General features: G+C 42.0%; 2 protein-coding genes across 9 annotated transcripts; both read right to left on the bottom strand.

Annotated features, from left to right (window-relative positions):
• Positions 1-1174: 1174 nt before the first annotated feature.
• On the bottom strand, positions 1175-36683 carry RAP2A (RAP2A, member of RAS oncogene family). Its single transcript, XM_004746119.2, has 2 exons — positions 36238-36683; positions 1175-5047 (listed from the first exon to the last, which is right to left on the bottom strand). Exons 1-2 carry the CDS (start codon positions 36549-36551, stop codon positions 4810-4812), a joined length of 552 nt encoding a protein of 183 aa, XP_004746176.2. The 5' UTR covers positions 36552-36683; the 3' UTR covers positions 1175-4809.
• A 47858-nt stretch (positions 36684-84541) lies between these two features.
• On the bottom strand, positions 84542-239509 carry MBNL2 (muscleblind like splicing regulator 2). 8 transcript variants are annotated; one of them, XM_004746121.3, is made up of 10 exons: positions 239273-239509; positions 191317-192093; positions 138346-138510; positions 127304-127504; positions 124308-124571; positions 117766-117819; positions 116946-117099; positions 109798-109833; positions 108398-108492; positions 87158-87319 (listed from the first exon to the last, which is right to left on the bottom strand). In XM_004746121.3, exons 2-10 carry the CDS (start codon positions 191488-191490, stop codon positions 87305-87307), a joined length of 1158 nt encoding a protein of 385 aa, XP_004746178.1. In that variant the 5' UTR covers positions 191491-192093; positions 239273-239509; the 3' UTR covers positions 87158-87304. The 8 variants fall into 8 exon arrangements, with proteins under 8 accessions (XP_004746177.1, XP_004746179.1, XP_004746180.1 ...); XM_004746120.3 differs by lacking the exon at positions 108398-108492 and having other exon boundaries at positions 84542-87319; positions 239273-239508; XM_004746124.3 differs by lacking the exon at positions 109798-109833 and having other exon boundaries at positions 239273-239508.
• Between the last annotated feature and the right edge of the window lie 48849 nt (positions 239510-288358).

Genomic DNA, 288358 nt, shown 5'->3' on the forward strand with positions numbered 1-288358 from the left:
TCTGACATGGGGCTTAACTCACAACCCTGAGATCATAATCTGAGCTGAAATCAAGAGTCAGATGCTTAACCAACTGAGCCACCCAGGTATTCCTGTTTTATTAGCATTTACATGTAAAATTAGGGGAAAAGCTAGCAGTTTTTTTACGGAGTCTGTGATCATTTCTCTGCTTTCCAAGTCCTGGGGCGTCAGACGGGTTCCAAACTGGGTGGCCCTTTAATTCTCCAGCTACCTATAGTTCCATTCACGGACCTCTAACAATCAATAAAGTGCCACTTGCTCCCAAGTACTTGCTTAAAATACTACTTTGCAGCCATAAAGAAATTCTCCCAGTTGAAATTAGAATGCAATAGGTTTAAACACTTTACAAATGCTTCAAATGAGATTATGAAGCGAACCGGCATGGCATATATTTATCATACCAAAGCATAGGCACATTTTCCTTTAAATATTTGAGATTCTGTCTACAGTGCCCCTGTTATATTCATTCAAATTATTCTGATAGTCTAAAACAATGAAGCCTCTAAACTGGTGGAATGTTGCCAGAGGATTTCAACAGAGTTTGAAGGCGACCTAACCAAAAGGCATAGTTTAAATTGGCTTAGGGAATGAATGGGCTCCTTATCAGAGCAGCTGAAGGCTGTCCATAATTAACAGCATCTGCCAACATTCACAGGGCCCCATATAGAACAGACAGGCCCTCCAGCCCCGCAGGCAGCAACCTCCAGCTTCTGGCACCTTAAGATCCACCCGACCTCAACAAAAAGACAGTCCAGACCCATCACTGGACTGATACATTCTAGTGATACTAGCAGGACCACAGGGCCACGGCTAATTAATGTTAATTATCTAGAACAATTCTGTTCACATTAGCACGGAGGCTTCAAATTAGCCAACTATCATAAAAAATATAAAACACTGGTTATGGAGAGAAGGTTATATTAGTAATTTCTGATTTTAAAGTTTCTCTTGTGTTATTTTTAAGGGGCATGAACACGATCGGTTAACCTCCCTTTTATCTGTTGCATTCTTGATTTAATTCAGCGTGAATACTTCTGTATCAAGAGTATTAAATTTGTTCTATGGCCATTTTGGGTTGTTTCCTTACATTTTGAACACATTTCCCTCACGAACATGTACAAAACCAAGCCAAATCACACAAGTCCAAAGGAAGTTTCATTAAATAAATTTATTTGTTAAAATAATTTAACTCCAAATACAACTGTTGAATTTGCATTGAGTTATAACTACAATTCATGTTTTAATCGAAATGTCAAGGTTTAACAACTGACATTGTTACAAAACAATAAACTGTTGTTCAATTTTAAATGGTCAGTTGTATTAGAGCTCAGCAATTAACTGTGAACTATATCTCTGGGAAACCCCAAATCAATAATGATAAGTCTGTCTCCAAAACCCACTGCAGTCATTCTTGAAACCCTGATCAAGATTTAATAGATGCACAATGACATGTTAATTTAAAAAGAAAGAAAAAGAAAGAAAGAAAAAGACCCCCACAGTCTTTTTAACATTTGATTGGCAAAGGAGACAAGTAAAGCTTAACAGCGCGAACAACAACTAAAAAACAGAACAAACCAACAAGAAAACCAACAGCAACAAACAATACGCACTTTTCACATTCAGACATACGCTGACAACATTCCCACTGGAAAACTCCTGAAAACAAATGGCAGACATCCTTAGGCAACATTTCCTTATAAAGAAAAGCAAGTATCAGTAGTTTTACCACAGAAAAGTGATGGCAACTCCTAAGTGCTTAGTCAAAAGTTCAGTTCTAACTCTACAAACCAAAGGAGAAAATCATCGAAGCACCTTTCAATAGTTAAAATTTTATGTAATGCTTTTGATCAATGCTGGCTTGTTTGGTGTAAATGGAACGAAAGGAAAAGGCATCAGTTACCATCACTATCACAGCTTAAAAACACCCCCCCACCCCCCCAAAAAAAGATGCATCATAAAAGGAAGGAAAAAAAAACCTTCTAAAAAACGCTGCCTTTGTCGGAAGTGAAACAAGACAAAATGAAAACAGAAGAAAAGCTTATCACAAACAGCTAAAGAAAAAGTGGGTCTTTGGATCAAACCGTAACATTTTTTAAGGCATGTTAGAAAACGTTCACGTAACTAGTTGCTCGTCTGATCAGGGCATAAAACCAACAGCGACGCAAGGTCACCGACTTTTCTCTGTAGCCACTGTGACATCATGTCACTTGACCCTCCTGTTCTTCAGCTTGTTAGTAACATCTCCACAAACACATTCCCTCAAACCCAGTTATATTCCTACCCGATGAAACACCAACAGGAAGAGCACAAGAGGGTTCCCATGTTTCTGGGGATCTTTGAGGCTCTGTCACTAAGCACGGAGGGCTGTGTAGAAACACTGATCAGGCAGCCAGACTGGTTCTTTGCAACGTCTATACAGTAAAAGCCCGCCTTCTTGTCTGACACAAACACTTCCGAACGAAAATCCGAAGGGTTAGATAATCTTTTCCACTTTAAGTTTTTGACATTCCTTTCATATCAACTTCTTTTTCTTGTCTGCATAGCAATCCGTAATGTAAAACTGTAGTCCTTTAGATGTTTTTAATACTTAATCTTAGTTGTCATAAATTGCTGTTAAATATGGAATTCTAAAAAAAAAAATCATTCTGAGAAGTTAGAGGCTTCAAATCTCAGCTGATTCACTAGCAAATATTTCTATTTCTGTGGACAAATCATACTTCTTGAATCTCGGATTTCTCTAAATGTTTTGAGTTGAATCAACTGTGACATACAGAGCTTGGTTCCAAGAAAACAGGTTGGAACTTTCTGTCCTGTAAACGAGGTGCTTCCCCGTTGGGGGTTGTAAGAAAACACTACACTGAAGAATGCAAATATTCACAATTCAAAGCATCTTTCACGATCACGGCCTGGTTGTATCCACGAATCTGTTTTCTCATCTGTGAAAAGCACTATCTACCTTTCTGTTATCCTCTAAACTCAATGCCAGTTTACCAAACACCTGGGAGCCAGCAATGATTTCCATAATGTGTAAAAAACAAAAACAAAACAAAACAAAAAAACCCTACACAAATAATTTAAAAGGAAAAAAAATGCTTGTGATACACTATATCCTGCAGTACGGAGTCTGAGTATAGGCAATTATCTCTGACTTGTGCCAAATTCTTAGGAACAATAAACACACATGCACACACAAACACACACTCTTCGCTCAGGTACACACATAAGACCAGAGGTTACTTGCACAAGTGTGTGAAGCCAACAGAACGTGAGGCAAGTACGGGGATCGCAGGCTCAGTGACAGTGCAGTTCCGAAGGCCAAATTTCTCTCCAGAGGATTAAGCTCAAGGTACGCTCTTCAGCATTTACAACTCTGAAATTGGTTGAAAACCCTTCTATGCTTGATTGTAAAAACTTAGGAATAGGTTTTTCCTATGCCATTAGTCATGCAAATGATAACTACTTCAGGGCTATGAAAACCAAAAGTGCCAGAGCTCGGAGCACCTTTTCAAAACAAAATACTTACTCTAGCTTTATTGGCCACTTCAGTAATCAGGGCAAAATTGTTATAAGAAAATCTTTATATAATTCCCCAAGAAAATTAAAGATAAAAGGTTTTTTTATGGGATTTTTTTTTGGTCCCTTGCCTTCCACCCTATAATTTACGTTCTACTTTTAAACCCAAATTATTTCCCATGGTTATTCAATTTTTCGGTGCCTGCAGTAAAGCTCTGCTACAGGAAACTTGATTTTGAAAGCAGGTTAGCCAAGAATCACACCACAACCATAGCCCTTAAAGGCAAGAAGGACTTTGCTGCTTTGATGAATGTAAAAATGCAAGATATTTGTACTGTCCTGTGAGGTTTCCGCAAATGGGAACGTGTGGATGCAACATGGCTTCATTTTCCTTACGCGATGGTACTAGTTCATTGACCAGAACACATCTTGCGAGTAAGGCTAGGCAATCTTCCCGTGACAGTTGCTTCCTTCTTGTTCAGTAAAGTGATTAAGACCACCCCTGCTTCGGGAACAGAGGGTGGGCTCGGGGTTTTAATGGGGATCAAACCCTCTTGAGAGCCTCCATCTTCTGCAGCCAAGCAGGTGGTTTTTACACATTCTAAAGCCAGATTCTGTTCTTCTACACGACCTGTTCTGACTTCTGCGCGGGTTAGTTCTGCGTCACAAATTAGGATAACATCTACAATTAAGCATCAATTTTGAGAAACGGGAATATGTCAGCTGAGGGAAGATTCACTCCCTGTAATGCTGTCGGCAGGCCAGCTGTTGTTAACTTACTTGACGGGATACATTGGTTAGAAGCACTATCTCCAGTCCTGAAATTCAGTACTCTCCTAGGAAAATATTTCTCCTTTACTTAATTTTTCTTTTTTTAAGAAGACAAAATATTTTAACTGTAAGCGGTCATAGGGATTCTTCCGGTTTCTCTCTCATGGTTACTTTTAATTTATACAATAGTTGCTTCTGTCAACCCAGCGACAATGCCATCACGGCTTCTGGAGGCGATCACCCTGTAGATCGATCGGCTATGCCTTAAAGTTGCAGGTGCACACAGGAGACGGAGGACCGTGGTGAAGACCGGAGTTCCTGAACCCAAATGTTACTCAGAGATATCAACTGACAACCACTGCTCGATGCTGAATGGGGGGGGCTGTTTCACTGTGGATTCACACCACACATCCTGCGCGCTCCGCAGTCAGGCAGACGAGGTGTGTGTCACCTGTGGTGGCAATGTCACCTGTGTGTCCTGTCCAGGACAGCCGTGTTCGAATGCTATTGTATGTTACATGCAGAACAGCACGGGTCGTCTTTGTCGGGCTGTGCCGCATAGTTCATCTGCCTCACGATTTCTGCGAAGAGTTCATCGACCATTGTTTTGCTCTTGGCGGACGTCTCCATAAAGGGGCAGCCCCACTCTTCCGCGAGGGCTCTGCCTTCATTAGATGACACTTCTCTCTCACTTTCCAGGTCCACCTTGTTCCCCACTAAGATGACTGGCACTTTCTCATACCTGCAAGACAGTAAACGACACACATGAAGTGCGGAAATCAGCAGGAAGTTCAGCGGCCAAACCACATTTTCTCTTTTTTCGTTCTATTCTACTACACATTATTCCCTTTCATTGAGTGAAAAATTTTTTGCTTCACTTGGCTTGACATCTACCTGAGGGCATTCAGCAGCAGAAGTGGATCATAAATGGGTTTTCTGAAAATGAGGTTAATTCATCAATTATACATCTTTTAAAATCAATTTACCTTTCCAGATATATTTGGAAAATCATTCTCAGAATCGCAGAGTAAGTCCTGTTAGGTGGATTAATTTTAATTTTTTTCATTCTAAGAGAAGCTTACTCAAAATTCAGTTGATGAGGTAATAGCTCTACTGAGTAAACAAACAATTTATAATTGTCAGCAGTTTACTCTGTTCCATAGACATCCTGGTCATGTGAAAATAGTTCTGGGATGTGAAAAAAGATAGGAGAAATCATTAGGAGAGAAACTATCAAATAAAACTACACTCTGTGCCTTTATTAAACTGTTGTAGATTGGCCAGTTGAAGGACCATCATGAAAATCCTTTTTAGCCTGATAAGGATTAAACTTTTCAATCATTAGCTTTATTTGATGTTGTCTCTTTTTTTCCTTCTTGAACAGAATGGGTGGGTCATAGGCAGGAGGCTTGTGTCGCCTTCCTCCCTGACAGAGGTAGAAACCTAAGCCCCACTGAACTGTATTTAAGAGTTCGGGCCTGATGTGGATGGAACTAGAGGGTATTATGCTGAGTGAAATAAGTCAACCAGAGAAAGACAATTATCATATGATCTCCCTGATATGAGGAAGTTGAGAGGCAACGTGGGGGCTTTGAGGGGTAGGAAAAGAATAAATGAAAGAAGATGAGATCAGGAGGGAGACAAACCCTAAGAGACTCTTAATGTCACAAAACAAACTGAGGGTTGCTGGGGGGAGGGGGGTCAGGAGAGGGTGGTTGGGTTATGGACACTGGGGAAGGTATGTGCTATGGTGAGTGCTATGAAGTGTGTAAATCTGGCGATTCACAGACCTGTACCCCGGGGCTAATGATATATGTTAATAAAAAAATAGAAAATTATTAAAAAAAAAAAAGTTCGGGCCTTTGGGAGGTGATGAGGTCATGAATGGTGCCCTTTTGTACCTAGAAGAGATAGGAGAGCTCTCCTTTGTCCCTACTGCTGTGTGAGGACACAGCACACAGATGAGTCTATGAACTAGGGACGCGGACCCTCATTGGACCTGGAATCTGCCAGCGGCTTGGTCTTGGACTTCCGGCCTCCAGAACCACAAGAAATGAATTCCTGTTCTTTAAGCCACACAGTCTATGGTATTTTTGTTATAGAGCCAGACAGACTAACATAAGGGGACTGTGAGTTACAACATGAACAGGATCGATTAATAAAGATAAGAAATGATATGAAAGGTTAAGCAAGAAGAAAGGCCCTACATCATATTGGCACCTAAAGATGATTCTCTTTTCGATGCTCACTCCCCATTTAAAAATACATGGTGCTATGCTGCATGTTTATTGACTATTTTTGTTTACATTTGTTGTAAGAAATGTTGCTAATATATTTTCATAAAGCTATCGTTTTTACTCTAAACACCACTTCACAAGCTTCTTGTGATTTCACAGTAAAAATCAATGCGTGCCAGTGTGTGTGTGTACTGTCCCCTAAGCAGGGTGCATCTCTAATAAAGGAAGCAAACTGCAAAATCGCACACCAGTGATAACAACCGTGACTGGACACAGCAAATCGGCTGGAAAACCGTCAGGTGGTGGAGACTCAGAGTTTTATTTTTTATTTTTTTATCATTCAGGAAACTGATTGAGGGTCGGTGGTTCCGATTAGTGAGAATACTTGCACAGCTCTACCATCCTGCTCAAACGGGTTTCTCCCCTCACTCTAACTTGTAAAGTAAACTACATTCCCGGCAAAGGCTCACTTTCTTCTGGGCACTAGATGGCATGGAGAGCGGTTTCAGCAAAAGGGCACGCTCCAGGCAGCGTGCCACGTGGCAATCTGGAACATAAAAACAACTGAAACATGTGTGGGGATAACAGTATTGACAGTTAATCTAGAGCTTGGGTAGCATTTCTGCAGGAAATGGATTTGGACAATTCCCACTTCTAGCAGGGACTTTGTATGAATTTATGGGGCATCGACTGTGATGTCGTCCTATAGAGTGGTTCTGAAAACAGGACACAAGGGTCTTTTGCACCTTCCAGGACTCTTACCTACAAACATCTCTGCATAGCCTGTGGACTTAGGAAGGACAAGTGGCAGCAAGAGGAAGCAGTGTTACAGACCCCATGGCCGCTCTGCACACAAGCCCTCCCGACCCGCTGTGCGGAGAAGCCTGGCAGGAGCTCCCACCGCCAGTCCCCAGCAGGACAGTGTCACTCCCCTATGTGACTTGCAAAGATGTAACTGCGTTTCTTTTTTTTTTTTTCATTTTTCTCAGGAGTATAGATGCCACAGTATGTTTGACAACACTTGGTTTGGCAGTGAGTTTAACATAAATATTAGTACAATTTGGTTAATGTATTAGTTGAATTTAATTAGGTTAAAAGTAAATTTCAACCTCTGTTTACAAGACTTAACAAAATAGACAGTGATAAGACATCCCTTTCTGTTATGAGGTAAGCAATACCTATTTAAGAGAATATTTTTTAGTTTAAATACAGTAATACATCGTGTTTTATTTGTAAAGAGGCATTTCTTACACTCATTAAAAAAACCACAAATAGGGGAACCTGGATGGCTCAGTGGATTAAAGCCTCTGCCTTTGGGGTGCCTGGGTGGCTCAGTGGGTTAGGGCCTCTGCCTTCAGCTCAGGTCATGATCTCAGGGTCCTGGGATCGAGCCCCACATCGGGCTCTCTGCTCGGAGGGGAGCCTGCTTCCTCTCTCTCTCTGCCTGCCTCTCTGCCTACTTGTGATCTCTCTGTCAAATAAATAAATAAAATATTAAACACACACACACAAAACCCCCACAAATACATGGGTTTTCAAAATTCATAAAAATACCAAATCATTAACAGTTGTATGATACACAGTTTGAATCAAGAATCTTAATGTTCCCAACAGATTCTTCAAAGGTAAATCAGAACACTGTGAACACAGGTCCCTATGTAACGACATTTGATGACTGTCAAATGAAGATGACAACTTAGTATCAGGGAGCCTGTCCATCGTATCGCCATTTGAACAGTCAGTGGTCTTTTCTAAGAGCCAACACACTAAAAATGCTAGAGAGATCCAGACTGATATCCTCAGAAGACTTTCAAAGACTAAATAAGGTCTTCGGGGAAAGGTATTATGTACATTCCAGAAGAGCAGACGGTGAGAAATTTTTGTCTCTTTCTGTTAACATGAAAATATGACACCGGAGAAAAGATTCTAAAGCAGGATTTGGAGGCTCAGCTTCCAGCCCTGCTTGCGGAGACTGCGAGACTGGGGAAACCATTCACTCTCCTCACCTGCGTTTCCCTTGTCAGTAAAGATGGAGAAAGAGTATCTGTTCCCACTCACCACGCGGGCTGCTGTGAAGCTCAAGAGACACCCTCGAAACGCGTGAGTACCCCACCCCTGCAGGGCGGCGCTTCTCTCCCCTCCTCCCCCTGCTTCTCCTGGGGTCAGAACAAGAGAAGCTGATGGGGGTGAGGAGCTCCTGGGGACCCACGGGCAGAATAGACTGACCCGGGGTCACAGATGGAAGCAGCCACCTGCCACCAGCCTTCCCTGTCTCTGGACCCCATGCCCAGCATGAGGGTAACCGGGGACAAGCAAAGCAGGAAAGCCTTCTCCAAATACAGGTATCCATAGGGGAAGGGAACGTGAGCCTTCGGGTTGGGATGGGAGAATGGGTCCCACGTGTGGGGTGAGATGTAGAGAAACTGGATCCGCGTGAAGGCAGGCAGGTGAGGAGGCAGAGGGAAAGCAGCAGAGCCTTGCGCTGATGGAGTCGAGGAGGGCGTGGGGAAACCGTCCGCACTGGCTGGTCCAAACGGTGTCCTATAACACCAGCAAACGATGCCAGGCCAGGACTCAGTCCCAGAACTGCTTCCAACTAGCTCTGTGAGTTTAGAAAATTAATTCATCCCGTGGCTCTCCAGTTTCTTGAACCATAACGTGAGCTGGATTAGGTCATTTCTAAGGGGCTCTTGAGCTAAAAATCAGAAGCTAGTGGGCTACTCCCATAATCACCCCATGTCATTTACCCAGCAATTGCTGAGAGCTCAGCACTCTTCTCACCATGACCCCGACAGGCTGATCTCTACAAGGGATATGAAATGCACAACAGGACTAAGGCCGAAATGTAGGGGAAACCTCAGATCTCGTTGGGGACAAGACCACGCAGTAGAGGCTTCCAACTCTACCAGTGGAGCGACTCTGGCCAGTGAGCTGGGACTCGGAACCTCAGCTGTGGGACAGTCTCAGCCGTGAGACTGCGGAAGGCCCTACTGAAAGCCGGCCGCAGCAGCGTCAAGAACTAGCGAGAAACAATCAAGGCATCATATACTGATGCATCCGCTTAACACACAATTATTTGATAAGAGCCTACTACGTGCCAGACACTGTTCAAGACACTTAAGATACAAAGATCTTTGCCCTCACAGTGATGACAATCTAGCCAAGGAGACAGACATCTGACAACAAACACAGTAAATAATTCCTGAAAGGGGTCAAGTGCACTGGAGGAAGGAAAATGTAGGTCTGGGCGGGGACTGGGGCACAGGTGCGATTTGAAATTAGATGACCAGGGTAAGCCTCGCGAAGCTGGGAGCGAAGATGTGACGGAAGTCGGGAGTTTGCCTAGTGGCTGCTGGGAAAGAGCACTGCAGAAGGACCTGGAGCAGACAGTATGGAAGCAACCCTCTACTGCAGGGAACTAGCTCACTGGAGGCTAAAGAGAACTTGGGAACCTGGGTGGCAGAAGTGGCCTTGGAAGACAAATGGGACATTTACGACAGGGTCAACTCTATTATTTAGGAAGCCGAGGTGGTGGGGTAGCAGGTGACGGCAGTTCCCTGTTCGAGATTTGTTAACAGTCCTACAGGTCACCTTCGATTCCCCCACCACCCCCTGCCAACATCATTTGGGAGTGAAACCGAAGATGCACAATTCCAACAAATATTCAGTGGCCGAATTGCTGTTAACCTGATCATGAGGATAAGCACCTTGTCCACGTCTTACACACCAGCTGCTTTCTCTTCAACTCGAGCAGATCTTCCTTGACATTTTTCTTTATGAACACAAGCAGGGGTACGGTTACGCGGCTCAAGTAATCTTATTTATGTCTGGAGGCTGCAGACCAACTCGTTTTACCAACATGTCTTTTCATACTGTTTCTCGTATTCATGAGCAGGATTACATAACGTACTGATAAATAAAACTGGTTCTTTTAAGCAGGTCTGCTTGATGCACTGAAGGGAACACCAAGAAACACAGACCCTGGCAGCACCTAGCCGTGGACAGGCTTCTCAGGGAGGCAACTCTGTAGACAGTTTGAAACATCTGATACCTTCCAATGGTCCTTATTGTTTTCTCCTTTTTTGGGATTTGGTAACTGCCCTGATACGTGTGAATGTGTGTATGTACCTCTAATTTGTGGTTGTGTCGAAACTTGGCCAATCACCGAAAGTACTTGAGAATGAACAAATACCGATCCCCAGGCTGTACTCCAGAGCTACTGAATCTGAATCCGTGGGGTCAGGACCCGCAAAGAGCCTATTAAAAATATGTATCTATATGTGTAAGCTCTGAAGACTAATGGTGAGGTTCAGCAGGGTTGCAAAATCACTGGCCTGATCTGCTGCTTCGTGACCCCAAATAATATTGTACTTGTACAGTTGACGGTCTCCCACTGTGGCAAGTCCAGAACCCATTCCTCCTTCCCTTCACTGATCCACCAGTGAGAAGCTGCAGACAGAAAGCACTCATGTCAGCCCCTTTAACTGTCTTCGCAGGGTGCCGTACTGTAGCATAGTCAAAGAAGGTCATGTTTCATGTGAAATTTTATCATGCTTTCTTCTTAAGTCACTTTTTCACAAGCAGGTTAAAGCATAATTCTCTCTGTATTCAGGAATGAACATCAGAAAGATTTTTACAGGTTCCCTTATTCAACCTTCTACCCGTGTTAAAAATCCCATCTATTGAGCAAGTCTCAAGGCAAAATGTCAAACCACTCGATGCTCCGATCACTTCCATGACAACCCCACCAAATGGTTATATTTGAACATCATTAGTGATGCGGAACTCCCATCTCAAACAACCCGTTCTGTCCTTTCTGTCAGCTCTGTGAAACGTTAGTGTTAAAAAGTCAATGTTAAAAACTTGATCCCGATCTCATGAGCCGTCATTTGTACCATCTTAGCCCTTCTGAGAGGTTCTAGTTCTTTTACCCTTTTGAATATAGAAATCTTTTTTCTTTTCTCCAAATGAAAATAGCTTTTCTTTCCCCTCTCCCTGGTCAGATTCAGTAAGCACCGTTGACTCTGAACAATGTGGGAAGTGGGCCGCTGACCGCATAGAACATCTAGCTCTTCTAAAGCTACGAGTTAGCCTACTGTTGACTGGAAGACGTACCAAGGACATAAACAGTTGTTTAACATGTATCTTGTATATGTATTATATGCCGTATCCTTACAATAGAGTAAGCCAGAGAAAAGAAAATGTTAAGGAAACCATAAAAAAGAAAATGTATTTATAGAACTACACTGTATTGAAAAAAATCTGCATATAAGTGGACCCATACGGTTCAAACCTGTGTTGTTCAAGGGTTAACTGTAATACATAATGACAAAAATCTCTAGCAATATTTAAATAGGTGAAGAGGAAAATGAAAAATGTTTTTAGTCTCATCTCCATGAGAACAATCTATTTTGGTCGACAGCCTTCCAGACTATCTTCCTATATGAATCTATATAAACATAGATATAAATTCTTGTAAAAGGCAATTATACAAAGTATATTTGGTAGCTTCAATGTTCGCTGATATCATGAAAATTTCTACTTCAATAAACGATATACATTTTATTAAGGACTAAGAAGTATTATATTTTATAGGTTCTATACTATAGCTGTATTATAATGTAATTATTCCTTCCCTATTATTAGTACATACAAAGGGCTCCCATGCCCCATTTTTATTTTTAACTAACACAAACAGCCATCTGATGAACTACACCGAGAAGTGTGATTTCCGTCTCAACGGTATATACGTGTGTTTATGTGTGTGTGTGGTATAATCTTTGAACCACAAAAATCCCATTTCTAAGTTAGCACATCAGACTGTTGTGTACACACACAGAGTCTTAACTGACATCCCCAAATTTGGGGGTTGTCAGTGCTTAATAGGGCTTAAATTAAGAGTGCCTATTTCCCCGCCCTTGGGGTTGATATTTTTAATCTTTCTATAAAGTACTATGGCAGTCCTGAAGAAAAAGGTTTGTTTTTGGCTAGGAGGTGATGGCTCTTACCACATCTTGCGAGCATGAAACATCAGCACTTCTCGTAAGGATGGAAAACATGAGCTAAGTAAGGCTGCTCTCTTCCTCCAGACTGACTTGTTCTGAAGTGACTAAATATTTCATCGTAAAAGGGCATGTCTGGTAATTTAGATTGAATAATGAAAGGAAACCACAATCCTCCTCTCTGACTTTCTCTTAGTTTCAGAATGCACGCTGAAGAAGAACCGAGAAAAATGTGTAAATGTGATACAAAAAAAATGAAGCAAGGAGAGTAAAAAGATATCCAAAGCTATTGGGGATAGTCCATACCAAGGTGAATGAAGACAATCTGCTTTCCAGGAAATCAAGAGCTGACACTGTATCAGAAGAATGGATTCCTAATAGTTTGTGAGGGACCAACCAATCATGAAAGGCAACTCAGGCATTTTAAATGTATTAAAAAGCTATTTGAGGGAGAAAATATTTTTACATCTGATAAAGGCTCACCTTATAAGGGATTATAACCCAAAATATATACAAAGAAGTCTTGAAACTCAACAAAAGGAAAACAAACAACCCAATAAAAAAAGGAGACTAAGACCTTAACAGATACCTCATCAAAGAAGATACTCAGATGGCAGATGAGTGTATAAAAAGATGTTCCACCATCATCGGTCATCAGGGAGATGCAAATCAGAACAATAATGAATACCACCACACAGCTATGAGAGTGGCCCAAATCCAGAACATTGCCGCTACCAAACATGCGGGTGAGGACGCGAAGCAACAGGAAGTCTCATTCACTCCTGGTGAGAATGTGAGCTGTTAAAACCACTCTGGTGGTTTCCTACAAAACGACACATACTCTTATCATACAATCCAGCAATGCTTAGTGTTTACCAAAGGAATTGAAAACTTACGTCACACAAAAACCTGCACGGGGATGTCTGCAGCAACTTTACTCCTAACTGCTGAAACCCGGAAGCAAACAAGGTGTCCTTCGGTAGGTGAACGGATAAACTGTAGTCTATCCAGAAAATGCAATTGCATTCAGCATTAGAAAGAAATGAGCTATCAAGCCGTGAAAAGACAGGGAGGAATCCTAAATGCACATTACTAAGTGCAAAAAACCAACCTGAAAGGGCTACATAGTATGATTTCACCTATATGACATTCTGGAAAATGCGAAACTATGGAGACAGTTAAAAGATCAGTGGTTGCCAGGAATTGGGATGGGGGGAGGGAAGGGACAAATAGGTGGGACACAGTATTTTTAGGGCAGTGAAAATACTCTGTAGGATACCACAATGATGGACTCAAGTTACTAAGCATCTGACTCCACAGAATGTACAACACCAAGAGTAGACTTGAAGGTAAGAGTAAACTCTGATTATGATGTATCAACGCAGGTTTATCAATTGTAAGAAATGTACAATTGTAACAAATGTTTGTTCAACAAACCCCACTCTGGTGGGGGTTGTTGAAAAAGGGGGAGGCTATGCATGTGTGGGGCCCGGAGTTATATGGGAAATCTCCTATTTTTCCTTCTCTTTTCTCTCTGCCCACTTTGCCAGGAAGATGGCCACAGCTTTGAGTACCGTGTGGCAGAGCAAAAGGTTACTAGCCAACTTTAACTAATTAATGTTTATAGAATACTCCACTCAACAAAATCGAAATACATTCTTCCCAAAGTGTGGGGAACATTCACTTGGATAGACCATATTCGGGCTATAAAAACCATAACAAATATCAAAGAATGGAAAGGATGCAAAATATGTTCTCAGACTGTAAGAGAATGAAATTAAAAATCAGTAATGGGAGGATATTAGAAAATATTTGGAAACTGAACCATCTACTTCTAAATAACCCATGGGTCAAAGAAGACATCACAAGGAAAACTAGGAAGAAAATGAAAATATAACACACCCCAATTTGTGGGATACAGTTAAAGCAGGTCAGAGAAAAATCGCAGCCCCTCCTCAAGGGCTGACATTAGCTTTCCACTGTTAACCATATTGTACCTAAACCCTCTGTTTAGCTCTTCAGCTAGCAAACTCCTGCCTTTATATCTAATTCTTACTTTACACAACTTTCCAGACAGAATCTTCTGCTCCAAATTGTTTCCTTGGTTATGGCGGTCATTTGACTCTAGTGGCCCCCACCAAATTGTTATTATTTTTATTATCTTATAATTTTTTCAAGTTTTTATTTAAATTCCAGTTAGTTAATATACAGTATAATTCTAGTTTCAGGTGCAGAATTTAGGAGTTCATCAGTTCCCACCCATCAGATTCTAACTACCATTCAAAGCTCAGGTATAATTTCATCTCTTTTAATAAAAATCTTCCCTTACTTTTGTAACAAATTAACTCATTTGTCTGAATTCTTATTTACACTTCAATATCATTAGGAATTTGGGATGCACAGATTTTCATTAATATCTCTCTTGAGTATCCACGAGGCATTGTGTGAGGGACTGGGGCATAGGAGACAAATGAGGTCCCCGACATTTATATTCAAGTTGGAGGAAACACTATGAACAGACAGACAATGTAACTAAAGATGGTGATGGCGGTTACAAAGAAAACCAACCCTGATTATTATGTAGTAACTGGGGCAGGCCAAAATTAAATTCCATGGGGTGATCAAAGAAGGCATTTCCGGGAAGATGGAAATCTAAGCACAAGCTTGAAGATTTGGAATGAACCATGGGGAAAACCAGGAATTAAACATTTTAGAAGAGAATGTAAAAATACAGGCAGTAGGAAAGAATCAGGCTTATTTAGGAACAAACAGGAGGCAGGGATGGTTACATCATAAAGAGCAAGAGGGCAGGGCACGAGGGATAAAAAAGACTGACGGCCACTCTTCGAAGAACAGGAGAAAACCGCTGAAGGCTTTTCCGCAGGGAAGTTACACAGCCTGTGTGTGCGGACATACAGAGAATGGGTTTGGGGGGCCCAAGAGTAGCAGGAGGACAGGGCACAGCTGCAGTGTTCTAGGCATGAGACAAACGAGGACTTGAGCTGGGTGATGGCAGCGACAGTGAAAAGGACTTAAGATATAAAATCTAGTTGGAGTTTGTACCAACAACACATACTAACAAACCAGTTGAAAGACAGTAGTTTTGACCAAATAAATAAATAAATAAATAAATAAAGAGAGAGAGAGAGAGAGAGAGAATTCAGAAATGATTCATAGGTATTTTTATAAGTATAGTTTTATACTTATACCATGAACTAAGAATGGTTAAGACCCCAGATGGAACTACCCAATGGCTTCTATTACCCTGTTTCTAATACACTTTCCCTGTGACCATGTTTAAAATGATCTTGGTTATCAAATCACTACTTCTTACTAAGATTTTGGTTTATCGTAGAGTTCTTAATAAACATGAAAGACCATCTCCTCTTAGCTTCAAGTTTACAAAATGATAATTTTCGGCCTATAAGTTTAATTTTTAAAAAATTCTACCCAGGTTATTCACTTCATGTTTACCTTAATGTTATTCTGGATTTCCACCTTATCATTTACTGACTATAAATGTGAGTCTCTTTAAAGACTTATGTTGTTTCTTTTACTGTGTAAGATAAAAATCATCTGCCACTCAAATTTTACCTTCTCACAGATCTTCCAATATACTCTCAAATTACTATTATTAAAAAGAAAATGATATTTTAGCTTTCAACTCTTATGAAACACTTGGACACTTTATCTTGGAAAGTTTGTGAATGAAAATCATGCAACAATATAAATGTACATTGTTTAGCTCTTTCTAAATTATTACTTTAATAAAGTCTTCAAGAGTCTTAGAAAACGATATTAAATGGGACACAAAAAAGAACCATAAAAGGAAAGGTTAATGAACTGGACTTCATTAAAATTAAGAATTGATGGGATGCCTGGGTGGCTCAGTGGGCTAAAGACTCTGCCTTTGGCTCAGGTCATGATCCTGTGATCCTGGGGGGGATCAAGCCCCGCATCGGGCTCTCTGTTCCAAGGGGAGCCTGCTTCCTCCTCTGTCTCTCTCTCTCTCTCTGCCTGCCTCTCCACCTGCTTGTGGTCTCTGTCAGTCAAGTAAATAAATAAAATCTTTTTTTTTTTTTAAAGATTTTTATTTATTTGTCAGACGGAGAGAGAGCGAGTGAACACAGGCAGACAGAGTGGCAGGCAGAGGCAGAGGGAGAAGCAGGCTCCCTGCCGAGCAAGGAGCCCGATGTGGGACTCCGTCCCAGGCCACTGGGATCATGACCCGAGCCGAAAGCAGCCACTTAACGAACTGAGCCAGCCAGGCGGCCCAATCAATAAAATCTTAAAAAAAAAAAAAAAAAAAGAATTGATGGTCATCAAAAGAAACTACTAAGCAAGTGAAAAGGTAAGCCAAAAATTGGGAAAAGGTATTTGCAATACATGTATCTAACAAAGGACTTCTATCAAGAATGTATAAAGAATTTCTACAAAAGAAAACAACAATTTGCACAAAGTAGGTTTAAGTGCTTATACCTTGAAGTTTGAATATTGTGCTTTAAAAAAAAAAGAATCAATTGGTTTAGTCAGGTAATTCTTTTTTTTAAAGATTTTATTTATTTATTAGAGAGAGAGCAAGCACAAGCAGGGGGAGAGGCAGAGGGAGAAAAAAGAAAAAATAAGAGCACAGCCAAATGGTCAGTAAGCACGTGAAAAGGCGTTCATCACCATTACACAGCAGGGAAACAAAACTAAAACCACAATGAGGTACCACCAGAATCTTACCAGATTAGCTAAAATTAAACACTGCCAGGATCCGTGGAAGAGGAAATTGATACAGCTACTTTGGAAAACCTCTGGGCAGTGTTTACTACTGCGGAACGTATGCATTTACAACCCAAGAATTCCACTCCTAGGTATACACCAAAAGTGTCCATGTATGCGGCCAAAGAGACGGGCTAGAATGTTCACAGTGTCATTGACCATAACAGCCCCCATCTAGGGACTACCCAAATCATGCCTGGGAAAAAGAATGAAAGCAGGGTGTATACCTACAAGGGGAAGACCACAGCTCAGGGAGGGATTAACTACTGTTCTAATCGCCATGAGTGGATCTCACAGGACGCTGAAGGACAGAAGCCGGCAGCTCGGGACTAGACACAGCTAAACTGTTGGTCTGAGCACAGAAGTGACAGAGACAGAGCACGAGGGAAACTGCTGTGTTGCTGCAAATGTCTGGCCCGCACCTTCCTCCAGGAATTCGTCCCATTGGACGCCTGAGATGGATACACATTACTGCCTAGAGATGTTACCTCCATAAAAAAAGTAAATTGAGACTGCAAAAAAAAAAAAACCCAAAATCAATAAATCAGATAATTATCCAAATGATTTCTGCATTAAAAGAGGAACAGAAGATAACCTTCAAGGCAGACTGAGCAAGCGTGTGTGTTAGCTACGGGGTTTAAGGCACATCAAGCACCTGAGTCAGCCAATCAGTTAAGTTCATTACTCAGCTGAACGCGTTAATCAATTTCAAATTTCTGTCCAAGTTCTATGCTGTTTAATTTATATTCAGAAATGGCTAAAGACTGAAAGTGAAAGGAATACTAATACTAAAGTACATGTCATTGGAAATAAAAAATGATAATTTTGAACATTTTCTTCACTCTCAGATCTATAAATTGGATCCATCTGACCACAGTTCTTTTCAGGCTTATCAAGATAACCACAGCACTTCAAATAACTCTATTAAAAAGAAAAAATACAGGAATGACTACACATTTTTTTTAATTTCTTAGAAATGGAGATTTTCTACCCCAGTAATGTGTTATTTGTAAAGGAATGTTTATGACAGAAGCCTAAAATCTTGTTAAAAACCTAATGCAAAAAATTATCTGACTAGGGACACCTGGGTGGCTCAGTTGGTTGGGTGTCTGCCTTCAGCTTGGGTCAGGATCCCAGGGTACCCGATTCGAGTCCCGCATTCGGCTCTCTGCTCAGCGGAGTGTCTGCTTCTCCCTCTGCCTCTCCCCCTGTTTGTGCTTGCTCTCTCTCTAATAAATAAATAAAATCTTAAAAAAAAAAAACTGATTCTTTTTTTTTTTTTGAAGCGCAATATTCAAGATACCCCAAGTAAGGTAGATGAAAGCAGTGATGGGTTTATATTTGATATTTTAATGTGTAACTAAATTTCAATATGTATTTTAATATATGTTCAGTCACCGAATCAAAATATATCATTTTTAAAATCTGTCAGCAAAATATGGGATTTCCTACATAATTTAAATAGCGGGGAAAATTCAAGCTTGGATGCATATATGAAGAACACACAGCTTTCATCTATCAAAGGAACATGTTCAGACATAAAACGTGCGTTTTACCTTTAGTGAGAGTTGCAACCTGAAATCTGTGCATTTAAAAACAGGTCTGACTATTGTACTTGAAGAGACTACACTGAGTCAACTGCTACAGAGTATCAAGTTTTCTGAACTGTTACATTGATAACCAAGTTAAATTATAGAACACGTCTTCTTGGCACCTCTTCCTTTCAGAACTTCCGGCAAAAATGTTTATGAATGAAAACTCAGGTCTCTGGTACACGGCTGAAGTTCAATTACCCGTACTGTTTCAAAGCTACTTTTGAATGAAGAAGATCTAAAGAGGCACCAAAGCTCTGAGGAGCTAAAACTTTCAAGGAAAGTTTTAAATGATGATTGCAAGTTTTTGGTTTTTTTTTTTAAGATTGTATTTATTTGTTTGACAGACAGAGATCACAAGTATACAGAGAGGCAGGCAGAGAGAGAGGGGGAAGCAGGCTCCCCACTGAGCAGAGAGCCCGATGCAGGGCTCCATACCAGGACCCTGAGATCATGACCTGAGCCAAAGGCAGAGGCTTAACCCACTGAGCCACCCAGGTGCCCCATGATGATTAAAGTTTTAAATGATGAACAGAGAAGTATTAGTCCTGGGAGATTGTTCTACTGTTGTAGTAGGATAGCAAAACAGTTCTTCGTTTCCAAATCACAATACAAACAGCACCCAATAAAACTGAAAGAAAAAGCTAACCCCCAAGTCTAACACATCAGATGTCTAGAAAGCTTGGGCTATCAGACCAATAGAGTTAGGATTTCTTCTCTCCAACCACAAAGACCTCGGGGGAAGAACACATCAGACATTGATTCCAACTTGCAGTTAAAGAAATTACTAACTGTTATAAGAAGCCTCTGTGGGAGCCAGCAAGGCAGAATGGCTGGTAAGCAAAAAGCTTCCAAGTGTTCAACAGTCATCAGGTTTGGGATGAGGGGCTGGAACGGGTTGAGTACAGGGAGTACAGAGCAAGGATTACTGGAGGTGAGAAAATCGGTCCCTTCATTTTCATTCTTGCTACAGAAACCCTCCCATTTCCAAAATAACTCACGCCTGGACTGCACCAGTCTCCTACCTCCAGTTTCTCACCTCTGTATTCTAACCTTTAGGCCACTTCCATAATAATTATCTTCAAACACTGCACACAGTTTTCTCCCCATCTCCCTGGACCACTCCTTCAGAAAAAGATGTGTTGGCTGTGCAATGACTAGACAGAGCTTATCCCTAGGTTAAGAGTCAAGGTCAACCACAGTTTGCCCCCTGGCAAAGGGAGACAGAATTGCATTGGGGTTTAGCGGACCTAGAAAAAGCCCAGGTCTGCTCCCTTGGATGTCAGGTGACCTTTCTGAGCTGGAGGTTCCTTATTTGTGACACAGAACTATTAAGGATACTCAGATATTATGTTGGGGGAACACAATGGTGGTGATTTTACTAACGATAGCTGGCATCTGTACAAGGCTTAGGGGGTGCCAGACACTGCTAGGCAGTTTCCATGAATTAGCCATTAAAGTATTATGGATACTGTAAAACACTATGGAAATGCTAATTATTCTTTTCTAAGCTCGCTCAAACCATCTGTTAGTTAAGTCAGTTCTGGAATCTTAATTGTGGTGAGAGATCTGTGAAAATGTACAAAGAATGTTCCACAGAATCTCCTCTCCGCTACGTCGCACTCCTGTTCGCCTGTCCAGGACGACTCCATCTAACCATCTATGGAAGACTGTTCGATTCTAGAGAAAAACAGGAGAGATATAGTTCCTTCTAGTATCAGAGGCTTCTAGTATCAGAAAAACAGGAGAGATATAGTTCCTTCTAGTATCAGAGGCTGGCAACTGCCCATCTTCTCCAAGCAGAAGTATCTTCTCCTATTCCAGTCATCACCTCACTCCGAACACTGCTAAGTCATTAGATAGGAGCCATGGCTCGGAAGCCCTAGTGAGAGAATGAAAGAAAACAGAAAACAATACAAGACAAAACTTCTGATAGAGCTAGGAGCTCTGAGCTCTGGGATAAAGTCTGGTTTCTGTTTTACACCAGCTGTGCGACCTCTGAAGTTACATCTGGGCCCTCAGGAAACAAGGGATAGGAATGTTTTATACCCGTGAAGTTTTATCACCAGGGCTGGAATCGATCTTTACAGACATACAAAACAGACAAGTACATGAACTGAAGATCTTCGGATATGACAGTCTGCATGAGGACCACAGTGGAAACGTCACAGAAACGACATCCCTGGTCACCAGTGTGAGAAAAGCATTTTTGGATGAACACAGAATATTTTATTTTTTATTCTTTATCATACCTTATATTATTAGATACTGAAATGCTTAATCTGATTTGTGGTATGGGAGGAGGGGGTATCTCTAGATATTTGGGGGGGGTAAAATGGCCAAAATGCAAAACAGAATGACCTGAACAGACCTGTATTCATTAATTCAACAAACTTTCTGTGCGCCACGTGCCTGATACCAAGATGGAAGCAGTCTACCACCAAATGCATGCAGAGAAGGAAACTTTTTTGTTAAATTAGATGGCAGTCTATGTCAAATATACTTAGCTTTTCTGCTGAAACTAAACTTTAATATGTTATATTCTTTTCATTTTGGGGGGGGGGTTGGTTGGTTGGTTGGTTGGGGGGGCAGGGGCAGAGGGAGAGGGAGAGAGGGCATCTCAAGCAGGCTCCACTCCCACTGGGAGCCTGGCTCAAGGCTCGATCTCACAACACTGAGATCAGGACCTGAGCCGACACCAAGAGTCAGACACTTAACCGACGGTGCCACCCGGGAGCCCCCACTAGGTCATATTCTCAATAAAATCAAATGTGATCCTCAAAGTTAATTATGTGTGGGTGGGAACACTAAAATGACATAGGGCAGATAAATTATGAGGGCAGATAAATGTGAGGACAGGTGGCAGGTGCTCACATCAATTTGCCACCTTTTAAGAGTTAAGATACATCAATTCATTCACTTATCATGTATCTTTGATAAATATTTTTTAAAGATCTTCACAGAGAAATCCAAAGGATCAACAGTACTCTTTTATCAAAATAACGTCTAAAGTAACCGGTGTACCTAAAAATGTTATGCTGTTTCAGGTAACTTCTGCTGCATAAAAAACTACCCCCAAAACTCAATGGCTTAACATAACCATTTTACTATTTTTCTTTTCTTTTTTAAAGCTTTTATTTATTCGACAGGGAGAGAGAGAGATCACGCGAGCATAAGCAGGGGGAGCAGGAGAGGGAGAAGCAGACTGTGCTGAGCAGGGAGCCCCACACAGGGCTCGATCTCAGGACCCTGGGATCATGACCTGAGCCGAAGGCAGATGCTCAACCGACAGATCCACCGGCCCCTCCATTTAATTGTATTTCATGATGGTATGGGTCAGGAATTTAGGCAGAGGTCAGCTGGGCGACTCTGTTCCATGTGGCACTGACTGGGCTCAGTGGTGTTCAGTGAGGGCTGGGCTGAGCAGACGGTCAAAGCCTTTCCAACGCACGTACCTCTGGGGGGTATCCTACCACAGGCCTGGAAGGCTGGTGGGCTGGCTACTCTCCCTCGCGGTCTCAGCCCTCTTCATGGGTGCTCCAGCACGGTAGGCTGGACTTTTCTCATGGCAGCTCAAGGCTCCAAAAGACCCTGGTGGAAGGTGCTGAGTCCTCTCCGTGATTAGGCCCCAAACTTGCTTCGTATCACCCTGCCATCCTCGGTTGGTCAAAGTGGTCACGGGCCAGTCCAGACTCGGGGAGCGGCCAGGCAGAGCCTCCTCCTGATGGAAGCTGAGCTAAGACTCTGCAGCCATCTTTAACCGAGCGTGCTCAGAGAAAATGATGTCATCTTTAAAAACTGAATAAAAGTTCCAGTTTACCAGGATTTGCTGATCCCCATCAACAAATGGAATACAAAAGGACGCTGGTCAAAGAAACTCTATGTAGACTAGATATCACAAATACGTATGTAAAAATGGGATTTAAATGGTGATGGGTTCTAAAAACAGGGAATTTGAGGTAAGAGTCTAGAAGGACCACAGAATCTACTGCCCAGAGAGACTTCTGAGATGGAAATGGGCATTGATGAAAAATGTGCCATGGCAACGGGCATGAGCTGTCCCCCTAAAGAGAGACACGAGGTCACCACTGGAGAAAAGGGATTAGATCAAAGCAGTGATATTTAATCAAAGGAACAGATAGAGGAGATTGTTCGGAGCCAATCAGTATGGCCCAAAAGAAAAGCTTCCAGATTTGTTATTTTACTAGGATGTGCTGATGAGAGTCCTGGACCAAATATCCTTCCCCCAAACCATCTTTTCTTCCATCCACCTCCAAGTGCTTCTTTCAATCAAACCCGACGATCTGGTCGGGATGGCCTTAGGAATAAACACTGTCACCAAGAGCAGCCTTTCCAGTGCCTGGACCTCTGGGAGGCAGCCGACCCAAATCAGGGTGCTGACTTGTTAGGTGCCGATGGAAACAGGCCACACCGGCTGTTTCCCCCAGGGTAACTGCTGCTGCTGGCCACAGCACTGTCCCTGCTGAGCCCACACCCCGCCGGAGGGTCCCTCCCACCCAGCCACTGAGATGGACGCTCTGTGTAGATCCTTCCTCACTAAGGAATCAGCTTGCTGAAACTGGCTCACGGCCATTGGAGAGCAAGAACAGACAGTTTATGCAAACTTTACTGACCCTCCATGCAAAACCACTGAACAAAAAGTTCTGTGTCATAGCATATTCGTCAGTATGCATGGACTGAATTAACCACGGAGAGACTCTTTTCTCATCTCTTGCTCTTCAAAATAAACTAAGGAAAGTTATCTGAATTTCCAGACAGCTTTTATGTATGTGTACATCGATGTATTTAACTCCTTGTCCTACTGTGGGCATCCAGCCCCCCACTGTACCAACGTCACTGGGGGCCAAAGTTCACTTGAAATGTTGGTTCAAAAGCAGATAAAGGATGGTCTTGAGGGTCTATGGATCATTTGGGTGGGGGATGGTATTTTGGACAGTATAATTTTATATATACTATATCTGGATATTTATTTTGCTAAATACTAAAACAATCACAAAACTTATTTTTTATTTCTTAATCTGTATTAGACTATCCTTGATAATCAACTTCTATCTTTAGTTAAGCTCCCAGCTATCTTCCCTGAGGACTAGCTATTCTACGGTTTTTTCCCTCAATTTTCCACAAATCAGCTTACTTTTCTAAAGCTTTCTAAAATAATAATTCTGCTCAAACCATTCTATAATCAAATACAAACAGAAAGTAAGATTTCATTTCCAGGGAGGATCGAAATATACTAAACATAACAAAGTGAATACAAAATTGTTGGCATTACTCTTATAAATTTTTAATTCTACGAGTTACAGTTCATGAAAAAGTCCTTCAAAAAGGTAGCCTAGTAAAAGCAATGTTTTCTGGTGGAAAAATATTTTGAAACTTAATGCCCTTTGCCCCCCTCTCTATATACAACTCACTCAACACTGTCGAATATATATATTCAATTACAGAACATTTTGGCATTCCAGAAGGATAAATACTATCTTGTACTGATTTTGCATAACACCCAGAGCAATGTAATGCAAAAAAAAGTGGGTTAAACCATAGCATTTAATGTCAACAGTGATGACTTTTATATAAAGAGAGATAAAACTTCTGAAATCAATTTATTAAAAAGCTGTCAACATATTTCTCTCTCTACACTAGCCTATCTATCTACCTGTCTTCCTTCCTTCTTTCTTTCTATCTATTTATCTAACTAAACTGGCCAGAGAGTGTTAAAATTATCTTCACCCCATATATAGTTTTTGGTATTTATAAAAAGGTCTATTATCATTATGAACTTAAAGACGTGGTATTTAACAAATACTATATGTCTCATCACTTTTTATAAAGTATTCCTCACACTTAAAATACATGTACTAAAAATTATCACAATTCTTTATGAGTCACAAAAACATACTGTCACCATTTATAGCTAACACAGTCTCTAGTGGAAGGCAAAAACAAAACATTCAGGGTCTATGCTATAATTTCTGTAACATACTGTACTAGAAGCTTCAGACACAGATGAGAAAGCAGTGGAAAAAAATGGAAAAACACTACCAGATTGGTTAGTTTATCTAGATATGGTAAGGCAATTGAATCTAATTCTTAAGAAATCATGTGGCACTATACTGTTTTATAAAGTCAGATAAATGCTGGAGTTGCATGATTTTGGGGGAAACTTTACTATGGATATTTTAGAGTTACTACATAAAGAAATAGTACATCATTACCTCCTTAGCATTACACCCATATTACAGATGAGGAAGTTGAGGTAACAGATAACATTAACTTGCCCCAAATCATGTGACTACTAAGTACTGTGACTCAGCTTTAACCAGATTAACACTTACCGTCTTCCTAATAAGATCAGTATGCACATAAAATACTAAATTAGAGCAATTATCATATATGCAGTATTTGTTACACTCACTGGAAACCTAACAGTGGCTGTATTTAGAACTTAGACTAAAACAACAAAATTCTCCATCCCAGAACACAGAAAAACACTCCAAGAGTTCACTGACAGAAAGCTGTAAAGATAATCGATAAAGAAGAAAATACTAATATGTACTGAATTATTGTAGTATTTCCACATCTGAATTATTAATTTTTAAGAGTTCCTCCTAGAAAAGAATGAGAAATACTCCTTAATGTTTTAAGTAAATGTTTATGATCTTTCTCTTGGGTACTTCTACTAAGTGATATTAAGATATATATAATTAAGACCATCTTCATCTATTTCTACTGTCAAAGGCAGAGCTGAGTCAATGTCAGATGCAGCAAAGCTCTAATAATTTAGTGATGGCTAATCCTGTAATAAGCCCACATCCCAGGCTAACTCCTACAACCTCTCTTCCTGTTTTAGGTTATCACAAGGAAGGAGCTCTCCTGTCTTATCAGAATGAATAAAATTCATTTTGAGAAATAGGTTCCCATATTTCTAATATACACAACCAGCAGAAATAAATGCTTCTTCAAAAGATTGACTTTACATGTCTTTTTGTTTAGTGACTAAATGTTATCTTTCTCTATAATGGAGAGAGGATTTACTAACTCACGATAGGAAGCATTTCATTTTTGCAGCATTTATATAGGGTTGTTGGAAACTGGAAAGGCAGGAAGAAAAGATAAATGTTATTTCCGACAATTACAGAGATAGTTCTATTTGTTTTTCTTCAAGTACAAATGTTCTAGTATAGCAGTTTTCAAATTGTGTGTGATGAGATCAATTGAGTGGCTCAAGAGGAATGTATAAAAACCATGAAATAAAATAAAAAGAATAAAATGGAAAATATAGTAGCAACATAACAAGTTTATTATTTCATGAAACTTGTATTTAGTCTGTGTGTACTGTGTCGCAACATAAAATGTAATTCTTACTGAGGGCCACGATTAAGAAAACATGAAAGCCACTGCTAAGGGAATACACAGAAGTAGAGAGATGGGCTAGTTTTTTCAATTCTTTTGGTTTTTTGACAGAATTAACAATTTAAAAAACTGCAAGATATGGATGAAAGAAATTAAAGAAGACACAAATAAGTGGGAAGACATTCTGTGCTTCTGGATTGGAAGAATACTCTTAAAATAGCCGTACCACTCAAAGCAATCTACAGATTCAGTGTAATCCCTATCAAAATTCCAATGGCATTTTTCACAGAAATAGAATGAATCTGGAATTTGTGTGGAACCACAAAAGATGCTGAATAGCCAAGGCGACACTGAGAAAGGAGAATCAAGGTGGAGGCATCACACTTCCTGATTTCAAACTACATTACGAAGCTATAGCAACCAAAATGGTAGGCACGGACATAAAAACAGACACACAGATCAATGGAACAGACGAGAACATCCAGAAATACATTTATGCATACACGGTCAACTAATTCACAACAACAAAGCCAAGACTATACAATGGGGAATGGACAGTCTCTTCGGTGGAAGTATGGAAAAACTGGATAGCCACGTGCCTAAGAATGACCCTGGACCCGTATCTCCACCATATGCAAAAATCAACTCAAATGGGTTAGAGACTTGGACATAAGATCTGAAACCGTAAAACTCTGAAGAAAATAGAAGGGATAAACTCCCTGACACTGGTCTTGGCAATGATTTTCTGGATGTGATACCAAAACAAAGGTAACAAAAGCAAAAAACTAATAAGCAGGATTATATCAAACTAAAAAGCTTCTACAAAGCAAAGGAAGCCATCAACAAAAATGAAAAGACAATGTATGAAATGGGAGAAAATATTTTCAAACATAGATCTGGTTAATATCCAAAGTATATAAAGAACTCCTACAACTCCATAGAAATAAAACAACAAACAATCCAATTAAAAAATGGGCAGAGGATCAGAAAAGACATTTTTACGAAGAAGACATATGGATAGGCAACAAATATATGGGGATGCTGCTTTAATCATTAAGGAAATGCATCTCAAAACCACAATGAAATAACACCTCACACCTATCAGAATCGTAATTAACAAAATTGCAAGAAACAAGGTTGACAAGAATGTGGATAAGAGGAATCCTTGTGCATTGTTGGTACGAACGTAAACTGGTACAGCCACCATGCAAAACAGTATGGAGGTTCCTCAAAAAGTGAAAAGTAGAACTACATATGATCTAGCAACTCTACCTCTGCGTATTTATTTGAACAAAATCATTATCTCGAAGAGCTATCTGCAGCCCATGTTCACTGAGGCATTACTTACAGTAGCCAAGACACGGAAACTACCGAAGTGTCCACGGAGGGATGAATGGATAAAGAAAACACGGTGTGTCGGTCTGTATACACCCATATCCACACAGACACAAACAGAATTATTATTCAGCCATAAAGAAGAAGGAAATCCTGCCATTTGAGACAACATGGATAGACCCTGAGGACATTATGCTAAGTGACATAAGTCAGAGAAAGACAAATACCGTATGAGCTCACTTACATGTGGAATCTTAAAACCGAAGAAAACAAAAACCTGAACTCACAGAGAACAGATTAGTGGTTCGCAGGATGTGCGTGCGTGCGTGCGTGTGTGTGCGTGTGTGTGTTCTAAGAGAGTGAGCGAGCGAGAGAAATGGGTAAAGGCAGGAATAAAGTACAGATTTCCAGTTAAGATAAGTAAGTCCTGGAGGTTTATTATACAGCACGGTGACTATAGTTACAGTACTGTGGTATATATCTGAAACCTGGTAAGAGAAAATTGTAAAAATCGTCATCACACACAAACACACACACAAAATTGCAATGATGAATGGTGATGGATGTTAACTAAATATATTGTAGTCATCATTCTCCAATGTATATACATATCAAATTACATTTTATGAGTAACACTTCTAAACATTTTAAATAAAAGTTCACAATGTTTCACATAATTCTAAGTGAAAAAACTTAAAACAAAATATGTTATATGTCAACTATCTCTCAATAAAAATGAATTTTTAAAAAACACAAAAATTATAAATCATTTTATTGTCCCTTCAAGTATCAATTTTGGTATGTATTCAAACCTGAAACATATTAAGAAAAGATATCAGAGAAAGTAAAAAACAGAACAAATTGAAAATAACAATCTACCCAATTCTGACCATAAATGTTTTTGAGCATTTTGAGTAAAAAGAATGTATACTTTAAAGTGTACTTAATTTACACACTGTCATCTATTTTAAATAGCTTATTCAGACAGAGTTTTGAGCAATGTGCAATATCTTCAACATTAAGTAATGAAATGAACCAGATTGCAAGACTCCCAATGTTGCTTTGTTACTGGACTTACCAAACTCTGATTTCAATTCAATATGCTGTTGCTATTGGATTCAGATACACAATAATTTTATTCTGACTCACAGGCCTAAAATATTCTTATTTCACAGTCGTGACCTTCAATTTAAACTGAAATGTATTAAAAATCCGGCTAACACAGGTGTTTTATTCGGGTTTTCCTACAAGAATAAAAGGTGAAGTAGTTGGAATATTGGGCCCAATAGTTCCAAAGAGGTTTCAATCTTTTGAAAGTATAAAGTTAAATCTATTGTTAAAATCGTCGCAACTAGGGATCTGCTATTTTTAGATATTTTGATAACCTTAAACTTTACTAACATATTTACATTTTACTTATACACTATGGAAATGTAGATGTCTAAAATCATAGCATTACCATTATTGGTATTATTCTACGGAAAGGCACAGTTGGATCTGATAAGCGTAAAGGTATGTTTAAGAAACTTTTCTCTGTCAGACTGAGAATAACTTTTAATATAATGCCCCACAATTGTGAAAGTAACAAAAAGGCAAATACATAGGATGTATTTCTGCATGCTCTTAAAATTTCATGGTCCATTTCCTACCCAAATAGTATCTCTACATTTATACTTGTTTTTCCATTAAAAAAAAATTTTTTTTATTTCATTTTTTAAAATTGAAATTCAATTAGCCAACATATAGTACATTTTTAGTGTTTGGTGTAGTGTTCAATGATTCATTAGTTGCAAGACATTTTATTCTGTCTCTCTCAGTTTTATCTCATACTAGAATCTACTCATATCCAAACCCAAATATTTTTCCAAAAAAGGGTAGAGTACTCACAATTCTTTATATTCCATAGGCCAAAAAAAATGTAATTACCTAAGAAAATAGATGTAAGTACCTAAGAAAATAGTACTTAATAACACACACACACAGAGAGAAACAGGTAACAAGGAAAAGTGAAAAGAGAAGCCAAAAAAAAATATAAAAAAAACAAAACCCCAACCAACCAACCAACCAAAAAAAAAAAAACCCCACCCACACACACAAAAAAACCTAGAGTAGAATCACACGTCCTTCCCCAGAGGTTTAGGTTTGAAGACAATGGCTAAGAAAAACAACGTGTGACCAAAATTACCCTCAATTAAAAAACAAAAAACAAAAAAACCCTCACAAATTAAGTATGGTGTACATGCTTTTATGTAAAGTTCATTGCTGAGAAATACATATATAAATGTATAATCTATGCATTTTAGTGTGCCATATATAACTTCCTGGAAGAGGACACACAGAAAACACTCAAATGTATTACTAACTGGAAAACTTGAACAAACGAGAAAGGATACCAGCTTTGCTGGATCTTCCTGTCGGCTGAGTCATCTAGAGACACTGTCAGTTCCTCCATCTCCTCCTGGTATCTACCTGTTCATGACTTGACCTTTTCCTAGAAAGGCAACGTCATCCACTTGCCTGGCGGCCTGAGTAGTTCCCACTGCATGGTCAGCGAGGTCACCTTCAAATCCCCCATTTGTTCCTGCCGGGAGGAGTTTATCCATATGCAGAAACAGGTGATATCTTGTCTGTGTACAGTGGAACAGTGGCCTATTTAAATTACTTTTGCCCCCTCTCCCTTTAAAAAAATATATATACATACAGTAATGATCCCTCTGATTACAGATTTCACAGACCCAATTATCAGCAAATCTTAACTAGGCAAGATTTGCAGGTCACAGGCTGCTCACTCGTTAAGGCTCGTATTAAAGCCCGCTGCTTCCCTCGGGGCTCCCACCAGGGAGAAGGACCGTGCGCTGGAGCCGAAGGGAGAGCATCTGCTCTGTCTGCAGAGTGAACTTCATTCCAGTCTCGGGATGGCAAAGAGAAAAGCCCAGTATTGTAATGTTCTAATTTTATAATGCAGCAAATCTGCGTTTCCCCTCAGGAAGACACCGTTTGGGGATATAAAAAGTGACTCATGGCTTCTAGGTTCTCTGTATCTGGGAGGCCCAGCTTCCAACAACAATTCTGGCTCCTGGAGGTATCCACCTGGGGAAGGGGGCATCTGTGGAGGAAGGATTGGTGGGAGACCACAGAAATGTCACTTACTTGGGACAAACATTGGATACACTCCTGGGTTTCGGATCCACCGCACCAATCTGTTTGAGGGTCAAGATCTATGTGTGGCAACTGGCCACCTGCCTCTATTTTAGAGAAGGTTTTTATGGCGACTTATCATGAGGAGTAAAAGTGCAAATGATCAGTTTGGTCACTTAAAAGTGATCACTTAAATGATACAGAAAAATTAGTAATAAAAGTGGAAAAAAAAAAGTTACTAATTTCGCTTTGGGTAGTCAAATCAGCTGCCTCTTCCCATTCTCTTTTTCCCAATCTTGAAATGCCCCAGGCCTTCTAGCCCATACAGTAATGTGTGAAGCCTCCTCTATGTATCTGACAACTCTCAAGTTTCTCCTTGGCCATCCATATTCATCTACAATTTCTGGCCATATCCATTCATTTCTCGCTATATAACGTACCCATGAGGTCTCATCTACTCTCCACATCTGAACTCTGGGGATGATCCTGAGTCCTTACATTCATATGAAAGTGACTGTTCAGGCTTTATTCAAATATTCTAATGACTTATTACATGCATCTATGTGCATGATGACCACTGCCAAGGCAGAAATAATGCCCCTACCCCTGCTACTTCTTCATAATCCTGCTCACTCAGGTTCAAAGTGTCCAAGGTTACTTTTGACCCTTCCCCCTCCCTCTTCAACTAAGTTTAGTTCATTCTTTACAATATTATTTTGATAGTAATTTACAATATTATCGCATCCCTCCTTTCCTTTCTGTTCCTACAGACACCATGCTAATTCTGAAGCGTTCTACTTCACCTGGAAACTAGATAGATGATCACAGTATTGCATGATTATTCCCCCTGACTCTTGTCTGTGCCACTAACCCTTCTATCACATCACCTCCGTGTTACCATTTCTATACCCATTTTGATCATGGTCCTTTACTACAAGATCAAAATGTAACCTTCTTAGCTTTACAATTTCTTAGCCTGACCTCCCTTCTCTCAAACTTCTAAATGAATTCCTAGTTTAGCCAATCTGGTCTAAACAAACACACTCTACGAGCTTCCCATGCCACTTCCTCCATCTGGAAGACCTTGTAAACTCTTACTAAACGTCACCCTTTCCCTTGTTACCTTAACTGGGTACAAGTACTATGACACACCACCTACTCCATGTGCAAAAGGGACTTGGAAGAATCATCTCTCCATCTATAAAATCGAATGTCTGGGGAAACTGAGGCCAAAGGACAATAAAAATAGTTAGCTTTCCAAACACTAGCTTTCTTTCAACACATTTTTCTTGAGCATTTCCTCTGTGCCAGGAGCTGTGCTAGTGACATATGACTAGAGTTTAATGACAAAGACGGACTGCACGTCTATCATCACACAAGTAATTCAAATTCGGTGTGCGCTACAAGACAAGGGAGTACAGGGTGGCAAGGATGTCTGGGGTATGCACGCTTCGGGGAAGGGCTGAGGGCTGACGTTAATCTAGTGTGGGAAGACAGGAAGAAGTTAACTAACTCAGTTGGGGAAGAGAAGAAGGCTTCCCTGAGGAGGAAGTATTTTAAGTAGGGGAGACAGAGTAGGGATTGAGTGCAAAAGGTAAATGACTGCTCCATGTACAAGTAAAGCCCAGACAGGTACTTTCAAGGAACTAAAAGCACGAGTGGGTGCTGGAACCTAAGGGAGGAGGAAGATTGCAAAAGGTAAGGCCGGAAAGGCAGAGAGGAGCAGGAGCCTGTTGGGCCTGGGAAGGTCATGCAGATTTCTGGGCTTTATTATGAGAACAATAGGCCTTGGACATTCTGTTCCAAGATAACTTTAAGTCAGGACGACAGCTTATCCTGGGAGGAATGGGAGAAGCAATTACGAAATCAGAAAAAGTTCTAGTTTTATTTCAGTTGAAACATATTCTGTATCCTTATGACCCTTGAGTGTGTGCTTTCCTCTGAAGTCAGGTTGAACAAGGAAAGCATATGAATTCATAAATACAGCCTTTTTAGTTGGTCCGCTTGGCTTGGACAGGAGGTAGTGTATGCGTATGGACGCCTCTGCACCTGTAAACACTTGAGGGGGTACGGGCTTGTTCTGCATTTTCTAAAAGCACAACATTCCATACAAGAAAAATCCAGTAAAAAGCTCTGTTTTACTGTCTGGCCATGAATTGGTGCTATACTTGAAGTTAAATCTTCAGTCTCCTCCATTTTCCCATAAGGCCCTTAATAAGGGAAAATATTTTGAGAATATACGAGCGAAATGTTCCTAAGGGTTGTTTTAATCCCAGTTGCTTTTTATTCTCATCTTGTCTACACCAGGTAATGAATTCCAAAAAGGCAGTCACAAATTTATCTCCTCTAAAATTATATTTATCTCAAGGATAAAACTTAAAAAAGGCAGGGTGACAAGGTTATTAATAAAAGGACAGCTGGAATGTTTGAGTAATTTCTGCGTTCAAGGTATTGTGTTGGACACCTTAAAACAAAATATCTCATTTAATACTTAAAGACTTTGAAAGGTGCATCTCTTTCACAGATAAGGAAACTGAGGCCTACTGTTTCCCTGCAATACACCCATTTCAGACCTGTAGTGCCCAATATGGTAGCCTGCAGCCACATGTGCCTTCTGAGCACCTGAAAATATGTTTGAATTAAGATGTGCTGAGTGTAAATGACACATCAGATTTTGAAAATTTAGAATAAAAAGGAAAGTAAGGTATCTCAATTTTTGAATACTGCTTGCATGTTAAAATGGCAGTATCTTATATAGTGCATTAAAAAGTGCATTATAAACTTTATCTGCTGTAATTAAAAAAATAAGCTACTAGGAATTTTTAAATTACATGTGTGGCTCACATTATACTTGTATTGAACATACCATCCTAAACCAAAAACTGGGTACTGAATTTGCCAGTAATAACAAGTTCAAAGGCAGCCTGGTATAGAAGATTACATGGAGTGTAACAGATCTTGGTTTAAATCCTTCCATCAGTGGCCAGTCTTGGGTAAAATACCAAACCTCTCTGCACTTCACTTTTGTCATTGACATTCTGGTGATATTAAATATCCCCAAACAACTGTTGTCATATGTAAAGCAGCTAGTGTGCAGAGGGAGGGAATAATTACTGGATACTTCCTAGAGCAACTGGTTCATTTAAAAACTGAGTCCCAAAAAGAGTAGAAAACTTACTTATTTGAAAATCATGTTTTATTCTCCTTAAGTGGGAGGAGTTAAATTACTAGCCCATTCAATGGCCACTTTAGTATCATATATGCATTATCTACTATCTTGTAATATACATAATAAACACAGATCCTTTCTTTCTATACAAGTTATTTATAATATGTTATAGGCTGGGAGGCCAGCTGATAAAATTTGGGTGAGAAATCAAATGTCAGGACACAGAAGGGCTCAAGGGGTCCTTTATCCATACAATGGATGAACTCCAACGAAAAGAGTTTATGAACTTGACTTCAGTAGATCCAGGTTTTTTTTTTTTTTTTACATCAACAATTGAGACTAGTGAATAAAATGACACCTGGGAAAGTAGATAGAATTTTTTTTTTTTCTCTCTCTGGGTCATGGTGCAAACAAATACATTTTTCCAGCATTCCAAGTTCAGACTAGCCCACTATTAGTAATCTCCACTAAATCATAAAAGACTACAAAATCATGTGGACTCAGCTATCTGAGGCTATATTGCTATATTCTATCCCCCTAGGCTTTTGTCAAGAAGTGTGCCTTTTATCAATGTTTGAATTATATGTATACATATAAATGTAAAGTATGGAGTAGTTGGAGCATTCACTTTATTATTTGATGTATGTATATGGCCTAAGATTGACATGTGACAATGTATTAGATTGCCCTGTTCTGTATATATATATATATATATATATATATATATATTTTTTTTTTAGTGGTATGGACATACTAATTAAAGATTTGAGTTACTTTGATGTAGCCCCTTAAGTACACATTTTTTAAATTTAGCACAAAAACTGCTCTTTTTTTTTTTTTTTTATCCACAGCAATTAACTTTAAGAAAATGAGACTGGAGAAGTAAAAAGCTATCAATCAAATTTACAGATCTTGGAACAGCAACAGAGACCATGAAAATATTCACTTCATTCTCGTTTGAAATTTAACAAGAAATAATATACAAAACCTTAGTTTAGCTATTAAAATACATGTGCAATGAGTTAAAAGGGGATGGGGACAGGGCCTTTGATCTCCATATATTGCTTTAAAAATCCACCTCTTGTAATGAATTTTTGAGTACCTACTGAGTACACGTGACTTTGGTCTTTGCTCTTTAACATGAGTGACTCTGACTTACAATGTGCTTGTGTCTACAGTTCACTAACAACTATCTTTCAGTAAATGTCTTCAAATTTAGGGCTAAAGCTAATATGAGGTAAGAAAAAAATTATATTAAATCAAAATTACTAGCAATTATTAGCTAAAAATAAGAATCATACAGAACAATGTGTAGTAATTAGACAAATTTGCTAAAACTTTGAACTAAGATATTACATTTCTGATGCCTGAAATTATAGGAAAATATAAACTCATTTAATTTAAGAGAAAACAAGTATTTTAAGCCATTTAAGTTACTAGCTGTATTTGCAAAATACACATTAAAAAAAAGAGTTCATATTAGGAAACACCTTGTTTGCATTAACTTTAAATTAGCTAGTACTTTGGTTACACATTTGAAGAAACTTCTGTTTTGTTTCCAGGAACGCTTTTTTCCCTTTCCATCTTTTTTTTTTTTTTTTTTTTTTTTAAGGAGTAAGGCAGTTGGATTAAAAAAAAGTTAAGCCACATTCTTTAATGCAGATGGAATATCAGTGCTCCTATATGCTTATAACTCTCTCAATCTCAGGGAACTATTAGGATGATTAGGATGTCTTCAAATAATAATGTCTTTAAACTTTCGTCTTAATGGCACAGTTCATTTTTGTAAAACGCCTGGCACCACTCAATCTTTTAAGAGAGAAGAAAGGTCTCTTTCCTCTGGACTTGACGTTTTTACCATATACATGTGAGCAAGTTTTGCTGTCAAATATTGCCAAGGTAGATTTTTTGCTGTTGTTCAATCTAAAAATGTCTCCACTATGCCTGCACAGCTCCCCTCTCCCCAACACAAACCTACCCAACCCTCTCCCCCACTGCAAGTTTTAAACTTTGTTTCCTTTGGGGTTCTGCACAAGTGCTACTAATAATATCCAAGAGACAAAGAGCTGTTCTGTAGGTTCACGGGATGCCAAATTTGAGTTGTGAAACAAAGCACTCAAATTTGAGATTCAAGAGGATGATGGTGGTGATGCCGGCAAAAAAAAAAAAAAAAAGATTACAGCGCACGAGACCCCAGAGCCCTGTCCCCAGACAGCTCCCCCTGCCCACGGCCACCCAGAGCACGGGGAGTTCTGGCCCCGGGACGTCGGCCGCCGGCAGCACCGCGAAGCGCCCTGCCCGCTCCCCCCCGGCCCGCTCACCGCTTCACTCGGATGATCTGGTCCCGCATGGGCTTGATGTCCTGGAAGCTCTGCTGGTTGACGAGGCTATAGACCAGGATGAAGCCCTGGCCGTTCTTGATGTACAGGTCCCGCATGGACGCGAACTGCTCGGTGCCCGCCGTGTCCAGGATCTCCAGCACCGACGGCGACGAGTCCACCTCGATCTCTTTGCGGTAGAAGTCCTCGATGGTGGGGTCGTATTTCTCGATGAAGGTGCCGGTCACGAACTGCACGGTCAGGGCGGATTTGCCGACCCCGCCCGAGCCCAGCACCACCACTTTGTACTCGCGCATCGTCCCTCCGCGGCCGCCGCCGCCGCCGCCGCCCGCGACATAGACCTACGCCCGCCGCGCTGCGCCCCCGGACCCTGCGTCGGCCGCCGGCCCCGCCGCCTCCCGCGGCCGCCCCCACCTCCCGGCCGCCGCGGCCCCCCGGGCGCCGGCGGAGGGAGCAGCAGCCCTGGGCATGGGCCGAGCCGGGCGGCAATGCGGCCCGCGGGCGCCGGCAGGCACGGAGCACGAGCAGCGAGCGGGAGCCGCCGGAGCCACCGGAGCCGCCCGAGCCGCGGGCCCGCAGTGCCGCCCGCCCACCCCGCCCCTCGCGCCTCCACGCCCAGCTCCCCGCCCGCTGCCGCCGCCGCCACCGCCACCGCCGCTTCCTCGGGTGCCGGAGCGCGCGCCCGAGCGAGAGCCGCAGCGCTGCCGGGGGCGGGGCCCGGCGGCAGGAGGCGGGGCTCCGCGGCGCAGCCCCGCCCCTGCTCCCTGTCGCCTAGGCGACTGGCCGCGCGCGCTCCCGGGAGACTGCGCCGCGCGGAAGCCTCCGCTCGCACTTAGATAAACAACCTCCTCTGCCACCCAGCAACAGCCTGCCCCGCACGCCCCGTCGAACCCCACGGCCTGCGTACTGAGCATGCGCAGTTCGTTTGCCTGAGCCCGGAACCTGGTCAACTTGAGAGTACCACGTTCGGCATCTGGGGGAGACAAGATGCTAGCAGGGCCAGAGCAATCTTAACGGGCGAGGCCCAGAAGGAGGTCTCGGTGAGGGATTTTGCTTGACACACTACGCAGTCTCTCAGTACTCCTGAGCTTTGGTTTTATCTTGCATAAACATAATGAGAAGCTTTTTTGAGGAAGCGAACATAAACACAGCGAAGCGAATTTTTGTTTCCAGCGTCAGAATATTGAGGGAGGCGTTGCACGGTCCCTTCGGCCCACTTCCCGAGGCGGCGAAGGCGAGTCCGCGGAAGCCAGGCCCACGCCCGGTGACGTCGCTGGGGGTCCCGCCCACCGCCCCCGGCCCCGCCCTGCTCCAGCCCGGGACTGGTGTCGAGCTCTTCCCACGCCCTCTCGGCTATGGGAGCTTGGAAAACCGGGAGAACGGAGCTCCAAGCCGCAACAGAAGGCCCAGGGACACATCATAGCAACAGCTAGCTGGGGCACCTAGTAGGAAGTTGGGATTCATTCCAACCAACCAGATCACGTTTCTGTACCCCGTGGTACTGTTCTCGGCCAATAGAGAGGCATTTCGTACCACGTGACACCCACCCGTCAGCCAATGGGAAAACCTCTAGTCGCAGGATCCACCTACTCACCTCCCTTCGCCCGGCCAGACTGGGCGTTTGCTCCTGCGCACGCTCTGCCAACCAATCGTAGGGGAGCTGACGAATGACGGAGGTTCGATGTGAGCCAATCAGGACGCGCGATTCCCATGCCACCTAGGGCCGGCGGTATGGAGACAGGGCTGCTGGTGGGGTCCGGGAAGGGCCGGAGCCTGAGGGGCCGGTCGCTGTGCCCTATGCTGGCAGGGAGCAAGGTGTTTTGCAGGCGAGAGTGATGAATTCTGCGTTTAACGTCGTCTCCTTGGCATGCTGCCTAAAGGATGGGCATGGAAATGGTGCTGAGGGATGTGGGCTGAATCGTGGGCTGAATCGGGAAAACAGGGACTTTTGTCTTTAGGGTGAGAAATGTTCCGGTACTTAGGAGACCTACTGCAGCAGTTGGCGCGGGTCTTCCATGCGTGCCTCCCGAAACGTTTTTTTTTTTTTTTTTTTTTTTTTAACTACTTAGTTTTTAAACTTGCCAGTTCGGTCTCTGTAGCGTTCTATGTGAGTTGCACTCTCGTACCCACAACGTCAAATCGGGAGAAGCTCTATTTCCAAGTATTCCTGGATTCTATTTTGTAATGCTTGGTTATTGGACTTACCTTCCTTAAACTATGTCCTTCTCAGACCAGTCTACGCCAGTCTGTTACTAAATCACATTTCTCGTGAATAATAAATTTCTGCAGTTCTGTTTGGTCACGACATACCTCTTCGCCCTTTCTCTTCCCCACAAGGTCATCATGTTGAGAGGATGTTGGTCTGAGATCCTGGAAAGACCAGGTGTTCCTTTCCCAGCTTCTCTGTCCGTTATCGAACTACGACAGGGGTGTACTTAGATTCGCCGGGGTTCTGTTGCTGTTCGGCCCCTGTATTAGAACGGAGAACTTATTTTTGCAATATCTTGCTATAGTATAGCACATACCAAGTTTTTGCTTAAAATAATTGAGGGCAAGCATCATGTCAACATGTGTAAAAAATTGACTCAGGCTTCATTTCTTGATGACATATTGTGAAAGTATGAGAGGTAATATCTGAGCCTCCGGAATCGACAGTGAGGACAGATTGCCCCCCCTCCCAAATATATATATATATGAATCAGAAGAATGTTTTAAGATCATGGAAACCATAGATAACTGATTCTAAACTAGTATCGTGAAAAAGTGAATTAAAGTGAAAGGGGCTCACATAGATTCATTGTATCTGAGCTTTCTTGGCAGGGATATTTCAAGAAGATGTTGTAGATGAGTGCAGCGTTCACCTAGCTATTCATAGGTCTCATATTTTGTGTGAAATCTTTATGCGAATTTGAGGTTCCTTTAGCTTTGTAACAGTCACACTTCTTTTCAGAAGACAGACTGTCTCTTTTAAGATCCATATTGTGCATCATGGTGTTAAAATTCCTAGGCTTTTTGAGAAGCATCAAACTTTCTTTGTATAGATCCTTACAATCTGTGTAGTATGCTGCATTACAATGGAGCTGAAAAATCATTTATTTTGCAAGTAAACATTTAGTGACTTTTTTCTTTTGAAATTTGCATTGGGATTATGAATCCAGAATGTAACCTTAAGCAACTTTTCATTTCCTAGGTCCCCAGAAGCTGAGAAACTCTGAATTGCAGTGCATCTGATAGAAGTCACACAAAAAATACTGAGTGGGCTCCCTAGTTACTCCATTTAGCATAATAAAGAGTAGGAGAGCTTTTTGACATTTTTCAGGGTGTTTTCTCTGACCTTGCATTACTGTTGGCTTTTCTTGATAAGGAGAAATATACAGACTGCAGCCCTTAGGGTGGTTGGCTCATTTTATTTCTCATCTTGATATTTGATACTCATTTTTGATGAATTCACATTCATTTGACATTCATTCTCAATGTTCATTCTCAGCGTTGCCATAAGGGTAGATTTTTAACCACTAACAAGCAAAAGAAACATAGTAAGTAGGGCATATTTTCTTTCCTATTCTGTCTTATATGATGATACTTACCTAATTTGAGACTGTATTTGAAGTATTGGTGGAAGGATTCGCTGCCATAAGAAAAGATGTCAGAACGTGTAGAGAATTTTGAAGATTTGGTTGGGAGATGGATGTCTGTCTCCTGATTCCTTAATCATGTTCATTTTTATGCCAGCATGAACTATCTTTCTGAGAGTGATTTTAGAAATAAAAACTTATGTCTCCATTCATTTGTTCGTGGGCAAGACAAAATCACATGAAATTGAATTTTCTCTGAGAGCTGTAAATCTGTATGATAGTGAAAACTTAACACCGTGCACTGACACTGTAGGGTCTGTTTAGCTTCTGAAGGGCATTATTGGAAGAGAAAAGAAAAGAAAAAAAAATCTTCATTTCTCCTCTCCCCACTAAATCCGAGAGCTATATCACCTATGCCCAGATACCCTCAACTGTCACACGTGTGTTACTATGGAAACCCAGCTCCTTTCTTTGCTTTTGTGAAAGATGTTGGGTAAGGTGGGATGAAGTGGGAAATCCACTGTGTTCGGGGACTTTCTGACTAGAGCAGGAGGCAAATATGCAAAGAATTTAATATAAACAGGTTAGGAGAGGATGTTTGCAATGTTAGCAGTGCTTCTTGTCTATGAAGCCCTGATTTCTGTTGCTTACTATTAAAGCCTACATATGTGTGATTAACCATAAAGGGGAAGGGCAAGTCAAGTACATTGAGAGCAGAAGACATTTTCTTGGCCTCTGAGGCTCCTGATACAGTCCAGAAATGAAAGTATATATAAGCAGTGGAAAGGAAGGGGCTAAGTAAGCTTGTATCTCTTTTGAAAATGCAATTGTCTCAGCACTTTGGAAAAGAAAAAGAATGCAGAAATGAAGTGATTATGTAAACCAGTCAATGAAAGAAACTTTTGGTTGAAAAAGTAAATGTCGCTAAAGGAAAAGGCTTAATGATTAAGATATAGGAAATAGAAAAACACCTGAAGAATCTTGAAAGCTTGAATGTTCAGAGGGAGCTAGAGCTCCAGTGTGGTTTGTTTAAGGTGGCTGAAGAGTAAACACAATGTTGCTGCATCCCCAGCAGTATCCCTTTCTTCTAGCCCCCAAGTATGGGATGAATCAGAATTAATCATTAATGGCAGTCCTTTCCTCTCTCCCAAGTTAGTCCTGCAGTAGGTACATGACCCAGTTCTCATCAGTGGAACTGGAAGAAGTCACTGGGACAGGGGGAGTCCTAGGATTCTGACAAGAATGAGTAAATACGCCATTGTTTTGGTGCCACTCCTCTTGCTTCCTGCTTTGCACATTGAAATAAGAGAATGTGGCCACCATCTTTGGGCTGGTATGCCTTATGGCTGAGGTTGCAAACCAACGACCTTAATTCAGATGGCTAAGAAGGATGAGAAGAATCCAGGTCCTGGAAAACAGCATTGAAGTGTCATGCCAGTACTGGAAAGGCCCACCTTTGGACTACTAAGTAAATGACTAGCTTCCTTTGGTTTAAGGCTGTGTTAGTTTAAGTCCATGAAGTTTTCTGCGTCTTTGCGTCCAATACACCCTAACTGCTATAGAAAGTGTGAGAGATTCGAGACAAAGTGGTATTTTTTTAAAAAATAGCGAGCATTTGTGATATTCTGTTGGGTATCCTACTGATATCCTGAATGGCATTCCAAAGACATTATAGTATTAATTGAGCACTTATATTATTCTAGGCTCTCGGGATACAAAAATAGACAGCCAGAAGAGCTTGTAGTTATAGACATTATAAACAGAAGAGACTGACCTTAAACAACTGATTATACTTTACATTATATAATAACAGCTTATAATTCATGCTAACAAGAAAAAATGAAAGATTATAAGGATGTAATAATAATAAAGTAAAATATTATAAAATATATAACAAAAATATATAACTGAATAAAATGATAAAAACAAATACTTTCAAAGATGTGATATTATGTGTACTTCATACATGAGTTCTTAGAGGTTAAGAGAAACAGAATAAACTGAAGTGCGTTTACTAAAGGAAAGCTGTCTGAAGGAAATTAATATGGAACTAGGTTTTGAATGGAAAACATGGAATCACTTGATTATTTAATTCTCTAGAGCAGTGCCATTCTAGGGACAACTATCGGGGGGAAAAAAAATCAGAGGCTTGAAGTCTCAAAGGCAAGATTACAATAGTATAGAAATAATCCGGGAAAAAATAATACAGAAGAAAAAGTAGAAAGAGTAGAAGGGTTTGTTTGAAGAAGTTAAGGTATTATTCAAAATGATGAATAATTTATAATGTGGGCATCACGAAAGAATTGTCCTAAGAAGTAATTATGGACTTGAGGGCATCAAGAAGGTAGAATTCAAACTTCCACAAACAGAAGTAGAAAGAAAAATGAGGGGTAGCAAAAAATGAAGACAGGCAGCAAAACAGTTTTCACTTATGGTTATTTTTTTTCATGGTAGCTGTTACTGACATGCATTCTGTAGAAATGAATGGAATTTGATTGAAAAGAAAATTTTCAACTAACCAGTAATACATAAAGATAGTCTTTTAGGTAAATAATGTAATTTAGAATGTTTTTCCTACAGTGCCTTTTTGTACCTTGTCATAGAAAAGTCTTTTTAATAAAGAAGCTGTAAGGAATAGTAAGTTACAGATTAGTGACACATTTTGGAAATTTTAAAAAACCACTTAGATATGTCAAATGTAATAGCATAACAACAATAATAAATACTTCTAACAAAAATCAGAAGTTTGTCAGATTTTATGTGGTTTCTGGTCAAATATGGTTGTAATATTTTTCTAGTGCTATTTTATATAAGAATATTTCTTAAAAATTAGGCCACCGTAGGCATATGAACATATCTTGGTATCGTTTATGATAATGTAATTAATATTTATTGTGCTTTGCCCTTTTGCTCCAAGAAGCTTGTTGTTTTTAGATAAAACATGTAAAACCAATTAAGAACCACCATGCAAATATGTGATATGAAGATGCTGAACTTGCATTATTACTGCTCCTTCCTCCAAGATCATGGAAGCAATGTAGATGGTACACCACCATCAAATGAAGAAAATTATGAGAAAACACTGGTAATGAGGGGATTTGAAGTAACTGTTCAGTAAGGGGACTGAGAAAAGAGGGTGGTAGTGGTTTAGGCCTTGGACAATACTGCAGCCACACTGCAGAAGAATAATAAAATAGGAAAAGAACTATTACACATGTGCTCGTGCTTCTCACTCCCCATTCCTTGGGAAAATCAGTGCCTGCCCCTGCATGTGTGGTGACACAAAGCTTTGGTCCAAGTGGACTAAGGGGGAAGATCAAGGCCATACAGGGGCTTATAAGGACCTTGTAAGGTGGTTGTAAGGAGCCAAGAAACTCCTTAGGTCCTAACCAACTTGGGACACTTGACCACTCTCACCTCCTTCTCTTACTTACTTCCCTGGGCTCATGACTTTCAACCTAAGAACTATTCCTTCTGATATGCTTCTCTCCTCTTGGGGGAAACAAAAAACAAACTCTAGATCTAGAGAGTGTTTGGCATGATTATCCTAGATTTGGGGTTCTCTGCTCTAGAGTTCATTTATTCTCATCCCTGAGCAACTTGGTGTGACTCAAAATGGGGTCCAGAAAGGTGATCAACCATTTGGTTTACCTGGGACTGTCATGGTTTTAGTCCAGCATCCCCAAAACTCCCCTCAGCCCTAGTGGGTCACCCTACATCCATTCTCATATGCATTTCCAGCGGGGGTGGGGGGGATGAATGCACATGACAAGATTATTTTGAGAAGTAAAACTATTTCAGAAGAGATAGAAAAGATTATAGATTTCATCAGAAGTGTAACCATTAGAATGGGCCAAGCATTTAAATGTAGCCCCCAATAAACAGGCAAAAAAAGATAAGGGATGATGTTAGACATATGAAAACAAAGAAATACAAGAGCAACCAAGTGGACATACTACAAATGGAATGTCTAGTCGTTGAAACAAAGAACAAAGGAGAGTAAGATGGCAGAAGGAATACAGTTAAGGAACACATAAGAGAACTGGAAGACCAGATTGAGGTCATCTCACAGAAAAAGGAAGGAAACCCAAAGAAATAGAAAAAGAAATAATCAAGAGATATGGAGAAGAGAAGGGGCAGCATACAGATAATGAGAATCCCCCAAAGAAAATGACTTCTTAGAGAAATGGTAATAAGAAGTTTCCATGGAAGAATGGATGAATAAACAAGTAAAAGACCTCAGGGGGGAGGGCCCATGGAGCCTGAAAGTGACCTGGAAAACCTATACCCACAGACATAGTGAAATGTGGGATATCTAAGACCAAAGCTTTTAAAAGTTTACAGTATGAAAGATTAACATCAGGTTAAATATTAGACTTCTTAATAGAAGCATTAGATTCCAGAAGAACAATAGAATGGAGAGTTTTAAAATATTGAAGGGAGAAGAACTAGAAACAGAAGTTTAATATGGAGCCAGAGTGACATTCAGGTTTGGGGATGAGATACAAATGCTCGTAAGTGTAGAAGGCCTCAGAATCCCAGAATACTGCTACACAGAGACCTACGCTGACAACGATGGATAACTCCACTCTCGTAGTGCATCTTTTCCTCTCAATTACTGATAACTCAAGCAGACAAAAACTTCAAGGATACTGAAATTCGAATAGCCCATTAACAAAATCGGACGGGCGGACGTATAGAGAATTCTACATACAACCTATGACTAGAGCATCCACACTTTTTTCCGAGCACATACAGAACACTGGCAAAAACTGATCATACGCTGGATAATAGAGAAAATCTCAATACACTTCAAAGAATAGATATCATTCAGATTCTGAATTCCTAATCATATCAGAACTTTAAAAATGGTGAAAAGACAAATGAAGAACCACATATATGGAAATTTAAAAAATTCATAATGCTACATAACTTGTGGGTTAAAGAAGAAATTTAAAAACACTTGGAACCCGGTGATCATGAAAATACTATCAAAACTTGTGAGAGACAGCTGAGTGGTTCTTTGACGGAAATTTAGAGACTTAATGTGTGTACTAGAAAAGAAGATATAGGGAAATCCTGATCTAACCTTCTCCCATGGTCACACTGAGTCTGTAGCTACATATGGGACAGTTGTCTCTTAAAAAAAAAATTTAAAGGTGATGGGTGGGTGATGGCTACACATTGGGCAAATGAGAAGAGAACTACACTGAAGTAGATTGGAGAGGCTGGAACATAATTCCTCCATAAGCCCCACACCTGGTACAGTGTCTCATCACAAGGGAGAAAACCCAAATCCAGAGCTTCTTTCTGAGTAGTGAAGGGTTCAAACCCCACATTGGAAAAGGAAACATTAACTTGAAAAGATATATGCACCCCCATGTTCATTGCAGCATTGTCTATATTACTATAGCCAATAGCCGAGATACACAAACAACTAAATGTCCATCAAGGGACGAATGGATAAAATAATTGGTGTGTGTGTGTGTGTGTGTGTGTGTGTGTGTGTAGTGGAATATTAGCATAAAATGAATGAAATCTTGTCATTTGTGAATTTGTGATGACATGAATGGACTTTGAGGGTATTATGCTAAGTAGAGTAAGTCCGGACAGAAAAAGACAAATACCATACAATCCCCCCTATTTGTGGAATTAAAACAAAATTTTTTAAAAACAGTCTCACGGATTCAAAGAACAGATTGGTCAGTCCCAGAAGTGGGGAGTTGGGAAGTAGGAAATACGGGTAAACTGCTTTTGTTTTAGACTAAATAAATTGAATTTTTTTTTTTTTTTTAAAGAGAGGCGTCTTACAATTTATCGGACTGATGTGTCTCAAAAATAAGAAAAGCCTAAAAAATTCTCATAGCCAAGATGAACCTAAAGACACATGAAAATGAAATGTAATGTAATATCCTGGATGGGGTTCTGGAACGAAATAAAGACATTAGGTAAAAGCTAAGGTAATCTAAATAAACTATGGACTTTAGTTAATAACAACATGTAACAAAAAAGAAAACTCTTGGATTTTTAAAAAATCACATTCCAAAATAAAATATATAGCAGAAAAAAGTAAAAAGAAACAGGTAACATTAATATTTAAAAAGTATTTTACTTAATTCAATATATTAAGATATTATCATTCCATTATATAATCCAGACAGAAATTGTTAAGATATTTTACCTTTTTCCATACAAAGCCTTTGAAATCTGTTGTATATTTTGCACTGAGAGCATCGGGACTGGACACATTTCAGAGGAGCGATAGCCGTATGTGGCTAGTTGCTACTACAGTAGTGATAGACGGTGAATTGTTCAGGGAGATGCGATTTGAGATGCTGTTTTATAGGTCATGTTGACGAGACTAGAGGGTGGTTTGGATGAAGGGCTGATGGGAAAGAAGAGGAATCGAGGAAAACTTCCAGATTTTTGGCCTGAACACACTAGTCTGCGTGCAGTCTGCGTGGTTGTGTCAGATTTTCAGAGTGGCTCTTCTGTGAGTTCTCCAGACTTCTGCTTCACTGGTTCCTTCTCATTTCCAAGTTTTTCTTTTTCTTTTTTTCTTTCTTTCTTTTTTTTTTTTTTTAAGATTTTTAAATTTATTTACTTAACAGAGATCACAAGTAGGCAGAGAGGCAGGTGGAGAGGGGAGGTGGGGGCGGGAAGCAGGTTCCATGCCAAGCAGAGAGCCCCATGCGGGGCTTGATCTCAGGATTAGGGGATCACAACCCTAGCCAAAGGCAGAGGCTTCAACCTACTGAGCCACCCAGGGGCCCCTCCAGATTTTTCTCTGAATGCCATCTCTTTCGAAAGACCTTCCCCGTATATTTCCCCAATCACACAATCTAATCCCTACTTCTAGAACATGGTGTTAACTTACTGTTTTACTTTTTTCTACACTCATCATCATTACCTGAAATTATCATCTTGATTATTTGCTTATTGTCTGTCTACCCCACTAGAATGTAAGGTCCTGGTCTATCTTGCTCCTTGTAATCCTCAGTATCTAGATCTGTGCCTAGTACAAAACAAACGCTTAATACATATCTCTTGAAAAGCTAAAAGGAATGTAGATAAAAAATTGTAATTCTCATCTAAAACTTAAAAGATCAAATATCAAATATTTGAATATCAAACATTTCAAAAGTCAAAAGAGAATTAAGAAGACACCTGTGTTAGAGAAAAAGCAAACTCTTACACAACTCACATCATGCTACTTAGTTTCTGACATTAGCATTCAAGGAATAATTCTAGACCACCAACTATGCGCAAGGCACTCTGCTAGGAGTAAAAGGTGATGTCTTCCTCATCAGACAGGTAGATAGGTAAACAGAGAGATGCAACCAGACAAGATTTTAAAGACTAGATTTTGCTTTGAAAAAGTGGCTTACAGAAGCGTAGGTGAAACATTATTTAGGGTACATCTCCATGTATGGTCAATTCTCTAATCGCTTTTTCTTCCAGTGTATGTTTAGGTTGTAAGTTTCACAATTCTTATCATGCTTCTGTGGTTAACCTAATGCCTTCAAATGAGAACATAATTTTCCAAAATATCTTTTCCCATTTGAAGTAAGGGCAAGTGCTAGTTTCTTGCTGGGTTGATACTATTCTATCTTTTTGACACAGTGGGAGAAATGTCCTTTTTTTCGGTTCGTATAGCAGCATGTACTGGAGATAAAATTTACTACTTACTACTTGTGACCCCTGGTGTAACCTTAAGCAGACTTCTGTCTTAACACCAACAGCGCGCTGTTGTACTGTACTAACTGAAGATAGCAACAGTGTTAGGTTCATTGAGTTTTTTTTTAGCACACGGGGTACATTGCATAAAACATTGTGGGAACTCATAAAACATTTGCAAATGAATGAACAATTGAATGGACTATAACTTTGCTTCTAAAAATCCTGTCACACAGAGAAGATGACAACAGCGGAAAAGAATGGAGAGTTTTTCAACATCAAGGAAAGGAGATACAGATGTTTCTCTAAAACTAGCCTTATCCCCGAAGAAACTCTCACCTCCAAAATAGTAGGCAAGGTAAGCGACAGTCTACAGGCTTGGACTTAGAAGTGCCGGGCATGATTTTGGAAAATCAACTTTTCTATCTACTGATTGCTACCTGAAATTTTACACCTACGGTTTTAGTCTTTCGATGTGAAAGCTTTTTTTTTCCTCCCCACAGTTAAAATACAAATGGGAGAAAGGCAGTTAAATTGTACTGTCTTTCTATAAACATTGCAGCATTCAGCTATGCTCACTTGGTGGGAAAAGAAAATAAGGAAAATAAAATAGAAGAAAAGAAGTGAAATGGCCCAAGTATGTGCCCGGGGTTAGCGTGAACAGGCCATGGGCACCCTTCGTATTTTGTGTCGTAAGGTAACTTTTTTTAATGCTAGAGTTGATCTCTTCACGTGGTATAACATGACTAATAACAGCCTTTACAGTTACTAGATTCTTAAATTAGGTTCAAATAATATCTTATTTTCAGGTGACTTCAGGAATTTTTCAGACTTTGAAGCTGTATCGCCCATCTCTTTGCATCAATTTCTTCTGCTTCTCACACCATTACGCTCCATGGCGGTTTGGGACACCCTGGGGAAGACAAAACATTCACAGCGGAAGGCCAGCCCGCCCGTCCTTCTCAGCTGCCAGCCAGGTATTTTGTCAAAGAAAGTGATCCATCCTCCTTTTCAGGGTTCTCTCCTCAAAACCCATCTTCTTGCTCGCTCACAGAACAGTCCCTCCTCTTTTATTATTGTCCTACTTAATGCTTCTGACACAGCTTCACAAACTATGAGCACTTGATGAGTAATTAACCAGCCTGAAATGGCTGCACTAGTTGAGAAAGAGAAATCGTGTTTGTTTCAAACTACTACTGTTTACCTCCCTGCAAAAGCGCTGGTGGCAGAATGGATTGCAGTTTACATCTGAATGAGAGAAGCTGAGGGACCCATTTCAGGGGTCTTTAGCCCTTTTTATTTTCCTTGGCATGCCAGGTAGTGGAGGAGAGTAAACAATTCCATCATGCAAGTTGCCTTGAATTCATTCTGTTGGGGGTCCGGCTCTGGAATGTATTAGTTGTGTTTTGTTTTTTAAATGAAAATTTTTGGCTATTTCCCATGCAAATGTTCCAACGAAGAGATGCTACAACACATGTAAATTATCTAAAAAATATTAATCTGTCGAAGTAATTATGTTGTATGAGCAAGAATGAGCTCCAAGAGTAAAGTGAATATGTCAGTTCTGCACTATATGCTGACAAAGGGAAAGGAGCTGAAATGGGCAGCTTAGGGTGTTCTAAGGTTATGATTATGGTGCTCAAAAGAAAGCAATCCAAGTAAAATTATTGAGAAAGGAGACCAATCTATAACATATGTTGCTAAGGTTTTTATACTGAGAATACAAAGCTCCAGGGGCTTAATGCTGTCTGTATTAGGGTCGTAGACTGAAGCCTGGGGTTTTTCTATCTGGATTTGTGACTAATGGAGTGGGCTTGGGCTGAGGCTCAGTAAGACGTTTCACCCTGGCTTGGTGAATTACATTTGCATGGGATTGGGCCTGTTTATAGGACTCCTCAAACTCTGGCTCTCCACGAGCAGAAAGAAAGACTACTGAGTCATTCAGATCACTAGCTTCCATCCAGATATCTATCATCAACCTATTTTGTGTTTTGTTTTTTGTCTTTCTGGGTTTTGGGGGGTTGGGTTTGGTTTTACTCTATGGGTTCCGGGAAGGACTGATGTACATTTCATAAATATATATAAGATAAACTTAAATAAAAATGAACTATAATGATAAATTTTGTAACTTTAAGAGTTAAATGTGATCTTCCCAAGAAATGTGAACATTACCTGTCCAAAAAAAGTATTTATAGAAACTGCATTTCACATTGAAGTACACATTAAAGCTTCACCGGGGCGTTCACACTTGGTCTTGCTTTATGTGTATGTGTCTGTGTGAGGGGAGGGGTGTGCCCAAGAGCCACCCAAGTCTCACCAGTTAAGAAACTGGGGGACAGGGGACGCCTGGGTGGCTCAGTTGGTTGGGCAGCTGCCTTCGGCTCAGGTCATGATCCCAGCGTCCTGGGATCGAGTCCCGCATCTGGCTCCTTGCTCCGCAGGGAGCCTGCTTCTCCCTCTGACTCTGCCTGCCACTCTGTCTGCCTGTGCTCGCTCTAGCTCTCTCTGACAAATAAATAAATAAAATCTTTAAAAAAAAAAAAAAAGAAAGAAAGAAACTGGGGGACACAGGGGTGGGTGGCCTTATGTTTATTGAGAATGTGTATATTTAATAAATATCTCCTAGGTGACTCTGACATGCCCCTGTGTTGAATATCAATGTAACATACTAATTCTGTATACATATTTTCTGAAGAAAGAAATCATACTTAAAGTGATGATCCTGAAGCTATGGAATAACCAGATTGCTTACCTCAAATCCAGAACCTAGTTTCAATTCCATTTCCTCATGTGTACCTCAAACTGGAATTAATCTCTCTTTCCCTATTCCCCAAACACTCCATACTTTTCCTATTTACTGCAGTTTCTCTTGTGTTATATTTATTTTATCTCCATCTGTCATGTGGACTCGTGGATGTTTGGGCAGCAGGGGAGAAGGATGGAGAAGATATATTTTTGCCCCATCTTTCTAATCTCCATAGTGCTTTGGCTAATCAATAGTATGTGTTCAATACATGATGATTGAATTAAATTAAATAGGAAATGGTATTAAAATTATGATCAAGTTCCAAATTATTGAATTATTGTGTTGTCCTCTCTGTTAAAAGATGTTATTTCTACTTCCATAGTACTTAAAATCAATGGGGTTTTAAAACTGAGCAAAGCCAACTAAAATTGTAACAATATAATTCCTCAAAAAGCAGTAACATAGGCTTAATTCACAAGAACCACAACGTGGTCACATCCTTTAGCAAGTTATTAGAGAGAGAGAGAAAGGGAGAGAGACTGTGCAAGTGAGGGGAAAGGGCAGAAGGAGAGGGAGAGAAGTAGACTCCCTGTTGAGCAGGGAGCTTGACGACTTGACCCCAAGACTCTGAGATCATGACCTAAGCTTAAATCAAGAGTTGGATGCTTAACCGATTGAGCCACCAAGGTGCCCCAAAACACAAACAATTATAAAATAAATCACAAAAGCAGATGAGTTGTAAATGATATGAGCCATCAAGTTAAAAAAAATAAGATAGTTTGTAAAAACTGAAGCCTTTGGTATAGTTTTGTCTGTTTCCCCTTAAAATTTCAAGAGCTTTTCATGTTGCTTAGAAGTCAAGGATGTCTGAACGACAAGATTGGTCAAGCTGCCTGAGGGTATATTTATTATGTCTTTGATCTTTTATCAAAAAGACCCTCTCTTTCCAGCCTGAGGTCTGGTATAGACAGGATAGGAAAACTTAGAGATGGTGAGAGTCACAGGGCTTAGGGAAGAATACCCAGAGGACAGCAGACTGGGTAAAGAGTGATGAACACCATCAGTCTCCGCACTGGGAGTCCACACTGGGTGCCTTGGTTGGTACTTCTCACCATGACTCTCAGGAATTACATGATCTGATCTTCTGTACAGAAGTTTCAGAGGCACAACTAAGTGTGCTAAAATGGCAATACTTACTACTCAGAACATGATGCTTCCCTGTGCCCACTAATGCCCAACTTATTTCCAAATGTATTTGGGAAAAGACAAAAAATAAGCTTCCTTGGTACTATAGGAATATGGTAAAAAAGCATACAACCATTGTATACCCATATGTAGGTTCCTCTGGGAATGTTTGCTCAAATCAGGTTCCTGAGGACCCATGTTTATATTTATTTTTTTAAGTTCTCTTTTGTCATAGCTCACTGACACACATGCCTACCTCATGGGCCAGTCAGATTTGCTTCTTCCTGGGAATTTAGAATTAGAATCCCGAAGGCTGGGTACTTGAAGTAGGACCTGAACTAGATACTTGGACTAGGAAGCTACAATGGAGATGCCTTTTGTGGGGGCTCTGTATAGAAACAAGTCAGCAGAGAATTCTAATAGACAGAGGAAAGTCATAGAATGAAGCAGATTAATGTAGAGATAAGAAGAAAAGCAGTAATGGCCACTTTGTCCCAGAGGTGGTAGCTTAATGCCTGTAGAGCTTTCCAACTTATGAGAAGATCCAAATGCATTTGCCCCCGCTGATGTTCAACATGATTCTCCCACTTCAACCTTATGCTAAATTTCTCTTTACTTGAAGCTAATGCCAGTGGGTTTCTATTGCTTACAAATGGAATATTCCTGACAGGGACAAGGTTATTCCATTAGGATATGTCTTTAAACCTCTGTTAGGTTTCCATTGGAAGTGGACAGCATCCTGCTGTCAGTTTGTCACGTTATTATATGTTATAGCCGAGCATTGTTCAGAACCTAACTATGATTATGACGATAACTTTTGGAGCTGTTGCCTGATGGCTAGTTAGAGGGTCCTGCTATATTCCTCGGAGGACATAACACCCTTTCTGTAATGATGGAAATATTGTCTCTCATGCATGTTTTTGTTTGTGTTAATAATAAAATGCAATACAGGAGTTCCAGGGAATAGACAAGTCATGCATTGTGAGGCCTAGGATGCATCTTATCTCACAGACTCAGGCATATACTCCTCCAAGAGTGGATCATCTAGGAGGGTTTGCGAGTTTCCTGCAGCCATTCACGTAGAAGGAGGTGTTTGATTCAACTTACCATTTTTGTTGTTATGTAGGTAATGTTCTTGTTCTCTGGAGAAACTAAAAATTCATATGAATCATCTAGTTTCTCTGAAAGACAGCACCTAGCTTATCCAGAAAACAGTTGGATTTTCTCTGTGAACACAAGGAATTCTTCATTGTTCTATCTGCCAATAAGAGCACTTTGGGTTTCTGGATTGGAGCCTACATCACATTTGTAAATTTGCATCATCTCTAAAATAGCTTTATATTTACATTTTTAACCAACTTGGAAATGAGGTGCTTAAACCAGATAATTCATCATTCAAGGTTGGCCACTTTCGAGAGTAAAATGAGATGTTATTGATAGTAAAGCTACGTCACCAAGCACAGGCTGGGTTCGCCACAGGCAAACTGGATGCTCTTATCACCCTACTCCAGGTTTTATAGTCACTTTCTGAATAACGTCTGTATTATGAAGTCCAAAGTTTCTTGGTGTATTTTTTTTAATTTATGAGACATTTTAATTATGTTCATACGAACATGGTTCATACGAAACCAGAGAAGAACTTACATAATAGGTGTAATCACAGTCTCAGATTGTGATCTGAGAAATCAATTCAGCAAGTAGAGAATATCATTGTTGTCCAATGAGCACAAAGACCACATGTGTGTGGGTATAAGGTTGGCCAATTTAGTGGGCCATTAGGGTCATTTTAAAGTAGTCATGTTGGTACCCGTGATGGTAATAATCTAGCTAACAGTACATACACAGAGTGCTATTTGTTTTATTTATTTTGTCTTCCCAATTGGCGCGGTTTTTGCACAAATTGAATTCTAGCTGCCATTTTAGAGACTTGATCATAGTCTCACCACTAATCAGAGGTTGCATAAACCAGGACTTCTCTGGAGACCTGTTTCCTTACCATGAAGATTAAGCGGGTTAGGCTCCATAAACCCTAATGTTCCAGCTATTAACAGTCTATAATCTGTTGATGGATCCTTCAAAGATTTTACTTTTTTGGAGACGGTTTGATTATTTTTATTCCAGTCCTTAATACAAAATAGCGACTATGCCTGTTGATGAAAGAATATGTTACAAATATGTTTTGTACACAAATATTTGGTATGAACGCAATCTTAATGATGCATTTATAAAGTCACACTAACATCATGGTGTAGCATCCAGCACCTGCACTAGAAGTCAGCTACTTTCTCTGTGAATTTGTGAGAGACTTAGCCATCCTAAGTCTGAATCCCTTTAACTGTAAAATGAGAATAAGAATTGGTATTTTTTAGTGACTGTATGAGGATTAAATGGTATATAGTATGTGAAGTATCCAACTATATACCAGATAAGTAGATGTATGCAATCAAGAAATAGTTTTTTTCTATCATTTGCAGAATGATAACATCTCTACTGAATATTTGTATCATAAATGTAGGCTACATCTTCTTATAATTAAATATTGCCAATGGACTTCTCTCTTCCCAATATTGACGTTTGCTGTTAGAGGCAGTTGTTACACTAGATAAAAGAGTATCCCTGATAATATCCATTATCAGAGTCAAACATACCTGAGCCCAATGCTTCTCTCACCTTCTCCAAATGACCTTGGGAAGGTTACTCAGTCTCCGTTTCCTCATTTGCAGTCAATGATTGAGTAATGTATATAAATCGCATGGCCCAAGTCCTAGGTTACAGTCAATAATATACCTGATCACTACTATTATTACAGTTAAGATTGGAGAATAAAACTCAAACTGTCCATTTAAAGTGGGGAACAGAGAGAGCAGTTTCCATAAGAAAAGCTTTATGTAGTTCACGTACATTACAAAAGTGTCTGTAGGGGCGCCTGGGTGGTTCAGTGCTTTAAAGCCTCTGCCTTCAGCTCTGGTCATGATCCCAGGGTCCTGGGATCAAACACCAAATCGGGCTCTCTGCTCAGCGGGGAGCCTGCTTCCTCCTCTCTCTCTGCCTGCTTCTCTGCCTGCTTGTGATCTCTGTCTGTCAAATAAATAAATAAAATCTTTAAAAACAAAACAAAACAAAAAACCACAAAAGTGTCTGTAGGTGAAGAATGGTAGTTGAGAGAGCAAACCTGTTTCCTTAGCTCTGTGTTGTTCCCACTGAGCAGAATCTGAGTCATGGTCATTGCTGAATCATCTGTCATGGATGGGCCATGATTCTGTGACTCCAAAGAATCCTAACAGCTTGAGATTTACAGAAGGGTTGCCGTTATGTTACCCCACACCATGTCCCCGACCATAAAATCAAAGGCTTTGATCAATGAATTCTGTAAACAGTGCTAACTTGCTCTTAATCATTTTATTGATGAAGCAGAGCAGTTTGATTAATAATAGACCAATTCAGCAGAAGCCCTACTTGCTTCTCTTCTAAATGTTCTTTTGGGGGAATTCACTTCTTCATTTTGTTAAGAAATCTATGTGCAGTTTTGATGATCACATTTAGAGAATTACAACTGGGATATTCATTAGGACAGACAATGTGGATGATGCTTCTGATTCATTTAATGTACATAAAAAACAGAATTAGCAACTTGACTTTATCTGCATTGTCTCAGTTAATACCAGTATTAAAAGAAAACATGACTTAGGCAATGGTCAAGTGTATCATTGTTTTAAAGAATCTGAATTTTCTGGCCTTTTCCCCAGGACTTTTCAACTGAGACTTAAGTTTACTGCCCAATTCTTCTTAAGGGGAAGGATTTATATTTAGTATATTTTTGGTTATCTTGTGGTCCCTAATTCATGAATTCAGCAGTTCCTTTAGGTCCTTGGCTGAGGTGGAAACTATGGGAGCCATGTGAATGCTAACATCCCAATCTTCCTCTGTTCCCCAGGACCTGAACTTGTATCAGTTTGCCTGGTGGACAGCCTAAGCCTCTATTCCTCCTTTCCTCTCTAGGCTTGAATCTCTTCTCTGTTTCTGTATCCAGTGATTTCCTATTCCATCTTCCAATTTTGACATCGATGTAATTATATTGATGTATTTTATCCAACATACATATGTTTGGAATGGGACCAAGGGCCCAACAATTCAGTCTTCCGATGTCGGTATAAATGAGGATTTGACATCTCCTGATCTTCAAGTCTCCCAGAATGCTATTTATGATGTTTCCCATGAACCTAATTGGCAGGATGAAACCAGAGCCAAAGTGTAAAATCACAGAGTCCATCACAATAGGATAGGTTGTTTGGGAAAGAAAACAAAGCAGTTTCCTTTCTACCCTCAAATATTTAATATCTTGAATAAGAACCATAAAATTTAACCTTTGATGGCAGTGAGACTGCAAATTTTAAACTTTGGGGTGTAACTGGGATGATGTGCTTAAGTAGGGATAAGTGCAAAAACTCAGGTAGCATCTGTTCGATGTTCACTTTTGAGTAGGCGGTCACCCCAGGAAGATACACCAACATCAACACAACCTCTTGGAACATGGAGTATAGTTAGGATAGACATGTATGCTTACCCTTGTATGTCAAGGTTCCTACCAGTATGTCACACTTCTCTCAATTTCTCAGGTTCTACAGTCTTTAAAAAAAAACTTTTTTTAAAGATTTATTTTATTTATTTGAGAGAGCGAGAGAAAGCGAGACCATGTGTGAGTGAGGGGAGGGGCAGATGGAGAGAATCTTCAAGTAGATCCCCTCTGAGCGTTGAGCCTGATGCAGGGCTCTGTCTCACAACCCATGATGCCTGCCATAACCTGATGCGAAACCAAGAGCGTGACCTTTAACTGACTGAGCCACCCAGGCGCCTCTCAAGATCTACAGTCTTTCAACATTTTTTATTTGGTACTCTTAATTATACCATTTAGTACCTTAACTGTCTTCTGACAAAATGTGAATTTCTGTAGAAGCATCTTGTTTCCTTAAACACGAACATTCACATTCACACTGGGCTGTCCTGTTTCTGTTTTCCCTGGGGGCTGAGTTGGCTGGCTCTCCGGGGCTCCGTGACAGCAGAGGGCAGTCTGAGTAGGGCTGAGCTCTGACAGGGACTGATGAGACCTGGAGCAGCAGGGATGTGCCCAGACTAACAATATTCCTTTCTTTTTTTCTCTTTTCCTTCCTGGTGTTTAAAAAGTGTCAGATTACATGGTGAATAAATCCATATTGGAAGGTTATTAAACTGAGTGAACACCGCTCTGCCAACCCCATAAATTCACAGGCTTCCCAGAGGAAAAGCTAGCTGCGGAGTGTTGCAGGATGCTGGGACCAAGAGTCGGCCCTCCCTGTGTTCCGCTGTCTCTAAGAGAACTGAGAGACGGGAGTAAGATACTTAAACCAAAGTGAGATTTTCACATACTTCCACTCTGACCTTGCCCTCCACCCTCAGGCCTCCCTTGAGAAAAAGGCAAGTGAGGAGACAACCCAAGTGTCCTTCAACAAACAACAGAGTTGATCTAACCATACAGTGGACTATTACTCCGCCATGAAGAGGAATGGAATTCTGATGTATACTACAATCTGGATGAACCTTCAAAACACTGTGTTCAGTGAAAGAAGCCAGGTACAGAAGGACAGAAATATGTTGTCATTCTATTTATTTGAAGTATGTAGGATTGGCGAATTCATAGACATAGAAAGTAGACCAGAGGTTACCAGGGGCTGGTAGGAGGAGCTGGGGAGTCATTGTTTAATAGGTACAGGGATTCTGTTTGGGTATGAAAACATTTGGGAGATGGATATTGACAATGACTGTATGACGTTATGAATATCATTAATGCCCTTGAATTGTCATGTAGAAGTGATTAATTTGGCAAGTGTTAGACTATATATATTTTAACACATACACACACAAACACACACACACACACACTCACAGACAAAGCACACACACACACACACACACACACTCACAGACACACTCACACACAAACAGGCAAGTTAAGGGGACTCTGACCCCTGGAAAGATAGAATGGAATACTTTTTCTGTTTCTCCCACAAGTACACCAAAAACGCTGGATAGGACATATCAAACTTAAGAAGACTCTGGAAGGTGGAGAGAAGGCAAACCTGCCAGCAGCCTCGAGACCCAAGGAATGAACCAGTGGTGAGTTCTTTGGGTTTTCTTTCTGCCTCATGTGCCCCAGACTGGCTTCCGGAAAAGTCAGCAGGCTGAAAACACCAACAGTCATAGGCAAAAAAAGATTTTAAAAGCCTTAAGAAAAGTTGGCTTGGCACTGGTGGTGCTGGTGCCAAATTTGATGGCCGGGCTGGCGCTGACAACAGGGTGACTCAGTCTCTAGGCCTCGAGAGCAGTCCCTGGGATATTTGGGGCTGCAGAACCTGCTGGAGAAGCCTCAGAGACATCCATCCCTCCCACACACGCCTCTCTTAGACAGACAGTGCAAAACCTTTGCTTTCATCTAAATCTTCACTTTTCTCTAATCTTTCTAGAACATTTTCAAAGTCTGCAAATGTTCTGGTCTGATATCGTATGTAGTGAGGGACTTCTTGGTTATTGTAACTCAGTACAATGCCCATAGAGACCTAGTAATCTCAGGTTGCTCAATCCAAAGTACATGCAGGTACTGGGGAGAATTTATACCCAGCACCATCAATATCATGGCACTTTTAAACCAGAACCCGGGAATTCCTAAAATTCATTCCATCATCTCTGATAAAGATTAATTAACTCTTAACCCCTATGAGAAGAATAAAGTTTACAACTTTAGCAACTAGGAGAAAACTTTCTGCTTTTCCGTAAAGAAATAGGATATAGAGGGCACCTGGATGGTTCAGTCAATTAAGCATCTGCCTTAGGCTCAGGTCATGATCCCGGGGTCTTGAGATCAAGCCCCACTTTCGGGCTCCCTGCTTACCAGGAAGCCTGCTTCTCCCTCTCTCTCTCTCCCTGCCACTCTCCCTGCTTGTGTGTTCGCTCGCTCTCTCTCTCTCTGTCAAATAAATAAATAAAATCTTTGAAAAAAAAAAAGAGAACTAGGATAGCGAGTGGAATAAAAGCTAGAGGTTGAGTTTAATTGTCCCTCTCTATCTTTGTTGCATTGGGCAAATCACTCAACTCTCTTCTCTTGGCTTTGGTTTTCTAATCTATAAAATGAGAATAATAATAATAAAGATTCTTCTAAAGATTAAAAAACTCAAGTTCATTGCTTACAAGTCTGTTACAAACAACTTTTGTAAACTCTTGAAAGGTAGAGACTCTCTTCATTTTTAGAGTATTCCAGAAAAACCTAGTCTCTTGCCTTGTAGACAGACACTCAAGAAGGACTTCACCAACCATAAAAGAGTCCCATTCCCAGCACTCAGCCACGACCCTCAAGCACTCTGAGCAGCTGCAGTCCTGGCCGGACTCATCTTTTCATCCCTGGGGCCCAGAGATCCACACTGTCTGGTCACAGAGACTGTTCTTGCTGGGTTAGTGGCCTAACCACTCTCTGATTCCCAGCTGGAATGTCCCTGTGACAGGGCCAATGGGCACAGTTCTTTTCCAGAGGCCCTGAAAAACCATCTCATCATCCCTTACATATTTATATCTCCCTGGGAGGCTCTCAGGATTGTTCTGGTTTCCTGAAATCTAACTGAACCATGAAACCACCCTATGGAGTGGACTTTTCATCCCTATCTTGCAAGCTATGCAAGCTGGAGCGTTAAGTGACTATGCTTACTAATTTAAGCCTAGGAAGGTATAAACAAAATTCAATGCTTACTCCATAATTTGTTCACTGGGTTCTGCTCTCCTGGTACCAAAGAAGAAGAATTTTTAGCTTTTGTCCTCTGTGTTTGTTATTATTTCCCCTTGTCTGGTTATCTGAGGGACTTTAATTCCTGAAATCACAAGGTAACAGATAACCGTCAGTGTAAAAAAACTAAACTCACTGCAATTACTTTCTGAGGGGCTTTAGCGATGAAGGAAACCTCTAGATAAGGATAGGTAACAGAGTTTCCTTGGTCTGTACACCAGTTTCAGTTAAGCGGCGGCTTGTTAAAATGTATTTATAGGACATCTTAAGGCAGGAGTTAATGAAATTTGTCATTTATTTCATCTGCTGTAAAAGGATAACCCCACAACTTCATTCTTGGGTGTCTTCTCTTGGTTATTTGCATGAATTATTTATCTTACGTATGGAAATTTAATACATGTCATAGAGCTGCAAATTACACAATCCATCTTTGGTTTTATAGTTTGTTGTCTAAATGGGTAATCAATCTCAGCTATTAGTTTTATTTATTAAACCCAGCTCAAGAAGTAGAGGTTTGACCCCATTTTACATTATGCTAAAAACAGAAATATGGTTAGCCCAAGATGTTGGATGCAGGGAAACGAAGAAGAAAACCATTTTAAGTGAAAGGTGAACTAATACGTGTTATGCCAATCCTGCATGTCAGGATCATGGCGGGGAGATTAATGGATTGCCCGTGCCAGGGCAGAAATCAGAACATGCTGGCCGGCAGGTAAAAACATTGAATTAATTAGTGGTTTCAAAAGTCATTCTGAATCAGCAAAACACACTGGAAACATTAAGAAATGTGCAAAACCCACCAACTACTTGTTATCTGATATATATATATATTTTTATAGTGTTGTTTTCCATCTTTGGATCCTCAAGCAAAATGTATCAGAATAGCTCATTAGCTGAGTTAGTAAGTCCAGTGACAGACTGCCCAGAAAAATGAGCCATGAAACCATTCCTGAGTTAGTTTTCGTGTGGCTGCCCTTCATTTGAAGGGAAGAGTATAAAATAAAGGAAGGGAAGATTTTGACCCTATGACGAGGCATCGGAGTTCGGGGAAGAAGAGAGGAAGGAGGAGTTACAAGAACAGAAACTGAATTTTAAAAATTCAGGACACACTCAGGTGTTCACATCTTTCTCTCTCTCTCTCTCTCTCTCTCATATTATGACTTGCATTTTCACTCACCTTCTTCTTATTATTATTTTTTTAAGATTTTGTTTATTTACTTGAGAGAGTGAGAAAGAGCACAGAGGGAGAGAGAGAAGCAGATTCCGTCACTGAGCAGGGAGCCCTAAGCAGGCCTTGATGCCAGGACCATAGGATCACGACCTGAGCCGAAGGCTAGTGCTTAACCAACTGAGCCATCCACGTGCCCCTATCACCCCACTTTTTTAAAAAGTTTTATTTATTTATTTTAATTTCTTTTCAGTGTTCCAGAATTCATTGTTTATGCACCACACCCAGTGCTCCATGCAATACGTGCCTCCATAATACCTACCACCTGGCTCGCCCAACCTCCTACTCCCTTTCCCTCCATAATGGTCAGTTTGTTTCTCAGAGTCCACAGTCTCTCATGGTTTGTCTCTCCGTCCAGTTTCCCCCAACTGACTTCTCCTCTCCATCTCCCCATGTCTTCCGTGTAATCCCTTATGCTCCACAAGTAAGTGAAACCATATGATAATTGACTTTCTCTGCTTGACTCAGCATAATCTCCTCCAGTCCCGTTTATGTTGATAGAAAAGTTGGGTATTCATCCTTTTTGATGGAGGCATAATACTCCATAGTGTATATGGACCATATCTTCTTTATCCATTCGTCCGTTGAAGGGCATCTTGGTTCTTTCCACTGTTTGGTGACTGTGGCCATTGCTGCTATGAAAATTGGGGTACAGATGGCCCTTCTTTTGACTACATCTGTATCTTTGGGGTAAATACCCAGTAGTGCAATGGCAGGGTCATAGGGTAGCTCTATATTTAATTTTTAAGGAATCTCTACACTGTTTTCCGAAGTGGCTGCACCAAGTTGCATTCCCACCAACATCCCACTTCTAAAAACTGTCTGTAATTTTAAGGTTTCCAAATTGCTAAATAATTAACTTTTATTAAATAGAGTAGTATGAAGAAGCCCAGGAACTTGGCCACCAAATATATTGCAGATAGAGAGAGGAGAGGGTGCTGTGGTCAAAGGATTGGCTTGTAAAGGTGTTTTTTCCTTGGTGTTGATAAACATCTTTTTCAGGCAGCAAAGCCTTCCTATGCACTACTTCCCTCTGCCTGAAACATCCCTTTTCTCATCTTCCCTGCAACCTGCTCATTTAACTCTGACTCAACTTTCAAATGTCAGGGGATGTGTCTTTTCTGGGAAAGCTTTCTATTTCTCCAGACTAACTCAAATTCCTTTGTCGTATAGAGTCTCATGTACTTTCCACAAGACCTTCTTTCATAGCAGTTACATTTCTGTTTATCCAGGAAATTATTTTCTTGGTATCTGTCTCTCCTAAGGGAAAGTCAACTCCAAGAGGTCAGGGGCCATGCCTGCTTTTTCTCATTATTTTGCTGCTAGCTCTTCACACAGTGTTTGGAGCATAACAAAAACTCAACTAATATTTGTTAAATAAATGGCTGAAAAGCAAGAACAATTTTGCTCTTGAATTTGGGGGGAAGAGGAATGCAAAACACAACTTTTATGCCTTTCAGAGCCATGATGGAAGCAGTATTCTTGTGACCAGTGCAAGGGGAGGAGTTCTCTGTGGAATCTTAGCTCTGGGATGACCGTGTAAATGAACAGTAGCTTCACAAGAAGAGTGTCTGCCTAGCTTGGAAATGACTGTGAAAGGTGTTCTCGTGGTTGATTCATTACTGTGCAATAGATACATTACTGACTTTAAAATTGATATCAATTTTCTATCATTTGGTTGAATCTTTCAACCAAAGAAGAGAGGAGAGAATTGAGATGGATTCATTGAGCACCTTGGTTATTTATAATTGTATCATTCCTGCTTTTTCTACCATTGTTGCATCTACTGACCTTCCATGACATATTTCACTGCTTTTATGCAACAGGAGGGGCCAGCAACTGGACCATCTTGTGGAGAGTAGGGTATGACACTTCCTTTTGTCCCATGATCTCCCCTCCCTGACCCTCTTGTGGCCTTTAGTTCCTTTTTCCTTTGTCAGGGAAGGTGTCGCCTATGGGTTTCCTCTTCAAACTGCAAAGGAAATTCATAATTGAGTTCTTTTTCAGCCTGCCACTTGGCTTAGTGACAAAATCCAGCTATTGTTTTCAAGATAAATATAAAATCGAGCGGTAAAAATCAAGATGAGTAAGAAGCTCTCTGTGGTTCCTTTTCATCTTGTCTTTGATGAATTCAACACATGTTTGTTGCATGTCTTTGATACAGAAGGCACTGTGGTATGTATTGACTAATAAAAAAAATACTCATGGTCTAATGGAGAAGGAAAGCTGTAGCTAGAACTATAAAGCAGACGGTGAAAAGTATTAAGGTCAAAGAAAATGTTATGGGAACACAGGGGAAGAGAAGAGTAATTGAAGAATTTTTAAGACTGTGTGAACTATTTGGACCTTGAAAATGGGTTTTTAATAATGGGGAAAATTTCAGTGGGCTTATAAAAGAAGAGGGTCTGGGCACCTGGTTGCCTCAGTTGGTTGAACGGCTGGCTCTTGATTTCAACATAGGTCATGATCTCAGTATCCTGGAAGGGAGCCCTGTGTGGAGTCAAGCTCCATGCTCAGTAGAGAGTCTGCCTGAGGATTCTTTCTCTCTCTTCCTCTGCCCCTCCCCCTGCTCTCTCTCTCAAATAAATAAATAAACCCTAAAAAAAAAAAAAAAAAAAAAAAAAGAAGGAAGGAAGAGTTTCTTCTAGGCAGAAAGAATAAGGGACACCGAGACAAGAAGATAAGAGAACAGAAAATGCTTTAGAAATATATAATAATGCTCTATGGCTGGAGTTCCCAATGTTTGGACATAAAACGAGAGACAAGTTTATAAATGTAAATTGAATCTACAGAATAGATCTTGGATGCTATAGTAGATAGTTGAGACTTGATTCTGTAGACAGTAACTGTTCAGGAAATGTTGCCATTATCAGAATCTTAGAAAATTTGAGTATGTAAAATAGTATGGTTTAATAAGAGAGGTGAAATTCTATTCTGATGAGGTAGTGAGAGATTAGCAGGGGGCTAGCCCAGTTTTTAGTGGCCATCATATGTCTGTATACTTACTCTCTAGGGTTTTTGGTGTTACTCTACTTGGGGCAGGTACATGGCTCTGTTGGGAAGCGGTAAATGATACTCAGGTCATCAACATGTATTATCTGCAAAAGCAGCTGCCTGCCCAGTGTCCTGGCTGGTAATGACTGGATCCTTGAGTGCCAAGGAAGGCAATAGAAGAGGAACAATGCCTCTTTCTGTTGCCCTGCAGGTCTGCCTGTGCTTTTTCAAGACTCATAATATGACTCAACGTTGTCCATGGAGTTTGATGTTCATTTCAGTTTTGTAGATTTTTGTAAGTGGAATTTCCTCCCATAGTCTGGCAATGGGATGCCTGACAGTCTTTGTTTTCATTCTTTGTTTCTTTCTGAGTGTCATTTATCTTTTAGTATACAGTCGAGGAAGCCTGAATCTTGGGCTGCTATCCAGAAGTCATATTAGACTAGAAATGAATGCATTATTTTCAAGTTCTTTTGGTGATTTCATTGTTCCACAATAATAGAAATAAGAAAATATCATGATGTATTTTTTTCTCTGTAATTACTTACAAAAATCAGAGAAGATGAGAGAGGGTTGGAAGATCATCTGGGCCACTGTTAGAACAGTCCAGAGGGGAAAGACTCAGGGCCAGAACTCAGGCCAACATCATGGAAATGAAGTGAGTGGAGAGGTTGGACGGAAGGATTGTCAGATGGGTAGAATATGTGGACGTTTATTGTTGATTGGATGTGGCTGCTGAGAGAAAGGGCAAATTTACAATATTACCCAGGTTTGGGGCTTCAGTGCCTAAGAAGACAGATGAATGTGTCACATCAAGAGGATGAAGAAGTGTGAGAGTAAATGAAGCTTTCCATGAGGCCAACCATGAGTTTTTTTTAACGAGTTGGGATTGAAGCACCTGTGAAGTTTTCAGGTGCATATACAAGAAGAGGGTGGAAAATATATGCGGTAGATCTTGGGAGACACACCTGGTTCAGATTTGCTGGCCATTATTATGTTACTCTTTTTTGTGTTTGAAGATTTATTCATTTATTTTAGGGGGAGTGGCAGAGGGAGGGAGAGAGAATCTTAGACTCCTGGCTGAGCGTGGAGCATGATGCAAGGCTTGACCTCACAACTCCAAGATTACCATCTGAGCCAAAACCAAGAGTCAGATGCTTAAACAACCGCACCCAGGTGCCTCTAGTGTATTACTCTTTATGCCAAGGAATTGAATGTATTTCCCAAGGGTGAACATGTAGATTATGCAGATAAGATGACCAAGATCAAAAGCTTTAAGACCATGATGTGCGGTATGGACAGAAAAGTAGGAGAACACCAGGACATGAGAAGGAAAGGAGCATGAGCATCAGACAGAAGGACAACCTGGAGACTGGGTGAGCTGAGGAAGGCAGAAAAGAGAGTTCGCTTTCAGGAGCTGGACTGGGAAATACCCACCCTCCATTTACACACATGGAAATGGTGGCTAAAATATACATTTTGCCAAATACCTGGCCAAACTCTAAGGGATATTCTCTGCTTACTGGGGGAGATGGGGGAGAGACTCAGCTAAAGTAGTGAACAGCAGTTGACACATTAGCATTGCTATTTATCCCAGGGAAGTGAGAGAATTTCCCAAGGGGGAGCAGGTAGACTATGAACATACAAGGTCTTGACCTCGTGAATATGCTGCCATCAATCCATTTAGCTTCCAGGGCAGAAAACATCCCTTGGTAAGTGGGTCTACAAAGCCCCCTGGGAGTGAGAGTCATGTCTGTAATTTCCCTGTCTAGTGGGCAGCCACGCCCCAGAGAAGGGACTGTGTTGCCGTGGTCCTGAACAACTCCACCCATTGGCCTCATAAGGATGCTGGAATTGCTCCATCCGCCATGGATGCTAGGCAGGAAAAGAAGCTCCTGTTCTCTGCAGAACAGCACAGAGACTCCCCCGGAAGGCAGTGGCCCTGAGGACTGGCTCAGAAGAAAAGGTTCATAGCACTGAGGAGACTGAACAGCATGGAAACAACACTTTACCACCACATGATTCTCTCTCTCAGACTTTGAAATAAATGTTCAGAATGTTCAAAGGGATAAAAGAAAGAATGGTATCCCTACTTCAAGAACTGGACATTTCTGGGGGAAAGAGCATGGAGATTTGAAAAAAGAAGCATGCAAACATTCTATTTTATTTTTATTTTTTTAAAGATTCATTTATTTACTTTGGGGGTGAGGGGCAAAGGGAGAAGGTTAGAGAGTCTCAAGCAGATTCTGTGCTGAGCCCAGAGCCTAACAAGGGGCTCTATTTCATGCCTGTAAAATCATGACCTGAGCAGAAAACAGGAGTCAGGTGCTTAGCTGACTGTGCCATCCAGGTGCCCCACCATGCAAACATTTTAAATAATGAAAGATGTTGTCATTAAAATAAAGATTGACAGATAAACATTAGAGTGAATGCAGATGAAGAGAACATTAGTGAATTGTAAAATACACCTGATGAAACCACACAAAATGCAGACCAGAGAAATAAAAGAGCTAGAAAATATGAAGAAAGATGGAGGATAAGATAAGCTTCAATACACAGCTAATAGAAGTTCCAGAAGCAGGAAGTAAAGAGTATGGGGAGAAATAATAATTAAAAAGAATTATCAAAAGTATTTTAGAGCTAAGTTTGAAAAGACACATAGAACCCCAAGCAAGATAGCACAACATCTAGAAACATTATATCAAAATTATAAAACTTCAAAGATAAAGTGGAAACATTTCAAAACTATAAGAAGTAAGATAGATTAAATATAAAGGAATGAATCAAATGGGCAGTTGACTTCTCACATGTGATCTCTCAGTGCATAGAAACAGAAGACAATGAGATAGTTTCAGAATGCTAAGGGACAATTAAGCTGTGCATCCACTTATATGTCATGCAAGAAAAAGCAAATAGTGTCATATATTTCTAAGGAAGATTATTCCTCACTGGTTCTTCTAGAGGGAATTGCTAAGGGATACCCATCAAATAAAAAGAAACTGAATCCAGAAGGAAGAATTAGAAAACCAGTACACATAGAAAATTGATGTCTGAATGGACACTGCAGACCAGTGGGGAAAAGACACATGAGTCAGTAAACAGTGTGCAGCAATCCGTTACTCTCCAGGGAAAAACAAAATGAAATTGGATCCCTGCTTTACTCTGTATACAAAAATCAATGTTCAGTGGAATAATTTGCAAGGCAAAATTATTACAGATGAAAATTTAGGAAGATATCTTTACTACCTCAGAGTAAGAAAAAATTTATTAAACTATAAAGAAAATGCTTGATAAATTTGACTGTGTTAAAAATTAAAAGAAAAAAGCACTCCCCTCCAAAAAAAAAAAAAAAAAGAATTGGTATGCAGAATAATTTTCAGAAAACTCAGATGGCCAGGAACTTAAAAGAAAGAGGTTTAATACTAGTACTAGTAATTGGAGAAATGCAAATTAAGTCACAGTGGGATAGCAGAATGGCAAAACAGATAAATAGACAATAGCAAAGGTTGGAGAGGATTTGGCATAGAAAACTGGAAAAAAATAATGTCCATTCAACATAGTAAATGGATATTTACAGTATTTACTAATCAGGACATAACTTACAGTATATTTGCACAGTGGAATGTTATACAGCAGTGAAAAAGGATGGCCATAAGCTATGTACCTGTATATGGATAATTCTTACTCGTAATGCTGAGTGAGTAAATTAAGTTGCAAGAGAATAGATATCGTATGACATCATTTATATAAAGTTAAAATTCAGAACAGTATTTCCTGTGGTCTGAAGATTCATACATGATAAAATTGTGAAGAGAAGCATGGGGAGGGATGGTGTGGTTCAAATTCAGGAGGGCAAGTTACATGACCTAGAAGTGTTCACAGGGGTCTCCCCTGTGCAGTATGTGTTATTTATTAGGTTGGGAGGTAGGTACATGGACATCTGTTGTTTCATTCTGTATACATTTTCAAGCTCAGGTCATGCATATTGCTTTTCTAAAATGAAAAGAGTAAATCATAGAAGAGGGAATGGGGAGGGCTCGTGAGCACTATTCTTTCTCCCTGTGCCCCCAGCCCCTTTTTTCTTTTTTACTGGGAAGGGAAGAAGAGAAGAGAACGTGTTCTCTTTCTTGACATAAGATGATCTGGAAGAATTTGAAAGTTTGCACAATTGTGTAGATAAACTGACGCATGAAACAGCAAAATGATGAGTTCAAAGCCAACCTATTCAACTTTGTTAGTACTTTTTTATTTGGCGGTGTCAGGTACAAGGTGTGAATCATGATGTACACAGGAATGATATTGAATTTATTAGGAAACAAAGCTCCACATGATTTTTTCCTTTACAGTCTTTTTATTCTCTAACTAACCTAGCTTTTTGAGAACCAAAAGGATACTTATAGAAAGAAGATCAAAATTAAACATATTGGAAAAAATTAAACATATGGGATCCTTGATGATATTTATAAAACATATTCTTCCAAAGAAGCTGAAATTTGATGATATGAAGGTCTGAAAACTTGTCATCTGAAGGTAGATTGTTTGTGGTTGAATTTTTTTGTTTCTTGTTTTCAATTCCATGCACTAAACTGGGTATATTTACATAGCTTATGTCATGTATTCACCATAAAACTTGCAAAAATGAAAGAACTCACCAACAGCATCCATATCTCTTCAGTAGATATGGCATAGATATTTATAAGTGTGTGTTAAAAATTATATGCTTTAATTGTCTCCTCTTTGAAACTAAATCAGTCACCCTCTGAGTAGGGTACAATGTGTTCTGTACTGAACGAGAACCCCTGCTTGGAACAAAGGTGTTGCTGAATAGCTCTGCCAGAGACCTTTATTTCAAAGGCAGAATTTGATTTCACAGGAAATGTGAATCTGAAAGTATTTTACTAGTAATTAGCTTTTAAAATAGCAGAGGTTTCATAGTCTTCATTTATGCTTGGAAGCTGCACATGGATTCTGTGGGGGCTTTTTCTGACTTGCATTGAATTCTTAGGAACATGCTATATTCTAGGTAGGAAATAAAGAGATACCAAACTTGGCCTTCACTGGAGACAGCAACTTCAGAGTAGTCTTGGGGAGGCAGTGAGCCCAGAAGATATGGAAACTCTAAATGTTCTTAATGGGTTCTGTCCCAATCCAGGCCACCCCAACCAACCCCCTTATATTTTTATCCTCATTTCCGGTGAAATTTTAAAAGAATCCATAATCATAATAACATTTACTAAATGTTCAATCTTATGGTCCCCATTCAGAGATGATAAAACTGAAAACAGAGAGGCTAAGGTCTTGCAAAGGCCCACAGCTAATAAGCAGCCAGAGTCAAGTTTAAACCTGGGCAGTAATGATTTCCAAGTCACTCACTTAGCCACCACGCTACAACTCTTGCCATATTGGAAGACATTAAATCAAGGCACTGGTGTGAGTTACTGATATAAGTAGATTCTATCACACTTCCTGTTGTCATGGCTGGTTGACGTTATCTCAGGTAAGTTGGGGCTTAGATCTTTACCCCAGCTCTTTACGTATGCAACATGCACCTGGGTAATAATGCTAAATAGTTTTCTAAAGTGATGATACTAGTTTAAACTCTCAACAACACTGTAACACTGCATGAAAGTATAACTTATTCCACATTTAAAGTGTTTGCTGATCTAATATGTATGAAATGGTATCACATTGTGGTTTTATTTTTTTATTTTTATTTTTTAATTTTTTATTTTTGATAAACATATATTTTTATCCCCAGGGGTACAGGTCTGTGAATCACCAGGTTTACACACTTCACAGCACTCACCAAATCACATACCCTCCCCAATGTCCATAATCCCACCCCCTTCTCCCAAACCCCCTGCCCCCGGCAACCCTCAGTTTGTTTTGTGAGATTAAGAGTCACTTATGGTTTGTCTCCCTCCCAATCCCATCTTGTTTCATTTATTTACATTGTGGTTTTAAATCGCATTTCCTTGATTATTGATGCAATGGAACTTTTCTCACATGTTTTTGGGCTGTATATGTTTCCTCTTCTATGAAATGTCTAATCATGTCTTTTACCCATTTTTAATATTGGGTTGTTTTTTTTTTTTTCTTATTGATTTGTAAGAGCCTTTTACATATGCCAGATACTAATCTTTCATCTCTTATATATTTATCAAATACATTCTCATAGTTTGGATCTTCTTGTCTTCCTTTAGATCATCTTGATAAGTAAAAGTTCTTAATCTTAAAGGAGTTAAATTAATCGATCTTTTTCCTTTATGATTTTGAGCTTTTTTTAAAAAAAAAAAAAAAGACATGTAATATATCTTACCCTACCCCCAAGATAGTAAAGATATTCTTACGTATTATCTTTTCAAAAATGTATGGTTTTGCCCTTCACATTTAATCCTCTCATCTAATTGGCCCTGATGATTTTCATGTATGGTGCTGGGTAGGGATCCAATTAAAAAACCTTTTTTTTAATCATCAGGTAACCGAAGGTCCAAGTACCATTTATCATGTGGTTTCCCTGTTCCTACTGATCTTCCATGTCTCTCTGTCTCTCTGTCCTTCTGTCCTTCTGTCATGAGTGAATCTTTCTGATAAGGATGGATTGTTTTTGGCCTTTCTATTTTGTTCCTTTAGTCTGCCTGTCTAATACTCCATCAGTCGCACATTGTCTTAATTACTATAGCTTGATAATGAGTTCTGATGTGGGCTGGGGAAATCCTTTACCATATTCTCCTGTGCTGGTTTTGGCATTCTTCGCTTATTTATTTGTTTGCTTGTTGTTGTTTTGCATTTCCAAATCCATTTTAGAATTAGTTTGTCAGGTGCCATAAATAACTTTGTTAGTATTTTGATTTGATTGCATTAAAGCTATAGATTAATATGAGAAGAGGTGATAACTTAAAGATATTGTTTTGTTTCTCATTTATGGTTCTGTCCTTTCCTGATTTTATCCTTACTTTGTTATTAACATGAGTAGGGGGCATGCTTCTTTTTTCCTATCATTTTAAAAATCTTGTATAAAATTAGATTTTCTTATTATTGAATGTTTGGTAAAAATGACCCATAAATTTGACCACACCTGATAATGTATGTGCGTGCATGTGTGTGTGTGTGTGTGTGTGTGTGTGTGTGTGTGTAAGAGTGACTAACTTTTAACCACAGATTAAATTTGATTGATTGGTAGAGCGTAGAATCTACTTTTATTTTCTATTTCTTTTTGGAGGCGTTTAGGTAACTTGTGTTTTCCAGGGATGGTATTGGCATAAATTATGCATATGATCTTTTCCCAATCCTGTTAATCTGAGTTGTGTCTTCAGTTATGTCACTGTAAAAAAATGTCAATCAGTATATTCTTTATTGATGGCCTCTCCCTCTCTTTGCGTGACTTCCCTTTTCAAAGGTTTGTCTGTTGAATTATGCTTTTCTGGTAACCACATACTTGATTCCTTGATTCTCTACCTTACACCTTTATCTTCTGTTTTAGGGAAAATTTCTCTTACATAGATTATTCTCTTCTTTATACTTTGTTGAGACTTATGCTGCTTTTTTGGTTTTGTTTTTTTAATTTGGATGTTGATTTATTAATTTGGGGCCTTTCCTTCCTAATGTAACTATCTGAGGCCATACATTTTCCTTCATCATTTTATTTGCATCTTTAAAGGGTACATACATCTCATTATTGTTCCATTCAGTGTTTTCTAATTTCCATTACGCTTTTATTCAGCAGACTGTTTTTAAATTACTAAAAAACTGGAATTTCTAGTTATTTTATCATTAATTTCTAATAGTTGTATTTTTTATCAGGAAAAAATGTGATTGGATAAGTGATAGTTATGATTTATTAATAGCCTGGCACAGAGTCAGTTTCTGTAAATGCCCCTTAGGTGCAAGAAAATCACACATACTACTTTATGTTTGAGTTTCATGTTCATTAGAACAAGCATGTTGATGGTGTTCTTTAAATATGTAAAATATTTCCTCAGGTACTTGATCCTACTTGATCAGTTCATTACTAAGCAAATACATTAAATTTCCTACTATGAGGATCACTCATCGTTCTATCAATTATTGCTTATATATTTTGCATTTATGTTATTATGTGCATAACAGTATAGAACTGATTTCCCTGGTGAAGTGGCCATTTGATCATCAGAAAGTGGCCTTTTAAAATGGCTAACTTTGCTATTGCCTTTAAAACTTATTTATCTGATATATATGTAGTTATACCTGCTTACTTTTGATTAGTTTTTCCTAACTTCTCTTTCATTTTTTGATTTTCCAGCTTTCTGTGTGTGTTTATGTTTTTGATGTGCTTATTGTAAACATCACATACCTAGACTTAAACATAATCCAGTCTGGGGGCCCCTGGGTGGCTCAGTTGCTTAAGCGACTGCCTTTAGCTCAGGTCATGATCCTGGAGTCCCAGGATCAAGACTCACATCGGGCTCTCTGCTCAGCGGGGAGTCCTCTTCTCCCTCTGACCCTCCTCCTTCTCATGCTCTCTCTCTCATTCTCTTTCTTTCAAATAAATAAATTTTAAATAAAATCATCAAAAAAATAAAAAATAAACAAGACTAATCCAGTCAGGCAGTAATGTATTAGAGAAATCAGTCTTCTTATATGTCTTGTCATTAATGACATTTATAATTATTCCTATTATCTTCTTTTGTGATTTCTATGTATTTTCTTTATTCAGTTTCTCCCTTTTTATTTCTCCTTTCTCACCTTCTTTTGAATTGGTTGATTTTATCTTTCTGAACTTTTTTTTTCCCTTTGGAAATTGGACTCTCCATGGTTACTCTTAGCAGTTACCCTAGAACAGTGTCTTTCAAACTATGGGTGGTGAAATCAAGTCCATGGGGGAATTGATCAAGACTTAAAAAACTTTCTATAGAAGAGAAGAGTACAAAGAATAGCAAATATGTAATTAGAGAAAATCTTGTTTTCATGACAGTATTGTTTCTCTATCTTAGAACAGGGATAACCTTCTAAATCGATGGATTTTATTTTCAATCATTCATACAGCCAGATTGCAGGGCCCTATAGAACTATATTGCAGCCTGAAGCAGAAGGAAAAATGTGTGCACTTTCTAAGATATCCTCACCTATGCAAAATATATATACTTTTCAGAATATCCTCTCATAGTGTGGACCAAGGGGAAAAAGTGAACGAAACTTCAACAGTTAAAAAACCTGATTATAATAGAGCCCCATGTGGCCCCATCTGACGTCAGGCCAGTGTCTACCTTCACAAACCCAACCTGGGGTGGGGGTGGGGGGTGGGGGTGGGGGTGGGGGTGGATTATGCCATATTAGAAGGGACAGTTTCTGTTGCACAGTAACACAGGGTGGCAAGTCCAACAAACAGCAACAGCCAGGCTTTGTTCACAAGTTTGATATTTTGTTCATTATGGCTCTTCTGGTTGTTTTGATTTTTAAAGATATTCCATTAACAAAAAAAAATTTTTTTAATAGGCCTTTAAGCATTTCTTACTTTCTAGAAAGCTCCTTGTTGCCTTCAAAGAGATGTATTTTTTTGTTTTGTTTTTAAGATTTTTATTTATTTATTTGGCAGAGAGAGAGAGCAGGGGAGAGAGAGGGAGAGAGTAAGCACAAGCAGGGGGGAGCCGCAGGCAGGGAGAAGCAGGCTCCCTGCTGAGCAAGGAGCCCAAGGTGGAGCTCGATCCCAGGAGGCAGCCACCTAAGGTGTCCCTCAAAGAGATGTTTTTAATATTTGATTCAGCTGTCTTCTTTGTTTTCCACCAGAGACTCATTCCTTGCATTGACCCTGTTGTGCCCCCTGGAAATGGCAGTCTGGAAGGTTCCTTACTGTAAGATGTGAAAAGGAGCTCAGCCAGCATCTGACGACTGGCACACGGGTCTACCTAACTCTGCCTTGAGGCCCCCCCAGGCTTTCCCAGTTCCCTTTGCCCCCCAGGAGCAGGGCAGAGGCTGTCTAGTCAGAAAAGATACACAAAGAGAGAAACTCCTTTCAAAGGACAAACTTGTTGAAGTTTGGTTTGTTTTTCAAAGACGACTCATGCTTTCCCATTCCAGGCCCAGTTCTAAGGGTTTTGTGGCTGTTAACTCCCTTCATTCTCATGGTCCCCTTTGGAGGAGGCCGGCACTCTTATCATCGGCCCCCTCTCCACAGGGGAGGAAAACAGGATGAAGAGTTGTGCCCCTGGTCACACAGAAAGTGGGGAGCTTGGCTACACACAGGAGCTTGGTTACCAGGGCCATGCTCCAGGTCACAATGCAGCCCTGCCTTTTAATGCCACAGAACGACGTGTGGTGTCTGTCAGCCCAGAACAAGGCTCAGCAAAGGGCTTCCAGATTGATCCAGTTCCCATGTGCCCCAGCAGCTCCTGTGGGTCCAATATAGCAATTACCGTCTCCATGTTTTTAGCTAGTTGGGCCCTAAATATGTTAATTGATCTCTGTGAGGATACCTGCCAGAGCAAAACCACCAAATATGTGGTTTTTATCTGAAACATGTTGATGACTCTTGGAGGAGTTGGGATAATCTCAGTATTGATTATGTGTATAAGTTTCCTTAATTACTCCTTGCTGTCTTAATGGAGAATTTCATCATCAATGGTGCACATATCGACTGAATTGATTCCCAGGGGTGACCTGCTTCAGCTTGCAAACACTGAGAATGACACAGGTCACTTCAGGTAGCTTTGAAAGGGCTGTGATGGGTTGAGCAGGCAGCATTCTGGAGTTTCATATTTCTTGTGTTCTGTCACTGAATCCCACTCCAGGATTATGCTTACCAAACGCATCCTTTGCTTTAACCTTATACGAAGATATTTGGCTTTCGTGAGAACCAATTTCATCATTTTTCCGGTTTCTTTTCAAATAAGAATTGACATAAGGCTCAGGAATATAAAAGACTAAGAGTAAAAATTTGGACCAAGTTAAATGTGACTTTCACTAATGTTTCTTTCTTTCTTTTCTTTTTTAAATAAAAGCTGTATTTCCCCTTACAGTAGGTGATATATTGCTGGTTTTTGGAATATATAATAAAAAAATACTTCAGTTTTGACTTCTTGTCATTCTCCTTTTTCTTCTATGATTAATTTAATATTCTCTCAGGCAAGGCGTTTTTTTTTTTATAAGCAAACAATCTTCTTTGTCAAAAAGAATCAAATCGTGACTTTAAATATATTTCTTGCATCAGTTTAAAAGAAAATCAAATGCTTGAATAATGGGATTAATCTATGGTAGGTTTGCCTCCCTGTTAAAGTTTGGATTCCCTCAAAAGCAGACTCTGAGGTAGAGATTCCAACCTGTGTGGAGGGGAAGGAAGCAGGATTTGGAGGGGTGGGGAGAGGGGTTGTGACAGTCTCAACAAAGGCCTCAGCCCACCCCGTGGGGAGTGAGAGATGACCCTTCAGTGTTGCCTCCAGCTGGGCAAAGTTGGGCCTGTATACCCCTCTCTCAATGAACTGGACAAAGGCCATGCCAGCTGAAGAAAGAGACATTGGACAAGGAGGCTCTCAGTAGCCAGTGAAATTCCAGTTGGTCAATGATGTTGCCATGCCCAAGGGAAGAGACTGAACATTTCAGGCAAAGGAACAGGAATTCAGGAAGCAGAAAGGACTCTGTGTTTTTGAGAAACAGAAGAGAGGTCTGAGAGATTGGACAATGATTAGCACAGTGGAATATGACATTGGATGAGGTTGGAGATATTGTTGGCCATGGTAAAGGGTTTGGTTTTTATCATAAGGGCAGTTCTCCAATGGGAAAACCATTGAGTATTGCATCTTTTTCTGTTTTGGTTTCTATTTTTCTTCCCCACCTTTTAAAACTGAAGCATAATTAACATAGAATGTTACATTACATACATATAATATTACATTAGTTTCAGGTATATGATCTAAAGATTCAATAATTCTGTGCATGCCCAGTACTCATCAAAGTAAGTGTGGTCTTAATCCCCTTTATTTCACAACCCCCACCGCTTTTCCTCTGGCAACCTCTAGTTTGTTCTCTGTATTTAAGAGTCTGTTTTGGGGGGATGCCTGGGTGGCTCAGTCCATTAAGCGGCTGCCTAGGCTCAGGTCATGATCCCAGGGTCGTGGGATCAAGCCCTGTATTGGGATCCCCACTCAGCCGAGAGCCTACTTCTCCCTCTCCTTCTGCCTGCTGCTCTGCCTGCTTATACTCTCTATCTCTGTGTCAAATAAATAAAACATTTTTTAAGTCTATTTTTTTGTTTGTCTTTCTTCTTTGTTTGGTTTCTTAAGTTCCACATATGAGTGAAATCATATGATATTTGTCTTTCTCAGGCTGATTTATTTCACTTGGCATTATACTCTAGCTCTGTTCATGTTGTAAATGGCAAGATGTCATTCTTTTTTATGGTCGAGTAATATTCCATTATAGATGCCACATCTTTAGCCATCTATGTCTAGATATTAAGGCTGTTTCCATATCTTAACTGTTGTAAATAATGTTGTAATAAATACATGGGGGCGTGTATCTTCTCAAATTTGTGTTTTTGTTTTTTATGGATAAACACTTGGTAGTGGAATTACTGGATCATATGGTATCTCCATTTTTAATTTTTTGAGGAACCTCCATACTGTTTTTCACAGTGGTGACACCAATTTGCATTCCTACCAATAGTGCACAAGCGTTCTTTTTTCTCCACATCATCACTACCACTTATTTCTTGTGTTTTTGATTTTAGCCATTCCTACAGTTTTAAGGTGATATCTCCCTGTGGTTTCTGTTTGATTATTAGAGAAGCTGAGCATCTTTTCATACATCTGTTGGCCATCTGTATGTCATCTTTGGAAAAATATCTATTTGGGTCCTCTTCCCATTTTTAGTTGGATTATTTATTTCTTTGGTGTTGTGTTATATAAATTCTTTATCTATTTTGGATATTAACCCCTTACTGGAGATATCATTTGCAAATATCTTCTCCAATTCAGTAGGTTGCCTTTTTGTTTTGTTGATGGTTTCCTTTGCTGTGCAGAAGCTTTTTATTTTGGTGTAGTCCCAATAGTTTTTGTTTTTGTTTGTTTTACTTAAGGAGACATACCTAGAAAAATATTTCTGTGGCTAATGTCAAAGAAATTACTGCCTATTTTTTTTTCTAGGAGTTTTATGGTTTCAGTTTCACATTTAGGTTGTTAATACATTTTGAGCTTATTTTCGTTTATGGTGTAAGGAAGTGGTCCAGTTTCATTCTTTCGCATGTAGCTGTTCAGTTTTCCTAGGACCATTTGTTGACTAAATTGTCTTTTTTCCATTGTATATTCTTGCCTCCACTGTTGTAGATTAATTGACCATATAAGTATGACCGTTCATGTGACCATATTTCTGGGCTCTCTGTTCTGTTTAATTGGTCTATGCATCTAGTTTTGTGCCAATACCATACTGTTTTATTACATCTTTGTAGTATATTTCAAAATCTGGGATTGTGACACTTCTAGCTTTGCTTTTCTTTCTCAAGATTATTTTGGATCTCTGGGGTCTTTTCTGGTTCCATACAAATTTTAGGATTATTCTTTATAGTTCTGTGAAAAATGTCATTGGTACTTTTATAAGGATTGCATTAAATCTATAGATTGCTTTGGGTAGTATGGACATTTTAATAATATTGGCCCTTCCAATCCATGAGCATGGAATATTTTTCCATTAGTTGTGTCATCTTTGATTTTTTTCTTTCATCATAACAGCAGTGGAAGACCATTGAATATTGGAGCTTTGAATATTGTTTTTAAATATTTTATTTATTTGAGAAAAGGAGAGAGAGAGAGAAAAAACAAGCATGGGGATGGGAAGAGAGAGAGAGAGAGAAGCAGACTCCCCACTGAGCAGGGAGCCCTACACCAGGCTTGATCTTAGAACCCTGATATCATGACCTGAGCTGAAGACACATGCTTAACCTGCTGAGCTAAACAGGCGCCCTTTGTTTGGGTTTTTAAGTAGAGCATAGAGGCAGATAAACAATGAAACTAATGAAGCTTAAGCTTTAGGACAACTTATTTGCATGAGTCCTTTCAAGGACCTGGGAGAAACCCTAGCAGTACGTTTATCTGGTCATGGTTCTAGACAACTTTCAATTGTTGAGGACCGCTATCTTTTTCCACATTAACTTCCCTTCTGTCATACTCCCTTTTGAGGGGTGGCTTTGGAGTGGCTGTAGTCAGTTTTAGGATCTGGCTCTGAGGACTTTGAGCAGGGATTCTTTTACCTTGGGTTTCATGAAATATAAATATATGGGTCCATAGCCATTTCTGTACATGATTCTGTTGCTCCTTGCCATCTCGGTGTAAGTACCACCTGATCTGGTATAAAGACATGAAGGTTCAGAGCCAGAGGTTTGCATTGCAGTGAAAGTGTACCTTATAGCACCCAGGTCTTGAAGTAAGTGGGTAGTGGAAGAGAAAACACGATCTGTAATCTTGTATAAATGATTATATGAAATCCTGTATATGTATATAGTTCATGGACAAATCTTCTAGACATCAGATGCATAAAATTCTAAGCAGAGGATTTGGTCTTTATTGATGCTTATCTCTCAGGATAACAAAATATAAACAGTTATAAATGCCCAATAATTTTTCTTCTTTTTATTTATTTTTTTAAAGATTTTATTTATTTATTTGACAGAGAGAGATCACAAGTAGGCAGAGAGGCAGGCAGAGAGAAAGGGGGGAATCAGGCTCCCTGCTGAGCAGAGATCCTGATGTGGGACTTGATCCCAGGACCCTAAGATCGTGACCTGAGCTGAAGACAAGGCTTAACCCACTGTGCCACCCAGGAGCCCAATTTTTCTTCTTTTTTTTAGATCAGATATATGAAAATTAGAACTTAACTAAAATTTTTGTGTTTGTAGGGCATGAATCTGTAGGTGTCCAAAAAGCTTTGTGTGTGTATGAACTTGAATGTTAAATTATCAATTCAAAAACATTAATACTAAGAATAATGTAGCCGACAGTGCTTGAAGATTGAATTACATTTCTGTTCTCTATATGGAAAATGGTATTACAAAAGTGTTGTCATAGGAAGATATAATCAAAAAGGGATACAGTAAAGAACTTAAGTAATTATAGAGGTGTGTCAAATGGTTAATTTATAAAAATGGTATGTTGTTTATGTGTTTCTGTATATTTATTTTCATATTTAATTCCATATTCATTTTTTTTTAAATTTTTAAAGATGCCGCTCTCTGCAATTTTATAGCCTTCAGACCCCACAAAAGCTGGCGTGGACCCACTTCTGACTGGGATGATGTTGAGATATCATGACCTGAGCTGAGCTGAAGGCACAGTTAGGCCTTTTTTTTTTTTTTAATGAAAGTAGTGGTTATTATATGGAGAAAAGACAGGAGTCAAATCAGGGAGGCCACCATTTGCATCCAATTAATCACAATTCTTTTGAGTGTAGTTATTGGAGAGGGGTATCAAAACGGTTAGATGTTGGTATTGGTTTTCTATTGGTCTGCTTTCTAGAATCAACAGAGCCTCTAGCAGGGGGGTTGGCCCTGATTAGCATGGTGCCACTTCTCAGATTTTTTTTTTTTTTTTTTTTTTTGACACAGAGAGAGATTAAGATCACAAGTAGGCAGAGCGGCAGGCAGAGAGAGAGAGAGGGAAGCAGGCTCCTGCTGAGCAGAGAGCCCGATGCAGGACTTGAGATCATGACTAGAGCTGAAGGCAGAGGCTTAACCTACTGAGCCACCCAGGCACCCCCACTTCTCAGATTTTAATGTACTTGTGAATCACCGAGGATGTGGCTAAAATGCAGCTGCAGCCTCAGTAGGTCTGGGTGGGGCCTGGGATTCTGCATTTCTAACAAGAGCCCAGGTTCTCCCAAAAGAGGTTCAAGGACCACATTTGGGGGTAGTGGGGTAGTAAAACACTGTGGGTCTAGAGCCAGACTTCCTGGTTTCAATGCCCATTTTACTACAGACTTCGGACTTTGGTTGAGTTGTCTAATCTTTCCAGTGCTCAGTTTTCTCATCTGTAAATTGGGGACACTAATAATAGATCAACCATACAGGGTTGCAAAGATTAAATGAGACGAGTCATGGTAAGAGGTTATCATGATATGAGGGCTCAGAAAATGTTTGATATCACTGTTTTTGTTGCAGATAGAACACTTGGCTTGGCTAGGAATAGCCAAGCGTGGCTACAGCTTCTTGTGCTTGACTGCCGAAATTCCTCATGCATGTGGAAAGAAAGAGCCCGTCCCCACATCATGGATGAAGAAAAACCAATCCAATCACCAAAAACTTACAATGACACGGATTTGCAAATCAACATTACCAACTAAAATAAACATCAAGGCTAGTCAAGAATGTGCTAGGTTGCTGACCAAATCACAGAATATTGCATCTAGAAGTTAGAGACCTTGTAGTCCAACCACATCAGTCTGCAAACAAAAACAAAACAAAGCAAACAAATGAAAGAGGCCTGGCAGTCATTATTGGTCACGTTACATCGTGTAGGTAGAAACTCTTTATTGGAAAGGCAACACATACCCTTTTGTTGATGTGTTGAGATCTATATAAACCAACCTTCATTTAGGCTCCTATTAGTTGTAGATGAAATTGTGTTCCTCAGGATGATATATTGACATCCCAGCCCCTGGTACCTGTGAATGTGACCTTTTTGGAAAAAGGAACTTTGTAAGATATAATCAATATTTGATAATATAATCAAGGTCATGGGGTGGGTCCTAATCCCACATGACTGGTAACCTTTTAAGAAGATAGCTTTAGGAGCACCTGGGTAGGTCAGTGGGTTAAGCCTGTCTTTGGCTCAGGTCATGATCTCAGGGTCCTGGGATCGAGCCCCGCATCGAGCTCTCTGCTCAGCGGGGAGCCTGCTTCCTCTTCTCTCTCTCTCTCTCTTTCTATCTGCCTCCCTGCTTACTTGTGATCTGTGTCAAATAAATAAATTAAAAAAAAAATAAAATAACCCCACCAAAAACAAAGAAGATAGCTTTAAGACAGAGTCACAGGGAGAGGGTCACGTGATGATAGAGGTCGAGATTGGAGCGATCAGTTGTGGACCAAGGAATGTCAAGGACTAATGGCCACCAGCAGAGGATAGGAAGACACACAGAAGGATTCTATCCAGAGTCAGAGGGAGCAGGTGCTGCGAACACCTCAGTTCAGAACTGCTAGCTTCCAGGGGAAGCTGTTGTCAGCTGCCCTCTGTGGGGCTTTGTCATGGTATCTCTAAGAAACTCACACAGAGGGCTTTATCCTTTCCCTGTTGTTCCCAGCTTCCTTCTTCCTCTTCTGCTACATGGAAAGCTTCTTGAGGGTAGGAATTGGACTTTGCTCATGTTCACGGCCCTTGAGCATCTAGCCATGCTTAGTCAGGGCTCAAGGAACATTTGTTGAATTGAAATAATTGTAGGCTTCCACAGAAATAATGCGACTCATCATTTGAGATTATAAATTCCCTATAATTTGCCTGTCAGCTTTTGACATTAATTGTCATCAAGGAAATAGAAGAGGTGCCTCTTTGTTGCCAAGAGATGTTTGGTTAGAAAGCGGACGTAAATATTTACAAACACAAGAGCTTATTTTAATATCATTTTAAGAACAGTAACTCCCGCTCACCGAGAGTTTGCTATGTGTCAAACTCTGTTTTGTGGTCAGTGTATCTTCTTTAATTTAATCCTTATAACGTCCTGGTGAGGTAGATCCTATGGTCAGCCCCAGCTTCCTGATGAAAAATCCTGAAGCTTAGTAGCTATAGAATGCCGAGTGGAGAGTCCGACTTGGGCAGTCTGACTGGAAACCACTAGACCATTCGACCATTGTGAAGTGCGGACCCTGATCTTCCCTTTCCGAAAAAGCCTCAACTTTGTGTTTATGGATAGTAACGTGTGAAGGTTGCTCTCCCTGTAACTGTGTGCATGTGTGTCTGCGGGTGCTGACCAGGAATTTAATCTGTAGTGTGCTTGTTATTTCTGTGTACCTCCTGTCTGTTCGCTCGGGCCTAGCCAGAGCGAAGGAAGCAGGTCTTTCTTCAGCTGTTGTGCTACTTGGAACGCACTCTTCTCCCTGTCAGAAACCCCAGGTTTTTATATGAGTGGCTTTGCAGCTCTGCACTGCAGAACCTACTGGAAGCTGCAGCTCAGGAGCCAAGAGCCCCTCGCCATTAGGGCTCTTGGCTCCTGTTACGCTTCGGTGCTTCTGTGGGGTCACCCCTTGTGTGAAGGAGGGCTTCTCAAGCAAAGGAAGAGTTAGACTTCCCTAACTTGGACCGTTTGAGTTTACGCATGAAGACTGATAAATAATTTCTTCCTGTGCTTCTACAAGCCAGAGTCCTGGGAAAACCCTGGTGAAGTTAGCAGAGAAAGGAACACTACCAAAATCTAACATGGCGGGCTCTCTGGACACAGTTGGATTTTAGGGCTTCTGGGACCCGTGTGGGATCCTTATCCAGAAATCCATTTTTCCCAGGGGCTGCTTCATCACGACTTGATGGCATGTCCTTATTGAGAAAATCACAATGGCTTTCATTATTTTTGATTTCAAGAGAACCATAGAGAAAGCTGGTGAAACAACAACAACAAAACAAAAACCGGTAACACTGGAGAGATGATTAACATAGGATCCCTTCCAGTCCCCTCTGGTCCTCAGACAAAGAATTAGGCTGCATCCCAAATCTAGAAGAGGACTTTGCAGCCATAGCTTCAAAATATTTCATACATCATATTCTTTTTTTTAAATTTTTTATTTATTTTTTTTACTTATTTTCAGCATAACAGTGTTATTTTTGCACCACACCCAGTCATACATCATATTCCTGTGATAAGGAAGAAAACCTGCTTTCATAACCCAGTAAAGGACTCTTATTATAGCTTCAACTTAAACCTGGATGGATGCTTTACTCTGAATTCTTTTCTGAAATTCTGACCTGGAGGAAGCCAGAAAGAAAGCTCACGTCAACCTGACCGTAGAAGTAAGACAAGCCAGGGTTATGTAATTCTTAGGAGCCTTGACTTCTTGTCTACTTGATGGGTATAATAGCTCCCTGGTGATGCTAAGGATTATGTCAAGTGTATATGAACCAAACAAAGTTAGTGTCTGGCCGTATCTTATCATGAAAACGGCTTGATGGGTTTTCACCAAATTTGGAGGGGCAATCTGAAGGGTTGGATTAAAATACAAGCCAAGGAGCACGTACGGCATTTACTTTGGGTGGTGGCTAAAGGGACACCTAGAACGGGCAGGCTGTTGTTTTTCCTAACGGCCACATGAGAGGGAGACAGTGAGGTCACATGCAGTTGGAATGAGCCAGGCCAAGGTTTTTGGCTGAGCTGTAGCTTGAGTCACCCCACAGGCAGACCCTGAAAGGTAGTGCTGATCCAGAACGAGGCCAGTGCTCGCAGCAGAATCTCTGTACGCCTTGAGTCGGAATCTTTGTAGTAGTTAGAATTTACTTCTCAGTGATTAGTAATTCTCTTCAATGACACAGGATGGGCTTATTATAAACCTATAGAGACTGTTTAGCTTAGGACTTGGCACAGAAGTTAGGTCAATTCCACTGCACCCACCCCTATCCTGCTCTCCACCTCCCCAAACAAGAGTAAGGAATTCATTATTATGTTTCATTTTGTATTAATCGTACTTAGTCATAGTGACTCTGTCGTTTCTGTGGAGATAGAGCAGTCCAATGGCAGTAACAGTCTAGTATTTCAGATGTACTAGGATGTTTTGGGGAAGAAGCCATCATTCTCTAGCACGCCAGTATTTAATCCCTGCAAACACTAGAATACTGAACTGTATTTTGGTTTGCCTGGCTGTCCCTAAAATCTTTTGAAGGGTTGTGAAAGAACTTGATTAATAATAAAAGAGTATATTTCTGGGTTTAAATAACCTTTCTCTTTTGGCAGGTAATTGTAGAATAATGATATTTTATATGTAACTATTTTCTATGCTGAAGGGGTGAACTAGTTTTACTCTCTCGGGTTTAAGTTTCACTTTTGATTTTGATGTGGTACCATGAAAAGTCAGTCTACTGATCGAAATGACACTTCCTAAAACCAGGTGTGAAAATTTTAAGGACAGTTTGTCTTAGATCTTTCCCTCAAGATAACAACTTGTTTCCCCAAGTTGATACCTTGAACTCAACTATTAACAGAGAATGTTTTCTTGTCACGAGTATTTGATATGACAGCAGCTTTTCTTCTGCGTTACAATAAAAACATTGCTGGTCCACACAGGTGGCCAGTTTTTCAAACACCTACAAAGGTGTGAATCCTGATGGCATAGTTAAAAAATATAAGCGCCTTTATTTTGCATCTCCCTGATCTGTTGAATGTTCGTTTCTTACTCTTCCTTTTAAGGGGTATCATAACCACTCAGAAGGCTGAAGCTTTAGATCTTCCCTGGAAAAAAACTTCTTGCCCTCCACCCCCGTGCCCCCCATTCCTGTCTGGGCCTGTAGAGGAGGTGATTTCTACTGATCTCTGCGTGACAAGGACCGTTCCAACCCAACAGCTAATGCCACCCTCCTTGAGAAATACCATGGGACCCAAAGGGCTGAGGAAGGAGAAAGGCAAGAAGGTGTGCAACACCTCGTGGGGTGGGGGGTGTCTCCTTGCCGGACAGCTGCCCTCAGGTGTCACACTCAACTCTTGTCGTCTTAGCCCACCTGGCCCTGATGTCTGCAGGGAACAGGCCTCCCCATTCTGCCTCTCTCAGCAGCCACAGCTATAAGCCGTGTCCTCCTGTCAGGCTCTTGCCGGAAGCCTGTCCTGTGGGTTAGTGGAAGATGCAGACACATTGTTCCCATTTGGTTACTGAAGTTCTCTTCATTACCTGGCCGAATCCCGAAGAGGAGGGCCAAGTGGCGGAGTTTATCTTTACTTCTAATTTCAGAAGAACTTCCAAAATAATCCCTTTAAGTTGCTTTTCTTATTGTTAGAAAGCGAAAGCCAAAAAAGCAAAACTCCTCAATCTCCCACTTGAAGACCAGAGCTTGCCTTCGTTTGAAGTCACCAAAGGTTTTCTCCGCGACCGTGAAGACGGTTTCATTCGGCTAAGGATCCACCTGTCTCAACACAGAAAGGAGAAAGACTAGCAATCCTTTTAAATGCTTCTTTTATTTCATTGGTTGTACATTGGGTGAGTGAACTGAATATTACAACCAAAACATAGAGTTGATACAAATTAGACTCCTGTTTACACTGTAAGGTAATGAATGAGGGAATTCTTTAAGTGTTACAGAAAGATTTAGTAGAAATGTTACCAGTGGTATGGCTGAACGAATATTTCTGTGAAGTGCTGTTATATTCCTGAAAACCAAGAGTGAAATGTAGTTCCCATACAAGTGGCGAGTTCATCTCTTAACTACAGTATTTGTTGAACTGCTATCTTCATGTCTTGGATATTGGTGATTTTATTTTTGTAATTAAACAAAGCATTTAAGATTTATTCATCATAGTCAGACTTCTGAATATAAACAAACTTTTGGCAAATAATATTTATACAGAAAAATAGTTTTAGATCCTCTCAAATCCCAGAATTATTCTATAAAATTACATTATAAATAAATAAAAAGCAAAATCTGTTGTACATATATTTGTACATCTATGCATTTGCCTTGCCTCCTCCGTATTGTAAATGGCATATTTATGACTCTTTGCATATTATAATCACAATTCTGGAAAATGGATATCATAGTAAAAATACAGTCTTCTATATCTGTTTGGGGATACGGGTGATGTTTTTGATGCTCCATTATTAAAGGGCTGAAAATAGCTGTGTGCTAATAATTTTAAAAATCAAAATCATGAAACAAAAGAAAGACAACGTGACAACAATTAGTCTACAAAAATATTTCAGTGATTCCTGTAATTCACCTTTTCGTAATGTACTAGGTTCTCAATGAGTTTAAGTGAAATAACAAAGAAAGAAAAGACGAAAACAAGTTTGAATGTTTTAGGCAAGTTGTAGCATAACTACATTGTTATAGTTGAGAAAATTACAAATATCAATAATACATAAAGATGAAGCTACCAAAGAAATACAAGTTAGATACAATACTTTCCCACAAATTAAAACAAATGCCACAATACAAGCACTAGGTAAGATCACACTTAGAATGGGATTTTCTTTCGATGGGGTTATCAAATCTACAAGATAAGATGCTCATTAGACGTTGACCGACATGAATTAAAATGGCGGATCTCTTTTTTTTTTCTCCAACAAAAAATGATATGGTTGGTGCATCTAGTTTTCAGAACAGGCGGTGATGCCAAAATTTAAAATATTTTACATTCAATCTCAAAAGTCAAAATACTTCAATCGCTAATATGTTCACAAAGAAAATGGATGTTTTAAACAATTACACATAATATTCATTTATAACAGCTGTTTTGTTTTTTAAACAATAATTTAAAAACTATGTAGGTACTGTATACGCTATGTGCAACATATAAAATGTGAAATATGAAATATTTGGTACGATAGTGCTTAAAATAAACTTTAAAACAAACTTTCTGAACAAAATGTCATTGTATCGCTATTACCTTGAAGATCAACCAAGTATTTAAAAAAGTAAACAACATTAAAATATGTTTCATTCATATATAGTATATATATGTATGTGTATATATAATATGTATGTACTTGTATTAAAGTTTTTTATACTTTTGAGACATAAAATATGCTTTAAGGTGAAAGAATTAAAAGAACTATTTTTTTTCCATGCTGTAGTCAGTTACAACCCTTTAATCCAACTTTTGAAATGCAAAACAGTAATGGATTTTTTAAAAAGTGAAACTATCTACTTTTTGTTTACATAGTAATTTAGATTAAAGTCACAGTCAAATTTTCAGTGACTAAACTCAAACTTACTTAAATTAGAATATTATACAGATCTCCTCACCTACAGCTTTGTTGTTTGACTAGATTTTTAGTTTAGAAGTTATTCTGTAATAGGCAACCGGATGGTGAGTTGGAAAAACTAACCCCTTAGATTAATTAGACTGTTGGCATGGGCCTCTCGTTCTTGTCAAGCTGGATGAAGTCTGGCAAAATCTAGGCACTTCTACAAAGTCTCTCTTATAAAACAACTTTAAAAATATACTTGTAAAATAATACCTTCAAGACTTTGTTTGGTGGGGTATGAAGCTCATACCGTGCAAAGTTTCTTTTTCAATCTAGTTAATGTTATTCTAGAATCACACGATTCAATGCGGCATCTCCAGGCAAACCAAATACCACACTCTGATGTGTCCCCCGTACTTGTGCTTGAATTTCCACTCAAATTTTAGACCTGTGGGACAGGTGTGAGTTTTACTTCACTTCTCACCTTTGCTGCAGCATTCGTGGTGTGAAGAAGCGAACCACACTCTTTGATCCAGTGGGCAAATGAAATGACAGTAATTGGCGTTTGAATCGAACCTGCCCTCGGAACAGATTTCTTAACTAATGCTAACTGTTTATTGCTAACTTGGAAAGCGTCTCAATTGAAATGAGTACATTGGTTGGACTTTTCTGCATCAGCTATGGTTATGGAGATAAGACAATATTCCTAGGACAGAAACTATGTTTAGAAACCCTTGAAAAGTAAACTTTATCCTTTATGTCTTTAAACGTCACAGCTGGTCTCAGGTAGTTAACTATCTTAGGTTGGAATATACTAAGCATACCATATTTAATACTCATATATGATGTAGCAGCACTAGCTTCTTACAGTTGTGGTCTGTCCGGAAGAACTAATTCTTTATTTAGCATGCAGTTTGTGGCAATTCTATTGAGGAGGAAACAGGATAGTATGTACAGTAACAATGTTTAGTTATTCTCAATGCAGATTCTTGGCATTCCATTCCGTTTCTGCTGATTATTTCAGAATTATCTGTTAAAGAGAAAGACAAGCGTGCTTTAGACATCCTTCTCAGAGGGAAAAATAACGAGCATACGTTTTACTCTTTGAAAACAGGGATTTTCTTCCCTTTCTCATTTGGATATATTTTCATCTTTTGAGGCAATCGTAATTTTGAGCAATCCCCACCCTTCGTGCCGGAAAATTTTACACGTAAGCACTCCTGCCATGCGGCCGTTGTGACGAATGGTGATTTGAATGCACGCTATCGTCTTTTCTGTGAAACTCAGACAGCGTATATGTGGGCACCGAGGGTGCCTGGGCCCTGATCTCCTTTTTCAGTTCCTGCTTCATGTCTCTTTCTGATATGTTCCCATTATCAACCAATTAGTATTTGCTAAATATTATGATCAGGGAGTCTAATCAGAGAATTAGTGTGTACATGGCAAGTTGTGGGAAAAGGTTAAATGTAAATACTTTTAAATGTGTCATAAATTAAGTGTTATTTGTTAACTTGCATATAAAATTCAGAGATGTGTTCCCATCAAAAGTAATTTTGTTCCCAAGGTATAATAATAACCACCAGTTTCAAATTCAGGGAACGTATGAATGTCCCAGATCAAAGGGGAAAAGGGGCAACATTCTAATAAAGCAGTTAAAACATTCTAAATAAATCCAAAAGCACAGATAAAGCTGAACTATCAAATGCAAATCGTGGTCCCAGGAGCCTGATTTCCAAGTTCATTTCCAACTTCATACCTTTGCAAAAAGACAGGGAGTTTGCCCTGTCTGACCCAGTCCTCTAAATGTCAAGCTTTTAAAAAAGCCAACCTTTTAACACATTCTAACAAAGGTATTTACTCTTTGAGCAATGCTTCAAAACCAATCTTTGTGAAATTACTGAAATATTTACTTATTAAACTGCCGAGAACCTATGTTTAGGGAAAGAAACCAGTGAAAATTCTTTACGATCAAGCTAATATTCCCATATACTGGGATCCAATTCTTAGTAAGAGCCTCATTTCTATGTATAAATTCTTAGCCCACTATGTTGGAATTCCATATATAAATATTTTCTCTTTCAAGTGGGTGTTCCTGCTGTTTGCATAATATACTCAGATAATACCAACTCAGGTAATTCCTCCCATGAAATAGACAGGAGTATCCATTGATTTATTGGAACCTACAGATTTGCGTGGAATTGATAAAAGTAGAGCAAGAACTCATTTATGTTAAAATTTATACTAAATGGAAACTCAAAACATCAAAGTTCCTGGGAATTTAATTAATTGGGAAAAATCACATTCCTTGTCTTGTATCCTGACAGATAAATAAAAATGAGATATAATGATCTGATATGTAAGTATTATCATGGTATCTTTGACTAGCCACTGCCAATTGCCAATACCAAATTCTTTGGAGGGTCATATTATAACTTCACTTTTGAGTTTACATGTTTGGTTATTATATAGGAATTATCCTATTTTGTCCCTTAGCTTCAATGCCATCTGTAAGGTTCCAAATTAAGAACGTGTTGCGGGACACCAAATCATGTCCTTTTCTCTTTCTTCTTTCCTTTTACTTTAGCAAGACTCCTTCTAAAATATTTACAGCACAAAATCTTGCAATTTCTTAAAATCAATACATAAATAATATATATTTTATAATATATTCACATCCTTGCTTATTAAGTGACACCAAATTGCCATACAGAATGATATTCTTAGCCACCTGGAAAGAAAAGTATTCTACAGCATGCCTAGCAATGGGCTATTATAGAAATGAGTTAGAGCAATGCTTTGGACTCATACCTGACAGAGAGATATGTACAACCACCTGGGTTTAAGTGAACTGTAAATTAACCTTCAAGTTCACTCAGAACATTACCTAGACTCACCCAGCCTGCTCTTACCCCTGTCCCAGCCTATATCAGATCCATTACCTGGATAAAGACAATATGAATGGCTGTTACATTAGGAAGCCGTCCGCTATTACAGCTGCCTGGTGTTTAGGCCAGGAAATTGGCTCTACCCTGGTCTCTATCCTCAGCTAACTTGTGGAGTATCCTCTGGGGTATTAAAAAAAAAAAAAAAGAAAAAGAAAAGAAAAAAAGAATTACTCTCCTGGCAGCTGCAAGCTTCAAGAGGTCCAAGCGATTTGATTTTAGAAGGTAAGAAAGCTGTGCGTGTTTCATTTTTTGGGTGGTGACATTTTTCTGAAAAATATAACTTGATTATTAATTTTTCTCCCCTGAGAAACAGAGCTCGCTGGCACAATCTTTAGTGTTCTCTGGGGGGAGACACAGTCTGGAAATACAGACAGGAGTCCGGTGAGGAGCAGCTACAGAGTAGTTCTGAAGTAACCTGCTGCCCATCTGATTGCTATTTCTGACGTCAGGAGACTGCAGTGTGATGTCAGACACTAAGGGCCCGAGGGCCCATGGAGGGGACAGGGCAGTTTCCCGCTGGGAGATAGCTCTGGAGGGAAGAGAAGAGCCAAGTGTGTGTGTGGGCGGGGAGGGGCTGGATGTGGGGAGAAGGGTGTAGAGAAGCCATTTCGAGGGAAAGAGGATTCTTCTGTCTAGTTTTAAATATGGGTTCCCTTTACTCAGATGTTTTTAATTCGCATCAAGAAACATAACTTAAAATCAGATGAAAAGGTAACATCTGTGTGATTCCCTGTTGCGTCTCCAATTCTACACGGATATATAAAATGTGTCCTATATAAAAACGTCTTTAATCTTCATTGTAATTTTAATGGCTGGCAGGGTCAAGACCTTCAGAGGGTGTCTGAGCATTTCAATATAGGCACAAAACGTTCATTCTTAGAACAGCAGGCTGGGGGCACTTGGGTGGCTCAGCTGGCTGAGTCTGACCCTTGATTTCTGCTCAGGTCATGATCTTAGGGCTGTGAGATCGAGCCCTACATTGGGCTCCACGCTGGGCGTGGAGCCTACTTAAGATTCTCTCTCGGGCGCCTGGGTGGCTCAGAGGGTTAAGCCTCTGCCTTCGGCTCAGGTCATGATCTCAGGGTCCTGGGATCGAGTCCTGCATCGGGCTCTCTGCTCAGCGGGGAGTCTGCTTCCTCCTCTCTCTCTCTCTCTCTGCCTGCCTCTCTGCCTACTTGTGATCTCTCTCTGTCAAATAAATAAATAAAATCTTTAAAAAAAAAAAAAAAAGATTCTCTCTCTCCCTCTGTCCCACCCAACCTGAGCTCTTTTTATATGTGGCCCTGAAACATGGGCTGTGAATCCGATCTGACAAGTCCTAATCCTGAGCCTGTCCATTTTAAAGAACAGTTAATTAAATCGCAATTCACCAAAGTGACCTCGACAGACCGGCTGTCACTGGCATCCTTCCTTCCCTGCGCTCCCCAAAACTGAGACCAAAGTTCCTTCCTCAACCCCCAGGCCCTGCAGCCTGTGTTTTCTTGGAAGGGGCAATGGAAACTTCTCCTGGGGTCTGCCAGAGCTATAAGTCAGAGAAATGGCTACCACATTGGGTCCCCCAGAAATCCCCTCTCTGCTGTTTTGTTTTTATTTGAATAGATGCCCCTTTGATTTCCAGGGGGTTTTGAGTGGTTTTGGCCAGAACCCTGAGAGCTAGGTCAGTATCACCAGTCATATTTTCGTAGACATAGAAAAAGCAGCACAAATGGCTTTCACTGGTCTGCACGATGTACAAAGTTGCTTGTGCAAGCCAATATGAGTTCGAGATATTAACTCCCTCCACCTACGGGCATGGGAGTCTGCTCCAGGGTATAGTGATAGTCTGCATTGACCAGGGGAAATAGGGGTTCCAAAGGCCAGGTCTATACCTCTCATGGTGCCAGTGGTGATCAGAGCTCAGAAGAACCTTTGTGGGAGCCTGGGAACCAGGGAAAGGGGAAGCCATGGGGTACAGTTTAGAGCACTGTGGGGGAGAAAGCAGGGACTGTCTGGAGGAGCCAGATGGGCAGAGGGACCATGGGGCTGCTGGGCCCCTCCCCAGGAAGTCCTTGCCTGGACGGGCAAGCACATTCTACCCCAGGCTTCCTCCAGACCGAGGCCACACGCACAACTGCTCACGGCAGCAAAAACCCTGCCTCAGTCCCAGGTCTGCTGTTTGAGCTTCTAAGGACCACGACACCATATTGGACAGGACAGAAATAAAATATACTGAACAGGGTGTACTTCTGTCCATCTTTCTGATAGGCTCACCTCTTAAATTTAAGAATCTTCCCCCATAAGGAGAACCATGATGAAGTAGGGGGATAAATCACTAAAATAAGATTTTATTCAATCTTGTATGGTAAATCAAATTTCTGAACGTTTGAAAGGATTACTTTTAATTCCCCTTTCCACTAAGAGGAGAACACACAAAAAACGGGACTAGCTGATGCCCACGGAATCGGTAATTCTATTTTCAGAACAAAGATTCACTCGATCTCAAAGCATGACCACATGTGTGAATCTTTGGTGGACCCTCTGGTTGGAACAGGTGTGTCTGTGAAGCAAAAATATCAGTTGGCTGCAGTGGGGTCTACTTCTTAATTAGCATTTCCTTCAGGCCGTTGGATTTTTCAGAATCTGACAATTCTCCTTCATCCACATTCTTAATTTGTTCCCACATGGGCCTCGTACACAAGTAGACTAATATTTATTTACTGAAGAGAGAATGTGAATGGCCCCGAAGAACATCCAGGGGGTTGTTTTCCCATGAAATGTGTGATGGGCAGTCATTGACTAATCTCTGTGTCCTTGGCGAAGCATCTACCACTGTCTCGTGGTGCCATGGCAGTCAAGTTCATTAAAAAGAAGTCTGGGTCCTCGTATGGTAAACCAGCTGATGGGGGCAGGGCCCCAGCAGGCAGAGCACATGAATGAGTGGGTCAGGTAGGGAGTGTGGCAGATGGAAGGTCCTGTGCCTACAAGGAATGGAGGAGAAGCTAACCAGCTCCAGCCAAATGCTATGTGCAGAAACCCGGGCTCTACATTGCTTGACCCAATCTTCAATTTCCAAAAGAACCTGAAAATTCAGCAACTAATTCACATTACAGAAAATAACTGTGTGGCTCACGTATCTCTTGAGGCTGTGTCCTATTTGGGCATTACTGATTGGAAGGAGCTATCCACTAGGTCTGGATCACTGGCTTCCCGAGCCGGGCAGACGCCAGGGCTGGAGGCAATACCGAGGGAGCCAGCAGTCATCGCTGTGGGGTGTGGTTGGAGGAGGAGGTCTAACGGAGAGTTAATCCTGCAACTTGCAGACATTTGACTTTCACCCAAAGAACAGGGTACTTGACCAATAGGCACCATCTAAGAAAAAACTACTGTCCCTCCCTTTACTGATTCACCAGATATGAAATATCCACATTCCTTGTCTCTTCCAAGATGATGCTAAATTTTGGCTGAGCCATCCGTATGCTCTGACCCTTGGTGGACACTTGAGAAAGAGCTGACTAGCATGAGAAATGCACTTGGTTGAAACACCAAACTTGAGTGTGTCAGCACCATCAACTCAACTGCCGAACTGACTAGCCCTTGTGTCAGAGCGGGCCAAAGAGGACAAGTCAACATAGCATTTCTCCCGGGCTTCAGAGGCTCCAAGTATTACCGCTTTCTGAGTTTTCTACCTTGTGATGGATATCCAGGAACTGAACATATGAATAATTATGGAAATTGTGAGCTTCCAGACGACTTCTAGAAATATTCACGCTTTTTATATAAATGTGTTCATTACCACCAAGTTTCAGGGACGTCAGACGAGCTGTCTTTTAAAATGTTAGCTCAACATTAAAGGCAGTAGGAAGGCTTACTGCTTGGCTTAATTGAGAGGAAAATCATTTCAGTGGGAAGACCCAGCCGTTCCTATGGATCCAAACCACAGAACAATTCGAAGGCAGGAATAAGGTTTTACTCAAACCCCCCTGCGGAGAGCCATCCAGTAGTGTGTTTGAGTGCAGCTGAAGACTTGGATAAAGCATGCCTTATAAAATATTTGTGTGGTTTTGCTGAAATCTGAAGGCATCTCAGTGGATCTCGATGGCACTCACAAGGGATCTCAAGTGGACATTTCCAAGCAAGGAGGCTTCATTAATGGGGTCCATGGCATAATTGGTTTTGTAAGAACAAGGCAGTGTGTCTTTTGTCTGTATATCCCTAATGTTAGGGATAGGGCAGGGCATGCAGGAGGCACTTATTAACTGCTAGCTGCATGGAGGGCTGAATCAATATTTACTGTGGACACAGTACCATGATGCTGGCATTGGCGGAAGGCCAACAAACAGTCACAAGGAAGACATAGCAATGGCAGCAGAAGAACCCTCTGGACAATATCGATCTGTGCAGTCTTTCAGGGCGTTTATGGATTTGGGAATATCAAAGAGATATGCGGTGTGCAGTCAGGAATGTTGGGCAGGAATAGGAAGAGAAAATCTGGGACTTGTCCCTGCCCGACCTCCAGGTGCTTTCTTCATCCCCCCACCGGCCCATTTCCCATGGATGCCACGGCTTGATCTGCCTCCTTTTTTCCTGGTTGTCGTAGGGCTCTCCCAGACTAGGATTCGGTTTCGTTTTCCTGTTGTTTTGCCTTCCTCTGGCCCTTGCAGAGCTAACACGGTCCCATAGCTGCTCTCTCCCTGAACAAGCACGCCACGCTCCTGAATGTGTTTTTGTTTTAAACACTTCTACAGCACTTCTACAGCCCAGGGAACAAAAAGTCTCTCCTATGCCTTTCCTTCTTCCTCCTTTAGATCCTAAAGGAGAAAGTCACCCTTGGATAGCAGAGGGATTTTTAGACTAGATTCCTGTCTCACTGTAAAAGCAGCAGTAATGTTCCTCAGAATTCCCTCCCGGGAATCAGACTGGTCGAGGCTGGGTGTGGGGTAGAAAAAGGGATCGTGATCAGAGCCTTCCTGCCCAACATTCCTGACTGCACACCGCATAGCTCATCCCTACTCCACCAGCCTACACCGGCCAACATCGCAGCCACAGAATTCTCTATGGGAGAATTGTTTGAGTTTTAAACCAAATGACAGAGGGAACTCTAAACAAACATTTTTGAAACTGGGGACTGTCTGTATATTAAAGGAGGCCAAATTTCTCTACTATATCAAGAAATAATAGATAATATTTGGGCCACACTATTTAAGAAAATACTCTTAAACATTACAATAAAAATTAGAAAACATTTCTCTTAAAATATTGTATTTAGAATATGTTCCCTGAGATGTGGGGCATGGGAGGCTCGCTGGGATTAAACAGACTGCCCACATCAGAAGCTATTTCCCTGAAGGTGACCTCTGGGCATGAAGGCGGATTCTAAGAAAACATTTTTTATACCTTTACAAAAGAGTTCATGCAGCAATGGAAAAGAAACTTCAAGAACATTTATACCTGCTCTTTTCAAAATGGGATTTTTACTCCAAGTAATAAATGGAAGATTTGGGCCCAGAAAAATCCCCGAAACAAGATCCTGTTGGATTCAACCTCAAGTCCTCAATCCTACTCAATGCTCTGCTTTTGTATCTACCACCATTACGTTAGGTTTAGAATCCCGAGCACATTTTGGCTGTAGTACTCATCTTAACAGTGGAGCAGAATGTATAATTTATCCTGTTGACAACTGGCTTTTAGGACACCAAAGGCAGGGAAGTAAGCAAATGTGAAGATTCAGTAAAAGGAACGGTAAGGTTAGTGTGAGGTGCACACATGAAGCGTGTCTCGGTGTCATCATCATCTCGTACATTTCAAGAACTGGTGGGATGACACTGCCATCCAATAAAATTTTCAGCAAAATTATGGCTTTTTTCCTACTTTAGTCCTTCTCCTGTTTGAGTATGTGTGTCATAAAGACAGAGAGAGAGAACAAGGTTGGTTAACAGGACTACGTAGTTGTGTGTAAAATCACAGTTGCAAAGGTAAAATCAGAGTCCCGGAGTGGAATTTCAGGAGGCTTGTCTATGCCACCAACCAGCTTCGTGACCCTCTGAGCCTAGTTTCTCACTTTGCCTGTACAGCACGGGCATCTGGGGAGCTACACAAGGATACCGTCTGTCTTCCCTACCAACTCCGAGGAAGAGCCCAACTATGGTATAATAGATGGCAAAATGGACACCAAAAAAGAAAAAATATAAAGAAATCTCCTACATTCTCTTTTATTTCTTTATTGCTGTCCTCTGTCAAAACTCAGTGGGTAAGACCTTCCCTTGGGTATTTCTATTTTTCGAAATGATCCTTATTGGGTGATAATCACTTTCACTGGAATTACTTGCATGTTGGTTTGGGGCCTGTCCCCCTTATTAGGTTAAGCTCAGGAGAACAGGGACTATTTTGTTTGATTCTCTATTCCCAGAATCCTGAATTTTAATGACACACCGTAGGTGCTTAATAAATGTCTGTTGAGAAAAAATATGAAGGTGCGTTGCTGCTGAGCCAACAGTGGGCTTTTGTTACGGCCTGGCATCTCAGGAGAGACCCAGCTTCCAACAAGGATGGCTCACTGAGGAAGGACTTGTATCTGCCTTCAGTTACCTGCTTTATGAAAACTCTTAAAGGAAAACACAGCAACGAGAGCATTTTTAAAGTAATAAAAAAATAACTCTGAGCTATGGATTTCACAGAAGCACCATCAGACATCTTCTTTCCAACCCCACTCAAACCCCACTCACTGCTTCTTTGGGGAAATGTCTGTTCAGACCCTTTGTCCAATTTGAAAAATTGTGGCAAAACAGGAATAACTTACTATTTGCCCTTTTAATCATTTCTAAATGGTGAATTTCAGTGGCCCAGGGACACTCGCCAGGGAGCAACCACCCCTGTCCATCTCCGGAACTCTTCAGCATTCCAAAACAGCACTCGGTCCCCAGTGAACAGTAGCTCCCTGTTCCCGCTTCATCCCAATGCTTATTCCTTCTTCCCTCTCTCCTTCCCATGTTTGTCGCTGCCTCTCTGTGTCACACCGGAGTCATGAGCAACTTCCTAGGCTCGCTTTCTAAGTCAGTTCCCTGCCTCCCTTACCATGGAACCCCCTCCCGGCGCTCCTTTCAGTTGCCTCCTCCAGGCTGCCCCAAACAACCACTCCCAAGGAGTGATGTTCAATGACCCTGAGACTGGTAAGAAGGTACAGTTCTGTGGAGACCTTGGAGACAAACAAGGTCTCTCCTTCTAAACTACCGTTGTTTGAAAAAGTCCTGGTTGAGAGGACTCCTGCTGGCAGACTCTGTCCAGACAGAAGTTATTTGCCAGTTTGCCGTCCTGGGAAGGGGGAAATATCCCCCCTGTCCACCTGCTGTCTAGCTCCTGTTTACTGGACTCAAATCTGAATTCCCTAGTGGTTTCATCAAGCAGCAGTATTTTCAGACTACGATATTGAACTTGACTTCAAAAAGGCTTGCTTCTATGAGAACTTCCTTCTCAAACGGTTACAACTTTAAAAACTAAGAGTGAAACTCAAAAGACAGAAGTTTTTAAGGGAACCACATAAAGAGGTTCGTCCTGACCCTACGCTGACCACAAGCTCCAACCTCATTTAAATACGGTGGAGACGCAGAAGAAGAGGATTTGGAGGCGGGCAAACCTGAATTCTAAATCTGTCCAGTCACTTCCCACCTGCTTGAATCTTCAATTGTCCTTTAAGATTTGCTCTCCTCTGGAAAATGGATAAAACCCTTCACAGAGTTCTGTTGAGAAGTAAATGAAATAATGTAGAGCAGGTGTCTGATGCTTAAAAATGGTTACTGGTAAGTGTTGGTTCCCTTCCCTTAAAAGAGAAGGGGATAAGTAAGATTTGGCTTCAGCTTCTGTTTAAATGGGCTTTCAAATAATAATACTGTGCATTTAAATATTCTATGATCTGTATGGCACTCCATCTATGTTGGTAATAAACCCGATTTTGATGCAATTCAGATATTAAAAATGTCAAATACACTTACTTTTGTTTCCATATTTGCATATCCTGACCTGTCACTGACAACTAACTATAGGCCGAATTTCTCATTTATTCATGAAAAAGTCTTGACTGTCTCTCATGCTAATAGTTTTTCAAACCCAAATCTTTTATTACGAAAGCATCAACTGCCATCAGCGTCTGATGATCAGTGCCGTAGAAAGCGAACATCATATGAGAGGCCGGATTTCCCATGCTTTAAACTTGAACATCTAGCCCCATTGGGTGTGCTGCCATTGGTAAAGGATTTGGCACCTCTTATTCTTGGCGCTCCTCATCTCTCCAGTGGGAACCAAACACGGTCCCTAACTCATGAGTTGAGAGGGTTAGATCATGTGTTTAGTGAATACCTGGCAGCAGGAAGCACACAAGATGGCTGTTTTATTTGGTAGTATTTCATCTATTTTTAATTCCCAGGCTAAGCAACAGAACATGAATATTTTGACAAGGTATACGCAGCATTCGCTAAATATTGGTAGATCACTGTGCTTAGAGCAAACCATGATTTATGGACACTTGTGCATACTGGTCTCGGCTAGCACATGTCTACACTTCCATCTTCAAGACCTTCACCTCTCCTTTCCTGGATCCCACATACACCACAGACAGAAGCAAGAGGCTTATGTTATGAGCTTATGTTAAAAAACAAAAAACAACCCCCCCCAAAACAAAACTCTTAAAAACTCTTTTCTGTGGAGTGCCTGGGTGGTTCAATGGGTTAAGCCTCTGCCTTTGGCTCAGGTCAGGATCTCAGGTTCCTGGGATCGAGTCCCGCATCGGGCTCTCTGCTCGGCAGGGAGCCTTCTTCCTCCTCTCTCTCTCTGCCTGCCTCTCTGCCTACTTGTGATCTCTCTCTGTCGAGTAAATAAAAAAAAAAACTTTAAAAAAAAAAAACACCCTTTTCTGTGGCAAAGAAATACAATGGGCTTTTCTTTTCAATCTTGACATACTCCTTAGATTTTGCTTTTTTAACGTCTTATGCAAGACCATCCTTCATGTTGCGGGGGTCAGAGAAGAGCAAAGAAAATACAGAACAATAGCAATCGATCCACACAATCCCTTTCCTCCTGAATTCTCATCACTAGAGTGTTTCTCTGGCCCTTTCAAATATTTTGGTGTCCCAATGACAAATATTGAAAGAATGGTGGAGGAACTACAAAATTATTACTGGAAAAAATATTTGGAGAAAAGAAGGAATCAATTTTAACATCCCTGGCTTTCTTTTAGATTCCTCAAAAACCTTTCTAAAGTCTACAGGAGGAAAGCAAAGCTATTGACTATTCAAAAACAAATGTGTAGTCAACACACCCAAGCCACACTGTGGTTTGGCAGAGGACAGGATGTGGTGGTAGAAGAGTTTTTAACCCTTACGTAACGTTGAGGAGTCACTTAACCTTTCTAGGTCCTTCTCATTGTGCAACGGAAGGTTAGGGACCTTGGGATGTTCTGCCACTGGATCCATGATCTTGGCCAAGCTCCTTGGCTTCTCGAAACTGCCATTTCCTCATCGGCATACTGGGGATAAGAACAGTCCCTTTTAGGGCCATTTTGGGTTTTAATTTTAATTCTGTGAAAGACTTATTAGCACCATGTCATATCTCCATAAAGGAGAGCTGCTGACAAGTCTGGGTGTTGTCTATGGGCTCTCTACTTTGTGGACCGTTGAATGACCATTTAAAGCACATTCTCAGGAAGGCAGTGTGGTGAAAGGAAAAGCAGTCCTCTAGGAAGGACACAGAGAATTGGGTTCTAGTCCTGGTTCTCTTAATAGTTGTGTGACTTAGATAAGCTGCCCTGATGACGTGGGTCCCTCTTCCAATTTGTAGCTTGCACCATAGCTCTCTTTTGTGTGTTACCAGGGAGGTATGGCAGGATTGTGGTGAATTTGCCCCTATGACTTACTCCTTCCAGGACTAGGAGTCGTCGATGCTGGTCTTGGGTCAGACCTGCCGTGCTTGATGCAGCCGTGACTCTGGGAAAATGGGGGACATTTACAATGTCCAGCTTAATGATGTTGCTCCCAGAAGTGCATTGTGGTATATGGTGACGAGTGTCTGTATTTGATTATGGGAAGCTCATCGATATGCGCTCTGAGAATCCCTAGAAACTCCCAAGTGAAGGGCATGATGATAAGAAGAATATAATTACTGAAAGTCAAAGAGACCAAAAGCACCTGCATATTATATCTGATGTGGAGGCATGCCAGATTCTAAATGCTAGAACAACTATGGTTCTTCCAACATCAGAAAATACAAGTCAACAGATTGGTCCTTCGTGGTACAAATAAAAGGGAAGATGTGTCAACAAGAACCATTCTTTCCATGTGAGTCACTGGAGAGAGGTATGGTATGGCAGGGTCAAGGAAGTTGGTAAAGGTATTAGAGAAGCTGGAGAAGACCCTTAGAGAGCCCTGAATTTCCCTGATTCTTAATTATTCATCCTTGCCCATACTGTCTGTTTTCACGCTATCCCAATCTTCAGTGAGGAAGTAGCTTCCTCCCCAGGGAACCTGACCTTGGCCTGTCCCGGCTCATTTCTACCTGCTCACTTGCAGTGGATCAGTGTTTCCTAGTCTCTCATTTAACATCCCACCGGCCTTGCTCTCATCCTGCCCTCCCAGAGCCTCAGCAACCAATCCCTCCATGCCTGCGCGACTTGAGTTTTCCAGTCCTGACCAAACTCACCCTCTGCTCACTCCCGCTCTCTGCAGCGTGGCCTACCGCAGGTCGTTTTGCCCACGTGAGCAAGTGTCCACCCCCTTCCCAGAGATCTAACAAAATCATAGCTGTTTTCTTTGCCTCTGCTGCAGGATAAAGCTCAGAACTGATTCTGAAACTCCCGTCAGAACCACAGAGGCTATTGGGGAAGAGGCTGGAATCAGGGGGGAGGCACAGAGTCCAGGGGCAGGTAGACCTGAGGTCACATGCTGCTCTAGTACTGATTCGAGCTCTGGCCAATCTAAGCCTTGATTTTGTCACATGTAAAGGAGGCAGAATAGGACCCACCTGGTAGGGTGGCACATAATACGGGAAGGCACATAAGCAGGATGGTGGTGCCTCGTGCCTGTGGGTTCCTTTCCCCTGACCCCACGCCCATCTCCAGCCCTTACACTTCACACTGGTTCTTCTCTGTCAAATTCCCACACATTCCTCAAGACCCACCTCCTAATCCCTTTAGGGGTAAGGGCCCGCCATGGAGCGTACTTCCCATGGAGTACTGTTTGAGTTTCTGTTTCACTTTGTGACAGTCCCTGATCGCTCCGTTTCTCTGACTAGACAGTAACCCCGGGTAGCGAGCCCTCCTCCACACTGGCGGCCTCCAGAATGATCAGCAGGCTCCGCCACGACTGACCTTGGAGCCATCGCCTCAAGCCCTGTGGCCCAGAGGGAATGCTCGCAGAGGCTGAGAGGCCAGACCGAACGCCAACTGTCTGCGACATGGGGTGGCATCACAGCCAGTCCGTGAAGGAACAGTCGGGGTGGCTGCCGTCCCTCCTCCTCATCAGGCAGCAGTGAGGCTCTCTCCTCCCCATCTGCCCACACAGAAAGCCTGGCAGCTCCCCAAACACACAGGTAGCCGTGCGAGAGGGCGGGCAGCCGTGGCTGGACTTGGGGAGGTAAAAGCCTGTAAATCAAAACTGTACGCTGTTCCTAACAATTTTTTATTAAGACTGAGACCCCGGGGCACCTGGGTGGCTCAGAAGGTTAAGCGTCTGCCTTCGGCTCAGGTCATGATCTCCAGGTCCTGGAATCGAGCCCCAGGTCAGGCTCCAAACCCAACAGGGACTCTTGCTTCTCCCTCTGCCTCTCCCCCTGCTTGTGCTCTCGCTCGCTCTCTCTGTCTCCCAAATGAATAAATATCATCTTAAAAAATAAAATTAAAAAAAGACTGAGACCCCCATTTATCTTTCAATCCTCGAAAATGGATCTCAATTCCTGCCCGGTAGCTCGGCTCTCTTTCCTTAGAGATCTAGAGCCGAAATAAACATGTATACCGGATGAATCGTCCATCATTCATGCTGCTCAGAAGAGAAAAACCCCCAATTCGGAAAGTTGGACATGATTTTATTAACATCCACAAAAGCCCATATACTCCTGGGCAAAGAACTTCTCCATCTAAAAAGATCCCCCCCAGCTTCCATCAAAATGCAAAAGAGGGTGGGATTCGAGGTATAATAAGCAGGACGGTCCACCAGGCAGTCAGGTTCCACAGAAGGACCCTTGACATTTTCTCTTCAGCTGCACCAAACTAGAGCTGATTGCATGTCTTTAGGTGCAATCTACAAAAGAATTCTACCCAAGTGTCTTACCACGAGGTGTAAATTATTCATGAAAAATGGAAATGTACTAGATGACAACACTTACATAACTAACTTAGTCTTCCCTCAGAGTCCGCAGATACATTTATTAATTAAGCCTCATGGTCGTTTGTCCCGCAAAGCAGCGGCTTTCGAGGCAGAAAACGGAAAGTTCTACTGCCCTCTTCTTTTCTGATTTCTTGAAGATAATTTCTTGAACATAATCTGCGCCTGTTGGGCTCTCTGAGATCCAAGACCCACCTCTCCTCCAAAGATGTTCTGACCACACCTGATGCCAAGTCTGGTTCCCGATGCCCTCGCCACACTGCACAGGGCATTCACACACATCATGCCGAGTAGCTGTGACCAACAGCGCTCGCCGAATGCAAATAACACAATTTCAGAAATTCATTTATTTTTTTTACTTGAAGAGGTAGGGCAGGCTCCCATCTCCACACACCCATGTGCACATGCACATGCACGCGTGCGTACACACACACACACATACACACTCTCTCTCTCTTACTCACTACTGCTGTTCTCTACAAAATACTTGATGGGACAATTCTGCCTCATTTGAAGCTACCCAATCCATTCCATCGGCAACAAGTCAATGGTGGCTAAGCAGCTTCTGCAGTCTGGAGTCTATTGCCGGGATGGATAGACGTCTCTACCCGAGTACTAGCCAGTGGGGCTGGATTCTGACATTTGCTGTCTGGGTCTTTCTGGAGCGCAGTCTAGTTGGGCCCCAGCTGCTCTGCATAATTATCTGTTCCTGGGAACCAGCAAACAGGGAGGAAGGAGGAGTCTGAGCTTCTGTATGTGAAGGCCAGTTACTACTCTGTGTTCAGCAGAGGAATTTCACAGAAGCCTCCTCCCCAACCCCTCCCCTGCAAAGGCTTTGCAGAACCAAGATTTTTCTTATGAAAAAAATAAAAAAATTGAAAAAACAGGCTCCAAATGGGTCAAGTGGTGAATAGTGGGGGATGTTTAATGCCTCCTACATTTATCCAAATATAGTCCTGACAGATGGCTTTGCATAAGAGATTTTTTACAAAACTCTTTGAGATGAGAGTTTAAGTAAAACACGACCTTACCTTTCTAGATTTCTTGGTTAGTACAGGCTAACTTACATATCGGCTAATCCTTATACAAATAGTTTTATGTACAATTATTTGTGAGATAGAAGTAAAATCTGATGGTTGGAAGCTTTTTTTCTTCCCTCTCAAGTTATCTGTAGCAGGCCTGATAAAACATAACGTGAATCCTGCTGCATGTAATTATTTTATTTTTTTGATACAATATTGTTGCCATTGATGATCATATATAGTAAATTTATGCCGGGCAGGTGTGAAAAATGAGATTTTCTGGCTTATCAAATATTCTAATAAATAGAGGGTTATGTGAGTATATTATTAACTAATTTTCAATAAACTCTTCTCAGGTCAACTTTCTGTTGTTTGGATTTAATCTCTGGGGGAGTGTTCAAACATGTGACAAGACCTAGAGGTCAAAATTTTAAAACCTCAATCATCACTTTCTGTAGATGTGATTTTTTTTTTCACATCTTGCCAGAAATAGAATTTGTTTTCACAAGCTTTGAAAGTACTGGTGGGTTGGTTGGTCCATAAAGAGTTTCCTAATAGTCAAGGGTAGGAATTTTTCTTCCCAGCACAGGCTCAGCTCCCAAAATGAATTAGATGGATAACTGCCCTCACTGTCCCCATAAGCCCTCACTGTCGAACATGGGCGATGACTATTCTCACCACGTCTAGAGGGACTCTTTCTTCTGAGCAAAGGCTTGGGGGGTCTTTGAGCTTTCTGGCTCTTAAGTGTCACTGCGGTAAGAAGGGGGAAGCCACACATCAGGGGTAAGCACACTGGAGACATCTGACCAATGAGTGCGTTCAACTGCGATCCCTGAAGGGACTGAGTCCTTCAGGGGTGATTTCCTGTGGCTAACCCTTCATGTCAGCCCCAATTTCTTTTTCTGCCACAGGACATTTACAGGGATGGGTTTTGCCATAGTATGAAAGAGTTTGTCCATTTGTGTTGGGTTCAAAATAACTCTCTCCACGTCAGGGGCAGAGGCAAGGGAGAGGCGGCCTTTACCAGGGGCCACCGCTCAGTTCAGCTCTTGTTAAAACCCCTCACTGGTCTCCACAGACTCTTGCGCCTCAGATCTGTCTGCTCATTTCCCCCAGAGCTCTGTGCTATCACTATCCTTCCGGAAGACTTTCATCGGCCCAATCAGGCAAAAGCCTCTGCCTTGGCACTGAAGCATCAGACCCGGCTGCAGCCAGCCCTACACACTGAAGCCCTGACTGATCAGACTGTTGGATCTCGGCCTCAACTGTACACTTCCCTGCCCGCCTGCGAGTGGGAGCCTGCCCTTCTGTCTTTTGGGCAAAGATGCTTAGAGGAGTGCATGGGTGGAGTCCTTGAAGGACTCAGAGGCCGGAGAAAGCATGTCTACCTGCCGGGGTGCAGGGAGAGCCTTGCCACACAGATTGTATTTTAACTGGACCTTCAAGGATGTTATCAGGTAAAATGAAGAAACTCTGTATATAGATGACCAGGCTGATACTTAAAATGCAGTTATTTGGAATTTATTTTCTCCCCTCTTGAGACAGATGTAGTTTTGAAATAAAAACCAATAAAGCAATGACAGCACGGACTATTATAAGAATTCAAGTTACAGGAATTTCCATCTGTACTCGTTTTGTTAAATAAAATATCTTACAATATGAAAAAACTGGGTAACCCCGTATACTGAGCGATCTTTATGGCTTTTAATGTATCCTGAAATGAAATCTGTCCCACTATAGGCATCTAGAGCCTTACACATTCTGACCATCTGTGAGGCTGAAACTGACTGATTTAAACGGTATTCTCATTTTCCTTTCTGATTTTCCTTGTTACCAAGCCATTTGTTGGCTGATGGGCAGAACTCAAAGTAAAGTCTAGGGCAGTGAGTCACACCGAACAAGCCCATGAGCCCGCTGCACTAGGACTAATGATGAATTCTTTTTGACTTCTTATCTTCCTCCTTCTCATCTTCCGTGTATAGATACTGCTCGTCATTTTCAGTCTCCTCACTGGTTATGATCTCACACAGAATATTCACATATGGTTACATATTACAATTAATAAATATCTGCTAGAAGGTTCTAGGTGGGAGCCGGTTAGTACATCTCCGGCTTGAAGCCAGCCTCTGGCTCGGTTCATCTCCCTGGCTTCGGAGTGACCTTGGTTTGAGCTGAGACCCCTTTACACTGTGTTGCTCTTGGGTCTCACGTGCAAGATAGTTGTAATTGGAGAAAGAAGTGACTTTTGTGTATTTAGAATGAGGAGAAAGATGGTATAGCATGGTGATTAAGATTAAGGCTTCTGGAACCAAACTGCCTAGGATTCAGTTCCAGCAAGAACCTAGATGCTTGACTTTGGCCAACTTAGTTAAACTCTGTTTGGGTTTCACGACCTATAAAATAGAGACGACCAAAGTTGCCCTCATGAGACTGCCATAAGGAATAAGAAAGTCTATTTGTACATAAATACCCTCTCTCATATCATATAAAACAGATGGTATGATATATAATGTAGTATGTAATATGTCATATGAGAGAGAAACCAATAGAATAGTAACAAGTCATTTGTAAATAATAAAACTAGGTAATAGTAAAATTATTAAATACAATTTGTATATTAAGGTCCAAAGAAGTCGTTGCTAGTAAATGTGTTTATTGTATTTTTGTTTCCATATCTATGCCCAGAGCCAAACAATCAGAATAATTGTTTTATAGTTCCCCAAAGTATTTGGATTTTGTCTTTGTTGAATTTCAAGCTTCAAGTCTAAGTTCAGCTGAAACTTTCATTGCCGGCACCTCCAGGAAGCCCTGAGGATAGAATTTACAGCTCTGTGGCTTGTTCATCTTGGCTCACCATGGGCTGACATGTAAAGGAAACTGGACTGAGGATCTGTCTTGGGATGTTCTGGTCTAACTTCTGTTGTCTATGAATGACTTGGATCTAATTACACATACCTATGAGGTTTGTACTATTTGAACCGACAGTCTAAATTGATCCAATGAACTGAAAGACTGTCAAAACTCCAGCATGTTTTGTGTTAAAGACAGATCACTCCACGAAGGAAAAAGGAGACGGGATGCTTAGCACACCCTGAGCTCTGAAATTCCTACCTCTGCTTGCCAAGTGTGCTGGTGTCTGCCTTTCTATCATCCCAGAATCTGGGTCCAGCAGAACAACGAACAGTGTGACCACAAATCTGCAGGATCTCGGGGCTAGAAGGGACTTCGGAGGTAACCTAATGCCAGGCTTCTTTCACAAAGGAGGAAACTGAGACCTACTGCATTTAAATGACACTTCGTTCATGCAGATATGATTCCATTTGAGTTTAAAGGGCGAAATTAACAAAAGTATAGTTTGTCATGTCACAGTCATTAGCAATCTCTGACTTCAGGAGCTCTGGAAAGATTTCTAAGTCCTTTTGCAGCTGCTTTGGTCTTTGAAACTTGTTGAAATTACGTAAAACATATTACGCCTGAAAAATTTATATTTATGACTATTTCTTTTTCTGTGGTTTTCATCAAGAGCTGCTAAAGGGTTTCTCCTCTTCATCACTTAAGTGCAATCCAGCAATTCTTACATCCGATAAACTGCAAAATGCAGGGTCTAGGATTCTCGAAGCTACTGTCTGGTACCTCTTTAATAATATTTCTTTAAGTGTAATTGAAGTTAAATCTGTTAGTTCCTTTACCAACCACAACCTCTAAAGTGATGTATTTTAGCTTCTGCATGTCCCAGATCCCTCCTCTTGCTTCCCTACACACAAACCTACACATATATGCTCACAAACTCTCCAATTTTTTTTCCACCAAAGGGAGCCCCCAAAATCATTAGGCTGGAAGAAATATTTATGATATGTGATTAAATATTTATCATAACAACGGAATTTATCCTCAAACTCCAAAGTATTCCTTCATTTTGACTTCCTTTCCATTCTTAGGAAAGGTTTCTCAGTATTAGAAGGGCTTGACTTGCTGGGCGCCCAAGTGGCGCAGCCAGTCACGTGTCTGACTCTTGGTTTCAGCTCAGGTCCTCATTTCAGGATCCTGAGATCAAGCCCCACGTCGGGCTCCGCACTCAGCACGGAGTCTGCTAAAGTTGGTCTCTCGCTCTGCCCCTCCCTGCTGTGCGCTTGCTCCCACAGATAATCTCCCTCTCTCGCTCTCTCCCTCTCTAAAATAAATAAAGGTGTCCCTAACTTGCCATCATAATGAATACTACTATGTTATAGATGTCCTCTTATGAAAGGACTTTGTCACAAAAATTCTGTCAAAAAACCACAAAAATGTGGTTCAAGAAGACAGGACTTACACATAAATATCCAAATTTCTAGCTTCCTCATAACGAACGAGCAAATGAAGGGGGTGCTCTGAGCCCCGTAACGGAATGATGCAAGCGTCCTCTCTCTCTTCCATCCCATCATATCCTGTGACTCTTCCCCAGCTAAGAAACGTATTTGCTATTCTTCGTTATATCTGTTTGGAGGCTGAGTTGGCTTTCCTTAGAGGCAACCTGGCCTTTCTGAGGTGGCAGGTGAAGAGCTAAAGAATTAGCAGCAGTTTGTCTCTGCCTCTGAGGGCACACGTGGGATTGCCTCCCCCCCCCTTTCCTCCTTCATCTCAATTCAGAGGACACAGTCAGACCGATCAGGGCGTTTCCCTAGTGTTCCTTCATTCAAGTGCACTCACACTAGTCTTCCCAGGGATGAAACCTACGGCCCTGGAATCACTCATTCACTTGAATGTAGAAAGTATGAAACAGCCTTTCCCCCCGCCGTAGAAGGCAGCATGGAACCTACCACTGATGCCCCGACATGATCTCTCCCAATTTCTCCCATTAGCTCGGATCTTCCCTCCCGCTCACTCCTATGTCTCTATCTTTTACCAATAAAGTTGATAAAAAAAAAAATTTAAGCTAAAAACAAAGCCAAAACCATTGCTCTTGTATGAAGGGCAAGCATGCGTAATAATGCGTTTCTCTAGGCGAGCTCGGGCGGGTCGACGCTCGCCCATCTTCATGCGCAGCTCCTGGGCCAGGAGCACAAGTCTGTGAGCTGGCTGGCTGGGGTTAGGGGTACAGTCAGCCTGTGATTACAGAGTGGAAAATGGCCAATTGGTTCTCACTGAGAAACAGGACATCCACGGTCTTCCTGGCACATGCGTTAAGTCAACAGAGTGAAACGGCCCTACTCAGTTATATCCAGCCTTTGTGAACTCAGCGCCCCGCGCCCCTCTTCCAGCACGCCTTGGCTCTTACGCCAGAATCTGGACCAGTTGTGAAGTGGGAACCAGTGACTCTGGGGACACAAGCGACCAAGGTGAGATGTTGGCAAGCATCATTCAGACCTTAAATTTGACACGAAGGCAAAAGGGGAGACTTCTAAGAGGAGAATTTTCTTTTTCCTCCCCAACAGAGATCACGGGGTCTGAATGAACTGAATCTAAATAGAGCCAGTTTTCAAGCACCCACGGGCGAGCTTTTACGATTTTTCTCTGGCAATTCACAAACCACTGGATACGTAAATGCTGTACTAAAAGGAATTGAAGCCTGTCAGGTTAATTACACAATATTAGGTACGAAAACAAACAGTGCAACACAAAACATAGCTACATCATTATTTGCAGTAAATGTTAACTCTAAATAAGTGCAACCTGTCCATAAATGCTTGCTATAAACTAATTAAAAAAATAAAATTTGATGGATAAACATGAAAAAAAAATTCTCACTGAGAATTTTTTTTTTAAATATCAGCACTCATTTAGAGTTTGGGATTTGTGAAAGAAAGCTTTAAAAGGAGCAAACCTGATTGGCTGTGGCTGTTGCTGCGAAGGGGACACTTGTTGCAGGAGTTGTTGCTGCAGAGACAGTGGCTGACGTAGCGCTGTGCATCATGGGTACTTTCAGGAGGGGAACCATGGGAGCAATGAACAGGAGGGTGTAGCATTATGGTAATAGAAGTGGTATTTTGGCATGGTGAATATCAGAGCAGCAAGCCATCATGGGTTAAACCAGCAGATGGCATGCAATCACAATGCAAAGCAAGGAAGCATGGGAGAGAAATAAAAAAGGGAAAATAGCTTATTACAAGTACAATTAAAGGAAGTTTTAAAACATAATCAGTGATTCCCAGAAAGGCCAAAGCAGACTACTTTGGTTGATGTATTTATTGACATTTTTACTTATGATAATTTATCATTCCCAATTTGGAGCCTACGGTAGTAGGTACTAATAGGTTTCTTCCAAAAATGTGAACTGTAACGTCCAAAGAAGTAAGACTATGGGATACTCTGCTTTTGTCATTCTAAAACATCCAAGGCTCAACACGTAGGCCTAATTTGGGGTAGGATGGTCTCTGGAATTAACTGCCGTTCAATTGAACATTTTGTCAATCAGGGACCGCTTTTTTTGAACTGAAATTGCTGGAGGTTGGGGTTTATCCTGGATTAATAAACAGTACAGCAAAAATCATGGCCTTGATATAAATTCTAACGTAGTTACTGCAAAATAGCCAGGCAAATTTGGCCGATGTTTATTTCTCTTTATTCTAAATGGAACACATCCATATGTCCTAAAGACAGACTTTTGTACCAAGGCACTGGATGTGTAGAGATACTGATATGGTATTAAAATTTAACATCTAAGGCGGGGGTGGGCTACGGTCAAAATAATCACCACAAATAAATTGACACATAATTAAAAAGGACGCTGAAACAAGGCAATTCAGACAGTTGTTTTCAAAATACATCCATTTATAATTTTTAAAAATAAATACTTCTGGGAAACTCTGATAACTCTAACACACAGCAAAGAGGAGATAAAGGCACACCACTATGAAACTTTAAAACATTGATGAAATTAGCCTGCCTTTCTGATAAAGTCAGCTTTTTTTTTCCCTCTTACACTAAACCGTATAAACTCTAAAGAGAAACAAAATACAGATCATTAAAAAGCAGTACTTGTGGTTTTATGTCTGGCAGTGGCTGTTCTAGCACAGTGGTTATTCTGGTCACATTAAAACGATTATTTTCTTAAATAATACAAAAGTACATCTTAAAAAAACCTATACATTAACTCTAAAGCCAAATAAAGCCTTCAGAGCTACCATCGCCTAAAGCATTTCTACCATCTCTGAAATAAATTTCAAGCAAGTGAAGGTACTGTACATAATAGAAAAATACAAATAAAAAAAGGTTGAAACCTACCAATACTGGTAGCGGGAGTCATGCACAAAACTGACCCTGCGTGTCATGCAATGGCAGGTGGAAAAAGTGAATAAAGGGAAAGAAACAGGTTAGCGGTTTAGAGTTAACATTCAAAGTGAGATTGAAGCACAACCAGAAATCAGTAGGGTTAGTTAACACAGTCCTTAGAGTTATTCACGTTTTTAGTATAGAGACAAATATCTCTGACTTGTTGGAAGCCAATATTACTCAAAGCTCACTCCTTTGATACTTTTCACTCTTTTTACTTGGCTCCATCGACATGATTCTTCTAAAGAATGGCATGTGACAATGTCGAGAGTGTCCTTCCTCTAAGACCTCCAAGTATCGTACAGACCTCATCGAGGTAAACCTCCAAGGTAGGAAGTGGGTATTTTACAGATGAAAAATCTGAGGCACAGTAACTACTCCAAGGTCATGCATAGTGGGGACCTAGGGTAAGGCTGGAAATAGAATTCTACTCCTAAATCCAGGTCAGGGTTTGTATTCGTTGGATTACACTGACTTTATTGCATTAAACATGTGTTTGCTTGTTTGGTTGTTTCGTGTTAAAAACAATGTGAAAGTCAAAACAGTAGCGAAGACTCTGTATCCTCTAAATCAAAGCCTCACGGGTCAGGTGACTTTTAGATGATTGCCTGGAAGCCCTATAGCACAGGGAGGGAGACTGATGTTCTTGTGACAGAATGACCCGGCTGTGTACATGATCTGTTTTCATCACAATAAAGGAGCCTAAAGAGCGTAGAGGCAAAACTGTACAGAGCTGGGGCAGACTTAGGACTGGGCTAGCGACTGTGTCATGGCGGCTGTTAGGTGAACCCTGAGGGAGATCTTTGGCAAAACTCCTAGGAAATCTCAGGTTGGTGTCGAAGTGGCAGGGGGAGGGAGGAAGATTTCAATCCCTCCGGGGAAGAGCTGCCTTCCCTGTGGTGGCCATATTAATGTACTTGAATCTGTAAACTCTGACCCTGAAGAAAAATGTATGTGGTAAAGCACTGAAAAACGGAATTATCTACTTCTGGTTCAGTTCCTTAGGCTAAAAATCAAGGTACTCTGAGGATTACATACCTGAAGATGGGGTATCATGGAGGTGACAGAGGATTCGTTTTTAATGAATGAATGAAAAGTCTCTGTAACAAATGGGTGAACCCATTTAGGGTTTTAGAACTGCCCTCTGAGATACCAGGTGAAGAATGTGAGAGGCGTAGACCTGTGTTCTCTCTGCCGCACTGTCCACACCTGAGAGGTACTTTCTGCCTGATCTGTATTTGGGTCAGGCTAAGTTAACCAGTCAGGGACAGAGGCTATTTAATAATGGACTCTTCAGCAAACATGTGCTAATGAATCCTTTACACGCACACACACACACACACACACACACACTCCTCAAAATCCTTCTCTTTCTCCAGCCCTATCTTTCTAATCTTCATAAACAAACTTCTGGACAGTTGCCTGCTCATAAATTTTCACTTCCTTGATCCACATGCTCTTCAACCTTCTCCAAGTTGACTTCCATATTCAGATCTCTCCTCCAACTGCTAATGTCCTCAAGAACTCCCTCTTTCTGCAGTCAGTAGGATCTCTTCCATCTTCATCTAATGCGAATTTGCTAACATTTAGCACTTGGCCACTCCCTCCATAATAAACCACACTTTCCCCTTGGATTTCTAATAGCACCCCACCCCGTTCTCCCCTCCCACATGCACAGACACACACACACACTCTACATCTTACATGCTAGAGCTTTTCAGGACTCAGTTCTGGTTCCTTTTCATCTACTCTGTGCTTTTTCTGGGCCTATCATTCAATCCAGCATTTAAATACTATCTATAAGCTCAAAGCTTCCAAATTTATGCATCTACCTTCCCTCTTGAAGTTCTCTGCTCCGGCTCACCAATAAGCCAAAGCAATCCTCTTTCTAAAATGAATCTTATATTGGTCTGTCTGTACATCTCCACTGCCACTCTTCAGGTCCTGATTGCCATTATCTCTAGGCTGGGCCATGTCATGATGTCCGAACTGGTCTTCCTGCTCGCTTTTCTGTCCCCTGCCTACTCTGCTCCACTCTTCACCTTTCTAAATACAGGTCTCTGCTGGAAATGATTCACTGCTTTTTCATTGCGTTTAGGATAAAGACCCCCTATGGTTCACTCTCTGACTATCTCCCCAGCTCCATTCCAAACGCTTCTCTGAGGGCGGGCACCGTGACCCAGGCAGATTAGCCTTTCATTTCTTTGAACTGAACACATCACACTTTTGTCCTACTTTTGGGCTTCCCACAAGCTGTCCCCTGTGCCTGGAATAATCTTCGTCTCACTCTTTTCATCTTCCTGGTCTCAAGGTACGTATCAATTCTTTAGAAAAACCATTCCACTGTTCTTTTACCTATCTCCATCTGCCATTTATATCAGTTTATTATTTTCAAGCTTACTGAACTCTACTCTTCCAGTCGTTGGCCTTATAAAGCATTTAAGTTATATATTTATACTGACATTTATTGGACATCTCTCTTCCTCTCCTGTCAACTCTGGGAGGGCAGGACTCATGTCGGTCTAGGTTTCCGGGGCCCAGATTGACAGGGGATCAATTGGTTGAGTGAGGGTCCTTAGTCATCAGTGAGTGTAATGGGAGCACTTGGTTCCTAAAATGTATGAAAGCGCCTACCTCGTCAGTGACTTCATTTTAAAGAAAACCGTGGCTGGGTTCAAAGTCATCCCTATACAAATTCTGCTATTCTCTTGCATTCCAGTGTGGGGGGGGGGGCGCGGTTCTTTCCTGTGTCATGGCTGTGAATGTCCCAGGGTTGCAAACCACCACCACCAGCCTCTGTAGCCACGCTGACCTGGGACTGAACAAGTGACTTTAGCTTCAGTTCAGGATGTGGTTGAAATGCTTGACCAAATTCATGTGATGAGCCCCTCACCCACCGTGGTCTGAAAGTGATAAAAATATTAGAAATGCATAGCTTTGGCTGTGCATGGCTTTCTGACTCAGTGTCAGATTCTGCTCCCTGTCTTTTCTGCTCTGCACCCTCTTCCTACTCCTTCAGGACTTCGCTCTGCAGCTAACATGAACAGCTTGCAATCCCTCAAATACGTTCTGCCCGACCTAGGCTCTCCCCCGCCGGCCTGGGATGCTTTTCTGCCACTGCTAAAAATCTTCCTTTCCAAGTCCTAAGCAAATTTCTTCTCCTTCGAACAGTCGCTTCTTTCTCAATTTCCCTTGTCCCCATCACCCACTGCACCTGCTGACGGCCTGAACACTCTGCTTTTCTCTGCACTCTCAAATAGCTTTGCAAGTGGCCCAAGGGGCCCTTGACGCTCAGCACTGTATTGGTTTTTCCTAGTTCTGAACTCCTTTGTATTCTCATTACTGGGTCTGGAAGTCAGAACTTTCTCTGTGTTCAGGAACTGATTGCCCAATTAAGGGGGGGCATAAATTTTGCTATCATTGTACACGTTCAGTTTCCACCAAACACGGACAAATCTTTCACCAAGGTGTGTGATAGAAAACCTTATGTAACCTTATGATTTCGGATCATTAGGCAATAATAATACTAGCGCTTTTCCTTGTTTTACTTATGCTGTGCATGCAAGCTAATGAAATAAATCAAAGAGGGACTCAGTGGGTCTTTCTGTTCTGAGCAGCTGAAGCATTCCATTAAGGCACTAATTCTATCCACAGAAACTTCTCAACTGTTCTCTGCTGCGGTTGCACAAATATTTCAACTCTTGAGTCTGTGAGTCAGGATTCTTTGCATATTTCCACGCATTATGTATTCACCCTGCAGCACAGACACACGGCCTCAGTTTTCCCGTCTGCAAAATGCAAATAGTCATGCCCGCCACTGGCAGAACTATCTTGAAGAATAACGAGACAATGCCTATAAGAACACTTACAGTAACATGATAAACCTGTCAGAGAAATGCCGAGAATTATTACCCTGCTGTTTTTGTGAGTGTGTGTGGTTTCTGCCACTGGCCTAATGCAGCGAAGAGAAAGTATTAACTCCTGGATTAAAATAATCCCTATCAAAAAAGGAGACAAGGAAAAGTCTCACCCACTACCAACGTGCTAGGGCATCAGCCAAGGTGATAATTATATAAGCATGGTTTTGGAGAAGAATCCCATATTTTGAAGAGTGTTTTATATTCCTATCTCCACATCCCGGAGGCTGAATTCCTAAAATCCAAATTCACATGGTGTCAATGTATGATATCGTATATGACATACGATATACGTATGTCATATACGATATCATATACCGTATGATGGCAAAACTCCACTGTGTGGAAGAGACGGCAGGTGGACTGACTGTGAGGCTCACGTCCCACGGTCTGCAAATACTGACCCCTTATGTCATACACCTGCAACGAATTCAATGTGATATACTAATTATACCTCAGTGCAAAAAAAAAAAAAGAAGAAGGAAAAATTAGGGATCTTAAAAAAAACAACCCCCAGATTTTCACTATGAATGGCCTTTCAGAAAAGGGTAACCTCCAGGAGTATGTAAGATGTTCCGTGTTTCATATATATGATCATTGTTGACAGAAAGTACTTACAGAAAAATCAAAACCTGTCCGTTTAAAAATAATGGGCCCATCTTCTACCAAATTGCAAAAATGATTTTTGAACATCGTTACTTAATTTGCAGAGATTTAAGACAACGGTGATTAACAATGAATGATTATAGTCATTACTGTTTTAAAATTGAGTTGAAAATGTGGTTTATGAGTAAGAAAGCCCAAAATAAAACTATAGCCAAAACAAACACTGAGATTTCTGTTGGGGATTTAAATGGGGGAACGATTATGCTAACTTCTTTTTGATTAAATTGTTTTCTCTTTCATCATTTAAGAAAAACATGGGAAAACTTCTTAGAAGCTGAAATACCGTTTCAAAGCACGATAGCCATGTAGCTGTTCACTATGATACTGATATCATGTTACAGATGGAAACACTTATAATTCATGGAATGAAATAGGCTAGAACCCACTTTTGGGCTCCCAAAGTCCACACAACCCTGGGCTGCCGGACAAACTGGGACAGTTTTTTAAAGGATCCAGCAGGGGGCAGAAGTGCACAACCACAGCAGCCCATACAGCCTCCCGGTCCTAGATGCAATCATTTCATCAATAATAATCAGGTCATTGCATAAGGGATGTTTATCCATTCTTGCTTTGGAAGTCTTTAAATGGTTTCCAGGTGAAAGATTTTTTAAATGAGGATTCCTACAGTGATTTAACAGAGCTGTCATTATTGGACTGAAGTGTTAAAAATGAGTTAGAGGCCTTCAGACTTTCACACAACTTAGGTCCGAGGTTTCAAAGGCATTGCCAGGAAATGGTAGTGAAACTGCTACCCAATCTCCAGAAACACATTTGTCCATTGATGCTTAACCCCTCGGTACATTCCTCCCACATTCTTTTCTCCTAAGATATCTAGTGATGAGATTTATGAAGTAAGACACTCAAGGAAATCATAGAAGACCTCGAGGTAAGTTAACCCACTATAAATTATTTTACAAACATGTTACATCCAGTGGATTACAAGTACAAGTCCTGCGGTGCTATAAACCTGCTCTGAAATGTCACTGGCTAAGGCTGTAATCCACCAGGAGGGAAGCCCAGTTAAGCACTGACATAGAGACTCACCCTACAGGTCTGTAAGTCTCCTTAAGAGAAGAGCAGAAGTGAAATATGAGAACTAAACACTAAGAACAATTTGCTTACATGACTTATATGTTTACTATAATAAATATCATTAATAGGTTGATCACTGTTTTCAAAGTATAGTTTTTATACAAAAAACACCACAGAAAAATTTCTTCTACTCCCTCCTATATTAATTCCTAATAGGCTACAGGATTTAAAGAGAAGGATAATAGACCTGAAAATTCCAACCACGTGGATTAGGACCAACAAGCTCTTTGTGATAAAATTGTTGTTCATCTGTATTTACCTTCGAGTCACTCTCAAGGGGTGACAATTTGGACTTCAAAACTAAGAACTGAATGGACAGTCTCCTCACAAAAGCCCAAATCATTCTCTGGTTCTTTATTTTTTGAATACTAGGAAATTTTATTTATTTTGAGACTATTGTCCTACTTCTCACGCAGACCAAGGAAGTCAAAACCATGATCCATTTAAGGTGACTCTGTGTTAGATGGTGTACGTAGGTCTGTGGTCGGGGAAGTGGGTGAAAAATGGGGGAGGGTTACCATGCATTATGCCTTTGTTTCTTCACTTCTATCTGCTGGTTTATAAGTCTGCCAAGCTCTACGGAGGACTCTGTGATGCCACGTGTGGAAGCTGGGTAGTGCCATGTCATGGGACGTTGGCTGGACTGGTCACAGGGACACTAGGTGCCGGCTCTTTGTGCCACCTTGGGAAGTCACCTCCCACTTAGGGGGCCTCAGTTTTGTCATCTGTAAAACAATCGCCTGCCTGAGGAGATCATGAAGAATCCTCTAAGCTTCAAGATTCTGTGATTAACAGAATTCATCTCTTAGTGGAATGATGCAGTTAATGGACCTTAGCAGTTACTGTTATCAGGCATTGGCTTAGAAACCGAGGATACGAGCTCTATCTACTTGTGCGCTTGGTGAAGTTGAGAAGGATGGCGAAAGAGAGAGGATGAATGTCAAATATGAATAGAGGATTGCTTTAATTTGAATAGCCTTGTCTTTTTTTTTCTTTTAGTGCTCGGAACAGGAATAGAAAAAAAAAAAACAGGTTAGTACTTACTGCAATTACTATTTTTAGGTCATTCAGGGTTAAAGACAAATCTCAATGGTCACACAGAAAAAGTCTCGTTGACATAAACGATTTTACACAGCATGTGTAAGTGCGAGAAACCAAAAGGCCTCCCTGTTCCCTGCCTCTCACGGGTTCGGCCTGTCACTGGACTCTACAAAATACTTGGCTGTAGGAGCCGAGCAGCCTTTCGCTCGCATTCCGAGCACAGTACAACTAGCTCGATAGCTTAGGACAATGACGAGTCTCAGGCTGTACTGACTGTACCTTTCCAAGCAAACTAGATGCCACCGAACAGCTTAAAGGAATGAGAAGGAAGCACATGACCAGAAGGGCACACGGACACGGACTTGGAACTGTCGGGGCACGCACCTGTCGGGATAAACGCCGCGTGCTGCTGCAGCTGCGCACTGGTGAGAGCCTGCTGGTAGTGCAAGACGCTGGGGTTGAAGACCGTGCTGGCACCGTTGCTTTTTTCAAGTGCTTGTCTCTTTGGTAAGGGATGAAGAGCACCAGGAGGAAAGGCCTAGAGGCAGAGAATGGGATAAGACATGTATAACTCAAAGTAACCACACCTCCAGGGTCCGCAGAGATCATCAACTACGACATTCTTTTTCAAAATGACAGCTAAGGAGATGCCTGTGCCATGCACCTTAATTTAAACAGCGGCAATGTCGGGTGAGTGAGGATTCGTTATTGGAGAGCGAAAGCATGATTTCTGTAACCCAAAACGGTGGCATCTCAACTAAGGAAAAGAAAAACTATCAAGCAACACCAACAAAATAAATAAATAAATAAAGGGAAAAAAAATTTAAAAATGTTTTCAGCTTTTAAAATGAGTTAAACTACTCTAAGGGATGGGGGGAGAAGCATTTGTGTTATCATTAATACCTATTCTCTTCGGTAACTAAACAGCAATTGCTTGGATTTAGAGGTTAATAAGAACTATAAGGAACATTTTCCGAGGCAAGTAATATAAATTTGCTTCACTCTTTTGGAAAAGGTATTAAAATTTGTTAGGATTAATTTATTTCACATATTACATATGGAAATGAGATGGCTAAACACCTGATTGAATTTTCTCCATTAATCAATAATAATGATTGTCTGCAACCAATTTTACAAGTAATACAAATCTCAGATGGTTCTCTGAAAAGCTACATGCAAAGCGAAAGGTGAAAGGTCAAAGTACCAGGTCTACAGATGCTTCGAGAGGTCGCTTCATTGCTTTGGCAGTCGACTGAGTCTTTTAATAACAGGCAGCGAGCACATGATGGCAGTGGGCCAATGGGATTCAAGCGAATTAACATACAGGTAAACAGCAAGCAGAGGTGCATCATGGGAACGGCATTGCATTGTGGATAGGTGAGAAGGAAAAAAATATTCTGAATGCAATATACAACGTACAAAACACTAGGCATGCACAACAACAAAAATGTTCTCTAAAGAAATGAATATTACACCTTAAATTAGTATCGAAGCAAAAATGCATCTACTATACCTTAGTTAAAAGCATATAAGAGAGTAAAATATAGATGTTTGAAATTCAGGAAAGTTAATTAAAACAGCAGCTTGCATACACACCATAAGCATTTTTTATATTGCTTCAGAAAAAAATGCAAAACTTTCGAGGGCCATAGGACTGAAGAACTTCTGATAAGTTAGTTTTCGAATGTAAAGTAATGAATGCACTAAGTATAAGATCCAAGTCAAAAATAAAAGATATTTTTTTCAAATTCTGTAAAAATAATTTTTAAGGAAGACCTAGCCTAACAAAATGAAGTGGCAAACTGAGACAAGAAATTCAGGCAAAAAAATATTCAAACACAAGATTATTGAGGCAAAACTGTTTGGGTTTGGATCTTAATTTTTTGTCTGAATCGTGTGGATAATTGTCTCAATTCTTCTCTTCAGTCTGCTAGCATGAATCTGGCAATGAGGGAGCAGGTTCCAAACTTGGGTTTTGAATTTGAATAGTAAGTTTCTCAAATTTCCCATTCTCGATCCATTGTACTATTTCTACCGACTAACTTATCATCCATTCTGTTTTCTACTACATTTGAAATTGTAATTCAATTTATCTCAATCAACTTACCGGATTACATTAAGAAAATACCATTGAAAAAGGTATTTTGTGTTCTCGGTTATCAGAATCATTTATACTTAATAATTCTGTGTGTTCTTTGAGTTATAATCAGTGACCAACCCAGTTAATGAGAAGTGGAACGCTCAGCTAGAACAACAGCTAAAAATAGCAAATAGCTAAAAAAAAAAAAAAAATAATAATAATAAAATAAAAATGTAGAAAAGAACTGCTTGAAATACTAGATGGAAAATAATATTTTTATAACATACTTTGGGGCAGATAGTCTCATTTAAACAGCTGAAATAATAACAAAGATTGATTGAATCTTCACCACAATGAAACAATTTTCCTAATCCTTGATAATTGCTGTAAAAGATGGAAAAACTCTATGATGGAATTCTGTGAAAAAAAAAAAAATCAAAGGAATAGCTCCAATGCAAATAAAAAATGAAATACCCCTTTTCTATGTGTAGCACAATAGGTAAATCCCTAAGGTTTGTGTAATCAATACAAATTGTGATATTCTAAGGTTCTGAGTTGGAACTACAGCATCTGACATAAAGTGGGACAGTACTAAACTCTCAGAATGGGAAACAATGACATTTTCCTTTGCAAATCAAGGGCTTTTCATCATCATTCGATGATTCAGGATCAAAAGTACAGAGCTGACAGGAGGTAAGTTAAAGATGGGGGGGCAGGGTGGGTAGAAATAAAGTGGGTAGGGCAAGGATTGAAGGCAGAGAAGAGATTTAGAACAGCCAACAGAGACAAGTTTTGGAAGCATCTTGAGAGAGGCCATATGAAATCAGTGTTCTGAAAGTAGGGTCACAACATTTCTAAAACCCAGAGAGCTCCACAATAAGAAAGCTTATTTGTACTGGACAGTCGTTCTTCAGATAGAAGTTCCCCATTACATGACTCCCATGACCCCATGTTCATTTAAAATCTTTGGTTGCTCTAGAGTTTTTAGATTGCTAAAGAATGCAATTCTTTAAGCTTAAATTAATCTGTGCTAACTATATAAGACTGGGCAGCCTGTTCTCCCAGAGTGCTCTGAGCACACCAGCCCGGAATCATTTTGGCCTCAACCTTCTAGAACTGAGTTCTCTTCTCTTTTCCAGTTCTGGGGAGTTTGAAAGTCAAAGCTGCTGTTGGGTTGATTTTGTCTGCTGGGCTAACTGGAAGACCGAGTATGTCTCCAAAGGCTGGTATTTATGAACAAAATTTCAACTTAACAACGCATCACTTAATGAAGTCTCTGAGTAGGAAAAGAAATATTAAATATTTCTCCCTAGGATAATCACCTGGAAGGTTAATATTCTTTTTTTTTTCCTGATCTTAGGTTGATGAAACTTAATGTCCACAGAAATTAGAATAATCTAGAAATGTGAAAAAACTGAGAGCTTTCAGCTGAGCTGGACGGCAACAGCTTCTCCTTTTCTCCCACTGCATAGCGTGGGTTATCTTTACTAGATGCATATGTCGGGTCTTTTCAAGGAAACGCTAAGGTTCTGGAGGGTTGAATATACCTGTCAGTATCTTGCACACCTCATGCTTTAAAGCACATGTGTAGAGTGTATTTTTAAAAAAATCTGGGTGGATTAATAATCGCATTATAATATGGTTTGGGGGCGCCTGGGTGGCTCAGTGGGTTAAGTCTCTGCCTTCGGCTCAGGTCATGATCTCAGGGTCCCGGAATCACATCCCACACCGGGCTCTCTGCTCAGCAGGGAGCCTGCTTCCTTCTCTCTCCTCTCTTGCCTACTTGCGATCTGTCAAGTAAACAAATAAAATCTTTTAAAAAATGATTAAAAAAATATGGTTTTGTAGTACACAGACATTCTGATCTAGCGGATATCTTTGGCATAGCTATTTGGCTACACTGAAAGGTCCTCAGGCTCAGACTAGACTCGAAAGATCACCGAGCCTGGTGGGTCTTGGGAGCTTCCATAAGTACCTAAGCAGAGAAAGCGGTTCTCTTTAGTTGAGCCTCTACTCTGTGTCAGTCACAGGACATCCATTCTTGCTGGCCTCACCAACATTTTGGATGCCCTGCCCTCTCTGCACCCTCTGAAGTTTTATGTACAAGCAGCCAGGTTTTCCTTTCTCTGAGTCAAAGGACAATCCAATTGCCAGTCAAGGCGTGCCAATCAAGGGCCCATGCTGGGCATTAGGGGCAAAGACCAAATCTGAAGAAGTCAGAAAACCCTAACGACAGTGATCAGAGCTGCCATTTTGATGCGGAAGAAAGGGATGTGGACACATAGGATGGAATTCAAAATTCCTTTATATGTTTTCTTGGACAGTTGAAATTTCTCTAGCTGATGGCAGCTGGTCCTGTTTCCTTTTACAAAATAGGAATCTGTGTAGCCCCATTTGGAGTGTGTGAAGAAAGACTGCTTGCTTGAAGATCAGATACCCTTTGTGTGAAAATTACCAAAGAGAAGCTCTGTCTGGCTTATTTTCACATTAAAAAAAAAAATCTGGTGAGGATGATGCTCAGGTTTTAAGATGTATTGTGAAAGAATCGGGCTCCAAAGGAAATAAATGTCTCCTTTTCTGGAATCAAAGCTTTAAGTGCGTTTTCAGGGTCCAATTAATCAAAAGAAGGGGAAATCCCTGGACAATAATACAAACTGCATTACAGAAATTCTTTGTGTTGGGAGATGGAGCCCAGGTGAATGGAATACTAATATCTTCTGACGGCAATCATCACTCCCATTTGTTCTTTTAAATAAGGAAATAAGAGGGTTTTTTCAGTGTATTGAGTAATCTTGCCGCTGGAGCAGGAATACTTCGACTTTATCCAGCTGCATTGAGGCTGGTTCAAATGAGCCTCTTGCTTCAACTAAAAAGACATGACAGATTCAGTAATTTTCATGTCACTGTCAGAAAGAAGCTGGCTTTTGTCCTGAAACTATATTCCTTTGGGTTGTCTCTGAGGATGTTGGAAGATCCCCTGAAATATCAGAACTCCAAATTTGGGCACAGTATGACAGTCCCGGGAACTATGGTAACTAAATATCCTGACATCCATGGCAGTAACCTCCGCGCCCCTTGACGAGTATGATGTGCCAGTGTGTGGAAGAGCGCCGGGCAGGGCGCGCAGAGGGGTACAGGCTGGGTCTTTCAATATATCAGGTCGAGGAATGACATGTTGGGGTCAATGGTCATTTCTTCTCTTCTCCCCGTCACCCACCACTGACCTTTATGGGCTGCTCTGTTCCTTTGGTGACTGAAGTGTATACTGATCGTGGATGTTCCTCTGGGTGCTTCTCATAAACCAGCAGATACAATCAAGGTGCAGAGAAAATCAGGGCTCAGTTCTCCGGTCACGATTAGTACCAGCGGTTTGTTGTGGCAACAGGTATTTGAGGTATAGGAACTAATTTTTTTTTATACCCTCAGAATCTCATCTCCTACCCCAGTGACCAGCGCTGGCTATTGTGAACCAGACTGAGCCAATCATGGCATGATATTTTTCTAACCATGAAGACAGCCACCAGAATAATCTTTTCTTTTTTTTTTTTTTTTTCAGAATAATCTTTAACTGCTCTTTAGTTGTTCGTTTGTTTGTTTTTTCTCATTAGAACTGCTGTAGAAGATGCTATTTTCCTCTCCTGTCAGAAAACAGAAGAATGTGTCCCCACAGGAGTCTAGACCCATGGTCACTGTTGCATTGAAGACAGAGCTGATATGCCAAGGGAAGCAGAAAAGAGTAAAAAAAAAAAGCGAGTGAGAGATCTACTGATTTTCCAGTTTCTGGATCAGGTGCCGCTAATCTCTATTCGACTTCCCTTTGGAGAGCACCACATGAAATCTAACTTTTTAATTTAAGCTACTTCAGTTGGGTTTTTGTCTCTTGCAGCTGGAGTCCTGACTAGCCCTGGGGACATACCCTTGGTACCTAGTTATGATTTATAATGTCAGCGCAGTGGAAAAAAATGTGCCTAACAATCCTAAAATAATGATTACAGCGGAAAGTTTTATTTCTTATACGATGAGGTCTTCACTAACAGGATGGTAAGACAGAGTCCATATTAGAGAAATAAACAAAAGACCTTCCTTGCTTGCTTGAAGTGTTCCTTTCTCATCAGCATTAAGTAAAAGATTTACTCCTTTGTATTCTCAATACCGGATCTGCAACCCAGAACTTACTATGTGTTCCAGTTCCACCTCCACAGCCCCCACCCCCAGCTCTATTCTCAATTATAATCAGTTTTGCCAACTGCTCTTTTAACTACAACAAAAGAGGGAGGATTCCTCTGTATTGCAGTTAGAAGATCGCGTTTTAAAGTATATCTTTCATCTCTGAAGTCCTATCTGTTTCATCTAAGGAAGGACTGCCCACTGGGTCCCCGCTGGACCCCATCGTGCATTTCCATCATCACCGAGGAGCACTGTTACTCTCACTTACTCAACTCCAAGCTCCTCAAGGGCAAGAAAATCTGCTTAATTTCTGGATGCTCCCCAGCAAGGGTCCAATGCATGTTAGCTCTCATCACATGTTTTGAATGAATGAATGAATGAATGAATGAATGCACAGTGTCTATCCAATAGTATAATAGGCTTCTGATAAGCCAGCGATCTCAACTAAAGCTAATGAGTAATTCCTACCACCTAGAGGGATGGCTCGCAAACTGTGCCGCACACTGGAATCCCAGGAGCGTTTTCAGAAAAGGCCACTGCCCAGGCCACACCCAGACCAGTAAAATAAGAAACTCTGGGCGAAGGGGCCCATATTGGAACCTCTCAAGACCCTTCAGGAAATTCCAGAATACAGCCAAGTTTGAGAACCAGGGTTCTAGGCAGGTGCTTGTCCACTGTTAACGTGTATACAAAACACCTGAGGATATTTTAAAATTGGAATTCAAATCCCAAAGGGCTTGGGTAGGGCTGAGGCTCTGGGGCTGTAACAGATTCCCCAGGGATGAGGAGGAAGACGAGGAGGAGGCAATGGAGGAGGAGCAGCAGGAGGAAAACACGGAGGCGGCAGAGGAGGAACGGGAGGGAAGCGGAGGGCAGGAGGCGGTGGCAGCTGGTTTCCAAGGGACAGTACAGTGACTCAGGAGGCGGGGCTGGGTTACAGCCCCCCCCCCCCGCCGCCCCCGCCCCCTTTTTAAAGCACCAGTCTGTAGAGCTCCGTTTTCCTCTGTTTGCAGACTTGATGTTCTGCACACAATTTCGTTTAGGGGGAGAAAGTTTGAAGGAAAGCGGGGGAAACAGGAGCGGGCTGAGCCAGTCACTGCGGGTCACCTGTTGCTGGCCGCTGCGCTCCCCGGCAGGGCTCAGCCACCCTTCCCTCGCCGGGGCGGCCCGGGCCCCGCTTCCCGGGGGCTCCAGGCGGCGGCCCACCCGGAGGAGGAGGAGGGGGAGGAGCAGCAGGAGGGGGAGCTCGGACGGGGAGGGGTGAGTGAGGAGTGCCCTGCGCCTGAGGGATTTACTTATTGTGCTGAAGAAGGGAAGGAAGGGGGGAAACAAAAACAAAACAAACCGGGGAAAACACCAACAGAACTTAGGCAGCGGAGCAGCGGGGATGGCAGCCTTCCCTAGTTCCCGGCGTTGGGGAGAGCGTGGGCCTCCCGCGGGGCGCCCCGCGGCTCCCCGGCCCGGCGCAGGAAGGTGCGCGGCGGGCGCGCCCCACTTACCATGACTGTGGCCGCGGCCGCGGCTGCCTGGGCGGCCACCGCCGCTTGGTTGGCTTGGTGCTGCGCAGCTTTGATTTTGGCCTGCAAGTGTGCAGGAGGGTGAAAATATTTGCATTTCTCCCTCATGCAACGCCCCTTTATGTAATCCATACAAACGGTTACGGTGTTGTCGTTTGTGTCGATCATGGTGCTGTCTGCGGGGTGTGCAAAGCGGCAGTCGGTCTCCCCCCGGGCACAGTTTCCTCGCTGGAACTCCCTGCATACCTAGGACACGGGGGCGAGAAGAGCGCAAGATGCAGAAGGAAGCCTGAGCGCCGCCGGCGCAGCCATTTATGTTTAAAAAAAAAATTTTTTTTTTTTTTTTAAAAAGGAATAAATGCTTTTCCTTTCTTTTCATGGTGGCTTTTGTGCCATTTCCATACAAAATCTGATTGTCAGGGACTCAACCAGGATCAAACTGATGAGTTTGGCTGCGCCCTCTTTTCTGAAGTGAGACTCTGGATTGAGAAAATAAGTCAAAAGTCTGCAGTTGGGCTAAAATCATGAAAATCAACAAGGCCTCCCTTTATCTCTGGGTAGTGTGCTTATCTCTGTATCTACTTTACAATAATTAGGACACAATGTATGCGTATATGTATCTATACATAGTATGGAATTTGGACATGTATGTCCATATCCAAATCTCCTCCTGTCCTGAGGACTCTGGGACACCACAGGCTTGCTGGATCACAGACCGAGCCCCTAGGGCGGGGCTGTACAACTCCAGACAGAACTGGGGGAAACAGACTTGTTCCTCCCCTGAGGATGGGCACTGGGTGGGGTGAAACTAAATACCCCTGTTTCCCTCTAGGTCTCCCCTGCTCTACAAAGATAACTTACACTTACAGTCCTTAAGTCAGAACTATTGTACCTAAGATGCTGAAACTTGCATTTTAAGCCACTCTGTTACTGTTTTTGACAGCACAGACAGAAAGGAAAGATAAAAAGGAGAGAAGTAAGTGGAGGAGAGTAGGAACAGTTTGAAGTGATGTGTTGCTGTTGCTTTTACAGTCCGTAATCCTTAGTTATCCTGAAGTCTCGGGTACTAGAATGTTCCATCCTCTAAGGATACTGGTGGATCAAAAGTTTACCATGTAAAGAAAGTTTTGTTGAGAATTTAAGGAGTATTCTTAATTCTGCCCTGAATGTCAACAACATAAGATGACATGGAAAATAAATAGACAAGATAATTATATTTATAAAATATCAGTAGCAGGGCAGAACTAATAGTAAAATTGTAAGTTATTTCCCTTTTAGGCTCTCATTCCAAAGTCAATATGTTGAAGTGGTGGTTGGCATCCTGACCATCAGTGACGTCATACGAAGTGTCACTAACGTGACAGACGTGCTCCACGCAAGTCAAAGGGGCTTGCAAAATACAGTTTCACTGACCAGTGGCCAAGAGAGTTTGAAGGGTAAGCAGATAGGTCACAAAACTGCTCCTTCTTTCCTCCTGCTTTGGCTACAAGCCAATATTCCATCTTTAGTTCATAAAATGTACAAAATAAAAATTACTCAGCTGTTCCCATCAATTCTGAGTCAGCCTTCCTCTCAAAATGCAATCCTCCAGTCTGAGACTGCATTGGAGGTGCAGACCGGCCATCAAACGTTTTCCAAGGGTCTCTGTGCGTGGCCAACTTCATGCCTAGTTTGAAATAAACTCTAAGCTGCCCCGCTAAAGTCACTGTCAATTATTTTTCAATGTCTTTGTCTACTAGTCCTGATGGGGAGGAGGATTTGTCCCCAACTCGGCTGATTTGATTTATTTTCTAAACCACACATTCGGAAACTGAACACTAAAGCTCCAAGGGTCCAGCAGGTGGAGCCCCAAACACTTTTGCAGACCATGAAAGGTCTGTTCTATACTCACAGGGGCTGGCTGGATCAAAACAGTACTGTTAGGGAACTATACTTTTCGTTTGGGGATCCATAAACTCCAGATTGAAGCTGATATTAGGGAGCCACATTTTACTGCCCTCAAGAATTAAGTGGTAAATATTTATAATTAAAAAAAATTTTATTGGGTCAATATTTAAACAAATGCACCTTGAAATAATATTCTCCAGTGATCCAACATAAGCACAGTGAACATCCTAACTGTATATACATCACCTAACAACTCTAATGGGTAATGGCATTAAAGGAGCTTGCTGAAAAATCTACGAGAATCTTTACGTACCTGTATAAAATGCTCTGTTAACTATCACAGCATATAGTATGTAAGATAAATCCTCTAACTCTGATGAAAGAGAAATGTTACCCCATAAAGGCTGGCTTGACTCATGACTTAACAGTTATGTTCTATAAATACATGACCTTGTTTTCTTGACTTTTATAGAACACTTGAACTTAAAGAAAATATCTCAATTGATAATTAAATTGGCCCAGCTTCCAGTTCCCCTGCTTACCAACAATACAGCCAGAGCTGAGATTCTGGAACATACCAATAGAACCATATTAGTTCTTAAAATATTGACATATGATCACACCAAGTGGTCAACAGTCATGATTCTACTTACTCCCACCCCTGTGCCCAAGTGTCCCCCTTGGCCTGACTGCTGGACCCCTGATTTGCCCATTCTCAGAGCTTTCCAGGATCCATCAGAGGTTAATGCCTGGCACCTGGAGGCCTTCAGGAGCCATCTCTGTGGTCTACACAGTGATTGACTGATAGTTCCCTTGGTTGTTCAATATTTTGCCCCTGAACACACATTCTTGGTCGGTAAATTTTGTTTGTGCTAAGCTAATTCTTTTCCTACAGACTCATTTCCTTTATAGTCTGCCTTAAATGGAAACCATAGAATTATGAATGCAAGGCTTTTAGACAAATGTGTGTGCGCGCGCGTCCGTGCACATGGCTGTTTGCAAGACTGAATGAGTATCTTACAAGGGTTCACTTAAATAGAAGTACACTTCTACCCCAAATGCATCTCAAACCACAAATATAATTGAAGTACCTCCAGCTTGTCAGTCCTGAGAAGTTTCTGAGTTGCAGTTGAGCCCGGGACCGTGACGGGTGGACTTCCGGGAACAATAACGGGTGTGGTGGGTAGAATTTCCGTTGGGACTAACCCAACTCCAGGGGTTACAGGTGCTAAGTAAGGAGCAAAGCTAATCGCCGTGTTTGTCCCTATGGCGGGACCTACAGGAAAAGTGGGCTGTTAAAGGAAGACAACATAGGACAAAGATTTCTTTAGAATAAAACTTTACAAAATCACCAGCAATTCATCATAGACAAGACTCTTTGTGTACATAAACCGGTATCTGCGAAAGCTCATTAAGCTTCCTTGTTTTGTCTTGCTTAATAAAAATGAAAGCCATATAGATCCTCTATTCCTAAAACCATACCAAAAAATCATGGGAGAACATTGTAGAAACCTAATTACAGTGAACAGGTTAAACTTTTATTTCTATGAAGGTGTTCTCAAGAAAAGAAAATACAAATTCTCGCTTTAGTTGCTCATCATTCCAAACACTGGATGTTAGGGAGTAAAACCTATGGAAGGCTGACTCCAATTCTCTCCTTTCTCCTCCAGGGCTCTCAAAAAGGGTATGAATAAAGGAAAAACCTTGAATGGTGCCTGATTTTCCAGTTGATCAAGTTTGTACATTCTCAAAAAGTGGGGATTATTTGGGGCTGTATTTTCTCAAACTCACCAGCATGTTCCCGTAGCCCATCACTAGTACACACGTATCCCAGTATCCATAGGCAATGTTCATGGAAACCTGCTATTTCATGGTCCAGCACATCCATGTCTAGATCCAACCCTCCCTCCCTAAAAGTTTCAATGGAAGAGCATCATTTGGCCAATTTCTCAACTGGCCAATTTTTCAAATGGCCATTCAAAGTTAGTTTGGTTTCCTAGGTCAAAATCAGCACAGCCATGATAAATGCATTCCGTACCTTATTCAACTTCTCTATCCCTACACTCCTTGTCCACAGCTAAGAAGAAATACACTAAGGCGTCCATAAGATGATTATTTTTAAAAGTTCCCCCTAAAAAATACACCTCTCAGAAAGGAAATAATATAAGAGAACAAGAAGCTTTGTCTGACTCTTCTAGAACCAGTGTTAAAAACTGAAGATGTTGGGATGCCTGGGTGGCTCAGTTGGTTAAGCAACTGCCTTCAGCTCAGGTCATGATCCCAGAGTCCTGGGACTGAGTCCCGCACTGGGCTCCCAGCTCAACGGGGAGTCAGCTTCTCCCTCTGACCTTCTCCCCTCTCATGCTGTCTCCCACTTTCTCCCTCTCTCTCAAATAGAAGAAATCTTTTAAAAATATATTAAAGAGAAAACTGAGGGTGCTGAAAATTTTTCTTAGAATAAATTTTACACATTGGGGCGCCTGGGTGGCTCAGTCAATTAAGCCTCTGCCTTCGGCTCAGGTCATGATCCCAGGGTCCTGGGATCGAGCCCCACATTGGGCTCTCTGCTCAGTGGGGAGCCTGCTTCCTCCTCTCTCTCTGCCTGCCTCTCTGCCTACTTGTGATCTCTGTCAAATAAATAAATAAAATCTTTTAAAAAAATAAATAAATTTTACACCAAATTGTACCTGAATGGTTTTTGTTGGTTGCTTGCTTTTTTAATTAATGACTTTGAACTTATTTTTAGAACCAGTGTGCAGATATTTGCAATTATGTGTTAATGCAATTTTCTAATACCGAACCATGCCATTGGCCCTGTCACTCTACTTTGCTATTTATACATTGTGAGTAACATTCTTGTTTTCTATTTATGGCTCTGAATGAGCTGTTGAACATATGGGGAAAATAACAATCTATGTTTATTAAACATATTTTTTGTTGACAGCAATAATGGAAAAATATCTCTTACGAATGCTCATGTTAGAAAACAGTGAAATATTGATAGTCTGTGCAGGGAGTTCTCAGAGAGTCTGGAAGTCTTTACCATAGTGGCTGGGGGCCACAAAAGGTGATTCTAATGGTCTGCGAGCGCTGTCGAAGCCCTCCCACGAGGGGCTCTTAGATCTTTATGGCTCAGATGTAAAATTCACTTTGGGACAGAGTTGCAACATGAGGTCTCACCATGGGAAATAGATGGCAGTTAGGAAATTTTTTCTCCAAAATTTTATATGTGTATGTTTTCCATTTTCAACCCATTTGAGCCATAATTACAAGAATGTTGTGGTTTTCAGGAACTATAGCTTTTATAAGTTAGTGTTCTTGAAAGAAAGCCAAGTGATTTAAATGGTATGACTACATAATGTTAGAATTTTAAAAAGATCAACCCTGAAAGGTCATAAATCACAACAGATCAGTGATTCAAAACACTAGCTCTATCACAAATGCCTGTGGGGAATTTCTTAAAAAGAGATATGCCAGACTCAATAGGTCTAGGCAGGGGCCCCGAAATTTGCATTAAAAAAAATTTACTACATGATTTGATGTGTGGCCCAGTTTGGGCACCGCTGTCCTAGATGAACTGTGAAAGTAAGTATTAAAACACTTGTACTAAATGTGTCATTTAACCCAGAGACCGATTATCAAAGTAAACACTGAAAGAAGAGAGTCCTCCCCCCACACCCCCAGTTTTGACTTTCTGTAGCAGCAAATTCTCAACCCCTCCCACTGTGGAGCATTTGAAGTCAGGGTCAGAGTGGTGACATAAACACAGCTTGTACCTTGACTGTCAAAAGGATGTCAGAACCTCAAAACTCATTTCCTGAAACCTTTTCATGTATCAACAAATCTATTACAATTAGGAAGATCATAATTTCCAAAATGTATGTTACTTGTTCATCTAATGTAATGATCTAAAATGAATGTTGCAGTTTGTTTTACTCATGATAGCTCCGACACGGCTCGGAGAGAATATTATTTAAAAATAAAACCACAGATTTTAGACTGAGATTGATCTGAACTCAAATCCAGAGCTTTGCCGATTAATGTTTATCCTGGGCAGTGAGTTAACTTCCCTGGGGTTTAGTGTTCTCAACAGTAGACGGGACATAAAACTTTAAGCTCGCTCAACTTAAAACCTTAAGCTCAAGAGTTGGGGCAAACTGGGTATTATTTCTCCAGCCCCTTCCCATGGTCAGAACTCCATAAACAACAGCTCTCATCAGTAGTGTAAAATCTAGCATTAATAAGGTTTTTCCCCCAAAAGGCCCACTGCTTCTAGAACAGGAATATAACCAGCATAGTAATGTGATAACAGAGGAATAAACTCTATTAATGATTAATAAATGATAGCTAATGTCTTCTCTTTTTTGAAATACAGGCTAGGAAAATATATACTTTCTTTCACGTGTAGCTGAAAGTTAAAAGTTTATAGGTCTTAGGAAGATAGAGTCAATGAGATATTTTCTCTCTCTTTAATAAGGTGTTTTTCACTGAAGGTAATGAGTAAGAATTAAAGTTAAGGTCCTCTTTGGAGATGAGCACTCCATTCTTATCACGGTTGACAGTAATACCTTATGCCTCTGAAGGGTTCGCAGTGTTCAAATTTTTCTCACACACCTCGTCTTCTTTAACCTTCTCAATATCCATGAAGGGCAAGGGTGGCCGTGTGAGAACTTGCAGGTGAAAGCAGTTTAGAGTAGAGACCAAATGGATCATGCACGGTCAATGCCGCCGAGGCAGAGTCAAGGCAAAGCACCCAGTTTGGGGCTATTTCCCTTCCTTTGCACTCCCTAGATTTTGCTGGTAATTTCTTAAAACAGAAGAGGGACAACAGCCCCCACCCCAGCTGCGCTAATGTCTTTGAGCGTAAGGCCAGAGTGCTGGTGGGGAGCTGTGTCCGACCATCAGCCTCCTTCACATGGGACGGGTGGGTGAGGCTGTTCCCTACAGTGGTGCCCTGGAAAAGTGGATCCCAGATCCCAGAATCAAATTAAACTCCCCCAGGAGAGTCCAGGCTGACATCATGTCCTCACGTCTGAATTCAGGGCTTAGCTGCAGCTAAGAAGAGAAGAGCAGCACTTCCAAAGGATTCTGGTCCCAGGGCACAGCAGCCCGTGCCTGGGAGCCTTGGCCCCATGGTTTCTGCGGAAGGTCTCCCACCATGTTGTCTGAAATGGGATCCACTGGGTCCTTGATCATCTCCCAGAACTAGCTGCATCTAGAGAGGCTGGAGGACAAAGCGACGGCGTCTTCTGGACAAAAATGGCTTCTGAAATGCTGGCCTTGCTATTTGTAATTGCTGTACTTCATTCCACATTCCTGTGTTTCTCTCTTCAGCTTCTCCCATGCTAGTCTTCTTTCTTAGCACATTACACCAGTAGATCTGGGTTCAAAGACTTCTCTCTCTCTCACACACACTCTCTCACACACACATTCAGCACGTATTCTTTGATATTTTGTAGTGGAAGGAAAGATCAGTGCTGTGTAGTAATGACTAAGTGGCCTGAGGTATTTTATGGCTCTAAAATTTAGTCAGTTGACTTTTTAAAAGAGGAGTGTGAGAGTTCATACATGTAGAAAGCTTTGACTTCAAAGGTAGGTATTCAACACTCAAACTGAAAGGCTTAAAACATGGCATCCCTTAGCCTGCTCTTTTTTTTTCTAGAAGCATCTCTGGAAGGCAGACTACTCAATGCAAGACCTTGTCCTTGAGGACTGAGTTGTATAGGCTCTTAAAACTCTATCCTAGTAAGGCTACCCATCCCCATACTTCTTTTTCTTTTCTTTTTTTTTGAATTGGCATGCAACATTATATTAGTTTCAGGTGTATGATGTAACAATCGATATTTGTATATACTGAGGAATGATCACCACAGTAAGTCATTAAGATTTATCACTATATGGAGGTACAGAATTTGCCTTCCTGTGAAGAGGACATTTGAGATTTACTCTCTTAGCAACTTTCAGCTATGCGGTATTCTTAACTGTAGTCCCAAGCTGACTATTAACATCCCCATAAATTTCTCTTTCTTTTTTTTTTTTTTTTTTTTTAGTAACTGGAAGATTGTACCTTACAACTCCCTCTTCCCCATTTCACCAGCCCCTTTCCCCTGCCTTTGGAAACTACCAATCTTTCTATCTGAAAGACTGATAGATTCTATCTACCTATCTCTCTATGAGCTTGGTTTTTTGTTTTGTTTTTGTTCTTTGTTTTTTGTATAAGTGAGATCATATAGTATTTGTTTTTTTCCATGTGACTTCTTTCACTTAATATAATCCCCTTGTGGTCCATTCACATAGTTGCAAATGGCAAGACTTCATTCTTATTAATGGCTGAATGATATTTCATTGTGTATATACACCACATCTTCTTTACCCATTCATCCATTGACAGACCCTTGGGTTGTTTCCAAATATTGGCTACTGTAAATAATGCTGCAACAGACATAGGGGTGCAGGTATCTTTTCAAATTAGTCTTCTCTTCTATGGATAAATACCCATGAGTAGAACTAATAGATCATATGGTAGTTCCATTTTTAATTTTTTGAGAAACTTCTATACTGTTCTCCACAGTGACTGCACCAATTTACATTCCATGCAATGGATTTCCTTTTCTCCATATGCTGGCCATACTTGGTACCTCTTATCTTTTTGGTAACACCATTCTAACAGATGTGAGGTGATACCTTTCTTATTTATTTGAGAGAGAGAGAGAGAGAGAGAGAGAGAGGATATGTGTGCGTATGCTCGACTCGAGGGAAGAGTAGAGGGAGGGAATCTTTAAGCAGACTCTTCAGTGAGCACAGAGCTCAACAGAGGGCTCCATGTAACGACCCTGACATCATGACTTGAGCCAAAAACCAAGAGTCTGATGCTTAAACGACTGAGGGAGGCAGGTGCCTGATGTGAGGTGGTATTTTACAGTGATCTTTATTTGCATTTTCCCTGACGATGAGTGTTGTTGGCCATCTGCATGTCTGTCTTCTTTGTAAAAATGTCTATTCAGATCTTCTTCCCCTTTTTTAAAATGGGCAGAGGATTTTGTTTTCTTCTTTACTATACTGTGGTATGAATTCTTACTGTATTTTGGATGTTAACCCCTTATCAGATACATGATTTGCAAATATTTTCTCCCATCCCATAGGTTGTCTTTTCATTTTGTCGATGGTTTCTTTTGGAGGGGAGAATTTTTTAGTTTGAAGCAGTCCCACTTGTTGATTTTTGCTTTTGATGCCTTTGCTTTTATTATCAAATCCCGAAAATCATCACAGGACTGATGTCACCACCCATGTTTTCCTTTAGGAAAGAAGTTTAATGGTTTCAGATCTTACACTCAAGTCTGTAATCCATTTTGAGTTAATTTTAGTGCATGGCATAAGACAGTGGTCCAGTTTCCTTCTTTTGTATGTAGCTGCTCAGTTTTCCTGCACTATTCATTGAAGAGACTTTTCCCATTATATATTCTTGGGTCCTTTATTGTAAATTAGTTGACAATATATGAGTGAATTTGTTTCTGGGCTCTCTATTCTGTTACATTGATCTAAGTATCTGTTTTTATGCCAATACTATACAGTTTTAAAAAAAATTTTTGTTAACATATAATGATTAGCCCCAGTGGTACAGGTCTGAGAATTGACAGGTTTACACACTTCACAGTACAGTTTTGATTACAGTTTTGCAATATAGTTTGAAATCAGACAGCATGATGCCTCCAGCTTTGTTCTTCTTTCTCAAAATATTTTTTAGCTATTCAGGGTCTTTTGTGATTTCATACACATTTGATGATTATTTGTTCTAGTTCTGTGAAAAATGCCATTGTAATTTTGATGGGGATTATTTGAATCTGTAGATCACTTTGGGTACTATGGCTATTTTAACAATATTAATCCTTCCAATCCATGAGCATGGAATATCTTTCCACTTCGTTCTGTATTCTTCAATTTTTTTCATCAATATAGTTTTCAGTGCACAGACCGTTTACCTCCTTGGTTAAATTTATTCCTAGAGATTTTATTCTTTTGATGCAGTTATACATGGGATTTTTTTTTCATAATTTTTCTGATTGTTCATTAATGTATAGAAAGATGACAGATTTGTTTTGATTTTGTACACTGCGATATTACTAAACTCATTTAATAGTCCTAACCACTCACTTCTTTATCTTGAGTGTAGACACAAAGGCTGTGTGTTGGGTGGAAGGTGTGGTGTGTGAGGAAGGAAAGGAAAAGAATTGCTGTTATGTCCTATTAGGAATCAGGGAGAGAAAAACTGCCAGGAGGAAAAACTGAAGGGGACTTTTAAAATATGGTGAATTTGAGACAGAAGAGTTATAAGAGGAAAGAACAGTATGTGTTTTCATCCACTCAGTGAGTTATTTTTTGATACAAACATTGTACCAGACCACCGTGTGTACACTTATTAAACTTAAACCCTAATGGGAAAGAACAAACAAAATTATGACTTATGTTTATAGATAGACAGAAAGGGGAGGCCTCCCTGGCAGTGATGGAGGTTTGTGGTGGGTCACAGAGAATGAATCTGGAGTCCTTCTGGACAAGATCAAGTTACCATGTGATGAGCAGTAGGATACTTCCAGCAAGAGCAAAAGCCCACGAGGCAAGCAAGAGCTTTGTGTGTTCACAGAACTGAAAGCCGGGTTTGGTTCCAGGGAATACAGAAAGAGTGGCCCATGATGAGGTGGTGAGCTGGTGGGGCCCAGGGCACAGACAACATTCTAGAGCACAGTCATGGTTACATGTTTACACTTTGTCTCTAACGAAATGAGAGAGCTCTAGTGGGTTTTAAGAGAGTGACATGATGCTCTTATGTGTTACAAACATTCCTCTGGTTGCTGTATGCAGAATACACTGGAGTAAAGCAAGAGTGGAAATTGACAGAGTAGAAAGGAATTATTTGAATAATGGACTGATGGAAGCTTGGGTTGGAGAAGGTAGAGAAGGAAGCAGACTTGAAAGCAGTTATGACAGGACCTGCTAATGGACTGGATGTGAGAGAAGCTGATTAATTTTGGTTTTGAAACTGCTGGTTGCATTTCCTGAAATGGGAACATTGGGCTTGAACATGCCACATTCCTGTGAGCAACTATGTGAACTTGGGGCTCCAAGGAGAAGACTGGAAATACATATAGGGGAGTTCTCAGCTTACAGACGATTTACAGCCATGGGAATGGATGAGATCATGAAGGAAATGCCCAGTGCCAGGAACATCCATGTACAGCAGCCTCTGCACATAGTAGAGGAACACAAAGGGCAACATCGCCAGCTTTTTCTTGGGGAGGAAGACAGATCAGAGAGGAAGGAGCGTTCCACAAAGGAGAGGCTGATTATGTAGGTTGAATATGGCTAAGAGGTCAAATGAGCACAACAAAGCCAAAAGAGACCACTGGTTTAGCAATATGGAGGTCACTGATGAGATAATCAAGGGACTAGGTTTAGGGTAGATGGAAGTTAGGAGGGAGTGGAAAAAATATCCATAGTTCTTTGGAGAAGGTTAGTCTAGAAGGAAACCTAAAAATGGAGTTGTACCTGCTACTCTGTATTTATCAGTGTATTTGTCCTAAGCAGTTCCGTGTGTTATTCATTTCTTGCGGCCTGACAAACTGCCACAAACTTGGCGACTTACAATAATGCGAATTTATCCTTGTATTGTTCTGAAGGTCAGAAGTCTGAAGTCGGTTTCACCAGGCCCAAATCAAGGTATTGGCATTTTGTGTTCCCTCCAGAGGCTCAAGGGAAGAATCTATTCCTCTTCGGTCTTCTGGCGGCTGCTGGCATTCTCTGGTTTGTTGTTTTGCCACCTGTCTCTGCCTCTATGGGCACATTGCCCTTTTCCATAGGTGCCGACTCTCCCTCTGCCTCTCTCTCATAAGGCTCCTTGTGATTGCATTTAATCCAGGAACATGGCCCCATCTCAAGATGCCCAACTTCCTCATATCTACAAAGACCTAGTTTCTTTATAAGGTGACATTTACATGTCCCCTATACCTTTCAGGGCCATTATTTGGCCCACTATACTGTACTAGGTCACTAATTCCTGAGACTCTGAAGTTGTTTGTAGAGTTGATGATTTTAAGTGCATCGTACTTCTCATTCCGGGATTTCTTGGGATTTAGAAACATCTATTGAAATATTTAAATGTATAATTCATTTTTCATAGATGAATCATGGTTATTAACTCCTAATTGATATTTGAGACAAAACATAAACATAGCTTCCAAAAAGAATTTCAAATAATAGTTAACAATGGGAATGGACTTTTCTTATCAACACTGCCATTATTATTATTTTTTAAAGATTTTATTTATTTATTTGACCGACAGAGATCACAAGTAGGCAGAGATGCAGGGGGAGAGAGAGAGAGAGAGGGAGGAGGAAGCAGGCTCCCTGCTGAGCAGAGAGCCCGATGTGGGACTCGATCCCAGGACCCTGGAATCATGACCTGAGCCGAAGGCAGAGGCTTTAACCCACTGAGCCACCCAGGCACCCAACACTGCATTGTTAAGTTCCAGGGTCAATCTTTATGAATTCTAAATAAATAAGAAGTGAATGATTACAATGAGTGAGACAGACACATAATGCAGTATTACTATGTTGACCTTGTTGGTTCTAAATTTATTCCTACAGACATTATTTAATATGAATAACTAAATTATTTTCACTTTAGGTAATTTAATAAAATAATTTACATGCATATATCAATAGAGAACCATAAATTATACATGTGTGGTTTTAAATAGATCCACTTAAATGCCTATATTTGGTGTTAAATGTATTCAAAACTCTGTCTAGGCTGTGCTTAGGTCTAAGCTCCCCTCTACTCATCCTTTGGGATGTGCTTATTTGGGACCTCCTCCAAGTGGCATTTCCTGCCTCATTCAAAATCATAATTCCCTTTGCCTGAATCTTACTTTGCCTGTCTCATGGCTCTGTCTATGCCCGAAAGACGGTCTCATTTATGTTGGAGCCCCCTGCACCTGGCACTTTTTTTTTTTTTTCCTTTTTACTCTGGGCAGAGATGGGTCCTGGCTACTTCATGCCATCATTTTTGAGCAGAAACGTGGAGACAAGCAGAACTGTGAACCATCTGCCCAGATTCTCTCCCTCTTCCCACCGTCTTACCCTTCCCCTCTCATCATGCAGACATCATCGAAGTACATCTCAGGAGTAGCTATCCTTTTTAATTTAGCAGCTTTCAATAACATAGACTTTTCACACAATAAAGACTAATTTTTAAACAATAGTCTTTTGTGTATGTACTTCTTTATAAAAGCAAATTTCCCTCACTTTGCTGGCTTTGGCTTTTTTTTTTTTTTTAATTAGCTTGTTTTTGACAATTCACCAATGTAAATGAAATTCCCTAAAGCCAAATGCACTCCTTCTCCCCAGGGCCTCGTTCCTAAAACAATTTCCAGACCTTTAAGCAAGTACTTTCAAACACTGAAATCAAGGAGAAAATACGACACAATACATATTCAAAGACTGAACTCCCTTGAGCATTTAATCTCGTGGCCCTGAGCACAGCTGCCACATTGGCCAGCCTCAAGACTGCAGCTTGGGTGGCTAAGGCAGCCTTCTCTGGGAATGCCTTGGGGCCCCCAGGGGACTGCCCCTCAAGATGTCTTGACTTCCAATGCCAGCCCCGTTGCCTAGTAGCTGCATGACCTTGGGTAAATCATTTAACTACTCCGGTTTCTCACTTTGCTCACCCTATAAAACGATGCCAGGGAACCAAACAGTCCGCTAGGTTGCTAACCATCTAACAGGCATCGACGCCTCCTCTTTACATAGATCATCGCTGCATACTCTACATGCGAGTGCAGAGAACTCTTTCCATTCTAAAGTGGTTCAAATGCGGAGTCTACCGGTGAGCAAGAGTTGGAGGGACACAGATTTCCCAGACACCGCTCAGAAACCGTCTTTGCCTACTGCGTCCACACACATTTTTTCCATTTAAATAATTTCAAACACCCTATTTTCAGCATCCATTTAGCTTCAAAGCTATTTGTTTTAATTGTAGCCAGAGACAAAGTAGAGGGGAGGCCGTTTTAGGTCAACGTGGCACTGCCTGTACCAACACTTTAATCACCAAGCCCTTCATTAGATGCGAGGTACTCACCACTGGATGAAGTGGGGTTCCTGGAAACATAAATTGCATCTGCTGGGCAAGCATCGCGGCAGCCGTTTTTTGCTGGATCAGATTGTTCCTCCCATTAATTTCTAGTTGAGTTTTTAAATGTGTTGGAGGATGAAGATACTTGCAGTTCTCTCTTGAACAACGGCCCTGTAAAACGAATGTTTTGGTTTTAGCACTGCTGGGAGTAGCTTTCATCCATGGCCAACCATTTCCCAATTGCTCCACGTACACAAAGGCAAGGATGCCGTGCGTGCGTGCGTCCGTGCGTGCGCGTGAGGGCGTGCGTGCGCATGCGCACTCATGTCGGAACGCACAACGGACTTGCAACATAGAAGGCGTGAACCAGGCAATAAATGACTATCGATCTTGCTCAAACCTGTTCAGCAGAGAAGCTTTCTGAGATTTTTTGTGTGTGTGTGGTGGTTCTTTCTAATGGATTCCAACTCTGGCAAGAGACTCCAAAGAAATCTGAGTGCTAGGAATAAAGGCAGACCCTTCTCCTAGGCGGGTGGAAGGCAGCCAGAGGAGCATTTTTTATGGGAACTTATCAAAAGGACTCTCTGAACTCGCTCGATGGTGGTTTGTGCATGCTGGAGTGCTGACCAAGGATGAATGGTTACGTGCCGAATTTGTGCAGTGGGGACAGTAACAAGAAGTTCTTGAAATGCGTGTTCCAGATTGGCTGAAGATAACCCTTGTCCAAATCACTGAAGAAGAGGCAAAGGTCTCTAGTATAGGAGTGGATATTTCTTAGTAATAGATACTTTAGTGAACATTCCAGGCATTAAAGTCAGATAATTACCTGCAACTAATTAGTTTGATACTCAAAAGCTGTTACCCCATGTCCATGCCCCCACTCCCATGACAGTTGTATCAAATTTAATGCCACAATAGGACACAGTGAAGAGCGTTTATGGCTGAAGTAATATTTTGATGTTAAAGTCGGCCCGACGAAAACAATTAATTAGGTGACAGGTGTGCATAAAGCCAGTCTCATAGAGTTATTGCAAATGTAGTGTTCATACTGAATTCCCAAGTTTTCAAAATTACCGATTGAGAGAATCATATTGATGTGTGAATTATGCAATTTCTGGAGAACGAAGAACAGACTGTGCTAACCCGTGTATTATCATTCCCTAAAGAATTAATCTGTTTGCAACCAAGAACAGAGAATATGGGTTTGTTTACCAGATATAAAAATAATTTTAAGCGGCAAGCTTGGGGGATCTGGGGAAGCAAATTTGTTTACAGTCATCCTAATTCTAAACATCTGGAATTCTCACTCGGTTTCCCGCTCATTTCAGCTGCACTTTTGGCAGCGTAGTCTCCCTCTCCAGCGTGAACCTTCCCCCGCCACCATGGGGAAGTGCAGATGTCAGTGGCAGGCCGGGTCTTTGTGGTCTGGGCTGATCAACCAATGTGTCCTAAGGGTCTACTATTAGCATTAGCGGTCGTGTCACCCTCTGCGGGCAGGACACAGGCAGGTACTGGCGACATCAAAAGGAACTGGTCACATTTCTGCTAATAAAATTCTGTAACAATGGTTATAGGTCAGTCTGTCTCCTTAGTCTCAAACTTGTATTTTGAATGTGTCCTGCAGCTTCCTGTGTGTGAAACAACCATCCCAAGTCAATGACTAGAAGGTCTGTTATAAAGACATAGGTAAACTGGAACCATGATGAAAAATAATCTAAATCCAAGAGGCCTAGGAATCTCTCTCTTTCTCTCTCCATCTACTTGTCTCTGCAGTTTGGGGCAGGGTAGTTTTTATCCTAACTTTCCTTTGCTCTGTGTTTCATGATGTCCTCTCTTGACAGTTGCTGAGGTTGCTAAAATCAAGTCTCCGAGAAGCATGCGTGTGGAGTCAGCTCCTATAACACAGGTGTGTGACCAGTCTCTGGATTGGCTGTGTATAGGCCAGGTAGCCAAATACGCTCTTATCATCCGTGATGGGAAGTCGTTTGTGGGATACAGATGTAGCCCCCACCCACCATCAGCAGGGGCGGGAAAGGATTAAACGGAATGCCATTTCTCATACAGAAGCTATGCACCCCAGACTTCTGACAACCTCACTCCACACTCTCTTTAGGCACAAGCACTTCATCTGGAGGCTGACCCCCAGAAAGGCGCAGGTATACAAGATACCCGTATAAGGCCTGTGTGCACACAGACAGCTGGCCCTAATGAGAGAATTCGGGAGAGGAGAGTTCCATACCATGGGGATGGAATCTGTGAAGCGTCCACACTTCTACCAGTTTGGCTCTTCAATTTTGCTTATCCATATAAGCGTTCCTCTGATTCACTAGCCTTCTAATGTAATCCTTTGTAGCTATATGTAAAAATTTCAATTAGGCTAGAAAAAATACGGTTTTCTTATAAATGCAATTATCTTTTGATACAATTGGGACACTTAAGGAACAGTATAAACTATTTTCAGCCAAGAGAACATGATTTACAACATTGAATGAGTAATTTATTGATGGAACCTTCTTTTTCATGAGAATTAATGCAATTTCCTAGTGTCCTTACTTACACACTTGGAGTAAGGCATGTTATTGATCACCCATGTGCCAGACAATCTATACGTGGTTATCTCATTTTCCCCTTACAAAACAGCCATAATGGTTCCTATCTTACAAAATAGCAAATGTGCTCAGAAATATTAAGGAACTTTTTGAGGTCATATAATTGGTAAGTGGTAGAGCTAGATTCTAAATTCATGTCTACCTGACTCAATTTCATCACTACACCAAGCTATTAGTAACAGTTAAAATCTAGAAAAGAAAAATATCTGGCACTATCCTTGATAAAATAATATGGGTGCATATATATTTTATAATAATAAGATGTATAACTCAATTTAAAATGTGGTAAAATATGAGAATTTGAAGAAGGAAAAAGATTATTTGCCGGGGTCTGTCCTTCTATAGGGGGTTAGAGAAATGGTTAAGCTCACAGGCTCTGAAGGCAAACACCTGGGCACATAACTTGATTTTGCTCATTCCTATCTGTGTAAATGTGAGCAAACTACTTAAATTTCTTGCGCATGCTTTATTTTATTTGTACAATTAAAAAGATGAATTGTGTTTTCTCTAAGGAGTGTAGTAGGACTCAATGAATTAATATATGTACAAAGTTTAGAGGTACATATGCCTGGTACATAGTAAGCACTGAGTAAATGTTGTGAATATTACGAGAGAAGGGGGACGCCTGGGTGACTCAGTGGGTTAAGTCTCTACCTTCAGCTTAGGTCATGATCTCAGGGTCCTGGGATGGAGCCCTACATGGGGCTCTCTGCTCAGCAGGGAGCCTGCTTTCCCCCCCTCTCTCTGCCTACCTCTTTGCTGTACTTGTGATCTCCCTGTCAAATAAATAAAATATTTTTAAAAAAATTACCAAAGAAGGAGAAAACATTTGTGTATGATATTTTGTTTGCAGGAGGTGCAGATCACAGATTTATTTGTATTTTGTGGCTTTTTGGTTCTTCCGTAGAACAGAGTTGTATTTCAAAACTTGGTGGGAGCTACTTAATTACACTTATTCAAGTATCTTACATTTAAAAATATTTTCAGTTCTCTGGGGCATTTCTGTAAGTACCCATATTTAAAGAAACTGCTCTGGGGCACCTGTGTGGCTCAGGGCATAATCTCAGGGTCCTGGGGCCCCGTGACAGGCTTCCTGCTCAGAGGGGAGTCTGCTTGTTCCTCTCCCTCTGCCCCTCCCCGCAAAGTGGGCTCTTGCTCTCTCACTCTGTCTCAGACAAATTTTAAAAAATTTAAAACATTAATAAAAAATAAATAAACAGCCCCACAACATAGTTCAGTCTAGTATTAATATGGTGAAGTGTGTTGCACCATGGATGTTTGAGGCATACTAATTAAAGAACTGGGAAAATCTAGGCAGAATTTCAGTAAAGGATCCTCCAGGATTCTAAAATCCTAAAGGAAAAGCAACTGTCAAAATATAACGAGCTATTTGACATAGTAAACAATTTGTAAGGAAGTTTTCGTGAAGGCCTAAGATCTGCCAGGATATGCACCATCGCACAGAAACTGCTGATGATCACAGCAAGTTGTCAGAACCGAGAGGGAGAGGGCAGCGTGCGGAAGTGTAGAGCGTCTCTGTGCATCATTGTAAAACACAACAGCAGCGTCAAAACTAGTGTCTCCCGATTTCAGTCCAAGAAATAATGATAAAAATGTCTTGGAAACGTCTTCCTGTGGCCTCTGGGACTGTTTTTTGTTTCATTTCACCTCTCCCTACCTTTTAGTTCTTGGTTAAACACTGTGTCTGGGAAAGGGAGAGAAGTAGGGCCCGGCCTCTAGAGAAGAGGACTGTGTAGATCAGGGGAGGCCGGGGCACCCATTTCTTCTAGAAATGAAACACAGGAGCCCAGGTGAAGACAGACAGATGTGCCTATCCAAAGGGCCCCATGTGGGGACCAAACTCCTGAGGATATCAGGCCTTCCGGTGCTTTGCTCACCCCCAGTAGTATGGAGACCACAGGCAGTCTGGATCACACTCACGGTCGTCCTTGGCGTACATCGGGCTAGGAGTTCATTCATGCACCCACTCAACAAATATTTCCTGAGCTCTTACCATGTGTGCGCCAGGCATGGCACCATTTAACCAAATGACGACACAGATAACTGTATAAATTGTGATATGTGTTCCGAGGAGAATGCTGAGGGGGGTGGTGGGAGATGGTCGAAACCGAGACTGGTAGGTCAGCGAAGGACACCCAAGAAGTGGCATTGAAACTGGGACCCAAAGGATAAGAAGGAACGTGCATGAAGATTCCCGAGGAAGGAGCAGGGAAGCGGGTGCGCGCCAGCGGGGGTAAGAAGACAGCAAACAGGAGCCCACCAGAGCACAGGGTAAGGGGTTTGAACTTGGCCGCCACAGATTTTTTAAGCAGGAGCTGACCATTGTTTCATGCTGGCTACCTGCAAAACTGCACCCTGATTATTCGGTTTTGTACTACTTTCATTTACTACTGTCTCCACTATTATTATCGTGTTTGGAGACCACGTTATTTAAAAGCAAAGGCAGAATTCTGTCAGCGTCTACACAGAATGGGTGCAGTTTATTCTACCTTCAGAAATAATCTCTATTCCGGGAATATTTAGATTAGGGAGGATTGGTTGGAAGTAAAAAATGTCAAGCCGAATTAAGTTTATTAAAGTAAGCGACCATGGAAGATTTGAGCGCAGAGGACCCATGTAGATTCTCACCGGAACGCAGAGAGATGATAAGCTGGAATCTGGAACTTGGCAGGACAACAGATCGGAGCCATCAGAATTACACGGCCATTACGTTCCACGGCGTGGGATCGAATAAATGCAGCCGTGGCTAAGAAAAGATTTCAGAATCAGGCCGGTGTGAGGGGGGGAAATACATAATTAGAAAATGAGATTTTCTAAATGCTTATTTTAAAACAAGTAATTTTTAGAATCTTTTTCTAGTATGCTCCTAATTGAAAAAGTCAATTAAAACATGGAAGCCGACAAGAAAACAGATTAATTAGGATATTGCTAAAGGAATTCACAATAGGAGCTTTTGCCCCACAGGAAGAGCTGACAGCATATATCCCACTTGTTTTCCATGGGAAAAGCTATGGATTTTATAGGATGTACAATTCGAAGAGTTCAGAGGCCCCAGCTGTATGTATCGCTTGGGGGTAATTTGAATTGGGTCTTGGTGTGGGCTGAGTCATTCATCAGTGGATTCTAAAAAGATCCTTCTGGGGAGAAAAGTTCCAGTTGAGGTTCAGGGTCATTGTCTAACCTACTGAATTCTGTCTCTTGCAGTTGGGTTTTGGACACTCCTTGTTTTCAGTACATGATGGTGTTAAGGAGTGAGCAGGCCAGGCTCTGGACAGACAAGGGCCGACTGTGGTGACTGACGACGGATGTCTATGCTCTGAGAGTGGCCTGCAAGGACCTTTCAAGTCTGGGAGTCTGCCCTGCACCCCAAAGCTGGCCATGGAAGAGGTTCTCAGATTCCCTTGCGTTGCACACACGTGAGATCTGCTTAACGAACTCCTGATGCGATGATAGATTCTCATCCTGGAGTCCCATTCCTGAGACCTGGTCTGTCTTGGAACCTGTCTTAGAGATGCGGTTTGCACCCGTGGTAAAGGAAACAGACTTTGCCTGGACTGCTCTGGCTCCGGATCCAGCTCTGCTATTCTTGCCCTGGGGCTCACAGCTGCAACACTGGACAAGAGTTCCTACCTCTAGACTTGTGGAGGAGTTCATGCACATGGAGCATTTGACAGTTTCTGGGACACAGCGAGCCCTCTGTAAGGTTTTGATATTATTCCTCTTACCATCCTCATCCTCACCAACACCCCCACTGTTAACACCTTTGCTGCATAGTAGAGGAAAAGAAATGGTATTAATAATCGCTCTTCTAATCCTCATTCAGTTTCTCCATCCCTGGGTTTCCAGAAGCTACGAAGCTCTTTAACCCTCTGTTCCTCTTGTTCTCATCATCACTGCCAACACTGGCCATTTCTCTCTTCAGAAGAGCCTCCGATCGGGTTCTCTGATATTTTTCCTGCTCAGACCTGCCAGGGGTGATTAGCATGGTATGACTCATCTAGAATTTAAAGCAAATAAGCATTCCAGTAGGAAAAATCTGGAACTCTGGTTGTGGCTTCATCCCCAAATGGTTATGTGAACTTTTACAAACCATTATAATGGTCTGTGTATCAATTTTCTCATCCATCAAATGGGTACACTCATATTCCCCTACCTTGGCTCCTTCTGCTGGCTGTGAGAGCTAGAGAGACAGCAGCAGAAGGTGCTCGGGAAACATCGTCATTTGCTCTAGGTTGTCGATTCTGCATCTTTTTTCCTCTCGAATGTTCCTAATCTAGTAAAAGGGGAAAGCTACACATACCAACAGTTACAATAAAGAGTGACTACCAGGGACTTAGCTGGCAACAGCTCTGTAATGTTCTGAGAATAGTTGAGAAGTCGACGTGACAGACAAGGCATGGGGCACACCAGCAGAAGTGGCAAATTAAGTCAAAATTGATTAAGTCTAGGAGGATTTATTAAGTACCTACAGTGTACGCAGCTTGAAAGTGAGAAATTCAATCAAACAGACACTGTTTTGGCCCTCGTGACACACAAAGTTGTCCAGCAGACGTTTCTAAGGAACTGAACTGGCCGGGTGAGTTTCAGAAACTCTCAGGTTTTTTCAGGGGGGTTGAGCGGGGAAGAATGCCCTTGATTTGACCAGGGAAGCAGATTTATATTGGTCTATCATTTTTATGGGCCTAAGTCAGGCGGCAGAAGGCTGAGTTTAACACTGGGCCTGAACCTTCTCTTCCTTCTGCAGCACATTTCCGGAAGGATATGGGCAAGTAAAAGTGTAGTGGAATAAAATGGTTATTCACATCAGGGCCTAATTTATAACATTAACTATGCGGCTGATATAGCCGTACTCCAAGGCAAGTGACAGATTAGGCTTTTAAGCTTCTTTTGAATTTAAATAAACTAATTGAACCACATGAGCTCCTTGTATTATTAGTTCCAACTACATAATAGAGCAAATAAAATACAACCACATCAAGACTTTGGAATTAGAAGAAGCTGAATTCGGGGAATCGCTACAAGCAAATGATAACCAGAACTTCCATCAAAATGAACAGTTGCCCAGATCATCAATATTACGTATGAATTTAAAATAAGCCCTTTCTGTTTATTAGTAATTTAGTTCAATTTCTATTACAACTCATCTTTTATAGTCTATATATGCAATATTCTTTTGGTAAAGAGCATAAAACACTGCACTTATTAAAGAGAGATTAAAAAGGGCACATTTATAATCTGATCTTCTTTTTTCTGGGGAGTGTTCCTTTATCTCCCGCTCTCATGGGATGGAGGAAACTCGTAGAAAGATCTAAGGAAGATGGGAGAAATGGCCAAATGGGGAAACTAGGGAAAAATCACAAATGCAACCCCTCCAATTTTCCCCACCACCAACGCGTGCACCAGAGGGGGAGAGAGAAGGAAGTCTGAAGCACGTTGAGCAGATCACTGGCCCAGGTGATCCTGGGAACTATAGTTTAGTTTGCTTTTTCTTTCTAGAAAACCACCCAAACCGGCATTACCTGTCATTCCGCTGCTGTACCTGGACGGTGGGATGCCGCCCAGAGCCCTCTGCCATGCTAATACTTTGGTCTTCCTTAGAGAATGCTTCAAATGCTTCTGAGTTTTCCCAGTTCTAGATACTGCATTTAGGGTCATTTGTTATCAATAGAGGACTGGGGGCAACTTAGGGCCATCAAGAGTAGTTTGTGAACAGATTTGAGACTCACGCACCATTATGCCAATGCAGCGCCCCCTTCCTTGTATCTGTCTTTCTTTCTTTTTTTTTTTAATTTTTAGTTTTTGATTTTTAAATTGAAAAGTAATGAATATACAGTGTTAATATTAGCTTCTGGTGTATAATATAGTGATGCAACATTTCTGTACATACTCAGGGCTCATCCCAGTAAGGGTACTCTTAAACCCCTTCACCTGTTTCACCATCTCCCCCCCCCCCCCCCACCGACAGCCAAGTTTGTTCTCTGTATTTAAGAATTTATTTTTTTTGTTTGTTTGTTTCTTTTTTCTTTCTTTCTTTCGTTTACTGAATTCCACATGTCAATGAAATGGTATGGTATCTCTCTTTCTCTGACTGAATTATTTTACTTGGCACGATATCCTCTAGGTCTAGCCATGTTGTTGCAAATGATAAGATTTCATTCTTTTTTATGGCCGGGTAATATTCCATTGTATGTCTACACCACATCTTCTTTATCCATTCATCCATCAGTTAATACTTGGGTTGTTTCCATATCTTGGCCACTGTAAACAATGCTGCATCAAACACAGGAGCGGATGTATGTTTTCAAATTTGTGTTTTTGTTTTCTTTGGGTAAAAACCTAGTAGTAGTAGAATTATTGGATCATACAGTAATTCTATTTTTAGTTTTTTAAGGAATCTCCATACTGTTTTCCACAGTGGCTGCACCAGTTTGCATTCCCACCAACAGTGTCACAGGTTCCTTTTCTCCACATCCTAACCAATACCTGTTATTTCTTGTGCTTTTGATTCTAGTCATTCTGACAGGTGGGAAGTGAAATCTCATTGTGGTTTTAATTTGCACTTCTCTGATGATGACTGATGTTGAGTAACTTTTCATGTGTCTGTTGGCCATCTGGATGTCTTCTACAGAAAAAATATCTATTCAGCTCACTGAAATATCTATTTACCTCACTTCTTAAATTGGATTATTATTATTTTTTTGGTATTGAGTTGTATAGGTGTTTTATATATTTTGGATAGTAACCCTTACTGGCTATATCATTGGCAAATGTCTTCTCCCATTCAGTAGGTTACTTTTTTTGTTGATGCTTTCCTTCATTGTGACAAAGGCCTTATTCCTTTAAGCCCTAATGGGGAGTGCAATTAAGACCTAATTTTATAACCATTTTAGGTAGGCAAAACATAAAAACCGATAAACGAGGAAGAGAGACAAAGAGGGTTGATCGTTTGTAGTTTGCTATTTCAAAGCACGTTTAAATCTTTATTTTTTAATGGATTTTGGTTGCCTATGCAGTTTCAGTTTCTCAGACCACTTTTTTCTTGTCATTGGAAAGAGCTGTTAGTTTTAATTCAGGAGGCACACCCTGTTTTTACTGGTCTTTCCACTTCAGATATTAACTGAAAAGGTGCCCGTTAAGAGAAATCAGTGACACCAGAAATTATCCCCGCATTCTTGAGAGATTTCAGGAAACTAATTTCTGGGCATCGGATGCTTCAGTTGAAAATGATTTTATCTGACTGGAAGGGGAATGTCTTTTGTCAGAGAGGTATACTGGTGAGTGCGGACTGTGAGAAAATATCAACATAACACACAACCTGCTTGGCAGCTGTTTGACATAAGTGTCTAGATTTCCTAACATCACATTCATAACTGTGTGCATTGCCATGGCCATGGGTGAAACAGAAGCTCTATGAAATATTAATATCACAGAAGCTGGAATTTTCCTGTGGGGAAGGACACACGTTTCTTGTCTATTTATTCTATTTCTCCTCAAAGCCTAGCAGTACAGGGACCCTTACACAGAGGGCAGTCTGTGCATATTATCAAATGATTGTCCTTCCTTCTCCTTGACAAATCTCAGTGAGCCCCTTCTATGTGCCAAGCCCTGAGAGAGAGAGAGAGAGAGAGAGAGAGCGCGAGTGTGTGTGTGTGAGCCAACAGGGGCAGAGGAAGAGGGACAGAGAGAATCTTAAGCAGGCTCCACACCCAGTGTGCAGCCCCACATGGGGACCGATCTCACAAGCCTGAGATCATGACTTGAGCTGAAATCAAGAATCGGATGCTTTACCGACTGCACCCCCCAGACCCCCCCCCCAAGCCCTGTGATATTAAACAGTCAGCTAAAGCAAGAGTGAGCGATCCAGGAGAGGGGGAATTCAGGGTGCCATGGGCACATACCGCTCCAACCACTTTTGGGGCCAGGATGACTCTAAAGGAAGGGACATTTCACACTTAGCTAAGATCTTCATCAGCTTATCTGATGGACTTAGGTTGGTGGGGGAGGGGTGAGGAGGAAGAATTGGCCATTTGGAAAATTAAAACAAGCCAGACTCATCCGCAATCACTCTTTAGAAGTTAAATTCCTGAAGCTTTAGAAAGGCCTTCACATGGCAGCTGGAACAAAGTAAATGCTCAGTAAACGCTGGCTGCCCTTTTTATTCTCACTGATTGTTAGTGATCCCAGAAGCTGGCCACTTTTTAAATAAGTGACCTTTTTCCCAAAGACATAAAATGTTATTAGACATCTTCTGTTGTTGTATCGTCTTTTCCAGTCTGATCTGTGAACCGAGTGGTGAATCACCTCCCCCCACCGAGGTCCTCCTGGAACTGGGACACAGAGAGATCAGCAGCCTTAATGGCTGGTGTTTAGGGGAGATCCCCCTCTACAGCTGGGCCATTTATCAAAGGACTGAAAGTGCTTCTGTCCCAGTTAGAAAACAGCTACTATCCCAAGCTTGTGGAGTATCAGATGTTTTCTCCACTTCTCTGGTCACTCTGGCCACTCCCCTGAATCCTAAACTACCCCAACCCCCACCCCCACACACACACACACACACACTCTCTCTCTTTCTTTCTCTCTCTCTCCCAAGAATCAACGTGTTAAATCCCACACAACAAGGGGCCTCCCTGACCCAGCTCTGAGGTCTGACTGCTTCCTGCACACCCGGGAAGTACTTATTTTAAAATACTTTGCACATCACACCTGATTATAAATATACCTGTGACAAAGCCAGAGTGTCCTGGTTGCTGGTGTTGGAGTTGGGAGGGCTTCTAGGAGGAGGTGGGAGAAGGAAAGGTGAGGAACACAGGGTCGCATGGGGAAAGGGGGGGACAGCAAGGGGGAAGAGGTCAAGGAAAGACCTGGAAAAAGAGGAAGATCTGGGGAAGAAGTTCTGGAAAAAGATGGAAAGATCTAGTGTCCTTTCAGGAGAGCTCATTTTTAGCCACCCAAGAAGGTTTCTCGCAGGCTTGTTTGCCATTCTTGGTGGCGCGGGCCTGGCCAGCCAACCAGACTGCAGCAAAAGGAAGCTGCACTTTGTTCGAGAAAACACCCCCTGGGCAGGTGTGGGCATAGGCTCTGTTTTGCAGCGCGACTTGCTGCCCGAGAAGCTGAACAGCTACACAGCAGAGGTGTGGGGCTGATGCTGTGGTCTCCTGAGGGACAGCCACACGCCTCTCCCTTCCTTTATTCATTCAACAAACATGTTGGGAGCATCTGCTCTGTGCCAGAAATTGGGATGGAATTACGCACCGGGGACCAAGATGTGGTCCCACCCTCAACAGAAATAGCTCAGGCTTATGTAACGGTGTGCGTAGCATGTACTAGGCCGTCTCAGGGTGCGTTCTGTAGATTGTGCTCTAATCTTCGACATAAGATCTTAACATCAGTACAGCTACTGTTCTCATTTGATGGAATGAAAGGGAGGCACACAGGGGCAAATGACCTCCCAGGGTCATACAGGTAGAAACGGCAGAGCCAGGCATCCCAGGCTGCTGTCCGCAGAGCCCTTGATAAGAAGCTAGAAATCCAACAGACCATTTGTATCACACCTTAAAAAGCGTTCTGGAAACACAGTATCTTATGACAGCTTCACAACATTCTCACAAGATGGCACCCGAATTTAAAGGTAAAAATGGAGATCAGAGCGATTTGAAGGTACTTTCTGAGTCAGAGTCAGCTAGGACTCAGTTCTGGTCCCAAGTGACTGAAAAGCATGTCCCTCTTCACTGTCCCCGGTTGGTCAGTGGAAGAGCTATGGGTAACAATTTTTTAGGCCCAACTTATGAAAGACGTGTTTAGAACAGAGGAGCAGCCTTGTGTGATAATGGACATTCAGGAGGGGCAAGGGGCTGCATTGGGTCGACCCAGAAGGCTAAGCCCCAGTACCTAGAATGTGATTTTATTTGGGGATAGGGTCTTTACTGAGGTCATTAGATTCAGATGAGGTCATTAGGGTGGGCCTTAAGACAGTAAGGCTGGCGTCCTTATAAAAAGGAGAAATTCAGACACAAGAAAAACATGCACGGGGCAGGATGATGTGGACAGACACAGGAGAAGTTGGCCACCAGGAAGCTAAAAAATGATGGAAGTGACCAGAAGCTGAGACAGAGGTCTAGGACAGATCCTTCCCCAGTTCTTTGGAGGGAGCACAGCGGTACTGACACACCTTAATTTCAGACCTCTAGCCTCCAGAATGGTGACGGAATACATTTATGTTGTTCTAAAACACCTAGTTTTCGGTACTTGTTACAGCAGCCCAAGGAAACTAAGACAGTGACCCACAAGAAAGGGTAGCTGATGTGCTTCACGAGATGGAGGGTTTCCCAGCAAAACACCCTGCTGTCTCCCAACATAAAGATTTGGTTCAGGGAATGTGTGTTCTAACTTTTTTCACCGACTCAGGTAGCAAGATCCCTTGCCTGATCAAACACGAGAGGCAACAGCTTCTAAATCCTTCACAAGCACGATGATTTTCCACAAATGAAACTAGCCAGCTTAAATGCTATCAGATTTTTCATATGGAAGATTTAATAGGAGAGATTTATTTCAGTAAAAGACAAAATGTTTCACTAAAGAACTCATTAGTCGTGCATAAAGGCCTACTGAGTCTCTGAAGATCCATTTTCAAAGAGAAATGTTGGGATAATTTTTATATCCTGATTACAGAGAAAGACTTGATAAAAATTGTCCTTGATATTAAAATCGCATGGGGTGGGGGGGAGGGGAGAATCATTCAGTGAAGGAGGAGGCAAGTCAAAGAAAATGCGGAAATCCGGCCAGCATTTTGAAGTTGCGCTGACAAAGGTCGATGCGCATTTCTGTGGTCTCCCTCATGAAGCCAGGCCACCTTCACAGGCACTTTGATGCACTGAGGGAACACGGCAGAGAAGAGGGCACAGAGAAGGGGCCTGCTGTGTTTGGCTCAGGTTTCCTCTTACCCTACCCTCCTGAGCCCCTAACCTGTTTATTCTTTCCTGGGTTCCTAAGACAAATCCTGAATGGAAGCTGGGTCTTTGCCCTGGCTGATGACTCAGTATCCCCAGTTCTGAAGGCCACGTGGCTGTTCTGACCCAAGCTCCAAATTTCTGCCTTCCTCTGACTCTGTTTACCTGCTGGAAATCCCAGTTCTTACATTAGGGGGCACCATGGAGCTTCTCTCTTCACCTCCAAGCTCAAGGTCTGAGAACCTACCTCCATTCAGCCTCCTTCCCTGACCAGAGCTTTGCGTGGCCCCTGCATCCTGAAAACCACCCCCCCCCCAGCCTGGGTCCAGCGGTCCACTAGGGACAGCTGCTCCTCATCCACATCCACCAAGGATCATCTTCCTGGGTTTGCCCCCACTGTCACCCAGCCTCAGGGGACAAGAAGCCCTGCTAATTTTCCTCAGACTTCTTGTGGCTGAATGTTTCTCCAAAATGTATCCAGGAGGGTAGAGTTTCTGAGACAGAACTCTTGGCCTCAGGGATAGCGTCTCTTCAGTCCAGTGGGCAGAACTGTCTTCAGAGTTTGGGGTCCCTTTTGGTCAGATCTGGCCCAAAACTGAGATACGACATTTCTCCCTCTTCCTCTTAGGACCTCCCTATAACCTCTTCATGGAAGAAGTCTTTTCTCTTAGTGAGTGCCAAATAGTCCCCATCCATTGTGACTGGTTGGATACTTAAGCTTCTGACATTCCAGAAACTGCTGGTCAAGTTATGTATAAACTGAATCTATCCATTATTTAAAAACCTAATGTTTTTTAAAAAAGATAATTACTTATATGAAAATAATTCTTGGTAATATTTATCCAATATAGATATTATTATTATTACATAATTATTATTGTCTGGTTATTATTATACATATGCCAGGCATTGTGTTAAGTGTCTCACGTGCATTGTCTCAGACAGACCTGTGGGTCAGGGAGGCACCAGTAATTCCTCCTTGTGATAATTAGTTGGGGGAACTGAAACCTGGGGAGACTGAAGATCTTGTCCTAAGTCAAAAAAGCAGCAAGAGGTAGAAGCCAGAGTTCATCCCAGGCAGTGTGACCCCTGAGCCACTGCTCTTTATCACTGTGTTTCTTTCACTTGTTCATAGAATCATAAAAATTATGTTTAACGAATGCTTATGATATGCCAAGCATGGTGTTAAGTGCTTTCCATGAATGATCTTTTTGGTGTTCATACTAAGCCTCTGCAGTGGGTCTTATTTTTATCTCCCTTTTGCAAATGTGGAAACTAAGGCTCAGAAAGGTTAAGTAACTTGCCCAAGGCCACACAGCTTAGGAAAGGGAAGATCCAAGATTTGAACCTTCTTAGCCTGACTCCTAAACTGCCATGCTCTATGAATATAAATTATGGATTTCTACCATATGTGTGGTATGATGCTGGGCCCAAGTAAATACAAGGATGAAAAATAAATTGTTCCTATCCTTGAGTAACTCTAGACATGTAGATCTGCAATGCATATACATATGAATAGAAGACAGGGAAGAAACCAGAGTAATAAGTAATAGTTAAGTCTAGTATTAGCCGGAAGGATCTATGTAACGTTTCATAAATCATATATTCTTGCAAATCCAATTAAAATGATTGAGTACATTTTATAAATACAGTTGAATTTTAATACATCACACTAATAATTGAAGGGAACAACCAAACTAGGCCTGTCTCAGCACATCTCCATATATTAGAGCAGCAGGACCACCACCAACAGCAACAGGGGAGACCCTGTGATGAGGAGACCGCAAGCTTTCCAAATCAGGAGGAGAGACCCTTGGATTTCAGGGAGATAAGTGGATTATACGTATATCAAACTATAGCTTAAGAATTATGCACACATGTTTTAGGCAGATATCTATGCTATGCTTATTTAAAAGGCCTAAAGCCCCAGCAGAGGGCAGTTTTCCCAGGAAGAATGGCAGGGGGTGCTCTCTACCTCCTTTGGATGATTTCGGCATGAAACTTCTGCTTGTCCAGGGCCCAGACTCTACCACTTTGTGGAGTCCCTTGGGAGGTTTTGGGCTGTATTTATAGGGCCAATATTCATTTTTATCTACTCGATGTCACTTGGTTGCTTCTGCAATCAACAAGGACAGTCCCTGGCCTGGAGCACCGTGAATGTCACAGGATGGACCACACGGGCCGAACTTTGCGACTGGTACCCCATGTGGAGTTATCTGGCCCTAGATATATGGTCACTAGGTCCCCCACGTTGTCGCTAGCTTTTCAATCCCATTACCACCTTCAGGCCAGTGCAAGCCATTAGATGTGGTGGGATCGTGACAACAGACCCTCACCCACCTCCCCTCCAGCAGCACTCTGTCCTTCATCCAAAACTCACCAATCCCTCTGTCTTCATGGGGCTGATCTTCTAGTTAGCACAGACAAGCAATAAGCAATGAGTATTACAAGTAAGTAGGTGATAGAGTAGAATGTGTCAAGTTCTGAGGGAAATAAAGGTGAGGTTAATGGGATGGATGTGCTGTAGTGGGGTGGGCAGCTCTTTAAAATTCAGTAGGCAGGGCCAGCTTTATGGAGAAGGTAATTTTGGAGCAAAGACTCAAAGCGAGTAGAGAGCGGGCCATGGCCTGTGTTCAGAAGCATGTTCTAGGTCGAGAGGACAGATGCTACAAATGCCCAAAGGAGAAAGCATGCCTGGCATGTCTAAGGCCAGTGAAACAGGAGGTGTACCAGGAGCCCATGCCCCTGGGTGCCCTAAGTTGGGGCAGAGCTGAAAAGGAGGTCAGAGAAGTAACAGAGGTTCGGTCTGGTAGGGCCTGTAGGCCATTGGAAAGCCTTTGCTTACATTGAAGGAACGGAGATTCTGAGCAGAGGAGTGACATGATCTAACTGACACTTTTAAGAGCAGACAGACGGGGCAGAGTAGTCACAGGGAGAATGGCTCTGCTGTGGCAGCCATCCAGGGGACGAACTATAATGCTTATACCAGGCCAGTGGCAGTGGAGGAGAGAAGTGGTAGGTTCTGGTGATATCTTGGAGGAAGACCCAACAGGACTCCCCCGTGCATGAGATACGGATCATGAAAGCAATCAGTAAGGATTCAGTAAGGGTAGCAAGGGTTTGGGCCTGAGCCACTGGAAGGGGAGAACCGACATCAACCGAGAGGCAGAAATCATTGTTCAAGCAGGTTTGGGGAAATGCAGGAGTTGTGTTTTGGACTCACAGAGTTTGAGATGTCCATCGCCTAGTGAAGTGGGGGTTTCAAGCAAGCAACTGGATACTGGAACCTCAATTTCAGGAGAGAGGTGCGGTCCGGTGATGCCTGTCTGGTAGGCCTGAGCATGTGAAAGGCATTGACTGCCATGAACAATCCTCCTTGGTTATAGGCCTGGGCACCTTACTCCTCGCTCTGAGGACCCCACAGAAAATCCCTTCCTTCCTGAGTCCTATCCAGATGTCCTTATCGGCGAGCAAGCCCTCCCATGTTGTCAGAAAGAGAGCTTCCTTTCAAGGGTCACCTCTGCGAGATCTGTGCAGCCGAGACCGAACTCCATTTGAAGCTGGGAAACCTAAGACCTGATGACTTCCTGCCTCGTCTCTGGCTATGTTCCAGCCATTTCCATTCCTCTGTCCTCTTCCCCATTTCAAATTATCCAAATTCCACTTCCCTTGCAAGGCCAAGTTTCACTGACCTTCCTCCATGCAAACCATGCTCCATCCATTCCCAGTCACCCCCGAGGAAGTATTTTTGCCTTTCCTGTTCTTCTGGGGCAGCACCTAACCCCCAATTCCTGCTCTTATCTTTAGGGCTTAGTCTCAGAGATTTACTGTAAGCTGCTCCTGAGGAGAGGCTCTCCCCCATGCTCCGGAAAAGTCAGTCATGGAGACCACCGTGTCTGCTAGAGAACATGTACGCCATCCATGGTTGCTTAAAAAATGAATCTTCGGAAGACACAACTTTTCAAGGCCAGACCATTGTGGGTGGAGATCTGGCAGGGTGGGGGTTAAAGGGGAACTGAGAGATGATTTCCACTGCTTCAGAGGCCATTTTTTCCCCATTTAAAGATCCTTAAATAACACCAATCCACACTGGAACCTAATAGAAGTGTATGTAGTAGGCTTTTTTTTCCCCTATAAGAACAAAAATACTATTGTGAGGAGTTTTAAAATAGACTCAACGTGTTCCCTGAAACAAAAATGCCAGCAAGCATGTGATTTTCCACTTTTACCCATAAGACAAACAGCTACAAATTAATACAAATGATTAACATCTCTGAAAATTGCTTTCATTTTCATGGAGGCTTGCTCTACGCCGGATGTTTTACATGCACTGACCCTGATTCTCACGACAGCCATGGAGTTCCGCGTCATGAGCTTTGCCTCACATATTGAGTGAAGTGAGAAGCAACTGACCTATGTTGAACAGTTTGTCGGAGTCCCAGAGCTCACAGGTGGTAGAGTTAGGATTCTAACAGTTCGCTTGAAAGCCAAGGGCAAAGCTCCTTGTACTTTGTTGCCTGGGCTCCTTGCCTCCCTCAGGAAGACCGTGGCCCTAGAGTTGTTGACCTCAGTGTCTAAGTCGCTGATTTTCTCAGTAGTGGAGAGATGTCATGGCAGACGCTTCCAATCCTCAAGTCCCCGGATGGAAGTCATTTTCTATCGATCATTCATTCAATGCGTATTTAATACTTCCATTGTGGCAGGTGGTGCTTCCAACCCCAGAGAAAGAGTAATGAGAAAAAAAAAAAAAGTGCCTACCCTCAGGGATTGTCTATTTGTATGGGGCACGACAGACACTAAACAAAGTCAATAAGTAAAACACAGAGTGCCAGGAGAAAAAATATATCTGAGGGGGAGAAGAAGGTGGTGGGTGGCTAAGTCTTGCCATTTTCAATAGGGTGTCTGCGGAAAGTCTCGAGGAGAACTGTCCAGGCAGAGGAGGTACGTGCGGGGTGGGGGGTGTGGGGAAGGCAGGAAGTGCAATGATCCTGACGCAGGGGTGTGCCTGGCATATTCTAGAACAGCAACCAGGACAGGCTGGCTGGAACAGAGTGGGGGCAAGAGCGTAGCTGAGACCGAGAGGTGAGGGAAGAGAGGTGACTAGAGCATGGAGAACCTCCCAGGTCATCAGAAGGACTTCGGCTTTCACTCGGTTGAGATGCAAAATCAATGGCGGGTTAATGCATTGGACGCTATTACCCAGAGGCTTCCCTGTTCTTCACGGATTTTTCAAATGTATTAGCCACTTTAATAAATTATGAGAAAGTGCATTATGTCAGATTCCCCATCACTAAATACAGCTGAGCTCATCCAGATCCCCATCTAGCAATGCTCTTGTGATGGGCAGGCAGGCCGGAGGCTGGGACAGCCTGACGGGCTGAAATAGCAGAGGCCCAGGAACGCGGGCCCCCATCTCTCCCCAGCACACCAGCCCCCAGACCTTTCCCACTCTGCTCCGTGAAAGGAGACGGCTGGCTCTCCTGCGGCCTCCACCCCGGCCTCCACGCCAGCCAGCTGGGCAGAGACCAGGCCGTCTGCACTGGGGGGATAAAGCCGTTTAGCAAAGGCTGTTCAAGCAACGGGCCGGAGGTGCTGCTCCTCAGAAGAAAGGCAACAGGAGCCAAGGGCCTCTGGACAGAGCTCGGAAGAAGCCTGCTCACCCTCTGCCTTACAATATAAAATCATCCTCAAATCTCATGGCCTCTAGTTTTGCCCTTCTGTTTAATAAGATTTTTTTTTTCTTAATTTGACGAGTAGCCCACAAAGAGAACATCAATTCTTTAGAACGTGGGTTTCTCCCTCTGGGAAGAGGCTTGACAGTGTGCGGCGAGAGGGCAGGCGTGGGGCTGGATGTGTGGAAAAGAGGGAAATCAGAGATAAGCACTGAAGCTCTGCCTCAGGATAATCACACGGATGGCTCCATCTCTAGCTTTAGGATTTAAAGCGAACACTTGGACCCACATTTAAGCGTGGCAAATGTTAGGAGGCTGAGACATTAGACCGTCACAAGTCAGGATATAGCACTGCGAGTCTCCCTCTTCAAGTTCACAGCCCCGAGACAGAGGGTCGTTTGCTTCCTTCTAACATACACACATGCAATTCCTTCCAAGAGTTCTGGAACTCACTTTACTCCAAAAGGATCAGTGCTGCCCTTCAGCCAGGGGAACATGGATATACGTGCCTCCCCACACGGCCTGACGATGGACACTGTCTCGCAAAAACATGTCTGAACAGCCTCCAAGGTCGTAAAATGCTGTTGTCGGGAACAAAATGCAGATTCAAACACGCGATAGTTAACTGAATTCACAACAACCTTTGGAAGGTGCGTTTTCAACACAGAGATAAGAAAAACCTAACCGGTGGCAGGCACATAGGCTCAGAGAAAAATGGTCAATGTTCAAAAAGGAATTTTAGTTCTTCAAAAACCTGTAAGTAGTGAGTGATAAATAATAAATGAATGTAAGTTGCAGACTATTGACATTTCAATTCAAAGCTCAGTAGCTGTTGCTGGAGTGAACGAGGCATCGGTTTTAAGACAAAGGAATGGAGGGCATCTTGCTGTCCTGGGTCCGAGCCTCACCAGGAGAGACGGATTTTGGGGGGATATCTCCTACTTGTTTTTGGCCCAGGCCTTTGACCATGAAAATAACCCTGAAATGATTAAAACTTCAATGTGAAGTAATTTCCTAATCACTTTGCTAAGGTAAAAGAAAAACAGTCAATATCATAAAAAATATGTGAAATTAGGAGAAGGACCTAGAACAGAGAGGTGAGGAGGGAGACGGGCTGGAGGAATTACCTCTTTTCATCGCAAGAGGGTGCTGGATTTTATCAAGCGCTTTTTCTGCATCAATTAAAATAATGTAGTTCCCCCCCACCCACCCACTTCGGTCTGTTAATATGGTTTTTAATCACACGGATTGTCTTCCGTGTTGTTGGGAAGCTCTTTGCCGGTTTGTGACCCATGTACCTGGGCTTTTCTTCCAGCCAATTTTCTCAAGTTATTTCCTAGGGTGGCTCATTTCTAGACTACTCCCACATGCTGTGGGGATTTGAAAATGAAAACATTTTCCATGTTTCAACTCAATGTTAAGAGCTAGTTCTTGGTCATAATTAGTCGGTTTCACTCCAATGGAAACTGGGGGTCCAAGTTCTTTTCGTTTTTTGAAAGAAAGAGCAAGAGGGAGAGTAGAGCCGAAACTTCGTATCAGCAGCGAGCCACAGAGCAGGTGACGCAGGAGGGAGAGGAGCCCTGGTGGCTTGAGTCACCAGAAGAGGTTTGACCAAGGTGGGGAGGCCTGGGAGGGCCCCAGGGACTGAGAGTCAATGGACCTCACCTATCCTGAGCCCATGACCAGGTTAGCATGAGATTCATGCAGCCGCCTGCAGCGATTAGGGTTTCTGCGTGACCGTCAACATCCACGCATGTTTACAAAATTCACTTCTGAAAACCAAAAGCTGTTTCAAGAAATTAACAGCTTTTTCCAAATAGTACAATTTCACTTTGCTGTTTTCGCATTTCTGGAATCTTTTCCTCTCCTTATAGCTAAAAAATGAGATCCCATTAAAACACAGCCAACATGTACAATTTAAATACGTAAGCTGGCTTGTTCTTTTAAATTTAATTGTAAACTTTATTAAAAATTTGGGATCTATGGGGGGGGATGATCACCCTTCAGAATTATTATTATTACTGTGTTTGAGGACTCCCTTGGATGTTGTCCATAATCTTGGTGAAATTATAATCTTGGTGAAGAAATAATTTTCTCTCTTGATTATTCTCAAGGAGGCTATCATCGACTTGTTCCTCTCAACAGCTGGGGAGTCTTGTTTATGATGCGTACATTATACTCCCTGCATAGATGCATCACAATGAACTATTTCTCCCATTTTGGTTCTTTGCAGTTTTACATGTTCATAAATAGTTTGGTGACAAGTGTTTTCTCCCACACAGCCCCTCCCCACTGCCATTTTTCTTTGCTCCGTGTAAGTGGAATTATTGGGAAAAGTATGGATTTTTGCATGGCACTTAATGTATCTGGAATCTGCGTATTCTTAAATGTAATTTAATCCGAGCACTCAGCATATCTAGATATTTTCCCAAGAACTAATCATATTACACTGATTTTTATCAGACAATGAGTGCATGTTTTTCTTTTTTACCTTAACTGCCAGGAAACTCAGAGTTAAAGTTCAAATCCAATACTGTAGTGAGTTCACCTCAGGTGACCATAATGTGTTTCTCATTTCCTTCCCATTGATTTTCTACTTCGCTGTCCCTTTTAAAGACGATGATGTTGAATTCTGAGAGGTCCCTCAGATTCTTTTTAGAAGCAGGCTGGAGTTATAAAGCTCAATCACACACTCACACACAAGCACACATACAAATGTGTACTCACTATATCAAACATAAAACTTCATATAATTAGCATCATAAAATCCAAATGATCTTGGATGTGGGGTCTGCGATGACGTGGTGTGGTCCCCTCCCTCCACGATGGCCACACCCAGCTAAAGAGGGGGCAGGACCTGCCGGGGGATACTAGCTGGAATCAGAGCTGGGACCAACTAGGACTCTTCACGCCCGATCCAAACCCTGAACAAAATACCAGGAGCCCATTATTTGCTATACGGGACACCTTGACATTTCTGCCAGAGGCTCAGTCAGGAAGCGCTTCTCTCCACGACACTGTCATTGCTCTCTCTCCTTGTCTGATTTCCCATCACCACTGTCCTGCAAGGCCAACTTCTTGCGTTCCTACAACAGCTAGTAGAGCCCTCGTTCCGTAGCACATCTCACACATGGCTGCTGCAAGAGTCCCCTGGGGCTGCGAGAACACAGGACCACAGCCTGGGCAGCTTGAACCACAGAAATGAGCCATCTTACAGTTTTGGAGGCTAGAAGTCCAAGGTCAAGGTGCTGGCAGGGCTACCCTCCCTCTGAAGGCCCTGGGGAAGGGGCTTGTAGATGACTGTCTTCTTCCTGTGTCTCTTTGCCTTTTCTTCTGTCTATTGGATCTCTGTGTCCGAATCCCCATCCCCTTTTTTAAGTAGGCTCCATGCCCACCCGAAGCCCAATGCAGGCCTTGAAATCATGACACTGAGATCAAGACATGAGCTGAGATCAAGAGTCAGACACTTAACCTACTGAGCCACCCAGGTGCCCCCCAATTTCCCCTTTTATTAAGAGCACCAGTCACACCAGATTAGGGCCCAACCTCATGACCTTGCTTTAACTTCCTCACTTCTGTAAGGACCTATCTCCAAACAAGGCCATATTCTGACAGACTGAGGGTTTGAACTTCAACATATGAGCGAGGGGGATGCATTTCAACCTCTCAGAGTCACAAAGGTCCTTTTGCTAAGTTCTCATCTCTCTGTCTGCTCAAAATCTTTTATTGTCCTGTCCTAGCAACTTGAGTCCAAATTCCTCACTCTTGTTCAGGCTCTCCCACAACCCTGTTCAACGTATCTTTATTATTTTATCTCCTTCCATGCCCTATAGTCCTCGACATGGCAGTCCGCCGGTATTTCTTCGAGAATTTCAAATATCCCACACTCTTCTGCCTGCACACCCATGCACGTGAGCCTCCTTCTGCCTAAAATGCCCTCTCCTCCATGTCTACAGGCCCATCTCAGCACCCTTCCCTCCACGACGCCTTCCTAGTCCCACTCAGGCACGTCTCCTTCTCCCACAGGGCTTCGTTTTATGTACCTGCCTGACAGGGAAGGATCTGATCCCTGTATCACAACTACTCTGTGTTCCCTCCTGATGACCTGTACCCTCCTTCAGAGTCAGGACTTAGCCACCATCTCCTAGCACCTTTTCTTTTCTAATTTCCCCCACCATGGCTGCAGGTATCTTTTATGAACACAGAGGAGGAAAAGGAGATTTCTGCTATGGAGATTAATAATAACACCTAAGGGTCACAGGAGACAACTCTTGTCCTAAGAGTAGGCCCCTGAGGCGTGACGCACATGAACAGTGGAATGAATAATGACCGGATATATCATCTAAGATTGGTGGTTTGTGGGCACAGTGAACAGGAAACAGTTATTTTTACTAAGAAATTCCCTTTGTCCTCGTCATTTTCCCCTCCTGACAGAAAATTCCATGAAGTTCATTTCTAAAGAAAAGTAAATATCCAGATGGCCAGAGGAATGACCTTTCTCTAATGGAGGGGATGAATTTGTTATCCAGCCAAATGTTTGAAATTCTTCTACCAGCATGCATAATTGAGAGAGATGTGTTAATTACCCTTCAGTGACAGCTGGTAGGACTTCCTAGACAACTCTGCGAGGAGTATTGATCTAGAATCATTGTAAGTGGCTGTACTGTGGGGCTCCAAAGGTAAGGCCCTTGCAACAATTTTTGAATGGGCAGGTCAATGCGCAGTTCTCTATGAACTGGGGCCTGCAGGCATTACGGCAGCTGGCCAATTTTTGTCAGGCGACAAAAGCACCAGTGCAGCTCTTTGTGTGACATTTTGATGAGTGACACAGGGAAAATCCCAAAGATGCAATCCCTATTATTATAATAGCTCTATGGGTCAAAAAATGCTATTACCAAAGAAAAAGACAATTCTATAGAGTGAGGTGGAGATCTTCCTATTATTCCCTATGACTGTGAATCCATAGCAATGATCCACATCATGGACTGTTATTTAAAGGAACTGAATGCCCATCTCTTGACTCAGCACTGTGGATATTTTGAAGAGGAAGCAAAAAAACCAATCCTTGCTCTAAAGGAATCACCATCTTGGCATTGGTGGAAAATAATTTAATTCTCTAAAGTCTTTTCCAGATCCAAGATTTTATGATTCTATGATCATGGAAGGAGAACTATTTTGTCTTTAAACAGCAAAAAATGTCATGAATATTCTTTTATCTTGAAAGCAACATATTCCCTGACTAATATAATTTGCCATATTGGTTTTACATTAAATTGCTCAGTTTTTATATCATGAATCTGAACAAGAGAGCTTTTGGATTTATTTTTCCTTTTCCTGTTGCTGACCAATTTTTTTTTTCTTTCACCTGGAGTTGCATGAAATATGGAATTACCTGATCTCTCTGAAATCCAATATAAAGGCATGTCAGCTTCTAAAGTAACCACTTTGTTGTTTATTCATACATTTCTGGAAAAACTATCTGGTTTTAGTTTAGTCTAGGGAAAACACATTCAAGTTTTTTCCCCTTCGAATGTGTAGAAGAAAAATATACATCTCTTTTAAACAACTGGAACCAATTTAAGGCTTTGGCACACGCAATGGAAAAATCAATGGAAGTTAAAAGTTGAAAGGTAAAGTTTCCCTCTACAAGTGTCAATAAATTTAGGTCCGCTAAGAAAAATAAAAGGAAGATCTCTGACAACAAACTAGAATGGTAGCTCAAATAATCCATCCATCAATTAATATGGTTTTATTGAAGATACACTATATGTTGAATATTGGGAGGTAGTCTCCGTAAGATTTAGGCATCCTTTCTATCCCTCAAATAGTTATCAGTTTAACTAGGGAGATAACAGGAACATGCACAAAAAATTACTGAATAAGATGCTATGTTGACAACAAGAATCAAGATTCCAAAGGGCTAGGCATGCTGGAGGACTCATGAACATTGAGTGATCGAACCAAGGTTGAGACTCCCTATAAATTCCAGAAATCTTGTTTAAGAACCCATCCAGATATGCTTCCCAGCTCGAAAAGGAACTCCTTGAGCCTTGTTCTTGTTGCCTGGTAACCAACATCAGTCTCTACTGAGCCCCAGGAGACCAATGTCCAAAGGCTTTCTACTTACCATGCATGTTTTTTTGCCACATGGAAAATGAGCTAATAAGTAGGACACCTATTCTTTTTTTTTACCTCCCTTACCAATGTTGGGAACCCCTTTAGGTTTTTCTGAAGGCATTTGCTACTTTGTTCCTTGCTCAGAGGGAGCAAAAGTTAAATGGGGATCACCAAAAGGGGGAGCTTCCCATTTAGGTCCCAGGCATTTACACTGGTGGCCCAAGGCCAGACTCCCAGTAGTGCCACAAATTGCTGCAGGATCATGTCATACGTGTCACTTAAGTTACAGTGGTGGCAAGAAGAGGCCATTAGCATTTAGTCTCAGATGGTAATTACAGGGTTTACAAGCAAAGGTTTTGAAGGAGAGGCAAGGAAAGAGAAGTTATGGCTTGGCCAAAGGGGTATCGGGTGAGAAAGTGAAAGTCCCCAACATTGTCAAATACTGCTAAGAGGTCAAGGAAGATGAGAAGTTGCAAAAATGATCATGGAATATGGCATTTAAGTAGTTATTGGTAATCTGTTCAAGTTCAGTTTTGGTGGAGCACTGGGAACAACAGATTGCAATGCAGAAAACAAGGGTTGGTAAGTGGTTATGGAAATGTTCTCTACGATTCCCCCTTCCTCTGTGTAAAGAGACAAATGTAGTATGTGCAGGCTATCAGTAGAAGTTGCTCAGCCAGCATGCCTCCACGCTTGGGACAGAGAAAGCCCCACTGGAGCTCTGGTCTGTTGTTTTCCTTTAAGCGGCGTGTGCGCGCACGCTCATCCATGAGCGCGCACGTACGCGCATGTCTGTGTGTGCGCAGGCACGCGGGAATGAATGTGTTCCTTTCCTGTACCTTCTTCATCTCTACCCCTGCCCAGTCCCTCTTACAGATGTAAATGACGATGGAGGAACTTTCTGTCAAATGTCTTGAACCCTTGCAAAAACCATGCTATAAGAATCTGACAAAAACTATAGGCAGCGTATAGATAGATCTGAAATTCTGAAGTAATGATTTAGGCTTTTAGCCAACTAAAACCATTATGACCCAATATTAGCTGAACACTGGGCACTGATCAGTTTTTTGATTCGCTCATTTTGCCTGATACATGTGTAAGTCTAAGATTTCACTCTTATTTCCAAGTAATGTAATAGATTATAATTAGCTACAAAGGAATTCTCTTATTATAGTAATTTCTTAATTATGCATAGGGATAGAAAGAAAATTAGAGAATAATAGTAATTCATCTAAAAACACACTTTAACCATTAGTTTTAAATTCAACCCAAGAATTTAACCAGAATTCCTGATAAGAATTCAAGGAAGGAACCTAACTGGAATTTTACCTTTTTAGAATTTCTGTAAAGGTGATAATGAGCAGTTACTTGCTCAAGGGTGGGTTGGCAGTTAAAGAAGGAAGGATATGGGCAAAAAGCCCAATAGCACACAGAAGAGTGATTTCTAACCTCTTCCTTCCTTCCTTCCTTCCTTTCTTTCTTTTTTTCTCTTTCTTTTTTTTTTTCCTTTTTTTAGCAGTCAGTTTCCAAAGAAGGCTGATGCAAAAAACCAATATACAAATCAGATACAAAGTAGAAAAGTCAAACAGAGTCTCTCCACATTAAGCAGGGTTAGAATCCCTCTCACTTTCCTCCCCTTAGGACTGTCCTGGAGGTAACATAGAATGTATTATTTTAGTTCCATATGGCCATGCATTTATTTGTAAGAATTGAACAGTTTTCAGAGCACTGTCATTTTGGTCCCATCATTTGATGCTTATGAAAATTCAATGAGCTATCAAGCAGACTAGATATTAGCACTATTATAATTTCATTGCAAATCACTTGCTTAACGTCACCTAGTTATCAATGGTATAGATCTGGAATCCAAAGCCATGTTTTCAGAGTTCTTATATTTGATATACTATAAAATCCTTCTTTGTCAGATTGTTACACTCCTGGTTCAGGTCAGGTACTGAAGAATTTGGACAACACAGGAGAGGACCATAGCAAATATTATTAAATTAAAAGGAAATAAATTTGTTTTCATGTTTGAACCATGTAAAAGGGTACCCAAAATTTTTAATATAAATTTCCAACCTGTAGTTGGTATAAGCAATGATGAAATAAACACCTCTCTACTTCGCCCAACTAGGTCAATCCCTACAGAGTTTAGGTAGATAAATTACGTGACAAAGCTTTCTTGTCTGAATAACATAGAACTGTGTTTCTAAATATGACTTTACAACAGAATTAATCAGAGAACTTTTTAATAATGCAAGTCCTTGCTCCCTCAATGGAAAACATAAACCAACAGGTCTAGTTTGGAGCCAGTTTTCAGATGTGGAGTTAAGACACCTATAAAATCAGAGAGTTGACTCAACTTCCCCAGTTACTGTCAGAGAGCGAGCTAGAAGTTTTGGGAGAGAGCATTTCAGGCCACAACAGTATCATTTATTCAATTAATAGCATTAAATTTATCCCAGTGACCCGAAAGAATCGGTGCATATCCAATTATGCCTAATTTATACCCTGGGATGTGCTGGTTCTGGCTCAATGTAAAATCCTGGTAGAATCGCAATTTAACAAGCTTGACAGGATATCAAAATTGCTATGTTTCCAAACCTCATTAAATGGAAGCCTACACTTTCCTATAATGTTCAGAGGGAATACACACTATTATTATTTTTCTATTTGTTTATGTAAAGCAAATGCTCAGCAAATACTTTATTGGAAAACAAGAACCAGTTTGAGGGAGTTGCTGTGAAAACAAGGCATTTACCACCCAAAGCAGTGGGTGCCCAAGAGAGTAAAGATTTCATTGTCCTTTGTGGTTACAGCATTTAACAGAATGTAATACATTCTTTATAAATGTGACAGGATTCAAAACATCATGGTAGCAGCCTGGGCAGGCTACAGTGAACCGACAGCCAGCTAGCTGAGACATGCTTGGATCCAGAGCCTTCCTTACATGTCCTCCGTCTGAAGAGTCTCAGAACATGGCGCCCTTTTATTTTCCCCTTGGGTGCCGTGACTTCTTCATCTTGTTTGCTGTCATGTGTTGTTTCTCTTGGTCTCCACTTGTGGGCAACCCTGCTCCCCAGTCCCCACTGCCCTCCTCTTCTGACTCTATTTATTCTTCCATGAGGGGTCAGCATTAGCCCCTTGACATCTGCCACTCAAATGGGGATGGCAGGTCCAGTCCCAAGATACTCAAGAAATTTCTACCTACATATACGCCTGCCACCTCATCCCCCACAAAACTTACTGTGCCCAATGCCTACTTACATGTTGTTCTCCCTGAGGATCCCCCCACTTCTGGGAATGGCATTATGATTTTTCTCCATACCCAGGGCTCAAGCTTGAAGCCATGTTTGAAGCAGGGCAATGAGGCACCAAAGACAGCAGACTGGGAGGCGCTTGGGGCAGGGTTCAAACACCTGCTCCATTCCTCAGGTGCTATAGAGTCCTTCAGATCTCTAAACCCATCTCCTCAACCACAAAATGGGAAAAACAAGGTCTTTTCCACGAATTTATTGTGGAGAGGGGTCCCTGGGTGGCTCAATCAGCTAAATGTCTGACTATTGATTTCTGCTCAGGTCATGGTAGCAGGGTCATGAGATCGAGCCCAATGTCAGGCCACACTCAGCTCGGAGTCTGCTGGAGATTCTCTCCCTCTGCCCCTCTCCCCACTCATATTCTCTCTCTCTCAAATAAATAAATCTTTTCTTTTAAAGATTTTATTTATTTATTTATTTGACAGACAGAGATCATAAGTAGGCAGAGAGGCAAGGCAGAGAGAAAGAGAGGAAGAAACAGGCTCCCCCCAAGCAGGGAGCCTGATGCGGGTTTCGATTCCAGGACCCTGGGATCATGACTCGAGCCGAAGGCAGAGGCTTTAACCCACTGAGCCACCCAGGCGCCCCTCAAATAAATAAATCTTAAAAAAAAAGTTATTGTACTGATTGATGATATGACCACTGACATCCTAGACTAAGTGTCCCCCTCTCTCTTCTTTGACTTCCTTTTGGCTCTCAGTCCGCGAGCCCTTCCTGGGCATTCCCTCCCCCTTCCTTTCTATTCTCTTATTCCTGGAGCCAACAGACCCTGGAGCCTCATACAGTATGGACTCCACACCAGTCTCCTGGAAGTTTCTCTGGCTTTACTCTATGGACGTATCTGTGCCTGCTGTATTTGGGTTGAAATCCTCGGCATGGGACTTGGCTCTGCCGCCTACCAGCCATCAGAAACAAGGTATTCTCTACAGGGTTCAGTTGCTGCGTGTACAGAATGGGCACACGCTCAGAGGGTCGGTGGTGCAGATTAAGTGAAATCCTGCTTTTCAAGAGCCTGGCATGGTGCTGGGCATATAGTAATATTCTAGAACTGTGAGACACAGTCTCTTTTTCAATTGCAATGAATCCTACATGCTGTTACCAGACTACAGGTTGTCAACTTCAATTTTATCCTTTCCTTCTCCTGCTCAAGGAACTCCGAGGCTTTCCCCCAGGGGATCATACCTCCCACCAAAAGAGCTTTAGGCGAAAGTGGGAACTATGCCATTTGGCTTTCGGGTTCTCTGTATTATAGGTGCCTCCTGCCATATCTTTCTAATTGATTGGGATTCTCTTCTCCCATTTGATTGGAATACTGAGGCCCTTCTAGAGAAAAGCTCTTCCAACAGCGTTTGGGACTTGTCTGTGGCGTGGGTCAGAGAACGAGAGAAGGGGACCTACCACCGGAAGAGAACTTTTGCTGAGGCTTTCCAGCTGAGAGGGGCCTCATGAGGAAGAGGCAAATGATGATGTCTGCAGCACCAGGGAGAGAGAGAGCTGAGTGGCCTCCAAGGCCAAGGACGTGTTAGAGAGTCACTGCAGAAACCCAGCGGTGGGCGCCTGGGTGGCTCAGTGGGTTAAGCCTCTGCCTTTGGCTCAGGTCATGGTCTCAGGGTCTTGGGATCGAGTCCCTCGTCTGGCTCTCTGCTCAGCGGGGAGCCTGCTTCCTCCTCTCTCTCTCTCTGCCTGCCTCTCTGCCTACTTGTGATCTCTCTCTGTCAAATAAATAAATAAAATCTTAAAAAAAAAAAAAAAAGAAAGAAACCCAGCGGTGTTCCCAAGGGCGCAATCTCCAAAAAAATCCTGCAGTACTGTTACCCTGTGAAGAACCGGAAAAGGGTCCACCCGGAAGAGATGTGACAGAAGTAACAGAGCTTCCTCTCGAGCCTCCCAGGTTAGGGACATGAAGACCCTGCCTGCTCTCCCTTCTAGTGACCACACGTCGCCTGAAGCAAGGCAGGGCTCTCCTCACCATTTGCTTATAGGCTAGGGCTGTTTTCTGTCCATGAAACCCCTTTTCTAAGCTGGTTAAATTGTTAAATTGGGCCAGTGGAGCTGGAGTGACTCGTAGAGTTTCTTGCTCCCAGGGCTGGGGGAGAACTCTGTGCCAAGCGAAGCATGATACAGCAGTTCCTACAAGTAACTCAATCTGGTACCTGAGCGCTCAGACACCAGGGTGACCTCAGCCCCAAAGCATATGGAATGACATCCTGTGACTCAACCCAGTCTCCTCCCTGTCCCTCAGCAGAGCAGACGCAGCTCCGTCCCATGACATTGCCTCTGCTTTTCCTCCTGCCTGAAGGGCTCTCAGACACCCGGTGAGGTAATGAGAAACCAGACAAATCTGGATCCATCCAGAAAACAGAGAGGTCTGGACACAAATCGCCCCTGTTCCACTCACTACGTCTGAGACCCTGAATTACTTAGCAGAAGAGCACTTTGCCTCCGTTTCCTTATCTGTAAAATTAGGCTCGCTCTACCTTAATGATGTGTTGTAAGGGTAAGTGAAATAATGAATATAAAATAGCCTGGCACTGTATGCAGCATACAGTAGGTGAACAATTAAGGATCCTCCCTCCTTTGAATACATGTGAATGGCTTTATGTCTTAATAACCACCACGTATATCTGGGGACCCAATTCCAGTCTCATCTCATTGAGAGGTCTTTTCTTAAGCTTCCTTCCCCAGTCACCATTCACCATTTTCAAGTCCTTCTTACCTTAATGGCTGTTCCTCTAACTTGGGCATAGCCACTGCCACTGTTACTCATCCTTCAGATGCCAATGTGCTGTCTGGCCAGTTAGACAGACTTTCTGAAGGAGAAGGTTAGTGTCAGCCAAGATTTTCTCTTATCACTTCTATTTACTAGTGTAGCTCGTATTGCCGTAAATGCTCGATATCTTTTTGTGAGTTACAGAGCGAATGGACAAATCTCAGTGCAGGGACAAAGGCCAGAGGCCGCATATCTTTCTAATACCATCACAGTCCAGTAGGGTTGAGTTTCAAAACTCAACTCAAAAAGAAGCATTTCAATGGTGGCTAGCCTGAATGGATGGTGGAGAAAAGATATCGGCGATGAGGAGTAAGATAAAGAGAAAGGCAATACTGCATGAGTTAGGAGACTTCAGGCGGGAGGTCAAGGGGGCTGCATGAGTTATCACCCAACTTGGACAGATCAGGCAACTGATCACCATGACAGCTCCAAGCAGTCTCCTGCTCATGGTAGACAATTCCAGGAACACTGATAAAGCAAAGATTTCTTTTGATATGCTGCCTCAACCTCACTCAAGAGTAAAACCTCATGTTCCTCCTGTTCTCTATATGTATTATGTTCTCTATATGGTGGATGAGACAGCTAGCTGTCCACCAACATTATTCTTCCCACTTCCACCCCCAATAATCCGTGGTTGGATATACGGTCATCTAGCAGGGACCTGCATTGCCAACTCCCACCCCGTTGCTAGAACAGGTGGATGTTTGGTCAAGTTTTCACCAAAAGACTGGGAGTGGGAAGGCTGTGTGCTATCTCCCACTTGAGACCCTTGAGATGGCAAGTGGGCTTCTTCTATATTTTCTCCTTTCCTTTAAGGCTAGTTGGAACTTGGATATAGCAGTGACCTAGCCTCGACTGTGCAAATTCAAAGACTCTTAAGATTTAGAGAATTGCAAAGCCATGATATGGGAGGAGCCTCAGCCCTGTATGAGTGTGGAGCACCCACCACATCCCGTGTGAGAGTGACATAAACTTGTTCACTGGTATATGTCATGGTGTTAAAAGCCGTACGATTATTGGGTCTCTGATTACAGCTTAGCTGCTGCAACCCAATTGTAGCATATGTATAGCATATAAAATACTATACATTATATAATATTAGATATAATTATGTAATACATATCACATGTAAATATTATCTATTATATAACATTTGCTGTAACATACAATATGGTATACAACACATATATAATAGGTACATTATATATGTACCTATAGAAATATATCTTCTGGAATGCATTTTAAGTACAAACAGATAACAGTATACAAAATATTGCAACTAGCTTTTTTCCCCTACTAAATAATATGTTTTGGAGATTTTTTCCAAGTCAGATGTGTGTGTTTTTGATATAGAAGACAGACAGACAGACAGAGGAGTGTTTCCACCACATTTTTTATGGGTCACATGTACTTTGTAGTATCAGTGGCATGTAGTTTATTTAACCATCCCTGGATAAACTTATTAATTAGTTTTGTGATGTTTTTACTTTTCACTGTTATAATACTGCTGACACGAACACCCTAGTACATGCCATTTGATTCACATATATAGGTATTTCTTTAGTATAAATATTTAGAAATGGAATTGCTAACTTGAATACTATCAACATGTAAGCATACAATTTGTACTTCCAAATTGTCCTCCAACAAGTCTCAGCCAATTTATATTTCCATAGCATATGGGAGTGCATCATTCTCTGTAACACATTCAATATTAGGAATCTTTTATTTTGCCCAGCTATAAAATAGAGAGAGAAGAGTATTAGAGAAAGAACCAGAAAAATCTAGAGCTTCAATTCCATGTGATAAACTACCCTCGACAGTCACACTTCGTGAAACTGAGTCACTTGGACTATTCTGATGATCACAACAGATTGCTGCCTCTCTCCCAAACCTGCCAGGTTCGTGACGAGTTAGGCACTTTACCAGGCTCTTGGACTCAGGATTACGTCTGCCCACACATGCCTGCTTACCATAATGACCTTCATTATGAGGATGAGTCGCAATGCCCCAGTGAGTTTGTCTTTACATGTTAATAACGTAAATAAATTCTGTTGAGAAAACTAAGCTGTGTCGTCCCCGCAGCTGGGGCCCAGTGCGCAGGCAGGGGACAGGCAACCCCTTCTTCTTATCTTTTTATTTTAAAGATTTTTATTCATTTGAGAGAAAGAGAGGGAGAGAGAGAACATGGGGGGGGGGGGAGAGAGAAGCAGACCCCTGCTGAGCAAGGAGCCTGATGCTGGACTCGATCCTAGGACCCCAAGATCATGACTGAGCTGAAGCCAGACGCTTAACCAACTGAGCCACCCCAGTGCCCCACAGTGATCTCTTCAGGCCTGTGTTTTCCCCTATCATTTTCCCAGCACAAGCAGGAGGAATAAAGCTTTTCCATTTCTGTTCCCCCTGCCCAAATAAATCATTTTTAGGAAAGTTGATAATTTCCATTATTAGTAGATGTGGGCTAAACATTCCCCAATACATCTCTAGTGCTAAGTCCATGAAGCAAAACCATAATAGTGAATGATAGATGGAAAAATAGCTCTGAAATTCGAGCAGGCCCGAGATAATTAGAGAATGACCGCACAGGAGGAAAGGCCTAGACTGGTGTGACGCAAAGGGAAGAAGAACATGGGTTGACATGGGGGCAAGTCCCCTAAACGGTCTCAGTTTATGGGTGATTTTGCATAAAATCTGGATTTATGCTATGTCTCTGTTTTCTTGTCTTTTAGAGGTGGCCTGTCTACTGAGTGCCTGCCAGGTGCCAGCCACCATTGTAGGTGCTTGGCATACAGAAGATAGTAAAATGAGGTTCTGGCCCTCAAGGAATTTATATTCTAGGGGTGAGGGAAGGAGAAACAGACACCACGTGATTAGAAGCACTGATGTCTTCATTGAGTCAGGAAATAGTTACTGAGCTTATACACTGTGCCAAAGACCCTTCCAGGACTTGTTTTGAGAATTCCACCTTCCAGGATTGTTTGAAAAATGACATGTAATACCCAGACAATGGCTGGTACAGTTGACAACGTGTAGATATGCTCAGAAACTGGCAGCCATGATGCTGATGTTGATTTTCTTTCATTTATCTCTTCTCCTTTCGAAAAACATTTTATCTATCCATTTATAAAAAATTCTTGAATACGTATATATATTTACTGCTGCTCTTTTTACAAGTTAGCATTTTGTCTTAACTCCTGTTTTAAAAGTTATTTCTTCGTGTCCTTGGGTGGCTCAGTCAGTTAAATGTCTGCCTTCAGCTCAGGTCATGACCCCAGGGTCCTGGGATTGAGTCCCACATCGGGCTCCTTGCTTGGCAGGGAGCCTGCTTCTCCCTCTCCCTTGTTCATGTGCTCTCTCTCTCTCAGATAAATTAAAAAAAAAATCTTTAAAATACAAAAATAAATAAAATAATAGTAATTTCTCCTTCTGAATCGCAAGCAGAATCACATTTATAACTTCACCTGCAACTGCATACAGACCTCTGGGAATCCCTGTGGGGGAACAAATAGTCAGACTCCTTTGACCTGCAGCAGGACCTTTAAGCAGAGTGAATTCTTTACTGTTCCATAATGGTTTGATGGAGGCCCTCACAGGGCTTGCTCTTTAAGCAGAGAAAGATCCAATAGGGAGACATGGCAGATGGAGATGAATGAAAACAGGCAAAGGACAGAGATGGGCTGACTAAGAATACAAGTGGTCTCATGGAGTCGGAGAAGAAAGACTCAGAGGTGGCATGTTCCACCCTCTTACCCACTACCACCACCACCACCATTTTCCTAGTCATGTCTGATAAGAAGTTTCCCTGACCTCTGCCAACACCCAGTCTGAATTGGCCAACTCCCAGGATGCTTCCAGAGCACATGCCTGGAAGCTGCCATGCTCCAGGGCACACAGATACTCTTCCAAGTACTTACCACATCGGATGATAGTTGCCGGATACTCATTTCTGACTCTACCCCACCCCCACCTCCACCCAACATGACTGTAACCCTTACCAACATGAAGCCTTCACTGTTGGATTCTCTATGCCAAAGACAGTACCTGGGACATATCAGGATTCAATACATTTGGTTGTTTGATGAATGAATTAGGCAGAGACAGAAAATGTAGAGAAGTTAATAAGCTAAAGACCTAGAGGGAAAGCCCAAGGACAAAATGAATCTCCACTGAAAAGCAACATAGACCTTCAAACAGTGGCTCTTATTCAACAGTGCTGAAAGATTAAAAAAAAAAAAAAAAGCTTAAGAAGAAATTGGGAATAGGTAGGGCCACAGAGAAGACCTCCAGAGTGGGATGACCTTTCCCATCAGAGGAGGTGAAACTGGACTCTTGCCTACTGAGATCCACTTGTCTCTTCACCTGGTCTATATTCAGCCATTGAAATGGACCTACTGTCCAAACGGCAATGAGCCAGATTCACATCATGCTTTATCTATCAAGTCTGTTTTAGTCACATGGAGTTAGACTCGATTTCTGGGGCCAGAGATCTAGAGATTGTCTGTGGGACTGGCCTTCTTCATTTTCTAATATATACAGTGAAATACTCAAATAGAACATCTCGACTAATAGTCTTTTTTTTCTTTTTTCAGCACCATTTGCAACTACCTGCAAATTTAAATGATAAAGAAAAGTTGATGGCATCATCTTTACTATCTTATTAAGCCATACTTCTATTAGTGATGATTCACTAGAGTACCAAGAATAGGTACACTGAAAAATTCTATAGCATATTAATGTGTTAAGCATCACACCACACTTAGTTCCTGGTATAATTTTGAGTTTCCTCTGGGGGGAAAAACAGTTCTTCTGGATTCTTTTTATAAAAAAAACCACCTTGAAAAAGCTTTCAGATACTCAAAGATGTGAATCTTGCTCCATTCCCTTGTGTATATCTGATTTAAAGGTTAATAAGTAATTAGGAAGAACACTCATCCAAAAATTACCAATTAATATCCCATCATTTTCATTAAAAATGCTATTAATTATATTGTTGTACAAGTGTCCTGGACTAATACAAAGTTACCTAAAGCAATTCTAAATCTTTTGGGGAGAAAGAGAAATTAATCAAAATCAATCACTTTTGAAAATTATGACTTGGGGTTGAGAGGCCAAACAAAAGAGGGTGTTAAAAAAATAAAGACCAGGGGCGCCTGGGTGGCTCAGTGGGTTAAAGCCTCTGCCTTCGGCTCAGGTCATGGTCCCAGGGTCCTGGGATCGAGCCTCGTATCGGGCTCTCTGCTCGGCGGGGAGCCTGCTTCCTCCTCTCTCTCTGCCTGCTTGTGATCTCTCTCTGTCAAATAAATAAATAAAATCTTTAAAAAAAAAAAAAATAAATAAAGACCAGCCTTGAAAATTTTCAAAGCAGACAAAACCAGGTTAGTCATACAAACAAAGTTTAATTTATCTTATTTTGCAAGGTTAACCTGACCTGGCTCACTTTTTGCTTTTATCTCTGAACGTCATAAGCAAAATGTGAACTGTTTCCCAAGGTAATGGGAGGTAAACACTGACAAGTTCTCTATGATTCAAGAAAATTCTAGTACTGTAACCAGTCATTGTGAAGGATAAACTTTCTCACAATAGAAGCTACTTTACAATAACGTACCCCTGAGCCTCACTGTTTTGGTCCAAGTGCTCCCGGTTTGCAAACTGTCTTTTTGGTTGTGTGTGCAATAAACTTAACACTAATTACTACTTTAGTGATTTGCTGTTTTTACTTTTGTTATTTATGAACTTTTGACAAGGGGAAATGAATGTCTTCAGTATTTAGTGTGGATAGAATCTGACATTGACAGGGTTGCATGGTTTATTTTATGTACCCAGTCATTATCACTATGAAAACCTATCTAATAAGATATCTTGGCAGATGTTTAATGTGGAAGTCTGGCAAATAGTAGTCCTTTGGTTCTTATAATGTAAAACAGCCCTTATAAATGAGATCAAACTTCAAAACTATACACATATATTTTGTCTGTTTCTAGGAGACTGTGATTGGAAAGTTATGATTAAAATCTTACATATTTTGTTCTATACCTTAAACTTTGTTCTACACCTTAAATGCTGGTGTTAGTCACTTAGTAGAAATCCACAGAATTCTGAAGTTGGACAGTTCATGATTAAAGTTGTACTTTAAGGACTCCACTAGATTTCATTTTACTTAACAGTGTTATGGATTTCCAAATTACTCTGTTCTCACCCTCTTATCCGTTGCCTCCTGTATGGACCAAATGTCAATTTCTACTGTGTGCATTTAAGCTAGGCTGGGCAGCTGGCTAGTGTTTGGTAAGGATTACAACTGGGTAAAGCTTCAGTTCAGCACCATTTTTATATGTAACAAACCTACCAGAAATACTTATCATCAATGAAATGAACCAAATGTGGTATTAGGAACTATATAATCAACCCAGACACAAACTAGTGATTTTCCATTGCATCATAGATATTTACTGGTTGCTAGGCAACCAAATATTCTGCCACTGACACCAGGGAAAATTTCTCTTGCTAAGCTTGGATTGGCCATTTTAGTAATTAGTTCTGCCCAAGACTGCCTCTTAACATCCCTGGCACAGAACTTTTTAAAGGACCCAATACAAAGCCCAACCTTGTGTTATTTGTAGAATTCCTGAGATGGGAACTCTTCCCCTCCAGGCATGTTCATCTACCTCTTCCTCACGTGGAATGAATGTCTGTCTTCATTGTTTCCATACAGCCCGTCTACTTCTTTTGCATCATTCCCACTCTGAATATTTGGAGAGGGCTTTCATGTTTTCTCCAAATCTATCTTTCTTCAGAGTAAACATACCTAGTTCATTTAGTTATTCGTTCCCAATGCTTCATGCCCCGTTTGCTCTCCCTTCCCAGGGGCACCAGTGGCATTAACAGGGATGAGTTGATGTTGTTCTATGGCTTAGAGTTACGGTTAATCACTTGGGGGCTTTCGGTGTTGTTGGTGAGTCTCATTAAAATGGGTGTAGGAATAAGAAGTCAGAGGGTATGGGACAGGGGTCTGATCTTTTTACCCTGACTTGGACAAGGCCACCTGGGAGACACCATACATTTGTGCCTTTACTAGAACCTCGGAAGACAAGCAGAAATGTTCAGTAAGACCTTCAGAGATGCTTACTAGGTTAATACAGTGTGAGAATAAACAGCTTCAGGGTGTGATGAGATCATCTGGAGTAATATTTTCTAAATTGGGCCTTGCATATGAATCATGGAAAAGTTTCTAAAAATACAGATTCCTGGTATCTATACTCAGACTTACTGAATAGATGCCTCCAGAAGTCCCCAAGGAAAAAAGAACATGTGGAAACCACAGATAAGGGGTATCCAACGTGAAGGTCAGTCCTTCCTTTGAGCTGATCTCTACCTAGCCCAGAAAGTTCTTTACCATGACAAGTTTTGGCTGCCTTTTTGCAGCCCATACTTTACTCTTCTGAGAAAGACTCTTTCAAATAATTAGTACCAAATAGTTTAGTATTTAGCTGTTAATTTTTCGAGACTCTTAGTCTCTCTGGTTATTTCATAAACCCATCAGAGCCGGAACTACATGTTACACATCCGGGTCTCTGGAGGAGTATGGCACAAGATTGGACAGCCATGGATTGGCTGGTGAGAGGTTTGGGGGCTGGTAGGACAAGCTCAGAGACAAAAGGGAGAGAGCTGCAGGAGAGCGGCTGTAACAGTTAACAATGACGGAGATTAAAGAATCCTTTCTTTCCAAAGAAGTTTCTTCTGCATTGTACTTGTGGCCTGCTATCAGACGTGAGTGCTAGAGTTCTTGGAGGACGCTGGTCTCTCCCCACCACGTCAAGCCTGATCTTTAGAGACACCAAGCAGTCACTCACAAGACTATGTTATCTAAACATGGCCGGGAGGCCTAGGATCCTTACATTTTTAGCCCCCTGGAGGACCAGAAGTAAACAAATTCTCTCTCTTCTGGTGCAAATCTATTATCTGACAAAGTCTACAGTGAGGATACTGTAATAGAATAGAAGTTCCAAAATGAGCATGAAAAGGGTCCCTTGGACAGTTATGTCGGCTTGTTACAAAATATCAAAGACCCATGAGGTTTTAAAATTAATTCAGTCTGGAGGATGAAAGACTTGGAATGATCTTGGACCCTGGTCTCCTCCTGCCACTCCTTCTCCAGGCAGAGTGGCCTCCTCACCAGGCAAATGGGAACACGTCATCCTCTCCTGTAAATCTTAGGAGGCAGAGCAGAGGACTCAGACTCCTACACGGTTTCTCTCTTAGTCACTGTCCCGGCCCCTTGTCCCCCTGACGGACTCATCCAGCTCTAGTCGTCCTGCCTCCTGTTTCCAGAAAGAGCGAAGTGCTTTTATCTCCAGGCTTCAGGGCTCCCTTTCCCCTGTGCCTGGCAAAGCTCTTCCCTCTCCACCTGGTGACCTCCTCCTCGTCCCTTGGGTCTCTGCTCAGAAAGCAGCTCCTTGAAGAAGAGATCCCAGGCCACCTTTCCTGCTGAAATTCCTCCCCAAGCACACTGAGTTCTATCCAAGTTTATTTCCTGCTTAGCACTTGTCATGGTTTGAATATAACTGAATTTTATTTTCCTGGGGGGTGGGGGTGGGAAGGGGACTGTTTCTGGCCCTCCGTTTTCTGTCACTCTCCCTAGAACAAAAACCCCGTGAGGTCCAGAAACTGTGCTGAATTTATAACAAGTTGTATTGCCAGGGCTTGGCCCACTGCCTTTCACTCTGCGGGTACTCAGGGTTTCCTGAATGCACAGCAGTCTGGAGAAGTTGTGATTCTTTGATTAGTTTGTTTACTTTCCTCTTGTTTCCTCTACTCCACTGTGAGTTCCCCAGGAACAAGGTGCCTGTGTCTTGTTTAAAACAGAGCGCTCAGCACTCCGTGGCGGCCCAAAGACGCCTCTAGAATAAATAAATGAACAAAGATATTGAAGTGCTCGAGGAAATGGAACTTCTTTCTCAGCAGCTTTATAGACCACTCCGAACATCTGGATCTACTAGAATTCTTCATTAAGAATTCTGCTCTCCCCATATTTTCCTGCTATCCTCATGCCCGCTAACAACCAAGCGCCCGACGGGAGCAGGAGAGAAGCGATATGAATTAAATTTCTCAAATGAGGCTGCTGATGATTAATTTTATTTCCCGAGCATCTGGGTCAGTGCTTCGTTTCATGGCAGGTGTGGAAATAATACCTTTGGTGTCATTATTAATGATTCTACGGAGAACTGGGAGCACTTGCAACGTTCTTCTGAATGAGATTTGAGATGCGGACCAGACGGGTATTTTTGAAAAGCCTAGGTGGGCTGCATGTTACTTTTCAACAAACACGCTTTTGTATTAAGATGGATCCCAAATGTGCCTTGGTATCCATATCCCTTATTCAGTGGAAAACTAAAAGCGATGGTTTTTTAAAAGAATACAAGATGTCACTTAAATAAGACGACAGTAGACTAAGTGAAATGTAAACATGCCTCCAGTTGAAACCAGTCATTTTGTTTTGCTTTAACTGGGTTAAAACCTCAGAGTTGCTCTCCCTTCCTCCTTCTCCTGGCAATAGCTCATCTTTGAAGGGTCTCACCACCCATTAGCCATAACATTATCACCACCTCAGTCATAAGAAATGGTCTCATCAGACATACTCTCAAGGTGCTGGCGGGACAGGCAGGACGGCCAGGTACGGTCAATTACAAATAAATATGTCAACATCCACCCCCTGAATCCCAAAGGTGGGTGCTGGGCTGGGGGAAGGATTTGTCCTCTGCCAGTTTCATTCTTCTTGGTCATGATGGTCTTGAGAAAGAGGAATAGAGACTAAGCCATAATCTTTGAGCCAAAGGAAATGGAACCCAACCAAGTGGAAAGAATATGATACTCAGTATCATCAGGTCAGTTCACAAGGAAATTACACACCATGTGCAGTCTGTCATTGGGGAAGATCCCCCAAGGGGCCCCGGTCTCCCTGGCCCCAGAAGCCAGTCCCCTGCTTTGGCTTAGACCTTAGCACTGGATGCCTGTTGCCTCTGACTCTTTGGGGACTTGCTCCCGCACACTGAAACAGACATGTTCTAGGTCTGTTCCAGGTTTCAGAGTCTCTGGTCAGGCTCCTTCCCTGTCCCCCTCCACCCACCTCCACCCGCCATGAAAATCTGCTTATTCGATGGATTTCAAGTTCTTCTCCTTTGTTAACACAGAAAGGCCTGAGGAACTTCTGGGTTCCTCTCAGGTAATGTGTGGACCCACCAGCGATTTTCTAATGACAAAGTCTTTCCTGTGTGCATGACTCAAACAAGGGAATCTGATGGTGGTGAGTCAGAGAGTATGGACGGGTTAGGGCCCTACCTTTGAATTTTATGGAGTAGTAACAATTCCTTAGTAGAATGGGAAATGGACACAAGAGTGGCTCACTTTTTCTTCCGCTGAGTAGGTCTACTAAGGGAAAAAAATAATAAAGCTCATCTGTTACAAAAACCTCTTTAGAAACAAAAGGAATATTATGATCATCAGGAAGGAAGGAAGGAAGGAAGGAAAGAAAGAAAGAAAAAAAGAAAGAAAGAAAGAAAGGATCTCTGAATAAAAAAATAAGATTTGCATTGAAAGAGTTTCTCTTCATGAAAAACTGTACCTTAAACAATTTCTGTTGCTCAAGATGAATAAATTCTAGAGAGAAGTTCAGGACAACAGCGTGTCTATAGGTAACGACACTGGCTCGTGCCTTGAAACATTTGTTAAGATGGTGATCTGGTGCTACATGTTCTTACCACAATAAAAATGAAATAAAACTAAAAGTTTTTCAGCATCCTTATTTTATAGCAGACCAGTGGAAATATTGTCCAAACTCAGAATAAGTCTCTAACCAGGCTTTCAGAACTGCTGAGTTGCCCACAGTGGCCCAACGAGCCGATCTGTGAATTTTAATAGCTCGCTGCTGCCCCTTGTGAGGAAGTCTCCATGTGACCTGTCTATCAGGGCAGCCAGAAACATGAGCATGACCCAGAAACACCTTTCGGGTTGTAAAGCAAAGAGCTTATTTGTACAAAGCCTCTAGCTTTGAGGTTTTATCTGTCTGTAGATTGACGGAAAATATTAAGTAGTAGGTAGCCTAGGAAGTGATTTGAATTTTGTGAGAGTAGTGGCATTTACAAGTGTAAGACTTAAGGATACATTTATGTATTTGCAAGTACGACAGGGCACCCCACGAGCGCTGGGTACAGGGATAGAACAATGGGACCCCCGTGCCTTACAGAGATAGATCACATTCTATCAGGATAATTTCTGAGCCTGGCTTTTGTGGATAGATGTGTGCCCTTTGAGCCAAGCCCAGACCAAAGTCAAGACCTAAGGCAGGCAGCTCCGTGGGGGGGAAGAGCATTCCAAGTGGAGAGCAGGCAGTGCAGAGGGTCCTAAGGGATAAAGAGGCCAGTGTGATAGGAGCTCAGTGGTGAGGGGGAGCGTGGTTGACTTCTGGGGCCAGAGGGCAGCAGGTCAGAGGGGCTGTGAGGTCAGAAATGAAACAGAAAGCTCCTAGAAGATTTGGGGAAGAGAGTGACACGACCTATGGGTCACTGTGCTTAAGGAGGGTGTGGCAAAAGCCAGAGCTATTCCATAGGTTTACAAAAGTCCGTATGTGACATGTGGTGGTTGCAGCCAGGATGGTCATAGAATTTAGGATATCTTCTGAAGGCAGAGAAAGTAGGACTTATTGCTGGAGGATATGGTGGTAATGGGAAGAGAAGACTGAAGCTGGGTTTCAAGATGTTTTATTTGATCAGGTGAATAAACAGCACCTTCTGAGAACAAAGACAATGGGAAAAGTAGGTTGAAGGGGAAACCAAAAGCTTATTAGTAGACGTACTGAATGGGAGAGGTCACTTAAATATCCAGGTAAAAATGTCAGGTGGGAGATCTAACACATGAGTCTAGAGCTTAGGGAGAAATCAGGGCTAGAGTTAGAAATTAAGAAATGTTCAGCATACGAAAGATGAGTAGAGCTATTGGTTGGATGAGGCCATCGAGGGGTCCAGTTCTCTGGAATATGCGCCAGAAAGTACCGAGGCTCCGAGGCAAGATCATGCTTGGTGAGTTACAAGGGTAAGGTGGTGGGTCACTGGCCATGAGGAAACACAGAGCTGTTCAAAGACCAAGCCCGGAATCAGGCGGGCATTTAGAGGTCAGAAGGAGGAGGACTCAGGAAGAAAGACAGAGCAGGAATGGCCAGTGAGGTAAGGGGAAACCAGAGAGTGGTTCAGCAACACAATGTACATAAAGTCTTCCAGGGATGATTCAGAGCAGGTGATAAATTCAGTCTGCCCTTCGTGATCGCTACCGACGGGAGGAGGGGTGTACGCTCTTCTAGTCCCAGTGCCCAGCGACCCCTGACCCACGATCAATACTTGTTTATTGGCTTTGAACAGAAGTTAAACATGGCAGCCTACAGATGGAATCTAGCCTGTAGGTATGTTTTGTTTGAACTTCAGGATTTAAAAATATTTTAATTGGTTGCTAAGGTTTAGAAATTGGGAAACTTTACACCAAAATAACGCATCTCAGGATCTGGGGCACCTGGGTGGTTCTGTCCCTTAAGTGTCTGCCTTCAGCTTGGGTCACGATCACAGGGTCCTGGGATAGAACCCTGCGCTGGGTTCCCTGCTCAACAGGGAGCCTGCTTCTCCCTCTGCCTGCCACTCCCCTGCTTGTGCTATCTCCCTCTCTAATAAGTAAAAATTATTTTTTAAGATTTTATTTATTTATTTGACAGAGAGAGAGAGACACAGCGAGAGAGGGAACACAAGCAGGGGGACTAGGAGGGGAAATGCTGGCTTCCTGCTCCGCATGTGTGGGGATCCATGTGTGGGGCTCGATCCCAGGATGCTGCGATCATGGCCTGAGCTGAAGGCAGATGCTTAAGGACTGAGCCACCCAGGCACCCCTCAAATAAATAAAATCTTAAAAAAAAAAAAAAAAAAAAAGAATCCCAAGGTTCTCATAAGGCAGGCCCCAGCTGTGCGTGGGTGAGTGGTAGCTGTCATATTCAGGGGGGTCCTGAGTTCTTCAGTTTCCCCTCTGCAGCCGGCACTGGTCCCTGGGTTTCCCCAATGGTGAGGGCACAGTGCCTCCCTCCTATTTCCTGCTGAGCTCTGCAGATCTTGGTTCACACCTCTTGTTTAGTGAAAGAGGCAATGAATGAATGAACGAGTGAGTGAATGAATGAGTCGTCGGGGCACCTGGAGCCCGCTCAGATTGGGGAGCTGTACAATAACACACAGAAAAGCCAGGGCTCAGATACAGACCCCTAAGTCAGGGCTTTGACTTTAAATCTTCGCTTTGTCCATTGTATTAGCAATGTCCTAAAATAAAACTGAAAGTCTGAACGAAAGGAAGGGGGGTTCTGACAACATGCTTTTTCCATTTTGAGAAAAAAATAAGAGTATTAAACAAATCGTGGTAAATGTGTCTTTCTTCTTAAGCTTTGGTGGGAAAATGGTTTCATAAGAAACTGCTACACAGACGAACAAAAGTTAGCATCGCTGCCCAAGGCAAAGTGAATAATAAATAAATGTAATTATTAAAGAATATAATTAAGGTTAAAAGAGATATTTTACTCCCATTTGGTTTTTAGAGAAAATAAATTTGCCATTTTTCTCTACGAAATATTTTTACCTATTTTCACATGTTTTAAACACAGATATTGCAATCATAGAATATCAACTGATCATCTCTCTTCCTTCTACTCAGTACCAAAGATTGGAGTTTTTGAAGCCTCCTCTCTCTTGCCAACTCCGACGATAGCACATGCCTATCCAGGGCGGTGTGTAGAGACAGTTTCTGAAACCAGTCTGGGCTCATGAATTAGACTACAGTGTTTGATTTCTGACATTTTCCAGGTTTTGATATTATTCTTATGGTTGAACTAAGTCCCCCTCCACCCAAAAGAGGAATTGAAGGATGAACCCCTATTCCCCAGAAGGTGACCTGATTTGGAAGTAGGGTCATGGCAGATATTTATGGCTAATGAAGATGAGGTCCTACCAGAAAAGGGGAGCCCTAACCTAATGTAACTGTTGTCCTTGTAAGAAGAGGAAATTTAGACACAGGCTCAGAGGGACGACCATGCGAAGAGAGACGCATGGGAAGAAACGTCTGAAGCTGCAGGCAGAGATTGGAGGTGTGTTGCCACAAGCCAGAGAACACTGAGTTTCCAGAAACTGGAAGAAGTGTCAAGGGGAACATGGTCTTGCCAACGCTTGACTGGACTTGCAGCTCCCAGAACTGACAGAAGATATATTTCTGTTGTGTTAAGCTGCCCCGTCTTTGGTAATTTGTTATGACAGCCCTAGGAAATGAATACAGAGATTATTTTGTCTAATTCTTAATTTTAGACAGGTTCGAATGCAGGTTTCTCGATGGTAGATGCTGTGTCCCCAGGAAGGTGACATCACTCATACCCACCACATAGGTGCTATCGCTAAGCAGGACACTCGAGAACTTAAATGGGTTCCAACTGCCCTTCACGGGAGCAATGGCCCTCCTCTTGTTCCAGAAGATAGAGGTAAACTCTTCCTTAGCATAGAAATATCTTGAGTATCAGGGGGTATCAGGTACTAATCTTGGCCCCAGAGAAATAACAAAAAAGCATCTTTAATGACCCTCTGGTCTTCCTGTGCCCCCTTTCATGTATGGGTCAGCTCTGTAGATGAGAGTTTCTTAACTTGCAGTCCATAGAGAGTTTCTAGAGGCCAACATAAAACCCTTGAGATCTTGAGATTTGTTACAATAGTCTGTATTTGGGGGAAAATTCTGTAGTTTTTATTCATTCTTAAAGATACTTTACTTCTCTACAACCGAAACAAGAAGGAAAGAGAAAGCCTGAGGACCCTCAGCGTGGTGGTCAGGATCAAGCTAAGGTTTTGTGCCTGGGGAACAGGGTGTGGGGATGGAGTGGGCTGATGACTTGGGGTGGGGACAGGATGAAGAGTCTGGATTTAGATACGTGCAACCACAGGTGAGTATGGACCATGCATATGGGGTGTTTGGTGGGCGTCTGGAGCCAGAGGGTTGGCAGGAAAGGGCATACACCCAGAATGGTGATGGAGGAGCACAGAGGTGGGAACTGAATGCTGAGCTGCAGACCCCCTTTCAGAACTGATCACCCAGCTGACTAGGAAGGGCCAACACTGAGCCTTGGCCAGTATCCACACAGAGGAGCAAGGAGAGCAAGAGGCCACACTAGAGGTGAAACAGGAAGGAAGGATGCGGTGACAGAAGACCTAGGGGTGTACCATGGGGAAGTGGGGAAAAGCAGGAGAGAATTGCAAAGCGGGGGCTGGCCAGCTTACAGAACGAAACAGAGACGTTGAAGACAATGATCAACAGCCATGCAGAGACGTTTGGGATCTGAAGTTCACTGATGATCATCCCTAAGTCTCTTTTGAAAAGCTGTGGGGATGGCTTTGTTAATTTATGCATTCTGTGAATGGCTATTCTCGCCTTTCTGCTACGTGCCAGATGCCATGCTAGGTGCCTGGACACAGAGATGAGTAAGACGCAATCCTACCTTTAGGAAGCTTACGGGCTTATACGGGGACACACACTCAGGGGTATAAACTGTTACATGGACATCTGAATAATGTCAGGAAGGGGCGAGTGGCTGATTTGCCCTGGAGGGCAGAAGTCGGATAACAGGGAAATGGACCTCTTATGCCAGAAGTAGAACTGGTGGGTCCAAGAGTAGTATCTGTCCTGCGCTTTATCATAATACCCCAAATCCGAATCACATGGGCATGCACACACACACCAACATCATGGAGCCACACCACCCTTGTTACAGAGACCTAGTTAGTGATGGTATAATGTTTGTAAACAAATACAAATATAAATAAATATATGTGCCTTGCTTTCTCTCTTTTTCAAATATTTATTTTTTTAGTACCTAAACTGGTTTATTCCTGGGGGCTTCTATTTAAAATGTTTTTGACACTTCAATATCCTAAGCTTGTTAAACATGAATATTCTTAAGATATTAGGAGACTTAGAATTCGTGAGACCAATGATTTATTCTATAAAATGAGTTAGGAGGAGGGAAAGGGTGGTGGCAGCTTCGGAGTCACACTTACCTCCAGGTAGGTCCCTTCCCCACCATCTGTAAGTTACATATGAGTCACTTACAACTTTGAATCTGCATCCACAGCTACAATGGTTGGGTGGATAATATTTACCTCACAGAGTTGTTGGAAGGAACTGATAAGGTGTGAAAAAAAAAATGCCTGGCAGATAGTGGGCTCTATAAGACTACAGAGATTTCTATTGGTAAGGAAATAATTGACTGAGATTATATTTTCAAATCAGGCCAGAATTGAGCATGTATTTTTAAAAACACTCAAGCAATTTCTTTTTTTTTTTTTTTTAAGATTTTATTTATTTGTCCGAGAGAGAGTAGAGAGAGAGAGAGCAAGTGAGCAGAGGCAGATGGAGGCAGAGGGAGAAGCAGGCTCCGGAGCTGAGCGAGGAGCCGAATGTTGGACCTGATCCCAGGACGCTGGGATCATGACCTGAGCCAAAGGCAGCCGCTTAACCGACTGAGCCACCCAGGTGTCCCAACACTCAAACAATTTCTACAAAGAATTTCCCTTTATTTGAAAGCAATTCAAGAACATGAAGTTAAGGTCAAGGCCAATGACATACATTTTTTAGTATGATTTTTACGAACTGTCCAAAATGGTCACCTATCATTTTCAATTTTAAAATTTTCACCCATACATATGAAGACTAAAATTTTATTTGCCACCAGCCAACTTACAGCCAGCATCCTGTAAATAACTTGAGCAGGATCTAATTTTTTTTTCCATTTTTGAAACTTAGCACCAAAGAGAGAACATTAAAAAGCAGTTTCTGCATCATATGTAGCTTCAGAGAAAGTGAAATAATTTACTTGTCAATTTTCCAATGGTGTATTACACTTCCAGGGTCGTACTTGTGTCTCCAATTCCTGCACAGAGCTCCCTCATTTTGAGATCTACTGAGATATTGAGAGTGGGGGCAAAGCACATGACTGTGCAGGTTGTGCACTGCACAACTCCAGGGGGTGCTGGTCACGTAGACTATGTTGAGAAATGCACCCACCCTACTGTACAGTCGTATTATGGAAGCCCTATCTGAAAGGCTTGAATACTTTCCTGATAAACACTCTCTATCATTCAACATTATTTACTGAGCATCTAATGTGTATGAAACACTGTTCTAGGCTCTGGGGATACAACAGTAGTCAAAAAAGATACAGTCCTCATCTATATGGAGCTTACATTCTAGCAGAATGGAGCGGACGCAGATAATGAACAAAAACTAAGTATGGATATGGTTTATCAGAAGGTGATCATTGTTAGGGAGAAGAGTAAAGCAAGATGATGAGGAAATAGAATGACAGTAGTAGGGAAATAACTATTTGAAATAAGGTAAGCAGAAAGGCTTCACCATTGGCATTTTTGATCGGAAGCCTGAAGGGAATGAGGAACAAGCTGCTCATACAACTGAGGCAAGAATATTCCAGGCAGAGCAAAGAGCAAATACTAACACCCTCAGGTGGAAACCTAGTGGGTACGTCCAGGGAAATGGCAAGGAGGTGGGGTAGATGAGGGGACAGGGGTAGGACTGTAGTCAGGTTACTGGGGGTGAGAAGCAGGTCTCCTAAGGCCTAAACAGCTTTCCTAAGGATTGGTCTTTATTCAGGTGAGATCAGAAGCCACTGGAAGGCCTTCAGTGGGGGAGTGACATCATCTCATTCAGGTGTTAAAAGAATCAAGCTGTCTTTGAAGGAATTTTTATTATGTAAAGTCTAAACAATTTCCCCAAATAACTCTAGGAGTGTTTTTTGCTTCTGTTTTGTCAAAACTAGCAACATGATTTAAAAAATTGTTTCCTTTCTTAAATTCAGTCTGAATTAACATGTTGAAGTAAATATATTAAATACTTCATCAAGTGGTAAATACCCAAATCTTTCATCTCAAAAAGCATTACAGCTAATTCATTTATTCCTTTCTGGATGTTTCAATTTGCAAAACAAGCCAGATTAGTTCCTCTCTCCATTACAGGGAAAAGAACCTGGAAAGAAAAATCTTAAACATCTCAACGGTGAGGGCGACTGTTTCCTGGATTATAAAGGCACAGAGATAGGGTTGGTCAAGGCTGCAGGGAAGTTAACTGCTCACGAAGCAATTTGCATTTTGTCAAGTTAACCTAGCTTGTAAAACACAATGTTCCAGAATGTTCTGGCCTTTTGGAAAAAAATGTAAGCAAATCCACTGTTAAAAAAAAAATATCACAAATGCCATGCATGCTCAGGGGTTTCAGTTAAACTGCAAAAAGGTAACAGTTGGGAATAAAGTCCAGTTGTCGTAAGAGCTCTGCTCAATTTTCCGAATCCTCTTTTATGAAAGTATTTATGTACGTACAATTCTGTTCACAAAAGCCTCAGCAAATCTCTTGTCTAACCACCCTCAGATTTGTTTAGTATGTATTTATGGACATTTACTCATAGATGCAAATGACTCATAACAAAAAATAAAACAAAACAAGGAATAACTTGGGTTTGCACTAGACCAGTCTCTATACTGATATGCCGACACAGTTTCCTCTTAATCTATTTTTGTGCATAAAGGTATTCCACAGTGTTTGAGAAAATATCTTGTAGCAAATAATAACAACAAAAATAATGCCTGCTTCAAACTTGATTTCTTGTAATGTCATGACTAATTTGCATCACTGAGCTGTTAGCACTCATACCAAAGATTCTTAAGAGTTTGGACACATATAAAGTTAGACGCTTTATAGGTTGGACACATCTTGGCTATAAAGCCAGTCAACAAAATCACTGTCTATGCTGTGATACTATTAAGAAGGGAAAATAACTACCATGACTATTCCCCACCATGTCTTGCCCTATGTTAGGCATCTCTCACATCTTAGGCCTGTGAGTCTTTTTAGTAACCTTCTGAAGTTGGAAATATTACAGCAATTTTAAATAAAAGGAAACTGAGGTCAAGGAGGTATAGTAATTTATCTCAATAATTTGCCTGTAACCAGCCAGAGTTCATTCAAACCTTGCACTTCTGTCTTAGGCTTGTTCCACTGAGTGACATGGTCTTATTTAAAAGAGTAAATAAGATTAAACAGCTTAAGTATGTCTATCGTCATAATTTTTCTTATTAGCTACCATTCTTGACTATCTTTTTTATTTACCTGTCCTCACTGTAAGAACTCGTAATTCTTACAACCACCTTGCAAGGTGATTGGGCCAGCATGGTGCTGGGGGTTGCACATGCTCAAGCCAATTTCACTGGCGAATATCCTCATTTTACCCATGAGACAAGAACTAAGAAGGGAGTGACCCACCCAAAGTGGGGAAGTGGTCAGGTCTGATTCTTGGGTCTGTCTTATTCTTCTGGCTGTGGACTCCTCTCACATTCTTTACCTTGTGACTACTTTAAAAATAAATAACATCACACTCAAACTGAATAATCTGAAAATTTATACTATCAAAGGGATCGGGTAACTTAAGGCAATATGTAATTTTGCTTCAACACTTCACAATGATTCTACTAGACACTCTGGAAAATGATCTTTAAAGCTCCACATTTTCATGGCTTTGTTCATGTTTTCATGCTAAACATACTGTTCTGGATCCTTTCTCTATAGGTTGGAATCCTCAAACAATTGTGGTCCTGGGTGAATCCACAGGGAGTTGATAAATTAGAAGGAAATGGAACTTGTTGTTTTCTTGACATTCAAGAAATATTTAGCCTTGATACACTGGGTATATCTCCCTCATATTTCCTTAACTAGTTTAAAGAATTGGAAGTTTTAATCCTAAAACGTTAGCTTCATAGTAAATAGGCAACAAAAGAAGGTTTGGATTAATACAACAAAGGAAGGGGGATGCTCTGGAAAATTAATTTCTCATCTCTGACCTGTTTCCACATCTTGAAGTTCTTATGATCTAGTTTTTAATCTACACTACTTTTTATAGTGGATGTTTCCATTGGTGACAACCACAGAAGCAAATACATACTTAGTTTACTTGTTTGACTAAAAGCAAAATAAATACTAATATAAAAATGTGCTTATACTGTTATATTTTATGTAACTATGATTTATCCATCTATTTATTTCTGTGTAGAAAAATAATTCATACTTTTAAAGTCTAATCTAATAAACTTTTTATGTGAAAAGTAGTAAAATAGGGGTATTTATTGAGATAAATAGCCTATCTAATTTTTAAGATTTTAACCCTTAAAAGACTTCTCTTGGTCTATAAATGTATCCTTCTGCTTTTAGTGTATAGACTCATTTTCCCTTTAAGACATATCTAAGTATATGAAATCATATTTCAGTTTTGACTTACAAATATCATAAGATGTAACTTCTTACTTCAAGATAGAAATCATCCCCCAAACATACCCAACCTTTCGATATCCAAGAAGAGGCTAACATCACTATTTTATAAACCCACAGCATGAGTTTTCCCAAGAGCACGGATAAACTTCTTTTTTTTAACTCTTTGGTAAGCTTATTTATATGAAGTTTTACAGACATGTAAACCTTAAGCTCTTTTTAGACCATGTATCTTATTAGAACTGTCTTAGACAACTTAAGATTCAGAGAAACCATATTTTAGGGCAAAATAAACCTCAAAGAATTATGGGTTAAGTCACCCCTATTTCCTTCAATGAGATATTTCATTATAATTCTCTTTCTACAATCCCAAGTCCCACCAGACTCAGTATATACTTAGGCTCTTACAATCTCCTAAAAAATTTCTTGAAATGGCCAGCCAGAAGCTAGCTTTCCCTTCTATGGATCCCCACAGAGGTCTCTTTCTCCCTTAAGGCACGTGTCCCTTTCTGCCTAGTATTATAGTTAATTTGCTAACATGCTGTATTTTCCCTCCCAGACAGTGAGCTCAAGGATGCCATCTTGAATCACATTCATTTCTTCTGCGATGGTTAACTTACACATAGTGGGTTCTCGGGAGTATTGAGGGTGACTCAAAAATTTCTTTTAGCCATGACAAACTGCCAAAGAGAATGAACAACCTATTAAGAAGTATTTCAGGAAGCCCTTGGTCAGGAAAGAAAGCCACAAGAGTAGAGAATTCTTCGAGAGGAGAAGCAGATTAACTGGCACATAAAAGTGACACATTCAATTTCTTCACCTTTATATAACCTCCAGAAGATCAAACGTTAATAAAATATTTATCTTCAGTTGTCACAAGCCAGACTTTGATTTAAAACTCTTGGGTACATGAATGTCATACCAGGCCCAAAATATACCATCATGTATTTTTAATTTAAACATTGGTCTGTGAAAAATTTATGTATGCCTAGTATAAAAAAAAAAGTGGGTGAAAGTCTCTCAAATAGTCAACACAAACAAGAAAACAGAACCTAGAAACAACTGTAGAACTCCCATACAAGTACCATGGAAGAGAGACCATTGGGAAACCCAATGTGCCATTGACGTGACCTAGAAAATGCATCCCCTTACCTTGAGGGAATCAAAGCAGGCAATGACTCTTCCGTTCTCCACCTGGCAGCTCTTGGGGGGGTGAGCAAATTTGCACTCCTCATCAGAGCGGGAGCAGGTGCCCCTCTGGAACTGCCTGCAGACCTCTAACGTCAGCCATTTTGTGTCTCTGACAGGGGCCACGTTCAAGGCCATGGTGCTCAAGCGCCGGGGACTCTGCTCGTTTCCGTCAAATGATGAAATCAATCCAGGTCCCAATGATTCTGAAACTACTGTTGTGAAAAACCCCACATGTGCGTCTGAAGGTAAGTGATAAATTGCTTAGTGAAGTCCAACCCAGGAAGCGGTGAGGAAGGGATTTGTCGGCGGTCAGTTACTCATCAATCAATATGCCCCACCTGAAGACTACGGGCCGCAGCAGAAGTACGCGCAGTGTCATCTCCGGCTGCAAACGTCCGAGTCTCTTGACCGATCTGCAGACACAACTGTTTTTAATAAAGTGACTTCAAGATCATGGCACTCCTTGGGAGAATATTCAGTTCTGACGCTCACCGCTCTTGACGGTGCTGGAAAATAAGCCACCTAGACGCTCAGATCTTGGCAGGACTTCTCCTTCCTCCCAACCTTCCCAAATTTTGAAATCGAGCAGTTGGCAAAGTCAGACAATTGAGGTATCTTCATCCACTGTAAGGTCAGGGTAACGTGTCTTTGACGGAAGAATGATTTGAACGCCACAAGAGCTCGAGCTGCAGCTTCCAGCAAAAGTGACTTCGCGCAGGCACTTTTAAATCACGAAACCTGCAGAACACAAAGAAAACATCAACTTACACCCAAACTCGGTAGAACTGACACTTTAAACTGTTTTCAGCTCTTATCTAGAATTTGCAAAAGTGCAGTTTCGAGCTTTGAGCTTAGAGGCTAGTGAAGAAAGTTATGCATTAGAGACACACACACACACACACACACACAGAGAGAGAGAGAGAGAGAATACGCAACTGCAACCGTATTGCAGAAATGATCTAGGCAGCAGTCCAAAAGTTAGGAATGACTCAAACACATGAGTGTGGCAGACACAATAATTAGGCATTCCGAAACAATCCCCATCTAATGTGCCTCATTGCCAAAACAGTGTATTCAAACCGTGGCTTCCGATTAATTTCACATTTAGGCCATTGATTTTATTGTTGGAAAGCTATCAACAATCATTCGGGATGTGTCTCTCCTATATAATACGGGTATTGGCATTTTGAATGAAGCATGAACTCCTTATCCCTTACATCCTTTCCGGTTTACAGAGATTTGAACTTAGAAATGGATCTGGTAGAAGCCTCCTAGTATTTATTTTTAGGTATCTCAGGCTTCCTCTCTGCTGTTAGTACTTCCTTCACGTTAGAATTCCCCTCTACCCTGTATGCACTCAGAGGGTAAGGACTATTTGTATTTGTCATTTCCATGTCCCTGGTGCCTTAGTTCATGGCCATTAGGGCCTCAAAAAATATTTACTGACCGATTTCACTGATGACCGCCTCATTGACTCAAGGGATGAATGCAAACTAGATTTAGCTTAGTTCGGTTTAGGTTCTAATGGAGTCACAGTCTACTCCATTGTGGGGAATGCTGGAGTTAAATCACATTCCTACAACAAAAATGTAATTAGTAGGGGCACCTGGGTGGCTCAGTGGGTTAAAGCCTCTGCCTTTGGCTCAGGTCATGATCCTGGGGTCCTGGAATCGAGTCCCGCATTGGGCTCTCTGCTCAGCGGGGAGCCTGCTTCCCCCTCTCTCTCTGCCTGCTTCTCTCCCTGCTTGTGATCTCGCTCTCTCTTTTTGTCAAATAAATAAATAAAACCTTTAAAATATATAATTAGTAAATTCAAATTTCTGAAATCACTATATTTCATTGTTTTTAATATTTTCAAGGACTACAGAGCCATTAAAATATTAGAAATTTAACACGGCTGGGTTCAGGAAGCATAAAAGACTGAATATCAGACACCGATCACTTTCATAAATTTTACGTGCTACAAGCTACTTTCAACACATACCTCGCCTTGATGTCCTTCTAAAAAATTTTAAATAAGAACTTAATGGAAACTGGAAGTCGATTATTTAAAATCAGCATGTACAAATACATTCAGGCAGTAATAATTTTTGCACGGCTCAGAAATGTTCCCTGAAAAAGTAGGTCTCATGGTAATTAGGTTTCGTTAATTCCAGGTAAACCGGGCCGAACGGGCTTCCTTGCCATAGGGTTTTGTTTTGTTTTCTTTTCGTCTGCTCTCCAGTGAGTCTCTAACAGGGGAAGAGAAACAATGGCATCTCTCAAGCTTATCTGATCATAGAACATTTATTTAGCAGGACACCTCTTGGGACTAGTAGGAAACGCTACTTCATCCCAGGACTTTTTTACTTGTTAGCAGAAGTGTTTGAATGAGTAATAACTGTATGTGCATTTAAGGAAATTGGCAAGCTCGGGAGCTATGACACATACCTAACTCCACGTGTAAAATATTTGAGGGGACAGGCAGGCTCCTGCTTGTCTGTTCGGCAGCGTTGTGTTCCCAGCAGCGAACATCAACTCGCTTAACTAGGCAGTTCAAGAAGAGGAGTTTAATAACCAAATTTACTCTGGGTCAGGTTTCGCAGACCAGCCTGGACCTGCACCCTCATTACCTCAACCCCCATTACCAACCCCCGCGGAGAACAAAGGAGGAGGGAAGCAAGGGAAAGAAAACATTCCTGCCTGGGGATTTCGTGGAGCCAAGGGACTACTAATGAGGTTTCAAATGATAGGGTGGCCCCATCGAGTTCAAGTTACACAATATTTCATAGAGCCCCTGAGACCTATGGACCAGGGTCTGATATTCCAGGACAACAAAGATGCAGGAGAACTCACCCCCAAGGCAGCACCAACCTTGGCCATGGCTTCAGGTGTAGGGAAAGAACTAGGCAAACACGTATTTATGCACAGAAGGTAAATGAGTAATGACTCAAGTATTCCTCAAAACCACGCAGGAACAAGGCTTTCAACTCAGTCCAGTGAATGGGGTGGCCATTTGCTTATACTTTTGGGTAAGAAAGTATTATTTTCCCGGGAAAAAATCGATTGCCATTTCTAGTGACTATGAAAATCCAACTAGAATTTAGCGGGTCAGGATTTAGGGAGGTGAACTTGCTTTTAAAACCAGTGGAGCTGGGGCATCTGGGTGGTTCAGTGGGTTAAAGCCTCTGCCTTTGGCTCAGGTCATGATCCCAGGGTCCCGGGATGGAGCCCCCGCATTGGGCTCTCTGCTCAGCAGGGAGCCTGCTTCCTCCTCTTTCTCTGTCTACTTGTGATCTCTGTCTGTCAAATAAATAAATTAATTAATTAAATAAAATAAAACCAGTGGAGCCATGCTTTCGGATGGCCAGAGTCCTGTGACCTTCCAGAAGGAAACGGAAGTACACTATATTGTACCTAACAATATTGCTGTCTTCTCATGAATACCCTCCTTCTTCCCCTTGCTCGGTTTCTATCCTAAAAGTTACAGAGCTACTGTTGTCAAAGACACTGTCTCCCTTAGGCCATCACCGCCTCCATCTTCTGGAATGGGTACGAGCAGGTACTTGCGGAACAAGGGGGAGAGAGAGCAGATTTGAAGGAGGTTAAGGAAGGCCACCAGAGGAGATGGCCAGGCCAGTGATGGGTAAGGATGGAAGAAACCAACTTTTGACACAAGACTAAACTCTGCTAACACACAGACCAAAATCCGTATTGGATCTACCAGACTACAGATTCCCTGGAGAAAGGTGACACGTTGAGGCTTCGCTCTCCAGTAAGGAGGCCACCAGCTCTGTGTGGCTTCTGAACACTTGAAAGGTGGCTAGTGCCACTGAGGAACTAAATTTCAATTTTTTATTTATTCTTAATTAATGTAAATTTAACTTAAACATTGATCCTTAGTTTAGTGACTGGAAAACTTCCAAGTGTGCTTGGATTGACTCAAGTACCTAAATCTACTTTTCAGTTGTATATTTTATGAGACCTAAATACATATCCAGAATTTCCAATGAAATCAGCTCCTGAGTTGTGCTTTACATGTGAAATTCACACTGCTTTCACATCCTTCATACAAAAAATAATGTGAAAATGTCCCGTTAATATTGTTTCATATTTACTACAACGTGAGTTGCTAATATTTTAACTCACTGGATTAAATGTTACTATGAAAATTAAACTCACTTGGCTTCTCTTTATCCCCTCCAGAATTCAGAGCAATATGTAGCTCCCGTTAGATTTCTATTAGTGGGAACGTCTTAGGAGCGTTTGCATTTTTTTTCTCCAAGCCAACACAGAAGGTAATGGAGTGGTGGGAAGTACCCTGCCTTATGAGCCAGCTTCTAGCCTCATTTTGCCAAGGTTCCTTCATGCGACCTTGGGTAAGTCGGTTTCTTTGAGATCCAGTCCCTTTATCTGTAAAATGTGGATAACAATTCCTAACTACATGACATGGTTGCTGCCATGGAGGACAGAGGACCGAGGAAACAGAAAATACTTTGTAAACAATGACATGCTGTCCTCATGCAAGGCAAAAGGAGGAGCTACTCGATAAATATTTATTGAATAATTCTGTTTCAGGATTCTGTATCAATGGCCAGGCTTATGGCTTTTGCAGATGCACAGATGCCAAAAGCAGGACAGTGGATTTGAGATCAAAGGAACTGACAGAATGGGGTCCTGGGGGCCACGTATCTGGAGCATCCCTCGGTTCTCAGACTGATTGGTTCTGCACCCGAAGAGAACCCACAGAGAAGTTTCCCCAAGTACCAATCCCACAGGGTTCTTACAAAAGCCTCACCGGTCCCTGCTTTCTTCCTTCAGTTGCTACCAACCCAGAAATGCATCAGACACTCTGGGGCCCCGGCAGTGACCCTGGATGTGATGCGTACCCAAGTATTCAGGAAGCATTGTCGGGAAGCCCCCTTGGTTTGAGGGCTTGCTGGAAACACGGAGGCGGAGGCCATCCCCCAGCGCTCTGGGGGCGTGGGGAGGAGTGGGCAGCATGTTTTAGTTCATCTGCCCAGAGGAGCCCCTCGGAAAATGTGTCTGAATGGAGGGAGCACCTTTTTCTCATTCTCAAAAAGGTCCCATGTATGCTGCCATTGGTCCTGCTTATATGAGAGGCACCTATTACCTTTCCCAGAGGTTTCTGGGCTCCACTGGGAAAGCAGGGTCTCCCACTTACATGATTTTCCAGCTCCTTCTCTTTTATATTTCTCCCAATGCTCTGCTCGTGCAGCCATTTTTCTCAATTCTTTTTGACTCAGGCTTCAGTTTTATTTCCAATGTTCCAATCCATGCTATCCCCAATTAGCTCCTTCCAGTGCAGAACCCAGGCAGAATTCAGAAGTAGTTCTTCCCAGTGATTTCTCTGGCCTGGTTTCTTCATCGGGGTTCCTCGCCTTGTCCCCTTCAGGCATTCGGAACCTTGTGTTCTTCCCCGTCCTGGTTTTCTGAGCCCCTCAGAGAGGAGGCGGTGCCCGTAGCCTTGCAGGCTGACCATTGATATGGCCTCTGAGTCTTGAAATCCTGCTCCTCGAAAACCCCCACCGCCCCCTCTGCTGATCTCCCTAGCCCACTTTCTAACAGTACCTGGTGATCATTTTTAAGTATGACCCCCTAATTCTCAAGAACTTAAATACTGACTTATCCAAGCGCATGCCCCCAGGTTTTGCCCTGTGTCTGTAACAGACCCTCCCATTAGTTTCAAATCCTCAGAACTCAGAATATGCTTAACAAATGTTTGTCAAACAAAGTCCTGATCCTCCTCCAATGAACATCTGCACTGTAATACGGACCAAAGTGTAAATGAAAGGAATAAGGCTCTGAATGGGGAATCTCAGTATTATCCTGGAAGGGGAAATCAGAGCCGGTGGCATTGGCTTACCCTGTTTCTTGCCAAGGAGGTCAGGGGTGAGAGTGAGGATCTGCCCCCGGGATAAATGATTTGATCTTCAAAACCCAGCATTGTTAGCCCTGTGATTTACAAAGTATAACAGCTGGGCTAGCACAGCAGAGGCCTCTGGGAGCTCATTAGGATGCAGATTCCCAGGCCTCGCCCAGAGGTACTGACTCAGAAACTCTGGGGTGAGGCCGGCAAGCTGTGTTTTAACAAGCCCTACCGGGGTGATGCTGAAGCCTGTTCCAGGCTGAGAACTGCCATCGTAAGCTTTTCTCCCTGGCCCCCCTGTTCGTGCCGAGGGCATAAGGGTGGCAGCCCTGAGCTGATCACAGGGTCTCGAGGTCACGGATTCCCCCAGAAATAACTGCAGGAGGGCTGGCTGAGGGCCCCTCCCAGAGGCTGTGTTTCTGATGAGTCCAAACATAACTCAACAAAAGACACCTGAGAGATCTGTCCCGGACAAGACTTCATTCTACGAGAACTGCAAGAATAAATGAACTCCCAGCCTGTAGGTTTGTTCAGGACGAAGCAGGCCTTTCGTTGGGGCGCATCGGGCTTTGTTTCGAGGAGCCTTGTCTGAGCGAGGACCGTCTCGGAGGCCCAGTGGCCCCTAGGAAGCGGCCCCATCCTGCTGGAGATCTTTACAGAGGACCTGCTTTGTAGCGCCCCAATGTAACAAAAATCGAGGTCCACTGCGGGACCCATCTTCAAAGGAAAACAAGATTGAAGTTCAAGGATAAAGAAACGAAGTTCTAGAGTACTTCCTGAAATACCAAAGGACTTGTTGCTCGACTACAAAATAATCACGGGCTATTTTTAGGGTCTTTACTCACACGACACTTCATTTTTCAAAACACATTTAAAACTCCTCTAGGGGTTCGATTTGCCGAAAGCTGTGGCTTTGGACTGTAAGAAGGAATGGGTCGCTCACGTCCGCTCATGGCTGTGGGATGGTGCAGCAGGCCCGTCTGGAAAGCACAGCCCGGGCCCCTCAAGCGACGCCACCTCCCTTCGGTCCACACCCCTCAGCTCCCAGGCAAGCCCGGGCCGGGGACCCCAGGTGTCCTCGCCTTGCTGACGCTTTGGAGCTAGTCTGTACATTTTTGAAGGGAGAAACATCAATCATGCCCGATCTTGAGGCTGAGATTGATCAAAATTTAAGACCGCCTTAAGGAAAATAGTTCACTTTCGGTCACCTATGGCATTTAGCTGTCTGCCAGACATCGGCCTCCTAGCGAGCTCATCAAAGGGTCCTTGCAAAACAAACAGATTTCTGAGTCAGCCGGGCAAGGACTCATTATCCATTAAGTAATTTATGGGATGCCTTTAATTTTATTTTCCATAAATCTCATGACCATAAAGAAACTATGTCTCCTTGAGTTTCCTAATTTCTAATTTGGAGCATCTTCGGGTTTCCTCTTTTTAATGTTTAAAATTCTCCAAATATATGTTTCAAGCATGATTTTTTCCTTCCTGTGAGCAGCCTGACGATTGAACATCCCCACTTCTATTTCTGGAGCTTGATTTAAAATAGCTCTCAGTGGGCTCTCTTCCCTGATCAATGACGGGCCGTATCCCGCACCTATCAGATGCAGACGCCTGGACGGGAGACGGACGGGAGAAGCTGCCGGCTGGAGTGCTGGGTTGAGAGCCACTTGACCTCCAGGAGAGGGTATAATCCTGCCCTGTAATCACAGTCACCACGGAGAAGAGGTCCCTCCCTGGGGCCTTCCCACAGGAAGCCTAAGGTGCCAATAAAAATACAGAAACTTGAGAGGCCCCATGGCAAAAGGAGAAAAGGACCCCACTGACTTCTTGAAGAAGAGGGAGTGGCAGAAGTGTCTGTCCTTAAAAAGACGCTTCTTTGTAGAACCTTGAAACAGGTTTTTTAATTTCCTGAAAATATACATGAAATGGCATTCTGAGACTTCTGCACGCTTTGGGGGTAAGAATCAATTTTTCTATGTGGGGTTCTAGTTGCTCCTCTAGCCTGATTAGCTATGTGATGTCACCTGAGCTCTCCAAGTTCCAGTTTCCTGTTTGGAATCAAGGGGTCGAAAACAGCAAAGCCACAAATACATGTACTGCAGCCAGCACAGATTAAATAGTGTAAATACTCCCCATACAGTATCTAACCCTTATCAACACTAGCTATGGCATCTATATGCCTAACATCTATGTGCACGTACACACAGTCACACACGCACAACCACACACATGCACATATGTAAGTGACAGGTGGAAATAACTTCCACTCACTAAAAGTCATAAAGTTCTAGAAAGTAAATGAAATATAAATAACAGAAAGTAGAAAGGGCCTTTCTATGAAGCTGGTACACTCTAGGAAGTCCTTCTCAGAATATTACTTAGACCAACTTTTGATGGATGTTCTTCTAAGACTAATTCCAAACCCACATCCATTTTAAGCAGAGAAAGAACCAGGCTAACAATAATAATGCCTTCATCTTACGTGGTACTTTTTTTCTGTGGAACACACTTTCAAATACATTTCCCTGGGGAAATCAAAACACTGGCCACCCAAGGTCACCATGGCGGGTCTGATAAGCCAACATTCAAGACAACAGTAATAAAAGGAGAAATTCCCATCCCCAAATATTCTCTTGTATCTTAAAAGGCAAGCAAAAGATTCATAAAATCCGGGTCTCATTTTAACACATGAAAATTTCTAGTCCATTTTCACTGCAGTTTCCAGGAATGGGCAGAGAAAGAAATCCCATCTTTAATTAGAAGAGGAGAAATGTCTAAATATATTCCTAAGACGACAGCCAGATATAATATATTCAACACATATTTGTATTCAAATTATGTTTTTTCACTGTGTCTGTGTTTTCTATCTAAACATTTGTAATTCAGTTAGGAGATGCTCTTATGAGAATAAAAGCAATTGTATTAGATACCATTTAAGACTGACCGCACTTACCGGTTTCCTGGATGTCCAGGACCCAGTGGCTACAGTCAGAAAAAAATGATTATTGAGCTGCAGGCTGCAATCTAGCCCCTGCATTCCCAGAGAAGTCTTTGTCAGAACTTTCGTTTCCTTCCCTGGCCACAGCCCTGGTGGACGGGACTGCTTTTCGGCTGACCTTTTCCCTTCTCCCTCTCCAATATCGCCAGCCAAACGGCTATCTGATCTATCTATACACCTTAACAAATGTCAAGCCTCCCTTTTTGGACAAAAGTTTTTAACATAACTTGGATGATCACAAAATGAAGATAATAAATCACAGAGCCAACAAACTCACATGTTGTAAAAATCAATATATTACATTACACCACACTGAAATACAACTAAGATGTCAAAGGAAGTTACTGTTTAATAAAACAGAGAATGTGTATTTTGAAATTTCACCGCTTAGGGACACGTATGTGAGAAGACAGAATGAGGCGGTCGGACGCTCACCCCTGCATGCATGTAACCACGATTACGAGTGTGATGGGCACAAATGCAGACTAAGAGGTGTAACAAGGGATGTGTCTTTTCAAAATGTCAAACAATTCTTGTTACAGTTCCTAACAAGTTAAAGGACAATCTTGCCTCAACTTACACGGTTGTTACCTTCTTTAAAAATTCAGTTATCTTAAAACTGTCTAAAAAAATAAAAATAAATTAATTAATAAATACTTTGCACAAAAAAGAACAGTTAAGATCTTGACCCAATCACTATGAACAGGGTTTTTATCTCTGTGAATGTCCAGCAGGACACTCAAAAGTCACAAGTCATAGGCCGGTTCTTCATTCAAGAGAGTCACGAACATTGCAAGATGTCAACATCCTTCATTCACTCCTGCCCATTGCATTTTCAAGATGCTCCCTAGTTATCTGGACAAAGGGGAGAGAAATGCTCCCTTAGATTTCCAAAGAAAATTTTCCTTAAATTTATAGGGTGGTCCCCATTGAGAAAAGTGCCACAGATCTGCCTAAGTCCAACTGAGTAGTCTCGGGTATAAACTGTCAGGATCATTAGCAGAGTAGATACTGGGGAGCCCCAAAGGGATCTAGATAAGACCCCAGTTGAAGGAAGCTCTATCTGGTAGATTCACCCAGGATACATTAGAATGAGAAGGTCTCCCAGATGTTACCCTTGGTTAGAGATGATAGCAATGGTCCAGAAAAGAGGCAGAATCGGCATGGAAAATTATATTGCAGTAGTGAGAAGGAAAAGGAAGAGGGTGTTTCTGGGGAAAATTCATTAGAAACACACCGTCTTTGGGAATGAAGACAGCAGGGAAGAGATTAGTGAAAGAGAACTTCAAAATTTGGATCCTGTGTGGACACCGATGCTCTTCCCAGGAAGAAGGATGTCGGGGAGCAGAAGCTAATCGGAAATAGGAGCATCGGGGTTGAAGAGAGAGGGAGAGAGATTTATGTCCATATCTACATCTATGTATCTATCCAGGGAGACATGAGAAAGGTTTGAGCCCGGTCAAGGACAGTCCGTCAGTTACATGAAAGTGACAGAACGAAGAGGCCTAAGCGAAACCATGGAAAAAGAAGAACGAGAAATAAATGATTCTTTGGATATTGCAGCATCAAGGGCGCTGGAGAGAGTTTCAGAGCTCCAAGATGGAGGGAGTAGCCAGAAGGGTCCACTGGCACGTGGACAGACGTCATCGTGAGGATGTCACTGTTGACCCTCCAGGTGGCAGCTTCCCCGGTTCACAGTTGTGGAGGGGGAAGGGGAGGGCAGCTGGGAAATGAACGCTCAGTGCCTGGCTCCGTGGAGTATCTGGTGTTGCAAGAATGCCATTAGCAACAGGGGAAGTTTGGAACTCGCTTTGCTGTGCAGTCCGATGGGCACTGATTACCTGCGTGCGCCCGGGGAGGTGACCCTTTGTAAACCTGGGCTTTGCTCGCAGAACTGGAAGGCTGCACTAGGTTGAGGCCCCTGGGAGAGTGGGAGAGTGCTTGCTTCTCCCGTCTCACTGCCAGTCTTCCCGTTCTTTCCTGAGTGGAAGGAGGAAAGCCCAACAGGAGTATGGAGAAACGGCAAGACAGAGCTGTGGGCCAGAGAGCTGGAATTGGCCCAGAGGACGAGGCAGTATGAGGCCACCAGCTTCAGCGGAGGCCCCTCGAGAAAGAAGATGTTCATTTCTCAGATGCAGGGCTGGAAGAAGGGCGGAGGTGAAGGAGACAGCCTGGTTTTCAGCAGGAGAGCAGGAAAACGAAATGGGGCCACTTTTGTCTTGTGGCCCTCGCCCTCTGAGACTGATAGGAGATGTTCTACCTGCCCAGACAGGCAAGTGTGGGTCTGGGGCTTGCAGAGAGCTCTCGAAGCTTCGGATGGCCCTTGCAGGCAGGCAGCAGAGATGAGATCAAGGCAGAGAATGTCAAGTGGCCCAGGGGGCAAGACCTCGGTGTGAGAGCATGAGCTTGTTCTGAAAATGAAAGTATGGTTTCGTCCCTTTCTCCATCTGCCCTTGGCATCTGAGAGCCATGATAGAGAAGGGATGCTGTCAATTTCAAAAGTCAAGGCCATGGAGACAGAACACTTTAAAACAACAAGAAGGCCTGAGTGCTAGCAAGAGCACCCGGAGAGGTGACTGGAGTTGACGACGTGGGGGACAGTGCTGGTGTCTTCTCCTTGTGGAAACTGTGTCTGCTCTCTGAGAGGGTGTATCAGAAAACATCTAGGTTTGTTAAGTATCTTGGGGGTGGGTGTGAGTGACGTTGGAAGCGGGCATGGCGGGTGTCCCTCACCAAGAGGCACTGGGTCAAGTCCCACATGCTCTGGAAAGGACAGAAGAGCCTGTGGCTTCGGCTGGCCCGAGCAGCCGTGTGGAAGGAGCTGTGAGAAGTGCCCACATCTCAATGGGCTGAAAAAGGCAGGTGCTTCGGGCAGACTGACAGATTCCTGGGACATCTTTAGTGGTGAGATAAGACCCAGGTACCGGCTTAAAACAAACATTTGTTGAGAACCTTTTGCTAGCACGTTTTTGAGGTGAAAAGTCCTAAAGCCGAGAGATCAGAGTGTATGCCCCGTGGCCAGTGTTCGCTGGAGGCAGCAGAGGCTAGCAGAGCCATGGCTGGTGAATGTGGAGGGGGTGGGGAATGGACTTGAACACAGGCAGTTTGGTTGCAAAATCCACCTGGCTCTGTTTCACTACTCTCTCCTCCAGTTTGTGACTTTAAGCCCAGCAGGCAGTGACAACTCCCCAGAGTTGTGCCCTTTCTCTGGGTCTTGTCTCTGTCGCCTCTGTCGCCTCTTCCTTCCCCTTCCTCCCTCTCTCTGACAGACCACATCTGATCCATTAGGAGGTTCCTCTGGCTCTACCTTTCTCACAGATCCCAAATCTAGCCCCTTCTCACCACCAACATGGCGGCCACCTTCCTCTCAACTACCATCATCTGGATGAGTGTGACAAGCTCCTAACCAGTCTCTTCTGCTTCTCCCCAGACCCCCCTGCAGTCCTGTCTCAACACATTATTCTGGGAGACCCTCTGCCAGTGCGATCAGATCATATCACTTCTCTGCTCAGGAGTTCCCAATAGCTCCCCACCTCCTGGGTGTGAAAGCCAAGAGCCATGACCATAAGCAGCCCACCTTAAGCCACCGTAAGCCACCCTTCCTTGCCTGGGGCTGGTCCTTGAGCAGCAAACATTGGCCTGCCCCAGGGCTCTGACGTCACTGTTCCCTCTGCTGGAAATGTGCCTTCTTCCAGTTAGTCACATGGCTCAGATGTCTTCCTATAGGGAGGCCTTTCCTGATGCAATATGGTTTCAGTCCTACTCCCTCACTCTAGCTCACTCTGCTCTATTTCCCTCCAAAGTCCTTATCCTTATTAGATCCTCACAAATAGACTTACTTGTCTTTTCAATTTCTCCCCCAACCAGAATGTAACATCTGTGAGGGCAGGTCTGTGTGTATCCCTGACAGCTAATGCCACACAAAAACTTTAAGACATAGTAAACACTCAGGAAACATTTGCTGAATGCGTATGTGGATGAATGAACAAATGAATGAATGAGCAGACTACAGCAGCTCATAGTGTGTGCCTGCTTTATGGTTTTGTTCCATCCTCATGACGCGCTTTCAAATATTCCTCAAACGCTGTTGTTCTCATTATCCTGTCAGTTTAAACTAGAGGGGGTACAACGAATTTTAAGGCCACTTCTGCCCTTAAAGTTCTGGGATTGTACAGTGATTGGCAAGGTTGACTTAAGGAGAGATGTATTTTTAGGAACTCTTCTGGAAATCTTATCAGCTCTGCTGGGTTTGGCCTAGATTTGTTACCAGGCTGTTTGAGCTGTGAGATCTAACAGGAGCATCTGCATGGTGGCGGGGGGAGGCATTTGGAGAGACCATTGTGCTCCTGCTCCAGAGTCCAGATCCAAGGGGGCACCCAGGGAGGTGGAGAAATGACCAGGTTTTGCACTCAGCACCGGGATGGAGCAGGTGTTGAATACTTAAGCTCTAATCTTCAAAAAAGGACACAGATCTAGGGTCTTGGCACCCCAGAGATTTAATACTTTTAAACATTTTCTCTTCTCCTAGAAAAGCACATAGAATGCTACTGTGTGCCAAGAACTCTCCAACACCTCCAGCCCAGTCTTCATGGGTGCGGTGGTGGGAGCTGCTATGGTCTCAGTCCTGGAGGAGGGTCTCGAACTTTCTGAATGGGAGCCATACTGGCTCCTGAAGGTTGTCAGCAGAAAAGTTTGCTGAAAGTGGATGTGAATATGTTCCTTGATAAGAGTGGGCCCCAAGGGGTTCCATCACTGGCCCTGGAGTGAAGTGAAGCAAGTGAAGACCCAATTTTTGAGTCACATGGATCCTCAAAACAGCATACTATGGAGTTTTGACATATATCTGAGGACAGACCAGAGAGAGCAAATCTTCCTCTGCTCTTGTCCCCTGAGACAGTAGCCCTAGCCAGGTCTGCTTCTTCCCGAGATATCGAATCCAGCAGTTGATAACATCCGAGGGAAGTTCTGATGAGAAGAATCTTCTAGTTCTACAACCTCTTCTCACATCCAACCCCACCCTACTAACTACAGAACATGGTTATTCTGGCATGGAACTAGATATGGGGCACGCAGATTGGACACTCCAAAGATTCAGAAGACCCTAGAAGGAAGCGGAATGCTGGTGTGTTTGAACACTATGAGAAAGATACCCACCAGGGTCAGACATGCCAAGACGATGGTATTTCATTAATATTTAACGAAATAGAAATTTCACTACAAAGCACCATTTGACTTAAGCAGAAAAGAAGAGCCCAGAAAATCAGGATGAGAGAGCGGTCCATCTATTAAAACAGGATTTTTAATGTCATTTCACTCACCCTAGAAGTTAAAAAAAAAATCAATTTCCTGCCATAGTTTTTAAAATCGCTGCGGACAAGGAATGACTCAAGCCCCAAGGATAAAGCAGGCTACAGAAATGAGTCTGAGTCAATGATTCCTTCCTCTTATCTTTCAGGAAATTGAACTAACTGCTAGAATGGAAATCAACAACAAATATTTACTGCACTTAAAACCGGGAGCTCTGAGTAATAAAAAAAAAAAAAATTAAAAAAAAAAAAAAAAGGGAAAACGTGACAACAAAGTGCATATTCTATAAAAACGAAACGCACTCTGATGTAGCCCAGGCAGGCATCATCAGGTAACAGGATGCTAATCCCTGCAGGCAGGAAGCACCACACGCAACCTGTCAGATCCAGCTCCCCGGGCCCCTTCTTTCCTCCGCACCCTGCCCCCCTCCCCAGCAGACGGGGCTCCTCTCCTCCCAGGCGGAGCACTGCCTCCCCGCCGCCACCAGTTGACGTTATTCCTAAGCAACGGGCACCCGGTGCTGTGTCACCATGGCAACAGCGGGCCACCACTCCACGGAGTGCAACGGGGAAACTGGGGGAAAGGAAAAAGAAGTCACGGGCTCCGCGGCTCCTGGTCACGAGCGACTTCCTAGGAGGTCAAAGTGCGGCCCATTTTATGGAGGGGGAAACTGAGGGGCCGGCACGCTCCCTAATTCCTGCGAGAGGAGAAGCAAAGTGCAAAGCCTAGGGATCACCGCCTACACCTGGGGCTTTGCTCCCTTGTGACAGGGCCATTTCTAGGAGTCCACTGTGAGGGAAACAAACAAACAAACAGAGAGAGAGAGAGAGAGAGAGAGAGAGGTGCTTCGGTATCACGGAGATGAACCATGAAATCTTCAGACGTCTATTTTAATGTATACAATGCTGCTCTCTCAAAGACATATTTTGCCCCCCGCCCCGCCAGATACAATTCTTATTTAAATGTGCCTACTTTTGCTTTTCAGGGTCTAATGACCTGTGGACTTCACTGGGTTCCTTAATCTCTTCTACCAAAACTGCATTTCTCTTGAAAACGTATCCATTTTCCTTTAAGTATTTTTTAAGAGGCATACTGCTGAGTCGGAAAATTAATAACCTGGCATAACCTGGGTTACCACCCTCGTGACAAGCTCTCAAGTTACTTGTTCATTATTTTCCAAAATGATTTTATCACCTGCGCTCCCATGTGCCTATTTCAATGCTCTTCTAAGGTTGCTTATTTCTCAAACTGGTCTCTCTAAGAGAACCAATAGCTTGGAGCCAGACCAAATCTGACAAGATAAAAGGAGAGAGAGGGAAAAAGAGAGAGTCTGAACAATATCTTTTCTGGAATGTAGATGATCCCATGGCCACTCTGTATATCCCAGGAACCCCCTAAATTTGGGGTCATTAATAGTGCGTATGAAAAAGCCAACTTGTCCATGTAACAGTGCTTTTACACGTAAAGCATTAGTTTGCTAATGAAGCCTCTTTTTAACATGGGGTAAAGTGCAAACTAATTTTTATGATTATAATAGAACTCTACATGCAGGCATAAATGATGTTTTGCTTACTGCCATATAATCAAGATGACTTTCTTAGGATTTAACAAAAGCATGTATCTGTATGAGAAACAACTGTTAAGAGTCGAGAGATGCCGTTTGCCCTTGAGCAAACCGCTGAACTTGAAACTTCCATTGCCCCGTATATACTTGCTTGTTGCCGGGACCAAGAGATACGCCGTCTATGCAGGAATCTAGAGGACCGGAAGCGGAGCCCCGGTAGAAGGCATCTCATCCCTGGGTTCTTCGTTGACCCAGGGCAGCGAGATTGCAACACTGATGGTGGAAATTTTGGTGAAGGCCACGTTGATAACCTCTGCAGCACTTGGCAGAGATGATCCTGTCTGCATTACTTTTTTTTTCCAGCAAGAATGACTCAGCAGCAGAAAAATATTAAGCTTGGCTACAACTTCTTCACGGTGCTGGTTGCTTGAACTAACTCCTCATCAACTATGAGATCTATCCAGCATCTCAAATGGTGGTTGCTCTATTTTCAAAGAACCACTGAAGATGGAGATCTTGTCCCCAAGCCAGCAGTTTTAAGGGTTCACTCTTATGCGTCTTAGGCCAGTGCTTTAGGCTTTTCCCATGGCTTCCTTCAGATTTTGGTTACCAAGGGTCAGGAAGAGGATGGGGTGCTTGAACACACAAGTCCTTGGGTAGTTTGCTGACTCTTTGTAAGAAACCAGCTCACTCCTCTCATCCCCCACTGAAAACACACTTAGCTTACTAGATCACAGGCAGTTTCTGGAAAGAAAGGGCCATCAGCACTTCTTTTTCCAAAGTGGAAAAGTGTAAGAAGTAAAGGCTGTCTGAAATATACTAGACTACCTTGGGGAGGAGCCTAATTGCCTAATTGTCAGCAAATGCGTAGGGCTGGCAGTTAGAAGAGCTGAGTTAGTTTCTGCACAGTCACGGGGTGAGTCAGAGTCCCTCTCTAGAATTTGGCTTACCCAACCATGAAAAGGAGATGTTAGACCAAGCAATGGTTGTCAGACTCAGGTGTGAGTAGCCACACAGCCAAAGGCAAATATATTGTGTAGCTTGTGAAAGCATCAATTTTACTAAAAAAAAAAAAAAAAAAAAAAAAAACCCACAAACATTGGGATAAAAGGGAAAATCAAATACCTTCAAGGGTAAGTAATTTTGAATTTTTTATATTAGAGCAGATATATACAATGGAGTAGAAGGTACCATTTAGAGTCCTCAGATAAATAAGAAGCTTCCTTCTGTCAGTCGTTCTCAGTCTCAGGTGACCAACTACTCTCTCCTTTACTTTAAGGATGCCTCAGTGGAAACACTTGAGAAATACTTAACAACAGGGTCTCTAGGGCCACCTCTGCCTTGGACACGCTAGGAGTCATGTTTCTTGCCCAGTAGTGGCAAAGATCTTTAGGGAGACATGGGTGACCCCATGGGGTTTGCTTTGTTACCCTGCAGCAGAAACACAAAGTTAAAGCTCAAGATTTCATCTGCATCGCTAACCCTCCTTGGAGAAGAAAACAGTGCTTCTCTAGATCGTTCCCATGCCCAAAATGACCATGACGGCATACTTTGGATTCAGTGTCACAACTTTGGGGCTGGGAAATCTAACATACTCACTTATTTACTACAATATCAGAGCCAGCCAAGGTCACCTGGGCTGTTCACGTCAATGAAAAGTTGTGTCCATTTGGTTTCAGTTGTGTTTGCTCTCACTTGACAAGATCGATCTTGCTTTAGGAAATCTATCAAATTAACTATTTTTCTTAGGAGTCCAAGCTGTGACTATGGATAATATGTATTTGGAATTGCAGATCATCTTATGTCTCTACAAGTATAAGAATTAAATATTAAAGGGGTGACTAGATTTAGGGTCAAAGAATTCAAAAAGGCAAGTTCAAATCAAATGGTTAGACTGAAAAATAAATTTTCAAAATAGAGGCAAATGCTTTGCAGAAAACATTTTAGAGATAAGTTAGACTTAATACATTAGAGTAAGTTGATAAATTAGTTTTTGTTTTAATTTAAACTTTTGCAACCAAAGTTTTCATGAGTTACACCTGGAATATTACTAAATGCCTTCCTTTTTATCATATTGTAACTAAATCTTCCATCATGCTAGGAAAATGTTTTTTATGTTTTATTTTATTTTTAGGTGTGGATCATAGTTTATTTTTTAAAGAGAAATCATAAATATTAACACATTTGGAGATGGTTCAGTGTTATAATATTTTAATCTACATATCTAAAATGCTTCTTACTCAGCAACATTTATCATTAAAAATTTTATATGCTTGAATAATTTTTGTTGGGAAACTCCTAAGAAAAATGTAGTACATTTTCACACATGTAAGCTTCCAAAGAACACTATATGGACAACTTCTATAATAAGTATTAAAAATAAGTATGGTATCACTATAAAAAGAAAGTTTTTGTGCATCGCTCTTTTACAAAGGGAGGATTCCTAAAGGATGTGTGTGTGTGTGTGTGTGTGTGTGTGTGAGTGTGAAAACTAGTAAACTTGAAATGTTTACTTTTTCCACATTCACCTGTATAGCTGCAGACTTTCCTCAACTCAGGGAAAAAAAGAACTGGACAGGCAGAAAGAGAAGCCCTCTAGTAATGAGGAATAGGATCCCCAAGTGATATTTGGTTTTACTCACATGTCACAAGTGTTGTTTTTCAGAAGATCAAGTTTTAGCTCATAAGCATATAAATAGTATAATAAGAACCTAATAAGTATGTAAGTACTCACTTGATATCATTTAATCAAGACATGAACATTTTTGGGGGCGGTTAGGTGAGCAGAACCATACATCCCTAGTAAGTGTAAGGGGGGCATTCTATTGGGTTGGGACTAGACTTCATCGTTCTTCTGCTTTAAGTACAGGGTTCAAGAATATTTGTTGAGTAGATGGATGGATGGATGGATGGATGGATGGATCGGTGGACAGATGGATGAAACAAAGGAAAAAAAAGTAGTTGGATGTCTTTAATTTATATTTCAAACTTATATTTTCTGTGAAGCAGGAAACTTAAGTGCCATCAGTCTAAAAGTACTGCCCTCCATTTCTTAATATCATAAAACTAATATTTGTGAGATACTTAAGTGTCTTGGGTTTCAGTTAGCAAGATGAAACATCTACTGCTGGTTGCTATAATTAGTTTAAGATTCCCTGGGGAAACTTGGATTCATAGCAGGATATAAAATGTAGAGAAACCTCTGTCACTAACCATTTATTTTTGAGAATTTTCAGAAGATGAGCTGTTCAAATTTTTTTAAAAGTCAAGAAATAGTCCAATACATTAATATGTAAGAGAAATATCTGGTGTAACTGTTGAGAAAGAGGAGAAAATATTGTCATTATCTTGATTTGATATGATGATATATCCAGAAAATTTAAGAGAATTAATTAAAATCTCACAAGGAAAAAGTGATTTCTGTTAAGCTGCCAGAAATGAAATAAGTAAATAAACTTAAATGGAAACAACAGTTTTCTTGTTTTCTTGAAAGAATCAGGTAGAATATATAATAGAAAATGTAAAGCATAAAACAATTAGAAATAATCTTAACTGAAAATGTTTTGGACAAGAAATTAACAAACTTTATCCGGAGATACAAAGTATCATTTAAAAAAATTGAGAGCTATTTCTAGATTAACATTCCTATCACTTAAAAGTACTAGTTCTTGCCAAATTTATTTATGGATTCAACACAGTTTTAATAAAGTCTCTAAAGGATATTTGGTTCTTACTGGAGGAGGTTGTTCTAAGTATGGAAATGAACTTAATGACTTTGAGATTTTTCTGGAAGAAACAGATGAGGACAGAACACAAATTTCATAAAAAGAATCATAATATATGGGATTGACCTTAGAAGAGGGATATATGTACTATCAATCAAAATCAATTAAAACTGTTTGTTACTGCTAAAGAGTACACAGACAAATCAATGCAACTGACTCAAAGCATCTTGGAAGGGATGTCAGTATACTCAAGAGTTCAGGATCCAATATAATAAGTACTACACATGGAAAAAGGATGTCTTATTTGAAAGGAATTGTTCAGAAAAATTGGGAAAATGGAGAACGAACGGAATTTGTTGAATTTATTAGCTTATACTAGCCACCAAAATAAATTACATGTTGATTTGATTAAAAAGATACTCCACAAAAGGGCAAAATAATTTATTGGTGAATCTTTGGTAAGAATCATGGGAGTCATCCTGAGAATAAAAACACAACGCAAACAACAAAAAGGTCAATCCCGTTTTAATGACTTTGATACATTTTAACTGAAAACTTCGGACTTCTTGGTACGATGTCAACTTAAGCAGGAGAAGCTACCTAACTCCCTCATCCAAATCCCCAGTGAAATAACCACAAGTTGATAAAAATATGGAAAGAGAAAACTTGGAGCTAGAAATAGGGAAACTGTGTCAGTTTTATGTTTTGAAATCTCTGTTGCTACTAGTCCTACTGAAAAATCCAACATTTTGCCGAATAGCTACACGAAACTGAAAGTCAGCGTTTCAGTGGTTTGTCTCCCTTGCGCAGTGGGAAAGGCAGTAATAGCAAGGAGGCTTGGCTGGGTTGAAGGCTTGGCATGAAGGCTAAGCAGAGGAAACGTTGGGTGGAGAGTAGTAATCCCTAGGGCAAGAAACTGAAGCAGAGATGACACATCCGCTCTGGGTATCCCCTGGCTGGAATTCCCTCCCAGCCGCCCTGAGCCTGCTTGCTGCACCACTGAACGCAATCCGGCTCACGCCAAGGAGTCCTCTGCCTCCTATCTGGGAAGACGAGTCTCTCGATAGTCAGGTCGTAAGTGGGGAGCAACGAGAAGATTTCTGTGCCCTGTCTTGAATAAAAAGAACCAAGCCTGGACAGGCCTCTTTTGGATAAAAACAAACAAACAAAACCTTAGATATGCCAAAAAGATCCAAATGGCACCAGCAGAAAGAGTCTGCAAATTAAAAAAAAAAAAAAAAATAGAAGGTCACGGTGGACAGCTCAAGGTGTATCATAAAAGAAAATGAAGAAATGTTAAGATAGCATCTTGCTTTGTGTTTTCGATAAAATTCAGGAATGCCCATCCTTTCTTCATAATCTTTGCGACAGAGAAGTTAAGATGGTAAGAAGAGACAAAAGAGGGAATTGAAAGGGACTGAAAGAGGCAGGTGCCTGATGGCATCAGAAAGAAAAGTGAGGAAACCACCATTTCAGTAGCAGATTTAAAACTTAATTTTATGCAATAAAGAGCACTGTCAGGGAACAAAATGGAGTCACTGAGGTGGAGAATACACTTGAGACATATTTATACAACATAGAGAAAAAGGAAAAAGAGGTTGAAATGATCCAAGAGCTGCTCACAGACACAGAGGTCAGAAAACAAAAATCTAAACGAAGAATGACTCATGTCCCTGGAGAGATAAAAATAAAAGAACAGTGGAAATAGCAGAATTAAAAGATACAGACCAGAAAATTGGGGGAAGTGCAAAAGGAGCCAAGAAAGAAGAGACCTCCATGTCGTAGGCAAAGTGAACGAAAAGCTCTGAGAACTTAGAACATTCTAGAAATCAACTAAGACAAGGGAAAGTTTCTAACATTATTTAGCCCCTCGGCCCAAAAAAGAGTTAACTACCAACAAATTGGCTGGCTTGTCTCTTGCGTACAAAACATTAAAAGTCAAGAGAAAAATGTCCATAGAGGGTGCCTGTGTGGCTCAGTCAGTTGAGCAATAGCTTAATTTTGGCTTAAGTCATGATCTTGGGGTCATGGGCTTCACGCTCAGCTTGAAATTCTCTCCTTCTGCCCCCGCCCTCTCTCTCTCTCACTCACGCTCTCTCTCTCTCTCTCTCTTACACACACACACACACACACACACACACACACACATATAATGATAAAATCTTAAAAAAAAAAGTTTTATTGGAGTATAAAACATTAAAAGCCAATAGAAAACTATCTAAAGAATGTTCAGGGAAATTATTACTCCAAATAACATACTCTGTCATATATTTCCACATGAAAATAAAAAGAATTTCCCAATAATCAAGGGGTCAAAAAATATACAGTTCCTAAGAATCCCACTTTGAGGGATATATCCTATAGGAAAAAAATCAACAAACATATGGAATTATATACTTAACATATCAGGATATTAATCACAGCATAATTTATGAAAATAAAAAAATTAGAAACAATGTCAATGTTAAGTGATAGGAAATGCCAAAATAAATTATATGTTCCTATTATTAGATACTAAGCATCTCTTAAATTCTAGCAATGCAGAATGTCAGATTCAAATGCTTACCATGTGACAGTAAATATTTTGTATCTTTTCTTCAGGAGGCAAATATTTTATCATCAGATAATAAAATAAAACAAAAAACATTCAGAAAATTCTAAAAATGCCCCTTGGGCTTTTTATGCTGGCAACCATGTCATTTCCTCATTTAAAACTGAACAATAGGTCAAATGTCACGAAGATCTAGAGACGAGCATTTATAAAATGTGAATATACTTTCCAGACTGAACAACCTAAAAGGCAAAAAGAGTAGTAAGCCGGGGAAATCACATTATTTTGCTAAGTTTGGACACATTTTCTTTGATATGGACTCTGCCCACTTAGTTGATACAAGAAGCAATACTGCATTTCCTAGTCTGTTGTCCAAGTTATTCAGCAGAAGTTATTATAATAAGTGTGACTGAAAAATAAGTCACAAGTAAAATACAGTTTAATGTTTAAACAACTTGATGTTCATTTGAATAATTCAAACTCGCAGTGAGTAGGTTGTGGTAGGGGGCTGGCCAACTTTTAAGAAAAGAGATTAAATAAAAGAATGAACAGAGTGACAATGGCTTGCAAATTGTAGCTTCCTAATATAGTAAAATTTGCATAACACTTTTCATGGAACTTGGCATAAAAATGTTAAATTATAACTCCTTATTATTACTGCTAATAATAAAACATAATTAATGTAAAATTAACCACTAAGGCACCAAATGAGACCGTTTTAACATCACATTAAAGGTACAGCTCCACCTCTCTTCACCGCCTTTGATTTTATAGGATTTCAGAATAAAAGGGGGGATCCTAAGGAAAAAAAAAAATTGTCTCGATTTTATTATTCATAACAGTGATAGCAAACGTCGAGTTTCTTTTTGTATTTTACATGGTTAAAATATTATGCTAGGGCTTGATCTCTTTGGGGACTCAGAGCACATATTTTTAGAAGGGTTGGTAAAGGCTTGGGATGAAGCACGAGTCCATGATATCAGCAACCCGTAATCACTGTCTCTTCCTTTAATCAGCTAAGCTATTCAACCATGTACAAGAGCCTCAAACACGTCTATGAAATATTATGAAAAGTAAATTGTTATGCAATGAGTAAATAATTACATGTTAAATCCAGGACTACTAATAAATATGGGAAGGAATATTTGCCAAAAAACATTGTTTCTAGTGCAACATAAAAACATTGAACTACAATGAGATTGTCTGATGACAAATTATTTTAGGTTTAAAAAGTATAATGAAGGATTTGCACTGTCGGCTCTGACACAGACTGAATGTTTTCAAGACTTGGGTACAGCCATGTTTGGGGGTAAAAATCACAGGTAGAATAACTGGTCTGCAGATTCAAATATTAATTTCTTCTAAACTGTTTAAGATACAAATAATAACCACCCAATCAAAATGTGATTAAAATACAGAGTAGGTGACATTGTTAATCTTCCAACCACTCTGTTTTCCTTTCTTTCAACTGTCTGACTAATGAATGAACTAAAAACATCTAGAGTTCTACACAGTTTTCATATAAACAGTGCGACTGCCTCATTTACTACGACACTTGACGTCTGAATCCACACATCATCATCATAGATCATGTCATTATGTTCAGCCAATAAGCAAGAGAAACAGGAGACAAATTATGCCTTCCCTAAGAGCTCTGAGAGGGACTATAGTAACGTTCTTCTAGAATTAAAGGCTGTCCTAGATCTTAGGAAATATCCCTTCTCCTGTCCCTCTTTCAAAGGGAATCAAAAGACAATTCAGAATTTTAAAAATCACGGTAGCATACCATTTTAAAGGGGAAAAAAAAGTTTCAGCCTCTTCTCTGATGGCTTTTATGGGATTCAAGCATTATCAGGATTCATATGCCTATTCCTCCAAATATCCTTGAACATAAAGAAACAAAAAAAGCGTACTGTAGTTCTTAATGAAATATCTTTTTTTAAAAGATTTTATTTATTTATTTGACAGTGAGAGAGGGAACACAAGCAGGGGGAGTGGGAGAGGGAGAAGCAGGCCTCCCACTGAGCAGGGAGCCCGATGCGGGGCTCGATCCCAGGACCCTGGGATCATGACCTGAGCCCAAGGCAGACGCTTAATGACTGAGCCACCCAGGCGCCCCAGTGAATTACCTTTGTAAAGAAACATGGTGGACAATCTCAGAGCTCTCCTCATGTCTTCATTAAGAATTTTAATACAATTATGATCATTAATATTAATCATATGATATTTAGGGAGAATTTTATAGAGTGAATAAAGTACTTCCAGCTTGCATTACCTCAATAAGTTTCAGAGGTAGACAATGGTGCTCAAAGGATCGGTGTGGAGACCATCAGCCTGCTCACTGAGAAATAATTCCAATTACTAGTTTCATTACTGAGGCTACTCAACACTTGCTCCCCAAGATTACCAGTCTCGGTCTCATTTTGACTTTGCAAGTGATTCAGATTCATGACTGACTGCCCCTGTGCTATTTACAGAACAGCAATAAGTATATTAAGAAAATCTACTGGCTTTGCGATAAAGCTGACCATAGCCAGCTCATAAAGCTGGTATCTGAGTCCTTCAGCAGGAAGGAAAAAAATCCCTTCTGGGGGAGCCTGTCCTGTTGTGCGGTTTGGTACAATAGCTCTCTTTTCTTTCCAGGGTCAAAAATTCAGCAAAAGAAATTAATAAAAAGCCTTCTCAGAGAAAAAAGAAGAAGAAAAAAAGAAGTTTCTCTCTACCGCCCACCCCAGACTGCCCCCTCCCACCGAAGGAGAGATGGAGAATTTTAGAAACAGGAGTTTATTCACAGCGCTTAACTAAAAGCAGACTTCCTCTGGATTAGAACTGCAATTTACATACTGTATAAAATGTCAGGATGATATTCTGGTTTCTTACACACACTGCTGATTTTATTGTATACTTTACAGTCTTTATCCTCCTATAAAAATTTACCCTTTCTAGGTTTAGATAATTTTCTAACATAAAAAGTAGGTATTCACTTTTTTTTCTAATAAAAAGGCAAAGTGCTTTGCCATAAACGTTTGAAGTTCAGTAGGCATTCACTCTGTATAGACACACACACACCTAAATATGTATATGTGCACACAAGAGAGGAAGAGAGAGAGAAGGAGAAAGTGTGAGACAGAAGGAGAGAGAGAGAGAAACGGGGGAGGGGAAGCGGGGAGAGAGGGAGAGAGAGAAATAGTAGTAGCCAAAATTCATTGAGGACTCTTGAAATGCTAAAGTTCTAGAATTACTAGTCAATGCATTAAATGTTCTTGCAAAAGTCCTGTTTAAAAGTTGGCACAAGTGGCTTATGTTTAAATTCTGAACTCCACACAGGAATTGCAGCCTGCTTTAGAAGCTGATTCCAATTTAAGCCCTATATTGACCTAACAGTCTAACCTTCCTAAACCTCATTCATCTTATCTATAAAATGGGACAATATTCCATATCCATCAGGAAGTTGGGAGCATTAAGTTAGAAAAACATTTTTTTGAACATTTTGAAAGCAATTGTCAAGGTACCTAGAACATTTTAAAGCAGGTGCTTTAAAAAGAGTTAGTTCCTTTCCTCTGTCCTGTTTGTTGTTTGCTATTTAACTTGAAATAAAAGAAACCTGTGGTGCTCTGTGGACCTGGCCCCCGAGCTTCAGATTTGTTTTAGTGAAGGGAAAACTAGCACTTGTTCACTTTCTTTCCAAAAAAAATGTAATCCTACACATGAAATTAAAACAAAACATCAAAATACCATTTTAAAGGGCTCATTCCCATGTAATAGCAACCTGCACTCCATTCCCCAAATACCATATTCAGTAGAAAGAAAGGGCGCAAAAAATATTGTTTTTCAAACTTAAGAAAAATAAAAACACATTCATATAGCTACGTTAATAAATCCAATGTACTTTTCTCGCTTAGGGTTTAAGTGAATTAAGTAGTCATTGAACTTGATGACTACTACTCTGGTAGAAAGAACCTTCAACTGCTGGATTTTGGAGCTGCCTAGAAACTGTTACCAGAATCATGGAAGTTACCATCAGTCTGCAGTCTGTTCTGGGGATGATTTTGTAATAAGACCAACTGCACAGGATTTCTGAATCACCCAGCCAAAGGCAGCAAATGGATTTCACTCAGTTTCTCTCTTCCCACCTTGCCTGTCCACAGCAGGCATGACTAATCAATCCCGGCACTTTCTCCCTACAAATCTAGTCTTGGCAAAGGCAAATTTCTCAAAACAAGTTTCCAGGCAGGCAGCCACCACCAACTGATCAGAGTTCCCTTGTGAGTTGAAACCACCCCCAGACTAGGCTAAAGGTTACCTTTGAATTGCTTATGAAAAACGGGGGCAGAGGGGGTGTGCTTGCTGAATAAATTAACAGTCTTAACATGGATCTAATGGGATTATTTACGCTCCTTATGAGACCAAACTTCTTAGGCATTCCATTACCGTTCATTTAGATATAAATACCTGTAATACTACTTATAAATCCTTCCTATCTCTTCATTAATAAGAACTTCTTAAGAGCCATTATGAGAAATACTCTTGGCCAGTTCAAATTGCTGTATGTTGTTATAATTAATAAAAGTGTACATCATCACGAACAGCCTATAATTCAGACTCTTTAATAATTAGATTGAAATGAAGTTTTATTATATTTCATTTTCATTTTCTATAGCAGGGGAAAGATGGATGCTTACCCCAGTACAGACCTGGGGTATCTTTCACCCAGATAAGCCTCTGTTTTCATGGGCAGTATAAAGATGTACCCAGAACTGATTTCTTCAAAACAAGCAATGTGAAACAAATGTCTGATTCTTTGGCCAGTGTGCACCAGCAGCAAAACAAACAGGCCATTATATTTGTGGCAAAGAATGAGATTGCAAAGTCAATGAGGAACAAGGCACATTATCAGCTGGTCTACATTGTAAAAGAATGACACAAAAGGGCCGTTAATACATGAAAAAGCCAAAGTTTCATGGTTCTTGGTGAACATCAATGGTTTGCGGGACCATCGTGAATGTAAGTTGACTTGTCTCTGTTAGTTTCCAGATTTTTCTTCGCTTTCCTGAGCCTATTTATTCAGCAGTGTTATTGGGTGGTGGCCTCCTCCCCAACCCCACCTCCGGCCACCAACACCCGTCTCCCTCAATTTGTTGCTTTCAAAATTACAGCCTGTTTTTATTCAAGACAGCTAAAAAAAAAAAAAAAGAAAAAAAAAAGTCATGCAAGCAAACTGAAATTCATTTCAAAGATCTTCACAAGTGGGGTTTTTCTCGGGGCGTGTGGTAATACTTGCAACCAACTACACATAAGTAAATAATCACATTGGAATTTTACAGGCATTTCTATGACCTAATCCTGTAAATCAGTCTTTAAACTATGAGGAATTTTGAAACCACCATTATCCAGTGTGTCATGTGAGATGAATTGTGTTGTAATTTCGTCATTTTTCGCCAGTGAGGAGGGCAAAATACTGTCTACACCGTGGCCAAGAGAAGGGTGTGGTTCCCATTCCTGCCTTTTTGATGCTGTGGGAGACAGAGAGGTGGGGAGAACCAGGAGAAATCTTCGGGCAAGTTTCCACTCCATCCCTTTTTTCTTTCCTTGCAGCTTCTGATGAATGATAACAAAACAACATCTATGCTAGAAGATAAAAATCTCCCTAAATATCCAGCCTTATCCATGCTGAATAAAATAGTTTTGTTTCTGTGCGTTCACATTATGCTGTTTGCTGGCAAATTAAATCTTAATTTATGTGTTTTTCCCTTGAAGGGTTGGGAGGAAAAAAGAAAAAAGGAAAAAAAAAAAGAAAAGAAAAGAAAAGGAAACAAAACAAAACAAACCCCTAACTGCCTATTAGTTTTAGTTTATAGATGGGGCTTGATAAGCCTCAGAAGCCCCTAATTAGAAGAAACATGCTAATTAGACGGAGATGGTGACACCCTTTTCGCCGTTCATTTCGTGCTGCCCTGTGGATGGTCTCCACTGCCCTGGAGAGCCACTCTCCCTCTCCTGGCCCAAGGCACCCCGCTCCCCCCGCCCCCAGTCCTCATGTCCTTGGAGTTGACCTTGTTGCTGTTGTGTCTGGCTAGAACGTGATTTAAGGACCCTAATTTTTCATCCCCCTGAGTAAACCGGAAATCTATCTACCTAAACCACAATGGAACTCGATGTGTTCAGGGAACACAGTCTTTTGATCACCTTTGTCTCCTCTGTCCGCTGCACACACCCGCCACTGGCGGCTGCTGCAGACAGTCACTTGGGGATGGACGGACCGAGGATGCCCGAGACATGCCCTAGCTCCGGGGGTCTGGGCAGAGGCAGAAGGAGAGAGAACACAGCGGAGGCTCCTTCACGGTGAGCACACGGCTGGGCCCCAGGACCAGCGTGGAGCCCTCCTTGGTCCTGCATTTTGCCTTTCCTGGGCAACACCTTGGGAGGATGACGTCAGCAGAAAGGACTCCATGATACGCGCCACTTACAGTAGCGCCCCCACAGATCCAAGCCTAAAGTACTCAAACTGTCAATCAGGCAACACAAAAGAGAGAGACAGAGAGCAAGAAAGAAAACAAAAAACAAAAAACCATAAACCCACAAGTCCTGCTCATTTCAGGCTTCTTAACAACTCATAGGCGCCCCTCCCCCACCCCCACCCCAAAGGCTCTCTGGGGCCTGGGAAATTCCTATTTCTTATGATGTTTACTGAAATGAATGCTCCTCTTCTAGTCTCGAAGGTCCTTGGGGACTGGCAATGTCATGCCTGTTTCTGAGTTCCCTATGGGGCACTAGGTTGCACCAGGCTGTACCCTAGAGAATGGAAAGCTCATGGTGAGGATTATATTTTGGACAGAGAATGGCAGGTAGCAAAGCTGGGGACACAGCTGCTGTGTGGTTTGGGGGCCTGCCTGGAACATGTCTCTGAGCCCATTAGGGAGCCTCCACCCAGTCAGCCTGGTCCACTCCAGGAAGCCGAGAAAGGGCCCTGAAGAGACAGGGCTCTTGGGCACAGGCTCTGCCTTACCTGCCTGATAGAACCTGAAGAATAAGTGAGGGAGCTCTGGGCTCTGAGCCCAGCGCCGGCTCCCCACTTTTTCCTCGATCCAAATACCGTAAAGCACAAGGAAGATCACAAAGAATCGCCTTTTGGGTTCCCAACGACACATCTTGTAATCGAAGTTTCTGGAAGTCTAAGAATGTAGGGAGTTCTGCTAAAACCCGACCCGTTTCATGGCAGCCAGCCCTTTCTCCAGGTTGTGGGAACACAGGCCCAACCTTTTCTTGTAGCCAGCTTTAGGAGGCATCGGAAGTGTCCCGAATCAGGCAATTTCCTTTCCGTGGAACCCCATGTGTGCACACAATACGAGCTCATTTCCTCCTATTGGCTTTTGTTTGAACAGTTTCCTTTGATATGGGATGTCTTCCGCTCTCCTCGGGCGGTTGTCGAAATCCAGGCATCCTTCTCAATTCAAGACCCACTCCAGTGGGAGGCGGGCCCAACTGACCACACTCTGATGGCTTCTTCCTCCCTCCCATCTTCCATTAAGCATTAAGTGTCTGGGGTCCCCCCATGCAAACAGGGTTCGTCCAGGGGTCTCACTGGCTTTACAGTGTGCACCTGTGTGTGTGCCCACCTGTGTCCTCACTCCTCACCATGACTGCTGGCTGCCAATCAGCTTTGTTTTGCTTGCTTTACGTAGCATCAGCGTACTAGGCACAAGTCGGATTTTAATCAGGCCTTCTGAATGGAAGGAATGAGCATTTTGAAAACGACTCACAATGGATTTGCAGATTTGCAGATATACTTTGATTTGGAAACATTTAGAAATCTTTCTCAACTGAAAGCTGAAACGGAGACTTTTCTATCGCAGAGTATCATGAATTTCTCTTTGCACTCCCTCCTCTATTTTTGTGTTTCTTTTTTCACGTTTCTGTCCTTATTTCTCCCTGGGTGTTGATCAAATAAATGGACTGCATACCGCATTTCTTTCCTGTGTGTGTGCCTGTGTGTGTGTCCCAGATCTCAGGCCCGGAGCACCAGGACCTAACTTGTGAAAATGTCTCTGCGGTTGGCGGGTTCTCAGAGGGAAGAAAAGGGCATGCCATATTGAGTCTCCCAACAGAGGCAACTGGGTCACTACATCCAGGAAGGAAGAAACACACAGTCGCAGGAAACACCTTGGAGCAATCCTTGCTTATTTATTCTCGAAGCCACAAAGGGCCAACCTTTCCCCAGAGACCAGAAGGTCAGAAAGGACTGGCAGATGTCAGGAGTGTTTCTTGGCCCCAGAGGAAATGCATTCATTTATTCATTCATTTCCAGAAGTTTAAGTTCGAGAGTTTGGTCCCAATGTGAGCCAGTCACCATCTGCTTGAATGACCTAAAAACGGCCCGAGTGGGGACAGAATCGGTTTTATCTGTGCCAAAACAGCTCAAGGCATGGGCTGTCACGGAGCTAGGTCAAGTGCTCCATTTTCACACATGCATTGTATCCAGCTTTCCAAACATGGCCCAGTCCTTCTGTTTTCAAAAGCAACCGCATTCCTCTGCTCTGTGTAATGTGCTCCACTGTGGTACCAGCCCTACCAGATGTAAGACTTCCCAAAAGTCTGGCATAAGATCTTTTTGGAGAATATCCTTGCATTTTTGTGGCAAAACCGGGGACGTCTTTGTGAGTGATAACAAGACTTGAAGAAATTTCAGAAATAGTCATGTTGAGAGTCATTACTCCTTGTGGAATTATTAATTGGGGATTATTCCCCAGTAGCTTCATGTTCACCCAAAGAAATATATCCAAACATTGTATATTGAGTGTTTATTCTGTGCAGGATAGAGAGTTCTTGGCATAGATGATCTCATTTAATCCTAATCATCACCCAGAGAAGTGGGCCTTATTAAGTACATTTCTTTAAAAAAAAAAAAAACATGTTAAAATGTACTTGAAATGGCTCATCTAGTCTGTGGCACAACCGGAATTTGAATGCAGGGTTTAAACTGTCTCTTAACCCCTGTGCCGAGAGGTCTAATAATCATTTGTGTTCAAGTCATCTGTCTCTGCAATGAAGGCAGGTTCCTGGGCCCTGCCCCACACATCCCAAGTGAGAATCTCAGGGGCTGGGGCCTAAGAATCTGTCACCTACTTTTAAAGAAGCTTCCTGACAGTTTGGGCACAGCAACAAAACCAGCATTTGGAGGAACTGGTAAGGACATTGAAATGGGCTGGAAGGAAACACCACTTCTTTCTTCTCTAGGGGTTGGAGTTGGGTGGGGCAGAGAATGGAGTAGAGCAACATGACCTTGGTCCAGTGGCTGGAAGAGCTCATTCTGGCCTTGACTGTGGGCATACTTGTCTTTTACTTGGTTTCAAGTGGCCCTCAAGGGTAAATAAATAGGTCAGTCCATTCTGGTGAGATGTGCTATACACATCATGCAGCAGAACATAACCAGAAGCCTGTGTCCTACGGCAATTAAGCAACTATGAAAGTTCGCGGATGAAAGTTAGTGTGCACTGGATCACTCCCCAGTTGATGAATTTTGCTCTTGGTCTCTGACTGCCATTGCTTTCATCAGCCAACTTCTTCTCTGAAGTCCAAATACAAAAAAGCACCCTGGCCAAAGGGGCTAGGGCTTATCTGGCCTGTCTTCAGCACTATAGTCCAACTACACTGACATGTGTGCAATCTACAGGGGAAGAATGCATCCTCTCTTCACCTGTGATTGAAACTTCTGGATGCCTTTCAGTGGATGATGGACTGTGTGCTCCTGGGAGTTTGACTCGTAGCTAATAATCATCTATACAAATGCATGACTCGGTAATAAGACACTTTGATCATTCCTGTGCATTCCACAAACATTTACTGAGCATCTACTACCTGCCAGGTTCAAGTTTAAAATGCTTGGGGGATTGCTACAATAAGGAGGCTCTCTGTGTGGCATCTATGTTTGCAGATTATTATTCAGGGAAAGAATGCTAGGCCCATGATTATCTTTTTGCTGACCTCAGTGAAATGAGGGTAAAAGCTATGGAAAATGATAAAAAAAAAAAATCCAGAAGAATAACAAACAACAGTGGTATACGCCTTAAGAAGAAGCAGCAGGAAGCCTACAGCGAGGCAAAGCCGAGCACTTATTAATAATTGGGGATTGGTGCAGTATGTTAGCCACGCCACTACAGTTATTTTGAATAAAGCAGGATTCATTTCAAGGCAAAGACTTCTGGGAGTCTCTCTGGAGAAGCATTTAGTCCTCAAGTTACACCTTCCTTCCAATTTATCAGCTGGTTTTCACCTTTCCTGTTACAGCAGACTCCCACCTGTTCCTACACATCTTCAAAAACCCGGTGGTTTCATCCCACCCAACCTCGGCAGCCTCCTTGAGTTCAAAGCTGCACCAGGTGCTCTACGCCAACCTAGCCAACCCTTCCTCAATCCCACACAGTCTCATCTTAGCCCCGGTTCCTCTCCACCTCCCTCCATCATCCCTTTGATTGCCCCGAATATTCCACACTCCCCAATGTTTTCACTTCCGCTCTCCCGGCACCTGGCCCTTTGACCTCCCAGCCCCTACTCTCCAGGTGTCTCCCAAAGATCAGGGCACCGTCTTTACTTCTGCACGTCAAGGCACCAGGCTCAGTCCTCATCTTCAATGAACTAACTCCCTTCCTTCCCATTATCACTTGGTTTAGGAAAACCGACTACTCATCAGCATTACATCACTGACCCATGTCATTTCTAGGACCTAGTGAAAAGCCTGATGGCTTCTCACAGATCCAGAGCATTGAGAGAGATGCCCTGAGTCCCACACACCTGTCTTAGGACCACATGACATCTCTGCAAGGCTCTTCACTCCAGGCTTCCGTGCCATTGGAATGTGCCTAGGAAATTCCCCCAAATGTCAGCATTCCCAAAAGCTGTGCCTTCGACCATTTCCTAGATCACGCTTGCTTCTTTAGCTATCTCAAACTCCTCTCGGATTTCAAATCCCACTCCCTATGAATGAGTTCCCAATGTACATCTAGCTCTGTATTCAACAGAAGCCTAGACCTATGCTTCCAGGAGAACATTCCAACTTCAAACGTCCAAAGACCAGAACCTATCACCTGTCTTCCCCTATACTCCAATGTGTTTCTGTTCCCGGTATCATGAATGTTTCTGTCACCGATGCTCATGGTCTCTGGGTCTTCCTGGACTCCCCCCTGACTAACCCCTTTCCTCTCAGCTTCTACCAGTCCTGCCGTGGCCTTTTGGGAAGATGCTTCTGCTGAATCCTTGTCACCACTACCCTCTCCATCATGACTTCCTGGGGACCTGCAGTCCTCAGCTCTAAACCGTGCTCACAGTGTCTGACACCTATGATCACCTACTCACAAAATTTGGTGGATCTCTGTTTCACTTGGAATAATGTTCAAAATTCCAAGACTGGCATTCAGGGTAGGCCATCATTACGGCACAATCGTGCCAAGCCTTTCCGCCATACCCCCACGAGTACTCTCTAGACCCTGCCCCACACTCCAGGAAACCTGCCTGGGTGCTCTCCAAGGGCAGGCACCATGGTCTTGCTTTCCTTCCCAGGCCATGTCAGAAGCCATCTCCTCCAGGAAGACTTCCATGCCTTACCTGGACAGCAGGAATCCCACTGATGGGGAACCTTATGCCTCCTTTGTGGCATGGATCCCCTTCACTGTGGTGGTTTATTTTATATACCTTATCTGTCCTACCAGTGTATAAATTCTACAAGAGCAAAGGAAGTGAGATAAATTTAAGATATACTTCTTCAACCTTTCACATGGGACTCTTTTTTATCCCCCTCCTGCAAATGTTTCTGTGGCCAAGAAAACATCACTGAGTAGAATGCATCCACCCTTGGCAAAACAGGTAAGAAATGAACAGTGATCCGTCCCTTCCCATTGACAAAGGGCCTGCACTGTGCAACAGGCACTTCTGGTAACTTGTCGCCTCAGATCTTCACAGAAATCCTGAAACACAGCACCATCCCCTTGACTTGTGCCAACCAGGAGATCAAAGTTCCAAGTGACTTGGTGACTTTTGATCATCTAAAGTTGGGGAACCCAGAATTCAAATCCCTGTTGAGGACCTGCGAGCTTCACATTCTTGCCATCCTTAGTCATCCTTCCTTACTTTTTAAGACCTGCATTCCCTTGACTTATATGGACTCCCGTGAGTCTAGGGTTGCTACCATCATCTGCCATCCCCGACCATCATCTGCCATCCCCGTGTGGTTCCTCTACTCTGTGAGTCTTGTTTGCCCAATAGGATTAAAAAGAAGCCCCAAAACACTTCAAGCAAAATTTGCAAGTATTTGTAAAACATAAAACATAAGCACAGGGAGAGAAGAGGACATGCTTTGTACCCCAGGACAAAGTGGCATGATTATTATCATTCTTATTTAACACTGATGATCTCCTTTTCAAACTTTCCGAGTTTGAAGCATTAACTTCCCACTGGCCTGAGGGTAGGATGTTATGGGGCTTCACAGAGCTCATCATTAGAGGGGAATGGAGGCCCTTTCCCTGCCGGAACCCAGAAAGTATGGGAGCTGCGGACAAGGAGAGGAGGCTGCAGGGGGGAAGGATACGGGCGGGGGGGGGGGGCCTTCCCAACTCTCTTTCCCTTTATCTTACGAGAGACGGTGTCAGGTAGCTAGCTACGCTTTACAAATTTTATTAGAAACAGAAAGGTCACACATCCGAAGTGTCCAGATGACTGGATTTTCACAGAGGGAACACCTCTGTGTGACCCACACCCAGACAGAGAAATGCTCTGTTAGCAGGACCCTGAAAGCCCCTCTCCTCAAAAGGGTGACCCCTCTCTTGAACCAGCTACTACATACATCGCACTAACCGGCCCCATTCTAAATGAACCCTTGGACTGTGCTGGCCAGGACAGCAATGTGTTCTCTGAGAAGCTTTTCTGGCAGCAATTGCCATTTCAAAGCAGGGAGGGGAGAAATATGTGTGTGTGTGTGTGTGTGTGTGTGTGTGTGTGTGTGTGTGTAATTTTGTGTGTAGGAGAAAAGTGTTTCTAATTTTCAATCCTGCAAATGCGAGGGGAAGAAGGAAGACACGAAGAAAGGAAATAAGTCAAGAAACGCATTCTCTTTCTGAGTCCCCCGTTGGAGCTGAAAGAGCTCCGGCGACGTGCCATTTTGAGAAAAGAAGGGAACAGACTTGTCCTTCTCTACGGGTCTCAGCTGGGGCCGGAGCAGGTCTGCTCCTATTCCCATAACCTTCAAATATGGGGATAGGTTGATGCCGATTCTTTAATAGCACAGTATTCTCTAGAAGCCTGATATTGTATGGAACATATGGTTTTGATTTTGGTGGTTCTTTTTTTTTTTTTCCTTCCTTCTGTTTTTAGCCAGTGAGCAAGATGGAGAGTGTCACAAACCTAACTCCAGAATTTGCTGGGTTCTGCCAAACTGTACAGGGAAATCCACTCCCAGGCCGCTGGCCCTCCAGCTTTGGCAGCTTCGGGGTGGCCCACGGGGGAGCCACAGAGGGCCGCGGGCTCACACGGAACTGCACTGACCAGATCTAAGACAGGGACTCCGTACTGTTGACAAAGCACACAGCCCTGTGTCGCTGCTTCCCATGACTCTCTGCACTAATTGTTCAGGCTGGAAGGAAGCGATCAGAACATCAAATAAAAATCCACAGGCACAGAACCATTAACTCAAGACCCGACATGTATCTGGCTCAGGAGACTGACATCCACTCTGGTTTCCACGATGTTTTAAACAGTGACATTCTCCAACTTCCCATCCAGGGTTCTTGGCTGTTAATGTTTCCAAAAATAATCCCTCCTCTCAATCATTTTTTCTGATCAATTATTTAGCATGGTCTGGGTTATACGACATAAATTTTACCCGGGGTGGGGAGGCAAAGAGAATTTATGCTCCTTCGTGGTCAGCTAGGAAATTTGTAGTTTTAATTAAAAAGGCAAATTTTCAGCTGGGAAGAGAGTGCTGGCTGGGTTTATGGACATTAGTAAAACTAGTAGTAAAGGCTTGGAGGGGGCGGGGAAAGGCAGAGAGAGGACCTGGGGATCTTTAGGTTAAATTTCAACCTGGGAATTTTCCTAAGAAAAACTGGAAGGCTTGTCTCAAGTTTGAGAGCCTTTGAATTGGCTTTCTCTGGATGAGAACCTGGCTGGCTAGTCGGGAAATAGTTGACCAGCCCTTCCTTTGTTTGCTCAGCATGGCCCTGAGTAGGGGCCCCAGGCGGAACTGAGGGAGAAAATCCTTCCTGGTTTCTCCCTCTCCAAGGAAGGACAGGTGAGCACAGCCCACTGTTGACTGGTGCTGGGATTAATCAGTTCCTTCGGTGACCCTGGCATCTGCTGATGGTGGAGCGCGTCTCCAAGCTGCTGAGGACTGTGCTGAGAGCCACAGAGGATCCCAGGAGGACTAGAAGCCGAGGCTAAAAGGATCGCCATTTTGTGGAGCCGAAAAACAGAAACAACAAAACAAAAGGACACCCAAAACATGTCCTTGACCTCTGAAAACTGCTTTAGTGTGGTATTCAAATCGTGTGGATTATTTATCTGTGTCTGTATATATACTAACCTATACCTGTTGCTGTGTGCCTGCACATATACTAATTATAGATCTGTGCGTATATATCAATCTAAATATGTAATATATTCATCTAAATCTCTATCTTTATCTGGATATAGAAATATTAATCTCCACTCATATTAATCTAAATCTGTATCTATGTATCTATATCCATTATTAATTTTTTATCTCTACCTATGTACATACATATCCATCTAAATCTATCAGTCATCCCATGGGTTTTTCAAGTCCATGTCTAACACCTTGCCAGATACTTCCAAAGGTGTCTACAGCCTATTGTTGGGACTGAAGACACTTTTCAAGCATTCCACATCACAGGGAAGGTGTCTGGCCCTCCTCACTTCATCTCTACCTCTCAGCTCCCCCACCCCCACCCTGAGCTCAGGCCTGAACGGAGCTTAGGGAGCTCAGTGCCCCACCCCCATCACTTGAACTCCGCTGGTTCAAGGTTCAAGTAGGATAACAATATGGGTCCAGAGTGTCCTAAGTTGCATAAATAAAAGTATTAAGTAAGAGAGTGACCAACCGCTCTCATCAGAGGAAACTTGCTTGATTGATATCGGTTAACTTGTGACGAGGCATTTGGGTCACTCTGAAGACCCAAACGAGGACTGGGGAGCGAAAGTCCCTGGGGTCACATTTCATTTCAGCACAAGGATGAACTTTACAATAAGACATTGTGGTGTATAAGCGTCCTGAGGTAGTGACTGTCCAGTCAACGGAAGTGGAGAAGCCGCTCCGAGGACCTGCTGGCCCGGGCTGCGGGCGAGGGTGAGCACACACGGTGCTAGATAATCTCTCCCATTCCTCCCAATTTGGGATTCCCTCTGATTTGCCTCTCGTGCTTATGGGTTTTGTCAGTTGGGGGGCTCTCTGGAGGAGGCGCTGTTTGGCCCTCGAGTGTGTGTGGGGCCCTTCTGTGGGCTCTGACGTGGCTCCCCAAGCTCTCCCTCCCCGGCCCCATCCCGCCACCTGAGCACCAGAGGAACCGAGGTACAGGTGAGCCGCAGCTCCCGGGCAGTAAGGAGTTAAGGAGACCAAAGCTGTCCGTGGGTCCCTGCAACCCCAGAGGCAAGCGAGTCCCTTTGATCCTGACGCTTAATTGCAGCCTAGCTGCAACAGGGAACTTGAAAAGAAAAGAAACCGAGAAACTAGAGATAGGGTTTGTTTAGTTTCCTGAGGGGATGGTCTTTGTGGTGGCTGCCAGGAAGCTGAGACTTTAGGGCTGGCAGGGTGGGCTTCCTAAGGGGGCAAATAAAGAGACCTTTCTGCCAGCTCAGGGCCAGGGGGCAAGGGAGCCCCAGAAACTGCGGGGCCCCTAGGTGTGCCCTTCAGCAGGGAGGCCCGGGACCGAGAGCAGAGCGAGGGAGAGGAGATGGTGGGCGAGCTCCGGAGCGGGCCCAGCAGGCGAGCTGGGGACGGCCACCCCCGGCCTCAGAGGGGCAGCGGCGACACGCGCACAAGAAAACCCCACAGGCGAGGAGGGAGGGCTGTGGACAGAAAATGGGATTTTGAAGAATTTTCACAAGGTGCCCCGAAGCCCCAGCACCACACATCTCGCCTCACAGCCCATAATGGGCTCTTACATATGGTGTCTATTTAAGGTAGCCAGAAGTTGACATCTTTAGGTCTGTATGCTTCTTACACACACACACACACACACGCCAGAAGTTGACATCTTACACACACACACACACACACTAGCCAGAAGTTGACATCTTTAGGTCTGTATGCTTCTTACACACACACACACACACACACACACACACAGTGAAGAGTCAAGAAACGGCCAACTAATGATAACGAATAATGGAGAGAAAGCTCCAGCCGTCCCCAGAGACTGATCCTGGCCCCTTGTGAGGAGGAGCTCCTGACTAAAACTGAGCTCAGGCGCGCACCGGGACGCCAGCCATTCCTTGTTTGTGTCCTGCCTCACCGTGGAGGGAGTTGGGCCAGCAGTGCGTGCAGATGCCAGAGAAGTTTCTCTGCAGCAAAGCCCCAAGGAAGCACCCTCGGGAAAGGCCTAGGTGTCTGGAGGCCACCGGCGGCTTTCGCGGACCCTGGCAAGTAACTCAGCCTCCCTGGACTTTCTGTTCTTCATCGAAAGGCTTAACTGAGTCCATGTACATGAAGAACTCGGCAGAGGGCTTGGCATACAGTAGGCACTCAAACTCAATAGACATGTGTTTCCTTTCATTCCTAAAATGTTATTGGTAAATTAAAAATGCCTAAAAACACTGGCCATCTGTGTGTGAAGTCAGTGGGCATCTGGGCAGGGAAGACATCCTCTAAATCAGTTTAGCTCTACTCCTGGGCCAGGAAAGTGGGGCCACATGTGGGACAGACAGGAAAACGAAGCGTTCAAGGAAAGGGAGACAGATGGACACAAAACCAGGTATAAGACTTGTAGCGACATATAAATCTGTCCCCAGTCAGGCCTGGACATTTCACTGAAGCCACCACATTAGATAGCCATCGTTTCTAAAACTGTCTTCATTGCTATTGCAAAATGTTAAAATGAGCATTTTGAAACAAATGCAATTTTAACTGCATATAACAACCCTTCTTCTCTACTCTTCGTATTCTTTGGAGAGCATGAGCAGAGAATGGCATTATCTGCACCATTAAGAGAGACGGTGAGCTTGTCAGAGCTCCCTGAACTAATCCACGGAGGGCGTGAGGACTGGAGTGGCCATGTCACACTCTCATCTCAGGCCCCTGTTCTGACCACTGTCCAGAAGAAACAGTCTAAGGCTGGTTTCGAACACATAGATTTCGTAAGAGAGAAGGAGGTCTGGAACAGATGTGTAAACACTAGTCTTCCCTTGAGGCAGTGATCACATCTCTCAGGGCATTGGTAAGAGTCTCTGTCCACAGAGAAGACAGCTGCCATAAGCACAGGGAGACATCCACAGACCCACAGCCCATAGCCACAGAACCGCGGGAAGCCATGCAAGTCCCTACCTTTCGCCCTTGACCATGGAGGTTTTGGGGCAAGGCTCAGTGGATAAGTCAGTTCAACTTCACCCCCACACTGAGCCTGAGCAGCCTGGAAAGGCTTACTGTGTTGAGGAGGTGGGTCCTGGCCCCGAGCCCTGTGGAGTCCTCCTTTAAAACCATGCCAGACCCAATCATTGGCCACCATCTACACTGATGCTAGCAAAGCTGCCATTGTGTTCTAGAGCCTTGTAGATGAACAGCGTGTTCATCATCTGGGATCTTATCAGAAATGCACTGTTGGGCCCCACTCCAAATTCACCCAATCAGAATCTACATTTTTAATAAGATCTCCAGGTGATACCATATGGCACATGGAAATTTGAGAAGGGTTCTACGGTGTACACACTATAGGATCTGGAATGAGGACAACCATCATTTGCCTACTTTGAGTGCTTTCTCATTTTCTTGAGCAGGCCTCATGGCTGGGTTTAGCAGACACCTGCTAGACTCAAGAACAAATAGACCTCTGGGTCTGTGAGACTAGGATAACCAGTGTCCAGGGAAATCTATGACCACTCTGGAATTCCCCTCCTAACCAAGAACCGCACCCCAAAAATGTGTATTTCAAGGTACAGTTGCTGAAGTCTTGATAATTGCTAGTTTTAAGTGTCTTCTCGTGGTTATTACTGAAAACCTACTTTTAAAAAAGTCAACTGTATATATGAAAAACACAGCTGTGAGGATCTCCTTAGCCATCCAGTATTAAGATTTTACTTATGTAAGAGAGAGGAGAGGAGGAGGAACAAATGGAAAGAGACAAGCAGACTCCAAGGTGAGTGCAAAGTTTGATCCCATGACCCTGAGATCATGACCTGAGCTGAAACCAAGAGTCAGACGCTTAACTGACTGAGCCACCCAGGCGCGCTCTCCTTCCGAGAATCTGTGACTCTCACCACTATAGTGAACCAATATTTTCCCTTTTAGGGCCAGAGAGGGTAAACTTTGTGCTAGAATAATATAGTGTGGGGGGCTGCTCTATCATCCTGTGGAACCACAGAGACTGCTGTATGGTGCTTACAAGTCTTGGTACTCATTTTTGGGCGGGGGGGGGGCAGCAATATTGCTCCTTGGTGGGTATTTCCTTTCTGGATTCTTTGCTAGCTCTTCTTCCCTCCTAGGCCTCTGGCAGTCCTCCCCCTATGGCTCATCCTTGGTCATCTGCTTGTCTCCTGAAGGTTACGAGCATCCATGGCCTCAATTATGATTTCAACATAGGCATGTCTCAATTTACATTTGGAACCTCGCATCGAAGCTGTTCTCCACACCTCCACACTGTCAAACGTCTATGGGATAGCCCGCTTGGATGACCCATTATTAGCTAAAGCACCATGAGCAGAACTCAAAATTCATCCCCTCCTTTGTCTCCTCCAGCTCGTTCCTGTCGGTCGGTCCCTTTTCCCATCAAATTTCTGTTAGGGTTCCATAGACATTTCTCCTAAAAGAAACGCTGGTGGCATTTTGGCTCTTCTAAGCTCTCACTAGCTTTTCTTACACTCCCTTCAAGACACCTTCTGGATTTGCCCTTCATCCTCCATCCTCACGCTGCTAGTCGAATCCAACCCTTTCCACATCATACCTAGAATTTTCAAACTTCCACCTCTCCCTTATAGGTCATAACTGAAACACTTTTAAAGCATTAGATGTGATGTTATAGGTAACAAATAATTAAACTCCTCATAGCTCTTCAGGTCTGCTGTATATGGACCTCCCCACTAATCCTATCTCCCATTGCTCCCCAACATTTCATCCCTGTTCTCCAAAGACAAGTTTCCACACTGGCCCCACACATTCAGTCGTGCTGTTCTCCCTCTGGAGAGGACCTTCCCTGCTCTGATTTTGACAACTGCCTTCTCCAACTTTTTTGAACACATCCCCCTATCAGAAAAATACTTTGGAGCAGGAACAACTGTTTTCAGGTTGTTACTTATTTATAAATGTTATACTTGCCTAACAGTACTAATATGTTACATACATTACCAAACATATGAAAATTGACATTTTAAAAGGATGAGTTAAATAATGTATAAGATGCAAGTTCAGCTATTCCTCCCCTAGTGAATCATTTTGCCCTACCTTGGCTTAGGGTATAGACATGGCACTTTAGAACCACTGATCTGGACAAAATATATCCATCCAAAGCTGTAGGAAGCATCCCTTCCTCTACGAAGTTATCTTCACAGATAATTCTACCTTCCCGAACTACCAGAGCATTTAAAATTACAAGTAGTAAATCACTGATAGGATATATGTTTCACCAATACTTTCTAGTTGATTAATTGAAGCTTGCATCTAGGATGCCAGAAATTTATAGATTTTTAAAATAATTCAATATCTTAATTAAAAACATGACTCAATAAAAAACATGACTGTCTTTCCAAAATTCCTTGGGTTGGGCTCTGTGCACTCTATGCAACATCCATAACCAGAAACTCCAAGTCAGACCGCAGGGTGATTTCATTTAAAGACTGCTTTATCTCATGGAATATCCCGTGCACAGATCCCCCATAGTTTTGAGGACCAGCTTTTCTGGTTTTTGGCTACTGACATTTTTTAACACAGAGCTTTACCTCACTCAAGTTCAGTTTCTGTTTAACTCATAAAAAGGGAACAAAAGGAGGATGTTGTGATCATAAAAGAGATGATTAAAAACTGATTTATACACATAAGGCATTACTATTATTATTATCACCCAGCACTTTTGCATTATTATGTAAATGGTATCAGGTATGTCTGAGATTTCTAAAAATGACAGGCCTCCCCGGGCATGAGCGGACTCAATGAGATGCTCTCTTGGGCAAATGGAATAGTCTGAATTTTGGTTTCGTTCTTGACTTTGGTTTTTCCCAGGTCTACAAGCCATCTGCAACCATTAATGAACTTTATGTTCTAGAAGCTCCTTCCTGTCATCCACAGCCAAACTCACCTTGCTGCTGTGTGGCTGGCTCTGGGCAGGAAGCCACTAGAGGTTCTGTCCCCTGCTGCCTTCGGAGCAGTCAGAGCTGAGAGACGCAAAGCCTATCAACCTCTCTTCTTGCCCTGCTTGGCAACTAGGCTGACTCCCAAGTACTCCTCATGATGGGTGGTCCAGGAAAAGTTGTAGGGACAGGAGAGAGTGACGGGCATACATGTACCAGGGACACTCAGAAGTTTGTCCTGCTCTTCAAAATTCAAGTCAACTAACCACAGACGAAATAAAAATGAACTTTTTTTTTTTTTTTTTAAATCCAGGTTATAACTCCTCTGTTCCCGTGCTCTAATATTAGGCTCCTGTTTTTTTGTTTTTTGTTTTTTTTTTTTTAACCCTCTTTTTGAACTGTTAATTGAGATAATGTCTGCGAAAGCCCTTTTGTAAAGTGTATACGTATGTTAATTATCCTTCTGCGGACAGTTGTGTGCTGACCTATTCTTATCTTATTTGTAAGTATCTTGTTCCCTGCCGATTGTGGATTGCAAATGCTTAAGAACCAGGACCTGCCTCGCCGGCTGTTTCCTGCCTCCTCCCTTTGTCCTCTGAGGGGGGCTCACCACCCCCAAATCTCTTACAACAGTCAGCTTGCATAGACGCTCATAAACCTAGCACTGCCCATCTGCCTGCCAAGACTCATAACTAAAAAGACTTCTTTAGGTTCGTTTACCCATAGGTCTGCCCTCTCGGCTCTCCCCAAACTGGGTCCCTAACCTTGCAGCTTGTCTACACTCAGAAAATACACAGAGATGTTAGGGTAAAAAATATAAAATAAAACAAAGTCAAAACTTTGTGTTTAAAAGGGGAAATACATTTTTTTAAAAAGTAACTGTTTTTAAGGGGGAAGAAAGGTGGGGGAAGTTTAATCCTCCAAGATCGGGAATCAGGTTTCCTTGCTGGGATTGGGAATGGCAAGATAATTGCATCAGGGGCTCCCCAGGTGCCCTGAGGCTCAGGAGTGTGGGAGAGGGTCTAGTATTTCCTTTTGGTGACTGGTGTTTAAGGCTTTTCAGATGACGCGTCCATGCTCCCCAGTCACTTAGGGGCTGAATCTCGGCTGGCTGAGTCTGGGCGATTGCTCTCAACAGCCTCATATTTGGGATTTTTCCGAGCACTCTCAGATGTCTGCTGTTCCTCTTACATCTCTATATGTTACTTCAACAGCATTTATACCGAGAAATGTAACAGAGGTGAAGAAAGTATATTTAGACACTTAAAACTCAAAATTCCATCCTTTATTCTCTCCCCCAAACAGCAAAAGCTGTCTGAAACCTATAAAAAATGCCTGATAGTCAATGTGAAATTAACGTGAACCAGTAAATTTATCATTCAAGCCTTTGAAACTTTCGATTTTGCATCATTTCTGTCTGCCCTTTATTTTGCACGTACACTGAGCCAGTTGTTAGGTAATTGACTTGTTCTAACCAAAAGAACCCAGGAGGTGTTTAATAAACACTTGTTGACTGATTGATGGAATATACTGACCTCGCATCTCCTAGACAATGCATTCTTTGTCAGAGCTCTAAGGTAGGTCGGTGGGTGCACTTTTATTACCAAGCCTTTCTGCCACACCGAGGGGAGGAGGCCCGCTGAAACTCTGTGCACCGGCCTGTGGTGCAGGTTCACAGAAGAAAGCCTAGGGCTCTCCCTTTCACACCTGTTTTCACTCTCAGCAGCAGAGGCAGGACTCGCCCCAGCCAAACAATGCTGAGCTGTGGGAGGCACAGGCCTGATGCAGACCTGCCATGACGCCACCTCGCACTCCTTACCAGGAGTATTACCACGGCTGCAACTCACAGTTTGTATACATTAAAAAATAAAACACAAGACACAACTGAGCTGAGTAAAATAAAAAAGAGAGACAGAGAGAGAGAGAGAGAGAGAGAGACAGTATTGTTAACTAATTTACAAAGCCCAGCTAAGTCTTTCTGCCTCATTCTTCCAAGAGAAACCGAAGCGTGAAATATCTAGTTCCTGGCTCCCCGCGGCCAGGCGCATCTCTGCCCATTCGAGTCAGCTGACCATTCCAGAAAAGATGCCTGTGAGCACGACCCCTTCGTTTCTCTTCACAGCCCCTTCCTCTCTTTCCTTGCTAGGCCTAGGTAAGTGCCCTTTTACCCTGTTCTGCTCGGCCCCTGGGGTTCCGGGCTCACCTGGCCCGACTCTGGATGCATGGCTTCCCCTTGACTTTGTCCCTGGCTGGCGTTGATGGTTTACACTCCCCGCCCTTCTGCCATGCCCCTCGCCTCCACGGCCCACCTGCTCCCTAGAGCTGCCAGATTTCTCTGCCTGACACGGCAGCCGGAAGTAACTGCTTCTGACCCTGTCAGCTCTCAGGTGCAACTGTACCTGAAGATATTAAAGGCACCCAAACTACGTACCCTGTGCCCCACATGCCCCCATTCATTAATCAGAACCCCCTTGCAATGTTAGCAACGTACTTCTACGCTGATGATGTGTTTTGTCATTTTGGAAAATGTAAACAAGTCACTGTGGCCTCCTTTCCATCTCTTGTTATCAGGAAGGAAGGGAGAGAAAATGCACACAAGACTGCGCCTAGTCCATCTACCATCAGGAATTCTCTTCAACTCAAATCTAAATGCTCGTCTCCTAATTCTTGCTCGGAATCTTGAGTACCTGATCTTGAATTTCGATGGCGCTCCCTGAGCGCGGGACTGGCTGGTAGCCATGTGATATTGATTTGTTTTCACCATAGCAACAGCAAATTAAAACAACTAGCAGAGAGGAGGCAGGCTGTTAACCAGTAAAGCTACATAACTAGTATGTTTTGCAAGCATATTTTCTTCATTTCCTCTTATTTTCCGTCTTATTCATTCCACTTTCACAAATTTAATGCAAAGTCAAGGCAAAAATAGCACAAAATGCTTCGGGCACTACAAGGCCTACGTCTGAAATAGTCTGGTTGGCACAGCTTCCCGTATATTAGACCAGATCGATGGAGAAAATGCAAACACTGGCGCGCTCTGATCTCCTTGGAAATTTTGTTTGTTGGTCTAAGGAAAAATAACCCTAGAAAATGGACATGAGCATCAAGTAGAGTGAAGGGTTCTGGAAATATGACTATCTTAATACCCTAAGGCATTTGCCAACAGTTCGTTAATACAAAGGTTTTATCCCTTTGTACTTTAAATAGCTCTTTGTAGCAAGAGACAAACGCCTTTTTTTTTTTTTTTTTCCCGTACAAGATCAAGGCCTCTCAACATGCTAGAATTATGAGAGAAAGCGTAGCAAGTATTACTCAGTTCTATTAAGAGAAAGAGAAACTGAGGTGGCTGCCTACTTATTAAGGCTACAGAAGTAGCACGAAAGGGAACATCAACTAGAACCAGGAACTCCCGAAAACTCCCATCTGTCCTGATGTAAATTCTCTCTTAAAAGGCTCTGTGGTAAAAACGAAACAAAACAAAACAAAACAAAAACTAACCTTCTTCTGATCTCTTTCACCAAGGTTACCACCTGTGACACGGATTAACAGCCCGCAGGACTGGCCTTCCCCTCCGTCAGCCCATCTGCCCTAGGACATGGTGCCCTTTGTATAAAAGCAGCTGTTCCCACCATCACAACCAGCCACAGAGTTGGTGGCATAACCTCGGTCCCTAATAGTGGCTCTAGGGGAACTGGGAATGAGGACACAGGCACTGTCCACCCAGGTGGCAGTACTGGGCTGTGCCAAGGGGAAGTTGAGCCAGAAGCAAAGCCGTGCTCCGCTCCCTGCAGCTTTCTGCCAGCGAAGCCAGAACCCTGCATAGAACCTGCCCGGACCCGCCCGACCTGAGGCAGGTAGGAGAAGATGCCCTAGTTCTGCTGGAGACTGGTTGGGGGGTTCGAAAGGCCGGGGTAGGCTATGAAGACATAACTCAAGACCTGCCAAGTGAGAGTCAGAATGTTCCTAGCCAGGACATAAAGCAATATTCCTCTCCATGAGTCTGAATAAAAGAACACACAGCAGAAATAGTTGGGGGATGACGTCAGAAGTTCTGGGCTAATGTCCTGCACTTCTCCTTGAAAGTGAAAACAGTGGGTCTAGAAGAATCTACGTGGCATTGCCTTTCTTTAAATGAATATTTGAATTGCCCCTCACAAGACAGGAGGGTAGCTGGAGAAGCTTAATCTTCTTGAAAGATGAGAAGCATGCCCTCCCCTCTCTCTCTCTTTTTTACTTCATTAGCCCCCAATTTCACGTATTAACAAATTAACAAATATCTCTGCACTTAACCTTTGTCTTTTAAAAGGACAGCGATGTTTCTTGAAGAACATTCACGGTGGTAGTGGTTGGGCAAGTCAGATTTTTTTCTTCGCTTCAGTGCTTTCTAACTATTCTAAAAATGTTACACATTTATTGTAAACACATGCTTCCGAGGCCTAACAAAAAAGCACAGTTTCCTCATGCCTGGCAGAAATTTAAAACGGAAAAGGGCAGAAAGAATTCTTTAACAAATATATCATTTCCTTCTCTTGGGCCAAGTGTGTTAAAAATAAATCTCCATCATTTCTCCCTGCTGCTTCTCGGCAAGAAAGTTGATATGGGTTCGGCATAGTGAGACACAGCTTTAAAAGCTAGCCTGCCCTCATTAAATTATTCTGCGGGCTGTGTGTTCTCATTAAAAATGCATAAAGATCAGATAATTGCAGTAAGCATTATTAACCCAGCTTTACTTTTGAATATAATGGTTCCACTTTTAAGCTGAAAACAAAGGCTCAGACATGCCAGAAAAAGAAATGTAAACATTGAACTACAGTATCGAAAACTTGTCAGAAAGCTACCTCTTGCTAGCTCGTTCAAAATGTGCTTTTGAAACTCAACGCCGTGGCATTACAGAGCGAGGCAGGTCCCTCATTTCTAATAAACAGACCTATTTTTTTTTTTTTTGCTAAACCTTCCACGCATGATGATTTACCGCGAAGTTTTCTTTTCCCCTTCTGAATTACCAGCCCGTTTTTAAATAATGGGATCCACGTAAACTTTATTTATTCGGGAGTTAAGCACGGCAGGGTGTAAAGGCTCTCTCCCAAGCAAAGCAAGATCGCTCCCAAGAATTCCAATGGTTTCTGTTGAAGGAATAAATAGATGTGCTCCTGGAATAAAAACTCGTTTTATGCCTCACCCCAGACAGGCGGCATCGACTCAAGCTTTGCCATCTCTTTCCCTCCCATCTGAATGTTACGTAAAACTCCAGGGTCCCCTGCAAGGATCACATTTGAATTAGTGGAATCCGGTTTCCCTGGCTTCCCGGAGCCACACACATGGAATGCAGCATACTGCAGCAAACTCTTTAAACATTCAAAAAAAAAAAAAAAAAAAAAAGGAGGGGGGTGGGGTGGGGGGATGATTCTCTTACCTTGTTTAGCTCTGCCTCTTCTTTCCGTTTACAGTAACCCCGGGAACATCTGGCAGAATCAGGCGGCCGAGGCTTCTCCGCGGCATCATGAGGCAGAAATTTCCATGTAAATAGTCCTCATTCCCTGGGTATTGTACTCTGCGAGCCGTCTGCCGTCGCTGGAAAATTTCGCCTTCAGATGATGAAGCAAAGACAGTCTCAACTCTGTTGCTGTACGCGGCGGCCCTTCCTCCCGGCAGGCCCCGCCCCCCCGCGGGCGGCCAATCGGCGGCCGGCTCGTCAGCCCTCCTCGCCGCCGGCCGGCCCCCGCCGGGTGACTGACACGGCAACACCGCGCCGGCCGTGTGTGCAAACCGTGCGTCCATACTGATCAAAGAGGAATTTCCCTCTCCGCGGAAAGCGATCGCAGCCCCGACACGAAGTGGCACGGAGTGGGCAGAGCCGACGTGGGGCGTGGGGGTGGGGGGTGGGGGGTGGGGGGGGTGACGGGAGAAAACACCCGGGAAGGCGGCCGGCCCCGAGCTCGCGGCGGCCCTGCCAGTACTTTCCCAATGTACCAACTCGGCAGATTCCGGAGGGATCCAGGTTGGTACCGGAAACTGAAGTCATGCTCCCCCAGTTGACAAAGCATGGATTTGTTTTTCGGGGAGAGACCGCTGCACGTCGACCCCGGGCGGGGGAATACCTCGCGGGGCGTTTTCACAGCTGATTTGCATCGGCGGGGGAGGCTGCGTGAGCCCGGGTGCGTAGTCGAAATCAAAACATGCTTAACCCCCTCGCACGCAGCTTCCCTGAAGAACAGCTGGTAACTGCAGTGCCTAATTAGCTGGAGCTCGCAGAGCTTTCATCCAAGTTTCTCCAATCACTGGGGTCTTCAATTAGGGGATGCTGAACAATACAACTGATAGCTACACATTACCCTTTTGTCCTGTTGGCTGGCACCCCTGAGAGGATTAGGTGTGCTTTCCCCTAATCCTAAGCGACCTCAGGTACCATTTGATCAATGCTGCGCGTTGGCCCATATTGTCATTAATGAAGCCGTGATTACAGGAAGATAGTCACAGCAGAACGCACACGGCACACGATCCAAGATCCAAGGGGGCACCATCGGGTGCCAGTCGCCCAAGGTTGTCTAGAGGTGCTGAAGTTCCCCCAGATAAAGCAGGAAAACAGAAACGGAAAGGTTGGCATGGGTCATTTATTTTGACCCCAGTCAACAGTCCTTCTGCATGCTCTAAACAAACAAACAAACAAACAAAAACCATATGGCATTTGGAAAACACAAAAAGCATACGTTTTCCTTCCGCTGAAACACAACATTTTGAATTTTAAAAATGAAGTGTCTTGACTCCATGACTAGACCAAAGCAGAACAAAGCCCCATTCATCTGAAAGGTTGAACCAACGCACCATTGTTTATGAGCAACTGCTCAGTGTCTCCGTAATGAAGTAAGAGTTGAGGTGGAATGTAGTGGTTTCCTTTGATTTTGCTGACTGCGGTTTAGAAACACAAGGTTTCATGTGATGTGTAGGCTATGTCTTCGATAAGGGCTATCATGAGCTATTCCCTCTTGAATTTTATACTTCTAGTGAAGATTACAACAGTTTTCATCCCATTGTAAATCCATCATATATAACTTTAAGGCTTTTTTGCCTACTATAATTTTTACTGAAATTTAAATAATCTCTGCGATCAACCAGATTATTTACAGCTATCGATATACTTAATATCATACTGCCTGCAAACAGACTATCACAGGTTTACGAATCTCTTCTTCCCGATCTCTGATTCAGGTGATGAAGCTACTGCCATGTCCTTCATTTCATTCCTGAAATTTTAGTCATCTTTGACTCATTCTCCTACCTTCATCCAAAGAAAAGAGGTCTCGTTGATTTTTTTTTCCTCCAGGCTAGTTCAGAACTCTGACCTGCTACCTGAATAATACAAATACTCGTAAGTTGGCTTCTGGGACCCAAGCTCCCAAGCTTTCCCAAGTTTGAGGTTCCCTGTAGCCAGACAGGTTTTCCTTCATGTAAAGTCATGTTCCTTTCATAGTCCAAGTCTTCTCTTTTAAAATACAAATGACAGACTTTCAAGGGTTTTCATAATCCAGCCCCTCTCTTTCTACTCAACTTTTTCTATACCGTTTTCCTAAGTGAACTTTTTGATGGGGTCATGCTTATTTCTCCGAGACCTGGCTCCCACAGTCCATCCCCAGATCTGATTCCCAGGAGCTTCACTTAACAACATTTGATCTAACCTTTAAACCTCAACTTATATCCTCTTTCCTCTGTTATGGCTTCTCTGTTCACATTTTCTTCTCTGATGTTCTTCTCCTCTGAAAGCATGCTGCTCTGTTCATTTTACCAGACCTTTAAACCCTTAATGATGAGCTGATCTCTCCACCTGGAAGCCAAGGTTTTACAGTATAGTAAGATAATGTACTTAAAACATCAGTACAGTGGCTGGCACGTGATCAATGTGCACTATACAATGGCCACTCTTACTGCTGTTTCTACATTTCCATCGTATCTAGCAGCATGCCATGAGTAAACTTGCTGATTTTATGACTCCTATCTCAAGAACTAGTATCCTATCCATCCAATTTGCATGAGCCAAAAACCTGGTGGTCATTCTTGATCCTCTCTCCCCAAACACCATATGAAATCCACTATCAAAGCCTGTTAGGTTCGGCACCTAGATATTTAGAAATGTTTCACTTCACTCATTTCCACTGATGCGGTTCCATCCAAGCTATTGTTGTCTTTCACCGTGATTATGAAAACAGACTTTTAGCTGGCCTCCTGCAGATTTTCTTGACCCCTTCAGTCTATGTATCAGTAAACATAAGAATCCAGAAGTAGAATTCTGATTATTCTATAGTCTTCTGCTCAAAATCTTTGCTATGGACTAAGCTGTGTCTCCTCCAAATTCCTATCTTGAAACCCTAAGCCTGAGTGGGGCAGAATTTGGAGATGAGGTCTTTGGGAGATAATCAGGTCATCAGGGTGGAGCCTTCATGTTGGAATTAGTGCCCTTCTAAGAAAAGATATCAGGAAGAGAGATCTTTTCTCTCTTACCCAAGCGAGGACACAGCACGAAGGCAGTCATCTCCAAGCCTGGAAGCAGGCCATTACCAAAATCTGACCATACTGCACCCGATTTCAGACTTCCAGCCCCCAGAACCCTGAGAAAGTACATTTCTGTTGTTTAAGCCACTCAGTCCACACACCATTTTGTTATGGCAGAGTGGACTGGGGAACAAGATAAAAGTTCTCAGCATGGTCTACCAGGTCGCATGGTATCATCCAGCCCTGGCTTACGTCTCTAGCCTAATCAGAGGCCTTTTCTTCAGGGAGCCCTTCCCTGACCCCCATGATGAGTTTAGGTCTCACCTGTTGTTTTCTCTCCCAGCCTGTGCACTCCAGAGCAGGGCTTCTCAAATTTTAATGTGCATGCAAATCCCCCGGGGATCTTGTTAAAATTCTATCTCAGTGGTTCTTGAGTGGATACTGAGATTCTGCGTTGCTAACAAGCTCCCAGGTGATGCTGCTGCTTCTGGTCCATGAACTACTCTTTGAGTAGCAAGACTTTATAGATGTTGTTTACTTTAGAGAACTTTTTATAGGGCACGGGGAGATGCTTATTTGGTTAATTACTTCAGATCCATCTTCTCAACCAGGTAGCCAGCATCAGAAGTTACTACTGTTTCTCCAGCATCTGACCTCGTATGTGTCTGGCACATGACAGGAGACGCTCAATAATAAATATGTGTTTTGAATTAATGAGTTAATACAGCATACTGCATATCCAAACTGGGCTTTTCTTTTTCTCATCTGCCCCCCTTCCTCCCCATCTCCCCTGACCCTTCTTCCTCTTCTCTTCCTCCTTCTGTCTATAACTCAATGGTGGAAGCCTTGAAACTTTGGAAAGAAAATTAATGTTTATTTGAAGTCATGATATACTAAATCGGAAGGAGAGTGGTGAGAAACCAGAGAGAACAAGTGTCAAGGAGGTGATGAACGGTGCCAAGGTAAAGAAGGTGGCCAGAGGAATCAAACCCAGAGACATTTGTCCAACAGAAGTTGTCAATTATCTCCTCCAGCTTGATGAATCCAAGATCTATAACTCAGTCCCTTTCTCTGGACCTCTATGTCCAACTCATCACTTGAATGGACCAGAGAAAACTCATTTTCACCTTGTCCCTAACTGAAATTATTTTTTATTCTATTGAAACATATTGCTCTTACATTTCCCAGGTTAGTGAATGGAGCCGCCATCTTTTGACAGCCGCCTCTGTCTCACTACCAAAATGCAAATACTCCCATGTCCTGTAGATTCCTATCTTTTGAATTCATTGATGTTTCCCTGTTGTCACTGCTGTGTCCCAAGTTCATGTCCTCACGCTCTTCTGTCTTGTCTTCATTTCTCTGCTTCCAGTCTTGGCCCTACCTTTCCTACCACAGCCAGACCACAGCCAAACTGAAACACAAATCTTATCATGCCAGTATCTATAAAAGTCATTCAGTGACTCCTGTTATCTTCAGGACGAACCCCTTGCCTAATTCTTGAGTATTTCTGTCACCAATCCTCTTAAACTTACTTCCCTCCTATTTAATACCCAGTATTACTAAACTAGTTTTAATCCCTAGAATGTGTGATGCCCTTGCTAATTTATAGCCTGGATTCCTTTTGTATGAAAGAGTTCTGATTCCTTTTAGACCCATATGACATCTTCCCATCCAGCAATGCTCAATTACATATCACCTCTTCCAGGAAGCTTCCCTGACCACCATGACATCCTTGGCCTCTTGACATTTTATTCATCATAGCAATGATCACAGTATATTATAAATATAGTTTGCTTTCTTATGTACTCACTAGTGTCTGTGAGAGAAATGACCATGTCTTTATCGTTCAGCAGGATCTCCCCAGTACCTAGAACATGCAGTGAAATACTAGCAGATACTAAACTGCTGTTGAATAATTAAGTGGGTAAACTTAAAAACAACACGAGTAACACCTTGGCAAAGAGAAATGCAGAGTTCAAGCAAAAAATTGATAGTGAAGGGGCAGGCACCTGGGTGGCTCAGTCAGTTAAGTGTCTTGACTCTTGATTTCAGCTCAGGTCATGATCTCAGGGTGTTGAGATCAAGCCCCGTGTCTGACTGGGTGTGGAGTCTGCTTGAGATTTTCTCTCTCTCTTTGCTCCTCCCCACCCCACTTGTGTGTTCTCTCTTTCTTAAAAAAAAAAAAAAAAGATATTGAAAGCATAAGGACAATGGATGTTGTGGATTTCTTTTTTAGAAAAAGAAAGGCTAGAGAAGGGAAAGGGGAAATAATTAAAAAGCTGAAAGGCACAGTGCAGTTAGGAGGGCTCCTTCTGTTGCATCAAAGTTAACAAGCTCATGGGCTAGAGGAAAATGATCTCTGATGATGTTTAAAGTGGAGGTGACTTCCACAGAAAATCTTTTGAATGGAAAAAGATAAGTGTCCTAGAACAGAGGGAGGTGTTGACTTTTCAGAAGAGAGGGCTAGAAAGGAGGAGAAGGTTGTTTACAGCAAGAGAGGTGAGACAAGACGGCCCACTGCAGAAGGGTCTGCTCTATGACAATCGTTCTCTCTCAGTATAATCTCCTGGTATGCTGTTTCGAGCCACTTGGTATTTTAATATATATTGCTCTTTATTTTCTTCTAGTTGTTTTATGTAGAAGCCTTACCCCAAGTCCCTTGAGGACAGAGACCAGGCATTAAAGCCTTTTTTGTATCCTCCACAGTGCCTACCATGGAGCAGTACTGAATTAATTTTTGCTTGATGGCTTTTTACTGGAGAAAGTTTGCAGACTTTAGAAAATATTGGTACTTTTTTGTTTGATTGCTTTTTTTTTTAATGTGCAAATTGTTGAAAATAAAGCAGGGAATAGAAAACTTGGTTTTATAATTGTCAGAAAAAGTTATAGTGTTTTCAACTGAATTGATAGCAAGGAAGGTCAGCTGGTTCCTGAATGTTCTCTATAGGTCTAGGGGCAGAAGACTCTGGAAAAAATCAGGACTAACATTTCCAGTGTAAGGAAAATAGAATGAAATAAATTGCACAAAGCATGTAAATAAAATGATGTCTGAGAAAACCTTCGCATAAAACATGTCACATAATTAATTATTAATGTATGTTGGCTACTACTATTATTACTACTGATTTTATCATCATCATCCCTATGTTCTAGGATTCTAGTGAGATTTCACTGAAGAGTGACTGTGTCAAAAAATAATCACTAAAGTAGAGATTTCCACATTCTTGATTTGTCACACTTTCGATACCCTGTATTTTTTTCACCATGCTCCTAGGCCAAAAGAAATACCTAAATGTTCTATTTAATAAGTAATTAGGTCCTAACAACTTAGTTGAGTGTTTATGTTTTAACCACTTTGTAGCTATTTGAAAAATTAATACAAAAAGTTTGAAAGAAAAAGTAGTATTTTTATTTCATTCTTAAGTAACCCTAATGAGTTATTAATGGATTGTGAGTGCTTCTTGGGCACTGCACACAATTCCCAAAGCCTGAAATCAAACTGGAATCACTACTCTTCATTTTCCAGTCCACACTGATTTTTGTGTGGTACTTGCTTTTCATCTTTGCCACTGCTAAAAATCCAATTTTGCAAAGATAGAGGATATTATTGAGAGGAATGTAGCATGATTCTCATACTGAAACTGAATTACCTTGAATTAGTAATTTACACACCATCTGACACATGTTGAGAGTACTTCTGTGTTTTCCTTGGAAACAGAAAATGTTTCACGGAACCTCTGTGAGTTCACTGCAGGTTCCCTGGGGTGACTCACAGCACAGTTTGGGAACCACGCACTAAGGCATGGGCTGGCCAGTGTCAACTGTCCCATTGTTTTCGGTTTTGTGCTGATATTCTGATGTGATACTTGCATCAGGCCTCCTGTCCTGAGGTCCAAGAACATTTGGAGTTGCAAAAAGAAAATCGGGTCAAAAGTCACTGGACACAAGAGCCCTTACAATGAGGTCACTTGAAAACAAGGCTTCTGAGATGCGGAAGCTTACAGTTCTCCAGAATTTCAGATGGTTGTGGGGCAAAGAGAAGAGACTAAGAGATGAGGAGGAGGAGGATGCTGTCAGCTGTTCAGGGGACTAGACACTTGCCAGTGACCATTGCCTTTCAGAATGGTAAATTCTGGAAGTTAAGTATAAAGAGGAAGGAACGGCGACACTCTTCCCACTTGGTCCTCTTCATTAAGACCACACATATCTTTTGCTGCTCATCCCTACTCTTCTCTTAGGCAGGCCTGGGAATTGCCACGCTTCTATCATATGCACTATAATTTGGCTTTTTACCTGTAATAAAGGATGAGTATTCTTAGGCCCAGTCTCCACGTCTTTGTACTAACGTGGTGTTTCTGATGGAAACGAGAATCTTCCAAAGCTGAAATGCTATAGGCGGCTGGCATGCTCTCCCTCCTGTTGAATAACTTGGAAGACTCTTTCCCCTGTGACCTCCTGCCCATCTTCTGAATGAGAGGTCAAGCTGGACAGGGGTCCAGAAGCAACTGGATGAGAAGGAAATTGCCTCCTCTACTTTTCCATAGCAACCACCCCCCTTTGTCATAACGTATAATCGACTTTATGTTTGCCATCTAAGCCCCTCTACTAGCATATAAGCCCCCTCCCCCACCATGGGCAGGGGGGCTTTTACTGTTTTGTTTATTGGTATATTCCACGCGCCTAGGATACAACCTGACCCTTGGGACTGATCATACATGTTTGTTAAATAAATGAAGAAAATGTGGGGAGGACTGAACTATCATATAGGATGGGATGGGTAAGAAACTGAGTTTGAGGCCAAGCATCAGAGCCCCTCCTTAAGGTGCTCCCCAGGGTTGCTGGAGTCATGAGTGTGAAAACCAGGGAAGAGTCAACTCCCCTTTTCTCTCCCTCCGCCACCCTCATTGAGAACAAGTTGAATGCTGCCCACTGGCGTGTTCTGTTGCAGAACTTAGGTTCCCCGATGTTCCATGAGCGGCACAGCTCCCTAGACAGGGTCTTTAATGGAACAGGAGTGTCCTCTTTTCCAGAAGGTTAAGAAGTGGGTAGGCTTGAGGAGAAAGGCAATCTTGGTGAGGTCACCAGTGAGCCCCCACGACAGTAGGGGTTCGTGAGCTCACAGACTAGAAGAGACACCATCATCCCTGAGTGAATGGTTGCACTAGCTATGGGAAACAACAGGTGCAGTTTGATTACAAGCTTGCATTTAAAGAATGAGTGCAACTGGTTTTGGTTTTTTACTATTACATGAAACTCTTCCTTGATGAAACTTTTTCCAAAGCTCCCAGTCCCCACTTCACCTCTTTTTGGTTCTCCCAAGATTGCCACCCTGCCTGGATTCACTTCACATGTCTGATTAGGATTTACCAAATATTTGACATATATTGGTTCCAACCGAGGCAGGGACGATCTGAAGATGAACAAGACACAGGCGTGACCCCGAGGAGCTTGAAGAATGACACAGTGATCCCAGAAGCAAGATCTATGGATGCTTGTCTCAAAATGTTCCCAAAGAAAAAGATCCACAGCCAAGTAGGTTCGGGAAATGTTGGAAGAGCCATTAAACATGTGCTTTCACCAAAGGACTTGTCAGAGCTTTTATTCTGGGAATGTAATTTGCAATTCTCCAAAAAAGGGTATATCGTTTGCCACGACTGAGGATTTATGTTATCACAGACCCTTTTATTTGAAAAACATCTAACTGGTATGATATTGTAGGGGATGCATTTTGGGAAACACTAGTCCAGATAAACCTTTTTTTCCCCCCAGTTCTTTGGGCCATACCCATATCTGCTTGCCTCATTCAACTGAACATCTCCTTTCTGACGCTCTGTCTTCTGACTTTATAAAAAGTCCTCAACTTTGTCAACAACTTGTAAGGCATCTACCATGACTCAATGCTACTTTCATTTCTTCAAACCACAGTTACCTTAAAGTTCTCGTGGCTCCAGGATATGCTGGCTAGACTAGACCTTTGCAGACTTCTTCCTTGGTAAAATCTCTGAGACCATTTGCCCAGGTATTTCTGGCCAGCAGAAGGCCCCTGGTGGCTCTGTAGTGACCTAGGGACATAATTACACTTTCAAATATTAATCCCAACTCTTACGTTCCAAGAGAAACACCAGTTTATAAAAAAATGTGTTACTCATCACTTTCTACTACCAAATGCCACTCATGACAAGTGCTTCTCGGGAATTCCTACAGTCCTGGGGTTGAGGATGGGTACAGACGATTTATTTATTTAGCATTTACTTAGCAAGTACTACGTGTTGAGCACAACACTATGAAATATCCACTGGTACCGTCCCGATCTTACAGATGGGACAAGTTACCTGAGCATCTAAGTCGCCTTTCCGGGACCACAAAGCTAGCCAGTGGTGGAGCCCATTGGCCCCAGGCGGGCTGGATCCACAGTCCATTTCTTAACCACTGCGCCATGCCGGCTCTAAATATAACAGAACAGGTAACACAGGGATCAGAAAGTGCTAAGTGCTAAGGAAAAAAAAAAAAAGAAGAAGAAGAAGAAGAAGAAGAAGAAAAAGAAGCAACAGCAGGACATGGCAAAGGGGGCCATAGACAGGACAACTGAGAAAGTCCCTCCTTGAGAAAGTCCCTTCCATGAAATAGATTAGCCGAGTCGAGGAAGCATGTCCTCGGCCCTCCGGAGAAGCATGTTCCAAGCAGAAGATGCAAACTCCAGGCTCCAGGGAGGACTCTAGAAGACATTCGTGTGGAAGGGGCTTCTGTGTTCAACTGCCCTGGCCGCCAACTTGTCAGGAAGCTCTATCCTTTGCTTCTTAACACTTATTTCTCTTATTTCTGTTCTCTCTGTATCAACCACTCTTCACGCTGATTCAGCCTGGCTTCTGTCTTTATTTCTTCACACCCAGGGCACCCCTCACCACCGCCCCTCCATCAGCAGTCAGAAGGGGCCAGGTCCCTCTGTTTGCTTCTAGATGCTTCCCCATCTTCCCTTTCCACATTCAGAAATACCGCAATCTCTCTTCAGGTTGATTCATCAAACCATCTCCTTCTGTTTATCCATCTAGACCTCAGTATATAATCTTGATAAATGAAAAATTTCAAACTTATATAAAATGTTCTGAATTTTCTTCCAAGAACATGTGTTGTGTTTTATAATAAAATTTTAATCTGTATTTTAAAAATAATTTGTGCAAAGAGAAAGCATCTGGCTTTGTTTTATCTGCTTCAGAAAAGGGATCATGTCATGGGTATATTCTTTACCAGAAATGGGCAATTATTGAGCCTTCCATCTGGATTAGAGAGAAAAACAGCTTCACCTTAGCAACAGCATTCTGACGCTGATGTCATCACCTTACATCATTTGGTCTCATGTCACTGTGCTTCTTTCTCTAACATCTCAAACCTTAAAAACCTCAGAGCTTTATAGATCTCTGCATTTAAAAGACTTAATGAAAAAGGAAGAAATAACTGTGTTTAAATATTCACTGAGTCATTATAATCTTGAACTCTGTCAGCAGGTCTCTCTGCTCCAGCAAAACAAAATGAGAACTGTTCTTTTTGAACTCACTCCAATTTCTGCCACTGCGCTGCCCGCACCCTCGTATCACTCGAGCTCCCTCTCTGCGCCCCCAACCTGTTGCCTTGCCGGCCTCCCCAACAAGCCGGGTCACTTACAAATGTAATTATTCTATTTTGCAAAGCAGCCCAGTCTTGAAAGGATTATGGTGAGATTACAATCCTGGATCCCAGGGCTGGAAGAAATCTTACTGTTCATCTAGATTCTAGTCCCTTACTTGAAGGCGAGGAGACAGACAAAAACACAATGTTTGGCTTTTGTTAAACACAGGAAAGATTCTAACCCCTCTGGAAGTTTGTGGTTGCTCAAAATTTCAGTGAGGATCCTCACATAGTGGCAGATCCTGCAGGGCCACCCCCATGGCCCCATCAGACGCCCCTCGCCCCAACCCCTCCTTCCCTACCCCTTCCCCCCTCCCCCACCACCTCCCCCCTCCCCCAGCTCCTCCACACACAAAAATTCATACATCCGAGTCTCTGAATCAGCGCCCAGGAATCCTTCCTGAATTGGGCTGAGACTCCTCCACTTAGAAGTTGAAATATTGGCTTTGGTCTCAAAATAAACATTTGAAAACTCACAGTTGTGGGCAGTCATTCCAGTGATGTTTATTTATAGGAACAAACATTTGTATATATTGACGGGAAATATTTGCTGTCAATGAACGGAAAACTCTCCTCGTACATCTGACACTTCGGCAAAATCCGGCTCTCAGTTTTGGAAGCCTCAGGCCGTGCTGCCAAGACAAAGACTTCCTTTATAAGCTTTTATCACTTTTATCACACATTAACCGTTGTGCTCCAGAAGTAATTTTAAAAGTTCTCAATTTGCTGGATCCCTGACTAAGAAGCACAGATGATATTTTTAATCTATTTTAATCTTAAAGTTATTTTTAACATAATTAAGCATTTATAACTTTGCTATATATAACTTTGCTATATATATATATATATATATATATATATATATATACTTGGAGTTACATAACATCGCTGAGCTAATAATTTGGACCACACTTTTAAAAATTCTCTATTCTCAAGATCTCACATTTAAGTCTAATGAAGAAATTGCTTTTGGTTAGAAATCAGTATCTTCCTTTTAAAGGACTTTTTAATATTGAAAATAGCAAAACAAAAGATTCTCAAACTTTTCAAAAAATGTAAATCTTACCAAATGAGCAATTCGGACACATTTTTCAGACTGAATCAACTAATAAGTACTTATTGCCCCAATTAGACTAACTGACACCCAAATACGGATTCTATCATTGTTCTCACAGGAGACAAAAGGGCTGCCTAATTTATCTTTATGTCTTCAATATTGGAAAGATTATTATTAAGCATTCATTGCACTTCTCGCTTTTGAAAAGCACTTTACGATAATTTATCACTTCATATTCATACTCAGTCTGGGAGGTCACTGTCTGTATCTTCATTTTACAAGCAGAGACACTGAGGCACAGAAGGTTGAAAACTTTATCCTGGGCTTCTAAAGAATCTACTGGCCAAGGTGGGTGATCGACCCAGATTCTGTACAAAACTGAGGTCCCTCAGTGGCAAAAAACTCAAGACACAGTTTCATCCTAAAATCTGTGCAAAGATTCGTACTCAACTGACATGTTTCAGCAGGGAGTTGGTGAGTAAAATTTTGGTGGGTTCTTGCATTCATGCAGAAGAATATAAGAAAGGAAGAAATTTTCCTGGAAACATGGAAATATAGAGAACTTCCCAAATGTTCTAAAGGAAATACAGAGGTTTACTTAAAAAGTCATAATTAAGTAACTCAAGTCATATCTTTATAATATTTTGAATTGATCTCTTATGTGTTTTTAGCTGCTTTGGGGGTCTGTTTGATTTTTTTGCCTCTACCTTTAAGAGATGTGCTAAATGGACAAGCCAGTTACAGACTGACAGACCAAAATGATACCTTGTAAAAACACATTTTCAGTTAGTTTACTTAAACGCTGAGGTTAATGTCCAGGGACACTGTGTATGACCAGGGAGGTCATTTTGGCAAATCTCCAATCCATTATTCAGGTTACAGTCAATATTCTAGAGGCATCATTCTTGAAATATGTGCACCCCGGGAGTTATGCAGTACACAACCTGCTCAACCATACATGACTGCCCAGTTAGCATCTTCAGCCTAAGAGTGAGTGGATAGATAATAAGAGGGCTAGTCACAGACTCACTGCCTTTAGATAATCCTTGTGTCTCTCTTCCAACTCTTTTCTAGTCTTTTATAAATCTTGTCATTATTTTCTCAACTCTTTCTCAAGCCCCTGACCCATATATATCTATAACTGAGACTTCACTACACTGTCCCTAATAGCCCAAGGACTAATAACTAGAGTTTCTATATCCCAGGAGATTGATAAGATAAATCCATGAATCAGCTTTTACTTCTAGAGTTCTCAGAACAATCTTGTTCTGTTGTACAATCTGGGCCAGGCTGCAGCTTCTTCAAAGGGCTCGAGTTCCAGCTCCACAGTAGAATCAGAGGTATGGTGCTAGTCTCATTGCCCTACACGCTAAGTCACAAAAACAATCCCAGACAGCGAGTCCTACATTTATTAACTGGTGTCACTGGAGTCCAAAACATTTCCAGATATTTTCCTGCTAAAGCCTAGTCCTACAAGAGGATCTGGGAAAATCAAAAAGGATTCCTTTACAGATTTGTTTGGGAAACACTGCATACTATATTGTCTACTTGAGGATTCATATAGTTCATTAGCATTTTAAAGGCTCTGAGAAGTCCTGCAAGAAATAAATCTGTATAATTTTTTTTAATACCTGAACTTTATTATTTTTGGTAACTCCTTGTAAGATCAATAATGCACTTGAGAAATGCAAATCTGCAAAAAACAAGTTCTCCAAACAATGCTCCTTTACCTGACTTAAGACTCTTCCCTGATCTCACCCTCATGAATCAGCTAGATTTTAACATCCATGATATAGGCACAGAACAATCTAGGCCATTTACAGGTTTTCCTGAGCACTTCGCAGGTTTTCACAGCACAATGAGTTGCGCTTTGCAACAATGTGCATGCAGGAAAGAGGAGGAGGGATACAGGGGCTAGGGAGACAGACATGAGTGGAGGGAAGTAAGCCAGACAGGTGACAAAGGGAACAGCAAATGTAACCCTGTTATAGGGCCTGTTCTAGTAAAGTCATCTTACATAAGGGGAAACTGAGGCTCAGATATGTTAAATAACTTGCTCTAGTTCCCTCTACTGGTTGGGTGTACAGCTTTAACAGGAACACACATTACTGACCCCAAGTCCCAAGGTCTTCACTTCATTACATTTTGCATAACATGACACTATCATGAATGTTGCTACTACTGGAAAGGCATCATGGTGCAGTGGTTGAGTGCAGGCTCTAACCCATTCTCAAGTTCAAGTCCTACCTCTCCCAATGGCCATGCCTGTGGTCCCTGTGCCTAGGATTCATCTCTGCGACAGAGATAGTCATACTCACCAGATCCTTGAGAGAAAGAAAGGAATCAGTCTTTCAAATATGTTTTGAATAATTCCCATCAATATTCAAATAAACGCAGGTGTTGTGGCAATTATTTCTGAATTTACTACTCCTAGCTGAATTTTCGCATTTCCCAGACTTCACAGCCAAGGCCTTGTCCTCAACTGTCAGCAACAACTGAAACCAAACATGAGGTGTAATTCCCCTGTCCCGCCTTTCCCATAAAACTGTGAGAAGCCCGAGAGGTCTTCGTGGGTGAAAAATCACATACTTAGCAAGGGGACCATAGGACATCCTCCTATGGTCGACTGTGGGGCGAAGGAAGAGCGGGAGGGCTGAGCATGGAAATAGCAGGCAGAAAACATGCTCAGAGCCTTGCACTCTGAGGCTCAGAACTGTATGAGTCACAATTCAGAACCACGGGTGAATTTTGCTAGGTCAAGTGCTTTCTTGCTGATTCATTATTGCGAATATAGCTGATAGAGACCAAGGGATGTTTCCTGAGAGCTACAGTCCTGCTCCAACTTACTCAATGGCTTTCACATTGATTGATCTAATAGCTTTGATCTATAAAATCTCAAAAATAACTCATGTTTTTTGGTTTTGGGTTTTTTTTTCCATAACAGTGAAATGCTGTTAATACTCTCGCAATGAGGCAGGGTGAGCACTTTGCATGGTTTAAAAATAAAGGAAAATAAATGTAAACTATTTTCTAGTATTTTTAACACATCTCCCTTCAAGTTGCCTTTTGTCATAACAAGTTTGATTACATTTAAATTAAACTAACTCCGGTAGGGCATCTGAGACATCAATATATTTTGATGATACATTACTGCAGAAGAGATGAATTTTGTCTTCTATTTAGGTCAGCTATGTAAATCAGCCACATTAATGAGCTTTATTAAATCATCTTAGTAAAAGCTCCACTGTCTTTAGTGTTTACTTAAATCCATGTCCAACAAAAAACAGCTGTCACCTTCTGGCAAATCTGAGTGAGAGTTTTCTTCTTATAAGAGGAAAACTGACATAAATTGTAATCCAACGGAAGTGTCATCTGTAGACTCTTCTAATAGGATACTCTGTTATAAAATACCGGACTTAGAAGATGCCAACTTATTGTTACGGGAGAACGTTGGTAAAAGGAAGAGTCCAAGAGGAGCACGGCGTTCCTACCACATAACTTGTGTACAAATCGTCACTGCAGAAACCACTCAGTTACTTTAGAGACAATTGCCTTGGCTGGAGGACTCAATGTCTAGAAGGTCTTGGTTGGCAGGCTGAAGTAGGGCGAGCTACAACCCTCTCCTGCTCCCTCAGAAGAAAAGGTTCCCTAAATAAGTTGATGCATCATTCAACTGCGACATGGTTTAAAATTCTTTTTTTCAATATTCTTTAGAAAGTATAGTTGGTTTCTTCCTTAATCAGGAAATCTAAACAGCCTATACAAGTAAATGCGTCCACAGTAAATGAACTGCTATGTGTTCACGGAAACCAAGCGAGGAGCTTCCCATATTGGTAAGATTTTGTTAACAGCTTCAATGGTTTCTATGTGCATAAATGAACAATATCGTCTTCTCTTGAACATATTTTGTAAAGTATTTAAAATTGATGTTATATTATTTCAAGAGGAGCCTTTTCCTAAGACATTTGGTAACTGACCCAGGCACTAAATCCAAGCACTGTCCTAAAAACTCTCTCCAGACAAGCTCGGGGGCCCTCTAATTAGTGCAGCCTCTACCCCATGTGGGCGTCTCTCCTGCCAAAGTAGTGTTTACTGCCTTGAGATGCTCTGGTGTTGTGGGCTAGAGGAGAAGGTCACGCGGCAGTGCGCCCAGGACAGGGACACCCATCACTGCTGTGAACATCCGGGGCAAATCAGATCCTCAGATAGATAGCTGGAACTCCAAAGATAGACCTTAGGTAGGCAGGAGAGGAAACTGGCCTTTGTCAGGTAAAAATGAATGCGCGACACCTTGTAATGACAAGTTTCACCTGTATTTCAGTACTAATTCCCTTGTTCATTCATTCATCATCATTCATTCAATGACATGGATATTTACTTAATGCCATGTGCCAGGTTGGGTTCTAGGCACTGGAGATTTATTATTTATTTAGTTTAAAGATTATTTATTTATCTGAGAGGGAGAGTGAGAGAGAGAGCATAAGCACAATCCAGGGGGAGGGACAGCGGGAGGAAGTGGGGGGGGTAGAGGGAGGGAGGGGGCAGACGGAGGGGGAGACTCCCTGCTGAGCAGGGAGTGAGAGGCTGTGCTCCATCCCCAGACCAGAGATCATGACCTGAGCAGAAGGCAGACGCTTAACCGACTGAGTCACTAGGCATTTATTAAAGAAGAAAACAGATACCTGCCTGCAGAAGGTGGGGGACACTCATCATTAGCTAAATGAATAAATTACATAGTGTGTAAAAGGTGATAAATGCTATGCAGCATAGTAAAGTGAGGCACAGGATAGGAAACGCGGGTTCGGATGGGGATTTACGGTATTTATATGCTGTCAGGGAGGTCACACCCAGAAGGCTGTCTTTGATCAAACACTAAGGAAGCAGGCCAGGGAGATACCTGAGAGGTCAGTTTTTGAGGCGGAGGCAAAAGAAGCAGGAAGACCTTGGAGCGTGGACCTGCTGGTAAAGGAGCTTGTTGGGGGAGGGGGTGATACAGGTGGTTAGGGCAGAAGCTGGGCCGGTTACCAGGTGGGGGTGGGAACTGTAATGGATGCTGTTCAGACTCATAGAACATTCCAAAAACTTGGGCTTCTATTCATAGGGTTAGTAATCTGTTTTGCATTTATCAATGCATACGTAAATTAACAATACTAGGTTTTTGTTTCCAAATCCATACACTTAACAGGGTTTAAAGTGAGCACCAGCAAAAGAGTGATGAACCCCCAAAAGTCTTCTGCAAAGCATTCGGTCTTGACCTTTTTTTTATTAAAAGTGGGCTATATTATGAATAAAGTGCTGTTCCTTAATTCCGGGCAAAGGCATCCTTTCCCATAGTGCTGCTATGCGTCTCCCACACCTCCCTTGGAGACATAGCCTTCTGGTCTCCCCGCCACCCTGCCGTGCCGCTTCTCCATGAATGTCAGTACCGGAAGGGGGACTGAGGAAGACAGCAAAGCACAGAAGAAGAGATGAGGAGTAGCTGAAGGGAATGGAACGATTCTTTGACAATGAGCCAAATCTGCTGGCCTTGACAGACAACTCATAGTCCAGCCCCAGGCCAAAGAAGTGGGCGCCCAGTGCGGTGCCCACTTCTCAGCTAAGTGGGGGATATCAGGTTGCTGTGATTTGGGGACAGGTTCATCTTTCCAATCAAGAGGATTTCTTTCTGCATCAGGCAGTCTAACCTTTCGTCTTCCTTGCTGCGTGTCCTCTGAACACTTCAGTGAGCCCTCCTTCGAGCTCAGATCCTGGAATAATAGTATTCACAGGTTTTATTTATTTAACATTTATTTTTTAACCAGTGCTGTAAGTTTGGAGGGGGAACAGTAGACTACGGAGACAAAAGCAGTAATAATATTTTAGGTAAAATCTGAGTAATTACAAATGTGCGAGAAGCTGTTTTAAGGGTTTTACTATGATCTTATTTCATTTTTACAACCCTATGAGGAAGCTATGTTATGCCCATTCTATAGATGGAGTAAGAGGATGCTGGTAAGTGGCAGATCGGGCATGAAAATCTCCCCTATTCTGACTCTAGAGATGAGACTTAGCACGTTTAATGCTTCAGAAGCAGTGTTTTTTGGGCTTTTTGTTTTGTTTTGTTTTTAAACTACTTTTTGTTATGAAAAAATTCAAACGTTAACAAAAGTAGAAGGAATAGCGTAATAAGCTCCTATGTATGCATCACCTAGTTTCAATAATCACCAAATACAGCCAGTCTGGTTTCATCTGTTTTTTTTTCCCCCCAAACTATTTTATTTTGAAGCAAATCCAAGACATCAGATCATTTCATCTATAAACATCTGAGTATGTATTTCTAAAAGAGAACTGCTAAAAAAATATAACCACAATACCATTTTCACATCTAAAAATATTAAAATAATTTATTAAAAACATAAAATATCCAGTCACAAGCTGTGGTTTAACTGTAAGGCCATAATCTTATAGGTGTAATATGATTCCGTCCAGATGCAGAAGTAAATCTACTAGCCTTCTAATTGCATCATTTGTATTCCAGCATTAACACTTAAATAGTGTTTGATCAAATGAGACTATTTTACATGCAAGTGGCTTAGGCCATATATTTCTCTAAGTGGTAGAGTAGGAAACAATAGGATTTAGAAAATCTAAGCTTCAAGTTTTGGCTCCAAAGCTTAAGTTTGCTACTAACCATTTTAGGGTCTCAATTTTCTACATATAAAATGAAGGGTTTCAGTGGTTTGTAGTTCAGAATTCTTAAATTCTAGAACTTTCTGAATGTTATAGTTTCTATAAATAGGTAGAGCCCTAAAAGATCTTATTTCATAAATAAGATTTTCTTAGTAGACAAATTTCTTAACTTGAAAAAGTGGTATCATTGTTAAAATAATTGATTTAACTATTAACTATTTAAAAATTGGTTATTGTTAAAAATGAATGATTTTAAGTAGCCCCTTCCTCTCTGATACTCAACGCATTTATTTATATATCCTATCCATCCATCCATCCACCAATCCGTTTGTCCATCCATCAATGTGCCTACCTATATATCGAGCAAGACATATTTCTAAAAGTAGTTTTCTCCATAATATGTGAAAAGAAGCTAATATTTTTCACAGAACTCAAAACACAGTCATGCACATGAATGATCCAATTATAAGTACGATTGCTTTGTTGTGTAATATGGAGAAAGAAAGAAACAATGGCAAACTCAGAGGAGAGTCAGACCGGAGGGTTGATGTGTTTCTAAAGATAAGATGGTCTTTGAAGTCCTACTTTTCTTCTTATGGGCAGATGACTCTGACCCCCAGCCTCGTTTCAGCTGGAAGAAAGTGACAGATCATTAAAAGCTCATCATTCAAGGGCTTCAAGGAAGAAGTGACTTTCAAAGAACTTTTTTTTTCCCTCTCTTGCCAGTCTATTAGCTTAATGAGCAAGAGGGAGGAAATAATCTCAGAAACAGAAAAGAATCTGAGGTCAAAAGGAGGGAAAAAGGACAAAGATGGATAATGAATAATGAATTTTCATAAACAAAGGTAGAGTTTAAAAGGAAATAAGTAAGAACATAGTACAGGGGGACCTTGGGTAGGTCAGGCAGCTGGGTTCTGGAAGGAGTCACTTAGCTCCCCTCCCTAAAGCAGCAGGACCCTGTCTGCAGGAATAGAGAAGAGAACAGTGTGCTTCATCACCATATAATTCAGTAAGTCCTTTAGTTTAAGATACTCCATCTTCTAGTGTTGTGTGTAAGTCGAAGAATATTAAATAAGGTACTCAAATACAAGGAATTTTGGAAGTATTAAGTAAGTTGCAAATTTCAAAGAGATGTGCCCACGACTTGTTTAAAGCTGTTTAGAATGAAAATGTTTCCAAAACATTTTTTCGTGTTATCCAATGCCCATTAATTTTCTATTACACCCATTCTATACATGGGAGAGAAATAACTTATAGAATGCAAATACTGTGAGCAGAAATTCTTACAGCCATGTTGTGTCAACTTATCTAAGCTGGAACTGTTTCCCAGATTCCTTTCCATGAAGGGATTTGGTTTAGTGGTGGCCCCGAGAGACATTTGCTGTGAATGTGGAATTGAAGCAATAGCCATATTTCTTTCCAAAGCTGAAGGACAGTGTCAGGCTCCAGACTCTATATCAGATCTTCTAACTGGCCTGATTGATATGGCACCTCGTCTAACTCATCAGGCCTCTAGCTCCCATAGGATTTGCCCTCCAGCTTTTCCAAGTCTTGGAGCAGGTGCACGTGCTGAAGGATACTAACTTCTCCCCACCTTGGCGTCATGGTGATGGTGGTAGAGGTGGTGAGGGACAGTGGAGTGATGGTCCAAGGCTTGGAGCAGGTGCATGTGCCGAAGGACACCAGCTTCTTCCCACCATGCCATCCTGGTGATGGTGGGGGAGGTAGATGGAGGTGATGAGGGGCAGATGTAGGCTCCAACCTGTCTCTTGCAGGTTCCAATTAACTTTGTGGGAGAGTGGTTCATCAATTTAAGTTGCTGCAACCACATCCAGCTTTCTTCCCCGTTCATCCATCTGGCTGACCATAGGCTCTACGTTTCAGGCTCCACATCAAGTACAGTGACACAGTCCACAGAGATGGTGCCACCAGCTTCTGCACCTGTCTACAGGTCTAACCCCTATAATGGATCCCTTATGTTTTGTCATACATAACAATCCTGCTTCAACTTCTGATCCAACACTGGCTGATACGACAACCTTATGAAGTAAGAAAACGATTCAGAGACTAAATTTCACTCAGTTCTTGGAGGAAAAAAAATCCTCCAAAATTCAGAGAGGCCCCCAAATTGGCAAACAATGTACATATTGTGTATAAAACTGTATCTTATCTTTCTTGGTTCACCAAGCTATTTGTTAATCGATATTCTGTTCGAGTCTGCAAGATCAAAATTAAATATTTCTAAAAATTAAATAATTCTAATAAATAATATTTAATATTAGTTAATTTAATTAAAAATTCTAAAAATTAAATTATTTTTAAAAATTAAATAATTGTAGATTCTGTATTATGTTAATCAAACATTAAATAATTCTAATTCAAAAATTGAGTAATTGTTATTTATTAAAATAATTCATTATTTTAAATGAATTAAATTTTAAATTAAATAATTATTTGACTTATAGGAAGATAAATCTGTTGCTTAAAGAAATCCAATATCATATATATATTTTTTAAATTCACTGAGTATTTTTTACTTTACCAATTATAAATAAACTATCAAAATTAAAGAAACAAAAGCAAGGAGAAATGTCCTAAAACCATGAGTATAGAACATGATTTCATACACTTGCTTTGCTTCAGCAATTTCCACCTCTGTATGACTCATCCCCGTAATGCCATTCTAAACTCTAAATCCACATTCAAATGTCCATTAAATGTATCCCATTGGATTACTCCACTCTATTGGAGTGGACTCTCTATTCCAAAGTCAGTTTTTCAGTATCTCTTCACCTTCAACCTTTCTCCTGATTCCCAATTTCTGTTACTAGGAGAAACTGATACTTGTCCCAATCGTGGTCTCTGACCCTCTTTTAGAAACAAGTCTTTGCTGGCCTTCTTTGCTGCTCTGATGAAGGAGTCTGATACAGGCTACCACCACAGCAGTAGCCAGGCAAGACTTCCACTTCAAGGGGGCCCACAGGACAGAGTAGGCACCATTTAAAATTCACTTCCTGGCAAAGGGGACTGTTCAACCCTTTTGGACAGCAAGAGTAGAGGTTCTGGCTTCTGTTGCCCAGCTCTGAGGGGTGAACTGTGGTGTCTGCTCCAAGTGGCAGCAGTAGGGACTTTGCAGGATGCTTTGTAGGTGGTTCCTGCTCAACAGACACAGGGCCTGATTCTTTGGACCTTCGGAAGATACTATGAGCTTGGCAGGTGGGATTAAACACTTTATGCAATGAAGGAAGATTCTCTTACTTGCCATTAAGAATGCTAGCTGATTGAAGTCTGGAATTGTGATACCTCAAGCTTTGGGTACTTTTTCAACATTCCTCTGGTTATTCAGGGTGCTTTGCGGTTCCATACAGATTTTAGGATTGTTTGTTCCAGTTCTGTGAAAAATGTTGATCATATTTTGATAGAGATTGCATTGAATATGTAGATTGTTTTGGGTGGCATAGACATTTTAACAGTATTGGTTCTTCCAATCCATGAGCATGGAATGTTTTTCTATTTCCACTTGTGTCTTCCTCAATTTCTTTCATAAGTGTTGTATTGCTTTCAGATTACAGATCCTTTCCCTCTTTTGTTAGGTTTATTCCAAGGTATTAATTATGGTTTTTGGTGCAATTATAAATGGGATCAATTCCTTGATTTCTCTTTCTTCTGCCTCATTGTTAGTGTATAGAAATACAACGGACATCTGTGCATTGATTTTATATCCTGCAGCTTTGCTGAATTCCTGTATCAATTCTAGCAAAATTTTTTTTTTTCTGGAGTCTTTAGGGTTTTCTACATGGAGTATCATATCGTCTGCGAAGAGTCAAAGTCTGACTTCTTCTTTGCCCATCTGGATGTCTTTTATTTCTTTTTGTTGTCTGATTAAAACTGACGAATCACTAAATTCTACCTCTGAAACTAATAATACAGTATATTTTAATTAAATTGAATTTTAATAAAAAAATATTTTAAAAAGAATGCTGGGTGATCCAGGTGCCTGAAAGCAAAGAAAACGCTCTTCAATTCTAAGTGGTAGAAAGACCTCTGTCCTTCTACATCCATCTGCAAAGCGTCTTCAGAATTTGTCCTCTTCTTCTCACCCAATGTCACTACCCTAGTGAGGCTCAGAAAATAGCTAACGAGTGCTTTCCACATATCAGAACAATCTAAGGTTTTTGCATGTATTAATAATTACTCATTTAATCTTCATGTGCACTCTGTGATATAGGCTCCATGACTGCCTCCAGGAAGCAGATGAGCAGACTGGGTCTTGGAGAGATTAAGTAACTTGTTGGCACGCTGCAGAGCTGGGGCTGGAGTCCAGGCCCGTCATATTCCAGACTCCCTGCTGCACTAGTAACTTGCACACATATACGCTTCCTCTCTGCGAACTAGAATCAAACGAGCCCAATCATTCATTCTAGCCAGGCTTCTGTGCTGTGCCTCCCTCATACCTCCGTGTAAATCACACACCTGTGGCTGCCATCCCCCGTCTTCCATGGTCTGGTGACACCATTTCCTCTTCACCTTTCTTTCACATTCCTTGTGTGTGCCTCCCATGTCCAGAAAGATCAGATGTTCTGCTTGGCATAGGCCACAGGCTGTGCTCTGACTGACCTCTGCACCCAGGGAACTTGTCGAGCAAGACCAACCACACACTGACGTGTGCCTCTCATGCCAGGCTCTGGCGAGCTGTGACATATACGAACCCCTTCAGTCTTCATGTGAACTCTAGCAAACAGGCACTAATACCCCATTTCTGGGTAAGAAAATGAAGAGGCAGAAAGACGAAGTGACTTTCCAAAGGTCACGCAACTTGTAAAGGGCAAGGTCAAGATGTGAATCCAGGTATGTCGCATGGAAAGCCTGAGCTTTCAACCACTGTGCTGTCAGACTTTGTTTCATCATAAAGCAGATCAGAGGTTCCTCAGGTGTAACCTGCCCTTGGTCTTTTAGCAGGAAGTAGTCTTCATGTCCATAGGCACAGCACTTGTCTCAGACATCTTGTGTAGCAATGCCACATTCAACATTCAACAATGGTCACCCACGCACATGCGTATTCATTCATCCAACGGCGATTTTTTTTTCTATAGTCCCTCAGCTGTACTTTATATCCTGTGACTGACTTAGTTTATAACTGAAATTGTGTACCTCTCATGCCCTCCCCCTCTTCCACCAACCCTCCATCGCCTCCCTTCTGACAACCACCAGTATGTTCTCTGTATCCAGGTCTCTTTCTGTTTTTTGTTTGCTCATCTGTTTTGCTTTTTAGATTCCACATATAAGTAAAATAATATGATGTTTACCTCTGTGTGACTTGTTTCACTTAGCATAATACTCCCTAGGTCCAACCACATTGTTGAAAATGGTAAGGCCTCATTCTTTTTTGTGGCTGAATAATATTCTATTATATATATAAACACACACATGTATTTACACACATATTATATATACCAATTCAAAAATATATATTATATACATATATATACACACATATACACACATATAAATATACCACATCTTTATCCTTTCATCTATTGATGGTGGATTCTTTGATTGTTTCCATATATTGGCTATTATAAATATTGTAATAAACGTTGGGGAGCACGTATCTTTTCAAATTAGTGTTTCATTTCCTTTGAGTAAATACTCAGAGGTGGATGTATGGGAATTCTATTTTCAATTTAATTTAATTTCTATTTTTAATTTAGCTAATGAATTTTCAACTGTGTCTTAGGTACCCATTTCATGCCAGGCAATAATCTTCCTGCTAGCGATATAACAAGGAGGACAACAAGCAAATCCCTTGCCCTCCTGGATCTCCCATTCTAGCGGGAAAATGTTATATTGAAGAGTGCATTTATAATTGTAAGGTGGTGATAGCTACTAAGGAGAAAAATAAGATCAGTAGGAATTGTCGATTTTCAATAGGGTGGGAAGGGTTTTCTGACAAGGTGACAGTTAAGAGGGGAAAGAAGCAAGGGACCAGCTATGGCGTCTCTGGGGGACAAGCATTCTAGGAAGAGAGCAGTGCTCTGTAAAAGCCTGTGGCAGAAGGGGGATTGGCACATTCTAGAAAGAGCAAGGAGACCTATATGACAAGCTTACATGGGAAGAAAGAAAGTGGAAGCCAACAGGCCAGAGACGTAGCAACGGCAAATCATGTTGGACCTTGTGCAAGCAATCTGTAAGGTCTTTTGCTTCTACTCTGAGTAGAACTTGGAGTAGAACTTCTACTCTGGGTAGAACTGAGTAGGACTTGGCTGGAGGATTTTGAGCAGAGGAGTGGCATGGGCTAACTCATACATTGAAGGCAGACGATGCGGTACAATGGTGGGAGCAGTGAGGCCAATGAGAAGCCTACTGATTATCGTATTAGGCAAGAGAAAGCGGTGGGCTGGAAGAGAATGGAGAGTTCAGAGGTAGAACCAATGGGTCTTTCTGAAGGATTGCTGTGGAATGTGATAGAAAAAGAAAGGCCCAGGATGGCTCCAAGGATTCTGGCTTGTGTTCTTGGAAGGACGAAGTCACTATTTACTGAGGACGGGAGAACTGAGGGAGAAGTAGGTTAGTGGAGGGAAGTCAAAAGTTTGGTCACATGCTCAGTCTGAGACACCCACTGGACACTCAGTAGAAAGCAGCTGAATGTGAGTCTGAGGTTGAGTGCAGGGGTCTGGGCAGGTGATACAGTTTGGTGGGGGAGGGGCTCTTATTAATAATAAAAAAAAAATCTTTCAGACAGCAGGATCTGTGCTGGCTTAACCTTTGCATCCAGCAAAGAACTAGGGGTCCAATGTATAACCACAGTGGAAAACAAAAACAAAAACAAAAACACAAAAACTAAAGGTAAAAATCAGGCAAATGTTTAAGGAGTTAACAACTTTAACTAGTTTAATTGGATCCTAATAGAACCCAAATACCCATTAATATTATTCTCTAAGGAAACATTACATTACTGAAATCAAAATTAGGGGAATTGTAAATACTTCAAATAAAGTAATGGTGCATTTGTAGATCAAAGAACACAAATATTTTGTCCATATGGCTTTTATCAAGAGAGCTAAAAGTCTAAGAAGGAGAGCCTAGAGAAGGAGCATGAGTGCCTGGAAAAAAATGGCTAATCGAAAGTGCTTGAACCAATGAAAAACTACCTTGGTGGCAAATGAAAAGAAAACGGATTGCAGCAGAAAACTTTCAAGAGATTATCAATACTACTCAGGGAGAACGAATAAACAGAAAGCTGTGTTTGACACACTAATGGGATAAACATAAAAACTCAATAACTGGGAATAGCAGAAATCATCTTTTTAACCATGGACGTATAATGGCTAATTTCACTTAGAAAAATCTACTGCAGAGATTATGAATTCATTCTGCAGTTCACTGTGATTTAGTGGAAGGCAGGGTGTGCGAGCAAAAAACAGTAGATTTTTTAATACAAGTGGAAGCAGGGTATCAAGACAATCCATTTACATGCGAAACACAGTGTTATTTGTTACTGCAACTAGAGAAAAACCTTTCGCTGAGTTTACAGGTAGGAGAATGAAAAGGGGAGCTATCTGACCTTGCCCAGTCAAGTAGCAGGCTGGGTAATCAATGTCTTTTTGAGGTTCTGTGACTCTGCTTTTTAATTTGCAGTATCACTGAAAGCAATTTCCTGGCATTCCACAATCTAGCTTGAGGGGCAAAGTAATTGGTGACCCTTGGTCTATGTAAACAATCTGAATAACAAAGATCACAAAAGGGACATTAGAGAGACATTCAATTTAAATTGCATGTTTCTAGGCTGCTGGTTCTCAGAGCCATATGGCGGCAAAGAATAGGTTGGAAATGGGAAAGGTTCAAAAAAAAAAAAAAGTGTGTGAGGGAATCTTGGTCATTAGAATTGCTTATTCTCCTCCTGCCTCTCCTTTAACTCCACCTTTCTGTGCCCTGCAGTTGATCCTCTATGGACTGAATCATTTGGACATCTAGAAAGAGGTATTTTCCTTCCTGGTTTTGAAGCACATTTCTGGAAGTGACTGTGACCCACCATAGTTCCAGAGCTGGCAGGGCCCTTCCTCCAAGCCCCTAGTAGAGGAGAGAATGGTTTCCCACTAGTGCCTCACATCTCCTATAGGTCGCCTTTATCTTGCCTTCACCTTCTTTAAAGTCTTCTGCACCATTTTAAATCGGATTCTGCTTCCCTACATAACAGGGAGGTTAAGCAATTTTTAAGTGGCAGCAAAAAATAAAAGGGTATGGAGTCTGTACTCTTATAATCCCTGGGACACCGTCTGTGGTACTCCACATGCAGTGCAATCTTGATACTTTTGTATAAAAACTGTTGATGAAGTATAGGCTCTACACAAAGTTGTTCACTTCCCCTATCAACTGAATCCACCTCCCCGCCCCAGGTATTTCTCTGTCTTTGAGATTATTGTCCTGTCCATGGAGCATGCTGAGGAGCACAGTTCCAACCTTGTCTGGCACAAGAAGGTGGCTGTTATTTGTTATTGTTTTTTTGGAATTAATATAGGACACAGCAAAGGAAAGATTAAGAGTCAAATTATTTGAAAATGTATGTTCTCTAGGCTGAGACAAATGTAGTCACTTACACACCTTCGTCTTGCTGAGACTATGGAAACCTTGGAGATGATACTCCAGTTGCTTTTGCCTGATGCTGTCCAGTGTAATGAAAGTGTAGAGCCGCATCTGCTGTAGCATTAGAAAGACAATGTGCTGTAGAATGTGAGGCTCTCACAATGAGAATGGAGTATCGCCAAGTAACATGTCAACTGGCAATATTAAAAATGCCCATGATTACAAAGAATCAACCATTAGTGAAAATGCACCTAGAACCTTTTAAGGTCACTTATCACATCTAATTATCTAATTCCAGGTTTAATGGTGCTATTATACACAACTTTAGTACCATGGCTTACATCATGCTAATTTACCCTATATGCCATATTGAATATCTAGTCTAAAATTATCAACATGTTGACTTCGGTGACACTAATATACGACTAGGCTTATATAGTTATTCTAAGAAGCTTCCAGAGAGGGATATTTATCGGACAAAATTTTCAGAGCACCAATTATGTGCTATATAAGGAGCTAGATTCTGGTAACATGGTGACAAGTATGTCCTTGAGGCACACACAGTCCAAAGGAAAGCAGGACTGGGGAGAGACAAATAGCTCCAAATGGGCAGCCATGCCACACTGGAGATGAATGAGGGGTGTGAGGGTGCCAGCTGGCATCTTTGGTGGAGGGCGATGGTTGAAATCAGAGATGATGACTGAGTTCTTAAGGAGGACGAGGACACAGGCAAAATAATCCGGGAAGAATTAATATCCTGAGAGAGGATGTTCCAGTTGGAGGTTGCCGAGGGATTGCTATGGCCATAGCACCAAGCTTAGAGATGTTAGCAGAAAGGCCTGGATGGGTGGACAGGACCTTGTGTGCCAAGGGCTTTGATCTGTGCTGTGTAATCTCTGGAGACCACTGCATTTAATCAGTTTAATTTATCTGGTCATTTAACAAGTATTTAAGGAGCCTACCCATGTGTTGCGTACTGCGTCAGACACTACGGGCATAGAGGTGAATCAAGTGGAAAAGTTCTCTATCCTTGGGGAAATTAGATTCTAAAGGAGGTGTGGTGCACACTGAAAGAAAACCAGTTTCAATGAGCACAATAAGTACAAATTATGACTAAGGCTATAAAAGAAAAAAAGAGCTGGTGCAGAGAATGATGGGTCAGGGGAATGCACTTTAGACGAGGTGTTCAGAGAAGACATCTTTAAAGGAAGTGTCACTGAAGGGAAGGCCTGAAAGCTGAGAAAGATTCAGTCATACCCAGAGCAGGATAAAGAATGTTCTAGGCAGAAGAATGTTCGGGAAGGATGATCCAGGTAACATTATGCCTGGAGATAGGCAAGGAGCTAAATTTGTCCCAGAAACTAAAAGACCAGTGAGGATGGAGCATAGCAAGAGGGAGGAGAGGGATGGAAGATGCTGTTGGAAAGGTCATCAGGAGTTAGATCAGAAGAGGAGGCTTGTGAAGTCCAAGGCAAAAGATTTTGATGTCCATTAAAGATGCCAGAAAGAGGCATTTCAAGGCAGTGAGCAGTGAGCTGACATGACATGACCCCGGCTACCAGGTAGAGAATGGACTGCACGTAGGCAGGAATGGAAGCAGGAAGACAAGCATATGGCAGTTGTCCAGGAGGGAAGCCATGGTGGCTTGGATGGTGGCAGGAGAGGTGGCAAGACTGGGCTACACTTTGGAGGTAATGCTGTTCAGACTTCTGTCAACATGGCTGTGAGATATGGAGTAAGCATTTAATCACAGATGATTCCTAACTTTGTGGCCTGGAACCATGTCCATGAAGCCATTTAATGAAATGTGGATAACTGTGGGTGGGCATGGGATAGGAAATGTAATAAACTGACACTTTCGAAATAAAACCTTGCTTGTAGTTTGATGGATCTATTAAATTTTGTGGGGTGTGGGAGACAAGAAGACTTCCAGACACAGGAAGATTCTATATCCTAAGGGTAGGAAGGCTGCCCTAACATACTGGAGAAATGGCCATGATAGAGACATTAGTAGTGGGAGGATGGTGCCGGGCAGAGATGACTTCCTGGTTTTGAGAAGGTACAATTTGCTCATTAAGTGGAGAGTCTGGTAGGATGGCCGGCAAGGAGGGAGAGAAGCCCAGGAAGGAGGGAGTGGGCCAGGGCCGGGGTGACAGCCTCTTGTGAAGTGCTCACAGACTCGGCAGGTTAGATGGTCAGAGGTCCTGGCAAGAGCCGTTGAAGGGGTGGGGAGGGCGCAGAGGCACAGCTGAACGGCTGGTGAGAAAATAACAGAGTGAAGATGAATCTTTCAAGCAGCTTCATTTTATTTTACTTATTTTATTTTTTTTAAGTTTGTTGTTAAAATTTTTTAAATTTAAATTCAGTGGGTCAACATAGAGTACATCGTTAGTTTTAGATGTATCATTCAATAATTCATCAATGGTGCATAACACCCTGTGCGCATCCCATCATGTGCCTTCCTTAATGCAGATCGTCCAGTTGCCCCATCCCGCAACCCACCTTCCCTCCCGCGACCCTCAGCTTCAGCTTCGTTTTAAAGCACGGCTGGGGTGGAGTGTTAAAACACAGAGCAGATCACAGCGTGTATGGTATAGGCTACAAGAAATGAGTCAGTGGTCAGGGAGTGCTTCAAAAGGAAGGTGGATGGATACAGAAAGGCCTGAGAAGTTGAAGAATTTCATAATGCAGCAACATCCCACCACAAGGAGTGTCTGCTCGGTAACCTCTGGCCACGTTACCTTGATGGTCACACTGAATACCCACAAGAACCCAAAAGGTAGAAACGCTAATCATCTACATTTTACTGATAAAATAGTTAAGATTCAAGTATTTTGCCCATAGTTTCTCCAGCCAAGAAACAGTAACACCAAGATCCAAATTCAGTTTGGCTGTAGAAGCTGTCTCTTCGCCCTATGCTGTACTTCCTTCCCATTCTGCCAGCTCTAATCCCAGGAGAAGCCAGCCAGTTTGTGTCTGCATCAGCTCAATGCCCATCACTCATGACTTTCAGTGTCCTGCCTTTCCAGTGAGGCCACATCTTGCCTTCAACCATCCTAAGGACCCTCAGGATGTGACCACCGTCTGGGCAGAACCAAGTCCAGCTGACTGAGTGACTCTTTCCCCAGAGCTGGCTTGTCCAAGGAAGACAGTCCTTAGAGGAACATGTCCATCCTCTGGAGAGTGGAGCTGCTGTCACTTTCTCAACTTACAACCTCCTCTTGATGATCTACGTCTGGCCCAGCCCTCCACACCAGGTCCCTGCTGCCTGCAACCTTCTCTCAAAACAGCCCCTGTTTTCTCTGGAATCACCCAGTTAAAATCCTGTCCAAGCTCTTCAGACTCAGGTAGCAGCTTGGGGCAGAGTTATCACACTGAAATACTCACCAAGTCCTTCTTAATTCAGTTGTCTTGGAACCCAAGTTCAGAATGGTTCTAGTTTCTATTCTTCACCTGTTGGCTTTCTTGGAGTGCTTCACCCTGCACCAGAAGCCGCAGACTGATACTGGGCCTCTGTACACACTTTGACTTCCCCTGCCCTTGATCTTAACTTACTCCCTTGTTAGTGCCACAGCTGACCTACTTGTTTGGGGGGTGAAATCTAAAACCATCCCTTAGTCCACTGTTTTTCAGAGTGTGGCCCGCAGGTTCCTGGGCTTGCCATAAGTCGAACGAATCCCAGTCTCTGGAGGTAGAGTAATTCTAACCTCTGGTGGATAAAAGCTCTTCCTGGCCGCTTCTCAGGATCCTGGTTTCCTGATGGCCAAACCATTGACAGTTAAATAGGACAGCTCACCTCGGTACCCCTGAGACTGTTCAGATTTAACAACTCATGGGCACCTTTGTCTACCATAGGGGCTCAATTTCCTCTGCTTTCCTAATAGCCTACCCCTTGAAGTTTTAAGAATTTCCTTAAGCTGGGGGATTAGCCCAGCCGTCAATTCTAAATTATTCAGTTTCACTTCTGCCTCTGATTGTTTGCACTTCATACCTGCCCGCTGGATCAGGTCTGGTTCTACCTTTACCAGTGACAGTTCAGGTCCAGTCCAGGGTCCTACCCATCCCAGCAGCAAAAATCACACTGGGAGTTAGCAGCAGGGTCAGATAAAAGATAAATTGAATAACTGGTTCATTTTTGTGAAAGCATGAACAATGAAGTTTTTTCTTTTTTTTTCCTCCCTGAGTAAATAAATATCCTTCAATCTCATGTCTGCCTCAATTTCTGAAGATGTTAATCTCTTATACTGTTTTCTTCCAGTGGAGGATTTGAATGTTAAACTTGAAAAGGCCAACCAAGCTGCCACAGGAACAGGGCTGACCATCCTGGGGCCAGGTTATTTCTGTTTCTGTTTTTTAGATCTTACAGCTAAAGGCTGCCTGTCTTACATGGCGACAACGGGGAATAAAAATTAGGAAATGCATCACAGTCACTCCTTGACCTATAAACACCTAAATTATGAATATCCTATAAATAGGAATGTCCTGTACCGAGCCCCAAAGCATAGGTGGTGCATTTTCTTCTTTTCCTTTGAGATGCCATGACAGAGGCAAGGTGAAAGACCCTTTCTCATTCTGTACTTCGTGCCCAGCACAGCTGCAGAAGGTGTCTCCATCCCCTGGGGACTCCTCTCGTGGGGTGGGGTGTCTTCCCAGCTCGGGCAAAAATAGGCACATGTGCTCACAGTACCTTGCATTGCCATTCATGAGGACTCTTGCCCATAGTCCACGGGTCACCATGCTGGTCCACAAAATTCCTTTTAATTCCAAACACAGCAGAATTATTACTCTTCATTCTGCCTACACTATGATTATGCAGGCATTGTCTGGGCTGGCCTGCTGTGGATACCATGTTTTATTGTGTAACTTGAGTTATAAATCTCAAACAGCCAACATATAAGGTAGCTTGTGGAACACAGTCTTCACGTAAATTAAAAAATGTTCATACCTCTGGCGCAGGTGACAACTCTTTTATCAGAGCTACTCATTCCGTTGTTTTATACACAATAGCGTGGCTTTCTTACAGGCATTACTTTCCAACTGGATGAAGAAACTGCCCATCGCATTTGACAGTTTTTAATGAGAGTGCCCATCTCATATTAACACTTGGAGTTATCTCCTGCAATCAAAGCAACAGAAGCTATTTTATCCAAAAGATGATAAGTTACAATAAGACATTAAACCAGGTCGTGATTTATGAATGTGTCACATGTTCTCCTTTGCATAAGGAGTTGATGTAATCTAGAGATATCACAAATTCAGCCTCTGGCTTCAGACTCTGTCACACTGACCTCTGCAGCATGACAACCACAATGGGGACGACAACCATTCACCACGGGGGCAGCCAGCCCCAGGGGAGTTAGCACTTCTTAACTGACAATGTTCTTGCATATGCACCAGCTCCTTAGACAGTTCCTCTTTTTTTTTTAGTGATGAGAGCAGCAGGCCCAGAGGAAGCAAATGACTTGTCCAGGTCCTATCGATGTACGGAGACAAACGTAAATACTTTCTACCCTAAGCCCATTGCTTTTCCACTGTATCACACTTCTGTTTCAGAAAAAACATCTCACCTAAAATAAACATCACTTATCCAGGCTTACCTTGAGTCACTTTGGGAAATCAGCTTTACCTCTCTATTCTCATTTTCTTCATTTGCTTTTTGAAAAAACAACAAGAACAACAAACCAACACACTGTTTTCCCTCTTCTATCGTTGTAGAGAGCAAACAAAATGATACGTGCGAAACACCCAACAAACTGTGAAGTGCCAACCAAAGGAAAAGGAATTATTCTGGTTTTCATCAAACATTTTTCTATCAGTGTTGATGATTGCTTCCTTTTAAAATTTATTTACACAGGACAAGGGAACTGGAAAATTTATTCAGGACACTGTCAGCAGCAGCAGCAGCGCGGCCATGGGTTGGTTGGTTTCAGGAAGGGCTGAGCCTCAGCTCCTGTCGCCTCTGGTGGCCAGGTGGATTTGCTTTCTGCCATGCTCACACAGCGCATGGTGGCCAGGTGACGGATCCACTGGGGCAGGTAGCCAGAGCCTCACGCCATCCCACAGGCCGCGGACGCGCATGGTTTGGAAACCTTTGCCTCAAAAGACTAAGTGATAAAATGTCTATGCGGTGGGGCTATCTAGTATTTTCTTCACTCGTCTTTGTAAGTAGGCATGACTGAAGAAGCACTAGGTAGCAGGTGGCCATGCTATGCATGTGGTTTCGAAAGTAAACACCAATAACCATGTGCTGTAAACTGGTTAAAAGTCCTGATTTCTCCCATAGTTGAGAACATACTAATTTCATTATCATGCACGGCGGGTCATGCAGAAATGCTGACAGATGATCCAGGAAAATTAGAATATTGATGCACGTGTGTATATACACATATATGCATACAGACCCAACACACACGTGAGCATGCACAATCTTACATATGCATATGTATGCAGATTTAGACATATGCATATATGTGCACATAAACACACACATGCGTGTTTCCTTCCACACAGAAACAACTCTTTTGGTTCTTCTACCAAAACATTTAGTTTCATCTTAAAAAAGCAAAATGTCCTGCTTTCGTTTTGAACAAACTCCCTTCCTTCCTCCCTCACCCCCTCCTTCCCTACTGGTTTTGTTGTTGTTGTTGTTGTTGTTTTGCAATAAGCATTTACTGCTTTGTGGCATGGGCCACGTACCTGTAGGACAAAGATGGAAGGCACCATCCCTACTCCAACACTGAGGGACCCAGACAACTAAACTGACCCCTTAGAGTTCAGTGGCTGGGTGTTCTGACCAATGTTAAGTATAAGTGGCATGGAGCACATTGCCCACTTTGGAGTGACAGGATACAGCTTCCTATGCCAGGGGGCGCACGAGCTGTTTAAAGGATAAGGTGGTATCAGCAGATGGGGATAGGAGTGTCCCAAAGTGGCAGAGGGGCACGTGTGGATGATGGCGTGGCAGCCCAAGAGGGCGGGGTTCTGCCAGGAGTTTTCTGGAGTGCGGCTGAGAGTGAAAAGCTTTAGCGGAGAGTGAGGCCTGGGTTGGGCGAAGGGCGCTGGGGGTGGGGCCGCGAATAATGAGCCAGGAGCGATGGAACAGGAGGTGAGTAATGGAGAACTTCGGATGCCACAAGGAGGAAATTAGAACGCGTGCTCAAGGGAGCCCTGGCTTATGCTCCAAAGGAAATCAGGGTGGGCTGAGTGAAAAATAAGGCTTCAAAGATTTGTATCTTGGGTTCTCTTCTTCTTTTGTCTTGGTTTTTCCGAGGCTCAGTTATTTCATGGAAATTAGATTTGCGTCAGCTGCATACAGATGGCCTGGTTCCCGCAGCCAGCTGACCGAGAAAGCTGTCAGATGCAGCAGGTCAGGTGAAGGAAGAAGCCTTGTGTATTTCAGTATGTGTGTGGTAGATGTGGGTTGCGTGATCTCAACAGGAACACAGTAGGAGAGGCGAGTCCATGTGTTCCACGAACTTCCACTGCCCTGAGAGGACGGGGATGATGACGGCCCCAGGAGGGATGAGAATTCTGGGTGTTTGTGTACGAGGGTAGTCCTCCAGCTCTCATGCCCACCTGCTCTCAGGGGAAGCCTCCTGGGAGGGGTCTTGGACATGGATTTCCAGTTCTACTCTGCAGTGGAGGAGGCCAGGATCTGGAGAGCTGCTGGAATTACCCTGTCTTTTCTCTGATGGCTGCGCTGGAGCCATCTGTCAGCTCAAGTGCCTCCTAATGACCTTCTCACCTTTTGTAGCGTCATTTTAAGGACAATTATGCTGTGGGTGAGTTTAGGAAAAATATTCCCTCTGCAATCGAAAGCTGCCTTGCTCCAAGCATGAACCTGTCAGGGACGGCAATGAGAAACACAATGTTCCCCGGCAGATTTTTCTAGTAAATCAAGGGCTACATCAATTCTCCACAGATTAGGGGCTAATATCTCAGTCCTCAGTGCATTTAAGGAAAGATATTGTGTCGGTTTCATTTTCATTTTTTTCAAGCTACATATTGCATAGTTCGAGAGTTCCCAATGGCAGAAGGAAACAGATAGGTTTGGCTTCCTAATTACATTAGGGAATATTATGTGTGGCTCTGGGCTCTGACTCCTTATGTTTGCTGCCACAGCACAAATAGAAGATTGCTTCTCCTATTTTTGAACCTTTTAGCTTCTCTGTTTCATTTTTTTCCCCCTCTGGCACAGACAAAAGCCTCTGAGTTACTTGCTACTTAGGCAAAATCCTGGAAGAATTCGAACCAAATGTAAACAGTGACAAAATCTTAGTGGTGGATGAAAGATGGTATTTATTTTGTATTTTAGTTTATACTTACATTCATTTCTTTGTCATGAAAATATATATTTATAGACAGGAAAACAATAAGGCTGGATCCCGTTTGGAAAAATAAAAATTACTTACTTTCTAGTCTATTCTCCAAAAAGTACAGGGTGTGTCCATCATCTCTGTATTGCCCATACTATCTAAACTCTAAGTACTCATCTTTTAGTAAAAATCAAGGAAAGATATTTATGAATCTCATCCCCAGTAGGACAAAGTGTTCAAGACAGGGAACTCTTTGGTTCCTTTTTGCTATGCTAATTGAGGGTCAAAATAAGGTAATGGAAGTCAGTGGGTCTCAACAAAACCAAGTCATACAGTGATCACCAGGTGAGCCCCTGGGATCCAATTTCAATACACCTACTCAACCCAGTAACACTTTTTGAATACTGGACGTAACACGTATAGAATTTTACTCCTTCTTTTGCTACATATGAGCAAAATATTAATGCCTATATCATGATTTACAGTGGTCATTTTTTACTGCTATTGCCAGGGTAACCTGGAAAGAGGAATAACCTCTCTCTATAACACTAGGCTGATATTAAAAGGAGGACTTGCTGTGACCTCCAGAAGAATTGGAAAGTATTCACAGTGGGAGGGAAAAGAGTCTGTGATCAGACTGGTAAGGTCCAAGGAATTTTTCTAGTTAGTAGGGGGAATTTTTCTACTTGCATATTTAAGAACTCATGTATCGCATATGGTTAGATTGTCACTCTGGCCGTTTTATTAATTGACAAACAAATTTTAAATGTTATATTTATTTACATATGAAAATCATATGTAATTTTTGTTAATAGCTGATAACAGCTAACTTATCCTAAAAATTAAGAGCTAGACTCGACTCTAAATACAGCCCCTGATGGATGTACAAACTATAAATATCCCAAAATAAACGAGTGAGAAGTTGTCCGTATCTAAGCACAGAAATGGCATACACTCTACAGGAACATACACGGGTCACAAATAAGACTGAAGTTTGGGGAGGAGATGACTGGATCTTGCCAAGAGCCAGGATTGAGAATGCAAGGGAAGGGGAAAGATTTGGAGAAATTGTGAGTTCAGTTTTAGAAATGTTGAGTTTAAGAATCTATTGGCACATCCAAATAGCATGCCCAATAAGTTATCGGACACATACAACTAGAGCTCAGGGAAGCTTGGGGATAGTGATAAATCGCCTATGTCTTATGGATCTGGAAACGCCGGTCTACTGTCCCCTTTTGGATAAATGCTGCTGCACTAGGTGCTGTTTCTGGCCCAGGATTCCAGGTAAGGCCAGACACTGAAATCTTCAAGAAAGAGGATCAGGTAAATCAGTTTGGTTCACTCATCAAAATTCAAAGGGACAAGGTACAAAGGAAAAAAAGGAAAAACAATCACCACAACAAAAACAAGTCATGGGGGGTAAGCAGAAAAATGAGGAGAATTCGTGAAATTACAGGTGGGGGGTAGAGTTCTGAAGGACACCCTGAGTCATCAGAACAATGTTTTATACGGAGCTTCTAGAGTTGGGCCCTGCGTGGGGAAGAGAATAGCGTTTGTTTCCTGTGGCTGCTGTCACAAATTACCACAGACTTAGTGACTTAAGATGACACAAAATTATTATCTAACAGTTCTGTACGCTGGAAGTCTGAAATGGGATCTACACATTAAAACAAGGTGTCGGAAGACCTGCATTTCTTCTGGAGTTTCTAAGCGAGAATCTATTTCCTTGTGTTTTCCAGCTTCTAGAGGCTGGATTCTTGGCCAATGGCTCCTTCCTTCTCCAAAGTATATCATCCCAACCTTTGGTGGACAGATTACCTTCTCTAACTCTCTTACCTCCCTCTTAGAAGGACTCTTGTGATGACACTGAGATCAACATGGATAAGCTAAAATAATGCCCTGAGGTCAAAGTCCTACACTTACTCACATCTGCCAAGTTCCTTCTACCACATGAGATAACATACTCATAGGTTCCAGGGATCAGGACACAGACATCTTTGGGAGAGTGATTATTCAGCCTACTGTAGGGAAGTAGAGAAAATCTAGGAAAACCTGATTCCCATTCAGAGGCATTTCCAGATTCAAGAAATCTTTCTTTTACAAAACTAGTCATTATTTATTCAGTGAACAATACTGCATGTCAGCTGCAGGTCACATACTTCATACATAGCTCCCATTTTAGAAATTTTCTTAGAGTAATTCAGTCCTTCATGGATATGAATTTTGTTCTTTAGTATGGACACCAAGTATTATTGTAAATAAAGGTATGAACACTCTACTGCATCTTATGCAACAACTAAAAGCATGAAAAATATACAGAGACACAAAAATAATTGAGCTAATATATGTAAAATGTGAAAACAGATCAGAAGGAAATACAGCAGTTCAGTAATTGTTTCATTAGAAATAGGGGAATATAATCATACTTTGGTTCTATTCTCTCTCAAGATTTCTATAATTTAAAAAATAATTTAAAACTGTTTCTAAAAAGTGTCATGCCAAAGAACTCATAAATGTCTGACTCAGAGAGGCAATGGACGAGTAAGTCATTAATGCCAAATGCAAAAAGGATGTAAAATGATGGAAATGTAGGTGTCACAGGATTCGGAAATATCTGGGATGGTCATGGGCCACTGGTGGTGGAGGAGCAGTCTCAGGGGTGACAGCGGGAATGCAGGCAAGACAGGGAGGGACAGCATTGGAGTCCACAGGACAGCAGCTAGAGGCTCCTGGTTAGGGAGGGAAAGATGAGAGCAAAACATTATGGAAGCCAGGAAACAGTCCAGTCTAGTGAGGTCACTGTTTTAAAGAGAAGAGGGGGACTCTCACGTCTTACCAAAGCATTGGGCAGAGCTGTGTAACAAGAGCTAGATTATACTGAATGTCCACTTGAAATTTTCCTAAGATGATACAGCTCATATCCTGCAGCAAAGAGAAGTAGTGGCTGGTAGGGGAATGAATGTGAGAATAGCCTTTTCTCAAATAACCATGGGAAGTTTCTTCCGTTGGATGCACCTCAGTTTCCTCATTTTAAATGTGTTGTTTGGACCAGATGGGGAGCGCTTAAGCTATAATAGTTTAAACCCATCTCTGAAAACTCCTGCTCCATTGGGGAAACCTTAGTTTTACCCTCAGAGTGACCAGACCAAAGCATAATGCTGAAGACAGACCAGGGGTCTGATTTCATATCCAACTGTCTAATTCCCATGTAAGCCATATCATCAGCTTTCTCAGTTGGAAGCCCTTTTATGCAAATGATTCACCAACTGGAAAAAAGAGGCGATGGTACAGGAAGCAGGACAATAAATTCTCCATCTCAATAATATCAGAAGGCAGGTGAGCACCATCCATCTAGGCAAGGATCAGAAATTACCATTAAGAGAACAATTTCTCGTTCACAGGCGAAAGTGAGGGCGTTCACTGGAGGATGTGAGGTCTACCTTCATTTGGGGAGGGCCATGGAGTTTTCTGAGTGTACCCAATGGCGGGCATGAAATTCTCAAATGTCAGGTGGTTGCCACTGTGCCTTTAGGAGAAACACAAATGAGGGGCGCCTGGTGGCTCAGTCAGTTAAGCTTCTGTCTTCAGCTCAGGTCATGATTCCCCAGGTCCTGGGATCCAGCCCAGTGTCAGGCTCTCTGCTTAGCAGAAAGCCTGCTTTACCCTCTCTCTGCTGCTGCCCCCTCTCCCCCTCACTCACGCATGCTTGTGCGCTCTCTCTCTTTCTCACTTGTTCTATCTCAGATAAGTAAATAAAATCTTAAAAAAAAAAAAAAGAAAGAAAGAGAAGAAACATAAGTGAGTATCCGGGCAGGGAGGGAAGCCTGCTGGGTATTGGGCAGAGTATGATGGCAGACTGGGGAGGGCTCAGAGAAAAGGGGTGGGCCCATGGGAAGGATCTGACAAACTTCATCCCCCAAAGAGAAAAACCTTAGTCTTGGGAAATAAATGAAGGAATTTTTAGGTACACTGGAAACAGAATCTTCTTTTGTGTACCTTAGAATAAAGGTAGATTGGGTTCCAGAAACATAGCTGCTCAACTTTGAGGAATTACTCTGAGAAAGGGAATTTGCTACAATTTCCATTATAATAGAAGGAGGGAACGGTTGGGACAGAGATATGCAGAGAGATCACTGGTCCTGAACAGTTAAAGCAGAAGAGAAAACCAAATTGGAGACACATCCTATAGTCACAGTTCAACTTTCCTCAAATCCTTGTTGAAATGACATTACAGTTTATGAGAGAACCCTCCTCTGCAATGTTTGATTTTGATATACCTGCATTCATACAGTAACTGTATGGTAAACTGCATACACTTTCAATCTGTTGTGGAGAAACTGGACATTCTTCCTGACACTATAAAAAACTCGAGTTTGTTTATGCTCCAAATATGGTGCTAGACATATCTATAGTTGATGAAACCTGCTATGGAGATTTGTCCTTTCTAGTTTTGTTTTGTTGTTGGCTGTCAACATACATTTCCCTTCCCAAGATTAACTCCATTTTCTTGCCAAGATGAAATACACAATGGAGGGGAGTAATTCCACGGAAGGAATTCAGCATACCCTTGGAAAGCTGATGGTTCTGTGCCATGGGGGGTGAGGGGGAAAGCTGGTGTATTCCTAATACGGTCCACTTGGATGCCTAAAATCCACATCTTGATTCTCATCTTGATAGTTTAAAAAAGTGCCCAAACTAGCTAACATAAGTTAAATCTCCTGACACATCAAAAGTGCACTGAAAGGAAGAGAACCCAAAGTCTTGCCGGTTACTCCATCCATCTCCAAGTTTAGATTATCTGAGTGACACCCACTCCTCCCCTGGTTCCGTTGTGTTCCATCATTCTCATCCCACCTACGAGCTAAATGGCATATATGTCACTAATAAGTACTATATAAGATAGTGGAGCTCAAGAAAAGGAAAGGGAAGGGAACCAAGGTATAACATTTAATATATGCATAGCATGTCAAGGAAAAAAAAATGAGTAGTGGTTGCCATTGTTACTTCCGTAACTTGCGGTTGAATGTGAACCAAGTATTCTTAGTTCCTTCTTCCATCTTCACTTCTTCTTCCCTTTGGCAGAGGTCTTTTGCCACGCATATCCTTCTGAGTCCTAGACCAGTCTCCCTATTAAGGCTGCATGAGTCATCCAATGGACGTGGTATCACAAGGCAGTGTCCATGGGATTCCCTGGGTTCTATCCACATGTTTTCCTTCCACCTATTGTCCCTTGACAGTCAGGGTCAAAGTTACCAGCCTAAATGCTATCCCTGATTTGTTTGTTGGTCAAGGGGCATGATGAAACAACCAGACTAAGAGGATGTTGCTATTTCTTTGTCTCAAACAGTACAACTCAGAGACACAGGAACAGGAAACAACACTTACATGAGTACCTCACTGAACATAATCTTGAAAGAGATCACCTTCGTGGTGGCTACATATACTGTGTCCTGTGATTATGGCAAAGAAAGTCAAAATGCTAGTACGTAGAGTGAGCAGACCAGGAAAAGTAGCCCCCTTACCACATGGTGCCTTAACAAAACTTGGTATGCCATATACTACAACTCACCAAACTCTAGGTTACGATGCCTCTATTAAAGAGTGAAACAAATTCTCAAGATGCCAGGATTCAGATATCATTTATTTTTCCTATACATGTTCAAAAGGGGCAATTTCTTTAGCATTAAAAACACCTACAACTTTTTGGGTTAAAACAATTTGGGTTTCAGCAGTATTGTAAATTCCATTATTTTCCTTAGCTCATCCATTGTACTTCTCTATCTTTCTGAGTTTGATTCTCTCATAGTAGAGGAGGATAAATGAGTCATTTAAAATACTTTTTTTTTTAAAGTCATCTATTCAGTAAACATTTGCAGAGTTGTGGTAGACAGAAGGATAATCCCCCAGAGATGTCCACGTCCTATCCAGGAATGTGTGAACATGTCACATTAGATGACAAAGGGAGTTTTTTCCCCCCAGAAATGATTAAATTAAGAATCTTGAGGTGAGGAGATTATCCCAGATTATCCTCAGGGACTCAATGAAACCATGAGGGTCCGTGTGAGAGGGAAGCCAGAAAGTGAGAGCCATAAAGAGAAAAGGGAGAGAGAAAGAGCCAAAAAGAGAAAAAGGAGAGAGAAAGAATAGGGGGTCGGGAGACAGAGACACAGATTTGAAATGCCACACTGCTGGCCTTCAAGATGGAAGAAGGAGCTACAAGCCAAGGAATGCAGAACGCAGGTGACCACTAGAAGCTGGGAAGGCAAGGGAACAGATTCACCCTGAAAGCCAACGCCTTGATTTTAGCTAAGGGAAACCCATTTTGCACTTTTGACCTCCATTTTGGACTTCTGACCTCTAGAACTATAAGATAATAGATCTGTGCTGTTTCAAGCCACTAAGAGATTGTGACAATTTGTTACAGCAGTGATAGGAAGCTGGTACACCTGTGACTACGCCATTTTTATCTGTCAACTCAGATCATTCTTCTGTGCTCCAGAACTGTATATTCAACTGGCTTCTTAAAAATCATCACTTAGCTGTCTCAAACACGTGTCAAGCTCAAAAACTTATGATCTTCTTCGCAGAACTTGGTCCTTATCCAACATCCTCTTTATCTTTGATTGCCACCACTAGCTACTCAAGGTTCAAGTCAGAAACGCGGCACTCATGTGGGGGATGCCTTTCTCTCTTCACTCCTAGCCAGGTCATTACAGAGGTTTGATGATTCTACCTCCTAAATCCATCCCTGTTTTAATGATATCTCTCCACCTCCGCTATCAGCACCCTAATCCTAACTACTGTTACTATTCACCTGCACAATTCCTAACTGCTTTTCTCTCATCCATGTCTTACACATTCTCCACACTTCATCCAAACTCATCTTTTATGGAAATATGACCCAAAGTATTTCATGCTCCAAACAATTCCACTGGTCTTAAATAAAAACACAAATCCTTAAGCAGAATAAAAGGCCTTGCCCCGTGTAGCTCTAGCACCCTGCTGCAACCTTATCCCTAGCTCTTTTCTTCTGAAGTTCTTCTCTGGACATTTTTTTCTGTCTCTCTGACATGTGTTCTTTCCTTCCTTAGGGCCATGCTGTTTGTTTGCCTGGACAAGTAGAAACTAGAATCTCTGACCCAGGCAGCAGTCTCAGGGGCTAGGGCTGGGGCTGGGCAGAAGATTGAGTGAAAAGCCAGAGATTCAAGCCTCAGTTCAAGGGAACCTGGGGACCTTCTGTGAAATGAGAGCAGGTGAGGAGTCAGGCATACTTGGAATTTAAATACAAGGAAGCAGAGAGAAATACCCTGCTAAAGGTCAGTCCCAGAACAGGGTCCAGAGAAGAACCTGAGAAATGACCTGGAGCACATCTGCATGTCACATAAAGAAATCAGAAGTTTTGGAGGGAGGGAGGAGACAGGGAATGATCACAGAAGCACAGAAAGTAGGAGAAATTGTAGGGAAGTTCCAAGAGAAGGCTGTTGACACTGTCAAATAACAAAAGAGAAGTCATGGGTTGGACCAGCACGGAGGTCCACAAGCATGATGACTGGATAAGTAAATGGGAACAGTGAGGATATTCGCCATGAAGAGGCTGGTATGTGAAGAGAAGAAAATGGAGCAACAGGTTGAAGAAGCCAAAATGTCAAGGCAGGTTTGTGGTGTTCTTTGTCCTAAGATACGAGAGTGGTAGATGCTTAAATGTTCGTGAATTACTCATTGTTTTTTCTTATTGTGGAAATGACTGTATTTTTTAAAAAAATTATTTAAGTGATTTATTTTATATTATTATTATTATTATTATTTTGTTATGTTAGTCACCATATAGTACGTCATTAGTTTTTGATGCAGTGCTCCAAGATTCATTGTTGACATATAACACCCAGTGCTGCATACAATACATGCCCTCCTTAATACCCATCACCATGCCCATTTCCCCAACCCTCTTCCCTCTATTTAAGTAATTTCTATACTTAACATGGGGCTTGAATTCAGGACCCCAAGACCAAGAGTCACATGCTCCTCTGACTAAGCCAGCCAAGTGCCCTAGAAATGACTAGGTCTTTAATTCTATAAATACATACATGTACAAAGTTTTTAAAAAATCTAATGACTTAAAGATACTAAAAATAAACCTAATTCCCCTGTCTCAAACTTCCTTCTCCAAGACTTACACCTTGGAAACACATTCAATGTGTTAGCTGTCTGCTTTGATATTTGTCATTGTATGTCTAAGTAATGTTCATTTTGGACATTTCCATTGACTCTTTATTATGAAAGATCAGGTGGAAGCCCTCAGAGAAATTTCATGTATCCATATATACATTTCTTTGCCTCTTTTTTCCCCAAGATTGTTATATAATAATTTTTCTTTAAATATCCAGCATTCACTATGTAATTATTATTCATGTTGAGCCTTGAGCCACAAAATACACTATTACTATTTTTTTTCTTGGACAGTTTATTTTTTCATTACATTTCCCTGTGCTAATCATGAATTCTTACCCAACTTCTCCAAAAGAAAGAAGTGTATTCCTCTCAGGACAGGCAAGCACATAGATACATCAGTTCTGCTTTGGTGAATGTTAGTGGTATTGAAGACTTCCTTACTGCCATCCCCATACTTCTGCCCCAATTCTCTCTTCATGCCCAAGGGCTCTCATCCTGGCACTTCCTTTATCAGAATCCTGTGGATTAATTCCCACAGACTGTTTATATATTCAAGCCCTTGTTGCTGAGTTTCTATATCTTTTTCTTTTTTAGTTTCCTCTGTCATTTTGGTAGTGGCACTGTTCCAGTAGCTTTTTAAGGACACACACAGGAGGTAAATTTTTGAAATATCTAAAAATGTAAAGAATCTATACTCATACTTAATTGATAGTTTATCTTGAAGAATTCTAGGTAGAAAATCATTGTCCACCAGAATTTGATACCTTGTTCCATTTTCTCCCAGTTCTTAATATTGTAATTGGGAATTCTGGTGCCATTATAATTCTTGACCCTTCATACATGACACATTTGACCTTTATGCCAGTTTTTCAGATTATCTTTTAATTTTTACTATTCTTCAGTTTAATGATTTTGAGTCTTATGTATATTTTCATTTATCTTTAGACATTTCCTAAAAAGACATTTCTTTTAATTTTGGAAAAAATATTACTCTTAGTTCTTTGATAATTTTTTTCTTTTTCTCTATTTCTGAAATATTGGATCTAATTAGCTGATCCCCTATGTTCTTATTTTCTCTTCTATTTGCTTTTTCTTTTTTGCCCTCTTGTTCTATTTTACTTTGAACTTTATCTTCCTAAACTTCTACAGAGTTATTGGTTTGTACTATAAAAATTCTAAATTTCAAAAGCTTCTGTTCATTCTTCAAATGTTCCATTTTGATGCTTTGCTAATTCTTATCCAGCATAATCTTCTCTTCTTAATGATGCCATTTACCCTCTTGAAAGTGCATTCCTGATGGCTTGGGTGACATGAGTTCTTTCATGGCTGTGGTAGCTTTTCCTATTTCTCTGATAAGGATAACCCTGTTTTTATTCTTTTGTCCATGTTTCACATCTATTTCTGTTTGTTTCTCCTTTATTGTTTGTTTTGTCTCTGCTTCTCAAGTTAATGAATTTTCTTAACTGTCTATGGAGTCCTGACTATTGATTCATATTCTTTATCTATTGACTACTGGTTTATATCCATTATTTACTGGATCATGCTTATATTTAGGTACTAAAGAATGCTGTTTGAAGGGATCTCATTTCTATAAAGGCTAAGTAGATCATTGTAGACTAACCTTCTACTAAGTATAGCTGAAAAAGACAAGGCAATATACATCAAACATCTGCTGGGAGTATCAGAAGGCTACTAAGATGTCTAGGACTTGAGGGACCAAGGTCTCTGAGAGAAGAGAAACATTTTGAGGTAAGTTTGCATTCTTTGGAACTTTTCCCTTCACAGCATTTGCTACTTCTTATCCAGCATAATCTTCTCTTCTTAATGATGCCATTACCCCTTGAAAGTACATTCCTGATGGCCTGGGTGACATGTGCATTTTCTGAGTCCTCTGGAGGGGAATAAACCTCAAGAGGGACTTTGGGCCTTATGTAATTTATCCACTTCAGCAGGCCTACACTCTAGCCTTCTATGTCTTCCTCTACCATCTTCCAGGGAAACCCAAGCATTTCCACTTTACTCAGTGTGGGCCACACATGTTCAAGCTTATTTATGTAACTGTGAGTTTAGCCCAACCTCTGGGATACAGAGTATTTAATCCTGTGTTGCAAGAAAGTACCCCCAAATCAATGTAATTTTGCTTAGCCAGATTTATTCTAGCCTTCTTGATTAATCACTCTCAAGTTCTAATCTCAGGCATGGCTACTCTGCTGAATTCTCCCAGAACACACCAGCTAATTCTTTCAGCTCTTTGGTAAATAATCTCTTCCCCCACTATTAGACCCACTATCTCCCCACCAGGTTATGCTGGGATTTAACTCTAGTTATCTACGTGGCAGGCAGGAAAGGAGAGAAGCCTTTGTTGCCTTGCAAGGGAACATCTTCTGCTGCATCCTCCGCTTTGCAGAAGTAAACGCTTTTACTAGGCAGGAGGGTCCAAAACGTCTGAGTGTTCAAGGGCATCTGAAGAGCAAAAGTCTTTGGGGTCATCCATCCAGATCCCATCCATGTTTGAAAGTTCCAGGTTTTCCTGACCATAGCCTGACTTAGCATAAACAACTTGGTTTGGCTTGCATTGAAGCATCTCTGCAGGTCTGCTACTCTCTCAGGTCCCGAGTCTGCTCCTTATTTGTGTCTACTCTTGAACTGCAGCAAGATAAGGGCCTCGTTGTAAGCTCCAAGAGTCTCTCGAACTCTCATACTCAGCCTTTAACTATGTGGTTACTACCTTCAGTTTCTCATCATCCTTCTCTAGGGTGCCAATACAAATTAGTAATTATTAGCCAACTCTACTGTGGTTGTAGACATTGTTCCTCCTCTTAGCCTTTAAATGTGTGATTTTCTTGAATCATTGCAACAGCAAAGAGCATTCCCTTCTACTGAAACATTTTTCCAGGTCGCCACCAGTGAAATCTTCAGCAGTGGGGCCACCACCTCATGCCAGGGACTATGTATGCCTCACAGTCCACTCAGGATGGGGTTCTTCTCGTCAGCCAGGTGGTGAATGAACCCCAAATTAGCACCTGTTTTCTCAGACCACACCTAGTATGCCTTTGTAGGTCAGATCCTCTGAGAAAAGACATCAGGGCAGGATTAGATGTGCAAGAGATATACTCAAGGAAGCACCTATAAAGGATGAAGGAGGAAGGAGTGGGGTAGGAATGAAAAGCCATCAGACCACAGTGCAGGGCTGGGGCCTATGGGAGAGGAGAGGAAAGGAAGGAGTGGATAAGAGCTCAAGATCACAGTGCAGTTATGGGAACATCTTGGCCAGGCTGTTGGAAGTACCTGATCAAAGCTTGCCCACTGGGAGAGTCCCCTGGCAAGCTCATATCCTTGAAATGTTCAGTCATTGGCTGGATGTAGTCAGTGACAGTGGTAAGCATGTGGCTGCAGAGCTGGGATTTGAATATTCCTCTGTTTCCTCTTGTAAGCCTATCTCCCCACCACCCCCACTCCCTGCTCAGCCACACATATCATTCCAGAAGCAGCTTGTGGTATTTCCACTCTATTAAGAGAAACTTCCCTTTTCTATTCTTTTATATAGAATATAGAAAAAATTTAAAATTTTAAAAATTTACTTTCTTACAAGCAATGCATACAAATCTCTGCGTATACGAAAATATATAGAATGTGGTCCTTGCCTTTAAATAATTTACAACTAGTCAACAGATGACCTAAGGAGACTACTTGAACATAATGTGGGTAAGTTTTTATGGTACCGGGATTTAGAGTGTGGAAACGTCGCAAAGGGTCCCTAAATCAACCTGGGAATCAGGCAAGATTGCTGGAGGAACTGAGGTCTCAGCTAATTGCTGGATGATTCTAAGTTAGCTAGGCAAAGACAGGAGGGACGAAAATTCCAGAAATGGGTAACAGAACAGCCAGGATGTGGATATCCTGCTGCCTCTATAAAGCAGAGAGGGCAAGTGCGGAGGTTGGAGGGAGGCCTTAACCTTTAACTGTGTGGTGAGAGGGCTGGCTCATGGGTCCTTAGTGCTGCTTCAAGCAATTAAAGAAGAGTGACACAGTCCGATTTGGGTATTGATACAGTTTGGCTCAGGCCATAAAGAGTAAAAAGAGACCACGGCAGACTGGCAAGTGGCAGTGTGGACCTGGACTGGGTGAGTAAAAGTGAGAATTGAGAAGAATAAATGATAGCAACTGCAGCCAAAAGACCAGGCTGGAGTCATTATGCTGCCACTCATCCACGCACGAGGTCACTCAGCCTCATTCCTGCAGAGCAAATCCACACTCTCTGCCCTGCGGCTAATTCTGCGCATCAGAGAAGACAGTGCCATGAAGAGTCTACTGCAGTGCTTGGCACATAAGCAATAATTTCTCTCCCTTTCCTCACCCCATGTTTTTAAGTAACTTCCAGTTCTCCTTACTGCTGTGCCTTTGGTAGTTATTTTAGAATGACAGGAATGATAAGTAAGCATACTCAGTGGATATTCTTGCTTTAGATTAGTATTCACTAGAGTCCATCCATTTACTGTTACCTTATGTCTATAGACAAGTGTAGACACACACACACACACACACACACACCATCCATCCATCCATTCTTTCTCTCCCTTCTTTTCTACCATAGTCACCATTGTCCATTGCTCCCTCCTCCATCTACTGGGCCAAGAATCCCAAAGAGTTTTGAGGATACCCAGAAATTCAAGATGTATTAAAGATTTCATTTGTGTACTCATATGACTTGATTTTTTGGAGCACCCACTCTAGGACATCAAACAAGAGAACTCCTTGCCCTCCTGGAGCTTTAGAAGGGCTGAGCAAGTTCGGAGCCTTCTGGTCATGCACTGACTTTCTCAGTCATTTGGAGGCAACATGTTCTAGAGCTCTTAACCAATGGCAGTGAGTCAATCAACAGGTGTAGGGTATGTTGTTTTATTTTGCCAGTGGAATACTATGGTGATTACACTTTTTAATCTCAAGGTACTACTCTAGGAGCAGTTGACAACACATTCTCACTTAACCACAGTCTTCATATAGGTAAGCTTCTCTGATACCTACAGAGCATGAACCCCTGAGCCAACTCCAGTGGAAAATTTGCTATCACATCTAGATTAGATGCACATCCAAGAATCCATCTTCCTACTGTGGGACAAGACTTGTCACAAATAGTTTGGATTTATGGATGCTCTTCTGCAGCAGAAACCATTTCACCTTTTGAGGTAACCTTTACAGAATCATAAAATCAATCAGTTTTATTTGACATCCAAATCAGAGCTCTGCCCTAAATAGATCTCTAGCATTTTACGTGGAGAACAAAACAGAGAGGAATGTGCCGAAGGGCAGGTGGAAGAGGACACTGGAACAAGAGCAGGACTGCTGTCAGGCAGTACCCTGAGCACGTTGTGCTTTAGATCCCTGTCTGTGATCCTGGATCTCCGCCCTCATACTGGAATGGGCCAATGAAAATGAGGTGGTAGGCTAAAAATGAATTGCACACAGGCTGATTCCCCTTTTTATCCTGTTTGGTTTGGTGCACATAGGAATCTGTGTAGACTTGTCTGGTGGGAAAGGGGACACGGTTCTAGATGTATTC

Source organism: Mustela putorius, unplaced genomic scaffold (assembly GCF_011764305.1).
Source record: "Mustela putorius furo isolate JIRA1106 unplaced genomic scaffold, ASM1176430v1.1 tig00000551_pilon_pilon_pilon, whole genome shotgun sequence".
Taxonomy (NCBI): Eukaryota; Metazoa; Chordata; class Mammalia; order Carnivora; family Mustelidae; genus Mustela; species Mustela putorius.

Excerpts from the sequence above, each read along its gene's own strand:
- MBNL2 (XM_004746120.3), bottom strand. The coding sequence starts at position 191,490 with ATGGCCTTGAACGTGGCCCCTGTCAGAGACACAAAATGGCTGACGTTA. Across the intron at positions 109,834-116,945 it reads CGCGGCGTTTATCCCGACAG|GGTCAGTTTTGTGCATGACT; the intron begins GTGCGTGCCCCG and ends CATGACACGCAG. Across the intron at positions 87,320-109,797 it reads GACTCCCGCTACCAGTATTG|ATAATTCTGAAATAATCAGC; the intron begins GTAGGTTTCAAC and ends TCTCTTTAACAG.
- RAP2A (XM_004746119.2), bottom strand. The coding sequence starts at position 36,551 with ATGCGCGAGTACAAAGTGGTGGTGCTGGGCTCGGGCGGGGTCGGCAAA. Across the intron at positions 5,048-36,237 it reads CAGATCATCCGAGTGAAGCG|GTATGAGAAAGTGCCAGTCA; the intron begins GTGAGCGGGCCG and ends ACTGTCTTGCAG.